General features: G+C 44.1%; 4 protein-coding genes across 4 annotated transcripts; 2 read left to right on the forward strand and 2 right to left on the reverse strand.

Annotated features, from left to right (window-relative positions):
- Positions 1–1,790: 1,790 nt before the first annotated feature.
- C3H1orf146 (chromosome 3 C1orf146 homolog) lies at positions 1,791–15,910 on the forward strand. Its single transcript, XM_066595002.1, has 5 exons — positions 1,791–1,859; positions 5,472–5,565; positions 11,280–11,448; positions 12,417–12,495; positions 15,673–15,910. The coding sequence occupies exons 1-5, from the start codon at positions 1,791–1,793 to the stop codon at positions 15,775–15,777; spliced, it is 516 nt and encodes a 171-aa protein (XP_066451099.1). The 3' UTR covers positions 15,778–15,910.
- A 3,412-nt stretch (positions 15,911–19,322) lies between these two features.
- On the reverse strand, positions 19,323–95,489 carry GLMN (glomulin, FKBP associated protein). Its single transcript, XM_066597348.1, has 20 exons — positions 95,276–95,489; positions 92,558–92,643; positions 91,694–91,774; positions 84,104–84,229; positions 43,940–44,059; positions 41,863–41,971; positions 39,838–40,084; positions 38,094–38,196; positions 34,405–34,592; positions 34,156–34,209; positions 29,699–29,729; positions 29,531–29,620; positions 27,881–27,922; positions 27,713–27,786; positions 23,756–23,840; positions 23,207–23,316; positions 22,394–22,451; positions 19,913–20,036; positions 19,663–19,745; positions 19,323–19,540 (listed from the first exon to the last, which is right to left on the reverse strand). Exons 3-20 carry the CDS (start codon positions 91,733–91,735, stop codon positions 19,424–19,426), a joined length of 1,803 nt encoding a protein of 600 aa, XP_066453445.1. The 5' UTR covers positions 91,736–91,774; positions 92,558–92,643; positions 95,276–95,489; the 3' UTR covers positions 19,323–19,423.
- Positions 95,490–95,646: 157 nt separating this feature from the next.
- Positions 95,647–191,857, forward strand: RPAP2 (RNA polymerase II associated protein 2). Its single transcript, XM_066597349.1, has 12 exons — positions 95,647–95,781; positions 99,113–99,158; positions 100,596–100,710; positions 101,035–101,133; positions 105,404–105,469; positions 105,851–105,939; positions 119,079–119,114; positions 125,082–125,991; positions 128,282–128,376; positions 134,374–134,454; positions 151,392–151,460; positions 191,140–191,857. Exons 1-12 carry the CDS (start codon positions 95,727–95,729, stop codon positions 191,297–191,299), a joined length of 1,821 nt encoding a protein of 606 aa, XP_066453446.1. The 5' UTR covers positions 95,647–95,726; the 3' UTR covers positions 191,300–191,857.
- A 55,868-nt stretch (positions 191,858–247,725) lies between these two features.
- Positions 247,726–266,702, reverse strand: GFI1 (growth factor independent 1 transcriptional repressor). The gene is made up of 6 exons (XM_066597350.1): positions 266,438–266,702; positions 265,287–265,463; positions 257,856–258,241; positions 257,527–257,664; positions 256,181–256,346; positions 247,726–251,139 (listed from the first exon to the last, which is right to left on the reverse strand). Exons 1-6 carry the CDS (start codon positions 266,553–266,555, stop codon positions 250,961–250,963), a joined length of 1,164 nt encoding a protein of 387 aa, XP_066453447.1. The 5' UTR covers positions 266,556–266,702; the 3' UTR covers positions 247,726–250,960.
- Between the last annotated feature and the right edge of the window lie 21,656 nt (positions 266,703–288,358).

Here is a 288,358-nt window from a genome sequence, read left to right on the forward strand (position 1 = left end):
ACCGGGCTACTGTTTTCTGCATTGGTCGGATTCCCATTCTGTTTTTACCTGTCCAGTGGATGGTTGAAAACTTGAAAACCCATGAAGGGTATGTGCAGACGGGCCAGAACTTGCTGTGGTGGGATCCACAGCGCAAATCCACTGCAGCGGTTTTAAATTCCGCACCGCATGTCAATTTCTGCCCAGATTTTGGGTGGCTTTTCCTTGCTCCATGTGAACAAGATTTTAAAAATCTCATTAAGGGCTCCTGTCCACGGACGATAGTGCATTGCGTTACTTGAGGTGATAATCTGGCCACGAGTAACGCAGTGCGCACCTTCCATAGCGTTGCTATGGAAAGTGCAGCCCCCCTGTCCACGAGCAGAGAATCATAGCGATTCTCCGCTCGCTGGACTCAAATCGCGTCATGCTGCGATTCTCTGCTGTGTGCCCACAGCGCTCTCCCCCGCGGTGGAATTTCGCTAGCGATATTTTACCTCGGCCGTGGACAGGGTGCCTTTCTCTGACCATGTAAAAGCAGGGGGCTGAAGGCCGCGTACGATTATGTAGGTCACAGACGGCCAGAGTCACATGGATTTACAATATCCAATAGGGGGGTAAATTATTTATCATCATGTCATCTCGGCTGCTGCAGATCCTCTTCTTTAGGAGGAAGGTTGAACCTACTGAATGTATTCATTGAGCTAAAACAAGCTGATCCTTTACATAAGGAAAGTTCTGTAGTAGGTACATTCCATGGTAATGGACAGGACACGCACACGCAAATTCTTTCACATTTTTTTATTTTTTTAAATATATTTTTGTCTGAAACTTTAAAAATGGCTATACGTAATTAAACTGTGCACTGTGGCAAATGTATCTATGCCATACCTACCTCCTAACTTTCTATCAACTCTTAGTAAATGATATGTGACTTTTAGTAACAGACAGGACGTGCAAATGAATAGCAATTGCAGAGTGCTTGTTTTTTCCAAAATTTCTGTTCTTCTAGTTAATATATAATCAAGACTCTTTTACATTAATTTCAGTATACTCTTAAAAGATTCTGTTTTGTACTTTTTCTGATCTGTTAGTTATAAATACCCCTAATTTATTTTTTCATATGGTAACAGACAGGACAGAGCAAACCGTTGGCCCTGTCTGTTACCCTCTAACTCACTTGCCATTTAACACAAAGAACACTTTTTTTTTTTTTTTAGCAGAGGTTTGTCTTCCTGCCATCTTAGAGAATAAGAACTTTTGTTGTAAATTATAATGACCATTAACTAAAAGAACGATTAATTACACTTTCTTGGTAACAGACCGGACATCTAGTTGGTGGGCTATTGATTCTACTATAAATTACATAATATAACAATTATGATGTTACATTACCTCACTGGCTTATTTTAGGTCACGTGTGTTAGTTAAAAACATCTATTCACTTCTATACTGAAATGCAGACTGAATAAATCTTTCTCTTCAATCTGTCAAAACTTGTGGAAATGTGTAAATTTACATGGTCAAGTTTGAGTGCATTATTTTGAATATATTTAGATTTTTTTTCAAAAATTCCCTCTTTAAATGGAATGAGCCAGTAGCTGGGGCACAATGGTGTCTAAAACATGGTGCAGCTACTGCAGAACCTCTTAATATTAGTGGTCTGCTGAATGAATGTCTTCACATTCTAATCATAATACAGAGATGCATCTAATGGTAAAATATTTTTTTCTCTGTAATCATTTCCCGTTAATAGCAGATTGTGTTTTTAGTCCACTTAATTAACCTCACAACAACCATAGGCGCTGATAATGGCCGCCCAGGATGCAAAACCGGATGATGATTGGAGCACCACTGTGATCGTGAGCAGTTCCTTGCAGGTATGTGCTTTATATTCAGGTGTTGAGGACTCAACCTTTGTATAAAATAAAAGTCCACTTTGAGTTTCATAACAAATGTAAAAGGCAGAACTACTACTGCGAGTTACATTTGTCCACCTCAGGAAGTTGCTGCACTGTGCATGTGAGCGTCAGAACTGGACAATGAAGCAATGGAAGAAGGGATTGGTCTGCAGAGAGCTGGCTGTGTGTGCATTGCTTACCTGGGGAACAGATGGCACCAGGATGAACTAGTGGAAGTTGTGTGGTTTACTTGGCCGCTTTCTGCTAGGTAGCTCTGCGTCTTGACATTCATGTGGATGTTACTTTGACTTGTACAGTACTAAACATTTTGCAGACCAGCTACAACACTATTACCTGCTCCAAGAATCCAGTCCCATACTCCATACAGCAGCCAACATTAAGCCGCAACCACCACGATTGGGGTTCAGGACTGCAGCACTTAAATAGGCCACTTATCAGTTCCAAATGGCATCAATGATGAGATTTCCCTCAGGGCTGCCATGTATTTTTGCCTATTAAGTTGTGCTTACGGTATGTCTTAATGCAATGCCTGCAGAAATGCCATATACCACAAGGTATAAGCGATCAAACAATCGAAAGCTGACTAAGAAAAAAAAGGAAAAACGAGTGAGTTTTTTGATTGTAAAAAATAAAGGATGATAATTAGAGATGAGCGAGCGTACTCGGAAAAGCACTACTCGCTCGAGTAATTTGCTTTATCCGAGTATCGCTGTGCTCGTCCCTGAAGATTCGGGTGCCGCTGCGGCTAACAGGTGAGTCGCAGCGGGGAGCAGGGGAGAGCGGGCGGGAGAGAGGGAGAGAAAGATCTCCCCTCCGTTCCTCCCCGCTCTCCCCTGCAGCTCCCCGCTCCGTGCCGGCACCCGAATCTTCAGACCCGAGCACAGCGATACTCGGATAAAGCAAATTACTCGAGCGAGTAGTGCTTTTCCGAGTACGCTCGCTCATCTCTAATGATAATTGATAAACATTAAAAGTTTTTTTTTCCTGTACTAATAAAAATCAAAACAAATCTCAAAATATATTTAGCATCATAGCATCTGTAAACATCTAAGGCTGGGTTCACACAGGGCGGATTTGCCACGGAATTTCGCTGCGACAAACCGTCGCGGCAAAGAGAAAGGCCGCAGCGGAAAAAAGGAATTGACATGCCGCGGAATTGAATTCCGCGCCACATGTCTGTTTCCGCCCGATTTTGCAAAATCTCATCCACAGGGCTGGCTAATCTCGGGATTAGGAGCTGTGGGCGGAAATGCCGTTCCGTGTGAACCCAGCCTAATTTATCCTAATAAGGCATTATTTATCCTGCAGAATGAATGTGATCAGAAAAAACCTAAAATAAATAAAAATACACCACACACTCGTTGCGTGTGATATAATTCCTGAAGCCTATACACGTACATGCTGTAGTAGCCACGGTTACTACGGTAGGCAGATGATGTGGAAGAAGGTCCCAACATCACTGCTGATCGAGGAAAATCATGAGATTGCAGTAAGCGTAAGGAATATGCAAATAGGTTAAATAATGCTATTGTTTTATTAGACTGCCCGTTCAGGTTTGATGGGACTGAAAAAAATTAAAGGGGTTGTCCCACGGCAGCAAGTGGGTCTATACACTTCTGTATGGCCATATTAATGCACTTTGTAATGTACATTGTGCATTAATTATGAGCCATACAGAAGTTATAAAAAGTTTTTCACTTACCTGCTCCGCTGCTAGCGTCCTCGTCTCCATGGTTGCCGTCTAATTTTCGCCGTCTAAAATGGTCGAATGGCCAAATTAGACGCGCTTGCGCAGTCCGGGTCTTCTGCTTTTCTGAATGGGGCTCCGTGTAGCTCCGCCCCGTCATGTGCCGATTCCAGCCAATCAGGAGGCTGGAATCGGCAATGGACCGCACAGAAGAGCTGCGGTCCACGGAGGAAGAAGATCCCGGCGGCCATCTTCAACCGGTAAGTATAGAAGTCACCGGAGCGCGGGGATTCAGGTAAGCGCTGAGCGTTTTTTTTTTTAAGTCCCTGCATCGGGGTTGTCTCGCGCCGAACGGGGGGGGGGGGGGGTTGAAAAAAAAAAAACCCGTTTCGGCGCGGGACAACCCCTTTAATAAAGTACTTTTTTTATTTTTATTTTTTTACATTAGTGGCTCTGTCCTGTCAACACTAATCTTGCTATGGCACTATATGTCGTTAGAAACACGCTTTTGGCTATAGAACTGGCTGTCAGTGTATCTTCTAAACTTCTCTTTAAATGCTCTACTGCTGAGAATCCTTGGTGGTTTGCATTTTTCCAGACCAAGACTCAAACCCTGGCCCCACCAATTTTTTAAAGCATATTTAAAACTTTAAGATGACTTTTCAGAATAAGCCATTGTACATGTACATGAGGAAAACCACTTACCAACCATTATATGACTTATATATGGTAATTTTCACCAGCTCTCCCCTCTGCAAGCTCTATCTCTCGATTTTCCTTGAGCTGATGAGTGGAGAGCTGCTGTTATGTCTCCCATACACTACACACAAAGTATCAGTATCTTTCATGTACATAGAAGCAGCAGCGTTAAGTTATAGAGAAGTACTGAGCAGTATGGATGTGATTCCAGTAGCTGTAAAACAGATAAGGATGCAGATAATGGTGTGTATCTCTCTACTTATCTAAAATGTGATAGAAGAGGACATGTCATGAGCTAGAATCAGTAGGGCTGATTCACTGACTATCTTTGGGGGTAGTTTGATACCTTCCTTTGCTCTGATAGGCTTTTTCTAGCTTTGGCTCAGTCTGTCAAGTGTCTGGTTCCTAACGCTCAATCTTAATGGGTGACATCCATTGACAGCGAGGCTTGCTCACTTGACACATTGAGCATGCAGGGAGCCAGAGCTATTAAGAGCCCATCTGGCCATAGGAAGGTGAATATCACAAAAAAACCACAGTGCTAGAGTCAGTGCGGCTGCATAGCCGTGAAGCTGGCCCTGCTGATACTAGCTCATGACCCGTCCTCCTAAAAGCCACTTCTAGCAAATTTTATCTGCATCCTGATGTTTGGTGTCGGCAAAAAATGAACCTCTTGACTTTATTTCCTGGGGCTCACTCACACGTGCGTATGTGTCTTGCATAGTACAGGGTCTTAAAAACTATTGATTTCTATTGGGCCACTCATGCCTGTGGTTTTTTTCATATGCATAAACAAATGTAGGGTTTCCTGTGGCGCAGGCTGTTAAGGCAGCAGAATGCAGTCCTAACCTCTCGCTCATGACCTGAAGGTTGTGGATTCAATCCCCGCTTAGTTCAGGTAGCCGGCTCAAGGTTGGACTCAGCCTTCCATCCTTCGGAGGTCAGTAAAATGAGTACCCAGTTTGGTAGGGGTACCTGAAAGTGCTGTGGAATAAGTTGGCGCTATACAAATAACAAGTGTCCCCCGCCCCCAATACAGGCTAAAAAGACATTAAATTATTTTGTGAAATTGTTACATTAACAACCACCAAAATAAAATCTTGCCCTGTAGATAGCAGACGACTTAACGACTTAAATGATTCACAAAAGTATCTTTTCATGCTGGTTTTGTGATGTTCCTCCAGGATCATGAGGTGATCGCATGTTTGCAGAATCAACAGCATAAAATCCGCTTTTCGGAGTCTGTGTTAACAGGATCCATCATTTTCCCTCTTTCTGGTAGGTTACTATTGATGCACATTATGATGCATATTATTGCATATCATGAGCTACAGTGATTTCCCCCCCCCCCCCCCCCTCAAGATTTAATTATTAGACCACAAACTGACCAAATACTGTTAGAAACAGGAAATACTGTATATCCTTACAGTAGTTTCTTAAAACATATTTATCACACTGACAACTCCCTTGTCTGCTCTGGCTAATGAGTAGAGGTCCCCTAATAGAGCATATGGAAAGGGGCAGTGCCAAGTTTAGCACACCCTTGTCCACAGGATAGGTGGCTGAGGGTCCTCCCACACTGATTTTTGCAGCACCTGTTTCATGTACGGACATCACAAGTATGGACCGACTCAACTGCGGGTCTCTGGACCTGACCTCCAAACAACATACACTCATATGAAATTCGGCGTTCAGGTCCAGAGACCCGCAGTCAGGCTGGGACAGACTTCTGGTGTCTGTACATGAAATGCATACTGCAGAAGTCACTGTTGACGGGCCCTGAGTAGTGGGGGTACAACTACTATGATGTCCACCAATGCCGACAATAGAGGTCCCGTATACCTCCCAATAGGCAATCTCAGTATTAGTGGATCTTGACGCCACCAGGAAGCTAGGGGTTTGACAGGAGGAACGGCCCTCCCACACCCCCAGCTCCTGATAGGGTCAAGCTTTGACGGTCCTAGCAGCACACTGTACCTTGCTTGTTGCCGTCCCTGGAGGCTTACGGTGACGGTAACTTTTCAATGTAGGCTTACATTATGAGCTGTAAGAATCAAAGTAACCCTCAGCGTAATCCGCGAGGGATGGCAAAAAGCAAGGTACAGGCTCCATGTGCGACTGTGAACTCTGCTGGGGTGGTCTATTGGGATTGCCGGCAGTCCCAATGAAATGAATGATTGGTGCAAGTTCCAGCAGTTGGACCTTCACCGATCAGACCCATATCTACTCTCCTATCGCTAGGGAATATGTGTTAAACTTGGCACAATCTTTTTAATCTACCAAGAAGAGACACTCAGGATTTCGTCAGCCTGAACATCCTGTCCAATCTGCAGTCATCATGTTATAGAGCAGGAGGAGCTGAGCAGATGGATATATAGTTTTATGGGGAAAGATTTAGTATGAGGGCTCCTTCACATTGGCAATCGCAATATCGCCGCGTGAAAATCGCGACCTTTCACCTGCGAGTTTTGAGCATCAGAGCTGCTTTTCTCGCATAAACATCGCTGACACTTGTGATTTTCATGTGTCTTTTTAGTGCAATTTTGCCATAACTTTTTTTAAGCGAGAAAGTTAATAGGACTTCCTAATGTTAAAAACTCATTGCATCGCACAAAACTTGCAGATGCGGATGCGATAAAAAGGCTCCATAGGGAAACATGAGATTTTAAAAAACGCAAAACATAGGAAGATCAGACATGCCATGATGTTTCTTATTTTGCAACCGTGCATGAGTGAAAACATTGCAAATGTGAAGAAAACCATTGAAAATCATAATTCTGTGTTGTCACTCACTCTTGCATCGTGCAATTTTATCACCAGTGGGAAGGTGCTCTATTTTATTCATTTGTATCTCCGCACATTATAAGCTAAATAGTCCAATGGGCTGTCCAGTGATTGACAGCTCCTCCTATATGTAGCCTAAGCTGTGGTCTGCTAATGGGCAGGTTTAGCAGCTCACCTCTTCTCAGAGGTGATCATTCTGTATTTGTAGTGCAGTAAGGTGATTTTAGATGGGATGACTGTAATGGGAGTTCCTGACAGCGATACCACTGACTATAGTCATTGTGCTTTCATATAGCATTGATAGTTATTTAGTGAGTGGAGGTGGAGTGGGCCAGGGAGCTCTTCTGGCCACCAGCCTCTATTCACTGCAAACAGGCAGTCGTTTAAGGATGAGCCACTGCCTGTTTATACTGAGCGAATAGCCGTTCACTAGTCGTTCAAGGATGAGCCACTGCCTGTTTATACTGAGCGAATAGCCGCTCACTAGTCGTTCAAGGATGAGCCACTGCCTGTTTATACTGAGCGAATAGCCGCTCACTAGTCGTTCAAGGATGAGCCACTGCCTGTTTATACTGAGCGAATAGCCGCTCACTAGTTCAAGGATGAGCCACTGCCTGTTTATACTGAGCGAATAGCCGCTCACTAGTCGTTCAAGGATGAGCCACTGCCTGTTTATACTGAGCGAATAGCCGCTCACTAGTCGTTCAAGGATGAGCCACTGCCTGTTTATACTGAGCGAATAGCGGCTCACTAGTCCTTTAAGGATGAACCACTGCCTGTTTATACTGAGCGAATAGCGGCTCACTAGTTCAAGGATGAGCCACTGCCTGTTCATACTGAGCGAATAGCGGCTCACTAGTTCAAGGATGAGCCACTGCCTGTTTATACTGAGCGAATAGCCGCTCACTAGTCCTTCAAGGATGAGCCACTGCCTGTTTATACTGAGCGAATAGCGGCTCATTAGTTCAAGGATGAGCCACTGCCTGTTTGAACTAGTGAGCCGCTATTCGCTCAGTATAAAGATGAGCCACTGCCTGTTTATACTGAGCGAATAGCCGCTCACTAGTCGTTCAAGGATGAGCCACTGCCTGTTTATACTGAGCGAATAGCCGCTCACTAGTCGTTCAAGGATGAGCCACTGCCTGTTTATACTGAGCGAATAGCCGCTCACTAGTTGTTCAAGGATGAGCCACTGCCTATTTATACTGAGCGAATAGCGGCTCACTAGTCCTTTAAGGATGAACCACTGCCTGTTTATACTGAGCGAATAGCGGCTCACTAGTTCAAGGATGAGGCACTGCCTGTTTATACTGAGCAAACAGCCGCTCGCTAGTCGTTCAAGGATGAGCCACTGCCTGTTTATACTGAGCGAATAGCCGCTTGCTAGTCTTCAAGGATGAGCCACTGCCTGTTTATACTGAGCGAATAGCGGCTCACTAGTTCAAGGATGAGCCACTGCCTGTTTATACTGAGCGAATAGCCGCTCACTAGTCCTTCAAGGATGAGCCACTGCCTGTTTATACTGAGCGAATAGCGGCTCATTAGTTCAAGGATGAGCCACTGCCTGTTTGAACTAGTGAGCCGCTATTCGCTCAGTATAAAGATGAGCCACTGCCTGTTTATACTGAGCGAATAGCCGCTCACTAGTCGTTCAAGGATGAGCCACTGCCTGTTTATACTGAGCGAATAGCCGCTCACTAGTCGTTCAAGGATGAGCCACTGCCTGTTTATACTGAGCGAATAGCCGCTCACTAGTTGTTCAAGGATGAGCCACTGCCTATTTATACTGAGCGAATAGCGGCTCACTAGTCCTTTAAGGATGAACCACTGCCTGTTTATACTGAGCGAATAGCGGCTCACTAGTTCAAGGATGAGGCACTGCCTGTTTATACTGAGCAAACAGCCGCTCGCTAGTCGTTCAAGGATGAGCCACTGCCTGTTTATACTGAGCGAATAGCCGCTTGCTAGTCTTCAAGGATGAGCCACTGCCTGTTTATACTGAGCGAATAGCCGCTCACTAGTTCAAGGATGAGCCACTGCCTGTTTATACTGAGCGAATAGCCGCTCACTAGTCGTTCAAGGATGAGCCACTGCCTATTTATACTGAGCGAATAGCCGCTCACTAGTCGTTCAAGGATGAGACACTGCCTGTTTATACTGAGCGAATAGCGGCTCACTAGTCCTTTAAGGATGAACCACTGCCTGTTTATACTGAGCGAATAGCGGCTCACTAGTTCAAGGATGAGCCACTGCCTGTTCATACTGAGCGAATAGAGGCTCACTAGTTCAAGGATGAGCCACTGCCTGTTTATACTGAGCGAATAGCCGCTCACTAGTCCTTCAAGGATGAGCCACTGCCTGTTTATACTGAGCGAATAGCGGCTCATTAGTTCAAGGATGAGCCACTGCCTGTTTATACTGAGCGAATAGCGGCTCACTAGTTCAAGGATGAGCCACTGCCTGTTTATACTGAGCGAATAGCCGCTCACTAGTCGTTCAAGGATGAGCCACTGCCTGTTTATACTGAGCGAATAGCCGCTCACTAGTCGTTCAAGGATGAGCCACTGCCTGTTTATACTGAGCGAATAGCCGCTCACTAGTCGTTCAAGGATGAGCCACTGCCTGTTTATACTGAGCGAATAGCCGCTCACTAGTCGTTCAAGGATGAGCCACTGCCTATTTATACTGAGCAAATAGCGGCTCACTAGTCCTTTAAGGATGAACCACTGCCTGTTTATACTGAGCGAATAGCAGCTCACTAGTTCAAGGATGAGGCACTGCCTGTTTATACTGAGCAAACAGCCGCTCGCTAGTCGTTCAAGGATGAGCCACTGCCTGTTTATACTGAGCGAATAGCCGCTCGCTAGTCTTCAAGGATGAGCCACTGCCTGTTTATACTGAGCGAATAGCCACTCACTAGTTCAAGGATGAGCCACTGCCTGTTTATACTGAGCGAATAGCCGCTCACTAGTCGTTCAAGGATGAGCCACTGCCTGTTTATACTGAGCGAATAGCCGCTCACTAGTCGTTCAAGGATGAGACACTGCCTGTTTATACTGAGCGAATAGCGGCTCACTAGTCCTTTAAGGATGAACCACTGCCTGTTTATACTGAGCGAATAGCGGCTCACTAGTTCAAGGATGAGCCACTGCCTGTTTATACTGAGCGAATAGCGGCTCACTAGTTCAAGGATGAGCCACTGCCTGTTTATACTGAGCGAATAGCCGCTCACTAGTCGTTCAAGGATGAGCCACTGCCTGTTTATACTGAGCGAATAGCCGCTCACTAGTCGTTCAAGGATGAGCCACTGCCTGTTTATACTGAGCGAATAGCCGCTCACTAGTCGTTCAAGGATGAGCCACTGCCTGTTTATACTGAGCGAATAGCCGCTCACTAGTCGTTCAAGGATGAGCCACTGCCTGTTTATACTGAGCGAATAGCCGCTCACTAGTTCAAGGATGAGCCACTGCCTATTTATACTGAGCGAATAGCGGCTCACTAGTCCTTTAAGGATGAACCACTGCCTGTTTATACTGAGCGAATAGCGGCTCACTAGTTCAAGGATGAGCCACTGCCTGTTTATACTGAGCGAATAGCCGCTCGCTAGTTGTTCAAGGATGAGCCACTGCCTGTTTATACTGAGCGAATAGCTGCTCGCTAGTCTTCAAGGATGAGCCACTGCCTGTTTATACTGAGCGAATAGCCGCTCGCTAATCGTTCAAGGATGAGCCACTGCCCGTTTATACTGAGCGAATAGCCGCTCACTAGTTCAAGGATGAGCCACTGCCTGTTTATACTGAGCGAATAGCTGCTCACTAGTTCAAGGATGAGCCACTGCCTGTTTATACTGAGCGAATAGCCGCTCACTAGTCGTTCAAGGATGAGCCACTGCCTGTTTATACTGAGCGAATAGCCGCTCACTAGTCGTTCAAGGATGAGCCACTGCCTGTTTATACTGAGCGAATAGCCACTCACTAGTCGTTCTGTTTTAATGAACTGAAATGGAACAACTCGTGATAACTGTGCGACTTCTCACCAGGACCCTGTCGGGCGCCGTATTTACATGGACCAGCAGTCGCCCATAATCACTCGTTTAAGCAACTATTAGCTAGTTTAAAACTCCCCTAAAGGAGCTTTGTCATTGTTTGTTTAGTATCTCCATACCAATAGCTGATGGTCACATTGCTGTTACTTTTCTCTTTATGAAGGGGTAGCATTTTTGCTGGCCAATGCTCAAGAAGTCCTTGGCACTCGAAGAGAAGCAATCTTTGATATAATACAGCAATTCACATCTATTCATCGAAACAGCTTCTTAGTGATAGTGGCAGCTCTCCACGGACCGGAGGAATGGGACTTCATATTCAGTATTCAGCTCAGGTAGATCATTTACATTTCAAATGACTCCAGCTATTGCATCACTCGCAGACATCTGTCAGGCCGCTGCACACATCCTGTATAACATGACTTCTACGCTATGGACCAGATTCTGAGAAGTGTATAAAATAGCATTGCATGTTCTGGTACACACCATGTTTTTATAGGTTACTGGACTTGTCCTCATGCTGTGCGGTTATGGTGAATTCCTGTCCATGCAGCTGAATAAATCTCTGTAACAGATCTGATGTTATGAACATGTTCTGGCCAACCCTTTAAGGCTATTTAAAAGACTGGCTGCAGGCAGGAAGTGTGATAAAATAGAAGTACTGCGCATCGGGTAAATCCAGCACTACTGCTCCGGAGCGTGTCTGCTGCTGTCCTGCAGTAATAATATGTCTGACTATCCACACCGTTGCAGTTAATCACTGTCCTTAGCAATGATGATAGCATGGCAGACATATGATTGCTGAGGACAGTGATGTGCTGATTTATCATGACTGCTGCACAGTAACAGAAAGCGGTGGGGATCACTGGAACATCAGGGACCATACCAGAACCAGGTGAGTAATATTCATTTTGTTACTTTATCCCACTTTCTACTTGTAGATAGTCTTTTAAATGTTCCTTTTAATGTACAGCAAAGTGTCTGATGATAGCCTCGGGGTACTTTGAGTTTATAAACACAGAGCAGCAGTGTTCAAGGTCACGCTCGTATGTTCAGTCTGTATTATATCACCAATAACCCGGAGCAGATCTCATCAGAGGAACGCAGTAAAGAATTTCCTTTGGGTCCATTAAAAGTGAATCAATGTTTTAAGGAACAATTCCTCTGCGATGGTATATAGAGATCTAACTTTTATCATTAGCCAAACATAGAAGTGCAGTAAGACGGTGCTCGCTTCCAACAATCCGGAGTTTTGTGTATCTAAAACTTATATATGGCTTAAACTTTTTCACTTATTACTTAGGTTCCTTGGAAGTAACCTAAAAGTGATCCCGACCCATAACAGTGTAGAGACGGTTAAAAGTATTTTAACTATAGCTAAGGTAAGCTAGTACATCTTTCCTCAGTGATCTGCTCCCAATGTAATGTTTAGAAGGCGCTGGAGAAGAGCACTCAGTGCAGGTGTAGACACTTATTTAAACAAATTGGGGTTATGGAAATTGGCAAATATTGTCAGCATCTTCAGTAACTCCCATTCACTTTAAGGCTAGGGTTACATGGTACATGTGTTCACACAACCAAAAATTGCAGTGTAACCCTACAATCGAAAGGGAATCTGTCATCAGGTTGATGGTACCGGAACTACGGGCAATATGAACCAAGGACAGGGAACCTGTTGACCCCATGGGTGGCTTATTCTAAAACACTGTGAAGTTGCAGAATAAATACACTTTGAAGTTTGACTACAAGAAGGAAACCAGAAGCAATGCGATGAAACTGAAAGGAAGGTGACACAGATTGGATATTAGAAAAAACTTTCTGACAGTGAGGGTGATCAATGAGTGGAACAGGTTACCACAAGAGGTGGTGAGTTCTCCTTCAATGGAAGTGTTCAAACAAAGGCAGGACAAATAGCTCTCTGGGATGATTTAGTGATCCTGCACTGAGCAAGGGGGTTGGACCCGATGACCCTGGAGGTCCCTTTCAACTCTACCATCCCATGTCTTGGCACTGAGCACAGGGGTTGGCCGTGCTGGCCTCTCGCCACCCACTGGGTGAAGACTGACACATCCTCTCCCTGCCTGGGACAATAAAAGGGACAGTAACAGTTCAGGTTAGTAAACCCCACAGTTTGTCTAGGACACACTTGTAAAATTGGGTCTATTAGGCAGAATTAGTAAAACTGCCCCATGATTGTATAGTGCTTTACCTTTTCATTCTAGACTTGCAGGTAACAACTGGCTGCAGCATTTTTGGGCAAGAAAGAAGCTGCATGAAAAACCACCAGAAAAAAAAAACTGTGTGTGAAAGCACCGTAAGGAAACACCAGATCTACAAATAAGGCCTCCGATACACTAGCGGTTTTTTTTATACATGCATCGGATGTGCAAAAAACAGCTGACACACTGATAGCATATTGACCCTTATTATGCAACGAGGCAGCACACAACACTGCGCTTTTTTCACGCAGACAAGGGCTGTACACAAGGGGGAAAAAAAACCATTGTGTGTCCTATTCTTGTATTACAGACGAGAATAGGCATATGCAAATAGATGTCAATGTGCTGGCATTCGTATAACAGACAGATGTCCATGTGGTGTCCGAGGAGAGTTGTGCCTGAACCACAAGGCAAGTGGCGGTAGCCTAAACTGAATTTGCTTTGCTCAGTCTGGAGTGTTTTTCACTATCCCTTCCTTCTTTTTTTTTATGTGAAGCAGATAGTGGAGGAGATGGATCAATGGTAAGAGGTGTGTTCACATGACGTTTTAGGCTCCGTCCAGGGATTATGGCTCCTATATCTCCTACATCTAATGTTCCTTTAATGGAGAACTTGCTCTGTTCTTGGCCAGAGCTAAGATTAGCCCTTTTTTTTTAAGGAAACATTGATAGTGCTAGGATTTGGACAATAATTGATTGACAATTACTTGACATACTCAAAAGCTTTTCTTGCTAAATACAGTCCTTGTCAAAAAAAAAAAGAACTCCAGCCCCTAGAAGGAGTTATTTTGCTGCAAAACCTGGCATGCAGTTACATCTAAGGCAAATATGCAAGTGATTAGATGAACGTCTTGCATCTGAGACCCTAAAGGTGGTTCCACCTTTGGCCTATAAAAAGGCTCTCTGAGGCTACTTGTGTGTAGTGACCTCTTTTTCCGCTTGTGCAGAGCTTGTTGACCACTACACGCCTCTACGATTCAATCAAAGAGATTTTGAAAGGGGGTGCGTTGCTGAAATGTGAGAAGCTGGATGGTCATATTGATGAATTGCGGCCACTTGGACCGTTCTGACCAGACTGTTGAGAGGTGTGGGGACCAGTGGATGCATGAGGGTACGCAGAAACAAACAAACACACACACGAATTTGGCTCAGGACACCCTTGACAGACCACCAGTAGAGAGGCTCATCTGACAAGCACGAGCAGTTCAAACTGTTTGTCTGCCATGCAGAGACAGGTGGCATCATCGTTACAAGCCCTGTGTCTGTCAAAACCCTTTCCAGGCGCTTGGCTGAAGAACATTTGGTTGCACGGCCCCCATTACATGTACTGCCTATCCATCGTCATCTCAGTTTGCAGTGGTGTTGTGAACAAAGAAACTGGACTATTACGGAGTGGAACCGGGTTGTCTTCAGTAACAAATCCAGGTTTAGTCTCGGCCCTGACGACAGCCGTGTTCATGTCAGGAGACCTAGGGGCAAGCGCCTCAATCCTACCTTTGGTACCATCTCTGTTTCTTCATGAATGGCAGCAAATGTTGGCACCAGTGAAATATATGGTGATGTACATGAATGGAATGGCATATAGAACGCAGCTGGTGGAAAAATTCTGGCAGTGTGACTCTTGCATTGCCTGATTGTTTCTTGCTGGTAAACTTTTATCACTGAGGGTGGTAACAAAATTAACAAACTTGTGCAAGAAGCACACATTGACCCATAGCTATGGGTTTTTCCAACATGACAGATCACTGAGCCATCATACAGTAACTATAATCCAGGCCCAAACCACAGTAGATAGTGCTTAGCCATTAATGGCGACATACTCCTGTCTGACACTTCTATATTGCTACATATTCCCCTGGTGGCGTTTGGTACACAGCAACTTTTAGTGGGGTTTGCCCTGTAGTTTTTTTTTCTTACTAGAGACCTCTGCCCACCTCATTTCATTAGGAGTACCTTCTACATAAATATGGCACATACACATCACCATATTGGCATAAGTTCAGGTCAGGTATGTTTTTATCTGAAAGTTTGCACTTCAAAGTCTAGTACATTGTGGAAGTAAATCTCCAAAATATTGGACCAAAATGTCAACATATTAGACATAAAGCACAGCAATATAAGTTCTCAGTCTGAGATTGAAAGGGAAAGGGTAGCGGGCTTTTTAGGGGAAATATATAATAAGAGCTTTGATAGACCTCAACTTAAAAGTAAGTAACATAAATTGTATAGATTCGTTATATAAACACTTAGTCTAGATAAAGCAAAAATGACAAGATAGACAAAATCTGTAGAGGAGACTGCATCCACAAAACAAGCATTAAATGATATTTTAATTTCACAGGCCACCAGCAAACCTCATCTTGAAAGTATCCGAGACAGACTTCTCCAGGCTAAAATGTATATTGTTGAGAACAGCCCAGTGTGGAAAACGCTTGATAGGATCTGACTGCGATGGCTGCAACGTGTCACTTTCACCTCTTATAGCAATCATCATGTTTGTGGTGATGAGCATTAGATTAGATGCATTACTTGTTCCTCTCACTTATATAATGCTTTCAGTACTAAATCAATAAAGCATTTTGGACCAATATACTGTAACGTTTCACTTTTTTTTAATTTCATAAATCAAAACATTAACAAATCGCTTGTCTATGAGTGAGTTACATCATGTGATCAGTCATCTGGGCTCTAGGCTCCGCCCCTGATCACATGATTGTGATGTCATCATAGGCCCTTCATCCCTGTGCAGATTACCGGCGGACTACATCCCCTACAAACCCCTGTGGCCTCAGTTGTTATGGAATACTAATGACCACCAGTCTGTGAGTGACTGTGTGAGTTACATGTAAAGAGGCCATCATCACCAGGGCTCTGAGCTCTGCCCCTGATGTCATCACAGGTCCTAAAACATGCAGAGCCTAACTCCAGTCGTGTGCTGACAGGACCTATGATGAGGTCACCTTCATGTGATCAGTCACCTGGGCTCTGCCCTCTGCCGCTGATCACATGACTGACATCACAGGTCCTTCACTTTATTTTATTTTTTTTTTTTTTAAAACCCACTACAGAGCCAGGCCCATATGTCTATATTACTTCCCAAATCCACACCATTCGCAACCTGATTGGTTATTTGGCTCGGCTGATTCACGGTGATTGGTTGTTTAGGTTGGCTTGTATAGAAGTGGGGAGTAAAAGGCTTATATGCGAGCCAGATAGCAGCCATGTGCTTACAGCACCTGTGATGCCACAGTCATGTGATCAGTCACCTATGTGGGAGGAGTCCAGGATCACATGACCAGGGTGTGTGTGTGTGTGTGTGTGTGTGTGTGTGTGTGTGTGTGTGTGTGTGTGTGTGTGTGTGTGTGTGTGCGTGTGCGTGTGCGTGTGTGCGTGGGTGCGCGTCCTCCTTCAAACAGACAAAAGTAAAGGGGAAGAAGCTAGTAAGTGTATATATGGAGAATAAGGGTTGATTTGATTTGGGATCTGCAAGCTTCCATTGTACTAGGGTGTCTATTTTATCCAGAATTCACACCTACACTGGTGAGGCGTTTTGAGAACTTATTTTTCTCGTTATAGAATGGGGAAAAAAGTGTTTGCGTTAATTTTGTGAACCTGGCAGAAACATTTGCCACCATCGTTGTTGCTTTATTAACAAAAACATTCCACTTACTTGTCACACTAGTGAGGTCAACATATCACAATGGCTTGGGTTGGAGAACTGCAGGCTGCTGTTAAAAGTAACTGGCCATCAAACGGATGACTTAAATATAGAGATCATACTCAGATCCTTTAAACAGTCTCTGTCATGGAAGACCATAGCTTGATGTGGCACGGTTTGCATGTGTGTATATATACACACCCATTAGGTTTGGGATTAGTAACAATAACAAAATGGTGTGTTTTCCCTGGTATTGAACTGCCTTCACATCATATTGGGTGGTCATTAGTAAAATACAGTGACTCCAATGCATCAGTACCAGCTCAGGACATAGAGAAGGCCCTAGAGTAGAAAGATCACATGTTAAAGGAGATGTCCCGCGCCGAAACGGGTTTTTTTTTTTTTAAACCCCCCCCCCGTTCGGCGCGAGACAACCCCGATGCAGGGGTTAAAAAAACCACCCGCACAGCGCTTACCTGAATCCCGGCGGTCCGGTGACTTCAATACTTACCGCTGAAGATGGCCGCCGGGATCCTCTATCTTCGTGGACCGCAGCTCTTCTGTGCGGTCCACTGCCGATTCCAGCCTCCTGATTGGCTGGAATCGGCACGTGACGGGGCGGAGCTACACGGAGCCGGCATCCTGCACGAAAGGCTCCATAGAAGAAAGCAGAAGACCCGGACTGCGCAAGCGCGGCTAATTTGGCCATCGGAGGCCAAAAATTAGTCGGCACCATGGAGACGAGGACGCTAGCAACGGAGCAGGTAAGTAAAAAACTTTTTATAACTTCTGTATGGCTCATAATTAATGCACAATGTATATTACAAAGTGCATTATTATGGCCATACAGAAGTGTATAACCCCACTTGCTGCCTCGGGACATCTCCTTTAAGTACTTTGGGGATAGTTACATTTAGGGCCCGCTCTACACGGGCCGATAAATCATTTAGATTCCTGCAGCCAGTGGCAATCTGATAGATATTGTTCAGTGGAAATGCATGCGCCGACTGGACCACAAAGCAGAATTCGTTAGTTTATCATTAGTTGTTTAGTTTACGTATGCATAAAACTGAACAACGATCGGCCCGTATAAACAGGGATTCGTCCAGTTATGAAAAACTGCCTGTTCACAGTGAATGGAGGAGCGTGGGCCGCAGTGGTCCCCGGCCCGCTCTGCCCCATTGACTAATGATCATTCCTGTGTAAAAGCAAAGGAATGATTCCCGCTAGGACAAGCTGTCTGATACAATAGCTTTACAACAGTAAAAGGGACCTGAAATGGATCTGCCAAATCACTAAACGGTTCCAACGGAAATGTCTTGTACAAGTATGTTTATATGTCTGTAAGATCTCCTTCACACTGGCGAGAAAATCACGTGATTTTCACATGATGCGCAAATGAGTGAAAGCGCAGAATTATGAAACCAATAATTTTCAATGGTTTCCTTCACATTTGCGATATTTTCACTTATGTGATGTTGCTAGGGAAAAAAATAATTGCGGCATGTCCTTTCTTTCTGCAATGTGCGATTTTTTTCTTCCTCCCATGTTTCCCTATGGAGTCTCCTTTTTATCGCAAAGCGATTTTCATGCAATGCGTTTTTAACATTAGAAATGCCTATTGATTTTTGCACAAAGAAAAAAAATATATATATCACAGGAAAAAAAGGCGTGATTTGCCACGATTTTCTCGCAATATTGCGATCGCCAGTGTGAAGAAGCCCTAAGGCTGCATTTATGTGGCCATATATACATAAAACTGAAAAGGTGAGGAGGAAAAGGGGAAGAGATAATGCCAGATCTATGCCAGATCCTAGTGGTAACTGCCATCTACCATCAGCGGATATTCAAGAGGCCCCATACACATAGGTCTGTCAGCAGATCCCACCAAAATCCGGGTCAGCTGACAAAGTGTGTGAACAACTTAATAACCAACCAGCTAAAGGAACAATAAGGAGTATGGTGTTCCCTTAATAAACCGATGGGGACAAAGAATGTGACTAGAGATGAGCGAGCATGCTCGGTTAGGGAAATTACTCGAGCATGGGCATTTTCGAGTAACTGCCTGCTCTTCCGAAAAGATTCGGGGGGTGGCCTTTCTTTCTCTCCTCCCCCACAACCCACCGCTCACCCCCACCGCCCCCCGAATCTTTTCGGACGAGCAGGCAGTTACTCGAAAATGCCGATGCTCACTCGAGTAATTTCCCTAACCGAACATGCTCGCTCATCTCTAAATGTGACATATGTAGTAACTGAAAGAAAGTCAGAAGTGAAGAGATTTGAGGAGATCAGATTTACTAAAAAAAAAACAAAACAAAAAAAAACACAACAAGAAATATGGATGTGCCTATTCATAGAATGCAAGTTTTATATCTTGTAAAATATTTATTACCTAAAACGTAGTCCTAAATACAGAACAGAGACACTAAATCTCTTAACTTGACCCAATTTTTCCCTCTGGTGCAGATTTTAGCTTCACTTCAATGAGCTCTTCGACTCTGGCGAGGACACTTTCCATTAAATCAAATGTGAAAAGAGCTGACTGTAGAACCTAAAATGTCAAAAACGGTTAATGTTGTTTAGATAAGCGCAATGACATTACAGAGTTCTGGGAGGAATCTAGAACACACTGAGAGGCGAGAGCAGACTGCCCAAATGCTGAACACAACTCACCTGAAGCTGCATTTCAGGAGTCATGTCAGGTAGCTTATTCCCCCCAGCAGTTACTGTACAGAGTGGCTTCCCAGAGTGGGACCCTGCGAGGAGAAGTACTCATGTTAGATATGGAAGTGTGAATGTGAGGGGAGAGGATCTATTCCGTTCACTAGGTGTAAACAGCACGTTCAGAAACCACACATTTCCTTCTGTTTTTAGAAAAATTGGGGAAAACGTAGAATAAGCAATCAGGCGACTCATTTCTCACCTCTCTTTTTCTCATGTGTACTTCGTATTTCTGCGTCGTAATGGGCTCTGGACATATTCAGTCCGGTATGGAGAGGCTTTAGAAAATCCTGTTCAATTTTAGCAAGCTCTGACCATACTCCAGTCTACATGAAACCAAAAGAAAAACTAAGTATAATAGCAACATTCCATTAGGCCTCATGTCCACAGGCGGATCAGATTCCGCATGCGGGAGCCCACAGCAGAATCAGACCCTGGCTGCGGCCGAGGACCGTGCGTACCCATCCAGGTCTTCTACTTTCTGTACTGCGGATGTGTGCGGAAGCGCCGCCAGCACACATGCGCAGTACAGTTTTGTTTTTGTTTTTTAAACTCCTGCTTTCCCGTAGAATCCGCGGCCAATCCGCAGTGTCACCTGCAGATCGCGAACCGCAATGAAATGGAGCATGCTGCAATTTGTTTACCAGACCAAAAGGCCTGCAAAACAAATCTGCGTGCTTTAAATCAGACGCGGACGCCCTTGTCTCCGTACGAGCATCTTGAATTGCGGATCCCACAAATTAAAGCCGCCAGTGAATATTGGGCCTTAATGCACTTGATGACAAACGCAAATTTTTTTGGGCCTTTTTACAGGCATTTGATGACCATTCATCAAGACTGGCACTCATTAACCTGGCCTTTGACATGCAGGTAGAGCCAGACTCTATGGGAGAACAATCAATTGTTTGTCATCTGGGAATGTTTAGATTGCAAAAAAGAAGGCTGAGAGGAGACTTAATAGCTGCCTACAAATATCCGAAGGGCTGTCACAGTGCAGAAGGATCAGCCCTATTCTCATTTGTACAAGGAAAGACTAGAAGCAAGGGGATGAAACCGGAAGGGAGGAGGCATAGATTAGATATTAGAAGAAAAAAAAACAACTTTCTGACAATGTGGGTGATCAATGAGTGGAACAGGTCACCACAGGAGGTGGCGAGTTCTCCTTCAATGTGAGTGTTCAAACAGAGGCTGGACAGACATCTGACTGGGATGATTTAGTGAATCCTGCACTGAGCAGGGGGTTGGACCCGATGACCCTGGAGGTCCCTTCCAACTCTACCAGTCTATGATTATAGGAGAAATCTCTATTGTCCCCTGATATATTTATGCATAGTTATTCGGTCGCCTCTCAGACGTCTTTTTTCTAAACGAAATAACCCCATTGTATTGTAGTCTGCCCATTCCATTTATTACTTTAGTTGCCCACCTTTGTACCCGCTCAAACTCCTCGTTGAGTAACGGTGCCAAAAACGATCCACAATATTCCATGTGCGGTCTGACCAGTGACTTGTAAAGTGGAAGAACAAGGTTTCCGTCATGTGCCCCTAGACCTCTTTAATGCACCTGATCATACACTGTCTGAACTTTTTAATTATAAGTTGGCCAACCCCTTTAACGTTCCCTCCGGCATCCTCACACTTTTTATTGTAGAGTATACAATATGGGAATTGTAGTGAATAATATTCTATTTATCTATAAAATACCGTGGTACTGAATCACATACAACGATAAGCCGAGCCTTACAAGGAGTACCAGACCGACTCTCCGTTACATACAATGAAATGGATTTCTTTAACTCTCATTTCAGAAAAATGAACATTCACAGAAAATTCTGCAACAAATGCCAACACGAATTTGAGAAGGTTTGGGGCTCACGGTACTCATCACATCTCACCTTGTGCCGGATACATTTGTTGGCTAGATCTGTTGATGGTCTAGTCTCTTCTGCAAAGCTATCCCAGCTGGGGTCAACACACCACAACAGATTGTTGACATTTGTATAGAGGAAAACAGGTTCTTTACTGTAAAAGCAGTGAGACTATGGAACTCTCTGCCTGAGGATATGGTGATGGCAAAATCCATAGAGGAGTTTAAAAGGGGACTTGATGTCTTTCTGGAGCAGAAGGATATTACAGGATATAAATCTTAGGTTAATTGTTAATCCGGGTATACAGGCAGGGAGGAACTATTAGGGGTTGATCCAGGGACCCCTGCAAGCACAGCACAGTCAAGGCTATAACAATTTTGTTCATAGTTCACTAAACCATATGTCTGTCACCAGTTTTACACAGTTAGTCGGAACACACCAAACTGCAATAAGTTGGGTTGTCCTTTCCTTAAAATGGTCTAGTTTAGGCCTATGGGCACAAGAGATTTTTTTTTTGACAGAAGAACGACCACTCCACGGAGACTGGACACTAATAAGGATGGATTCTTAAGGAGTGTGGAGGAAAAGCAGAGCGTGCGATTCTCTTCAGTGATCCATCTTCATTAGAGCCAGTGTCTGCACTGATGCTCTAGTCACCTCTATTTGAGTATCCATTTACGCTCTGTGCCCGTCATATAAACACGGTGGGAGCGCAGATTGGAAAATGAACATGTGTGAAGGTTGGAAGGTTTCCACAAGCCACAACAGGTTACGGTTAGCAGGGAAACTCAAATACTTGACATAGTAAACACTTACTTCATTGTCATCGTCTTTAATGACCAAGTACCGTAAAAGGTTTAGTGAAGCCATTATTCTGGAGAGAAAACAAAAAGGAGCTTAGTCTGTGAAGTGTCTGCAATCATTGACTGACAAGTAACTGAAAGGGCTTGGCGAACGAAGAACACTTACCATCTATCCACAAGATAGGTACTAGATGGCTGCGTTCTGGAGGTCCAACCATTAGGACCAACACTGATAAAGAGAACAGGGGTCCCTTGTTCCCCTTTGGAATGGAGCAGTTGTCATGCATAACTCCTTAAAATGAAGCCCTAGCCATTTTTTTGCTTCCCCCTCCTTAAGGGTGCATGATAAAGTTTTCATAAAATACTTTAGAAGGGGGGGGGGGACACAGAAATCCCTATCGCAGTTACTGCTGAATTAGAGGCTCCTAACACAGTTATAGCGAAGAGGACAATAGTTCAGCCTCCTGATTGCAGACTTATAGTCTTGTAGCTTATTTAAGTGAATTAGTGATAATCACACTGTCCTCCCAGCAGGCAGAGATAGTACAAGCTCCATCTGCTCATGTGATGTGCTGATGCATTATGGGATTGCAAGCACAGCAAAAGAGAAAGCAGGGACAAATCTCAGCATCAAGATGGTGTCTAATACGCATGAGACAGGAGGCTGCACTGCATGGAAGTGACTGCAATATACAGAGGAGTCGTCCAGAGTGTGACAGGCAATCAGGTGAGGGGTGCAGGGATGGAAACGCGTTTTCGCCAGCGTGGCTCTTTAATATGTAGTGATAATAGTGCAGAATATTAATTCATATTCCACGTTTCTCACCTATCAGACATCTGAAGAAGATCGGTTTCTGCTCCTTCTGAAAGTGAAAGTGCTGAGAGCAAAAGTGGAGTCAGTCGAGTTCCTAGGAACCACTTGTTTTGTGGGTTTGTCTGATAAAGTTTCATCAAAAAGCAGAAAAAAGTTAATTACTTTATTTCCAGACGGTGATTAAGTATAGCGCATGCAACTAACCATCCAAGCAGCTCTTTAAGATACGCCACTTCTAAGGTAATTCATAGTAAGCAAAGTTACTTTTTTTTGTAGAACATCAGCTAAAAAGGCATTCTTTTTTTTTTTTTGCTGCAGGTACGATACGTTTTTTCTTTTTCCTACTACAGTGTTTCCCCGAAAAGAAGACAGGGTCTTATATTAATTTTTGCTCCAAAATATTTCAATTTTTACATGCGCAGCTACCTGGACACTATTTAAAAATCACGCTAGGGCTTATTTCAGGGTAGGTCTTATTTTCAGGGAAACTGGGTAATATGAGCGAGCATGGATGGTAATGACAAGCATAGGCTAATGATAGTGCAGTCAGATTCCTCTCACCTTTAGAGCAGCGTCTATCTGATTCTTAATGTTGTGTATGATGTAACCCTCCACGCCTGCATGACTGCTTATCTTCAAGAGACATCTGAACAGAAAGCAGCACATTATGTGAGATATCCGCTAAACCCAAGAGAGATCCATTACTGCAAGCAGTTGCATCATTAGCCATAATTGACCATTAGATGGTACACGTACGTCACAATCATTTACATACCGCCTTCATGCAAAATAAGGCACGGATGGGTTTTCACATTGTGCTGTATCCATTAGGAGAATACTGCCCTACCTCCCCCCCTCTCAGCAGTGATCGATGGCTGCCGTCTGCACATACAGATACACTAATGAGACAACCTTTTTAAAGGGAATATATCACTGATATTTCTTTTCTGTTACCAATTAAAACCAGATAGTGAAACATTTTCCATTTTTCTAACTTGGTTTTATTTTCTGATTGTAGTTTTTTTTTATTCTGTTGTCTGTACATGACTACGGGGGTGGCCATCTTTCCTGAGCTACATTTAACAGTATTTAGAAGATATGCTTTACAGCAGCTTCATGGGCCATCACACAATGGACAAGAGGGGACCCACTGACTTGTATGGAGGCTGTTCTAGACCTGCTCTGTGACCTGTACAGAGAGGGAAGCAGATAGTCACATCTTATACCTCTTGTGAATGGTGGATCCTATGTTATATAGAGGGGTTTCCTTTTCAGTGTAATCCTGCCTGTGAGATGACTGCTGCAAAGCTTCTTCTACAGATCAGTGACTATTAGGCTGTGTGGTCAGTCAGTGTGAAAAATACAGAACTTTTGAACTTAAGTCTAGATTTAAACTGAAAACTAAACATTGTAAGAAAAACGTTAGTGATTTTTTTTAAATTTTAAATATAAAAATGGGATTCAAAAATAGGTCATTTTCTGTTGACACATCCCATTTAAGCATTTTTTTAAGCAGAATAAATTATCAGACTTTACAAAAAAAAAAAAGAATAAAAACAGCTGTAAAACAACAAAACAAAAAAAAAAAATAGACTCTGTACTCAGCTGTTCTCTGCCCTGGTGGTCCAGTGCTCATTCTACTGCGTTCCTCCGCTGATCTGTCTACAAGTGGGCAGCAGTGATGTTTTGTACTGCTGCAGGGACTACATGCTGTTCTCTTGGCATCATGACTGCCATCTCTGAGTGAGGTCAGAAGTACAAGAAATGTCGGTTTCAAGTCACATGCTGCTCACTTGTAGACAAAGAAGAGAAGGATCACAGGAGAGCAAGTGCTGGTTTGCTGCGGCAAACGGGCACAACAGACCTTAGCTACATGTGACCTATGAAGTCTCACAGGGTGCCAGTTACCAGCCTGTGATGGGTGGGAACCAGGCAAATGTCTGCCTGGCCAAATAATAATCTTTCTCTCTGCGGCAGCGTCTTGTGGAGCTACATGAATCCTCCTCCTCTTGGCTCGGTCTCCTCCCCTCAGATATCCTGAGGCGCCACTGTCAGCCCTTTGGTGCCCCTGCAACACAATTGCTTAGTTCTGCTACTGTATTTATGTGCTAAGCTTGGTTCTGGTGCAGTATTTTTGTTAGGAGCTTGCATATAGTACAGTATTTATTCACTTAGTGTTCTGGTGCGGATATGTTGCTATCTGCACAAGCACAATTTAGATAGATGGCCTAAAGGGTCTTTTACATGCAACGATTATCGCTCAAAATGCGTTCAAACGGCTGAAAATGAGCGATAATCGTTACATGTAAACGCAGGTAGTCGTGCACTATTCATTCATTTGTTGAAAGCCACAGGTTTTCAGTCAGCATAAAAACCCTCCTTTGGTCACTGGAAATTCGTTCCATTTGAATGCAGTTCATTCAGTCTTTCCAGCAGCTTAGTGATGGTTTTGTTTGCTTTGAATACTCAATTAGTACAGCATTTACTCTGCCTCCAGGAGAACAATGGAATCTGCTGGCCAGATGTTTGCTCAGCTGGGCGTGTGTTTCTGTGTTAACTATCGCATAAACACACAGCCAGCTGAGCAAACAACTAGTGGAGGAAATTGCAGCTGATTAAAGCTATAAATCTGCACATGTAATTTTATTCAAAAATGCCAACAGTTCGTTCAGTTGTACGCCAGCGGAACCAATTGACTATAATGGGGTCCGCCTGCTTTCCGCCCAGCTTTTTCATCTGGAATTTTCAGCTGGATCTGTAACAGGGCTTCCAGCTGGAGGTTCTGATGCAAATGTGAAACCGGCCTAACGGTGCTACATGTTATGACCAGGGGAGATGGCACCTTGTGTGCAATTTTTTTTGGAAGTCCCTTACCACCATCTAACCTAAGTCCGGCACTGGAGACAGGCAAGTACTTTTTTTTCCTGTTTACAAAAAAAGGGCTGCCATCTGTATAAGTCAGATAATCCCTTTAAGTCAATTTCAGGCAGCATTTACCAGTAAGTAAGAAGCAAAAGGAGTTTCTCCGTCTAACAATCAGACCCAGGAAAACCCTTTAGCACACCTCCAGTTTTGAGAGCTTCCGAAGATATTTGTATACATGTATGAATGACGTAAAACACAATTTTAAGCTTTGTATAATCCGTTTAATGTAACTAAAGTTGTACCATCTGCTACATCTGACAAAGAAACGCGACCAGCGGTGAAGTAGCGATCTTATACTGTTCGCTTGACATGCACTTACACTGAATGGTAATTGGGTAGTATTGATCGTCCATTGGATCATAGCCGCCCCTCTAGTCACCCTTCCGCCGCTGGCAGTTGGGTAGTATTGATCATCCATTGGATCATAACCGCCCGTCTAATAACCCCTCTGCCGCTGGCAGTTGGGTAGTATTGATCGTCCATTGGATCATAACCACCCCTCTAGTCACCCTTCTGCTGCTGGTAGTTGGGTAGTATTGATCGTCCATTGGATCATAACCACCCCTCTAGTCACCCCTCTGCTGCTGGTAGTTGGGCAGTACTGATCGTCCATTGGATTATAGCCGCCCCTCTAGTCACCCTTCCGCCGCTGGCAGATGGGTAGTATTGATCATCCATTGGATCATAACCGCCCGTCTAATAACCCCTCTGCCGCTGGCAGTTGGGTAGTATTGATCGTCCATTGGATCATAACCACCCCTCTAGTCACCCTTCTGCTGCTGGTAGTTGGGTAGTATTGATCGTCCATTGGATCATAACCGCCAGTCTAATAACCCCTCTGCCGCTGGTAGTTGGGTAGTATTGATCGTCCATTGGATCATAGCCGCCCCTCTAGTCACCTTTCTGCCGCTGGTAGTTGGGTAGTATTGATTGTCCATTGGATCATAGCCGCCCCTCTAGTCACCTTTCTGCCGCTGGTAGTTGGGTAGCATTGATCGTCCATTGGATCATAGCCGCCCCTCTAGTCACCTTTCTGCCGCTGGTAGTTGGGTAGTATTGATCGTCCATTGGATCATAGCCACCCCTCTAGTCACCTTTCTGCCGCTGGTAGTTGGGTAGTATTGATCGTCCATTGGATCATAGCTGTCCCTCTAATCACCCCTCTGCCGCTGGTAGTATTGATCGTCCATTGGATCATAGCCGCCCCTCTAGTCACCTTTCTGCCGCTGGTAGTATTGATCGTCCATTGGATCATAGCCGCCCCTCTAGTCACCCTTCTGCCGCTGGTGGTTGGGTAGTATTGATCGTCCATTGGATCATAGCCGCCCCTCTAGTCACCCTTCTGCCGTTGCTTGCTATTTAGCAAATCATTACGCCTATTTACACAAAAAGAACTTGCAGCAGATAAACAACGATTTTTAGGTCCGCATGAAAGACCTAATCAACGATAATCTAACGATGTATCGCCGATTGCTCCTTCGCTACACCTAACAATTATTGCGCAAACCGCTCGATCTAATGATTATTCGCACGGTATTTGTTCCGTGTAAAGGGGCCCTTCGTGTACAGATTTCACTGAACGCACGGTCTTACCTGAATAGTTTGTACTTTCCTTCTACACAAAACTTGTCAATCACTAACTGTAACGTCGCCAGACTCTTCTTTCTCTACAAAAAGAGCCGGAAATTCAGCAGAGAGATAATGAGACGGTCATCGTACAGCGGGGGTCAGCGTCTCCGTACGTCAGCGCCTCCAACTTACCAGATGTTCAATAGGACACAAGGTCATCACCTTCACTAAATCCTGCACACAGAGGGGGAGAAAGACGTGATGAGCAATGTCTATTACCAGATGGACGATTACTCATATACACCGAGCCCCTGACAATATATACTGCTATTAGGTGATGATGGGCTGCACAGACACATACTGCTTGGTAGCAGTAAGAGGTTTGCATACAAAGGGAAACTCATTAGAATGAGATTGGTATAACGTTTTTCTATAGATGCGGATGGAAGAGCTGGAAACGTTATGGACTTCCTGGTTTCTTAGATTTAATAACAAGTCTTCGGCCACCATTAATGGGAGTTTCTAGGGAGAATATTATTGATGACCTATCCTCAGGATACGCCATCAATAGTTGATCGGCTGGGGCCTGCCGCTCAGGATCCCGACCGATCAGCTAATTGTGCGCCCGCTGACCGCTTCACAATTATACAGAGGTCGGAGCGGAAGTCTCTGCAGGCACGGCTCGCGGTGCCTTCCATGAGAGCTGCACTTGCAGTTAGAAGTGCCGGACACTACACAGAAGTCGGGGGAGAGTCTTCCGCTCGGACCTCTGTGTAATTGCGACGCTGTCAGCAGGCGCAGAATCAGCTGATCGGTTGGGGTCACGAGTGACGGACCCCGCCGATCAACTATTGATGACCTGTCCTGAGGATAGGTCAATAGTATTCTCCCTGGGAAAACACCTTTAAGAAAATCAGCATATGGCCCCCTGCACACGGGCGGAACTTCCGCTGCGGGATTTCCCGCAGAATTTGCGCCCGTGCCTGCTGCCAAAGGATTGCCAGGCCCGCATAGAAACGTCACCTCTAACGCGCCGGCTCTGCTCTAAGCATTTGCCGGCTGGGCGGCAGCTGGCAAATAGAGCAGAGGAGACGGCTGAGCAGGTGAGCCGCAGGTCACTGCAGAAGCACAGCTCGCATCCCGCTGCAAGAATTCTCGCAGCGGGATCTGACCCGACCGTCTGCAGGAGGCCTCTGAAGGTTGCAAGAAAATGTTAAAGCAGATCTATCAGCTCACCTAACGAGTCTGTTTTAGAAAACATTTGAAATACCAGTGCAGGAGCATCTGGATTCTGCTGTTCCCCTGTTATTACTCATGAAAATGTATGAATTTGGCAACTGGGTGTTACCATTCCCCTTTCAAATAGGGCGTTGTCCCTATATATTGACACTTTCTGATCAGTAACTGTGTAGGGATGCATCACGCTGACACAGGGAAACTGTTCATATATTTCCAGGAGGAATAACAGAGGAACTGCACAATGTAAAGTTATAATGAAAGATGCTCTAGGATAGCTATGTCTTGGGTATACAAGGATCACTAAAACAGACAGGCCAGCAGAGCCAACAAGTCATCTTAAGGCTGGAAACGCACAAGTAAATTTTTGCTGGAGTTTTTTTTATTTTTAAGAGGAAACCAGAAGTGGATCCAGCAGTAAGGAGAAGTGATATCTTTAGCAAAAAAATACCCCCCCCAAAAAACCAAAAGCTGCCATGAAAACTGTATGTGCGATTCTGGCCTAAGAGTGGACTAGTCGGTGCAAACCTGCCAATGTGTGGTGTGGCATCAGATGTGGTGCAAAGCAAAAGTAGTTTAACTTTCTTGTCCGGAGAGCCTCCTCACCTGAAGCACTTGGTTGGCTGTGAGGACCTCTAATACGTCCTCCGGAAGACTGCCATTATCCACTCTTAATAAACTGTGTTCCAGTAAATCCTGAAAACAGAAGAATAGCTTCACATCGTACGTGACTCGTGGATCAAGCAACTATTCTGCGTCTTCAGATAAACTCACCAGCCCTTTGGACAACAAGGACTCTTCTGTTCTGTAGTGGTAGGAAAAGTTAAAAACAAAGTTATATCATGCAAAAACCATTACCTAAAATCATATTCCTAATGACAAAAAATCTGAAAAAGACATCAAAAATAAGTGAAACATCCCACTTGATTCAATTTCCAAAAAACACCATCTCATGTAGCCCCACTGATCTCTCCCCCCCCCCACAGCAACTGAGAATGAACATCAATTAAAAGGGGTTGTCCAGTTTAGAAAACCCAAATTTTATATACTAGCTGATTACCTGGCATTGCCCATTTATTTTATTTTTAGACACGAAGAATTTAAGTGTGTGTGTGTACTGATTTTATATATTTGAATATGAGGAGGAGGTCGCCTGCGTAATAGATTAGTGTATGAGGAGGAGGAGGAGGTCGCCTGCGTAATAGATTAGTGTATGATGAGGAGGAGGAGGTCGCCTGCGTAATAGATTAGTGTATGATGAGGAGGAGGAGGTCGCCTGCGTAATAGATTAGTGTATGAGGAGGAGGTCGCCTGCGTACTAGATTAGTGTATGATGAGGAGGAGGAGGTCGCCTGCGTAATAGATTAGTGTATGATGAGGAGGAGGAGGTCGCCTGCGTAATAGATTAGTGTATGATGAGGAGGAGGTCGCCTGCGTAATAGATTAGTGTATGATGAGGAGGAGGAGGTCGCCTGCGTAATAATTAGTGTATGATGAGGAGGAAGCTGTCTGCGTAATAGATTAGTGTATGATGAGGAGGCCGTCTGCGTAATAGATTAGTGTATGATGAGGAGGAGGCCGTCTGCGTAATAGATTAGTGTATGATGAGGAGGAGGCCGTCTGCGTAATAGATTAGTGTATGATGAGGAGGAGGCCGTCTGCGTAATAGATTAGTGTATGATGAGGAGGAGGAGGTCGCCTGCGTAATAGATTAGTGTATGATGAGGAGGAGGAGGTCGCCTGCGTAATAGATTAGTGTATGAGGAGGAGGTCGCCTGCGTACTAGATTAGTGTATGATGAGGAGGAGGAGGTCGCCTGCGTAATAGATTAGTGTATGATGAGGAGGAGGACGTCTGCGTAATAGATTAGTGTATGAGGAGGAGGAGGAGGTCGCCTGCGTAATAGATTAGTGTATGATGAGGAGGAAGCTGTCTGCGTAATAGATTAGTGTATGATGAGGAGGAAGCTGTCTGCGTAATAGATTAGTGTATGATGAGGAGGCCGTCTGCGTAATAGATTAGTGTATGATGAGGAGGAGGCCGTCTGCGTAATAGATTAGTGTATGATGAGGAGGAGGCCGTCTGCGTAATAGATTAGTGTATGATGAGGAGGAGGCCGTCTGCGTAATAGATTAGTGTATGATGAGGAGGAGGACGTCTGCGTAATAGATTAGTGTATGATGAGGAGGAGGACGTCTGCGTAATAGATTAGTGTATGAGGAGGAGGAGGAGGTCGCCTGCGTAATAGATTAGTGTATGATGAGGAGGAGGAGGTCGCCTGCGTAATAGATTAGTGTATGATGAGGAGGAGGACGTCTGCGTAATAGATTAGTGTATGAAGAGGAGGAGGACGTCTGCGTAATAGATTAGTGTATGATGAGGAGGAGGTCGTCTGTGTAATAGATTAGTGTATCATGAGGAGGAGGTCGTCTGTGTAATAGATTAGTGTATGATGAGGAGGAGGAGGTCGCCTGCGTAATAGATTAGTGTATGATGAGGAGGAGGACGTCTGCGTAATAGATTAGTGTATGAAGAGGAGGAGGACGCCTGCGTACTAGATTAGTGTATGATGAGGAGGAGGAGGTCGCCTGCGTAATAGATTAGTGTATGATGAGGAGGAGGAGGTCGCCTGCGTAATAGATTAGTGTATGATGAGGAGGAGGACGTCTGCGTAATAGATTAGTGTATGATGAGGAGGAGGACGTCTGCGTAATAGATTAGTGTATGAGGAGGAGGAGGAGGTCGCCTGCGTAATAGATTAGTGTATGATGAGGAGGAGGAGGTCGCCTGCGTAATAGATTAGTGTATGATGAGGAGGAGGACGTCTGCGTAATAGATTAGTGTATGAAGAGGAGGAGGACGTCTGCGTAATAGATTAGTGTATGATGAGGAGGAGGTCGTCTGTGTAATAGATTAGTGTATCATGAGGAGGAGGTCGTCTGTGTAATAGATTAGTGTATGATGAGGAGGAGGAGGTCGCCTGCGTAATAGATTAGTGTATGATGAGGAGGAGGACGTCTGCGTAATAGATTAGTGTATGAAGAGGAGGAGGACGTCTGCGTAATAGATTAGTGTATGATGAGGAGGAGGCCGTCTGCGTAATAGATTAGTGTATGATGAGGAGGAGGCCGTCTGCGTAATAGATTAGTGTATGATGAGGAGGAGGTCGTCTGCGTAATAGATTAGTGTATGATGAGGAGGAGGTCGTCTGCGTAATAGATTAGTGTATGATGAGGAGGAGGTCGTCTGCGTAATAGATTAGTGTATGATGAGGAGGAGGTCGTCTGCGTAATAGATTAGTGTATGATGAGGAGGAGGACGTCTGCGTAATAGATTAGTGTATGATGAGGAGGAGGTCGTCTGCGTAATAGATTAGTGTATGATGAGGAGGAGGTCGTCTGCGTAATAGATTAGTGTATGATGATGAGGAGGCCGTCTGCGTAATAGATTAGTGTATGATGAGGAGGAGGTCGTCTGCGTAATAGATTAGTGTATGATGAGGAGGAGGTCGCCTGCGTAATAGATTAGTGTATGATGAGGAGGAGGAGGTCGCCTGCGTAATAGATTAGTGTATGATGAGGAGGAGGAGGTCGCCTGCGTAATAGATTAGTGTATGAGGAGGAGGTCGCCTGCGTACTAGATTAGTGTATGATGAGGAGGAGGAGGTCGCCTGCGTAATAGATTAGTGTATGATGAGGAGGAGGAGGTCGCCTGCGTAATAGATTAGTGTATGATGAGGAGGAGGACGTCTGCGTAATAGATTAGTGTATGATGAGGAGGAGGACGTCTGCGTAATAGATTAGTGTATGAGGAGGAGGAGGAGGTCGCCTGCGTAATAGATTAGTGTATGATGAGGAGGAGGAGGTCGCCTGCGTAATAGATTAGTGTATGATGAGGAGGAGGACGTCTGCGTAATAGATTAGTGTATGAAGAGGAGGAGGACGTCTGCGTAATAGATTAGTGTATGATGAGGTGGAGGTCGTCTGTGTAATAGATTAGTGTATCATGAGGAGGAGGTCGTCTGTGTAATAGATTAGTGTATGATGAGGAGGAGGAGGTCGCCTGCGTAATAGATTAGTGTATGATGAGGAGGAGGACGTCTGCGTAATAGATTAGTGTATGAAGAGGAGGAGGACGTCTGCGTAATAGATTAGTGTATGATGAGGAGGAGGTCGTCTGTGTAATAGATTAGTGTATCATGAGGAGGAGGTCGTCTGTGGAATAGATTAGTGTATGATGAGGAGGAGGTCGTCTGTGGAATAGATTAGTGTATGATGAGGAGGAGGTCGTCTGTGGAATAGATTAGTGTATGATGAGGATGAGGTAGTCTGTTAGATAAGACTGTGAAATAAAAACCATTTGTTCAAGTACAATTCCGGCATTCCCACTACCCGCCTCAGGGGTAGTGGGGCTGCCTGATCTCCCCCAAATTTATCCACATGAGATGAGTTATATATGTAGCAAGTTTGGTTAAAATTGCTCCAGGCGTTCAAGAGTTATTTTGGCACATACATCCCATTTCATATATACTATTTTACTCTCCATGTAACAGACAGTGAACATACTGTCCAGTACCTACACTCTCAAAAGAGGAGAAATGCAAAGTTGCAGAACTATTCAATATACCACCCCTGTTAAAGGGGTATTCCATTGAGCTCAAGTTATACTTTATCTGCAGGATAGGAGATAACCAGCAAGTTCACGGGGGTTCAACTGCTGTGACCCTCACCGGTTGCCATAACAGGGGTCCTGTGTTCTTAGACACGGGCAAAAATAAATGGAGTGGCAGCACACATGCTCAGCCATTGCTCCATGCATTTCACTGGAAACACAGAAAATAGTCGAGTTCAAGCGTTTAGCAATTTCCAGCACTCGCTCTAAAATGAATGGAGTGGTGGCTGAGCATGTGCGCTGCTGCTCAATTCATTTGTCAGTCCCTCAAAGAATAAGGAACCCCAGAACTGGCAATTGGTGTGGATCCCAACGGTCAGACCTCCACCAATCATTTCGTTAATCCCTGCAGATAGGGGATCAGTTAATGTCACTAGAATAGCCCTTTCAAGATAGAAACTCACCTAGTGATCAGCATTCTCTAGCCCCCCCCGATGATGAGCCGAGTCCGGCCATATATTTTACCTGCAACAGTCCTAAATCGAGCCTTTGTACATAGAATGGTGGTTCCAATTCACATCATGTATGAAAGCTGCAGGTTAACTTTCATACAGTCTTACCTTTTTAACAGCACAGCCACGTGTCCCATGTTAGACTTCACCAGGAACGATGGCCTAAGAAAACACAAGTTGTATTTAGGTTAATTTTTTCTATTCCACTTTCCTAAATCTCAGTTAGTGGGGCACATCGAGCCCACCACCCCCACCCCCATCGAAACACCACCGCCCAGCAAGGGTGGTGGTGCAGATCATTTTTCTAATCCCATACGACCAATATTCATCGATATAAGAAGTTCTACATTTCCTTACCCAAATACGAAAGGGAAGCTGTCTATTCCAATGTGCTGCACAAACAGGAGGTAGGAGAGGCAGGCCAAGGACTCCACGCTGCAGACCTCATTCCCGGAAATAGACCCTTCAGTGTCATTTGTCGGGGCCGAGTGACCACGCTGCACAAATGTCCTGGGTAGTGACTCTCCCAACGATACAAGGAAACCCTGACAATGAAAGAGTTTTTACCAATTGTTCTAGATTGTTCTTTTTCCAGTACAAAAACGGACCTAGTTCTGCTCGCCCAGCTGCAATGTACCATCTGATGCCACGAGAAGAGCCACCGACTGTACTGTCTATGCCGTGAGACCGTTGTATTATTGTGCCGACAGGTGGGAGAAACGCAATGAGGCAAAGAATAAAATATACTACAAGAATGGAGGAATGTTAGATTATCACATAGATCATGAGATAATCGGTGACCAGGGAAAGTCTTTAGCCACCTCTCTCTACCAACTCGCTTCATTACGTCTCTCCTCTAAGCGATAGCTAGGATCTATCACTAGTTTGCTTTGTGCAGTGTTTTAGAGGTTCACTACAAAAATCGGGTTACGTACGGTAGTTACATAGGGTGGAAAAAGACAGGTCCATTAAATCAACGTTTTTTTGATTCAATGTACATAATTAATTCTTGGATTTTTAAAAAATAATTTCACTTATTGTGTAACTTTTCCCCGGTATATATCAATCAGCTAGTGTAACCTTGGTTAGTTATTACTTTCTATCTAAAACTTCTGGCCTCAAGTGGGTAATAGGAACTCGATTCTGACGAGTTCGGATTTACTTGGCTTTATGTGTTCTCAAACTAGTCCGTTTCTTAGTCAGCATATCTGTGTAATGATATTATATGGAGTGTACCACACATGCTCTTCAGAGGGCAACACAGATTCTCCTAACAGTTCCTGATGATCACACAGCTCCTGTCACACAGTTAGAATAGAGGAGATCACAGCTCATGCTCCAGATTGCATTCTGTATTCACCTCAATAAGCTACGTACCATAAGTATACAATGTCAGTTTTTTCCAAACAGGCAGAGATGGTAGAGTCTCTAGCTGCTCATGTGATGCTGTGCTGATGCATTATAGGATTGACAGTGCAGAATGTTGAAAGAGAAAGCAAGGAAAAAATCTCTGCATCAAGATGATGCCCGATAAGTATAAGACAGGTGGCTGTACTGCATGGAAGTGACATACATAGGAGTGCGACAGGCAATGAAGTGAGGGGTGCATGGATGGAACTAATGCATTGCTAATTATAATTACATAAGCATCTAACCCTTTTAAAATGCTAACATAGGTATCTGCCATTACTACCTCTTTGGGCAATGTATTCCATTGTTTGACTACTCTAACTGTAAAGAACCCTTTCCTAGATTGATGCCCAAATCGCCTTTCCTCCACCTGTAATGAATCTCCTCACCTTATATCAAAGGTGTAATTATAAGGCTTCACACACAGCGTAAATGCCGTGGATTTTCGGTATTGGATTTTGCTGCAGAAATTCTGCAGCATTTACAGAACCAGCCATATAGAGATTTCAAAAATCTTCACATGGAGTGAAAAATTTCGGCAACTAATGCAGTGTTTTTGAAAAACGACACAGATTCTAAATCTTCAGCATGCCCATTTATGCTGCAGATATCAACCCGTGAAACCCTAAAATTCAAAAGGTTAAAAGGTTCATGACTAGAGATGATCGAACATGTTCGGCCCCGCCCCTTTTCGCCCGAACACCGAACTTTGCGAGTACTTCCGTGTTCGGGCGAAAAATGTTCGGCGGTCGCCGTGGCAGCGCGGGGGGGTGCGGCGGGGAGTGGGGGGGAGAGGGAGAGAGAGAGGGCTCCCCCCTGTTCCCCGCTGCTGCCGCCAGCGCTGCCACGGCGACCCCCACCCCCCGGCGGCCCCCGAACAGTTACGCCCGAACACTGAAGTGTTCGGGAAAGCCGGTGTCCGGGTGCGTAAGTGTCCGTAACGGACACGTTCGATCATCTCTATTCATGACAGATCGGTTACAAAAACTGCGGCAAAATCAGAACCATTGAATAGATTTGCTGAAAGCTGGCAACAGATACACCCCTTGTAAAAGGCAGCCTAACAGGTGCTGAGGGTGCGGTTGCATCCAAGCCCTGGAGCCTTCGGATGCGCTACACTCTGATCTTGCCAGTGTGACACAAAGAGTTAGGGCAGCAGAAATGCAGTCATAAGCTCTCACTCCCGTATGGTTCCTTCCGAGGTCAGTAAAATGAGTACGCGATTGTCAATGGGACTTTCTAATGTTAAAAACATATTGCAAGTTGGTGCTTTACGATTTTTGTGCGATGCGTTTTTAACATTAGAAAGTCTCATCGCGTGAAAAAAAAAAAAGGCAGAGATATCGCAGCGTTAAAAAAAATCTTTTTTGTTTTTGCAGCATCTGCATGACATTAGGTACCGCTGCTTCACTTAGGGCCCTTTAACACGGGCTATCACTCAGATTCCAGTGATCAGCGACAACCTTAACAATTAACATTCGGTCTAAATGCGTGCACGACCGAACAACGACTGATAAAAAAAAAACTTGACAGATTGACTGCCTGTTGAAATGGACCATTCATCTATGAATGACTGCCCATTTACTGCGAACGGAGACGGGCGGGCCGTAATGTTCGCCTGCATTCACTACAGATAATCAAGAATTACTGTTTAAAAGCACAGGAACTATCATCGGTGGGACGACCAGTTAGGCATCTGCACCCGACAGGTCGTCCTGTGAAAGAGCACCCTTATTTGGGTGCTCACAATATTTTAAAAAGGGGTTGTCCGAGTTGTAACATCTATGGACAACCCCAGTCCCACCTGGTTTACGAGACATCACAGGGGCTGCAGCCAATAACAGAGCTCAGCATTCGATTGTTGGAACTCAGCGATTGGCTGCAGCCCCTGTGATGTCTCGTATACCGGGGGTGGAACTGCAGCTGTCAACAGAGATTGAAGTGATGAACGGAGCACAGCAGTAGCAGGGAGAGGTGAGTGATCACCCTTGTTATTTTACTGCATGGGGAAGAGGTTGTCCACAGATGTTCCAACTCAGACAACCCCTTTAATTACTTTATTAGGATTATCTGTCCACAAGAAAACCACTGATAAGTGATCTATTGCCGGGCAGACTTGGTAGATTGTTGGTGTGTATACATAAAGTTTTGTCACTGATCAATATCAGATCGGTTAATTGAATGTGAAGGATAATAATCACTTTACGGCTTTAGGTCTTTTCTCACTACAGCTTATTTGCCTTTTGTCCCAGCACAAATACATGAACTGATTCTTCTTCTGGATTCCAGTCTACGGATGTCATTTAGCATCACAAGCTTTAACACACTGCATTTGGAGTTCTGCATATCATTTACTACAAGAATCAGGATTACCTAGGAAACAGTACAGAAAGATCAAAGTGGAGCCTTCTACCGTTTGTTGGTCTCCATCGCATCGAATATGAAAATACACAGAATGGCGCCGTAAATCCTTAATCTGTTTTATCTAATAAACTGCAGCATAAAAACATTTACATCAAAGCAAAAATACAGAATTGATGAAACCACAAGTGTTCCTCTCACCGGTTTGATCTGGAAATATAAACCTTTAATAAAAATGTATTAAATGGAAACGGCGCCACCTACGCACGACTTACCATAATCTGCTTAGCAAATACGCGGAGAGGATGATCGCCCTCGTCTTCCGGTAATGTGTTTAGTGGCGCGTTGAGCAGAGGGTACTTTAAACAACTGAAGCAACTGACAAAAGACAGCAGATACAACGTATGAAGGAGGAACATTCTACTTCTTATCCGCGGTCTCATTATCACAGCAAAGGAGTGAAAAGACGAGGACTTACTCCTCTGTACTGTTTTATCCTGCAGATGCTGCGGCCATTGCTGAACATGACATTGAAATGTTTTTACAGAAAGTTTTTTTTTTAAACGTTTTTTTTTATCCCCTTACGCAAGGTGAAATAATAAAAACAAAAAACGACACCTAACTGGTATTGCCCTACCATAACAAGCAATACTATAAAAAAATGGTGCCCGCAAAAAACAAGCCCTCATACAGCTCTACTGGTAAAAAAAAAACATCCAAGACCAGAGCATTTTAATTTTTCTGTGTTGCTTCACACAGATAGGTTGGACCCCGTATGTGCGGGATTCCCGCAGTGGAGTTCGACCCAATGCCCAGCTGGTGACCCCAGATTACCTTCGGCACACGCTGCGGATGTGTCAGCTGGCACTTCATTGCACATGCGCAGTAGTCACCGGCGCTGGGGTTGGGGGCTTCCATTGACTTCAATAGAAGCTGGACGTGCATAATCTGCCCAAAATTGCATCATGCTGCAATTTATTCTCCGCGAGTGGAAAATCGTGATTGATTTCTGCCTGTGGAGATGAAATTCTGTTTTGCCATTGAATACTATGGGCTGTATTTGCTGCGGAGTCCAAGGCCTGCTGTCCAAGGGTGGATTTGCATTGTGAAATCCGTAGCAGGATTCCGCCTCTGCATTTCGCAGCAAATCCAGCCCATGTAGCATGCAATAACAATCCGTGATTTCCTGCCCACGAGCGGAAATAGATTGCGACTTTCTGCTAGCGGGAAAGAAATTGCAGCATGCTGCATCACTGCAGAATGGCTGCAGGAGCCGCGTCATCACTATGCTGACGATGCAATGTCCTCTCAAGTGCGTATGCGCCAGCCGGCACATTCGCAGCAGAGGCGGCCATGTCATCGCTGTAGCGATGGCGCGGCATCCCTTTTACTGTGCATTGGCCGCACAGGAGAAGACGCCGGATAGGTCAGCAGGCTTGGCACCGGGTCAAACTCCGCTGCGGGAGGCCCGCATGCGGGGTCCGACCCGCCCGTGTGCAGGCAGCCCCGTAGGGGTAACCAGCCGGGCACCGGGGCGGACTTCACTGCAGGGGTCCGACCCGCCCATGGACAGGAGGCCTAACATTATCCCACCTGGTGAACGCCATAAAAATAAATCCGAAAACATAAATGGTAAAGTAGCTCTTTTTTCTCATTGCCAACCAGTAAAAAATAAAAAAATACAAGTTACTCAATAAATAATATGTACCCCAAATTAGATCTTTAGTCGCGGTTTTGATGCATCAGTGTAGAACAGGCAGAAACATGGAAAAATTAGCATTGTGTTGACTAGGGCCGTACAGGGTCTATTATTTGGAGCACTGTAGCTATGTCAAAGCCAACTTTCGCCACCTCCACACAACCAGTGAAGCAACTGCAAGGGCTGTATCAGGTACTGCAGTGTATTTTACTGTGACAGCCATCTGTAGGGTGTCAGCCTGGTTCACACGGACACCCATTATTTTCCATTGCTGTTCTTTTCATTAATTTTTTTAATTGTCAAACCAAGTCTACACTTACAATGTCAGCAGTTCTTTCCGCATCTCCTCGGTGTCTGCTTCCTTAGACAGGTCTATGCTTTGTGAGACAATATCAATGAAAGGCTGAGCAAACTGGACCAAAGCCAGACAGCACTGACATAGCGAATATTTGTCCTCCTGCATCTGTTGGGCGGTGTACGGCACTGGTAGATTCGAGAGCCGGGAATGGATAGTGGATAGAGACAGACCCACAGAGTAGGATTTCTTGTTGCCAAGCTTCAGAAGGACTAAAAAACACAACATGGAAATAAAAAAAAAAAAACGACCAATTCAAAATATATTCTATATATTATATTAATATATATTAACCCTTTCCAAACCAATTTTGGATTCAGGGTTTCCTAAAAGGCTTTCTCTTTTTGCTGTTATACAACAGTGCCATTTGCTGGCTAAAGCCAGTGTGCGTGCGCCAGAGAGGCTCCGACAGCGGAGTGGCTGGCAATAGATGGTAAGAATACCCTGTCGGACGTCTTCTGACATTGGAGCTGTAGAAGCTTTAATCAGAATGTAGGAAGACGTCAGACAGTGGATTGGAAAGGGTTATACCTTTCCAGTAGAATATATTTATAAGAGCCATAAATACAGACTCTGAAAACAGGTTGCAGCTACCACTCGTGTCCATGAGTTGTGCCTGGTAATGCAGCTCAGTCCTTTCACTTCTTAATCAACACCTTTAACCTCTTCCCACCTGGATGATGGTAAAGTTACGTTGCTGGTGGCTGAGCTCTGTGCAGCAGTGACGTAAATTTATGTCCTCTATTCCACTGGTGATCATGTCCCTCCCGAGCCGGTGAAACACCCAAAACAGGCTGTTAAAAACACCTTGTGATTTCAGTGCCGTTGTCAGACAGGACTGGATTGGTTCAGGTCCCAATGATGTCATCAGAGTCACAGCCAATCACAGCAACAAACTTTACCGGCATTTCAGTGCCACTCACCCGTAGAGCATTTTGGTGCAGATCTGCACCAAAATCAGGTAGGACATTTTGTGTTGCAAATTTGTACCACCTTTCAAATGAAGGGGTGAAGTCTGTTGCAGAACCATGCCAAAATCTGCATCACAATCCACACCATTCAGTCACAGAGACAGATTGGTTCTTCAAAATGAAAGAATCATTGTAGAGAACCTACCAAAAATAAATCTAAAATATTACCTTTATTGTAGTTCTAAAATAGTAGAGCCTACTAGCTTAAACACAGACAAAACACACACATATAAATATCTGACCCCAGATTAACTTGAGGATGTTATACTAGTGTAGACCACATATTACTGATGACCACTGGTCCTGCGCTAGTGCAAATATCATGAGACCGTTGGATATAGAACTCCTGGTCAGAGGTGTATGTATCCCGCCACTGTCTACACTAAGTGCAGTAGTATGTGGATAGTGTCTGAACTGGGTCTATCCTTATTGGCACGGTGTAATGCAGCACAACGATACATCAGTTTCAAGGGGATTTCTGATGTCCGTTAGGGGTATAGAATTAGCTGTCCAAACAGACACGGTATACCCTACAGGCCGGCTGAGATGAATTCTCTGGCCTAGTGCATGAATAGGCATGCAGCTCTTCATACATTAGCCACAAATAGGGATGGTATCAAGACTGGTGTTAATAAACTCCCATCTACGAGAGGACAGTGAGCAGGGTAGATTTTGGTGCCAACAAGGTGGCAGAACATCTTCTGGGGAGAACAAAGGGCATCTTGAAATTCACGGGTTGTCCCCATACTTGAAATCGGCAAGACTGGGCGACACTTCTGCAATCTTTATAGCCCCTTTAATTAGGTTGTATCCTTTGATTTCCCATTGTACTACAGCGGTTACAGCTGCGTTTATGCGGCACGATGAAGATAGAATGCGAGATGATGGAATAGCGCTGTCCACGGAACTACCGAAGTCTATTCTCCATCACAAAGATTCCCATTTACATTTCTGCCAGATTTCCGTATGTACAATTTTAGCATACAACAAGCTTGTAACAGGTGAGCTGCACGCATTACCTATTTGTAGCGGCTGAAGAAAAGGCAAGATGATCCGAGATATGTGATCTCCTGCAGCCTCATCGATCTGCTCCAGGATTCCCAACAAGATCTCCTTAGGATTACACGACTGTAGAACAAAGAGGAGCCTTACAGATGGAACCCTCAGAGGCAACATTCCTTAGCAAATCATATAATACTAAATATATCGAATGAGCCCCCGCCCGAAAACAGCAGACCTAATGTATAGGAGCTTCGAGTGAAAGGGTTAAATGCATGTGGCATCTTCACCTGCCTCATTGGCTATCGATCTCCGAAGGGAGTGAGAAACCAGATGGCACCGATTTTCAACAGCAACTTAGTCTATATGCTCTTAAGCCCACTTCTTATTACTTTCTCCATAGAAATATGCACTTTATAATTACACAACGGCTTCCAATTAAGACAACATAATTAATTAACATTGGTATAGCCTGGAGGAAAGAAGGGAGAGGGGGAACAAGATCGTAAACTTTATATACAAGAAGGTATAAATAAGGTTCAGGAGGAGGGAAGATCATTTATAAGGAAAATAGACACAGGAAATCTTCTCCAATTTCTCATGTTAAAAAAAAGAATTTGCCGTATATACTCGAGTATAAGCCTAGTTTTTCAGCAAATTTTTTAATGCTGAAAAAGCCCCCCTCGGCTTATACTCGAGTGAGGTATAAAAACAACAAAAAAAACCCCGCAATACTCACCTCCCAGCCTGTGTCTGTGTCCCAGTGTGATGGTTTCCCCGGCGGTGCGGAAAGCTGCTTTAGAATTCTCCCCGCTGTCATCTCCATGTTTAGCTTTCAATTCCCCCACCATCAGCACTGTGTAGGTAAGTGCTGTGATTGCATTGAGTGCCAGCCAATCACAGCCGGCGCTCGATCATTCACAGCCATTCAGTGGATGACACCACTGAATGGCTGTGATTGGTTTATCGAGCACCAGCTGTGAATGGCTGGCACTCAATCCAATCACAGCACTTACTTACACAGCGCTGACAGCGTGGGGATTTAAAGCCGAGCAGGGAGATGACAGTAGGGAGAATTCTCAAGCATCTTGCCGCACCGCCGGGGAAACCATCGCACCGGACAGAGACGCCGGCTGGGAGGTTAGTATTGCATTTTTTCTTTACCTAGCATATACTTGAGTATAGCTCGGCTTATACTCGAGTCAATAAGTTTTACCAGTTTTTTGTGGTTAAACTTATTGACTCGGCTTATACTCGGGTCGGCTAATACTCGAGTATAAATGGTATATAACAAAAAAAAAAAACATAATTATTTGTCCCACACAGTGAACGTCCTAAGAAAATAAAATACATAATGGCAGAATTACGGTTTTTAGGCACACCATCTCCTAGAAGACATTGAATTAAAACAAGTGATCAAAAAGTCATAAAGTACCCCAAAATGGTACCAATAAAAACTACAAGTTGCCCTGCAAAATGCATGCCCTTACACAGCCCCATTGATGAAAAATAAAATCAGCTATGGGTCTCAGAATACGGGGCCAGAAGCAATGTGTAAAAAAATAAAACTAAAATAAGTTTTTATTTTTAGAACTAAATAGATTTAAAAAAAAAATTGAACAAATTTGATATCGCCACATCTGCACCGACCCGCAGAATTCATATGATGATTTTTCTGCACCATGAACACTGTAAAAACAAAATCCAAAAAAACCAAACCATGGCGCAATAGTGTTTTATATTTAACCCAACTTAAACATTGTTAAAGTTTTTTCTATTACATAGACAGGTTAAGGTACTTAGAGGTCATGGCCTCTAATCCAAATCCCCAAAACAGTTGATTTATCCTTCATTTGTGAAGAAACACATAAACACATTGTTAAATAATCCCGCAGGCTTACAATAACACAATGACAAAGATCACACTCATTTACTGCAGCCTGCATACAGCGGTTCCAGGAAATTTGATTGCATGACTCTGACACTAAACTTTTTGGCATTTTTGAAGAAAGTGAGAACAATCAAACAAGTCTCATTTTAAGAAGGTGATGATGAATATCACAATTCCCAAAAGACATCTGAAGACGTAACACTCACCTCTATCAAAGCATTGAGAAGTTGTAAGCAGCCCCTTTCTTTCTCACTTCCGACTGCACAGCTCTGCATACACTTAGCGATGGGCCCAATGAGATTCCACCCCACGTTCCTGATGAGAATCTAAAAAAGGTTGTTTGTTTTTTTTGCATTAAAAGGCTTTATTGGATTTCAAGAATTAAGAAACCGAACAAGAAACATTTTACATAGCGAAGTAAACAGAAAATAGGTCAGAGGTCTGCCTTAAATCGGAAGTGAACGCTGAGAGGAGCATGAATAAAAATTGGTGACCTATCCACAGGATTAGCTGTCCGCCAGGCCAGCAGTCACCCTGTACGGAGCAGAAAGGGCACAAGAGGTTGGTACAACTAGTTATGTTCATTCAACAGGCCTTCCTTCAGATACACACAAATGAAATTACCACTAAGAACGGAAAGTGGCATAGCAATAAGACTTGCAATTGTGACCAGACCCCAAAGCTAGGCCCCCTCACCACAATCATCATTGTTGGGCCACTCCCATGGCTTCAAATCTTCATCTGGCCAAGCAGTCAGAACAGACAGACTTCATTATTCTACACTTACGCCGTCTGTCTGGTTATGTGGCCCCGAATGTAGCCCGATGACTCCTCCTTGTCCTAATGTCCGGTGCTTAAAGCACATACTGAGCAGGAGAAGACGAGAGCAGCCGGGCTACACTTGGGACTTCATAACCTGATAGGTGAATGATAGAGTCAGTCTGTTCGGACTGCTCAGCTGGATGGAAGTGTGGAGGCAGGGGAGACTCTAACCTTTAGGGGGCTTTGTTACTTTAAAGGGGGACAATGTGGGGGTTTATTAATTCAAATGGAAGCACATTAGGGAGCCCTATGGCAATCAGGGGCCCCTTGGAAGGGGAAGGTTCACAGAGAGGACTATACTACTTCGAATGCCAGTAGACAGTGGGCCCGATTACCAAAGGGGTGCACAAAAAGGGCTCTATGACTTTGTGGTGGCACTATTACTTTTAAGGGGCAGAAAAGACCCGCTATTACTTCGTGAGCATTCAGTGGTTCTTATTATATTTCTCGGGGCAAAAAGTGGGCATTACTGCTCTTGAGGGGGTGTAAAGGAGTATTATAACAGTGTGGGGTTACAAAGGGAGTATTATATCTTGTGATGGTCACTATGGGGAATTACTACTAAGTGGGAGTACTATTACTTTGTAGGGCACAAAAGGGGGCATTTTCACCTGGGAGGCACTGAGAGGGGCATTGCAGATAGCAGCAGGATGGGGAGACTGAGTAGAGACGAGCTGTACCTTTAAGAGGTCTTTATGGCAATATGAGGCAGATGGAGAAGAAAAGAGAAAATGGTCGACGCCAATCAGAGAAGACATCACCTGTGATCACTGGGGGTAAGTGTACTGTAATCAGAAACATTGTGTAGAGGACTTCCTGTTCCGGCGCTAGCATGGAGAGCTGCAGATAGGTAAGCTCCTGCTGCACACCCGGCCTCAGAGAGCTACACAAGGAGCTACATCCAGCTGACAGACCAGGAACAGGCCAGTAACATAGTGGGCACCCGTCTGACCCGTCCCAGCCCTGCTGAAAGAGTCTGTGGAGCCATCGGGAGCCTCCCCACACCAGCTCCACTTAGACACAACAGCCGGGGGTTAACTGGCATGTGCCTGTGCAGGGAGGCCCAGCGCTGCTAACAGCAGCCAGTGAAGTGCCCAGCAACATACCTCGATGGGCACCTCTAGCAGCGGAGGGGCTCACCAACAGGAGGGAAAACAGACGACATCAGAGCCCTGCTCTCTGCCCTCAGCACCTGCATCTCCAGCTTCTGCCACAAGCCCGGCCATAGCAGGAGGTGAAGCCACGTCCCCTGCTAGAGTGCGGACGGCAGCACACAGGCCCTGCTACAAGGCAGATTACAGTGCAGAGCAGTAACAACGGGAGCACACTGCTAGAAGGCAGACTACAGTGCAGAGCAGTAACAACGGGAGCACACTGCTGGAAGGCAGACTACAGTGCAGAGCAGTAACAACGGGAGCACTGCTACATGGCAGACTACAGTGCAGAGCAGGAACAACGGGAGCACACTGCTACAAGGCAGACTACAGTGCAGAGCAGTAACAACGGGAGCACACTGCTACAAGGCAGACTACAGTGCAGAGCAGTAACAACGGGAGCACACTGCTACAAGGCAGATTACAGTGCAGAGCAGCAACAACGGGAGCACACTGCTACAAGGCAGACTACAGTGCAGAGCAGTAACAACGGGAGCACACTGCTACAAGGCAGACTACAGTGCAGAGCAGTAACAACGGGAGCACACTGCTACAAGGCAGACTATAGTGCAGAGCAGTAACAACGGGAGCACACTGCTACAAGGCAGACTACAGTGCAGAGCAGTAACAAGGGGAGCACACTGCTACAAGGCAGACTACAGTGCAGAGCAGTAACAACGGGAGCACACTGCTACAAGGCAGATTACAGTGCAGAGCAGTAACAACGGGAGCACACTGCTAGAAGGCAGACTACAGTGCAGAGCAGTAACAACGGGAGCACACTGCTACAAGGCAGACTACAGTGCAGAGCAGCAACAACGGGAGCACACTGCTGCAAGGCAGATTACAGTGCAGAGCAGTAACAACGGGGCACACTGCTACAAGGCAGATTACAGTGCAGAGCAGGAACAACGGGAGCACACTGCTACAAGGCAGACTACAGTGCAGAGCAGTAACAACGGGAGCACACTGCTACAAGGCAGACTACAGTGCAGAGCAGTAACAACGGGAGCACACTGCTACAAGGCAGACTATAGTGCAGAGCAGTAACAACGGGAGCACACTGCTACAAGGCAGACTACAGTGCAGAGCAGTAACAACGGGAGCACACTGCTACAAGGCAGACTGCAGTGCAGAGCAGCAACAACGGGAGCACACTGCTGCAAGGCAGATTACAGTGCAGAGCAGTAACAACGGGGCACACTGCTACAAGGCAGATTACAGTGCAGAGCAGGAACAACGGGAGCACACTGCTACAAGGCAGACTACAGTGCAGAGCAACAACAATGGGAGCACACTGCTACAAGGCAGGCTACAGTGCAGAGCAGTAACAACGGGAGCACACTGCTACAAGGCAGACTACAGTGCAGAGCAGTAACAACGGGAGCACTGCTACATGGCAGACTACAGTGCAGAGCAGTAACAACGGGAGCACTGCTACATGGCAGACTACAGTGCAGAGCAGTAACGGGAGCACACTGCTACAAGGCAGATTACAGTGCAGAGCAGTAACAACGGGAGCACACTGCTACAAGGCAGACTACAGTGCAGAGCAGTAACAACGGGAGCACACTGCTACAAGGCAGACTACAGTGCAGAGCAGTAACAACGGGAGCACACTGCTACAAGGCAGACTACAGTGCAGAGCAGTAACAACGGGAGCAGGCAGATTACAGTGCAGAGCAGTAACAACGGGAGCACACTGCTACAAGGCAGATTACAGTGCAGAGCAGTAACAGCGGGAGCACACTGCTACAAGGCAGACTACAGTGCAGAGCAGTAACAATGGGAGCACACTGCTACAAGGCAGACTACAGTGCAGAGCAGCAACAACGGGAGCACACTGCTACAAGGCAGACTGCAGTGCAGAGCAGCAACAACGGGAGCACACTGCTACAAGGCAGATTACAGTGCAGAGCAGGAACAATGGGAGCACACTGCTACAAGGCAGACAACAGTGCAGAGCAACAACAATGGGAGCACACTGCTACAAGGCAGGCTACAGTGCAGAGCAGTAAAAACGTGAGCACACTGCTAGAAGGCAGACTACAGTGCAGAGCAGTAACAACGGGAGCACACTGCTAGAAGGCAGACTACAGTGCAGAGCAGTAAAAACGGGAGCACACTGCTACAAGGCAGACTACAGTGCAGAGCAGTAACAACGGGAGCACACTGCTACAAGGCAGACTACAGTGCAGAGCAGTAACAACGGGAGCACACTGCTAGAAGGCAGACTACAGTGCAGAGCAGTAACAACGGGAGCACTGCTACATGGCAGACTACAGTGCAGAGCAGTAACGGGAGCACACTGCTACAAGGCAGATTACAGTGCAGAGCAGTAACAACGGGAGCACACTGCTACAAGGCAGACTACAGTGCAGAGCTGGAACAACGGGAGCACACTGCTACAAGGCAGACTACAGTGCAGAGCAGTAACAACGGGAGCACACTGCTGCAAGGCAGATTACAGTGCAGAGCAGTAACAACGGGAGCACACTGCTAGAAGGCAGACTACAGTGCAGAGCAGGAACAACGGGAGCACACTGCTACAAGGCAGACTACAGTGCAGAGCAGTAATAACGGGAGCACACTGCTACAAGGCAGACTACAGTGCAGAGCAGGAACAACGGGAGCACACTGCTACAAGGCAGACTACAGTGCAGAGCAGTAACAACGGGAGCACACTGCTACAAGGCAGACTACAGTGCAGAGCAGTAACAACGGGAGCAGGCAGATTACAGTGCAGAGCAGTAACAACGGGAGCACACTGCTACAAGGCAGATTACAGTGCAGAGCAGTAACAACGGGAGCACACTGCTACAAGGCAGATTACAGTGCAGAGCAGTAACAGCGGGAGCACACTGCTACAAGGCAGACTACAGTGCAGAGCAGTAACAATGGGAGCACACTGCTACAAGGCAGACTACAGTGCAGAGCAGCAACAACGGGAGCACACTGCTACAAGGCAGACTGCAGTGCAGAGCAGCAACAACGGGAGCACACTGCTGCAAGGCAGATTACAGTGCAGAGCAGTAACAACGGGAGCACACTGCTACAAGGCAGACTACAGTGCAGAGCAGTAACAACGGGAGCACACTGCTACAAGGCAGACTACAGTGCAGAGCAGTAACAACGGGAGCAGGCAGATTACAGTGCAGAGCAGTAACAACGGGAGCACACTGCTACAAGGCAGATTACAGTGCAGAGCAGTAACAGCGGGAGCACACTGCTACAAGGCAGACTACAGTGCAGAGCAGTAACAATGGGAGCACACTGCTACAAGGCAGACTACAGTGCAGAGCAGCAACAACGGGAGCACACTGCTACAAGGCAGACTGCAGTGCAGAGCAGCAACAACGGGAGCACACTGCTGCAAGGCAGATTACAGTGCAGAGCAGGAACAATGGGAGCACACTGCTACAAGGCAGACTACAGTGCAGAGCAACAACAATGGGAGCACACTGCTACAAGGCAGGCTACAGTGCAGAGCAGTAAAAACGTGAGCACACTGCTAGAAGGCAGACTACAGTGCAGAGCAGTAACAACGGGAGCACACTGCTAGAAGGCAGACTACAGTGCAGAGCAGTAAAAACGGGAGCACACTGCTACAAGGCAGACTACAGTGCAGAGCAGTAACAACGGGAGCACACTGCTACAAGGCAGACTACAGTGCAGAGCAGTAACAACGGGAGCACACTGCTAGAAGGCAGACTACAGTGCAGAGCAGTAACAACGGGAGCACTGCTACATGGCAGACTACAGTGCAGAGCAGTAACGGAAGCACACTGCTACAAGGCAGATTACAGTGCAGAGCAGTAACAACGGGAGCACACTGCTACAAGGCAGACTACAGTGCAGAGCTGGAACAACGGGAGCACACTGCTACAAGGCAGACTACAGTGCAGAGCAGTAACAACGGGAGCACACTGCTGCAAGGCAGATTACAGTGCAGAGCAGTAACAACGGGAGCACACTGCTACAAGGCAGACTACAGTGCAGAGCAGGAACAACGGGAGCACACTGCTACAAGGCAGACTACAGTGCAGAGCAGGAACAACGGGAGCACACTGCTACAAGGCAGACTACAGTGCAGAGCAGTAACAACGGGAGCACACTGCTACAAGGCAGACTGCAGTGCAGAGCAGCAACAACGGGAGCACACTGCTGCAAGGCAGATTACAGTGCAGAGCAGTAACAACGGGGCACACTGCTACAAGGCAGATTACAGTGCAGAGCAGGAACAACGGGAGCACACTGCTACAAGGCAGACTACAGTGCAGAGCAACAACAATGGGAGCACACTGCTACAAGGCAGGCTACAGTGCAGAGCAGTAACAACGGGAGCACACTGCTACAAGGCAGACTACAGTGCAGAGCAGTAACAACGGGAGCACTGCTACATGGCAGACTACAGTGCAGAGCAGTAACAACGGGAGCACTGCTACATGGCAGACTACAGTGCAGAGCAGTAACGGGAGCACACTGCTACAAGGCAGATTACAGTGCAGAGCAGTAACAACGGGAGCACACTGCTACAAGGCAGACTACAGTGCAGAGCAGTAACAACGGGAGCACACTGCTACAAGGCAGACTACAGTGCAGAGCAGTAACAACGGGAGCACACTGCTACAAGGCAGACTACAGTGCAGAGCAGTAACAACGGGAGCAGGCAGATTACAGTGCAGAGCAGTAACAACGGGAGCACACTGCTACAAGGCAGATTACAGTGCAGAGCAGTAACAGCGGGAGCACACTGCTACAAGGCAGACTACAGTGCAGAGCAGTAACAATGGGAGCACACTGCTACAAGGCAGACTACAGTGCAGAGCAGCAACAACGGGAGCACACTGCTACAAGGCAGACTGCAGTGCAGAGCAGCAACAACGGGAGCACACTGCTACAAGGCAGATTACAGTGCAGAGCAGGAACAATGGGAGCACACTGCTACAAGGCAGACAACAGTGCAGAGCAACAACAATGGGAGCACACTGCTACAAGGCAGGCTACAGTGCAGAGCAGTAAAAACGTGAGCACACTGCTAGAAGGCAGACTACAGTGCAGAGCAGTAACAACGGGAGCACACTGCTAGAAGGCAGACTACAGTGCAGAGCAGTAAAAACGGGAGCACACTGCTACAAGGCAGACTACAGTGCAGAGCAGTAACAACGGGAGCACACTGCTACAAGGCAGACTACAGTGCAGAGCAGTAACAACGGGAGCACACTGCTAGAAGGCAGACTACAGTGCAGAGCAGTAACAACGGGAGCACTGCTACATGGCAGACTACAGTGCAGAGCAGTAACGGGAGCACACTGCTACAAGGCAGATTACAGTGCAGAGCAGTAACAACGGGAGCACACTGCTACAAGGCAGACTACAGTGCAGAGCTGGAACAACGGGAGCACACTGCTACAAGGCAGACTACAGTGCAGAGCAGTAACAACGGGAGCACACTGCTGCAAGGCAGATTACAGTGCAGAGCAGTAACAACGGGAGCACACTGCTAGAAGGCAGACTACAGTGCAGAGCAGGAACAACGGGAGCACACTGCTACAAGGCAGACTACAGTGCAGAGCAGTAATAACGGGAGCACACTGCTACAAGGCAGACTACAGTGCAGAGCAGGAACAACGGGAGCACACTGCTACAAGGCAGACTACAGTGCAGAGCAGTAACAACGGGAGCACACTGCTACAAGGCAGACTACAGTGCAGAGCAGTAACAACGGGAGCAGGCAGATTACAGTGCAGAGCAGTAACAACGGGAGCACACTGCTACAAGGCAGATTACAGTGCAGAGCAGTAACAACGGGAGCACACTGCTACAAGGCAGATTACAGTGCAGAGCAGTAACAGCGGGAGCACACTGCTACAAGGCAGACTACAGTGCAGAGCAGTAACAATGGGAGCACACTGCTACAAGGCAGACTACAGTGCAGAGCAGCAACAACGGGAGCACACTGCTACAAGGCAGACTGCAGTGCAGAGCAGCAACAACGGGAGCACACTGCTGCAAGGCAGATTACAGTGCAGAGCAGTAACAACGGGAGCACACTGCTACAAGGCAGACTACAGTGCAGAGCAGTAACAACGGGAGCACACTGCTACAAGGCAGACTACAGTGCAGAGCAGTAACAACGGGAGCAGGCAGATTACAGTGCAGAGCAGTAACAACGGGAGCACACTGCTACAAGGCAGATTACAGTGCAGAGCAGTAACAGCGGGAGCACACTGCTACAAGGCAGACTACAGTGCAGAGCAGTAACAATGGGAGCACACTGCTACAAGGCAGACTACAGTGCAGAGCAGCAACAACGGGAGCACACTGCTACAAGGCAGACTGCAGTGCAGAGCAGCAACAACGGGAGCACACTGCTGCAAGGCAGATTACAGTGCAGAGCAGGAACAATGGGAGCACACTGCTACAAGGCAGACTACAGTGCAGAGCAACAACAATGGGAGCACACTGCTACAAGGCAGGCTACAGTGCAGAGCAGTAAAAACGTGAGCACACTGCTAGAAGGCAGACTACAGTGCAGAGCAGTAACAACGGGAGCACACTGCTAGAAGGCAGACTACAGTGCAGAGCAGTAAAAACGGGAGCACACTGCTACAAGGCAGACTACAGTGCAGAGCAGTAACAACGGGAGCACACTGCTACAAGGCAGACTACAGTGCAGAGCAGTAACAACGGGAGCACACTGCTAGAAGGCAGACTACAGTGCAGAGCAGTAACAACGGGAGCACTGCTACATGGCAGACTACAGTGCAGAGCAGTAACGGAAGCACACTGCTACAAGGCAGATTACAGTGCAGAGCAGTAACAACGGGAGCACACTGCTACAAGGCAGACTACAGTGCAGAGCTGGAACAACGGGAGCACACTGCTACAAGGCAGACTACAGTGCAGAGCAGTAACAACGGGAGCACACTGCTGCAAGGCAGATTACAGTGCAGAGCAGTAACAACGGGAGCACACTGCTACAAGGCAGACTACAGTGCAGAGCAGGAACAACGGGAGCACACTGCTACAAGGCAGACTACAGTGCAGAGCAGGAACAACGGGAGCACACTGCTACAAGGCAGACTACAGTGCAGAGCAGTAACAACGGGAGCAGGCAGATTACAGTGCAGAGCAGTAACAACGGGAGCACACTGCTACAAGGCAGATTACAGTGCAGAGCAGTAACAGCGGGAGCACACTGCTACAAGGCAGACTACAGTGCAGAGCAGTAACAAGGGGAGCACACTGCTACAAGGCAGACTACAGTGCAGAGCAGCAACAACGGGAGCACACTGCTACAAGGCAGACTGCAGTGCAGAGCAGCAACAACGGGAGCACACTGCTGCAAGGCAGATTACAGTGCAGAGCAGTAACAACGGGGCACACTGCTACAAGGCAGATTACAGTGCAGAGCAGGAACAATGGGAGCACACTGCTACAAGGCAGACTACAGTGCAGAGCAACAACAATGGGAGCACACTGCTACAAGGCAGGCTACAGTGCAGAGCAGTAAAAACGGGAGCACACTGCTAGAAGGCAGACTACAGTGCAGAGCAGTAACAACGGGAGCACACTGCTAGAAGGCAGACTACAGTGCAGAGCAGTAAAAACGGGAGCACACTGCTACAAGGCAGACTACAGTGCAGAGCAGTAACAACGGGAGCACACTGCTACAAGGCAGACTACAGTGCAGAGCAGTAACAACGGGAGCACACTGCTAGAAGGCAGACTACAGTGCAGAGCAGTAACAACGGGAGCACTGCTACATGGCAGACTACAGTGCAGAGCAGTAACGGGAGCACACTGCTACAAGGCAGATTACAGTGCAGAGCAGTAACAACGGGAGCACACTGCTACAAGGCAGACTACAGTGCAGAGCAGGAACAACGGGAGCACACTGCTACAAGGCAGACTACAGTGCAGAGCAGGAACAACGGGAGCACACTGCTACAAGGCAGACTACAGTGCAGAGCAGTAACAACGGGAGCACACTGCTAGAAGGCAGACTACAGTGCAGAGCAGTAACAACGGGAGCACACTGCTACAAGGCAGACTACAGTGCAGAGCAGGAACAACGGGAGCACACTGCTACAAGGCAGATTACAGTGCAGAGCAGTAACAACGGGAGCACACTGCTACAAGGCAGATTACAGTGCAGAGCAGTAACAACGGGAGCACACTGCTACAAGGCAGACTACAGTGCAGAGCTGGAACAACGGGAGCACACTGCTAGAAGGCAGACTACAGTGCAGAGCTGGAACAACGGGAGCACACTGCTACAAGGCAGACTACAGTGCAGAGCAGTAACAACGGGAGCACACTGCTGCAAGGCAGATTACAGTGCAGAGCAGTAACAACGGGAGCACACTGCTAGAAGGCAGACTACAGTGCAGAGCAGGAACAACGGGAGCACACTGCTACAAGGCAGACTACAGTGCAGAGCAGTAACAACGGGAGCACACTGCTACAAGGCAGACTACAGTGCAGAGCAGGAACAACGGGAGCACACTGCTACAAGGCAGACTACAGTGCAGAGCAGTAACAACGGGAGCACACTGCTAGAAGGCAGACTACAGTGCAGAGCAGTAACAACGGGAGCACACTGCTACAAGGCAGACTACAGTGCAGAGCAGGAACAACGGGAGCACACTGCTACAAGGCAGACTACAGTGCAGAGCAGTAACAACGGGAGCACACTGCTACAAGGCAGATTACAGTGCAGAGCAGTAACAACGGGAGCACACTGCTACAAGGCAGACTACAGTGCAGAGCAGGAACAACGGGAGCACACTGCTACAAGGCAGATTACAGTGCAGAGCAGTAACAATGGGAGCACACTGCTACAAGGCAGATTACAGTGCAGAGCAGTAACAACGGGAGCACACTGCTACAAGGCAGACTACAGTGCAGAGCAGTAACAACGGGAGCACACTGCTGCAAGGCAGATTACAGTGCAGAGCAGTAACAAGGGGAGCACACTGCTACAAGGCAGGCTACAGTGCAGAGCAGTAACAACGGGAGCACACTGCTAGAAGGCAGACTACAGTGCAGAGCAGTAACAACGGGAGCACACTGCTGGAAGGCAGACTACAGTGCAGAGCAGTAACAACGGGAGCACTGCTACATGGCAGACTACAGTGCAGAGCAGGAACAACGGGAGCACACTGCTACAAGGCAGACTACAGTGCAGAGCAGTAACAACGGGAGCACACTGCTACAAGGCAGACTACAGTGCAGAGCAGTAACAACGGGAGCACACTGCTACAAGGCAGATTACAGTGCAGAGCAGCAACAACGGGAGCACACTGCTACAAGGCAGACTACAGTGCAGAGCAGTAACAACGGGAGCACACTGCTACAAGGCAGACTACAGTGCAGAGCAGTAACAACGGGAGCACACTGCTACAAGGCAGACTATAGTGCAGAGCAGTAACAACGGGAGCACACTGCTACAAGGCAGACTACAGTGCAGAGCAGTAACAAGGGGAGCACACTGCTACAAGGCAGACTACAGTGCAGAGCAGTAACAACGGGAGCACACTGCTACAAGGCAGATTACAGTGCAGAGCAGTAACAACGGGAGCACACTGCTAGAAGGCAGACTACAGTGCAGAGCAGTAACAACGGGAGCACACTGCTACAAGGCAGACTACAGTGCAGAGCAGCAACAACGGGAGCACACTGCTGCAAGGCAGATTACAGTGCAGAGCAGTAACAACGGGGCACACTGCTACAAGGCAGATTACAGTGCAGAGCAGGAACAACGGGAGCACACTGCTACAAGGCAGACTACAGTGCAGAGCAGTAACAACGGGAGCACACTGCTACAAGGCAGACTACAGTGCAGAGCAGTAACAACGGGAGCACACTGCTACAAGGCAGACTATAGTGCAGAGCAGTAACAACGGGAGCACACTGCTACAAGGCAGACTACAGTGCAGAGCAGTAACAACGGGAGCACACTGCTACAAGGCAGACTGCAGTGCAGAGCAGCAACAACGGGAGCACACTGCTGCAAGGCAGATTACAGTGCAGAGCAGTAACAACGGGGCACACTGCTACAAGGCAGATTACAGTGCAGAGCAGGAACAACGGGAGCACACTGCTACAAGGCAGACTACAGTGCAGAGCAACAACAATGGGAGCACACTGCTACAAGGCAGGCTACAGTGCAGAGCAGTAACAACGGGAGCACACTGCTACAAGGCAGACTACAGTGCAGAGCAGTAACAACGGGAGCACTGCTACATGGCAGACTACAGTGCAGAGCAGTAACAACGGGAGCACTGCTACATGGCAGACTACAGTGCAGAGCAGTAACGGGAGCACACTGCTACAAGGCAGATTACAGTGCAGAGCAGTAACAACGGGAGCACACTGCTACAAGGCAGACTACAGTGCAGAGCAGTAACAACGGGAGCACACTGCTACAAGGCAGACTACAGTGCAGAGCAGTAACAACGGGAGCACACTGCTACAAGGCAGACTACAGTGCAGAGCAGTAACAACGGGAGCAGGCAGATTACAGTGCAGAGCAGTAACAACGGGAGCACACTGCTACAAGGCAGATTACAGTGCAGAGCAGTAACAGCGGGAGCACACTGCTACAAGGCAGACTACAGTGCAGAGCAGTAACAATGGGAGCACACTGCTACAAGGCAGACTACAGTGCAGAGCAGCAACAACGGGAGCACACTGCTACAAGGCAGACTGCAGTGCAGAGCAGCAACAACGGGAGCACACTGCTGCAAGGCAGATTACAGTGCAGAGCAGGAACAATGGGAGCACACTGCTACAAGGCAGACAACAGTGCAGAGCAACAACAATGGGAGCACACTGCTACAAGGCAGGCTACAGTGCAGAGCAGTAAAAACGTGAGCACACTGCTAGAAGGCAGACTACAGTGCAGAGCAGTAACAACGGGAGCACACTGCTAGAAGGCAGACTACAGTGCAGAGCAGTAAAAACGGGAGCACACTGCTACAAGGCAGACTACAGTGCAGAGCAGTAACAACGGGAGCACACTGCTACAAGGCAGACTACAGTGCAGAGCAGTAACAACGGGAGCACACTGCTAGAAGGCAGACTACAGTGCAGAGCAGTAACAACGGGAGCACTGCTACATGGCAGACTACAGTGCAGAGCAGTAACGGGAGCACACTGCTACAAGGCAGATTACAGTGCAGAGCAGTAACAACGGGAGCACACTGCTACAAGGCAGACTACAGTGCAGAGCTGGAACAACGGGAGCACACTGCTACAAGGCAGACTACAGTGCAGAGCAGTAACAACGGGAGCACACTGCTGCAAGGCAGATTACAGTGCAGAGCAGTAACAACGGGAGCACACTGCTAGAAGGCAGACTACAGTGCAGAGCAGGAACAACGGGAGCACACTGCTACAAGGCAGACTACAGTGCAGAGCAGTAACAACGGGAGCACACTGCTACAAGGCAGACTACAGTGCAGAGCAGGAACAACGGGAGCACACTGCTACAAGGCAGACTACAGTGCAGAGCAGTAACAACGGGAGCACACTGCTACAAGGCAGACTACAGTGCAGAGCAGTAACAACGGGAGCAGGCAGATTACAGTGCAGAGCAGTAACAACGGGAGCACACTGCTACAAGGCAGATTACAGTGCAGAGCAGTAACAACGGGAGCACACTGCTACAAGGCAGATTACAGTGCAGAGCAGTAACAGCGGGAGCACACTGCTACAAGGCAGACTACAGTGCAGAGCAGTAACAATGGGAGCACACTGCTACAAGGCAGACTACAGTGCAGAGCAGCAACAACGGGAGCACACTGCTACAAGGCAGACTGCAGTGCAGAGCAGCAACAACGGGAGCACACTGCTGCAAGGCAGATTACAGTGCAGAGCAGTAACAACGGGAGCACACTGCTACAAGGCAGACTACAGTGCAGAGCAGTAACAACGGGAGCACACTGCTACAAGGCAGACTACAGTGCAGAGCAGTAACAACGGGAGCAGGCAGATTACAGTGCAGAGCAGTAACAACGGGAGCACACTGCTACAAGGCAGATTACAGTGCAGAGCAGTAACAGCGGGAGCACACTGCTACAAGGCAGACTACAGTGCAGAGCAGTAACAATGGGAGCACACTGCTACAAGGCAGACTACAGTGCAGAGCAGCAACAACGGGAGCACACTGCTACAAGGCAGACTGCAGTGCAGAGCAGCAACAACGGGAGCACACTGCTGCAAGGCAGATTACAGTGCAGAGCAGGAACAATGGGAGCACACTGCTACAAGGCAGACTACAGTGCAGAGCAACAACAATGGGAGCACACTGCTACAAGGCAGGCTACAGTGCAGAGCAGTAAAAACGTGAGCACACTGCTAGAAGGCAGACTACAGTGCAGAGCAGTAACAACGGGAGCACACTGCTAGAAGGCAGACTACAGTGCAGAGCAGTAAAAACGGGAGCACACTGCTACAAGGCAGACTACAGTGCAGAGCAGTAACAACGGGAGCACACTGCTACAAGGCAGACTACAGTGCAGAGCAGTAACAACGGGAGCACACTGCTAGAAGGCAGACTACAGTGCAGAGCAGTAACAACGGGAGCACTGCTACATGGCAGACTACAGTGCAGAGCAGTAACGGGAGCACACTGCTACAAGGCAGATTACAGTGCAGAGCAGTAACAACGGGAGCACACTGCTACAAGGCAGACTACAGTGCAGAGCTGGAACAACGGGAGCACACTGCTACAAGGCAGACTACAGTGCAGAGCAGTAACAACGGGAGCACACTGCTGCAAGGCAGATTACAGTGCAGAGCAGTAACAACGGGAGCACACTGCTACAAGGCAGACTACAGTGCAGAGCAGGAACAACGGGAGCACACTGCTACAAGGCAGACTACAGTGCAGAGCAGTAACAACGGGAGCACACTGCTACAAGGCAGACTACAGTGCAGAGCAGGAACAACGGGAGCACACTGCTACAAGGCAGACTACAGTGCAGAGCAGTAACAACGGGAGCAGGCAGATTACAGTGCAGAGCAGTAACAACGGGAGCACACTGCTACAAGGCAGATTACAGTGCAGAGCAGTAACAGCGGGAGCACACTGCTACAAGGCAGACTACAGTGCAGAGCAGTAACAATGGGAGCACACTGCTACAAGGCAGACTACAGTGCAGAGCAGCAACAACGGGAGCACACTGCTACAAGGCAGACTGCAGTGCAGAGCAGCAACAACGGGAGCACACTGCTGCAAGGCAGATTACAGTGCAGAGCAGTAACAACGGGGCACACTGCTACAAGGCAGATTACAGTGCAGAGCAGGAACAATGGGAGCACACTGCTACAAGGCAGACTACAGTGCAGAGCAACAACAATGGGAGCACACTGCTACAAGGCAGGCTACAGTGCAGAGCAGTAAAAACGGGAGCACACTGCTAGAAGGCAGACTACAGTGCAGAGCAGTAACAACGGGAGCACACTGCTAGAAGGCAGACTACAGTGCAGAGCAGTAAAAACGGGAGCACACTGCTACAAGGCAGACTACAGTGCAGAGCAGTAACAACGGGAGCACACTGCTACAAGGCAGACTACAGTGCAGAGCAGTAACAACGGGAGCACACTGCTAGAAGGCAGACTACAGTGCAGAGCAGTAACAACGGGAGCACTGCTACATGGCAGACTACAGTGCAGAGCAGTAACGGGAGCACACTGCTACAAGGCAGATTACAGTGCAGAGCAATAACAACGGGAGCACACTGCTACAAGGCAGACTACAGTGCAGAGCAGGAACAACGGGAGCACACTGCTACAAGGCAGACTACAGTGCAGAGCAGGAACAACGGGAGCACACTGCTACAAGGCAGACTACAGTGCAGAGCAGTAACAACGGGAGCACACTGCTAGAAGGCAGACTACAGTGCAGAGCAGTAACAACGGGAGCACACTGCTACAAGGCAGACTACAGTGCAGAGCAGGAACAACGGGAGCACACTGCTACAAGGCAGATTACAGTGCAGAGCAGTAACAACGGGAGCACACTGCTACAAGGCAGATTACAGTGCAGAGCAGTAACAACGGGAGCACACTGCTACAAGGCAGACTACAGTGCAGAGCTGGAACAACGGGAGCACACTGCTAGAAGGCAGACTACAGTGCAGAGCTGGAACAACGGGAGCACACTGCTACAAGGCAGACTACAGTGCAGAGCAGTAACAACGGGAGCACACTGCTGCAAGGCAGATTACAGTGCAGAGCAGTAACAACGGGAGCACACTGCTAGAAGGCAGACTACAGTGCAGAGCAGGAACAACGGGAGCACACTGCTACAAGGCAGACTACAGTGCAGAGCAGTAACAACGGGAGCACACTGCTACAAGGCAGACTACAGTGCAGAGCAGGAACAACGGGAGCACACTGCTACAAGGCAGACTACAGTGCAGAGCAGTAACAACGGGAGCACACTGCTAGAAGGCAGACTACAGTGCAGAGCAGTAACAACGGGAGCACACTGCTACAAGGCAGACTACAGTGCAGAGCAGGAACAACGGGAGCACACTGCTACAAGGCAGACTACAGTGCAGAGCAGTAACAACGGGAGCACACTGCTACAAGGCAGATTACAGTGCAGAGCAGTAACAACGGGAGCACACTGCTACAAGGCAGACTACAGTGCAGAGCAGGAACAACGGGAGCACACTGCTACAAGGCAGATTACAGTGCAGAGCAGTAACAATGGGAGCACACTGCTACAAGGCAGATTACAGTGCAGAGCAGTAACAACGGGAGCACACTGCTACAAGGCAGACTACAGTGCAGAGCAGTAACAACGGGAGCACACTGCTACAAGGCAGACTATAGTGCAGAGCAGTAACAAGGGGAGCACACTGCTACAAGGCAGATTACAGAGCAATAAAGCACTAAAGCAATAAAGCTGTTGTAACCAGCAAAAGTGACTGAGCAGTCAGTGGGAAACTGAAGCCACTGCTGAAAGTAGCCCTGAATATCAGAGTGCAATCAGCAGGGAACTGTGAAAAGTTAACCCTGTAACACCCAGCATTACCAGACAGGGAGACTGATCATACTACCACCCAAGCCAGAATAAGCTCACAGACATTGGACATCTGCATACAGCCCTATTCCCTGCAAGTAGAGGAGGAAAACTGCAGTAAAGACGTAACCTACAGCACAAACCCAAACCAGAACGGAGCACTATATGGAACGCTATTTACTGCGGAGTGCCCAGAAACCTGCTTCATCTGTGCCACAACTGCTATCTCTTGAAAATATACCCAAAATGACATCGCTCCAAAGTCATACAGAGGAAGCAGTGACACAGGAAACACAAGCACATGACCCTAACATGCCAGCAGCACAACCAATAACGGACAAACTGCCCACATGCTCCTCTATGGACTTCCATCAAATTGCATCAGAAGTAGCTCGGCGCATAATGCCAGATATACAGAAAACTCTGGAACAGGCGCTGCAAGCATCTCTCATGCATATCCACGCCGAGCTGACATCACACTCCAAACGCATGGGCGAGACGGAGCAATCCTTAAAAGAGTGGAAACACTACAACAAACGATCCAGGAGCAGGCTACTACTATGCAGGCCATGGCCAATAAAATTGATGACCTGGAAAATAGATCACGAGAAATAATTTAAGATTAGTCGGACTGCCTGAAACCATCCAACAATCAGATTTATTCAAAATTAGTGAGAAGGAGCTCCCAGAAGCATTGGGCATTGAGCATTACTGCAGGGTGGAACGGGTGCACAGAGTGGGACCAGAATGGCAAACGACTAGAGGCCCTCCGAAAGAAAAAGCAGCGCAACAAAGGCCACGGCAAAAAATAATGCGACTGCTGGACTTTAATGATAAAAAGGCTCTTCTAAAAGCTTTTCGAAACAGAGACCACCCAATCTACATCAGAAATCACAAAATCCTGCTATTTGAGGACTTCTCGGCAGAAGTAGCAAAAAAAAGACGGGCCTTCAGCAATATCTGCACCATACTATACAAAAAAAAAATACGTTTCCAATTACAATACCCAGCGCTCCTCAAAGTATTCCAGAATGACGGCCCCTTCAAGATGTACAGATCACCTGTATCAGCAGAAGAAGACTGGGAACATACCAACAAGCAACAAGATGGTGTACCTCCACAACGCCCTACAAACAGCGCAGGAGAGAAGACCGCGAACAGTCAACCAAGACCGATGAACGCAGCGCGCTCCACTACACAGCAGTCACAAGAGACACGCACTCCCCCTGATGACCGCTCTTCACCCACGTGCCAGACCTGAAGGAAGGAGTGAGTGTACAACAATGCATACACAACACCGGGACTTAGTACATGACAAGAACTGACACCACAGACTTAACCTGGAAGCCCGAACTCCAGGGGAAAAGTTATTTCATGCTTTAAACAGAATTTAGAATGTTAGCATAATTAGGATGCGATAATTTAAACAGCAGGCCGAGGTAACTGCGGCACTACATGCTAGAAAAAAGGAAGTCCAATAACTAACACTAGGAGCGTTGCTCTGAATATATAGTCTAGTTTATCTCACTACCAGAACTGTATATGTGGCAGAGTATAAAGGGAGTCAGATTAACAGCTAGAGATTAACCTAGACCACATTTCTGTTTGAGTAGTTCTGTTCTAGTTTTATTTTTGTTACTAAGATATTAACCGAGAATTTCTCCATAGCAGCATATAAAAAGTATTGTGTGTAAGTTTAGCATATCACCCCTATTTTTTCCCCCCCATCTGTGCCCTTCCCCTTTACTAGTAGACAGGGAAGCCACAAGTACTAAACTTAGAGGTGTCATCAAAGCAATAATACGCATAGAAACGCGTAAGGGATTAACAAATCACAAAAATGCACGTCGTGTCGTGGAACGTCAAGGGACTCGGCTCCCCTCACAAAAGAAACATGATATTACGGTACCTTAAAAAACTACGCCCCGATATAGCCTTATTGCAGGAGACACATCTACTGGAAAAAGACTTTGACCGGCTGAGGAAAGACTGGGTGGGTATGGTGATGGGATCCCCAGCGATAAACGGGAAAGGGGGAGTTATTACATGGATCAGCAAATCCTTTAACCCCTTGAGTGGCACGCCCGGAAATTTTCCGGGAGGAGCTCCACTGCTCATAGTGACATAGCCCGGAAGATTTCCGGGCTATGTATCACTATGGGAGCTGCAGAGCACAATGCCACAAGCTGTGACAGTGTGCTCTGCCTGCACAGACCCACACAGAGCAGTGCAAGGGCTTTGAAAAACCAGCAGAAGATATTGCCGATATGTCGGCAACCTCCAGCTTTGTTTACAGGTTGCCATAGAGACCATCGGCTTGTCAGAAGCAAGCCGATGGTCTCTGTGGCAGGGAGAGCTGGTTGTTAGCTGTCAGAGGACAGATAGGTACCTGCTCTTACAGCAGAGATCAGAGAAAACCTCCGATCTCTGCTGTGTTAACCCTTTACATGCTGCAGTCTATGTGACTGCAGCATGTAAAGGGCTGTCACCATCGGACCCCCGGAATGTGATCAGGGGTCCTGATGGGTCCCTGTGGAAGTCCCCAAAAGGGACAAAAAAAAAATGTAAAAAAAAAAAGGTAAAAAATAATAAAAAAAAATAATAAAAACACTTGTCTCCCTTTACTTTGTAAAAAATCAAAAATACAATCACACGTGTGGTATCCATGCATCGTAATGACCCAGAGAAGGAAGTTAATACATTATTTAACCCCTTAATCACATGGCCCCTTTTTTTCTTTTTTCCCCATTTCTTTTTTTCCTCCCCCCTGTTTAAAAAAATCACAACTTGTCCCACAAAAAACAAGCCCTCATATGGCCATGTCAATGGAAAAATGAAAAAGTTATGGCTCTTGTGACGCAACTGCAAAATTAGTTGAAATTCAATGATTAGACCATTTTAAAAAACCTGCCCTGGTGGGCACGACAGGGTGGTAGGAAACCCGCCACTCAAGGGGTTAAGGGTATGATCATTTCAGACAGCAATGACCAGGAAGGTAGATGGTCTCATGTAATATTGGAGCAAGAAGGCAGCAAATATAGCATCTACGCACCAAATGGAGAAAACAAATCTTTTTTGGGGGGTCTGGAACGATTAGTGTATAATGATTCATACGAGCAAAAACTGATCTGTGGAGACATGAACACGGTGATGAATGTGCAGGAAGATCGCAAGGGCCCGTCCACAGTCACACGTGGTAGAGACAAAGTATTCAAATCATTTACACTAAACACGGGCTTATGCGATGCATGGAGACACAATCATCCTGACAGTAGAGAATATTCTTTCTACTCGCATGCTCATCAGTCATGGTCCCGAATCGATTACACATTAGTACTAGAGATGAGCGAACGCGTTCGTCCGAGCTTGATATTCGTGCGAATATTAGGGTGTTCGGGATGTTCGTTATTCGTAACGAACACCATGCGGTGTTCTGGTTACTTTCACTTCCTTCCCTGAGACGTTAGCGCGCTTTTCTGGCCAATTGAAAGACAGGGAAGGCATTACAACTTCCCCCTGCAACGTTTAAGCCCTATACCACCCCCCTGCTGTGAGTGGCTGGCGAGATCAGGTGTTCGCCTAATATAAAAGTCGGCCCCTCCCGTGGCTCGCCTCAGATGCCTGGTGAGTTAGATGAGGGACAGTGCTGTTTGTACCGGAGCTGCTGTAGGGAAAGAATTGGTAGTTAGTGTAGGCTTCAAGACCCCCCAAAGGTCCTTATTAGGGCCACTGATAGCTGTGTGTTGGCTGCTGTTAGCAGTGGAATTTTTTTTTTTCTCAAAATCGGCTCTGCAGAGCGTTGCACCTGGCATTAGGGACAGAAGTGCTGCATAGGCAGGGAGAGTGTTAGGAGTGAGTGTAGCCTTCAAGGACCTCAACGGTCCTTTCTAGGGCCATATTTATCCGTGTGCAGTACTGTCCAGGCTGCTGTTAGCTGTGCTGCATTTTTTTGGGGCTTCTCAAAATCGCCTCTGCAGAGCATTCCACCCTCCATTGATACTGCAGGGAAAGAATTGTATAGGCAGGGCCACAACACAGTTATTATTCATAGAATATACGCAGTGCTGCCTTTTGGTGGAAAAACAAGTGGAAACAAATCTATTTGTCCAGCCTCTGTCCGTCCTTACGGGCGGTGGACACGTGTGAGCTGCGTGAAAAACATTGCTAAATCATACGCACCCAGCTACGCTTTACTGCTGGCTTCGCCATTTGCTTTCCTTAATTGGGAAAAAAAATACCTGCTCTGCCAGAGTTATAATAACTCTGCTACCCTCACGTTCTGTGACACATAAGCAGGGACACAGCACAGTTATTACACTTCTCATGTTCATTGAATATACGCAGTGCTGCCTTTTGGTGGGAAAAAACTGAAAACAAATCTATTTGTCCAGCCTCTGTCCGTCCTAACGCCTGTGGACACGTGTGAGCTGCGTGAAAAACATTGCTAAATCATACGCACCCAGCTACGCTTTACTGCTGGCTTCGCCATTTGCTTTCCTTAATTGGGAAAAAAAATACCTGCTCTGCCAGAGTTATAATAACTCTGCTACCCTCACGTTCTGTGACACATAAGCAGGGACACAGCACAGTTATTACACTTCTCATGTTCATTGAATATACGCAGTGCTGCCTTTTGGTGGGAAAAAACTGAAAACAAATCTATTTGTCCAGCCTCTGTCCGTCCTAACGCCTGTGGACACGTGTGAGCTGCGTGAAAAACATTGCTAAATCATACGCACCCAGCTACGCTTTACTGCTGGCTTCGCCATTTGCTTTCCTTAATTGGGAAAAAAAATACCTGCTCTGCCAGAGTTATAATAACTCTGCTACCCTCACGTTCTGTGACACATAAGCAGGGACACAGCACAGTTATTAAACTTAGATTATTCATTCACTAGAGGCAGTGGGGCCTTTCGTTTTCCCAAAAGGGCAAAAATTATATTTGGCCTGCAGTCTTGCGCCAATTTATTTCCTGCCTGTTAAATCAAATCACTGGTAATACAGCATGCTGAGGGGTAGGGGTAGGCCTAGAGGACGTGGACGCGGCCGAGGACGCGGAGGGCCAAGTCAGGGTGTGGGCACAGCCCGAGCTCCTGATCCCGGTGTGTCGCAGCCGACTGCTGCGCGATTAGGAGAGAGGCACGTTTCTGGCGTCCCCACATTCATCGCCCAATTAATGGGTCCACGCGGGAGACGGTTATTAGAAAATGAGCAGTGTGAGCAGGTCCTGTCCTGGATGGCAGAAAGTGCTTCGAGCAACCTATCGTCAACACGCAGTTCTGCGCCGTCCACTGCTGCAAATCCGAATCCTCTGTCTGCTGCTCCTCCTTCCTCCCAGCCTCCTCACTCCACTACAATGACACCTGCTCAGGAGCGGGAACACTCCCAGGAACTGTTCTCGGGCCCCTGCTTAGATTGGGCAGCAGCGGTTCCTCTCCCACCAGAGGAGTTTATCGTCACTGATGCCCAACCATTCGAAAGTTCCCGGGGTCCGAGGGAAGAGGCTGGGGACTTCCGCCAACTGTCTCAACAACTTTCTGTGGGTGAGGAGGATGATGACGATCAGACACAGTTGTCTTGCAGTGAGGTAGTAGTAAGGGCAGTAAGTCCAAGGGAGCAGCGCACAGAGGATTCGGAGGAAGAGCAGCAGGACGATGAGGTGACTGACCCCACCTGGTGTGCAACGCTTACTCAGGAGCACAGGTCTTCAGAGGGGGAGTCAAGGGCATCAGCAGGGCAGGTTGCAAGAGGCAGTGCGGTGTCCAGGGGTAGAGGCAGGGCCAGACCGAATAATCCACCAAGTGTTTCCCAAAGCGCCCCCTCGCGCCATGCCACCCTGCAGAGGCCGAGGTGCTCTAAGGTCTGGCAGTTTTTCACAGAGACGCCTGACGACCGACGAACAGTGGTGTGCAACCTTTGTTGCGCAAAGCTCAGCCGGGGAGCCAACACCAACAGCCTCACCACCACCACCATGCGCAGACATATGATGGCCAAGCACCCCACAAGGTGGGACGAAGGCCGTTCACCGCCTCCGGTTTGCACCCCTGCCTCTCCCCCTGTGCCCCAACCTGCCACTGAGATGCAACCCCCCTCTCAGGACACAGGCACTACCGTCTCCTGGCCTGCACCCACACCCTCACCTCCGCTGTCCTCGGCCCCATCCAGCAGTGTAGTTCAGCGCACCGTTCAGCCGTCGCTTGCGCAAGTGTTCGAGCGCAAGCGCAAGTACGCCGCCACGCACCCGCACGCTCAAACGTTAACCGTCCGCATAGCAAAATTCATCAGCCTTGAGATGCTGCCGTATAGGGTTGTGGAAACTGAGTCCTTCAAAAGTATCATGGAGGCGGCGGCCCCGCGCTACTCAGTTCCCAGTCGCCACTACTTTTCCCGATGTGCCGTCCCAGCCCTGCACGACCACGTCTCCCGCAACATTGTGCGCGCCCTCACCAACGCGGTTACTGCCACGGTCCACTTAACTACGGACACGTAGACAAGCACAGGCGGGCAGGGCCACTACATCTCCCTGACGGCACATTGGGTGAATTTAGTGGAGGCTGGGACAGAGTCAGAGCCTGGGACCGCTCACGTCCTACCCATCCCCAGAATTGCGGGCCCCAGCTCGGTGCTGGTATCTGCGGAGGTGTATGCTTCCTCCACTAAAGCACCCTCCTCCTCCTCCTCCTCCTCCTCTGTCTCGCAATCAAGATGTGTTAGCAGCAGCATGTCGCCAGCAGTCGGTGTCGCGCGGTGTGGCAGCACAGCGGTGGGCAAGCGTCAGCAGGCCGTGCTGAAACTACTCAGCTTAGGCGATAAGAGGCACACGGCCCACGAACTGCTGCAGGGTCTGACACAGCAGACCGACCGCTGGCTTGCGCCGCTGAGCCTCCAACCGGGCATGGTCGTGTGTGACAACGGCCGTAACCTGGTGGCGGCTCTGCAGCTTGGCAGCCTCACGCACGTGCCATGCCTGGCCCACGTCTTTAATTTGGTGGTTCAGCGGTTTCTGAAAAGCTACCCACGCTTGTCAGACCTGCTCGTAAAGGCGCGCCGGCTCTGCGCACATTTCCGCAAGTCCCACATGGACGCTGCCACCCTGCGCACCCTGCAACATCACTTTAAGCTGCCAGTGCACCGACTGCTGTGCGACGTGCCCACACGGTGGAACTCTACGCTCCACATGTTGGCCAGGCTCTATGAACAACGGAGAGCTATAGTCGAATACCAACTCCAACATGGGCGGCGCAGTGGGAGTCAGCCTCCTCAATTCCTTTCAGAAGAGTGGGCCTGGTTGGCAGACATCTGCCATGTCCTTGGTAATTTTGAGGAGTCTACCCAGGTGGTGAGCGGCGATGCTACAATCATTAGCGTCACCATTCCTCTGCTATGCATCTTGAGAAATTCCCTGCAAACCATAAAGGCAGACGCTTTGCGCTCGGAAACGGGGGCGGGGGAAGACAGTATGCCGCTGGATAGTCAGGGCACCCTCCTGTCTATTTCTCAGCGCGTACAGGAGGAGGAGGAGGAGCATGAGGAGGATGAGGAGGAGGGGGAAGAGACAGCTTGGGCCGCTGCTGACGGTACACCGGCTGATTGCCTGTCATCCTTTCAGCGTGTATGGCCTGAGGAGGAGGAGGAGGATCCTGAAAGTGATCTTCCTAGTGAAGACAGCCATGTGTTGCGTACAGGTACCCTGGCACACATGGCTGACTTCATGTTAGGATGCCTTTCTCGTGACCCTCGCGTTGCACGCATTCTGGCCACTACGGATTACTGGGTGTACACACTGCTCGATCCACGGTATAAGGAGAACCTGCCCACTCTGATTCCCGAAGAGGAAAGGGGTTCGAGAGTGTTGCTATACCACAGGACCCTTGCGGACAAGCTGATGGTAAAATTCCCAGCCGACAGCGCTAGTGGCAGAAGGCGCAGTACCGAGGGCAAGGTAGCAGGGGATGTGCGTAGATCGAGCAGCATGTACATCCCAGGCAGTGCAACAGTCTTTAAGGGCCTGGCCAGCTTTATGGCTCCCCACCAAGACTGTGTCACCGCTCCCCAGTCACGGCTGAGTCGGCGGGAGCACTGTAAAAGGATGGTGAGGGAGTACGTAGCGGATCGCACGACCATCCTTGGTGACGCCTCTGCCCCCTACAACTACTGGGTGTCGAAGCTGGACATGTGGCCTGAACTAGCGCTGTATGCCCTGGAGGTGCTTGCTTGTCCTGCGGCTAGCGTGTTGTCGGAGAGGGTGTTTAGTGCGGCTGGGGGAATCATCACAGATAAGCGTACCCGCCTGTCAACCGACAGTGCCGACAGGCTAACACTCATCAAGATGAACAAAGCCTGGATTTCCCCAGACTTCTGTTCTCCACCAGCGGACAGCAGCGATACGTAAGCAATACGTAGGCTGCACCCGCGGATGGAAGCTACGTTCTCTCTCACCATCCAAAACGGGGACATTTCTGCTTCATCAATCTGTGTCTAATATTCCTCCTCCTCCTCCTCCTGCTCCTCCTCCTGAAACCTCACGTAATCACGCTGAACGGGCAATTTTTCTTAGGGCCACAAGGCTCACTCAAATAATTTTTCAGAACAATTTTTATAAGTTTCAATGCGCTTAAAAGCGTTGGAACTTTAACTTGAACCAATTTTTCGTTACACTGGGCTGCCTCCAGGCCTAGTTACCACTTAAGCCACATTAACCAAAGCGATTAATGGGTTTCACCTGCCCTCTTGGCTGGCCATGGCCAATTTTTGGGATGTACATTAGTACTGTTGATACAGCAATTTTTGTGGGCCCTCGCCTACAGTGTAATCAAATTAATTTTTAGCCCACCTGCATTACAGCTGACGTTACCTCAGCTGTGTTGGGCAATGCAATGGGATATTTTTGTGTACCGCCGGTGGGTTCCAGGGAGCCACCCATGCTGTAGGTGCACACTGAGTTTTTAATACATCTGTACACTTCTAAAGAACCCGTCTGACTGGGGCATGCAGTGTGGGCCGAAGCCCACCTGTATTACGCACGACATTACTACCTCAGCTGTGTTGGGCAATGCAATGGGATATTTCTATGTACCGCCGGTGGCTTCCTGGCACCCACCCAGGCAGTGGGTCCACAGGGAGTTTAACCTACATGTGTCCACTTGTAAAGAACCCCAGTCTGACTGGGGCATGCAGTGTGGGCCGAAGCCCACCTGCATTAACCCTTTCCAGTCCACTGTGTGACCTGTGAAGACATTAGGGTTTAAGGCTGTACAGCTCCGTTGTTGGTAGACGTCCGTCGGGGTTCTCTTACTGTATATTGCCAGCCTCTCTGCTGTCGGAGCCTATCCTACGTGTCAGCTCATGCAGTACTGGCTTTAGCCAGCATATAGCGCCGTTGTATAACGGCAGAAAAAGAGTAAGCCCCCTAGGAAAACCATATACAAATTGGATTGGAAAGGGTTAAGCACAACATTACTACCTCAGCTGTGTTGGGCAATGCAATGGGATATTTCTGTGTACCGCCGGTGGGTTCCAGGGAGCCACCCATGCTGTGGGTCGACAGGGACTTCACAATAGGGAGTTGTACCTGCCTGTGTCTATGAATTAAAAAGCCCGGTCTGACTGGGCATGCAGACACCTTGACAGAATGAATAGTGTGTGGCACATAGGTTCCCCATTGCTATGCCCACGTGTGCAGCTCCTGATGGCGGTGGCACAGGATTCTATTTCTCATTGCTTCTGTACAGCATTGTGGGCTATCGCTCCGCCACTTTTAAAGAGGGTCGCTGCCTAGCCGTGCCAACCTCTGCAGTGTGTGCCTGCGGTCCCTCGTCATGGCAGACGCAATTCTAAATAGACATGAGCGTGGTGTGGCATGAGGGCAGCTGAAGGCTGCCCAGGGACACTTTGGTGTGCGCTGTGGGGGGGGGAGGGGGGGCGGTTGGGCAGCATGTAACCCAGGAGAAGTGGCAGTGGAGTGTCATGCAGGCAGTGATTGTGCTTTGTTGTAGCTAGTGTGGTGCTTAGCAAAGGTATGCCATGCTAATGAGGGCTTTTCAGAAGTAAAAGTTGTTGGGAGGGGGGGGGGCCCACTCTTGCCGGTATTGTGGCTTAATAGTGGGACCTGTGAACTTGAGATGCAGCCCAACACGTAGCCCCTCGCCTGCCCTATCCGTTGCTGTGTCATTCCCATCACTTTCCTGAATTGCCCAGATTTTCACACATGAAAACCTTAGCGAGCATCGGCGAAATACAAAAATGTTCTGGTCGCCCATTGACTTCAATGGGGTTCGTTGTTCGAAACGAACCCTCGAGCATCACGGGAAGTTCGTTCCGAATAACGAACACCCGAACATTTTGGTGTTCGCTCATCTCTAATTAGTACCACAACACATGATCAGCAAAATACAAGAAACGGAAATATTAGAAATGGTAATCTCAGACCATGCGCCAATATCGATAACCCTGCAGGACGCATCCCCAAAAGGCACAGACTTTATATGGAGATTCCCATCTCACTTAACCCGGGATGAGAACTTCTCTGCAGTGCTCCAAACATGGTGGCTAGATCATGTGACTAATAACGAAGAACATATAACAAATCCCACACTGTGGGATAAAGCCGTACTACGAGGCAACTTAATGGGATATATGTCAAACCTGCGCAAAAGAATTAATACTCAGTATGACACCGCCAGTCTAGAGCTACGCAATGCCTACACAGCCTACTTACAGTCACAAACACCACAAAACAAAGAAAAGTGGTATTTAGCCAAAGCGGACTTTGACTTGTGGCTAGTTAGAAAAGAGAGGACACACAACAAGTATCTGCAGGCTGACTTATACAGACATGGCAATAAAGCGGGACGTTTGCTGGCGCGCCTGGCAAAAGGCCAGTATGCCCCGACAAACGTCTCCTCTTTGAAGGACAGGAAAGTTAGAGAACCACCCGGGACAGATAAACACAATACTGCAAGAATATTACACGGAAATATAGAAGGCCCCGTCAGAAAACATAGAGAAGGGGATGGAATTCCTTAAAAATCTGCCCCTGCCCTCTCTCAGCCCAGAACAGCAGCAAATCTTAAATGAAAGCATAACAGCAGACGAAATTAAGACAGCCATAACCTCTCTGGCAAATGGCAAAGCACCGGGTCCAGACGGTTACACTGGAGAATTTTATAAACACCTTAAAACTGAAATATCTCCCATTCTGGCAAGTTTTTACAATCACATAATACAAACCGGGCAGCAACCTGATCAATCAAAAATAGCACACATAAAATGAATCCTAAAACCGAATAAAGACCCCCAACTACCTGAATCATATCGGCCAATATCACTAATAAACCAGGACATCCAAATACTATCCAAAATCATGGCTGACAGACTCAGTAACTATATGACATCACTGGGGCCGACAGACTCAGTAACTATATGACATCACTGGGGCCGACAGACTCAGTAACTATATGACATCACTGGGGCCGACAGACTCAGTAACTATATGACATCACTGGGGCCGACAGACTCAGTAACTATATGACATCACTGGGGCCGACAGACTCAGTAACTATATGACATCACTGGGGCCGACAGACTCAGTAACTATATGACATCACTGGGGCCGACAGACTCAGTAACTATATGACATCACTGGGGCCGACAGACTCAGTAACTATATGACATCACTGGGGCCGACAGACTCAGTAACTATATGACATCACTGGGGCCGACAGACTCAGTAACTATATGACATCACTGGTGGGACCGGCACAGGTAGGGTTCATAAAGGGTCGGTCAGCAGTCACAAATATCCGAAAGGTTATGGCAACACTAGACATAGCACAGCGTCGTAATACGCAGCCCCGGACACTAAGCACAAAACACAACTCAATACTGCTATCACTAGATGCTGAAAAAGCCTTTGATAACGTGAATTGGGCATGGCTAAACTTAGTGCTAGACAAGGCAAACATTAAAGGCCCTTTCAGAAAATACATTGACAGTCTATACCAGAACCCCGAAGCTAGAATCCATACGCCAGGCTTCATCTCAACACCCTTTGAGCTTCACAAGGGCACCAGGCAGGGCTGTCCATCATCACCCTTGTTATTCGATTTAGCACTAGAACCACTTGTACAAAAGCTAGATGACCCTAGTACATACGAAGGCATAACAATTGGAGACCAAGAGCTTAAAATGACCCTATTTGCACACGACATACTGTTATTTCTAGAAAAACCAGAACAACATTTAAAGACGCTGCTAAAAACCGTAAAAGATTTTGGAGACCTTTCAGGGTATCACATTAACCCCTTAAAGAGCGAAATACTGGAGCTAGGCTCCCCCTGCCCACCAGAGTTATGGACATCATTAGGCTGGCCAAACACTATAGTAAAACCATACATCACATATCTGGGTGTCAAAATAGAAAAAGCCCCAAGCTCTTTGTACACGTTAAACTATATCCCATTATTTGATAAAATACAAAAAGAACTGGAGCGTTGGATGCCCCTCCCATGGTCCCTGCTGGGGCGATGTCATCTCATCAAAATGATGAGCTTTGCAAAACTTCTGTACCCAATGCAGACGATCCCCTTACTGCTAAAACATAAAGATGTGAAACTTCTAAACTCCGCGTTCACCCGTTTCTTATGGGTGGGCAAGAAAGCACGGATATCATTACAAAAAATTATGCTAGATAAAGAGGAAGGGGGAATGAGTTTCCCAAACATACGTAGCTATAACATAGCGTGTCTCACAAGACATATAGGGGACTGGATAAAACAAACAGACGCATACTCCTGTAGGAAAATAGAATCAAACCTAGCAGCTCCTTGGAGTCTAGTTGGGTGCCTACATACGCCAATATCCAAATTACCGGGAGACATTAAAAGATCGCAGCTGCTAAGAGACACCATAGTAACCTGGAAAGAGTTAAGGAAGGCGTTTAACCTACCTCTTCTAATATCCAAGCACATGCCACTGATAGGACATCCTGAATATCATAGGGGACTAGATGATAAAATCTTCAGAGATTGGAGTGCATGCGGCCCGACAACAGCAGGGCAGTTCATGCATGAGGAAGACCGGAGATGGCATACACAGAAGGAAATCCATGACAAATACAAGATACCCAGCGCACAATTCCTACAAATCAAACAAACCCTTTCTTTCTGTACAGACAAACTGATAAACTTAACCAGAGAAGCCCCAACCAATGATTTTGACTCGTTAATTGTGCAGATACAGCGAACTCCTTCCTTGTCCAACATACAAAAAGCAATTAGACACAAATTCAATAAAAAAGGTAAAAATAAGCTTTTTTCACAATGGAAAGGGATTACCAACGACACGGATCTAGAAAGCAAAATACTGAAGGGTTGGAATACGATCCGTAGAGATGTTCAAAGTGAGGTGTGGAGGGAAACTTTATTCAAGGTGATGCACTACGCCATATATGGCTTCAACATACCTGCAGCACCGCATAGACCTAACCAATTGGTAGAATGCCCAAAGTGTGGCGCACACGCTACTGACTTTGAACATGGTATATGGTCGTAAACATATGTAAACGCCTTCTGGACTACCATAGCACAACATATCTTGAATAAATGGAAGATAAAAATATCGGTAGACGTACAATCCATGCTATTCCACGCTGCACCACAACAGACAAGGGACACGCCAGCCCAACAGACAATGGACACGCCAGCCCAACAGACAATGGACACGCCAGCCCAACAGACAATGGACACGCCAGCCCAACAGACATTGGACACGCCAGCCCAACAGACATTGGACACGCCAGCCCAACAGACATTGGACACGCCAGCCCAACAGACATTGGACACGCCAGCCCAACAGACATTGGACACGCCAGCCCAACAGACATTGGACACGCCAGCCCAACAGACATTGGACACGCCAGCCCAACAGACATTGGACACGCCAGCCCAACAGACATTGGACACGCCAGCCCAACAGACAATGGACACGCCAGCCCAACAGACAATGGACACGCCAGCCCAACAGACAATGGACACGCCAGCCCAACAGACAATGGACACGCCAGCCCAACAGACATTGGACACGCCAGCCCAACAGACATTGGACACGCCAGACCAACAGACATTGGACACGCCAGACCAGCAGACAAGGGACACGCCAGACCAGCAGACAAGGGACACGCCAGACCAGCAGACAAGGGACACGCCAGACCAGCAGACAAGGGACACGCCAGACCAACAGACAAGGGACACGCCAGACCAACAGACAAGGGACACGCCAGACCAACAGACAAGCCAGACCAACAGACAACGGACACGCCAGACCAACCGACAACGGACACGCCAGACCAACAGACATTACCACCTTTCCTACATATTTTTCTCTTGGCAGCCAAACGGGCATTACTTAAACACTGGTTAGAACAAACAGTGCCAGATGTAATGGCGGTAGAAGCACAACTCATACATGTAATGACGCTAGAAAGAATAGAAGTGGAGCGCAACAAGGAGAAAGGGGCAAAACACCATTTTAAAAAATGGAAACATTTTTTGGTATCGCATTTCTCAGATTCTGAGATTTCGGCTATAGTTGCTCCTTTCAAATATACCAAATGGTATCTAATAGAGGAATTGAAAGGAACATTAGGGAGACTAGCGGGACGAGAGAGAAGCTGATCTTCCCAAAGAGAACTGACACATCTGCAAGAAAATCGCAAGGATCTGACAAACCACGACACGACGGAGGCAAATTGATATGATAGATTATCAGCATTATCTCTCCTCCCCGCCCCAGCCCATATTTTCCATAATCAACTATGCTCCCACACAATAGTCTCAGGGAAAGAAATCTCTCTTTATTTTTTTAATTATTTTATTTGGAAATTATTAGCTACATGAATATGTACAATATGGGTATGCTCCGTCTATGCTGTGTATTTTTTTGTTAGTTTGTTTTAATTTAATACAAACAGCTGATTTAGCATCTATATGTTACCCATGGTATATACGATGTAAAACAACAAGCGTAATGCCAATGTCTTTGTACTATTTTTATTGAAAAATATGCAAAATCAACAATAAAAAGAAGTTTGAAAAAAAAAAAAAATGAATCATTGTGTAGAGCTGGCATCTGACCATTGTGTGGCGACTGCATTGTCGTCAAGAGGTATACTAGAGCCGAGCCGCTGTATCTGAGCCCATCATGTTAGAACCATTGTCTTATAGATATACTGTCGGAAACAGACAGACACACATTACATAAATTGGAGGGGGAGAGAAAGGAGGCAAAACAACTTGGGGCCTATGGCCCTAATCTTTCCAGACTCTGACAACACCCCTGGCTGTTAGTGCTACATTAGTGGGTCACTTAGTCCCAAAGTTTCAGGTTGGCCATGGCCAGTAGCCAACTGCAAGTAACTGCATGGAGGAGGGGCCAACTGATCTTTGGCACCAGGGTCAACGAGCCTTTAGCTACCCTCCCTCGAAGACTCTCATATACTCTTAATGCTCCAAGGTGATTTTATAGTGTTAGGGCGCCGTCACATTGGCGTGAGAAATCACACGAGATTTGTGCATTGTGGGACGCACAAATATGAAACCCATTCTTTTGAAGGGGTTCATTCACATGAGCAATGTCTTCCAGCGTGGCATTGTATGTCCTATCTTTCTGCGATATCACCCATTTTCTTTAATGGGGCTGAGGCCAGCGATAGCAGCACCACCCCATTAAAACCAATGGGAGAACTCCGCAATCCTCTGCCGCAGCTGTGACAGCGGCAGCGGGGGATTCCCTTCATCCCCGCAGTGATGCAATACTGTTTCACATGAAAACATCTCACATCCACAGGGCTTTTACATAGTGGGGCGCGAGATAACGGGCCGTGAATCACCCATGTGACAGAGTCCTTACCCCGCTAGGTTTCTGAAGAGCGATCACACTATCTCTAGGAGGCCTTCTTGGAAGTGAGACGATTTTTGTTAAAGGGGTTGTCCCGCGAAACAAAGTGGGGTTATACACTTCTGTATGGCCATATTAATGCACTTTGTAATATACATCGTGCATTAATTATGAGCCATACAGAAGTTATTCACTTACCTGTTCCGTTGCTAGCGTCCCCGTCTCCATGGTGCCGTCTAATCTTCAGCGTCTAATTGCCCGATTAGATGCGCTTGCGCAGTCCGGTCTTCTCCCTTCTGAATGGGGCCGCTCGTGCCAGAGAGCGGCTCCTCGTAGCTCCGCCCCGTCACGTGTGCCGATTCCAGCCAATCAGGAGGCTGGAATCGGCAATGGACCGCACCGAAGACCTGCGGTCCACCGAGGGTGAAGATCCCGGCGGCCATCTTCACAAGGTAAGTAAGAAGTCACCGGAGCGCGGGGATTCGGGTAAGTACTACACGGTTTTTTTTTTTATCCCTGCATCGGGTTTGTCTCGCGCCGAACGGGGGGGCTATTGAAAAAAAACAAAAACCCGTTTCGGCGCGGGACAACCCCTTTAAATACTCTGAATGTACAGCTATAATGGCCCCTATTGCCCCAGCTAAACCCACCACTTCTCTCTAATTCCATATACAATGTGATAAGTAGGCATTGCTGCTGGCTTTTCTATATACAATGCTCAGGTCTAACAAGTCACCAAAAAGATCTTAGAGTGACAACTGTCAGTAGAACGGCCGATTTCCCCTGTAACTGGGACTGCTGCTCCCTGTGCAATGATCCAAGTGCTATATCTAATGGCGGTCAATGAGATTAGAAGACTCCGATGCAATCTGTGACCGCGCACTTAGGGTTTATCAATGTCATAGAAGGTTTCTGGCACGGAGCATGCTCCCGCCAGTATGTGTCACATCCAGATCTCCCCAGCAGTCCGTGGCTTATTGGCCTGGTATATATCCGCTGCAAAATCACGATTATCTGGGCGCCTTAGAGGAAACAGCTGTGCTTTAGTCATGCAATCTGTCCTACGGGTAGATGTATGTGATGATCAGTAAAAAATGTATGCCACCTAGTGGCCGTAAACATACAAGCAGCATACTTGCAAAGTAACTTAAGAGCTAAAAGTAATCACAAAGTAACAGCCACCCCATCGCTGCATGGGCTATTCTAGGGCCACACAGTGTATTTTACGGTGAATCTAAATCAGATCCAACATACTATTATACTTTATATAACCAATAGAAATTGGACACCTGAGCAAGAATCAAAAAGGAGCATTTATTTCCAGGTTAACCCTAATGACATTGAATACTTTTGTGGCATCCTTTCAACTAATGTCTGATAAACTTCAGCTGGTATTTCCCTCTAATCATCCTGCAAACACCTTACAAGTTCTCTCAAAGAAGATGCATTGGCTCGTCTACAAAGGTGCAAAAAGCATCATCATTGGACAGTTGAGCGATGGAAGAATGTTCTATGGAGTGACGAGTCGAACTTCTTCATCTTTAAATCAGATGGACGTACCTGGGTGTGGAGGATGCTGGGGAACGTATTTTACCTGAGTGTGTTGTGCCAACAGTTAAGTATGGTGAAGGTTCCGTTATGGTCTGGGGATGGTTTACATGGCATTATCTCAGTCCGGTGGTTACCATAAACATGGAGGTGTACCCTGACATTCTAGACAATAATGTGCTGCCAACAATGTGACAATACTCCGGGAATGGTCAGCAATACTGTCAACAGGACACCTTTGATTTGTGACAACACCTTGACACAAATCAAATGCTGTTTTATGTCAGTTTGTGGATGCGGATGTTCTACTATTGGACTGGCTGCACAGAGTCCCGACCTGAACCCTACTGAACATCTTTGAGATGGACTGGAACATCGAGTCAAGAAATATGAACATTGTTCCAAACGGAAATGGAAACAGCACCAAAGTTCCTTTCAGCAGTAAGAAATGGAACGCAGCAGAACATCGATGCCAGGTCGGTCCATCCCAGCATCACAAGTCCAAAAAGTACTCCAAAACGGTATTGATTTCTTGTTTCAAATCACACGTTCAAAAAAATTCAACAAAAAAATAAATAAATAAATTATATATCTTGCAGTGTTTTTGAGCAATAAATAAATCCCTTTGGAGATGCTGACATCATTTGAAGTACTTTTGGAAATAAAAACAGCATCCGTCTTCTTTGAGAGAAATTGGCAGTTGTTTGCAGGAGGAATTAAGGGAAATACCAGCTGAAGTGTATAAGATGTTAGTAGAAAGTATGTCACAAATAATATCTGTTATTCACGCCTAGGAGCCCCAGTAAGTATTAACATATGGAAATAAATATTACTTTTGATTCTTGCTCAGGGGTCCAATTACTTTTGGTAGGATAGTGTATCACTATAATATACAGGAATCAAAGTTTCCATTTACATGTCTGTAAAGAACATTTGTATAAACATTACAATCTCATGTGAGAATCGGGCGATCATATAGAGAGACGAGTGGCGCTACACAGCCGCTGGCTGCTCATCTCTCAGCATAACTCGCCTGAACCGTGAGATTTCTTTTGCCTTTTCTCTGCCAATTACTGACCGCCATGTACTGCTCCGTCCTCTGTGGGTTAAAAATTTTCAGTGGTCTCTGACCTGGTGAGTGTAGACTAGGTGCTGTGATGTCCTTCATACACTGCACAACTGGAGAGAGCAGGATACGGTCTTCTCTCTCCGTAGCACATCCTCAGATGTAACGGCATCATGGAGGACATTATACAGCAGTACTGAGCAGTTAGGGGCACTATAGGGTAATTACAAAAAGTTATACCTCTATGCCCCTTCCGAATATACATTTGGAGAAGATGATCATTTTTGACTAAGGAGTCTATCTGGAGAAGCTCATCATATGGTCACCCTCTGAATCCATGGCGCTTTGCTGAGTGCCACATTTGTGGTCTATGATTAGGTAAGCATGTTGCCCTCAAAACATGCAAGATGGCACATGCTTCTTGTTTCTCTAGGTCTGTCTGGATTGTTCAATAAAGAGAACGTTTTTTACTCTACGCTGGACTTACTCAGTTCTCCTGTACATTTGTGGACTGGTATATTATACATTACTCTACATTGTTTTTGATGAATCACTTGTCCTTTGGTTGTGATATCTCTGAAAATAATATATTACCCATAGTGGTTCTATTTTGTGTTTATCATACATTTGTGCCCATTTTTGTGTGGGTTGAGATATTTTAATTGTATCAAAATAAAAGTATCATTTCATTGGTCTCTATGGTGGCCCTTTCGATCATCTTTGTATTGCTGTGGCTGTTCAGTACTGAGCAGTGTAGATACAATTTCAATAGCCGGGAGACATTAAACACCTATTACTAGCTGCAGCAGCAGGTTTGTGAGTGAGTCACTCTGCTTCTCCTTCCTCCACTCTCCAGAGACTTCTATGGGCAGCATGGGGCAACACCCACCCTACGCTTCATGTAATCCACGCTAATGTCTGTCACAAGAGACAGGCTTCACTTGACAACAGGCAGTGGACAGAAAATTAGAATGAAGGTAGACCCTAGTGGTCAGCATTTTATATGACTTTTTTTTTTTTAGGACAAATATCTCATTTTGCATAAATAAAGCGATTTGTGCTTTTGTTTGATATAACATAAAACAAGTTGATTAAAAAGTTCGTGATCAAAATTTCAACATGCCTAGTTTGCAATGATTTTATAAGCTTCTGCAGATAGCAGCCACTACATACAATAAAGGTCTATTTGATACAAATAGTCCTTGAATACGGGAGACATGACTACGTGGTATCTTCATAGATTTGGAAGGACCTCCAGGGTCATTGGGTCCGACCCCCTGCTCAGTGCAGGATCACTAAATCACCCCAGACAGACATCTGTCCAGCCTCTCATCTTCTCCTTGGGAAGCAGAAAGACGACTCTAAACAGATAATCGGATTCTCAAGCCATGAAGATAAAGAGTAGATCTGCACATATGTCTGTGCCACAGGATTACGGCTAAGCTCTTCTTCTCATCTCTCAAGCTGAACCACGCTGAAACATGGAAGTGATGGTTAAACCCTCCCTGTGTCATCTCCGTCTACTTTATCACAACTCATCATCCGGATCCCAGTAACCACACCGCGGCCGGGTGGGTCGGAGAAAGACCAGTCGTATCAACGTAACACTGTACGGAAAATTACACCGAGCTTCATGGCAGATGCTTCTGATTAAAGGTCTGATGTATATATGCAGCTGGCCTGCTGAATTACACCTCCTTAAGAAGGGTCTTCCCCGCCTCGTTTGACAGTTTAGTTATATTCTGCATGGATATGGGTATTCTGGTTATAATATCAGGTCAGGTTTAGCAATAGATTTACACCAGACTGCATTGTAAAACTGGACGGGGCTTCAAAATAGTGAAGACGCTACTCAGAAGGTACAAGCATTCTGCACTTGGGGAGAGTAACAATAATATATACACGCTATACAATATGTTCATCTTCTCCTATGTACTGTAGAAGGACTCAGGCACATGGCGAGTTACTTCATATGACTACTTCTGAGCATTTATCTACTGTAAGCATTGAGAAATAGTATTACTTGGTTAGGAGCAGAGCCCTACATTTCCTGTCTGATCCCCACTGGGCATCTCAGAGGGAACAGACGGCCTTTATGGATCGCTTCCCACTGGGTTTTTGCAGAGCTGTCCAGCTTTCTCACTTCCTAGCCTCTCTGCCTTCCCCTCCTGGCTTTAATAGACCTTGATCTACCTATGATCAAGCTTGTAGTAGTGAAGGCCGCATACGCCACTCTCCACTTTTTACTCTCTTATGATTGCTCCAGAAGCGGAGGGGAATTAGACCCGGGTACCACATTATTAGGCTCACAGGTAGATAGGATCCTTGAATTCGCTCAGTAAAATTTCTAAACGAGAGCTGCAAACTACTCAGCAGATGGCATCACGTTCCTTCCAAACCGCACAGGATATTTCTCTCTATTTCTCACAATTGTTGGCGGTGTGGGTTATCGGAGGGCACTAGATTATGTTTCATACAGTCCCAGAAAATATGTAACGCTTTCTGGAGACAAGTTCATAAAATCACTTATGAGGTCTTACGTATGGACTTCGTTAGAGATGAGCGAACGTGCTCGTTTAGGACAATTACTCGATCGAGCATCGCTTTTTTTTTTGAGTAACTGCCTACTCGGACGAAAAGATTCGGAGGGTGCTGGGGTGGAGCAGGGGGAGAGCTCCCCCCCCCCCCCCACAGCGCCCCCTGAATCTTTTCGCCCGATTAGGCAGTTACTCGAAAAAAAAGTGATGCTCGATCGAGTAATTGCTCTAAACGAGCACGTTCGCTCATCTCTAGACTTGGTGCTTTCCTCGGCCTTCTATCTTTTACACCTCTTGGATCTACCTCCAAGAACTTATCAGAAGCTTTTTTTAAAGTATTTAATTAACGCCACCAGATCATGCATCTCAGCCCTTTGGAAATCTCGCTCCACACACTCGCTCTCTCAGTGGTTGTATAAGGTTGAGGGGAATATGAGGAGCTCACCACCTCGTGACGAGACACCCACGACTATTTTATTTGCTCCTGGACTCCCTGGGTTGTATTCCAGGACTTAGACAAGTACAGATCTATACTAAATGGAACGGATTAAACTTATTGCTTGAAGAACGGTGAACGTCGTCATGAAGAGATATAAAAAGAATAGGCCAGAAATGCGTTTTTTCAGTCACCCAGTCTCCAAGAAAAAACGAAAATGAAAAGTGAAAAAACAAAACAAAAACTCTTGGTCACTAAGGGGTTAATAAATCTGAGTACTGGTGCAGTGCAGTCATCCCTATGTGCACGGTGCCCCCTTTTTGACCCATTGTTTTGTTGCAGTGTCTCTCTGCTGCAAGTAATCCTGGGCCTTTATGTCTTGACGGCTGTTTAGCTTATTATTAATGTCTATGTGGTGGTCTCCATTCCTATCTAGGCTCCACCCAACTGCGGTCTCCACTTTGTTTGATTCTTGTATACACTGAAAATGATAAAATTTTAAATAAAAAAAAATAATAATAATAATGTTCTGCGCTGCAACGGCCACGGTCTTCCCGATCCTCGTTTACAAATGGCTACCAACTTCACAGAGTAGAAGAGTAAGAGTAAAACTATTTCAGTTCTTAATGGCATGGAAATGCTGGTGGTCCGACATCTCTGAAAAATGACCCCTCTTCATGTAGAGGAATTGTGAAGGACCAGATGCAGAAGCTATGGTAGGCCTTTAATAAAGGAAAAGTTAGGACTACACAAGTCAGGGGACAGTTGTGACAAAGCCTCGATTTGATGTGTGTGACTTTGTTGCAACTTTTTCTATGTGAAAACTTGAGTGATCAAACATTATGGCCACCTGCAGACAGGCGGGTCGGATCCAGCTGCGAGAATTCTCGCCGCGGGACCCGACCCAAGCGCCTGTAGAGAGCACCATGGACTCACCCGCTCCGGCTCTTTCATAAGCTGGCTGCCGGCGCATGCGCAGAGCGGGGCCGGCAAGTGACGTGTCTGTGCGGGGGTCTGCGAGCCTCGCACAGAATTAGAACATGCTGCGGTTTGTTTGCTGCGCGTGATTGCGCGCAGACAAACCGCAGCCGTCTGCACAGGATTGCGTGCTGTAATGCAATCCTATGTAGGTGTCCAGGAGCAGAAATTCTGCGGGGAATCCCGCCGCGGAATTTCCATCCGCCTGCAGGCGGCCTATGGAAGCGACTGTCACAAGTGCATTACGGTGCGCAAAATGTGTGACGGATCGTATTTCTATGGTCGCATCTGATGCCACGTGACGCTACACTGGGGGGGGGGGGGGGGGGCTGAAGCTACAGATCAGCTGTATGATTCAGTAATAACGTAGATATGAAATACCTAGTGGTGATTAGTGATCGAAAGACTTATCCCATCCGAACAAGCCTTTCCCACGGTGTACCAACACTCTGCAAGCACTGCATATAGGAATTCTTAATTGTATTACTGCTAGATTTATAGATTTGAGGTTCTGATCACACATTGTATGTCCGATCTGTCCCAACAAGGCAATGGCACGGAATTATGAATTAGAGTACAGTATAGCGATATCCTACCTGCCCTGAGGTTATGTTGCAGGTTTAGGCCCCAAAGAAGCCTGTCTATACAGAGTCAACACCCATCTGTATGATGGCAGATTGCTCAAAATATACCTAATGAACCTCAAATTTATATACAGAAGTAAATTTCTATATTCAGTGTTTGCACCTTCCCCAGCGCTCTGCAGGGAGCTGCTGCATCCTCTGTGAAGGCTTGCTTCGGCCCTGCAGCCACCGCAGGTGCACCGCCATACATTTGTGTCACTTTGTTTGGATGGGCTACATAACTCAGTTTGGTTTTTCTTGCATCTTACCTGGTTTTTCTCATCTTTTATTACATCTAGTAAGACTTCTAGTTGCTCCTCCTCCAGACACTTCTGACAAGTCACCAGGAACACATTGGTGTCTTCTTCTTTAAATTCTTCTTCTGAAAGTTTTTGCTGAAAAACAAGTTAAGAATATTAAGTATCTGTGAACCCCAAACAGTTATATTATACAATAACCATAAAGTCTGGTAACAGGCAAAGTAACATGGTATGAAGGCCAAAGAAAACCCCATAAGGGAGAAGCCAATATTTCTCATTTTAGGGAAAAAATTCCTTCCCGACTTCAATCTGGCATTCAGAATAACCCCGGATCACCGACCCTTCTGAAGGAATTAGTGATCATAACATATAATATTGTATCGTTCAAGAAAGGCATCCAGGCCCCTCTAAGGCTGGGTCCTACACGGCGGATTTGGCGCGGAAATTCCGTCCAAAATTTAGCCGCGGCAAATCTGCCTGTGGCCGCTAACCCCGCGATTAGCCAACCATGTGGACAAGATTTCTCAGAAATCTCATCCACACGGGACAGCAAATCCGCTGCTGCAAAGCCGGCATTGCGGCGTGGATTCGCCGGCTGCAGCATGTCCAATTTTTTTTTCTGCTACGGCCACGCTCTTCTCTATAGGAGCGCTGGCTGCAACGGAAAATCGTGCAGCCAGGTCACTTGAAAACCCGCAGCTAAGTGCCATGGGTTTTGAAGCAGCGCTTTCCCGGCGGAAATCTTGCGTTGTTTTTGCTGCGGCCAAACCGCAAGATTATCGCCGGGATTCCAGGGTGTGAGAACCCAGCCTAAAGGCTCTTTTAGAGAGTTCTCCATCACCACATCCTCAGGCAGAGAGTTCCATAGTTTCACTGCTCTTACAGTAGAGAACCCCCTTTTATGTTGGTGATGGAATTTTCTTTCCTCTTGATGTAGCGGATGCCCTCTTGTTACAGTCACAGACCTGAGTATAAAGAGATGATGGGAGAGATCTGTGTATTGTCCCCTCATATATTTATACATAGTTATTAGGTCGCCCCTTAACTGTCATTTTTTCAAAACGAAATAATCCTAATTTAGACAACCTCTCCGGTTACGGATATTTATTGTAGCTCGTCTATAATAAGCTCCGTGCAAATTACACTAAGCGTAAGGCTTTGATGAAAATACTAGGAAAAGCCTTCTGGCATACACAGTAAAGGTATCCCTTCCCACGGGCAATAACTGCCGCTCAAAACCTGGAAGAAGTGGTAGGCGGTCATGTGTAGATCATTGAGCACGTGGCCCCTCACTGCTGAGGCCTGTGATTGGCGAGTAGCCACATGTGTGACGAACGACACGCGACCACCCGCTGCTTTTTCCGGGATTCGAGCAGCAGATACCAGAGCTCCGGTGTTGGATGGGGATCCATTGGAGTAGGAGAGTATACTTTTTTTTTTCTTTATATTCCACCATTTTACGCTCGTAACTTTTTTTTTTAATATTCAATAATTTTTTATTAAAAATATCAGCTTTATAACTATACAATCACATTAAATGTTATTCCTTTAAATGTTGAATTGAATGCAAAACACGAAGCAGTTCTAGGAATTACGGCTCGTGTGTCCTATGCCGATTCTTCGTAAACAAAGAAAATTCTCAATTCTCAATTAAACATAAGGGAGGGAGTGGGTGGGTGAAAAGGAAAAGGGGGGGGAAGGAAGGGAAGGGGGGGGGGTAGGGAGGGGAAGGGGAAGAAGTGGAATAGGGATGCATACTGTTCATTATATACGTCCACCAGAAATAGTTCCGTTCATTTCGAAATCCTGCTCATCCAGAGTTATTGAACAACTGCCACTTCGTCGACTGCTTCTGGGTCCCATGGGGTGACCCTAAGGCCAGGTACTTGGTTGATTAAAGTTCTATATTTTCAGATTTAGCGTGGTTTGTTGAGGGTGAAAATGTTTTATCCATGGGTCCCAGGTCTCCGCAAACCCGGGGATGTTGTTTCCTCTTATAGCATAGATTTTTTCCATGCCCATGTGGTCTGTCATCATTTGAATGATATCCGATAGGGAGGGTACATGGGGGGTCTTCCAGTTCCTTGCTAACAAGAGTTTGTAAGACATTAGGCTGTGGAGAATGAGTTTCCTTACTGTGTGGGGTATGTGTTCTGTGTCCAACAAGAATATGACTCTGTCCGGGATCGGGGGGATCACCACCTTCGTTATTGTGTTGATGAGAGATAATAATTCTTTCCAAACTCCATTGATCTTTGGGCAGCTCCAGAAAATATGTAGTAATGTGCCCCTCTGCCCACACTGCCTCCAACATTGTTCCGATGAGCCCGGGAAGAAATCCGCTAGGCGGACTGGGGACCGATACCACCGAGTGGTCACTTTGTAGTGAACTTCTATTAGTGCGGCGCAGCGAGAAGCTTTGTTTGCCCATTTGTATGCGCTGTTCCACTGTTCCACAGTATATGATTTCCCCATTTCTCTTTCCCAGTTTAGAATGTTCGCCCTTTTTTTTTGTAATTGGGGCCTGGATTCGCCGCAGAAGATTTCATAGAAAGTTCTTAAAGGGACTTTGTGGTCACCGGGTCCAAACAGGAAACTGGTTAGAATTTTTGGCATAGAGGTCACTCCGTCGGCTAGGGCCGGCCAAAGGCTTTTGATCTGAGAGTAAAGGAGGAAATCTCCCCCCTGTAAGTCATACTCCTCCTGGAGCTGTTGGAAGGGTTTTATTTCTTTCCCATCTGCAAGATCCAGGATCAGTTTGATGCCCCTCCGCCTCCAATGTTTAGTGTTTATGTTATCTTGCGTTAAGTCTATGCAGCTGATCGGAAGGGGTACTTGTACTTTAGGTTGAAGGTCTTTTGTGATTTGGATAAGGTGTTTCCACACCGTCAACGTGTTTGTTATTGTGGGATTTTTAATTAATTTGGTTTTCCAGTTTAGGTTTGTAGTCAGTACTGCATCCTTAAGTGTTCCCCCTCCTAGACTGTTTTGTTCTATAGATATCCAGCTAGTTCCTGGTTGGGGTGATCCCCACAGTCTAGATTGCAGGATTACGTTTGCTTCATAGTAGGCGGTAATATTGGGTACCCCCAAGCCACCGCTCCTTCTGGGAGCATACAATATGGCGGAAGCGACCCTCGGTCTTTTATTATCCCATATGAAAGACATCAGTTGTTTTTGAAGTTCTCTCAGAAGTTTAGGGTTGCATTTCACTGGGATATTTCTGAATAGATACAGAATTTTGGGAAGTATCATCATCTTGTAGATTGCTATTTTCCCCATCCATGAAAATTCTACTTTACCAAAGTTATTCAGTTCCTGCCGCGTTGTTTGGATAAGTTGGGATAGGTTAGTATCCATGGATTTTTTTATAGGAGTATTAATTGTTGTTCCGAGATATTGAATACCCCTAGGGTCCCATTCAAAGGGGAATTCCTCTTTTATAATTTTTTGAAAGTTGGAATGTAGGTTAAGTGGGAGAATTTTTGATTTTGTTGGGTTTACCTTATAATATGAGAACGAGCCAAATGTTTTTAGAAGGTCACATGCCTCCCTAAGGGAACCCAGGGGGGAGGAGAGGAACAAGACAATGTCGTCGGCAAACAACCCTATTTTTTGTTCTCTGCCTGCCAGGGGTATTCCCCTTATCTTCTCATTCATTCTGAATGCCTCGGCCAGTGGCTCTATAGTTAGTATAAATAATGTGGGTGAGAGGGGGCACCCCTGTCTGGTTCCATTAGTTATCCTAAATGGCTCTGATAATACTCCGTTTGCTAGGACTCTTGCTGATGGGTTTTTATAGAGGGCTTGGATAGCTGCTAGAATGTTACCCCTGAACCCAAATTTTTCTAGGGTCGAAAAAGTATATCCCCAATGCAAGCGATCGAATGCCTTCTCCGCGTCCAAAGTTAGGAGCAGAGAAGGCATCCGAGAATCCTCCAGCTCCCCCACTATATCCACCAGCCGACGGGCAGCATCCGACGTCTGTCTACCTTTGACAAACCCCGCCTGATCGCTGTGAATCAGATACGGTGTAAGTTCCAGCAGCCTCAGGGATAAGATTTTTGCATAGTACTTGGTGTCATTGTTTAAAAGTGAGATAGGTCTGTAATTTGCCGGGTTGGATGGGTCTTTATCTGGTTTGGGGATGGTTACGATAGTGGCCTGTAGCATTTCATCTGGGAGGGAACCTGTCTGCATTGCTTTATTGAAGATGCTAACCATGTGGGGAACTAGAATCTTTTTATAAATTTTATAATATTCACACGAATATCCGTCGGGACCGGGCGCTTTGTCTTTTTTAGATTTGTCTATGACCTGGAGAAGCTCCTGGGGAGTGATAGTGGAATTTAGTCCCTGGAGTTGATCATCATTTACTTTCGGGAGTTGTAGATTAGCTAAGAATGAGTCTATAGCGTCCTTGGAGGGCGGATGGATATGTGGGTTTTGGTTGAGGTTGTATAACTCTCCATAAAATTTCCTGAACTCCTCTGCAATGGCCCTAGGGTGGAATATTTTGTTATTTGATTTAGGGTCAGAAACAAAGGCTATTTTGGTTTTTATTCTTTTTTGTTTGACCTTGTTGGCCATCAGTTTCGTGTTTTTGTTCATTTCAGTGTAATAGGTCGTCTTCAAGTTCTTTATATTTTTCTCATGTTCGTCGATTAATAAGTTCCGCACTCTCAGTCTAGCCTCCCTTATTTGATCACTTTTTGGGGGGGAAGGATCCGTCTGAGTTTGGCTCTCCAGGTTTTTTAAGTTCTCCATAGCATTTTTGAGAAGGGCGTTTTTTTCTTTTTTATATATTGAGCCTTGCTGTATCATGGCTCCCCTTATGACCGCCTTGTGCGCGTTCCATAGCGCGTATCTGCATGTTTCCGGGTTATCGTTAAGTAGGAAGTATTCTTCCATCACTTCTCTGATTTTTTGCTGAAATTTTGGAATTTTCATCAGAAATAAGTTGTTTCGCCAGGAGCTTGATGTGTTTACCGATGGTCCTATTTTTAGGTTTAGTGATATTGGCGCATGGTCTGACCATGTTGTTACTCCTATCTTAGCTCCTTTGGTTTTGTTTAGGATGTGGAAATCTCCCAGAAACATGTCTATTCTCGAGGATGAGTTGTGTCTGAAGGAGTAGAATGTGAATTCCCTCGAGTTGACATTCAATGTTCTGAATATATCGTATAGATCATTGTTCTGTATCCAAGACAGAAGGTTTGTTCCTCTGTTTCTTCCTAGGTGGCTTGAGTCGAGGGAGTGATCGGAGATAGCGTTGAAATCCCCACCTATCAGCAAGGCGCCTTTTTGTAACTTCTTAATCTTCCTCGTCACCCTGTTTAAGAATCTTATTTGATGTGTATTTGGGGCGTAGATGTTGGCTAGGGTGACAAGGAAGTCGTCTATTTCACAAATCAGAACTAGGTATCTTCCTTCTGAATCTCCGACTTCCTCCAATAGTTTGAAATTCACAGAGTCTCTAATAGCTATCATGACTCCAGCCTTCTTTTTGGGAGCGTTAGCCAAAAAGCACCTGGAGAACATTGGGTGTTCCATCTTTGGGTGTTTGGATTCCTTCAAATGCGTTTCCTGAACACAAAGAATGTCTGCATGGGAGGCAATGGCTTCTCTCCATAGACACATTCTCTTGAAGGGAGAGTTAAGGCCCCTAGCGTTTATAGAGATTAATTTCAACTCCATTTTAATTCCTGGGTGTTTGAAGTGGAAACCCGACGGACATTATGGTAGGATCTGAGGATACCGGAAGAGTCAACTTTATCTGGGTGTGGCTGAGCCGGTTTAGGAGTCAGTCTGAAGGTCTTCTCCTGGTGGGAGAGTATGCAAGGGTTTTGCTGAAGGGGTAGGTTGGGGGATGAACAGATTTTATAGCTGTAGAGCAACATAACGGTTGTTGCTTATATCGTCTACAGATAACGTAGGAAAAATAAAAGGACCTTTCCTTCGGTGAGGGCTTAGGCCCTAGGTAGGTCTTGCTTTGGGGGTTTTAAGTGTCCAGCCTGTGACCAAGCATAAACCTAATTAACTGGTGCCCAGGGTTTTCTTGCAGTGTTGGCCTTAAATTTTGAAGTTTCAGCGGTGTTTGTTATTTGATCTCTTGGTTTGTTGATGGGACCATTCTTTGGTTAGCTGATGTGGAGGATGTTCTTTGGGTTCTGGAAGATCCCATTTCCTTAGAAGCTGTATGCCCTCCTCAGCAGTTAGAATTGTGATGGTTCTGCCGTCTTTATTGATGTGCAGTTTAGTGGGGAAGCCCCATCTATATGTTATGTAGTTGTCTCTCAGGATTTTAGTGATTGTCAGGAATTTCTTCCGTGCAAGCATTGTGATCTGAGAGAAATCCGCAAATATTTTTATGCTGCTATACGGGGGTGGGAGATCTCTCATGGTTCTTGATGCTCTCATTAAATTGTCTTTAGTCTGATAAAAGTGCACTCTCGCTATTACGTCCCTTGGGGCATTCTCGGGGATGTTTTTGGGCTTTGGGAGCCTATGGACTCTGTCCAAAATACGTTCTTCTTTTTTTGAGTTAGGAAGAAGCGTTTTAATTAGTTCCTGTACGAACATATTGAGCTCCTCCGGCTTGACTGTTTCGGGGATGCCTCTTATTTTAATATTGTTGCGGCGATTCCGATCTTCAAGATCGGCCATTTTGTTCTTTAATGATGCTACTTCTTCTACGAGGTTATAGTGGGCATCTATGAGCTCGTTATGTGAGGTGGTTAGTTCGCCGGTTTTATTTTCTAAGTGATCAATTCTCTCTTCCACTTCATCAAAGTTCCTGTTTATTTTGGTGTTTAAACTGGCGAAGTCGTTTTTAATGGAATTTTTCAGGGCGATCACCATGTCCCTGATAAAACACTGTGAGGCCATTTGGTCAGTGCATTGTATGTTAAATAGGGGGTCCGGAGCCTCCTCTTCCTCCTGTGTCCCTGCTGATGTTATGTCAGTTGGGTTGTGTAGGGGGTCCTTCCTGAGACGCCTTTTATCGGGGCTCTGGCTGGGGGAGCTGATAACTCTCTTTTCTTTACTTTGTGTGAGAGTTACAGGGGGGGAAGATGGTGCCTGTGCCCCCCCCTCCTCTTCCTCCCCTCGGGCTCTGTCTGGCTCCGATTCTCCCTCTCCTCCCGGGGGCTCCCTGCTGATGCTAGCCGATTTCCCTTTGTGAGGTGGGCAGCGTAGCGATGTTAACTGCGGTGGAGTGGGTGTTATAGTTTCTCCACTTACCGCTGGATCGTGCCGTCCCCTCGTTCGTGCTGCCTCCTCTTCTCCTGCGCTGCCGGGAGTCGGCTCCGCCATCTTCTCCTCTTCTGAGCCGCGCGCCGGGTAGAAGTCCGTGAGGCGCTTCGGGCCACCTTTCCCGGTCTTCCTGCGGGTAGTCATTTGCAGGTGAGAGGTTCTCCCTTCCTTGTTCCGCAGTTAAAAGCCCTGGGCAAGCTTTTAGTCGCTATTTGCTTGGTCTTTTTTAGCGGAGCCGCCTAACACACGTCCGCCATCGGCTCCGTCAGGCCACACCGTAACTTTTTTTTTTCAAGTTCTAAAAAAACCCTTTAATGAAGGAAATACATAGATACATAAGCTTACCAGTTTCTGCGTTAGTTCTTGGAGGTCTTCTGTTGCTGCCATACTACTTGATAGAGGAGAGGTGAACGGTAGTCAGGCAATCTGTTCAGCAAACGGAAAAAAAAATAATAATATAAAGGGTTAATGTTGGCTAGCGGTTGGCTGCGTCATGTCACAGCACCACTATTAGCTAACACAGATGTTCTCCACCCACATTTAGGTCTACATAAGTATTACTAGTATTGCAGTAAGGGCCCGTCCACGCCGTCATGTGGTCATCCGTGAAACACAGTTTTACTCCAAAAAAACGGATAAAAACGAAGAGTTTCATCAACCCGCAGGCTAGAGTGAATTAAACGTAGACAAACAATGGATACGATGGACTACTTTTAGCCAAGCAAATATATCCAGGAGGGTTTTTTTTCCTTTGTGGAATCGAAAAAAAACAAAAACAAAAAAAAAAAAAAAAAAAAATCGCCTGCTACAATACTCTGTCCCACAGGAAAAAGCGAAAAGAAATGTAAACCTTTTCATCGCAGCGATTTGGAAACATACGAGTTTGCATGTGCAAATGTTTCACGCATACGTTTTTCTGAGCCCTTAGCAAACGCCCCGTCACCAAAGACCCGAACTCCCAGATTTTCCTGTATTGAATTCCAACATTACAGTAAAATAGTTTGTTTTTTATGTAAAAAACGGAGCAAAACAGATAAAAGTGTCTGAAAACCCATCAGACATACGATTTAACACTGTAAACATATGCAGTTTTATGTCATTACTGACCGCAATAGTCTATTGGAGTCAACTGGAGTATAGATCTGCCCCAAATTCTGCGATGCAAGATACGCTGTGGATTTTGGTGCGATAAGCTACCTGTGAACGTACCCTTAATGATATCATGTGCCGATCCCAAACTTCTGCAGCCCCTTATGGTAAAGGCCTCATTGATCCCACCGGGTGCACGGTAAGAACTAGGGAGAAAAGGTAAAACATATCGTTAGGTCACATTTATGGAGACTTTACTAAAAACTTGTCTTTCTCTCACTACAGGAAAGTTCCTCCCCTCCTGAAAAGCTACTGGCGTGCATATTTAACCGGCTGTGACGGTGATTACCAGCGGCCTCCATCACCCACTGACTAGATCGGTATCCATCAGTGTCGTCTGCTGCACTACAACAACCAGCAAACATATCGCCTGAACGATACCGACTGAAGGGCAGACACATGGGTCTCCATCTAGTGAGTAGGGCCCAAGGATCCATTTGGTGTTTGTGCCGGGGATCACAAAAAAAAAAAAATTGTGTTAAAACAGAGCCACTCCATTCACTTTCAATGGGACTGCCGGAGACAGCGGAGCGCTTGTACTCTGCTATTACCATCAGCCCCACTGAAAGTGAATGGAGCCGCACTGCACATGTAACCACCGCGCCATTCAGTCTTCACTGCGGAGCCCACAGTCAGCAGGAGAGGGGGACACCGGACACCCGTTCCCAGGATCAGGGATGATTCCCCCACCGATCAGACTTGTATCACCTATACTATGGATAGGTGATGAGTCGGTTTAGGTACAACCTCTTTAAAACCGGTCTCCAGGCACGCCCCTCGCTCACATTGCAACAAGGGTCTGTTCACACGGCGGCGTTCACTGTGAAATTTTCTACGTGAATGTTGCCTTAAAAAATAAAAAAAAGTGATAAAATACGCGCCCCTCTCCAGAGGTTTTTATTGCGGATCCACAACCGGAATTTGCTCTGTCAAGGGGCAAAATCTGCATGTGGAATTCCAACGCCGAAACGAGCATTTCCACATCAAGAAGGGACATGCCACTCGAGTGTGCAAATTCTACGGCGATTCTGCCATGTGACCATGCTGTACGGCTATGTTGGCACAACTGTGAACGGAACATTAAGGGGGAGATTTATGAAATTTGAGCGTGAGCAAAAATGTTGTGACTTTTCGTCAGGTTCACCGCGCTGCGCCACTTTCCAAGAAAAAAAAGGAGGGGATGAGGCTGCCTTGGAATGACTTATTTATGTATAGGTTTATGTCAAATTTATGCCAGAAACTGACATAAACTATACCAGAAATTTGCCCAGTTCCTTGCCAGTGTAGACCTCTATATAGGCGCACGGAGCAGCCGAGATACACTTAGTATATAAAGAGGTGTGCCGTCAGGGAGGTGTGCCGTCAGGGAGGTGTGCCGTCAGGGAGGTGTGCCGTCAGGGATAATATTAAGACCAGCGTATGAAAAATACATAAATCCGCCCCTACGTGGCCTAAAGTCACATGCATTGTTGATTATACTACAATATTTACCTGTATAACTGGGGTAACCAGTGTCAGGCAGCTGCTGCCAAGGCAAATAGGATCATGAGGTGCATCAGAAGAGGTCTAGGGGTACATGATGAGAACATTGTTCTTCCTCTTTACAAGTCACTGGTCAGACCAGAATATTGTGGACAGTTTGGGCATCAGTACTCAAGAATAGACATATCAGAGCTTGAGCGGGCACTTTAGGAGGGCACCTAAAGTAATACATGGAATGGGCGGACTACAATACCCAGAGAGGTTATCAAAATTGAATTATTTAGTTTAGAAAAAAGGCAGTGGAGGGCCGACCTAATAACTATGTACAGATATATCAGGGAACAATACAGAGATCTCTCCCATCATCTGTTTATCCCTAGGACTGTGACTGTAACAAGGGGGCATCCTCTATGTCTAGAGGAAAGAAGGTTTCTACGCCAACATAGAAGGGGGTTCTTTACTGTAAGAGCAGTGAGACTGTGGAACTCTATGCCTGAGGACGTGGTGATGGTGAGCTCGCTAAAAGATTTCTAGAGGGACCTGGATGCCTTTCTGGAGTGTAATAATATTACGTGTTATAATCATTAATAACTTCAGAAGGGTTGTTGATGCAGGGATTATTCGGAATGCTGGATTGGACTCAGGAAGTATTTTTTATCCCTAAGGCCCCCTGTCCACGGCAGTGTAATCACGCCGGCCGACGCTTCCCATAACATTGCTATGGAAAGCGCTGGCCCCGTGTCCACGAGCGGAGAAACATTACGATTCTCTGCTCACGGCGGGCAATTCGTAGCATGCTGCGAATTGCCTCGATTCTCCGTGGTCAGCCTATCTATTAGATAGGGCTGACCGGTGGAGATCTGGCGGCGACTCCTGCTCCCGGGTGGTGGCTCCCGCGGCAGAGCTTCTCCGCAGGATACCGCATCGCCCGTGGACAGCCGGCCTAAAAATGCGGAAAATTTGCTTCTACCTCATTGGTGTTTTTTGCCTTCCTCTGGATAATAGCCTGAACTGGTTGGACACGGCTTCATCAGCCTCACATAGTATGCTATATAAATGAACGTGTGTTTTTATAAGGTTACGGGTTTCCTAGGTGACATGTAATAATCTTATAATGTACGCTGGAGGGTCACCGTCCCATATATAAACTCTGATCGTTATATCGCGGTGGACGCGACGTGCTGAAAACGTTCTACTATGAGGTCTTCAATGCAGAACTTCCAAAGTAATAAAACACTGTAAACTATAGAGAGGCTGCTATAAAGAGAGGATTCTGGCAGATTAGACAGGACTTACCTGCTTGCTGGCGTGGAGAATGAATGACAAGAGGTTCAGCGGCAGCTGTCAGTCACGCTATATACAGTGCAGGAGTTCCTCTAGCCGGCATGTCTGCACAATGTGACAAACCCTCACCGAGGCGGCCTGCCGCTTACCAAACATGCAATGATGGAAATCTCATGTTATCACCCGGTCTGTCCATAAAGAGGCTTGGAATACAGAAGTGTGCGAGACCGAGGTGTGGAACGCAGATGTCTCTGAGGCTTGAAACGCATAAAAAAAACCGTACGATACAGAGTTTTGAAATTCAATCAGATAGATAATCGAGGCTTGGAACGCACATTTATTCATGACCGACGCAGAATTTACGTATCGTAGGTTTGGAACGCAGAAGAGAGGGCTTGGAACGCAGATTTGTAAAAAAAGAGAGGCGTGGAACGCACAACCCGGAACTCATTCTGTGTTCGGCATGGCGGAGAGAAGTAGTACGGGAAAATCGCGCAAGAGCCCTAGAAAGAGTGCAGGTGAGGCAGAACACAGCAGTAAGTGATGTAGGTAGTAATGCGGCAGTGTTGGTGGCTGCAGTTCTGGTGCATAGCAGTGCTGAGACTTGTAGTGCTGTCATGCCTTGTATGCAGGTCTGAGCTCCTGGGTGCTTGTTCTATTATAAAGGCGGCTGTAGACCTGAGAAACTGCGCAGAATGGTTTTCGGACCCCAGAATAAGCCCTTTCTAGTGGTTGTCTTTCCATCTGCACAGTTGGCTTGTACATAAGGCATGCGGCACCGTCCAACTTTGGACCAATGAAGTTACGAACAACTCTTAGAGCCACAATTCGCACAGCAATTTTTTTTAATGTTAGGCCACGCCCCTTTATGGTAAGCCGCGGCTCATGTCCGCTCACTCTGGCTACGACAGCGCATACCTGTTATGTATATTATAGATGGACCCTGCGGCTCGCGGTACGGATTTTTTAAATCTTTTTTTGCCCCGCGCCGTCGATGCCGCAGGTACCCGTGACCTGTCCACATTGTTAGTTGCTGATGGGCTGTGGCTTCCGTTGACTTCCGTTGTCAATAGAATCCGCACAAGAATAGAGCATGCTGCGACTTTATTTCCACAAGCGTAAATCGCAATCGCTGTCCGCTTACGCGAGCAGATATGTAAATGCTGTATTGTTTATGGATGCTGAATACCGCAGATCAGTATAGCAGATTCCGCAATCCACATGTGGTCGTGTGAGACCGGCCTTAGTGACTTCCACACAGTATACCTCTAAATAATAGCTACAAGCTCCAGAGAGTGATAGTGATTACAGTGCGGTTACCTCTAGTGATCACACATGATGTCGTCCCTGATTAGTGATGTCCGTTTTAGGTTTTTCTTCTATCTGGGTTCCAATTTCCATAGAGACTCTTCTCTGCACTTCCCATCCTGCTGCTACCCCGATGTCCCTCTCAGTAACCCCCCTCCCCATAGTATTAGTGCTTCCTCTCCGACCCCAATTATTTACAAGTAGCCCGCTCTGTGGCCCCTCTTTGTTATGGTGACCCCCTTCTGTGGCCCCACTTCACTAACTCTTCATCTGCAGCCAGCTGATGTAATCACTCAGGTCCTGGCCGCATGCTACCGATAGCATAACTTTATTGGGGTCATAAATGAGCTGGTAAGGTGCAGGAGAGCTAATCAGCCCGTCAGGCCAGCCTCACTTACGGATCTCCTGTTGAGACCTTTCTGAAGTGCCCTCCATATTCTCTGTTAAGTGCTTATTAATGGCTGTAGAGTATTTTTGGTTGGGCGCTACAGCTATTAATCAGAGCTGTTAAGCAGTTGAATGGTGAGAGCGGAGAGCAGGTTATGAAGAAGCCGGCCCTCACGGCAGGTGATGAGATAAAGCTTGGTTTTTTCGATGTACTTGATAATTAAATGTCATTAAAGAGGTTGCTCCACTTTATATATTTTTTAAAGAACTGACATGGCTTAAAGGGGTTGTTCCGCGGCAGCAAGTGGGTCTATACACTTCTGTATGGCCATATTAATGCACTTTGTAATGTACACTGTGCATTAATTATGAGCCATACAGAAGTTATAAGAAGTTATTCACTTACCTGCTCCGTTGCTGGCGTCCCCGTCTCCATGGTTGCCGTCTAATTTTCGCCGTCTAATGGCCAAATTAGACGCGCTTGCGCAGTCCGGGTCTTCTGCTTTTCTCAATGGGGCTCCGTGTAGCTCCGCCCCATCACGTGCCGATTCCAGCCAATCAGGAGGCTGGAATCGGCAATGGACCGCACAGAAGCCCTGCGGTCCACCGAGGGAGAAGATGCCGGCGGCCATCTTCAGCAGGTAAGTAAGAAGTCACCGGAGCGCGGGGATTCAGGTAAGCGCTGTCCGGTGTTCTTTTTTAACCCCTGCATCGGGGTTGTCTCGCGCCGAACGGGGGGGGCTATTGAAAAAAAAACAAACCCGTTTCGGCGCGGGACAACCCCTTTAAATTGACAATACTCGCCTCTCTTCAGCCCCCTGCGGGAAACAGCTGAGTGGCTCCAGCTCCTGGCATACACGTCCGGCGGAAGTTAGGTCCTGGCATCATGGCACCCAGGATTTGAGCGCTGCTCAACCTAATGTTTATATCCTGTAATATCGTAGCTCCCTAGAAAGACATCTAGTCCCCTCTTAAACTCCTCTATGGATTTTGCCATCACCACGTCCTCAGGCAGAGAGTTCCACAGTCTCACTGCTCTTACAGTAAAGAACTCCCTTCTGTGTTGGCGATGAAACCTGCTTTCTTCTAGACGTAGCGGATGCCCTCTCGTTACCGTCGCAGTCCTGGGTATAAACAGATCATTGGAGAGATCCTTGTATTGTCCCCTCATGTATTTATACATAGTTATTTGATCGCCCCTTAGCCGTCTTCTTTCCAGGGTTAATAATCCCAGTTTTGATAACCTCTCTGGGTATTCCAGTCCCTTTATTCTGTTTATTAATTTAGTTGCCCTTCTTTGCACCACCACAGGCACTGTAACATGTTTTTTGAGCACCGGTGTCCTTTCACTTTTATTACATTTATTTACATTTTGGCCATGTGCAGATTGAAAAAAATCAAGTATTTCCTTATAATTCTCCATATAACTCTGCTCCATGTACTGACAATGTAAAAACATTCAAAATAATTGACATTTTTTAAAAAAGGGAAAAAGTGTTCAGACCCCGGGCACTTGGAATTTAGTCCTGGGAGCTCCTATTCCTCTTGATCACCTTTTGAGGTGGGGTACACCTTCATTGGGGTAAAATCGGTTGATTGACCGTAATTTAAAAATACACACCCCCCCCCCATCTATATAAGGCCTCACAGCTCACAATACATATCAGAACCAAAACAAAGCCATGAGGAGGAGAGAACTGCTTTTAGAGCTCTGAGACAGGATTGTGGGGAGGCACTGATCTGGGGAGGGCTACAAAGAAATGTCTTCTGCACCAACCGCTCCTAAGAGCCCAGCGGCCTCCATAATTCTTCCATGGAAGAAGTGTGGAACAAGCAGGACTCTTCACTTCTTTATTATAACATATTTAATGCCGAATGATGGGTTAAAAACTTGAGCTTTTTTCTGACTCGCAGGAGGCCAAAACCTGGCAAAATGTATAAAAGGGACAGGATCTGAAGACTTTCTGAAGACGTTGCATATTAGAAGGTCCTCAGAAGAGGGCAGCTTCCAAGCTGTGCTGTGGGGGTTCTCCCTGCAGGGTGCATCCACACCACTTATATGTTTGGGGTCTCTTCTGCGGTTTTGTGCATTTCTGTATTATTTTCTCACATTTCCTTTTTATTATTGCTAATTTGTTTATCTTGTATTATTAGGTAAAGTACAGTTTAGCGACCTAAATAGTGAAGATGCTACAAAGAGGTAAAGTGCTTAAAGTTTTTGATTTTATTTTTTTCATTCTTTTCTCTCAAGCTCATGATTGTGACAACATTAACCCCTTAGTGACCGCCTGTATCGGCGGTCTATGTATGAAAAGAGATCGCAGGGTGACCTCTCTTTATAGATCCTGTTTCTTACAGCCATCACCCAGAGGCAACAACTGCAATGAGCCGCTAACCCTTTAAATGCCCTTAACGGTTCCCTGCAATGAGATGGCGAGTTGCCGTGCAGGTGTCATGGCAGCCGAGGTCCTTCTGAAGGGCCCCAGGGCTGTCATGGCAGAATGCTTATCAAGCCACCCCACAGGCATTACATCATACTGCAGGAGCGATCAAAGCATTGCTAGTTGTGGTCCCCTATAGGGATGTGGTAAAAAAAAATAAAAACAAAGTTTATTACAAAAGTAATAAAAGTTCCAAAAAAATCCCCTTCTGCCATATTTGTAATGAAAGCATCTAAATAATAAAACAAAAATATATATTTGGTATCGCTGCGTCCGTAATGGTTTGATCTATCTTAGTAATGCATTATTTACCCCGCAGGATGAATGTCATCAGAACCCCCCCCCCCCCCCCACGCCAGAAATGCACTTTTTTTTTCGTCTCCCTTCAAAACTGGTTGACCAAAAAAGTACTGTTTTGGCTTTGTGTATTTTTCTTTTCTGCTGGTGTTCACCCAATGGGATAAATAATGCGTTGTTTTAATGTACAGATCATCCCCGACTTGCGAACGTTCGATTTACAAACTTCGCAAGATACGAACAATCTGTCCTGCGCAGTATGATGTAATGCTATGGCAATACATCATACTGTGCAGGCACCGGACAGGCTTCTATGAAGCCTGATAGAAGCCTGTCCGGTCAGATCGTGGGACGCTGTGCGGTTGCTGGGCGGCCCGGGGCCTTCCGAAAGGCCCCAGGGCTGCCTATGCAGGGCTCCTATCAAGCCATTCGCTTGATAGGCACTCTGCATAGGCAGCCCTGGGGCCTTTTAAAAGGCCCCAGGCTGCCTAGCAACCGCACAACATCCCGCGATCTTATCGCGGGACACTGTACGGGCCCCCTGAACGTCAGGTGCCAGCTTTTCTGTGGCTGCAGTTCCAATGAGCCGCGACACTTGTCGGAACTGTAAACACTTTTTAAATACCACTCTGACAGCGGTATTTAAAGTGTTAACAGTTCTGACGAGCGGCGAGGCTCGTTGGAACTGCAGCCCCCGGGTGTCCGCTGTAAGAACAGCCTGCACCCGATGTTGTATGGAGCGGGATTCACCCGCGATCTCGCTCCATACTACCATTTGTTCGGACTTGCGAACAGGCTCCTGGATACATAGAATGATTGCAGTTGAAGGCTGACACACATGCTCACACTATACCTTATGTAGCCTTAATCTGCATATAAATCCCTATATGATCCCACAGGAGAGCCGCTCTGGAAAATGCTATTCGGAAGAAGATTGAAACTGAGAAAAGGGCGCATCAAATTGTTGAACGACTCCTTGAGAACAACATCACAGAGGATTTCCTGATGGACTGTGTAAGTCACAATGGGGGGCTCCAAGAACAAAACTTTTACCACTAGTATGCTGTAGTTCTATGCGTCTGTATCCCCCACTAGTGTGTGAAGACTGACGGGCGTGCATGACCCCTCCATTAACAATCAGGAACAGCCCTCCCCTATCTGACCTTTATGATTGACATGCCATGATACCTCTGAAGAAATTGCCACCCTTCTGTTACTGTAGGAATATGCAAGGGGGGGGGCAAATGGATAAAGTTTTACTTCTATTCTTCTTGATATGGATGTCTTAGTGTATTGCGTTTCAATACATTATTTTTATTTTTATTTTTTGCTTTCCAGGCCAAGTTTATTTCTCCGTCATACTATAAGGATATAGTAGAGGAGCGGTCCATTACAATGATATGTGGCTATCCCATCTGTAACAATAAACTTGAAAATGTAGGTATCATATAACCAAGGGTATATAGTCATTAGATGGGAAATCTCTTATATGTGTTGTAACCTTCTTTTTATTTAAGTGAGCTGTAAGAATATCTCTTACTACCTGGGAATGACTTCTTCGGACTTGCATAAATAGCCAGTAAAGACTTGATCCCTAACAAATGAGTTCACGTGAATGGGACTAAAGTCCCTTTTACACGGGCCAAGAGTCTTTTCGGCGACCGCATAGGCACTGACGTTGGCGCTAAGGTCGTCGGCGCTCGTGCAGAGCATTCAAACTGAAAGTCCTGCCAGCGGCTCGTTGGCTTCTCATCCGCTTCTTGCTCAGTACTGAGCGGGGAGCTTTTACACGGGACGAGAAGCAAGCGAGTGCTAACGAGGTTTTATTTTAAGCTGACCGAAAAGTCAGCCTGAACAACCACGAACGACAAGTGAGCAATTTTTTTTTCTTTTTGCTTTACACTGAACAATTATTGCTCACTTTCGCTCATTCGAATGAATTTGGAGCGATTTAGTCATTGTGTGTAAATGGGCCTTTAAGCTGCAAAAACAGACACAATCTATGGATAAAAGTTTAATGCTTCTGTAAAAGAAAACAGCACAAAAAAAACTTTGTTTCTCATTGAAGTAATTCTTTTAAAGGATCACAGCCCTTGTTTATATGCCTAGTGGGCATAAGGATGTCATAGGGTGGCGTCCGCTGCCTAGGGACCCTACCATGACCTGAAGTGGGCCAAAGGAAACTATCCCAAAGCTCTGAATTAGCGCACACACCACAGCAGGTAAGTGCACAGCAAACCTTTATTCCAGGCAGTAGAGACAATACAAGGTGTTTCCAGGCTTAAGAGCCATTTATACTGGATGATTAGCACTAGAGATGAGCGAGCATACTCGTTAAGGGACAATACTCGAGCGAGTATCGTCCTTTTCGAGTTCCTGCCTGCTTGTCCGCAAAGATTCGGGTGCCGGCGGAGGGCGACGGGAGGGAACGGGGGAGATCTCGCTGGTCGAGAAGCCCGCAATCCAGCCGTGAAATCTACCTGTCTAAACAAAGAGACAACATTTGTCTCTTTGAGCGCACTCTCCTTAGCGGTGACTTCAGCGCTCGTGCAGTCGTTTTAGATGACTGTCGGCCGGTGTAAATGGGACATTAGACTGAGCGTTAATCGTGCGCCGGCTCGTGCACGGATCGTGCAGTTTAAATACAGGTCGTTCAGTGTTTCACTTAGCAATGTTACACGGTGAACGATTAGCGCGCAAGAACTGCACGAATCTCAGCGAGAATTGTGCAGTGTAAACGCTGCCTGAGCACGGACGAGCTGGTGATGACATTATGAGGTTCTCGTGTCATGTAAAAGGGACATTAGCCTGGAAACTCCTTGTATATGCCTGGAATAAACGTTTGCTGTATACCTACTATGGTGTTTGCTCTGATTCAGAGCTCCAGGATCGTTTTCTTTGGCGCATGTATGAAGCGGACGGTTTGTTCAAGAGGCAGCCACTTTGTTGGGGAGTCAGCAGCACTACCTAATGTGCTGTGCCCACACCACTTATACAGGTGAGCGGGAATTACTGCATTGATGGCGGTGCTGCTACACACAAGCCCTTCTTTTCTATGCTGCATGACCTGAAATAGAGAGCCGCTCTGTAAGAACGACTACCGTTTAGGCAGACTTGGAGCCGACCTTGTATTGCAGGACAGTCATTCATCAGAATGGCCGTCTTGTAATACTACATTTCCCCTGCAATGGAAATCTGATATGGCTCATAGGGTGAAAGTCTACTGAGTGTAAAACCTCCAACTGCCCCAGATGAACAGTGGCTTATTTTCCAATGTTGAACTGATGGGTACAACACTAGTGCAACGCATGAAGTTGGTGAATGATTTCCAGGATAATACGGCCAATGCGGTTTCCCTTTGAGACCAGAGAGAAGTGCTGGTCTTCTCCAAAGAAGCAAAAAGACATGAAGCACAGCAGACCGCTTCACACCAGGGCGCAAAACTCCATATGATTCCGTTAATAAGCCTCCGTTCTCAAGTCACTTGGAGTAATGCTTACTCTGGGGGACTTGACGGGGCTTATGCCTCCGAAAGGCGCTGATTAATGGAGATTAGTTGCGTCATGTTGACTTCTGCGGCCTGATGTGAAGCAGTGCGCTATACTTCCTGCGGTAGAAATGTCTCGCCGGCTGTAGCTTCCATCAGCAAGACGCAGGATGATCGGCTCTTTAGCCCTCTCTGTCTCTGCCAGTAGATTCACGCTCCAGCAGAAGCAGCTTGTTGATGATCTCCAATTAGAAATAGGATTTCTTTTTTTTTCATTGACCGGATAATCCGATTTTACATAATTTCATAGCATCAACTAATGCGACACATACTTTAACCCCTTGAGTGGCACGCCCGGAAATTTTCCGGGATGAGCTCCACTGCTCATAGCAACATAGCCCGGAAGATTTCCGGGCTATGTATCACTATGGGAGCTGCAGAGCACAATGCCACAAGCTGTGACACTGTGCTCTGCCTGCACAGACCCACAGAGAACAAAGCAAGGGCTTTGAAAAACCAGCAGAAGATATTGCCAATATGTCGGCAATCTCCTGCTTTGTTTACAGGTTGCCATAGAGACCATCGGCTTGTCAGAAGCAAGCCGATGGTCTCTGTGGCAGGGAGAGCTTGGTGCTTGGCTGTCAGAGGACAGCTAGGTACTAGCTCTTACAGCAGAGATCAGAGAAAACCTCCGATCTCTGCTGTGTTAACCCTTTACATGCTGCAGTCTATGTGACTGCAGCATGTAAACGGCTGTCACCATCGGACCCCCGGCATGTGATCAGGGGTCCTGATGGGTCCCTGTGGAAGTCCCCTAAAGGGACAAAAATAAAAAATATAAAAAAAAAAAAAAGTAAAAAAATTATTTAAAAAATCATAAAAACACTTGTCTCCCTTTACTTTGTAAAAAATCAAAAATACAATCACACGTGGTATCCATGCGTCGTAATGACCCAGAGAAGGAAGTTAATACATTATTTAACCCCTTAATGACATGGCCCCTTTTTTTCTTTTTTCCCCATTTCTTTTTTTCCTCCCCCCTGTTTAAAAAATCACAACTTGTCCCGCAAAAAACAAGCCCTTATATGGCCATGTCAATGGAAAAATGAAAAAGTTATGGCTCTTGAGACGCAACTGCAAAATTAGTTGAAATTCAATGATTAGACCATTTTAAAAAACCTGCCCTGGTGGGCACGACAGGGTGGTAGGAAACCCGCCACTCAAGGGGTTAAACAATGAATCAAAATGTTACATTTAGCCTGTATTTATCACAAATTACTTTTATATGTGAGTTCTGTCCAATTGCAAGAAGGGCCGAACTTGCATATAAAAAGGACTTATTATTTTCAATAGGGTTATTTACATGGATGATTTCTTTCTTCTTTTTTTTTTTCTCCTTTGCCTGTGACTTGAAAATTTGCAGCATGTGCTATTTTCGCGTGATGCTTGTTGAAGAATCGCTCATTATTTTCTATGAGGTCATTAAAAAAATCGCACTCGCATGCCGCAAGTGCATTGGGTTTTCTACCATTTTAACTATTGGAAGTACATACAGTGATGTGATTTGCGCGTTCTTTGCAGATACATGGAAATCACAGATGGAATGAGTGGGATATAGATTGGATTTTCTCTGACCTGTATCGCACTCTCCCGTGTAAATACAGCTTAAGGGCTAATGCCCATGGATGGATTATCACTGCGGAATTCGCGGTCAGACACCCGCCATGAATTCCGCAGCAATGTCTGTCTAAGAACAGGCTGTAGTAAACGATTCTCCCATGAGCGAAAGTTAACTGCGATTTTCTGCTCGCAGGGGAGAATCGTAGCATGTTCTATTCTATGCAGAAAATCACGCGGACAGCTTCCATTGTAGTCAATGGAAGCTGTCCGTCCCACGATACTTCTGCTGTGAGCTCAGCGGAAGTACCGCAAGAATTCGAGTCACTGCCCAGCACCAGCGCGTCATGCGCTGCACTGTGCATGTGTGCCGGTTCGCCGGGTGAGACACTCGCAGCAGACCCGGACAGGTGAGTATAGGGTCTCTGGGGGGTGCCGGTGTCTGATTCTGCTGCAATATTTCGCAGGTTGAATCCAACTCGGCTGTGGGCATCAGCCCTTAGTGTGTGTGTGTATGTATGTGTATATATATATATATATATATATATATAATTTCTTTTTTTTTTTTTTTTTTAAATAACCTTTATTTTTCTTTCCCCAAAGGTACCAAAACAAAAGTATAAAATATCTACCAAAACAAACAAAGTCTATGACATCACAGAAAGGAAGGTGAGCGGCCTCTTGTTCCCGGCGGTTTTTATTCTTCTGTTTGTATATTTGATTTGCACGGTGGAGGATCATATTAGAGACGACTGACAGAAGGTTAGGATGAGACTGTTCAAGCCTCTGGACTGGCCTGCAGAGTACGTTCTTGGTCCTCACCCCTCTTGGGGTTCTTCACTTTGGACCATGTATGTAACATGGCAGTTATTAGGGAACTCAGAGTTTGGGTACAACATCATGGGTGGGACAGATAGAACGTTCTGTTGTTGCTGCCTGTTATCCCATACTGGCAAACGGAGCTCTTTGGGGTATCTGGCCATGAAATACATAACCCTTTTTTACCTTTTTATTAGTAAATCTAATTTAACTATGCTTTTGTGTTTTCAGTGTTTCTGCAGCAATTTTTGTTATCGGGCATCCAAGTATTACGAAACGCAAATCCCTAAAACCCCAGTGTGGAGCAGAGAGGAGGAACGGTAACTTTAATTCTGTTCTCTTGTTTTCTCCTGAACTGAGCTACAATGTGTGATGTAGATTACCCAACGGAAGCGTTCCCACCGCTTATAAAGAGACCTTCTCTAGCATTATAATCCTATGTATAAACCCATGGCCAGTTCTAAGGCATCTGTAGCTTGCATTAAGTGCCATCTGAGGAGAAGCAAAGGAGGCTGGATGTGACATTCTTACCCAGATAAAGCCATAGGCCGGCTTCACACGGGTGAGAAATTCGTGCGAGATTTGTGTGTTGCGAGGCGCACAAATCTCGCATGAATATGAACCTGTCTCCCATCACAGTGCCCATTATTGTTAACGCTAGGTGCACGCGATGCGAGGCCTCCCACTGAAAGAAAAACGCCTTCCATCCGCAGAGGAAATGTTTGTTGGCGAGCGCTAAATGGGGTCATGAGTCACAGACCGATATCGCACTTACACGTGTGACATTAGCCTTAGGCCTCCTTCCCACGAACGGATTTACGCCGCGTAAATTCGCGGCGAAAATCCGCTGCGTGGCCCCCTGCTATTAGGTTCTATTGAACCTAATAGCACAATGCTCACGATGCGTAATTCCAGCGCGGAATTACGCACCGCGATTTCTCCCGTCCTCACCCGCAGCATGCTCTATTTTCTGCGGGTGAGGACGTGCTATCCGCACTGACGGCTTCCATTGCAGTCAATGGAAGCCGTCCGTTCACGCTATCTCCCGCTGTAACCAGCGGGAGATAGCGTGAAAAAACGCTTTCCCGCCCACCGCCGCGCGTCATATGACGCGGCCGGCCGCGTCACGTGACACGGCCGGCCGTGCACGTGACACGGCCGGTGACGCGGCGGTGGTGGGCGGTGACGGGCGGTGACGCGGCGGTGGTGGGCGGGGAAGCGATTTCACGCTATCTCCCGCAGGTAAGTATAGGGGCTCTGGGGGGCGCCGTGACGGGCTTCACTGCGTAATATTACGCGGCGGACCCCGTCACGCTCGTGGGAAGGAGGCCTTAGAGCCTATTCACATGAGCGTATTTTTGTCCATACGCTGTCCATATTTTTTACTGACTGGCACTCAGACACATTGTATTAAATTGGTGTATTCAAATGTCCTTATTTTTATGTGAATCGGTGTTGCGCATAAAAATTAGAACCAGCAGCACGTCTTAAACTTCGCCTATGAAAGCTTATACGAGTTTAAAAAAAGCAGCAAACGTGTGGGATTTTTTTTTTTGCGTGCGTAAAATTAACGTATGGATGGCACAGAGAGGGGTTAAAAAAAACCAAACATGCACAACGAAAGCACTTGCACATGCAGTGAAATTTGTCTGTTTTTCATGGACCAAAATTGCATACATTCATGTGAATGAGCCCTTAGAGAAGGAGATTGCAAATAAAGTTAACTGGGGTTAAAAGAGCATTAAGGAATCGATGAACCACGGTGAGGAAGATGGTAACAAATCGACAATCTGTTAGCTGACACTTTCTCAAATGAACAAGGTGCAAGAACGCCAGTAAAGTAGGTTAGTCATATAAAGCAATTGACTTTTCAGAATAAGCTGCTGTGTGCACATGGGGAGAACTCTATTTCTGACCATTTTATGACTTGCACCGTAAAAAATGCATGATACAGCATGTATATCTAATTCTCAGTTCTCTGAGCACATGCAGAAAACAGATTCTGCTCCCTAACTATCTGTAGCTCATGCCGAGAAAGAACATCAGCATGGAAAAGAGTGTACAGCAGGTTGGAGCAGTGTAGATGTGATTTCAGTTGTTGTGAATTGCTCACCATTCGCTGTAGCAGTATCTGAGTGAGTGTATCCTTCCTCCTCTCCCTAGACTTCCATGGGTAGCACGAGTCCTCACCCTCCTCCATTTTTTATGTTCTCTGTCTTATCTTTACTACTAGAGGCGAAATTCACATGACAATAGGCTGTAGACAATAACTTAAAAGGAATGGAAACCACTAGAAGACAGCACTTTAGCAGGATTTGTCTGTACAAAAATTTAACTTTAGGTAAATCAAGTGATTTGCTTTTTTTGTATTGACTATCCTATTACAACAATTTGTAGCAAAGTGCAATGACCATTTACATTTTAATACAGTTTTTTTGAATATTGGGGATCTTACAATTTTAATTATGGAGATACTCTTTTCAAACTGTAATTACTCAGTGTGACCATTAGATGGTGCTAGATTTGTAGGGATTTACTCACTTTGCAGCAGTGAATGAGATGACCTATAGTAGCATAGTATGTTAGGCCAAAAAGAAAAGACATGTGTCTATATAGTTTACCATTCTCCCTCACCCCCTTTCCATATTGATCCAGAGGAAGGCCTAAAAATCCCATGAGGTAGAAGCCAGTTTTCCACATTTAAGGGGGAAAAAAGGTCTGGCAATCGAAATAATCCCTGCATTAACAACCCTTCAGAAGTAATCACTGACTCGAATATGTATTATTGTATCGCTCAAGAATGGCGTCAAGGCCTCCCTTAAACTTTTGATTTCACCATCACCATGTCCTCAGGCAGAGCATTCCACAGTCTCACTGCTCTTAAAGTAAAGAACCCTCTCCTTCTATGTCAGTGTAGAAACCTTCTTTCCTCTAGATGTAGAGGATGATCCCTTTGTTACAGTCGCAGTCCTGGGTATAAATAGATGATGGGAGAGATCTCTGTATTGTCCCCTGATATATTTATACATAGACTAGCTGACCCGTCGCGCGTTGCTGCGAAGACAGACAGACATACATTCATTCGTTTTTATATATCTAGATAACAACCAATCACAGCGCAGCTTTCATGTTACCTCAGCAGTAAGAGAAATAACAACCAATCACAGCGCAACTTTTATTCTGCCTCAGCAATATAAAAAATAGCAACCAATCACAGCGCAGCTTTCATGTTATCTCTGCGGTATTATATATAGCAACCAATCACAGCACAGCTTTCATGTTACCTCAGTGGTATAATATATAACAACGAATCGCAGCACAGCTTTCATGCAACCTCAGTAGTATAAGAAGTAGCCACCAATCACAGCGCAGCTTTCATGTTACCTCAGCAGTATAAGAAATAGCAACCAATCACAGCACAGCTTTCATTTTACCTCAGCATTCTCAATATCCAGCAATTGTCTTGCGAAACGTTCGGCAGATGCATCATTTTCTGGTTGAACACTCATCCCGTTGGTCGTAATGCCTTTTGCTTTCGTGCTTGAGATGGAAATCAAACGATCTTTGTCTGGGGGGCATAACTGTCGACGACGCTCGCACGCACGCCACCTATCGTAGGATAGTTGTACTATGCCTATAATCTTCCCAGGAGTGTACTCAGCAAGTTCCCAAAGTCTCATGGCAATTGGATGAATGGTGTAGTAATGCATAAAGGACAGACAGACATTCATATATATATATATATATATATATATATATATATATATATATATATATATATATATATATATATATATATATACATATGGATGACATCAGGAAGTGAGAGAATTAGATTCCGTACGTAAAATTTGGACGCTAATTGTTTTGCGCGTAGAATTGAATAATCGAGTTGGGACCCATTAGCTTTTCCTATTTATGACATAATCAATGCTCGTGCCAAATTTCATATTTCTATGACATCGGGAAGTGAGAGAATTAGTGGCAATGATGGAAATCGAACGATCTACGTGGGGGGGGGGGCGTAACTGTCGACGATGCTCGCACGTGCGCCATTTATCGTAGGATAGTTGTACTATGCCTATAATCCTCCCAGGAGTGTACTCAACAACTTCCCAAAGTTTCATGGCGATCGGATGAATGGTGTAGTAGCGCTTAAAGGACACACGCGCACACACACACACACTTTTATATATAGATATTAGGTCGCACTCAGCCGTCTTTTTTTTTTTTTTATTGTTCTTAAACTAAATAACTCGTATTTCGATAACTTATTGTAGTCCGCCTATTCCATTTATTACTTTAGTTGCCCCCTTTGTACCCGCTCAAACTCTATGACCTCCTTGAGTACCGCTGCCCAAACTGTCCACAATAATCCATGTATAGTCTGACCATTGACTTGTAAAGAGGAGGAACAATGTTCTCGTCATGTACACCTAGATCTGTTTTGATTCACATCCCATTTGCCTTGACAGCAGCTGCCTGACACTGGTTGCTCCAGTTGAGCTTACAGTTAACTGAAACCCCCAAGTCCTTTTCCATGTCAGTGTTCCCAGTGGTTTCCCATTTAGTGTGTGATGGTGATATGTATTTCCTCTGCCCATGTGCAGAACCTTACATTTATCAGTGTAAAACCTCATTTTCTGCCCAAGCCCCCCAATTTATCCAGATCCTCTTGCAATCTCCTTGCATCGTCTCTTGTGTTAATCATTTTACATAGTTTTGTGTCATCTCGTAGCTGATTGAACTTTTGCCTTCCTAGAGTTTTTAGCATTTTTGTCTCCCCCCCCCCCCCCCCATAAACTCTTTTGAAAGACAACTGGAAATTTATGATGATACGGTCACTGTTTCGCAGGTGCTCTTCAACTTGTACTCCTGTTATTCTGTTAGGTCTGTTGGTTAAAATTAAGTGCAAAATGGCAGCCCCCTCCCCCACCCCACCCTCCTATTTGGGTACTGTTCAAGTTTGGTAAGGTAATTATCTTTGGTTATTGACAGAAACTTGTTACCCTTATGAGATCCACAGGTTTCGGCTTTCCGGTTTATATCCGGATAAAGTCCCCCATAAGAGTTACCTCATTTCAATTTGCTGCTTCATCTATTTGCCTCAGTAATAGATTTTCAAGAGCTACTATTAGATTTGGTGGCCTTATTATAAGTGTATCCCTACCAACTGTTCTGCCAGTTCTAACTATAGTTGCCCTCCTCCCAGTCCCTAGTTTAACCCCTTAACGACCAGCCCATAGTGTTTTTACGTCCTCCCGAAGTGGGCTTTATTCTCTGAGGACGTAAAAACGTGTGTCCTGCAGAGAATAAAGCCCCTCGAGCTCTGGACGTGACAGCTCCATGCTGTCGGTGTCCGCGGGTCGCCGACAGCATGGAGCTGTCATCCCGGGCTGTACAGACACACACCCCCCCCCCCCCCCCCCGGCAATGCGATCGGCGCTATTCAATGGATAGCGCCGATCGCAAAAAAGTAAACAAAAGTGCAAAAAAAGTTACATATTCAGCTGCCCTGATGGATCGGATCCATCGGGGCAGCTGAAATTACTCGCCGAGGTCCGCCGCACGGCTCCCCGCTCTCCCGATGCTCCGGGCCCCGTAGCCATCCTTCTGCGCATGCGCGCCAGGCGGCATTACGTCAGCCGCGTGCGCAGAAGGCCCGGCGGCGCGGGAAATTTAAAATCTCCTGGCTCCCGACTCCTGTAGGTAGCCCGGAGGCAGGAGATGTCAGCGGGGACCGCGGTGAGCGGTCCTGGTACCGCAATCGCCATTATACAATGGATAACAGCGATCGCGGAAAAGTGAAAAAAAGTAAAAAAAAAAGAAAAGCTTCACCTCCTTTTATGGATAGGAACCATGAGGGAAGGTGAAAAGACTCACCCCGCTTCCTCCATGTCCTCCAGCCGGTCTCCGGACCCCCGCTGGCTTCTGCGATGTGCCGATGCGGCGCGCATGCGCAGAAGGCCGGCGAGCCCGGCAAATTTAAAATCTCCCTGCACCCAGCTGTCACAGTTAGCCGAGTGCAGGGAGATATGACTGGGGACCGCTGTATGCGGTTTCCAGTCATATGATCACCGTTATCCATCAGATAACGGTGATCATATAAAATTAAAAAGTAAAAAAAAAAAAGTAAAAAAAAAAGTTAAAAGTTTAAAAAGTTAAAGTTTCATCTCCCCTCACCGATGCGATCGGTGAGAGGAGATGAAACATCTTCTCGGAGGCTTCCGCATTTGAATCCAGATGCGATTATCCTCCATTGATCCTTCCGGCTTCTGCGCATGCGCCCGCCGGCAAAATGCAGGACACATTCGCAGGAGCCGGGGAGCCCAGGAAATTTTAAATCTCCTTGCTCCCAGCGACCAACGGTCGCTGAGTGCTTGGAGCAGTGACCAGTGGCCTCGTTGAGCGGTCCACGGTCACGTGATAAAGTAGCGATCTAACATTAGGCCGGTCACACATGACCGGAGAGGAATTACGGGTTCTGCATGCGCTTGATCAGCGGTAATCCACGGATCAATCGCATGCATTGGATTACACAATTCCCCCCAATTAGCGGGTCGGAATTACGTAATCCACTCGCAGAAACAGAACACGGCATGCTATATTTTACCGCGGATATCCGCGACCTAGAGCCCATTGTGCTCTATGACCGCGGATATACCCACAGCCCATATACAAACACATTGTGTACGGGCTGCGGGTACCCGGGTCATCTCTAAGCGACGGCGCGGGAAATATAAACAAACAACGGTGTACTGCGCATGACCGCCTGCGTGAATAGACATTTATGCGCAGTACATTACGCGGCCGTATGCAGGGTCACAGCCGGGCTCACAGCTGGAATCCGCTGCGGGCCTCCGCAAGCGGATTCCACATCCGGCCCTGTGAGCCCGGCGTTATTCAGACCGCTACCTGTAAGCCCCGGGAACGCTCGCCTTCCTGCAGTTCCAGGAGCATCTTGTTGAGCGCCTTCTGTGTGAGACCGCAGCAAGATTACAAAGCCTCACAGAGCGCCACTTTTTACACCCCATCCCCGCCGCTGAGGTTACGAAATACCCCCAAAATACATGAGAGGAGGGGGGGGATACACGGTTTTCTTGCCCCATGTGCCCAACCCAACCAGCCTCCGTAATTACCCCTGTCTTCGGACATAAAACGCAGTTTATATTATTACCTTTATCTAATATTTAGGGAATGCCAAAAAATGGGGATGGGGGGGGGGGGATTATTTTTAGGAAGTCAATTTTTTTTCCGTATAAGTGGGCAGTGGGGCCTGGAATTTATTCAGTTCTGACCTGAAATCCAGTGGGCATTCCCTCCATTATGGGCCTAGCCATGTGTCCTGTAAGTAGATTAGGGCCACAATGGGTATGTTTTTGAACACTGGACAAACGGGGGTATCCATTTTGGGGTGAAAGTCTTCATGCCTATGTACACTGTACAAAAAAAACCAGTTTTTAAATTGACAAAATTGCCAAAAAAATGAAAATCGTTATTTTTTCCTTCTGCTTTGCTTAGATTCATTCAAATACTGTGGGGTCAAAATACACAGTACACCCCTAGATGAATTTGTTAAGGGGTCTAGTTCTCAAAATGGGGTCATTTCTGGGGGTTCTCTATTGTTTTGGCCGCTCAATGGCTCTATAAGTGGGCAATGGGGCCTGGAATTTATTCCGTTGTACCCTGAAAACCAACAGGTGCTCCTTCCATTTATGGGCCTAGCCATGTTTTCTTTAAGTAGATTAGGGCCACAACGGGTATGTCTCTGAACACGGGACAAACAGGGGTATCCATTTTGGGGTGCAAGTCTTCATTCATATATGTGCTGTACAAAAAAAAAACAGCTTTTAAAATGACAGAATTACCAAAAAAATGAAAATCGTAATTTTTTTCCTTCGGCTTGTCTTAGATTCATTTAAAAACTGTGAAGTCAAAGTCATCGTACCCCTAGATAAATTCGTTAAGGGGTCTACTTTTCAAAATAGGGTCACTTGTGGGCGTTCTCCATCGTTTTGGTCACTCAATGGCTCTACAAGTGTGCAATAGAGCCTAAATCTCCTTCAAGCAAAATTTCTGTTCCGAAAGCCACCGGTTGCTCCTTTTATTTTGGGCCCCATTGTGCATACAGACCAGGGGTGTACCTAAAGGCTCAGGGGCCCGGGTGCAAAAGTTCAGCTCGGGGCCCCCCCACCCCGGGCCTCCACCCCACACGCCCCCGTACCCATACCTAGATCGTGCTGCATACATGATCTGCCCCTTGGCGTAATCTTTCCAAACATGACACATTTCCTGCACTACATAAAGCTTTGTTTGGAGCCCCGCAGGCCACTCTCACACACACCGCTTTTTACCGCTATTAGCACAGCGCCCCGAGCGCCGTACCAACCGCGGTACAACACTCCCTTAGATTTCGATGAGGTTACTCAAATTTGTGCTCGAACACGGTGTTTCTAACGCTGTGATTTTCGAGAGCTGTCTGTTCTGTTCCTGCATTTTTGTGGTTTTTAACACATCTCATCACCCATCACAATGACGGGGTGCATTGAAGAGTGCTGTCAGACGCTGTAACCTGTGTTCAAAAACGCTGCTCGAAATTACGGTAAAAATGCCACGATTTTGAGCTGTGTTTTCTGAACACGTGTGAGAGCGGCCTCAGGGGGGTCATGTTTATGTTGCACTTTAGAACCACAATTAAGACACATAAAAACCTGCATGCAGTATTTAAAGACCGCGTACTTAGGGTGACTGCCCACTAGAGGTTTTTTTCACGGCGAAATTTGCAGCGTTTTTTTTTCTGCAGGGGTCTATGGGACTTGTAATGCTAAAATCACGATCGCGCAAAACCGCAATTTCGCGGTAAATTGCGATTTTGCGCGATCGTTATTTTAGCATTACAAGTCCCATAGACCCCTGCAGAAAAAAAATGCTGCAAATTTCGCCGTGAAAAAAAAATGTAGTGGGCAGTCACCCTAAAGGAGCAGCAGACACTATTAATAACAGCATGTGGTTTTGATGAGGTTTTTAATTGCGTGTAAAGGGTGCAAATAAATACAGTAAATCCAGGGAGAGGGAGACACACACACACACACACACACACACACACACACACACACACACACACACACACACACACACACACACACACACACACACACACACACACACACAGATATATACACACACACACACACACAGATATATACACACACACACAGATATATACACACACACACACAGATATATACACACACACACACACACAGATATATACACACACACACACAGATATATACATACACACACACAGATATATACACACACACACACACACACACAGATATATACACACACAGATATATACACACACACACGCACACACACACGCACAGATACACACACACACGCACAGATACACACACGCACAGATACACACACACACGCACAGACACACACACACGCACAGACACACACACACGCACAGACACACACACACGCACAGACACACACACACGCACAGACACACACACACGCACAGACACACACACACGCACAGATACACACACACGCACAGATACACACACACGCACAGATACACACACACGCACAGATACACACACACGCACAGATACACACACACGCACAGATACACACGCACAGATACACACGCGCGCACACACGCGCGCACGCACACACACGCACACACACACACAGATATATACACACACACACACACACAGATATATACACACACACACACACACAGATATATACACACACACACACACAGATATATACACACACACACACACACACAGATATATACACACACACACACACACACAGATATATACACACACACACACACACAGATATACACACACACACACACACAGATATATACACACACACACACACAGATATATACACACACACACACACACACAGATATATACACATACACACACACACACAGATATATACACACACAGATATATACACACACACACGCACACACACACGCACAGATACACACACACGCACAGATACACACACACGCACAGATACACACACACACACACACACGCGCACACACACGCACACACGCGCACGCACACACGCGCGCACACACACGCACAGATACACGCACACGCACAGATACACGCACACGCACAGATACACGCACAGATACACGCACACGCACAGATACACGCACACGCACAGATACACGCACACGCACAGATACACGCACACGCACAGATACACGCACACGCACAGATACACGCACACGCACATACACGCACACGCACAGATACACGCACACGCACAGATACACGCACACGCACAGATACACGCACACGCACAGATACACGCACACGCACACGCACAGATACACGCACACGCACAGATACACGCACACGCACAGATACACGCACACGCACAGATACACGCACAGGCACAGGCACACGCACAGGCACAGGCACACGCACAGGCACACGCACAGGCACACGCACAGGCACACGCACAGGCACACGCACAGACACACGCACAGACACACGCACAGACACACGCACAGACACACGCACAGACACACGCACAGACACACGCACAGACACACGCACAGACACACGCACAGACACACGCACAGACACACGCACAGACACACGCACAGACACACGCACAGACACACGCACAGACACACGCACAGACACACGCACAGACACACGCACAGGCACACGCACAGGCACACGCACAGGCACACGCACAGGCACACGCACAGGCACACGCACAGGCACACGCACAGGCACACGCACAGGCACAGGCACACGCACAGGCACACGCACACGCACAGGCACACGCACACGCACAGGCACACGCACACGCACAGATACACGCACACGCACAGGCACACGCACAGGCACACGCACAGGCACACGCACACGCACACGCACACACACAGATACACGCACACACACAGATACACGCACACGCACACGCACAGGCACACGCACAGGCACACGCACACGCACACGCACACACACAGATACACGCACACGCACACACACAGATACACGCACACGCACACACACAGATACACGCACACACACGCACACGCACACACACAGATACACACACACGCACACGCACACACACAGATACACACACACGCACACGCACACAGATATACACACACGCACAGATATACACGCACACGCACAGATATTCACACGCACACGCACAGATATTCACACGCACACGCACAGATATTCACACGCACACGCACAGATATACACACGCACACGCACAGATATACACACACACACGCACAGATATACACACACACACGCACAGATATACACACACACACGCACAGATATACACACACACACGCACAGATATACACACAGATATACACACACACACACACACACTTACCCCAGGGCTCGGTCCACTTCTCCTCCATGTGACAGCAGGAGAGGTAAACTCAGAAGCTTCCCCGTTCAGCAGGAAGCAGGGGGGGCAGCACATGATCCCTGTCCCCTGCCGTCCCATGTGACCTCCTCCCTCCTCCCCTGCCGGCCCATGTAAGTACCTCCCTGCTTTTCCTCTCAGGCTGGCTGTTCTGACTCCCGCATCATGCGGGGGAAAGAACCGTCAGCCATTAATGCACTGAATGTGCATGGGGGTATGTCGGAGGGCGGCTCCGGGGCCCCCTGAGCTCATGGGCCGGGTCGCCATGGCGACCCCAGCACCCCCTGACGCTACGCCTATGATACAGACGTAATACTAGGGCCACAATGGGTATGTTTCTGAGCACGGGACAAACAGGGGTATCCATTCTGGGGTGTAAATCCTCATTTTCATGTGTACTATAGAAAAAATTCCTGTCTTTAAAATGACATATTTGCAAAAATATGAAATTTTAGTTTTTCTCTTCTAAATTGCATTGACTCCTAAAAAAAACTGTGGGGTTAAAACACTCATGACCCCCCTCAGTGAATACGTTAAAGGGTGTAGTTTTTAAAATGGGGTCATTTGTGGGTGTATCTATCATTTTGACTCCTATGAGTCTTTCCAATCTTGGCTTGGTGTAGGAAAACAAAGTGTTCCTCAAAATGCTGAAAAGTAATGTTAAATTTGTACGTCTCCTAAATGGTTAAAAAAAAACGAAAGTTTTTCCAATGTGCGCCCAAAATAAAGTAAACGGATGGAAATATATATCTTAACATAAATTACTATATTATGTTTGCACATATTTGAGATATTGCAGTTGGAAATGTGAAAAAAATGACGATTTTTTTTTTTCAAAATTTTCCCAATTTTGGCACTTTTAATAAATAAACACAAATTCTATCGGTCTTTTTTTTCCGCCTAAATGAAGTACAACATGTGGCGAAAAAACAATGTCAGAATCGCTTGGATATGCAAAACCTTTCTGGTGTTTTTCCATCCTAAAGTGACACGTGTCAGATTCGCAAAATTTGGCCTGGTCATTAAGGCGCAAACAGGTTTGGTCACTAAGGGGTTAAACACTCCTCCAACCTTCTAGCCATCTTCTCCCACAGCACAGCTGCACCCTCCCTATTGAGATGCAGCCCGTCCGTACGGTAGAGCCTGTAGCCGACAGCAAAGTCAGACCAGTTCTCCAGGAACACAAACCCCTCCTCCTTACACCAACTCTGGAGCGACTTGCTTACCTCCCTAATCGCCCTCTGCCTTTCTAGTGTGGCACGTGGTACATGTATCAAACTCTAGCGCCAGGAAGACAACTGTTAAATGATCCTGGTCTTTGTGGCAGATCGCCCTGTCTGTCTCCCTAATAATTGAGTCTCCCACTACCAGGACCTGTCTAGCCTGCCCTGCGCTCTCCTTCTCCTTCTAAGGCTGCCTGTCCATGGGTGTATTTTCATTGCGTTCCCCGCAGCGATACTTTCTATGGAAAGCACAGCCTCCCCCTGTCCATGAGTGGAGGATCATAGCGATTTCCTGCTCGCGGGTGGCAAATCGAGATAGGCTCAGTGTGGAGAGCTGTCAGCTGGCTCCTGCTCCTCGGCTACGCCCGTGGACAGGCAGCCTTACTGGAACAGACATCCCCCTGGCAGCCAGACGGCATGTCCTGCTATAGCTGTGCTAACCTTGTAATGGCATTTCTCTTATCTGCAATCTTACAAACTTTGCTGGGGTGTGCCAGTTCAGGACTATTCCACCCCACCGCCCCATCTCCAAGTTCTCTTCCCTCTACCCTTCCTTCTAACCATCACCCAGCTAGCTGCCTGATCATTCTGCACTCCCAAACTACCATCCACCCCCAATCCTTTCGTACTGATTATTAGGGAAACAATGGAAATAAGTCAGTCTGCTTATGTAATGAGACTTGGACATGTTTGACATTTGTGATCTTCTCCTCAGCAACTGTTAATATTGTTTTTTTGGTTTTTTTTTTATGTCTCCCGCACAGCCCTCCTGTCATTAAACTTCTTAAGGAAGGAAAAAGGTAACTTTATGTGTGTTTTTGTCCACGCACTTCATTATATGTGTAAGTTCTAGAGGCAAATTAATCATGAAATCAAGCTCTCACAATGTGAGGCACATTAGAAGGTCTTCTGGTACGTAAAGGGATATTTTGGTTGGGAAGTGAATTTGTATCCGTTCCAGATCTGAAGTGCGTTTATCACAGCAGCTTTTGGGGGTGGGGGGGGGAAGTTGTTTTTTTTTAAAAGTTCCACCATGCGGGATAAATGACATTTAATAGCTCGGGTCAATTTAAACACATCTGACAGTTTTGTCGGGGAGCGGGGGGGTTAATTTGCATTCTTCGAATAATGGAATTTTATTGGAAAAAATGGCAAGTTTTGTATTTACATTTTTTTTTGGGGGGGGGGGGGTAGTTATTTACTTGTGTACTTTTTTTCTTTCTTCATGGAAACACCATTTTATTCATCCCAAAGTGGGCCTTGAAGCTGTAATCCTCCAATTACTTACATAATACGCTGTGGTTTTTGCGTGGTACAGTATATTTGTCTGTTATTTCTTCTTCACTGACAGGCCTTTAAGACCCGGCTGTAATAGAAAGAATTGACCATGCCTCTAAGGCCTAGAATCTCAGGAGATTGACAATGGTCTGCATTATAGAAAGGCGTGAATTACGCTGCTAAAAAAAAAAAAAGAAGGCTCCCAATATAACCCCAAGACACTTAACAATCAGGAATATCAATCTGTCCAGTCAGGAACCATAAACCATTGGGAATACATGTCATCTGCTTTAATGTAAATGAAAGTCACAGCATTTGCACTGGAGGCAACAGTAAGGCCGCCTGTAGACGGGCGGTAATTCTGCGGCGGAATTTCTGCCCCTGGAAGCTGCCATAGGATTGCGTTAACAAACGCAGTCATATGCAGATGGCCGCGCCGCAAACAAATCGCGACCTGATCTATTTCTGTGCACAGAAACATCACTCACTGGTTGCCGGCTCCGCTCTGCGCATGCGCCGGCAAATGAAAGAGCCTGGGCCGCGGGAGCGGGTGAGTGTCACGCTGCTCTCTGCAGACGCTCGGGTCGAGTCCTGCTGCGAGAATTCTAGTTCTGCATTTTGCTGCTGTCCGTATCACTACGGGTAGATGAGGCGGTACCAGCAGCCCAGTCAGGTTGTACACTTAGTCCTGCTTCTACAAGATGGTATGTCCGTATGTCTGAGATGGACATAACTTGCACAGAAAAAAAACCTGTGCGTTTGAATGGATGAATTCACACATGTCATTTATTCCCCCCCCCCCCCCCCCCCCTTACCCTCCACACCCATCCTCCTACTTCGAGGTTGGAAAATTGCAGCATGTCCTATTTTTGGGCAATTCTTATTTAAGAATCGCCCTTTTTCTATGGGTGAGTTAAACAGATTGCATCCTCATGCCATTCGAGTGCAATCCGTTTTTAACACGTTACTATGGGGGCCACATTAAAAAAAAGCAGGGAGCGCAGATCAGTGAAAAGCAGATGTAAAATGCATGCTGACTTGTGCGTGAAAATCGCAAACACACAATCACAGGAAAACTGAGTTCACTGGCCAAAGTTGCTCTTGCCCGTATGAATACAGCCCTAGGTTGCTCTTGCACGGCGCGTTTGAAATGCCGCGCTAAATGCGGTATAGTGCTTCCATTGATTTCTTTTTTTAACACCCCTCATCATCCATTACAATGGGCTGCGTTAAAAAAAACACTGTCAAACGCAGTAGACCTTATTCAAAAATGCCGCACATGTCAGAGCGGCCTTAGGCCTCATGTCCACAGGCGGGTCAGATTCCACCCACGGCAGCTTGCAGTGGATCAGACCCTGCCCGTGGCCGAGGACTTCTATTGTTACCTGTGCGGGTCTTCTCCATCCCTGTCAGGATCGTCTTTCCTCTGCACTGTTTATGCGCTGGCTCACGCGCCGCACGCACGCACAGAACCCTTTTTTTTTAACTCCTGCTTTCCGATGGTATCTGCAGCTGCGGATCGGATGCCATCTGTGCGGGCACCGCAGCAAAATGGAGCATAGTGCGCTTTGCTTTCCGGACCAGAGGGTCTGCAAAACAAATTTGCATCCTTTTAATTAAGCTGCGGATGCTGTGGGCAGCTTGAATTGCGGAACATCCGTGCGGATTCTGCAATTCAAATCCGCCCATGGACATGAGGCCTTAATCAGTCAGGAAGTGGTAGGCTGTGCGCCAAACTTTGTGACTTGCTACAGTCTCCGCTCTCTAGTTGTATAGTATATAGCGTCACATTGCGTTATTAAGAAAGGGAATAAAGTCCCGCTTTAGTGATTTTGCTCTCCAGCTTTTGGTAATTAGGTCTGCATGGCTTTTCAGTCCTCCGTCTGTTTGATCTGCATGATTTACTGTACAGCTGCAGGTAACAAAGCCTGCTGACATAATCCACAAATGGCGGTATGTACACAGGCGGCGCACAATATCCCCGCACAAGCTGAAGGCCTATTCATTAAAGCTGTTGAAAGTTCAATGCCAGATTTATTTGTGTAGCCTCCAAGGGCCCCATCATGTCACTCAGTGCCTTTTATATCCAGTACAAGACGCGCTCACCAAATCTGTATCCTCTATTGCTACATGATCCTCACTGTGATTTCGGCCCCATCCTGGCTTGTATACCGATAACCGAGTTCTGGAGAGGTCAGTTCGTGGTTCCGGCTGCAGTCACTGGCCGTTCAGGTGGTTCATGTGAAACGTTTCAGGGGATTTTTATTTTCCTTTATTTGCAAATTGATAGCTAATGTCATAGCTGCATGTCCTTATCAGAGGTCGATCTGCTGTGAACCCACTTCACACTTTAACGTGTTCTTTTTTCCAAGCTACTTCCTCTCTCGCATAAATGACTTTCGCAGAATTAATCAGCGGCGCTATAATGTTAATCTCCTTTGGCTGTTTGGTTTCCGTTAATAAATTTGCCTTTTGTATTATCTGTCTTCTGCATATTAATAAATCATAATAAGAGGCTGATTGTTCGATAAGAGATTTGCAAATCTCGTACCTAAGTAAGTACTTTGTGATCCGCTGGTCCATGCAAAGCAATGGAAGAAATGATTCACTAATGTCTACCAGATCAGCTGAAAGATAAAGTGTAGATCCAGTTCTGACTGCAAGCAGGAACCGTAAATGGGTTGTCCAGTTGTAAACTATTGATGGCTTGTCCTGTGTATAGGTCATTAATACAGTTTCCCCCCAAAATAAGACACTGTCTTTCTTATATTACATTTTGCCCCAAAAGAGGCACAGTGTCCTATTTTGGGGGGGAAAGGGACGTATACTCACCTCAAAGCCGACGCCTGTGTCCACTGCGATGGTCTTCCTCTTCCCGGCGGTGCGGCAGGCTGCTCTGCAATCCCCCCCGTTAGAATCTCTCTCTGGTAAGCCGGGCTTTTACTTATCTGGCCTCCAGCAAGTGCTGTGATTAGATCAAGCACCAACCTATCGGAGCCAGTGCTCAAAAAACCAATCACAGCCAATCAGTGATGTAATTCACTGAATGGCTGTGAATGATCGAGTGCTGGCTGTGATTGGCTGGCGCTCGATCCAATCACAGCACTTACTTGCTGGAGGCCAGGTAAGTCAAAGCCTTGCTTACCAGAGAGAGATGACAGCGGGGAGGATTACAGAGCAGCCTGCCACACCGCCGGGGAGACCACAGCAGGGGACACAGACTCCAGCTGCGAGGGGAATAGTGAATTTTTTTTTTTTTTTTTTTTTTTTTTACATCTAGCTAGGCCTTATTTTTCAAGGATAGAGCTGATTATCAGGATAGATTTTATTTTTGGTAAAACACGGTAGTAGATTAGCAGTGGGCGATGGCGGTTTAAGGATCATTTACATGCGAAGACAGTCTTTCAACGATTTAAAAGATTGACAGTTTCAGCAATCATTTTGCATAAAGTGCTAATGGGCACTAATGCCCATTAGCACTTTATCAGCTTCATTTGCATGTAAATGATCTCCAGGAGCTGCTTGCAGAATACAGCAGGTTGTCTGAGCTTGGTAATCAGCTCCATTGTTCTCGCATAGGGCTGTCAGCTGAATACAATGTAATCAACTGCTCCCATGCAGAACACAGCATGCTGTCTGTGTTATCTTCTCTCCTGCTGAAGGATGGATTTTATGCTCACCTAAAAATCATCGTTCAGCCGAAGAGTGAAAGATTGAAGCGTTTACACGCAACAATTATAGCTCAAAAGCCATTGTTTAAGTGAATTTGGAACGATAATCGTTGCATGTCATTGGGGCTTTAGAAGGGTTAGGGTGCCTTCACACAAATATAAACTCCGTTCTTTTGCATGGGGTCATATACATGAGTGAAGTGGTGCGTGGCGGTTTTGACATGAAAATGCCTCACATCCACATCCAGTGAAGTTAACCTAAGTGCTGCGTATTTCCTGAGCAGATCTCGCTGTGGAAATTTGTGGCCTTCATGAAGGTACCCTAAGGCCTCTTGCACCCGGGCGACAGTGATATCACTGTGAGAAAATTCCAGCGATATCGCACCTGTGTTCTGTGTGATGTTGCTGCTTTTTCTCATAGTGATATCACAATTTTGTAGTGATCTTTTCCTGGGATTTTCGGGGGGTGTGCTTGAAATATAAGCCCTGGCTGCATAAAAAAAAAACATTACCTAACGAGCGCTGGATGTAATTGGCTGAGCCGTGGCAAGCGAGGACCAATCAGCCATCGCTCAGTGAACCAATCACAGCCATTCAATGCGATGGCTGTGATTGTGCAGTGATTGGCTGAGCTGCTCAAGAACCAATCACAGCCAACGCTTAATGGAGGCATGGATTTTGAACCTCCAAACCAGGAGGCACTTGCTGAAAACTACAAGCAAATCTGCCGGAGCTGCACAGGAGACGTGAGGCGGAGCGAACAGCGCCTGTTAGGTGATTGTGTTTTGGGTTTTTTCCCTTTTTTATGCAGATAGGGGTTATTTTAGGGACAAACAGTAGGATTTCCTACTGTAAATGTTGCATCACACTGCACGAAAACCATGCTTGCATGCGATGCAACACAAAGGAAGGCTCCATAGGGAAACATGGGCTACAAAATATTGCAAATCGTGGCTGCATAGAGCATGCCGCAATTGTGTTTTCTCACAAAACATTGTTAATGTGAAGGAACCCATTGGAAAGCATGGGCTTCACATACATGTGATTTGTCGCACCACGAGAAATTCGCGCGATTTTAGTCGCTCGTGTCAATTCGGCCTAAACATACACCTGCAACTTGCAGAATTTACACAGCAGAAAATGTGGTGCACATTTTGATGTGGATGCAGTCAGATTAAACACGTATCACCTGCAGATTATGGGGTGGCTTCACTGTACGTTAACTCTTTCCAATCCAATTTTGGATTCAGGGTTTTCTAAAGGCTCTCTCTTTTTGCTGTTATACAATGGTGCCATCTGCTGGCTAAAGCCAGTGTGTGTGCGCCAGAGAGGCTCCAACAGCAGAGTGGCTGGCAATAGACGGTAAGAATACCCTGTCGGACATCTTCTGACATTAGAGCTGTACAAGCATCAATCAGAATGAAGGAAGACGTCAGACAGTGGATTGGAAAGGGTTAAACCTCTTCATTCACAGTGGTGAAAATCCGCAGCATAAATTGACATACTGCGAATTTAAAACCTGAACCACATATCAATTTGCACAGATTATCTTATCTTTTGTAGAGTCTGGAGGATCTCTTGAAATCTGATCCACTTTACTGCTACTTTAATACGCTGCAGAACTTTTGCATGTAAATCCATGGTGGAATATATGCAGCAAATATACTATATTGCTGACTGATAAGGCACATGCAGACTAACATTATATGGAGAAGATATACTATTATTGTAATAGTATTGTGTATTAGATTTTCTTGGCATGTTAACATCTCACGAAGTCTTAATCCTTGGCTCTGTTTTTGTATTATTTTTTTTTAGTGGCAGATCCGGAGAGGAAATCAAATTAACTGAGCGACCCGTTACGGTTTCTGAAATCGAGAAACCCAAACGTACGACAGAAAGTGGTGGCTCAGACTCTAACAGCGATGATGACGGTGAACCTGACCAACAGGCCTTTGTCTCCTCTGTCATTCCCGCTTCAGCACCGAGCCTTAAGGACCCAGAACTACTACAGGACAGCGGTAGTGTTACTCGGGAAGACAAGCCTCCGGACACGGTGAACATAGACCAGAACTTGGTGGACGCAAGAGAGCGATTAAGTCATTGTAATCTAAAGGACCATGAAAAGACATCTGACCCACCAAGGGAAACTGCCCGTCCGCTTTCTGAAGATGTCAGGCAAAAGTCACAACCGGCCCCATCTTCAGAAGCCTCTGTGGTAGTTACAGAAGTGACTCGGAGAGCAGTAAGCAAAAGTGGTGCAGAGCATCTACGGAAAATCCTCTGCAAATCCAAGAGTTATCAGGTGACCCAACAAACTAATGTTCCTTCGGTAGTCGTTAAACATAGTATGCTAGAAGTTCTCATACAGACCTTGAATGAATGGAAGTCAGAAGATACCTTGAAATATCTCTTTGGTATGGATTATGTAGTGAAGCCTACAGAACACAACCCAGTCGCCACCACCGAGGAGCAGGATCTGGATGAAGATGACTTAATTTTGGACAATGATGAAAATTCTTCTAATAGAGCTACATCCTTGAGTGAGGCTTTGCCTTTCGAAAGCGAGAACAGTGGTACAAAGCCGCTTCCTAAGTATACGGAGCTTACCGAAGAAACCAAAATGTTAGAGATTCGAGTCAGGGAGTTCTTCAGAGGACAGTATGTTTTACCTGAAGAAGTGGAACAACATGAACACAAGGAAGCACCTCAGATGGGGGAAAGCAAGGTTAGTACCGAAACGCAAATCAAAACTTTTTTACTTGCCGATGCTTTACATTTAGTGCGTTTTTTAATATTGAATTATTGATCCCCAATGAAGACAACCACTTCCTCATCCTAGACTGATCGCTAGCCATACATTGTGGGTGTTGACTCTCTCAGACAGCTGACACCCGTATGGACCCGTTTCGGTGCAAATTGGCAAACGCCTGTATGAATTCTGTTGGGGTGCTATTACAATAGCATTGTAAAAGGCAGGACAAGCTGCACTGCTTACAATGGACACCTGGACCCTCCACACAGAAATTCTGCGGATTTTCAGTAGCAGCAAAGTAGATGAGATTTTGAAAATCTTGTCCACACGCTGCAGAAATGCGGGAAATTTACAAATGATGCAGGTTTGGAGGCAGGGAATCGGCCCCCGTGTAGACCCAGCCCTTATGGCTCTGTGTTGGAACTGTAATACTTAAGTATTACAGGCTATTGTATAAGCAGTCAAATGATTGCAATTTCAAGTCACCTTGGGGGACAAAAATAAGTAAAATAAATGTCTTTTTTAAAATCTACAAAAAAGAAACAAGTTTTTAGAATAGTTGATAATTAAAGAAACAAAACCTATTGTCACATCTATAAAAGTCTGATCTATTAAAATAACACCTTATTTATACCACACAATGAACGTCATTAAAAAAATTGCCCATCTCCAAAAAAAAATGTAATACAGAGCGATCAAAAAGTCTCAAATACCTAAAAATGAAGAGATAGAGAAGGAGTGGAGCCCGGTAGGATGTCCAGGGTCCAGAAGCCTCAAGACGCTGAAGAGAAAAAAGTGTGAATGTGTAAAACTAGTTTCACAAGGAGGCGCTGCCGACCAGATAGAACCACCAAATGGGGGTCAAAATGGAGTGAGTGGAGATAGAATACTGGTAGTTCCCTCCCCACTCTCCAATAGATTCCGACAGACTGATAAGATTATCCAACTTCTGATTGTATTGTATCGGTTAAAAGCAGATACGCTTTTTGGGGTAGCACACTTCATCAGTCAGGCTGGATGAGACCCAACTCTTGGGCCTGCAAGATGTACCCAAAAGCGCTGGTGGTACCATAAGAAGAGAAGTTGGATAATCTAATCCCTCCGTCTGTTGGAATCTATTGGAGATCAGCGCTGAACTACCATATAACTAAAGATGGTGCCAGTAAAAACCACAAGTCATTTCTGCCACAATCAAGCCTTTACACAGCTTCATCGATGGAAAAATAAAAAAATGTTGTGGTCAACAGAAAGTGGCAATAGGAAATAACAATATTGGTATTACAAAAACCTGCTATTGTTGGAATTGTATAGACCCACAAATTAAAGTTATGATGCTTTTGCATCTATGCCACTAAAACAAGATCTGTCCTGCCCCCCACCCTTCCCAAAAAATGAAAAATAAAACTGGTCCCACAAAAAATAAGCCCTCAGAGGGTTATATTTACTGATTTATTATTATTATATTTTTTATTATATATATATTTTTTTTATTATATTTTTTATTTTTTTTATTATTATATTTTTTTTATTATATTTTTTTATTATTATTATTATTTTATTATTATTATATGATATTATTATTATTATTATATTTTTTTATTATTATATTTTTTTATTATTATTTATTTTTTATCATTTTTTTTTTTCTTATTTTTTTTTAAGTTGGGTTGAGAAAACAGGTATGAAAAAACAAATGTCTTGTCTTGTCCTCAAGATTTTAAAATTGGTATTCCCACTGCAGGCCTTTTATGCCCTCTCGGATCCCAATCATTCTAGCAGTTCATCTGCTTTGGGCATGCCAAGGTGGGCCACCATTGCATATGCGTAAGTGAAGAAAGGTAACCCCTGAAACGGCAGAGCGGGAGCTACACCTACCAAACCTCTGTGTCCCACTCTGCGGATATGGGTTATGTCGAAAGTGGCAATACCCGTGTTAACCCTTATGAACCTGTATGGCCCATGTATGCCTTATACTGAAACGCTGCAGAAGCTTAGAAGTATGTTTTGGTTTTTTGTTGTTTTTTTTTTTGAAACGCTGCTGTACCTCAGAATAGAACCTACGTAAGCCGAATGGGCGTACCTATCCCGCTGTTCAGACAGCATGAACCTAGTGACCGGTTCCCTTTAAGTCATAGGTATGCATTGGTTTGTCTGACTATTGATCAGTGTAATACAAGGGAGGGATTTTTGTAATCCATGCATTATATATCATAAGACCATTTGGATTAACCCTTTACAGAGCTCTGTCTTATATCTTTTTCAGGAAGCAGCATCGTGGGCTCTACCTCTTCCTCTCGTAGATTCATGTTCCCAGCAACAAATCCGGAAACGTATTGTGCTAGAAAAGCTGAAAAAAGTGTAAGTATTGTTGGCTGTCTGTGTGGCGGTAAATTAATTTAATACTCGCCATCCATTTCTATCTTTTCTTTAAAGTAAACCACATTCTGTCTGTATTAAAGGGGTTTTCAGTACTAAACTATTAATAACCTATACCCAGGATAGGGTTAACTGGGCCACACTTGGCTACGAAAAGATGAGGTGATTTTGGAGGGGCTACTGGTATTCATTCGAGTGTAGAATGTGAGAACGGCGCACTTTTTTTGCTTTGTGCGACATAAACTGATGTTTCGGACACAGTGGACCTTATGCTGTTCGTTGCAGGGTGAAGGTTCCTGCTGATATGGAAAGGTAAGAAGTGCATATAGCGCTCAGGTAAGGGGATAGGCTGGCATCTGCGTCTCTTTCCATACCAGCAACGACTAGCACTGTTGTCCACTGTGACCGAAACATCAAATAACACCGCACTACTTATTGCTATCAACCTATGAGAATGTTGTTTAAGGGGTTTTCTGGGCAATACTATTGATCACCTGTCCTCTGGAGTGGTCCCCAATAGTTGGTTGTGGGGGATTTACTGCTAGGGATCCCCAACGATCAGCTGATCGTCCACCCTGTAGGGTCAAATGTCACCCAAATGTGAAGCCACATGTGTAATGAGTGGCTTTGCTCTTTCTGTTTCCAATGAGAGTGAAGCCAACTTCCTCCTCCAACCAAGTAGCTATGTCCGGCCCTGTAGGCCAGACAATCAGCTGATCGCTGGGGATCCTGAGAGAGAGCTCTCATGTTCAATAATACATGCCTGGACTGGAAAAGACTTCTAAGGGGTTTTACCACAATTACAAGTTATTCCCTATCCACAGATAGGGAAGTGTTTCCCAACCTTTTTTGGCTCACAGCACACCTCGTCCAAAAAAAATGTAATCTTGTGGCGCCCCTTTCGTTGCCCCTTTGTCCCCTCTAGATAACTTACAATAGTGATACAACGTCTTTAATTCCACATGATGATAAAACATCACAACAAGCAAAAAGAGTGCGCTGTGATTACATCCTATACTATCCCCAGGATAGGTCATCGGGATCAGACTCCTGGAACCCCTGCCAATCGGCTGTTCTCTGAAACCACACACATCGGAAGTGGCACAACCCCGTCCACTGTGCAGTGGCCTGGAATGGTACTGCAGCTGTCTCCCATTCACTTCAGCGGAACAGAGCTACAGTATCATTCCAGGCAATAGGACAGTGGACGGGCTTGTACTTCCACGGCTCTTCACATTGGCTGACAATAAGCTTACAATTTTTTGTGGTCCGGCATAGCTTATTTTCTCGATGTGAACGACGTATACATCACCGAACCTGATCTCTGGATTTTGGGTCGCGTTCTGTAACATCCAACTGTCGGACTTATGTCACTTTTTCATCTCCTGATTAGGTTGACATGTATGCAATAGATTCTGATAATCCTGTCAGATTCTGCAAAGAGACCGAATACACTAAATGGCTGAGTCATAACGATACTCAGACTGACCGGTCTATTACTGTTTATGGACAGTGGTATCAATACATTTTTATCGGTTCCATGGGTTTTCCTGGATCTAGATTTATGTGTGTATGTTCTTCCTTTTAGTTATTTCTTTAATAAAAGTTATATTTTATTATAATTTTTTTTGGTCAAGGGTCCACATAGTCAGTTCAACTTTTTGAACTACATGTATGATGTTCTCTCCCAACCTTACTTTTGTTCCCCTCCTAACATTAGTCATGTTTTCTTCATTACTGAAGGTGTGTTGGTACATCCGGCCATGTAAAACATCATATGTACGGTATTATTTTAAGCTCTTCACTCTACCCCATTCTCGTCACCTTCCCCTGCCTACTTTCAGCAGGAAACTGGCTTCTTATTTGTGAAGTGTGAAAAGTTGCACTGTTAATATTCTACAAACTCCTTTTTGTTCTTCTTTGTGGTAAGGTAACAGATGTCCGATCATTATTCCGTATAACTGTGTATTTACATCCCAAATACATGATTATCGGTAGGTAGTGATGATGGTGGAATTTGCTGGAAGAAACCCAATACTGGTTTACCAGCTGTGTAGTGCAGAAGGGCGACCACATGTTGCATCAGTCAGTGGAGAACTCATTTGTATAGAAAGACTTGTCCAGACAGAGGAACCAGCCAACAGAAGTCAGAATGCTGTAAAGTGTTACTCTGGAGATGCTGTAAAGCAGGGATCCCCAAAATGCCCTGCAAGTGAGATTGATGAAAGCGAAATGTAGCACAAGTTCTGCCCCTTCCAAATCACAGCAGGGCACTACCATAAATGATCCAAGGAGACACACTCAACCAACTGATGACTGTAGGTTCGATTACTGGATCCGCCACTAATTTACTGTAATTGGAGGCAGCAGTGTATGACTGAATGAACACTGCGCGGTCCATGTAGTATTATAATGTGTTTAGGTGAATCGACAACCACGTAATACACGGCCGCACTGAGCCTTATTGTAGCAGCACTCCTGTATTGTTGCTGGGAACCTGCCTATAGGACACCCATATACCTTAATGGGGCATATCGATGGGTGTTATCCGCTTAGGATACATCTTTTAACCCTTTCTAATCCACTGTCTGACCTCTGAAGACATTATGATTTAAGACTGTACAGCTCCGATGTTGGAAGACGTCCGTCCGGGTTCTCTTACTGTATGTTGCCAGCCTTTCTGCTGTCGGAGCCTATCCAACGTGTCACCTCATGCACTACTGGCTTTAGCCAGCAGATAGCGCCGTTGTATAACGACAGAAAAAGAGTAAGCCCCCTAGGAAAACCAGGATACAAATTGGATTGGAAAGGGTTAAAGAGGAGCTGCTAGCTCTCCCAACATGTTTTGTTTTTTTTTACTTTTAGTAAACCCTTGTCTTCCCCATGAAATAATAATGTTGGCGCACTTTTACAAAGTACTTTGTGTTGTGCTGCTCCTCTACTATTCTTCTTGTATGAATAGATTGACAAGCCGAGAGTCACCGTTCCGCTTGTCAATAAGGTCAGTCCCTAGAAGGCTGACAGAAGCAGCACAGGTTGGATGACACTGTAGGTACTCAACCCTTTGATAAGGGGAATGGTAACGCCCACTTGTCAACTAATTCATATATATTCATATATTTGCAACAGAGTTCTAAGAAAAAGCTTGTCTGATAGAAAGAAAAAAAAAAAGTTTGTTTTCTATGGCATCACAGAGGAGTGCTGTCATTTAGTAAAGCTGGCTGTCTATAAGGAGAGAACCTGTAGGTGTCACTCTTGTAGTTGCTTGAATAACAAATGGCAGTAATACCCCAACATTTACCATTACACCGATCTATCTACATAGGAAAATGTTGGTTTTTTTTGTGCTGGCCTAACTATTTGTACTGATCCATAATTGAAGGCATTGATTTCAAATGTGAAATAATGCATCGGGTCAAAACGTTTTGCAAATGAGAAATGTTTGTTTCCATATTGTTCAGTTAAAATTGAGGAATTACCCAACTTGTAAAGAACATAATAACACATAATATTAGTCTATACATAGTACAATATTTGTACTATAGTAGGGACTTGTTTTGTATAGCGCCAACTTATTCCGCAGCGCTTTCAGGTAATTTTTATTACTCATTTTACCAACCTCGGAAGGATGGAAGGCTGAGTCCACCTTAAGCCGGTTATCTGAACCATGCGGGGATTGGACTCGCAACCTTCAGGCCGTGAGCAAGAGGTTAGGAGTGCAGCCTGCTGCCGTAACACTCTGCACCAGGGTTGTTGCAATGCAAACACCAGCAGTAGTCGCCATCATGGTTCTGCTCCAGAGCAGATCTGTGTTCCTTGGTGTTAATGTCCTGGTGGAGGCGTTCTCCTTGCTCTTCCCTCAGAGCTCCAAGATGGGTGGGTGGGGTGGCAATAGTTTGACCCCAGTCTATGAAAAGAAGTCATCGAAGTTTGAATGGTGTACTCATTCTACATTCTTTTTTGCCCTGGAACTGCTAAGAAAGTTTGTCATGATGTCAGAAAAAGACCGAGCATCTCTTTCTATGCTTCTCACTGTGTTCACAAATTCTCTGTTCTTGACTAATTCCTAATTTGAATCCTAATCCATCTAATTTGTCTATTGAAGTTATTATACTGCAGTAGGATTCATGTATAATACCGTGCTTCCCCGATAATAGGACCTAAAATGAGACCTACCCCGGTTTTGGGGGGAGGCTTGAAATATAAGGCCTCATTCAAAAATAAGACCTAGCTAACCTGCATTTAAAAAAATCAATACTCCCCTGGTTTGCGGCATCCTGATGCCTCGGGATGATCTCCGGCAGTGCTGCGGCAAACTACAGTGTCCTCCGCTCTAACATCTTAGCTTCTTTCTGCTGACGGGGCTTTGAATACCCCACCCCCAGCAAAGAGAGCGCTGTGATTGGATCGAGCGCCAGCCAATCGCAGCCATTCAGTGATGTCATTTGTGTACAATGGACGCATAATTAAGTCTGTTTAGCAAAACCAATATCGTCTATTTCTGGGAAAACTGGACCTGGCCGGAATAAACGAATGGGATATTTCAATGAAGACCAATTGTTATGCGGTCAGCAAATTTGATGTAGGCCAGTTTATTAGTGATTATTAAACGGATAATCTGGCATAAAATGCCATAAACGCCATCAATGTTGTATGGCTTGTTAAACCGTGCTGATCGCGCAAACTGGTCGCCCAGAGTTTGCAAAGAGGGTCACTTTCTTGGGAAAAATTCTGTGTGAGGTTTTCAGTAAGCGCTGATTTAGCACTTTATCGGTTTAAAAAACTTAGAGCGGAATCTTTTTGTTTTTAGAACTTTTTTTTTCCCCTAAAAATATATTCTGTATGGTGCGTCCGGAAAAGATAGCACATATGGTCCTATCTCTTGGCAGAATACGCCAGCCACTCCTATGAGAGCCGTCAGAAAAGGGAAGGGGGAAGGGAGTTTAGTAGCAGCTAGTGTTGCTAAAGTTCCTCCCACCTCCCCTTGCTGGCAGTTCCCATAGGCTTCTATGGGAGCCTATATTGCCACTATCAGCCGGCAAGGGGTGGGCGAGAGACCTTAGCAGCACTATGGTCTATCCCCCAGTCCACAGAATAACGGGCTGTGGCGTATACATGTCACAGCCCGGCCGTGTGAACAGGCAAGAAACCAGGAGATGTAGCTGCGACTTGGTCACAGCTTTCTTTCGTCCTTGCGTTTTTCAGTCGCGATGCAGGCGGCTGAAGATCGCAACACCCGTGTGCAAGAGGCCTCGAAGTGTTATAATAGGGTGTAATCATAGAATTGTGAGTTGGAAGGGACCTCCAGGGTCATCTGGTCCAACCCCCTGCTCAGTGCAGGATTCACTAAATCATCCCAGACAGATATTTGTCCAGCCTTTGCTTGAAGACTTCCATTGAAGGAGAACTCACCACCTCCCGTGGTAACCTGTTCCATTCATTGTTAACCAGCACTGTCAGAAAAGGTCTTCTAATATCTAATCTATATCTCCTCCCTTTCAGTTTCATCCCAGTGCTTCTAGTCTCTCCTTGTACAAATGGGGGCTTTTTCTTAACCTGTACTTTGAAAAAAAACTATAGTTAGCAGCTGCCTGTTCCGAGGGGAAAGAGGGGTGGGCAGGGGCAGAAAGACTCATGTAGGAGAAAAATAAGGCTGTTTGGTCGTGACTCATATAAACCTGATTTCTACTGCGCACCACTTTCCAATTAGACAAACGTAATCTAACCTGTGTGTCTCTATATAATGTCAGAAGAGGAGCCAACCAGGGGACCCCCTCTAGCATATACGGAGATGGTCTCCCATGAAATATAGTTGTTCATACACTGATTAGTCTATGGGCACTGTGCAAGATGGATCCATAATGCCTCTATGAAAGCGATCCGTTTGAGGAGACCTTGCAGGGTTGCTATGTAAGACATGTCCGTTTATGTCAACTTTCAGAAGTTACTTGCGTTAGTAATTCTTTTCTTCTTCCTCAGGCTTTCAGCTATATTGATACCACTTCAGATAACATACAGTGATGTATCTAAAGAGTTACACGATCTGGTCAAAACCTTTAGGTGAGTTTTTATTAAATTTTTTCTTCATAACCTGACATTTTCCACTTGAGACTATATTTTATGTTCACATGGCATAAATCTGCATTGGATTTTTCTGACAGATTTAATTGAAAATCCACAATGGAATCCCTGTGGTTGCTGCAGATCTCTGGCACAGATTTTCAGATTGTCTGAGCTGTGGATCCGCAGGTGGATTTAGCTAAGCCAATGGAAAAAAATCTGCATGTGGATTTTCCAATGTGGAATCCGTGGCAAGAAGTGATCTATCCGTTATCTGCTTATGAAAAAAGTCTGCGCCATATACACTGTGGCTCGAGTTCACATTTCATCAAGCGGGACACTGCAGCATGTGGATTACACAATGGATTTGATGGCAAAAAAACGTACAGTGAACATACCCTTAGGATACACTATTATTGAAGGTCCTGCCATATTCGCTTATCTAGGCCTCATTCACACAAGCGTGTTTTGCTCGTATGATGCACGCTTCTAAAAGAACCAATGGGTTCTTATAGAAGCGTTTATATGCATGGAATTAGAAGTGCAAAACAGCGCGCAATACAAAAAAAAAGATAGGTGTGTGTTTTGCAGGACTTTCCATTAACTCCTATGGGAGCATGGGCTAATGGAAACTCCTGCGCACAGAATAGCTTCCCAGCAGCAGGGTATTTAAAAGGTGCTTCTGATCAGAAGAACCTTTTAAATTTCCCGCTGTTAACTCCTTTGTCCCCGCGGGGATGAGGGGACTCCCCTAAGGTTCTGTTAATCCCTGCGGGGAGTCATGTCCTCACTGAACACTGACAGCACTTTCACGGTGTTCAGTGATGAGGACTGCAGTGGGGACAAAAGAATCCCCTGCCACAGCTGTGGCAGATGCCCCCGGTGCCATCCCATTGATGTCAATGGGGCCGGTGCTGCTGCTTGCCCATTGCCAGCAATGGGATGGCGGTAAACCCCCCGCTTTGATGATTTTCAGGGGGGAAAGGGGAAAGCTTGAAATATAAGCCGTACCTCAAAAATAATCCCTAGCTGTAGAAAAAAAAAATTTAACTCTTCTAGAAGCGCTGTTCAGCTCTTATACCTGTCCCTGGCAGTCGTCTTCTTTTCGTCCCCGCTGCAGTCCCCTCGTCACTGAACACTGTAACAGTGTTCAGCATAAGGGGACCTCCGTAAAGCAGCTGCTCCAGTGAACGCGCAAAGTCTCATGCGCTGCACAAATGAAACTTTTCCCATTCATGTGTTTTCCGTTCATGCTAGCAGTGTTTCGTTTGTTTTTTTGGGGGGGGGGGTTGCGCACAAAGGCGTGCAAAAAAAACACGCTTGTCTGAATGAGGTCCTATAGTGCAGAGACCTCATTTTATCTGGCTTCCTGAGCAATATGTTGGAGGAAGTGGCAGCCTAAAACTAGCCTAATACTGCACAGCTTTTTTAGAACCCTGTAATCGTAAAGGGATTGTCCAGGAACTTTACTATTGATGACCCATCCTCAGTATTGACAGACTTCATCCCTGGCTGGATGAAGTAGCACAGCATGCTGCTCTATTTTTCATTCGGGATTGTAAGCTAGATCTGTGCCATAAGCTCTGAATCGAACCTCCCAACATAAATGTGAACCTGGCTTTACCCCAGCCGATCAACTATTGATTACCTATTTTTATCTGGAAAACCCCTTTAACTCCCTGCACTGTGGATGCTTATTCAGTGGGGCAGATTTACTAATACTGTGTAATGTTAGACAGTGCAAGCTCAGACTAAACGACTGTCTTAAAATATGCCAGATTTATCACAGGTTCATTCTGGATGATAAATCTGGTGTCTCTTTAGACTGTCCAGACTAAATTTTATAGCCCATATCAATTAGCTGGGTTTTTTGCACCTGATGTTGCAGTAGGCCACGCTCCGTTTCCTACTTAGCCGTGCCGTATTGTGGGCGTACCTAAAACGCATCATAAATATGGTGCAAAGCAGATAAGATTGCTGCTGTGTCTGGGCTGGACACACAAGTCCTCGTCTGGATCAGATGTAATTTGTTGTCCTAAAAGGATGTTTATACACACAATACACTAACACGGAGGACACAATATTATTCTAGAAGTGGTGGAATGGGAAATCTGAGCCTTGCCTAATAATAGTATGAGAGCCTACCTAAAAGCAGAGCACTCACCCTGATGAGGCCAACCTCATGTCAGGAACCTGGGGCAACCATGACTCTCCCAAGTTGGAGACTGATTATCGATTGTAGTAAACAATATTCCTAACTACGAACGGCCACTTGTCAGTATGTGAGTGCTTCTGAAGCTCTGCCTCTGGTGATGTCATTGCTCCCCCCATGATGACGTCATCCTCCTCCACCCACCCATTAGTCTAGTTAGATTGTCTTTGTCTATAATTGTCTTACTTTTTACAACATGATGGTAGACCCTGTTACAGATTTTGCATGGAGCTCACTTGCCTCAAGTTACACACATGAGCAGGAAATTGAATCGAGTCCCACGGGGGCAAGAACTGATGTGAGCGATTAGCCTTCTGTGTACCACCCTGCTGAACGTTATATACATAATGGACAAGAAATATGGGCCCTTTTAGATGAGCCGATTTATTGTTTCAACGAGCGAATGATGTCACTCTGTTTATACAGGCAGATCCATCGTTGTCTCGTTGATGAGAAACCGTTCAGTCTTTCACATTTGCTGTATAAGTGAATGAAAAGGACTGAATGAGCTTTAAACTGAGCGATAGGTGAGCGATCCAACAATGACTATGTCTGCACAACGCTTATTATTCGGCATTTGGTCGTTGACTCGTGTTTAAACTTAACGATTAGAGATGAGAGAGCATACTCGCTAAGGGTAATTACTCGATCGAGCATTGCCCTTAGCGAGTACCTGCCCGCTTGGAAGAAAAGATTCGGCTGCCGGCGGCAGGCAGGGAGCGGCAGGGTAGAGCCGAGAGGAACGGAGGGGAGATCTCGCTCTCCCTTTCTCCCCCTGCTTCCCCCTGCTCACTGCCGCAACTCACCGCTCACCCGCGCCGGCAGCCGAACCTTTTTTTCCAAGCGGGCAGGTACTCGCTAAGGGCAATGCTCGATCGAGTAATTACCCTTAGCGAGTATGCTCTCTCATCTCTATTAACGATTATCGTTCACTTTCCATCGTTTGAACACTTTTTTAAATGTAACCATTCAGTCTAAAAGCCCGCTATATAGTACAAGAAGTTCAGTCTGATTAGTTATGATAATTTATCTTTATAACCTGTTCAGTTGGGCTTTCATGTATTAGTCGATTTTTAACCCTTGAGAGGTTTTACATTAGGGAATGGGACAACTTTTCCTCACTCCAAGAAAAAAACAAGTGATTTTGGCATTAAAAGGCTGCTGCGATGATACCGGTGACCTCTGCCCTCTTTGTCTTGGAGGCTGAGAGAAATGACAGTCTGTTGTCACAAAGTCCAATGGCAGGGACGAACAGACGGGGTGCTCATCACTGAGCTGCAATTTTCCCCTTCACTGAGTCCTTCAGAAACACTTCTAGTTCATCCTATTTGCTGCAACATTTTAGTCCACTCTGTACAGATGAGAAAAAGCTCTAAGGAGATCTCCGAAGACATTTTAGTAGTGTTCTAGTTCATTCTCAGCAATGTCCCAGCGTGCCTGTACGCTTTAGTTACCAAAACTGAGATGTCACATTATTCTCTAGAGGGCGTCTGTCTGTCGGGCCGCCAAGTAAGCTAAAAGGTAAATCATTTGCTTCACTTGGGCTATCAGATCTAGTACCTGGCTAACTTGGTACATGGCAAGGCTTTGGAGTGGAGTTCCACCCTTGGTTATAGGGGCTCTGTGCTTTATGTAAATGTATATGACAAAGCTTCAACACGGCAAATGCTAAGACTAGGTTCACATCCATGTTGGCGGCTTCGCTTGGAGCCTCTGTCGTAAAATACTGCACTATTCCATCGGGGAACCTTTCTCTTTACATGCCAGTCAAATGTACCCCATTCTAATCATTATACGCACTTTTGGTTTGTCTGTTCAGCTCTATCCACAGAGCTGTACAATGGCAACCAATGGTGGAAATGTGACCCTAGCCTTAAGGCCTATTTACATGCAAAGATAATCTTTCAAAGGACTAAAAGATTGAAAGATGTTGCGATCTATTTGCATAAAGTGTTAATGGCCATTAATGACCATTAACACTTTATCATCTTCATTTGCATGTAAAAGGGCCTTTAGGAGCTGTTTGCAGAGCACAGCGTGTGATTAATTACACGCCCAGCTGTGCACACAGCTGCATTGTTCTGCTTGCAGCTAACGGCAGATTACAATGTTATCTGCTGTCTCCCTGTGGTCTACTGTGAGATAAATGTGTTTGCTTTACCTCTCAGTAGCAGAACGATGGATTTTAAGTTCACCTTTAAAATCATCGTTCAAACGAAAAGTGCACGATGGCAGTGTTTACGTGTAACGATTATTGCTCATTTGTGGTTGTTTGAATAGATTTTGAGCGATAATCGTTACATGTAAATGGGCCTTAACTCTTTCTAGTATGCAGGGTAATTACAAATGATCTTCCTGATTTGAAACACTCATAACTCACATTTTTATGACAATCAGATACATAAATTTGATATAACTGGAAACCTACACTCAAAGTTTTTTTGCACTACATCAAAAATGTTTTCCACATCAGAGATGTTTAATGTGAGTCCACTTTGTCATTCAACACACATGGAGCCTGTAGTCAAGTACTTGTTATACATGTTGTATCGCATCACGACCGACTGATGTAATGGCTTTTATGATGCATCCTCACAGATCATACATGGTGGGTGGTAAGGGGTCATGTAGACTCTAACACTCCCCCAGAGAAACATCACAAGTTGTAAGGTCCGGGAGACGTGGAGGCCAAGGAAGAAGGTCAATCGGCTTAGTAGTCGCCTACCCAGCTTACTTCTGACTTTATTGGGGGAGAAGAGGAGGGGTGGCCTGTCCTGTTTGAAGATGAGACCTGGGATTTCTTGTTCTAACTGCGGCAGTAGTCGTATTTGTAGCGTTGAAGTACAAAATTTTCAGGATTGTTTCTTCATGGAAAAAGGGTCCTACGCTTTCCTGCAGGTCGTAGTGCAAAACACATTCCCCTTGGGGGAGCCTCGCATATGCTCTACGTAGACAGGTGGGTTTACCCTCTCCCAGGTCTGACATTACGTTTGGTAAGGCCCCCTGCACACGGGCGGAAATTCCGCGGCGGGCTTTCCCGTAGAATTTCCGCCCGGGGCCGCTGCCATAGGATTGCATTAGAAAACGCAGTCCTATGCAGACGGAAGCGATTTGTCCACGTGAAATCACGCGCGGAAAACAAATCGCGGAACATTCTATTTCTGTGCAGTCTCGCAGAGGCCTGCTCAGAAATGTCAGTAGTGCCGGGCCGGCTCCACTCTGCGTATGCATCGGCTGGCCGGTAGCCAGCACATCACAAAGCCGGAGGCGCGGGAGCAGGTGAGACCCCCATTGGTCCCTGCAGGGGCACGGATCAGGCAGCGGCATCCGACCCCGGCCGTCTGCAGGCGGCCCAACTGTGTCCGAAAGGTGGAAGGCAGCTTCACCACTAAACACTGAAGGCTCCATGCATCCATCGCTTTCCATTACAGTCGAAATACCCATGCAGAAAGAACACATCCTTGCTTTGTCTGGTTTCAGGGCTGGTAACGATTGCAATCAATAGGGAAAACATCGCAAACGTTTGCGCAGAATCTCCTTTTTTCACTACCATTAACAAATTGTGCGCCCGCTGCGTGGATCCTCTCCAAACTTTGTTTGACGATGACCTTGCACAGTAATAACAGACTGAAAGCCGTGAAAATCAAGGACACAACATACTCTCCTGTCTGCCTTGATACTTTAAAACCTTTTGGGCCTCATTTACCAAAACTGCCCAACAGTAAGATGCCCTTGTTGCCTGTAGCAACCAATCACAGTGCAGCTTTCATTTCTTAACCTCTTGAGGTTAAATGAGAGCTGTGCTGTGATTGGTTGCTTTGGACAACCAGGCCCGTCTTACTGTTTGCTAAATTACAATTTTTGAGTTTTTTTGTTTCTATGTATATCAAATTTCTGTATCTGAGTGTCATTAAATGTGAGTTATGAGGGTTTCAAAGAGGGAAGATCATTTGGAATAACTCTGTACATTTGGGGAGACTTGTACCTGCATTTATCACCAGTTTCCCTCGGCAATCTCTAACTTTTAGTTGTGTTATGATGCCTTCTGTACACTGCAGAAGAGGAAAACTGCAGATTCTGCTCCTTAGCCATAATGGAGGCATGAAAGGCGCTAGAGAAGTCCTGAGCAGTATAGCTGCAATTCACTAGCTGGCTGCTGTAGCGATGTCTCTGGGTTTCTCTCCTCCTTCCTTCTTCCTCCTCCCTCACTTCTCCATAGACTCCTATTAAAAGGTAAAGGCCCCTGGTTGAAGCACAAAGTTGTGACTGACTCTTAGGCTGTTGGATTTGCCGCAGAATTTCGCCCCATTCCGTTAGCAGCGCTGCACAACAAATAAACAGAATACACCTGCAGAAGACCCCTATATGATGCAGACCCCTCTGTGGTTAGAAGGCAGCTGGCCCCACTACATGTCTTTCTCTGCCGTAGGAGATCAAGTTTACTAAGACTTCCCTCCCCCTTATCAAACCCCTCCCCTGAGGGGACTGAAGATATCCACAATCCTGCAGACTGATAAACTGCGGACAAGTTATTCTCCTTACTTCTGGCATTATTCTAAAGTTTGCTGTTGTAAATGCCCACAGAACTCTTTCACTTTGGCAATCAGTGGTTTGAGATCAGAGGCTTCACCAATAGGATCTTCTCATACTCTTCTTCTGATATAGATAGAACTGGGTTTCCCCTTTAAATGCACTGAAGGGAATCTTTCGCTCTGCCTTGTCTTCTATAGCGTTTAACATGCGGTGTTATGAGTTATTTTTAGGTTTCCTGTAAATCTCGAGTTTCTTTAGCTTTCATGCATGTTTTTGTCATGTTTGGTGCACTTAATTGGTAAATCAGATATGTGATAGAGATTACTAAATAAGATACGATGAGTTGTATAGAGGTCTTAAAATCCAAGCTTATGCACAAATGGTGTGACCTATAATAGCCATTGCAGTTATGTTGTCCAGCTAAATGTATGGGCTCGTGGAAGCAGCCGCGCTCAGTCCAGGCCTGGGAGGATTACACTTCCCTGCAGCTGCTGCTCTATGCATCTGGTGGACCCCTTATAGCCCCACCTATACAATGAGAGGCTAGTCCTCTCCTATGCATGCTCCAACAATGGTGGGGAAGGTAAATACAATCCTTTTATATACGGGTTCAATTGCTTTTGCTCCTATAAGTTTAGCTGGAGCTGACAGATTCACTTTAACCCTTTCCAATCCAATTTGTATCCTGGTTTTCCTAGGAGGTTTACTCTTTTTCTGCAGTTATACAACAGTGCTATCTGCTGGCTAAAGCCAGTACTGCATGAGGTGACACTTTGGATAGGCTCCGACAGCAGAGAGGCTGGCAATATACAGTAAGAGAACCCCGACGGATGTCTTCAAACATCGGAGCTGTACGGCCTTAAATCATAATGTCTTCAGAGGTCAGACAGTGGATTGGAAGGGGTTAAAGACTGTTTCCAAGTTCCATCAACACTTCTGTCCTCACCACTTCAGTCTTTGTTTGCTTTGGCTGCAGAGCTTGCACTCCATGTACACATGTGACCAATGCCCCCCCGCCCCTGGCCTCTGCTCTCTAGCCATATATTGCCGATACCCTGCCATGTTATAATTGCTGTCTTATAGATACTATCTCCATTTGGCTACTTTTTTGTATTTTTTTTATTTATTTTGAATGGGGAAAAGGCAGTGCGACAAAACCTATGTTATGTTATATGTGGCTAGGTGTGGAGAGGATGCAAGAAGACATTGATTCTCTGATCCATAACTTTACAAAGGAAGATTTCCCCTGCTGCTGAACTTCGCTTTTTCCACGGATGGCTTCCCTTATCCTTCAATACCCCCCTGGACACCTGGCGGTAGCTTGCATCCAGAATTACTTGAGTTGGAGCAAAGGAAATGTGGCCTGGAATGACTTGCGGTATCAGTTCTGAGTGAATGAAGACAAGGAACTTTCTGCTGCTTTTTTGCCGGCCGTTTAGACCAGGGGTCCCCAACTCCAGTCCTCAGGGACCACCAACTGGTCATGTTTTTAGGATATCCTATGGTAAGAACACCTGTGGCAATGTCTCAGGACCGTCAATAATTACATCGCCTGTGCAACACTGAGGAAATCCTAAAAACATGGCCTGTTGGCGGTCCCTGAGGACTGGTGTTGGGGAACACTGGTTTAGACAACAGGATTTGCAATCTATGGACTGCCACCCAGTGTACTGCCTTTGTGCCAGGCTTTCCTTGCAGCAAGCGCTGGGGGCCTCCTGCTGTGGTTGCATTTCAGACATTAGATCTCTCATAGCCAATAGCTTTCCTGTGGGAGACTATGGGAGGATAGTGTGCTGCCCCTAGTGTATTGTGTCATAGTATTTTAAAGGGCCAGTATGCCAGTTTTTCAGTAGTGGACTAACATCTGTGTCCCTCTGCCTGGAAGTCTGAACTTTTCTAATACAGCTTCAGATTCCACACTTGTACTGTCATCAGGCCTTAGTCCTTACCTAGTGGACATATACATCCAATATGGCCAGTTACTTATACCAGTACTATGACCTTGCTTTAAGTCACAAAGTCATGGTTGATTAATGCCTGCATTCCTGATCTTATATGGCTCCAGAGTGGCTTATAATGCCCATTCAGTTCAGTTTTTTTGGTCTATGATTTGCGGCTACCCTTGATCCGTTACTCTGCAAACCAGGAGAGTGGCCTGCTAAATATTATCTTACCTCCTGACAGCAGAAATATTTCCACTTTTTGCAGTACCTATTTACACTAGATGGTGATAATGGGCTGAGAACACATCAAATCTATAGTCACAAGGAAGCATACGCACTTTGCATCTTCATTGGAACGTTGGAAACTAGAAGCTAAAAAGACCTTCCATCACAGCTCTGAACCAGACTGGGTTGCAACAGGTCCTCAGGAACATGGATCTCCTTCTCAACAGTCTTCCTCTGGTTCCTCTTCGATGACAGATCACAGCCATTCCTCCAGGGAAGTTGCTAAAAGAGCTGCCAGTAACTTTTTACAGAACTCTCCTTACTCTAATGGGCCTTCCTCTAAGATAGGATCTCATAGCACCATTACTGAAGACCTCTCTTGCAACCTTCAATCTTACCCAGGTTCAGACAGCCCTTTAACTACTAACACATTGAAGAAGCTGTTAATGTAACTTCAGAAGATATTTCCTGAGATAATCAGATTTCCAGTCAGGTACAGTCTCTAATATTGATCATCTCGCTACTTGCACAGCTCACATTGAACAAAGAATGGAAAAATCTTCCACTACGCATAAGGAGGAGGAGGTTTCTCATCTGCGGAAAAAAAGTTATAGACCTTAAAGACATTTCGAAGTATTCCACAATACCTTCAGCCGACCTTTCTTAATTTCTACTAAGCTCTTTCAAATTCCGTCCTCATCAGTGTTGGTGTGCGCCATTGATAGAACACATAGAATCCCTGAAGATCATTCTATTCCAGAGGCCACTTCAAGGGATGTCTTGGCTCGGATCCACTTTTATCAAACCAAAGAGAAACTCTTATTTGAGGGAAGACAAAGAGGATCTCTACGAGCCACATACAATAACATATTGATGTTCTCCAATGACCTTGCAACTTCGCAGACAATTCTCCACTGTCACGTCTGCGTGGTGCCAATATCAAATACAAATAGTGCTTCCCTACCAAGCTTCTTGTTTCAAGAAATGGAGCATCATATGTTGCAGCAATTGTAGCAGATGGCGTGTCTCTTCTGAAGATATGGGGATATCCCTGTCGACCAAGCTGCACCTTCCTCAACAAGGAAGTCCCCACTGTGGATCACTCAAGATTGGTCATCTACTGGCAAGAATGGTAGTCCTTCCTAATTAATCGATACTTTTAATGATGACCTTTCTCTTTCATTATTAACCCTTTGCAATCCAATTTGTGTATCCTCGTTTTCCTAGGGGGCTTACTCTTTTTCTACTGTTATACAATGGCGCTATATGCTGGCTAAAGCCAGTACTGCATGAGGTGACACGTTGGATAGGCTCCAACAGCAGAGAGACTGGCAATATACAGTAAGAGAACCCCAACGGATGTCTTCCAACATCGGAGTTGTACAGCCTTAAATCATAATGTCTTCAGAGGTCAGACAGTGGATTGGAAAGGGTTAAACTTTCATCTACATTATGGAGCTGTTTAGAATAATGGATATTAATAATACACCCCAATTTTTATTCCCCTTCAGTGCTGTGTGACTGAGCTCGGTCGTATACCATCTTTATTTTTATGTTTTGGATGTAGAGAAAGCATTTGACTGGATCCACTGGGGCTATTTAGAAGCTACTTTAAAAAGGGCCCATCGGGTCTGCGATCTTGTCATTGTACTCAACCCCCTCTGCATGGGTCTTTTCATCTGGGTGTATTCCCTTTCATTCGCAGTTTCGGATTGTACTAGACAGGGCTGCCCTTTCTCACCTCTACATTGTGTAAATCATTTCATTTGCATAGTGGGTTTTATTTCCTTGGCTTTTTAAGTCTACATCATGCAATTCATTCCCGTTTTATCTGTAAGCCCATTTCCCATGTCTGCTTTTACCTTTTTCTCCCTTTTTCTCCCTATCTACTCGTGCATCCAAAGAGATTTCTATATTTTACTGACTTTTTTTCCCCCCTGGCTTCCTAAAGTAAGTTGTCTTTTTGTTTTTTTCACATATGCTACGGTGGGAGCAAGATTTTAAACAGCATTTTCGTTTGGAGGATTGGAGATCAGCTCTGTCCTGGATTAAAGGGTTTTCCCATAGAATTAAACATTAGGAGTCCTTGCAGAAAATATTTGTGTTTGGTACCTAACTCCGGCCAGACTTGCTAAAATGAGCAATTCCCTCTCTGAAATGTGTTGGTCGGGTTGTGGACTCAAAGACACTTGTATTCACATGTGGTGGTCTTGCCCTTTTGTTCGTTCTTTCTGGAATGTGATCTTTGATTTTGCTTATACTGTAACACGTCGTTATGTGGCCCCCGATTCGGGACAGGCTCTTTGTTTTCTAAATACGGATAGGTTACCATCCTTTTCTTCAGTTCTTATTTCTCATATTTTCCTTGCATCTCGTTTGACGATTGCCAAGAAATGGAAGTCCATAATTGTGGTGGCCCATATGAAACAATGTGACATTAATTCCACCTGTTCAGATTTAGCTTCTGTCAGCCCCATTCCTCCCATACCCTACTGAATGGGTGGTGGATGCTTTATCCTTAACCTTTACTTATCTTGTAAGTATGCAAATAAGTTTGGATTATTGCCTTTAGTGTTTGTTAAATGTTTGAAAATATTTTTAATAAAGAAAGCATTACTCGAAAAACATATGTCATGTCTTGGGCCCCAGACCGTTGTATACGCATGCGTTGCATTAGTGGGTTAGTTAAGAGAACCTGCAGTGCAATTAAAAGTGATGGACAGGCTTGTTTGTGAGGAGAGATTAAAGAGACAAGGGGGTGAGACTGCTATTGTGCCACACGTGGACTTCTGTGGGTGACCGTGTGGGATCAGGAGAGCGGATGAGTACACAAAATACATTGCCCAGCTCCCCGTAACTTTAGTTTATGGTGCTTGTTGGGAGGTGATGGGTTAAACCCAAAGCATATGAGATACTGGAGGTCTAGTAAGGTGATTGTGTAATATGTTGTGTACATTACATTGGTAAAGTGTGTTCTCTCGGACCACCTCTTATTTCTGGGGCAAAAGGGATTTATAACCCAATCGGACCCCGTTGGCGCTGCTGAAGACGTTTGAGCACTCGATCAGTCCTTTCTGTACTGAAAAATGGAGTTGCTCTAAGTTCAGACTTGCACAGTATGATTTTCACACACTTATCTATGACCTATCAGAAGATCTTTTTAGGCGGATTTCCACATTAGGTTTGGTTTACTGAATGAAAAACAACTGTTAAAGATAAGGTAACCTAAAGACACCCATACACTTATACATCCGAATTTATAAACTAGCCCCCTCAGTTTATTAATGCTGGACTTGGAGAAATGTCCCTGTCTCTTTATTACTTTGAGATGGTGAACTACTAGTTTAGTTTTTAATTAGCTTGTCCCCGCTTCTCTTCTGGATACAGATGTTCTCCGCTCCAAGCGCCCAGCTTTCATACAGCCGAGCGCTCCCAGCCGAGGATGCAGAAGACAAGCGGGATGTCCCCGCTTGTCTTCTGCATCTAGATGTTTTCTGCACGGAGCGCTCCGTGCCAGGTATGGAGAACAGGGCTGGACTGCTCTGTTCTTCATACTCAGCCTGTTATCAGGGAGCAGGATACAGCTGAAACAATGGTATCAGCTGTATCCCGCTGTGAATCCCTGATAAGGCTCATCGTCTTCAGCACGCTGAAAGACAACGATGAGCAACGGGATAACGAAAACTGTATGATGTCCGTGCAGTTAGACACAACAATCATCGCTCAAACGGCTTTTGAACGATAATCGTTGTCTAAATGGGCCTTTAGGGTCTTTTCACACAGTTTTTGTTTCCCCTGTGGGTTTCTGTCTCGAGCGTCTGTTGGAATAGCTGTAAACTGCTATCCAATGGAACCATAGGCTTTATTGTGTCAAACAACGACCACTTTGGTCCTCTTGGATTCTGTTCCTTTACGCTTTTCAGTCTAAAGTGCAGTAGTCAACTACACTCTTCTGTTTTCTCAAAATGCTGCTAAGGAATCAAACTGGTCAAACGGAGGCCAAAATAGTCACCGATTCATTAAAGCCTAGGATTCCGTTGGAATTCTGTTTACACTAATGTTAATGAACGCCAAGATGGAAACAGAATGTAGCAAAAGTCATTATGGAAAGATCCTTAATAATATTTGCTAAGACCCACAGTGTGATCGTTTTTGGGGTTTTTTTGGAAGAGGGGGGGGGGGTCTGTTTCTACATATAAACTGCGCCGCTTTTGTCCTTGTTCTTTGGTATCGCAGTTGAGACCCATTGAGAACGCGGAGATACTACATTTATATTTTTTTATGTATATTCTCTTAATATGTAAAGAGGGGGAAAGGTGAGGTATTGACTTTCTTATTTTGTACTTTTTTAAAATTAAAAGAATATATATTTTACTTGTGTCCTAATAGTGGACTTTGAAGTTCACTTTTGGTCATTTTTAGAATACAATTCAATACTTTAGTATTGCAGTGTGTTCTGTTGGCCTATGAAACTCGTCGTTAAGGGGCTGATCTACGATGCCGGGTACAACTGATGGAAAGAGGGGATGTTTTGTATGTTTGTTTTAGAATATTAAAGATGATATCCCACCAAAAACAATTCTCACCCGGCAAGAGGATATTTGTATGATCAGCGAGGGTCTGGCTGCCGGCATGCAGAGCACACAGTTTCCATTGTGAATAGAGCAGTGGCGCATAGGTGATAAATGGGTTTTGATTGGGATTGGGATAATCAAGAACAACCACTCTGTTCACTCTTATATGTGGGCTCCATCGGATAGCTTAGTATTCCCGACTTGACGTTGCCATTCTCTTGATGGGTAAGGGTTCCAGAGGTGGGACCCCCATTTATCAGAAGCATTTAGAGCATATTGTCATAACTTTAACTTTTACAGTGATAATCGGCACAGGGGCTCCAGAAATGTGGTGCAAATGCATTACTAACTCTCCTAAGCAATGTATCTGTGCTTACAAGTAGTTGGCATGGAATAACCTTGCCTCTTACAGGTGGGATTTTTGTATGAGCAATCCCTCTTGATATAACAGCTCGAATAGCCTATTAATGGCAGTGACCAGTGTTAGGAGCTTGCCAATCAATAAGAACATTGACTAGAAGTTAATAGACACAACTATCTGCAGCGACTAGTGCTTGTGTACATGGACATCACCTCCCCATGCTTCAATCAATAGCTCGACATTGCACAGCACTCGCTGCTCCTTGGCCTGTTTGTTGGCATGTCCCCAGATGAATCCGGCCTGTCTCTGTCACTTATCTCCAGCCTAGCAGATTTACAGCATTGTCACATGAGCGAAGACTGTCAGCATGATTCCTGCCGGCACGTCGCAGCATGTAGTATTCTCACCGCGTTGACGGCTTCTCTTTATAGTCATGCTATGAAGTTCATCCTATACTTCCTCCTTATTACCTGCTTAGTTTAAGGAGAGGATAAAACTAGCAAAAATTGTCATAATGGGCAATTAAAAGAATTAATTATTATATTACTGTTAAGTCTAACAAATGATTGCATTTATTTATTGAGGATCTGTGAGCCCTCCTGATGTGTTTGCGGAAATACCCTGTTTCCCCGAAAATAAGACGCGTCTTATATTAATTTTTGCTCCCAAATATGCGCTACGTCTAATTTTCAGGGGGTGTCTTATTTCCCCGCAGCAAATCCGTCTGTGGCCGCTAATCCCTTAATTGGCCAGCTTTGTGGATAAAATTTCTCAGAAATCTCGTCCACATGGGACAGCAAATCTGTCACGGCAAAGCTGGGAGAAGCCAGCGTTGTGGTGCGGATTCACCGGCCACAGAAACGGAAAAGCGTGCAGCCAGGTCGCTTTAAAACAAGCGGCTCAGTGCCGTGGGTTTTGAAGCAGCGCTTTCCCGACGGAAATCTCGCTGTTTATCGCTGTGGCCAAACTGTGAGATTTCCGCTGGAAATACGCTCTGTGAGAACCCAGCCTTAAGAATCACACAGGTTGCCTGACTCACACACAGAGCCATAAAAAATAAGGGCTGTAAAGTAACGTACCTGTCTGCAGACAGAAGTTCCTGTACCACTTGTAAAAAGGGATGGTATTGCAGCTTCCGGCCACCAGGGCGAGCTCATCACAGCAGACATGTACAGCAGGAACAGAACGTACAGTATGGACTTTTCCAGCCAGCAAGGGGAGCTCACAACAGCACACAGGGACAGGATAACAGCAGACTGTCTGCAGATCTACCTATACATCTGGAGGTAGGAGGCAACGGGGATGGCAGCAGGGGACATGCCTCTTGACTTGCCTGCACACGCTACTATGCCTTACTATCGGGGGTGCCTTATATTTGAGACTTCTGCAAATTTCAGGGGGTGCCTTATTTTCGGGGAAACACGGTACTTGTAATTCACATGAATAGCAATGAAGTGTCTTTATTCGAAATCTGCCTTAAACACTTCCTTAGCTATTCCTCCTGGAAATATTAAAGCGACCCTCCAGTCTTGGACAAACAAAAATGGCCGCACCGTTTCTTTGACTACCTGCATTAGTATGCATCGTTAGTCTGAAACGCTACACGCTGCTTTATTTGGCCAGTGCTGCCCATGCCCTGACACAGCAGAATATAGTGTCTTAGGGCCATTCTAGATTGGACGATTGCCGGGTGCTTAAAGGGTTTTTGTCATTAAAATCCCTGTCTCCCCCAACTGGACCCTGCCTAAAGTAACAAACCGGGGTATACTCACCTCTTCTGGGACCCCGGGACGCAGCTGCAACCGGGGCTGGCATCAATGGTGGCTTCCGGGTAGACTGGCTGGACGGAAGCACATGACCGCTGAGGCCAATCGGAGGCTGCAGCATCCCGTACCCAAACTAAATGAAATTATATGTATTGCGATACTCAAAAACCTTTCTCTAGAGAGAACCTGTGTTCATTTTCTGAAGGACGTTCATGGTATTGTGCTTGAGGGGATGCTAGCGTACTTTGATCCTGTTTTGGGGTGTTCAAAGGATCACCCAAAAGGAGCTGCAGCCATGAGCTCTCGGGCAAATAACTAGCATATAGCACATTTATATCTGCATCCTGAGTAGACGCTTGGAAGGACATTTATAGCTGATGCAATGGCACGGACTAAAATCACATTTACACGGGGCCCAAACATCCATAGCAACATTTTGTTTGGCTGGTCATTGGTGTGTGTGAATAAACCCCCTGCTCTTTAGTGACAGCACCTCTCACCGTGTGAATCCAACAGTGAGGAAATAGATTTCGCAGTTGTTTGTTGCTCCCTGCGATCATTGGTCCCCTGTGCTATATAAATTGGCCTATGTGGAGGATCCTTAAACAAGCGCCAATCATGTTGATCAGTGCTCATTAAACGGCTGTTATCAAGCCATGTAAGGGGCCCTATTGCACAATCCTGTGAGTATCTTATTGGTGGGCTTTATTAATGTGTGATTCCTTTTTTTTATTTTATTTACTTTTTTCCCCCTTTTTTTCTGCTGTGAACTAGAAAAATTGCAGCATATCCTATTTTTGTGCACATTTACACTGGCAAGCGCAATATTGGTCAGAGAAACTCGGACTGATATCACTCTTGGAAACCTACCATATTTTTTCAGCAATTGCGATGTGATTTAAAACTCATCACTGCAATTGACGATTTTCAGGTGCGTGAAAATCACGTTTCGATATAAGAAAACAGAAAACCGACAGAGCACTCGCATGCACATCATATGTTATTTTATCTTTTTTTATCCCAACCCTTTTCTTTACCTTTGGTAATCTACTCCTGCTGTATTTGCTGTCCTCTTCTGCATTTCCTCACCAGGTGGGATGTGTCATATATATATATATATATAAGGGCTTTTCGATCCTTACTGCTGGTACTACATCTATCATCGTTTTCCTAGACTGGTTTAATGACATTTCCAGCACTTTATGAAGTATGTGACTGATGGTTTATCCTGTTGGTGATCCGCCTCTCAATCTATGCTGTCATTTTATTTTCCATTTCTGTTCTCTGATTGAATTCTCTATCGCCATTTTTTGTGTTTTTCAGATTTACAAACACGAATATTATTCACACAGTTCCTGAATGGTCCGTCATCGCCATCGTCCTGCTCTCTGTGTAAGTACTTCTGTCACAATGCACAAAATGCTTCAAATTCCATATTTAATATAACTTTAGATATAAATCAGATCTCCAATTACACAACTGCATAAAGCAGAGGATGCAGCGAGCCACAAATCGCAACGATAACCTCTCCTCTGTCTTTTAACATTTTCTGTTTTAGGTCTGTTTTCTGTATTTTCCATTTATAGTATTTCATTTTAATGGTATGGACACCTTGCAACCATTTTTAGTCCTCCCTTTATAAAAAATGAAGCAACTTGACGCATTATTTTAAGCCGCAGCAGTTTTATGTCTACAGCTTTCCTGCAAATCTGAGGGTTTCCTGTAGTTTTTAGCCAATCGTGCTCACCTACTGAATATCATTAGCCTGAAAAAAGTGACTGAAAGGAGTAGAACTGCAGCATCCGACTACACATGGTTTATTTGTAGTCTGTAACTATGGTTACTCATAGGCCTTCATAGGAGCTGGAGACACACAAAGTTTGTATACTATTATTGTTTGAAAAGTTTTTTCATTAAAAACAAAATATATGAATGTGAGAAATCATTTTTTTTTTCTTTTTTTAATTTCTTACATCAGCTGAGATAGTGTTTGTTCCATGTTAACAACTAGAGATGAGCGAATATACTTGCTAAGGCACATTACTCGAGCGAGTAGTGCCTTAGCCGAGTATCTCCCCGCTCGTCTCTAAAGATTTGGGGGCCGGCGCGGGTGACAGAGTGAGAGATTTCCCCTCCGTTCCTCCCCGCCCCCCACCAGCCCCCGAATCTTTAGAGACGAGCGGGGAGATACTCGGCTAAGGCACTACTTGCTCGAGTAATGTGCCTTAGCGAGTATACTCGCTCATCTCTATTAACAACCCTGAAAGGGAGCTATGGGGCTCAAGGGTCAGGGCGCAATGACTCAGAGGAACGCGGTTTCATACTTGCATGAACGCCCCATTCCAGCACTGTATGCCTCCAAAATGCACATAGTGTGACTCTCTTCAGCACGCTCTGTGTGCGGTCTCCCAGTCATCACTATGGGAGAGCGTGCACAGAACAGGCTCAAGAGTCACACTGTGTGTGCAGCAACTCCACAGGGGCACAGCGCTGGAATAGTGCACTCCGGTATTAAACAGCATTGGCCATTCCCAATAATGTAGTTTATGGGGGTTCAAAGGTTAAGATTGGTTCCCCTTTAAAATGACTATTTTACCACAGACCACCCCTATATTATTGAGAGCCGCTGTGGCTCCCAAGACTCCCGGCAAACAGATAGTTTTTCGGGGGGAGGTGACCGCCATCTGCTTATTTTCCTGTAATCGCTGCCAGAGTAGAGAGCTGCTTATTAGCGGCTCGCCACTCCAGGTTACAGTGGGGGGTGCCATGCGCTAGACCCACTTTCATGCCTATATGCCCTAACATGTCCAGTATAACTTATTTAACCATTCTATATAATGGAGTGTGAAATCTTGATATTTCTTTCCTATGCTCATTGACTGGGGAACTGTTAATCTTATGTAATGGGTACCTGTAAGGCAATCATCTACATGAATATCATAAACTTACTAGAGGATTATTTCAAATCTCAAAGTACCCAATTTCTTGATATTTATGCTGAGTATGTATAAAAACACACAAACCTATAGTACTAAAACACTTAAAGGGCGACTTTCACATAACAAATAAACAAGATCCATATCTTCAATTACAGTCCTTTCCAGTAAATGTAGCGGTGTTACTTTTGCCTCTTGTTGTGGGTTATCTGAGTCATTTGAGCCTCTAGGGCAAGGAAGTACTTTGGAGACTTTCACAGGTCAAGGAACGTTGTGGTCCAACATTGTAGCATCCTTGGCACAGCACTTAATATCTTTTGATATTGCTTCAGTCTGACACATTGTTCTATATTCACTGTCCCAAGGAAGTCCATACTAGTAGGTATTAGCGTAGGCTTCAGCGAGCCCTACATCTGTGTCACTCCGTCAGATCCTGCTCAAACGATTCATTAAATCAGAACACAGAAAGTAACTTTACTTGAATGCTTTGGCATCAATATTTGATTAGCTATAAGAACAAATCTTTTGTCATTTTTATTAGATGCTTTTTTGCTTGAATTGGTGATTTGTGAAACAGATCTTATGAATTTTTTAGTCTTTCTATGCAATAAAAAAAAACTGCCAGCAAGGACAAAACAGTTTACAATACAAGTGCATGCAGGATAGAGAATACACATACAATGGCCCACCGATAAGACTGCAAGTGTGTCTGCAATGTATCTACAATTTGCCACTAAGCCCAAATGACTGTCAGGTGATAGAATATGAAGAATATTTAAACAGATTGGGTTACTGGAGAGTCTGAAATATGCACATATTTTAACACCTTTTTGGTTGCAATAGATCTAAAATTTTAAAAAAATGAAGCAATTTTGCAAATACTCTTGGTTGAAAATGTTTCCTTTTTTTTAAAACTTTTTTATTGAAATTTTCATGAATTACAAACATAAGCATATTCTAAATGATGTATACAGAGAGATTTATATCCCATACATTATTTTATAGGAGCATTACAGTATTCGATCTTAATTCCCTGTTTTAACCAGTTCTGTAAATTATACCACACTCCTATCATTTAGCATTTCTATATTTTCTGCCTACGTTTTTAAAACGGCGTGTTTTTGTATGTTTTATGCTTTTTGACTATTGTGGATATTATACATGTTTGCTGGCTTTATTTCGATAAACTTGATTGAAGTAATTGTCTCCATTGTTGCAGACTGCAGACCAACCCTGTGGTCTGATCCTGTAGTCCTGTTATGGTACGTTTGAACAGGGTGGTTAACCCTTTCCAATCCACTGTCTGACCTCTGATGACATTATGATTTAAGCTCTGATGTTGGAAGACGTCCGTCGGGGGTTCTCTTACAGTATATTGCCAGCCTCTCTGCTGTCAGAGCCTATCCAATGTGTCACCTCATGCAGTACTGGCTTTAGCCAGCAGATAGCGCCGTTGTATAACGGCAGAAAAAGAGTAAGCCCCCTAGGAAAACCAGGATACAAATTGGACTGGAAAGGGTTAATGCCCAAATTTAATAGCTTGAAACTGTGATTTTCAGAGCTAGTCGAACTGTGTACACAGCCTCCGACAGAGCTCTGACCGAGAACTTGCTCAGTAGATGTTAGTTTCAGCTCACTGAGACTAACTGCACACGGGGAGCGTGATATCGGGTTTGGCAACATACCTTTTTTTACCCACGGGTCCGAGCCGATTTTCAGGCAAAAACGCCTTGCATTGCTTCTGTGAAATAGATGATCGTGTTTCCCATTGATTTCAAAGGGAAACCTCGCCTCGCACTCACGTGCACCTCACACGGCATGCAATGTATTTAAGATCCCATTGAAATCGATGGATGATGCAAAAAAACAATAGAGCATGCTGAGGAATGCGAAACAAAATAGAGCATGCCATGATTTTTTTACCTTTACAGCATCACTGTGAGGTACAACGTCGCTCATGTGTATGACTATTCAAAAGAAGGGAGTATATATTCGCATGAGTTTTGTGCGTCTCGCAACGCGCAAAACTAGCACGAGGTTCTTCCAAGTGTGAAATCAGCCTGAAAAGAAGCAACTAGCGAGCGTCTTCTCACTTAGTGTAAACAGGAGTTGTTCAGTCTTTGAATGACTGCCTGTTTGCAGTGAATAGAAGCCTGTGGGCAGGAGAGATCTCCAGCGTATTCCACCTCCGTTCACTGAATGACTGACCGACTGAAAGCACATTAGCCATAGTTGTTCGAGAGCAAAATACCTTTTAAATGGGACAACTATCAGCTCTGGTTACCCCTCCTTAACGATCTACAGTGAGTATAAACAAAGGCTTTTGGCTGATGATTGGAAATGAACTTTAGTGCAAACCTTTGTTCGCCCGATCACTGCTCCATGTGAAGCCTTTTTTTTGAGCAAATGTTAAATTGTCAGATAAATACATCTTTTAATGTGGCACCAAAAATCGTCATCTTGGCATGTAAATAGTGGATGTGCTGCCAACCATGATGAAAGTATATAAGCGGTGAATGATTGTATTAACCCTTTCCAATCCACTGTCTGACATCTTCAGACATTCTGATTGAAGGCTGTACAGCTCCGATGTCGGAAGACATCTGTCAGGGTATTCTTACTGTATATTACTGGTCGCTCTGTTGTCGGCGGCCTCTCCAGCATGTCCCATACCGCAGTACTGGCTCTAGCCAGCAGATGGTGTCATTGTATGATGGCAGAAAGAGAAAACCCCCTAGGAAACCCTGAATCCAAAATTGGATTGCAAAGGGTTAAGGATTGTTCATCCCTCACACCGTTTGCATCAGCCTAAGTGAAAGCCCTTTAAATGAGTGCCGATAACGCTGATCAACACCCGTCACTGGTCATATATAAGGACCCTTACGGGACTACAGGATCTGACTACAGACCCAGGTTCTTTGTAGTCTGTAACCATTAAAGGGGTTGTCCCACAAAACAAAGTGGGGGTATACACTTCTGTATGGCCATATTAATGCACTTTGTGATGTACATTGTGCATTAATTATGAGCCATACAGAAGTTATTCACTTACCTGTTCTGTTGCTAGCGTCCTCGTCTCCATGGTGCCGTCTAATTTTCAGCGTCTAATTGCCCGATTAGATGCGCTTGCGCAGTCTGGTCTTCTCCTTTCTTAATGGGGCCGCTCGTGCCAGAGAGCTGCTCCTCATAGCTCCGCCCCATCACGTGTGCCGATTCCAGCCAATCAGGAGGCTGGAATCGGCAATGGACCGCACAGAAGACCTGCGGTCCACCGAGGGTGAAGTTCCCGGCGGCCATCTTCGCAAGGTAAGTAAGAAGTCACCAGAGCGCGGGGATTCGGGTAAGTACTATCCGTTTTTGTTTTTTTTAAAACCCCTGCATCGGGTTTGTCTCACGCCGAACGGGGGGGCTATTGAAAAAAAAAAAAAACCGTTTCGGCGCGGGACAACCCCTTTAGGCCGCCTGCAGACGAGCGGAAATCCCGCCGCGGGATTTCCCGCGGGATTTCCGCCGCTGAAAGTCTGCATAGGAGTGCATTACAATACGCACTCCTATGCAGACGGCCGCGGTTTGGCCGCGCGAAATCTCGCACGGCAAACAAACCGCGGCATGTTCTAATTTTGTGCGGAGCACGCACTCACCTGGCCGCCGGCTCCGGTCTGCGCATGCGCCGGCTGCGCGGCAGCCGGCACATCAAAGAGCCAGGGCCGCCAGGCGCGGGTGAGTACGCGCTCGCCCCTGCAGGCTCTGGGGTCGGATCGCGCGGCGAGATTTCTCGCTGCCGGATCCGACCCGCTCGTCTGCAGGCGGCCATAGGGTGCCTGCACACGAGCAGAATTTCAAGCGCGTGATTTTAGGCACATAATCCGCCCCAGACTGCAGCCAATATACTCCTATGAGGATCCGCAGTTGTCCCCAGACGGACGGATGTGTATCGCGTTTTTTCACGCGAGTGAAAAAATCTGCGACCTGTTCTAATTTGGGTCGGATTCTGCGCGTGAAGCCTCCAATACAAGTGAATCGGTGCGTTTTTTCACGCAGCACATCCGGAGTGCAGCTGCGGATGGAGTCACTGGTTGCTATGACTACAGGAAGTAGGCATGGTAGGAGGCGTCCCAACACACAGCACAGAGCTTCACAAGCACATTTCAACTGCAGATCTGTCCTTTCAGTCCCCTCATCTACCAGAGAGCAGCCAGCAGACACCAGCCAGGGTGCACCCAGTACCTCCTTTTTTTCCTGGGGGGCTCTTCCTCCTCCGTTACCGCAGTACGTCCGAAAAAAGTTACATGGATCAACCATGCCCACAAAGACATCTGCTCACCGGGTGAAAGCATGTTGCCAGAATAATTTAACAGTGCTCACACAAGCAAGAGGGACAGAACGGAGTCTGGGTGTTGGTTTTTAAGCTGTTTTCCAGGGAATGGGCAGTTCTCTAGGGGTTGGGTTTACAATAAGGGTGTCTTCCGGATTTTTCTGCGCGTTTTTTTCCGCAACACATCCGCGTATATCCGCGCGTGATTTTTCACGCATCCGCACCTATCTGCAAGCACATTTAGGTACCATACGCGCGTGAAAATCCGCGAGTGGAATCCGGAATGCTCGTGTGCAGGCGGCCTAACCCAGGGAATTTTCACTGAAAGTTGAAGCACCAGTTGACTTGCTCTACAGTCCATCAGCGCTCTTTACTGGCATTTTATCCGTCCATGTCAAAGGACCTACTGACAGCTGAAGAAAGTTGAGGAGTGTGCATGATTGAAGCATTTGTGTATGTATCATGTTAGGCACACAGTAACAATGTTGCACTGTGATTCATAAGTGAACCACAGCCACTGAGAGGCTCACATATTCCAGCAGGTTGCAACATATAGGCAGCTTGTCAGGCTGAACATACTGCTAAGAACATCTTTATCTTGTTGTAGATTTAAATGTCATTTATCAGAAGCGTCTGTGAATGTGAGGATATTTGCTGAGCGGCACTATTGGGATGTTAGTGAGAGATTCCGTGTGAACTGACTTTGTTGTTAGAGGGTAACACTATATATCATCCTGGGAAAGGAACAACGATTCCTATTGGGTAACCTTTACCCACGACTGTAAGAATTTAATATACACATTAAAAAGCCCTTGCGGGTATGTATATATTTGGCAGGCTTCAGATCCAATAAAAGGAGACTTGGTGAACGTATATCAGGTAGAAGACTCTATAAAGAAAGAATGGAAATTGATTGGAGAGGAGAGTCTGTGCTAGGCTGGCTATAGCGCGCGTGTTAGCACAACATTTTTGCGCTATGAAGAAGACTTTTTTGCACACAAATCTGCAAATCTTTTTGTACTTTTTCTGCCCACAGGGCATGTTCGTTTATGTGCAAGACACAGATGCATCAATTTGAAATGGTTAATTTCTCTAAAAAGTTCAAGATGTGTTCTTTTTTCAGTGGAATTCCACAATCTTTCACGCATCTCCTTGCACATTTGCGCATCCTTCATTGACTTCTACAGAGGCCTTTGGTGCGAATGCAGAAAAATAGAACGTGTTTGTTTTTTGTTTTTTTTGCTTGGCCAATATGTACACCCAAAATATGGAAATATGTAGAAACACATTTAAATTAATGGGTTCTATTCTTTGCATATTGCACGCACAAATGCGTCTGTGTACAGCCGGCCTTAAATGGCATAGAAGGGGAGAAATAACCGAGGTTTGGTAAGGCTGGAGTGAGTTAACCTTTCATGGACCTCAGGTTAATGAATTATATTGACAGATAGTTGAGGAGGAAGTCGTAGTAGAAAAGGAAGAGTTAAATCTGAAGCCGTTACTAAAGATGGAGGTATGGACGATCATGGGGTTAAATACTAAAGAACTCAATGGTTTAAATGGAGCCGTCAATTTTAATGTGTTTTGTGATCTTATGATTGTGACTTTGCATGTATACCTGCTGCTTATACGAACGCATTTCGGGGGGTGGGGGAGGGGGGGGGTGGTGGTGTGTGTGTGTGTGTGTGTGTGTGTGTGTGTGTGTGTGTGTGTGTGTGTGTAATATAATATTGGATACTATTATTGTGAAATTATGGGCAAGATTAAAATTAATATATGTGATCTAATGTGATCCTTGGTACTGAGTAATACAGCATGATAGCTTTGGGCTATATTAAAGGGGTTGTCTTACTTCGAGCCATTTTGCTGCAGGAAGCTGACAGCTCTGTACATTGTGCAGTGGTCCACATTGGTACTGCAGGCTGAGTCCCGTTTACTAAAAGAAAACTCTGCCTGCAGTACCAACGCGGGCCACTGCGCAATGTATGAAGTAGTCTGCTTCTTGCAACAAAACAGCTCGAAGTGGGACAACCCCCTTTTAAGCTGACCTCTGATTTGTCAGTATGTGAGAGGAGGGGGTGCAGACTCTTTAAAAGTCACATGACAGGATTTTATGCTCTAGGCACAACAGCAATCTCATGTACTGAATGGTTTTTCCTATCGCAACCGTGTGGATAAAGTGGGAAAACAAATCCTATCTGATTGCAAAAGAGTGAGTAGGTGGGTTTATTATTCATTGAGCCCTGCGGATATCCCTATGCCACAATATGAGAGATCACCGGTGCAATCTTCATTTGATATGGCCTATAGTGTCTGAGACTCTCCAGTGCTGAGCTGCATTGTTTTTGGTAAGTGTATATTTTTGAACCATTCTCATTTATTTATGTAATTCTTTTTTTTTTTTTTTTCCTTTTTAAACATCCGAGTGCTTGCAATAGATAGTAGGAGTCCATTGAGGAGTCCAATCACTACAGTGTTGGCACAGTAGCTACTTGTCTTCATTAGCCTGCCTCCCTACAAACCATGGAAGGCTTACAATGACCTTGCTCTCTTGTTCATGGATGAAGAAAGGGTACTTAGGTTCTAGTAACCTTTTTGATTTTGCTGTTGGGTCCCTCTCATGTGTTCTACACTGTTGTATTCATTATGGGTATGTATAGATGGTGATGAAGAGGTTTCTTTCTAGGCATTAATCCTACATGGGGTTTATCGGTTCCTGTATCTACTTATTTTCGCTGTTATTTACAGGCAACCATTGGATTTTTTATTTTTTTCTAAATAATTTTTGAAAAGAGACCAGCAATAAGTACTATATAGTTAGTCACCGTGTAGGCCACTTCAGTTTGGACATATGCCTTCTTTAGTTTATACCCCAGATGTAGGCTAATGGAAGCTTTCAACATCTTCCCAATGAAATGTCTTGTTAGATTGTACTTATGTGAACTGGCTGCTGCCAGTGAACTGTGGTCAGTCATTCCTGCACTAACAGCAGGGCAGGTAACGCCGGCTCCTCTAAAAGCTTGAGAGCATTTCCAAATGTTCAGGGAGCAAAAGCATCAGCTCTGGGAGCCGGTAGTTAAACAGTCAGAAAATGACCATAATCGCTTGTCAATCGTGCAACCACTCGAAAGTAAAGATGTCATGCCACGATACTCTAGGGTGCAGATATGGCAAGCGGCGACTAAACGAAATCTCATTTTAAACACTTCTTGGTTATGTTGTTCTGCAGGTTTGTATTGAAATAATATCACAGATAATGGTAGTAATTGTCACGCCAATCCTCTGCTTTCCTCAATACGGACCGTGGGACACCTTGCATATAGAGGTGTACATTTATTGCATCCACATTTTGTGAACATTAACGGAGTTCCCGTTTACTTACCGCTGACCTACTAGAAGAGAATTAAGACTTATTAGTGTTCCTTAATAAAGTTCTGTTCAGTATCCGATTGGAGGGGATCACTGGAACCAGCCGCTGTGACCCCGCTGATTGCTAGGTGTGAAAATGTTGCGCCGTTCTATGTATCCTTTTTAGCTCTGCTTTATTTTTTCTGGTTGGCCCCATTAACAGTCACTAGAGCCAATGGCCATCATTGTTGCCCTGCTAGAAACATGAAAATATAAAACATTGACAGCAGAAAAAGCCCACACAGTCCATCCAGCCTGGCCTTATGTGATGTCATTTTTATTTCTCTCTTAGGATAGACAGCTTGAATTCATTCATTGTTGTTTCCAACCACATCTGCTGGACGTTTATTCTAAGCATCTACTACTCTTTCAGTAAAATAACCTTTCCTGATGTTGCTTCCAATCTTCCCCAAACTAATCTCTGATTGTACCCCCTTCTTCTAATGTTTAGTTTCCTAATGAAAACACTTCCATCTTGGACCTTCAAAGAGTAGCTGCACTTACGGCTAACTTTTGACATGTCCTAGATTGATCAGTGGGGGTCGTGCAGCTGAGATCCCTCTGATTGCTAAAATGAGGGAGCTGCAATGCTCATCTGAGCACTGTTTCCGCTGCTCTCTCTGCTGCTTTTCGGCTTCTTCTGACAGCTGAAGACAGTCTACATAGACGTCTATAGAAGCGCTATACACTTCTTTAAAGGTTACCACCCCCTTCCCCCAACTCCTTCCCACATATCCCCTTTTTCCTACTGGCTAAATTTAGTTCTTTTATTATAAGTTTTGTTCTTGAGACCTTCCACCATTCTTGTAGTCCATCTTTGGACTAATTTAGTTTTTTTTATCATTGTGCTTCTGTAAATGATGTCTCTAGAACTGAATGCCTTATTCCAGATGTGGTCTTACCAGAGCGCTGCAGTGGGATCACAATCTCCCTCTTTCTACTGGTTACACCTCTAGCTATGCAGCTGAGCATCCTTTTACATATTGATTACACAGGATCTTCACAAGAAAAATAAGATGTAACTTAAGCAAATGTCTCTGTAAGAGTTACTATTATCATTATCTTCCTGCCATCAACTTTTTGTTTCTTTACTTAGTTTCCTCATTCTTTTTTGGAAACCAGGATCGTAGCCTTTTGTTGGGTTTTTTTATTTTTTTTATTTATTTTTTTTATGAGGTCCTTTCAAAGCAGTCTTAGCTCATAATACCCTTGATGCCTTCCTGGGGGTCAGGTGAGAAAGGGCGGTATGGATAAGGGCGGGTTGGGGAGAGGGTAAGTGAAGTGAATACTTCTATTACAAGAGATGGGCTTGGGTTGCTTTGCCTTATGGTTGGGATTCCCTGTCCCTTGCTTGCTCTCTGCTCACCCCTTATGTGCCCAGTGTTCCCCTCAGTTCCTACATTAGGTACCATTCTGTATAACTGAAGGGGGTTACTATTGCGGATATTTCTGCCTCTGAGAAGTGGGGGGTGAGAAATCCCTTATGGACTCATTTTGAAGCTTTTAGAAATCAGAACCTCTAAATCCTTCTCTTCTGAAGTCCGTAATAACAAAGAGCAGCCAATACTATACTCTCCTTATTAGAGATGAGCGAGGCACATTACTTGAGCGAGTAGTGCCTTAGCCGAGTATCTCCCCGCTCGTCTCTAAAGATTCGGGGGCCGGCGGGGGAGAGCGGGAAGGAACGGAGGGGAGATCTCTCTCTACCTCTCTCCCCCTCCCCCACTCCCCGCCGCAACTCACCTGTCACCCGCGCCGGCCCCCGAATCTTTAGAGACGAGCGGGCAGATACTCGGCTAAGGCACTACTCGCTCGAGTAATATGCCTTAGCGAGTATACTCGCTCATCTCTATTCCTTATCCCCAACTACTGCCTGGAAAAAAGACAAGTGTAACCGACAAAAGGCAGATAGCACTTTTTAAGCCTTGCAGCCACTTGTTCTAGCGATCAGTGTTACAGTAATCAAGCCTGTACCAATGGTATATTGGTGGCCTAAATAATAGTTCACCATGAAGAGTATAAAAGGAAATGTATAAAGTCAACGTAAATAGTACAACTTGTCCTACGAAAGGCAAGACCTCCTATATGTATCACTACCTAAAGGTAAAAATGGTAAAAACCATGGGCATTCGAGAAGGCAACCCCCAAGATTTCTTCCAGTACAAACCAAAAATAGTTTGGTCCTTTTAGGGTTTTAGAAAGTCTCAAGGAGTGCTGTGCTCACAAAATAATTGAGACAAGACCTTGCGGTTTGGCAATCTGTAAATGGTTTATTTTCGGTAATGTGTGTATCATGCAATCAAATCTCGGGCTCTTCGTGCCCATGTTTCAATCTTACTCTCTTCTTAATTCTGGGACTACACCTTCATGTCACCACAGAAACTGATCCCATCAAATGTACGTATTTTATCTGTGACTTAATGTTACTGGTTCAGCACTTAAGAGGAGTTATCAATTCTCATCTTGGTGAATCTGAATTTAATTTCCTCCATAGTTACGTTGATAACATCTACTGGTGTGCTTAGGTTATTGCCACAGTACCTCCTTCCTGGTATTGTTTCTTTTACAAGAAGATATATGTATAAGATATTTAATGTCAGCTTTACATTTCCTTACGGTCATACTTTATTTTTTTTCCACATCGTGGATTTGAAGAACGGTCTGTATAAGCCATGGCACAGATTTACTGTAATTCTGAGAGTGTTGGGGGAAGAGGTACAACGTGACATGTTGTACTTTGTTAGTGGTCAGTTTTAGTCAATATGTTTTTGCTTTTTTTATATATTTTTTTTATGTATGTATATATATATTTTTTTTTTATTTGCTTTTTAAATCCTGAGCTTTCATAGACCCTTTCTTTAATTTGTAATTTTCAGACTTGCCTATTTTGCTTAGTGCATCTGTCATACAAGCAGAAAAAAATCAAATATTTTGTTACCACATTTGCAATGTATTTTGGTACCAATTTGAAAGTGTCCTTTTTTATTTATTTGGGACATCGGAAAGCGTGTCGTTATAGTGGCAGGTTTCCTGATTTTTATGAAATTATCAAAATCCGTTCTGAAGTAATTTTAAAAGGCTTATACTTTTATATATTAGAAACCCCCCGTAATTCACCCTATTTTAAAAAGCGCACCCCTCCGTTTTCAAAACTGCATTCACAAATTGTTAACTCTTTAAGTGCTTCATAGGAACTGCAGTAAAGTGGAGGATATATTTGCAAATGTGATTTTTCTTGCTGATATTTGATTTTAAGAACTTCTGTTTATTGAAAAGATTATCGGATAAACAAAGCTCAATATTTATTACCTTAAATGTGCACTTTTTAGAAACGTTTGAAATACCTGTTTTTATGTTCTTCATCTGCGAAGCTCCTTTTTGTGAATGGAGTTGAAATGTTCGTTGGTACTATTTTGGGGTGCATGTGACTTTCTGATCTCTCAATATGTGTTTTGGGAGCTATGGTGTTCAAAATTCACAAATTGATCAAATTCTGTGATTTTTAGTAGTCTTTTCTTTTTTTTTTAACAGTGTCCACTATATGAGAGAAATAACAATTTTATACTGCTGATTGTTACAAACGCATCAATACCAAATTTGTGGGTTTGTTTGTTTTTGTTATTTCTTTAGAATTTGCATTTTTACAATAATGGTTTTACTAGAAAATGGTGCTTTTGATATTTTTTGGGGAGAGGGGTTTGGACATAAAAAAATATATATATTATTATTTCCACATTTGGTTGCTCTACAAGGGGACTTGAAGATGTGATTGATCACTTAGATAATGCACTACACTTCTTATGTAGCACAGTAAATTATCTCTGTGACGTTCATAATTGACAGTAATTACTATAATTACTGAGAGTGATGACCGTGACCCTCACAGGCCACTGAACACGGCAGACCTGGAGGTCATGAATTGACCTCTGATTTGCATGGTAACCATTGGCACCCTGTGATCAGATCGTGGAAGTGCTGATGGAGTAAAGGAGAGAGCCCTCCGTAATTTTTTTTCTTATTCTACACAAAAAGTTGACCGAGTGCACCAAGTTTCAGTGAGTTAGCTGGCGTAGATCAAGAACAGTGGCAACACTAACTTAGACTTTTTTTTTTTAAACAACCTCTGCGAGGGAAGAGTGACATTTATGCAAATGGCTCTAGCGCTTCGACCAAGCTATACACCAAGCTGAAACTTTGCAGAACTGCATACAGGTGGTGTATGAACATTCAGTAAAAGTTTCAGTGAAGTTAACTGTGGTAGAGCAAGGAGCCTCTCTCAAATTATGCCAGTTGGCATGGAATTACCCAGAAGGTCTTCTGGAGTGAAAAGTCCCATTTCCTTTTTAACAATCCAGGATGTCTGGGTCCACATCTGGCATAAACAGCATGAAGCTGTATCTCATTGGTGCACCTTTGGGGTTCAGCGGACTAGAAGTTGTGGTGTCATTTTTTTGGGAAGCATTTTCATGGCATGGCCTAGGACCGGTGGTCATCATGCCACAATCCTTGAATGGTAAACACTACAGGGACCTGTTAGCTGACCATCTTATAGAATGGTAGAGTTAAAAGGGACCTCCAAGGTCATCTGGTCCAACCCCCTGCTCAGTGCAGGATTAACTAAATTATTCCAGACAGATATTTGTCCATCCTTTTGTTGAACACTTCCATTGAAGGAGAACTCACCACCTCCTGTGGTAACCTGTTCCACTCATTGATCACCCTCACTGTCAGAAAGTTTTTTTCTTATATTTAATTTGTCTCCTCCCTTTTCAGTTTCATGCCATTGCTTCTAGTCTTTCCTTGTGCAAATGAGAATAGGGCTGATCCCTCTGCACTGTGACAGACCTTCAGATAGTCTCCTCTCAGCCTTGTTTTTTTGCAAGCTAAATATTCCCAGATCCTTTAACCATTCCTCATAGGACATGATTTGCAGACCGCTCACCATCTTGGTAACTCGTCTCTGAACTTGCTGCAGTTTGTCGATGTCATGGTTTTTTTTTTTGTTTTTTTCTTGTTTTTTTAAGTGGGGTGCCCAGAACTGGACACAGTATTCCAGATGAGGGCTGACTAAGGAAGAGTAGAGGGGGATAATTACCTCACATGATCTAGACTATTTGTTTCCCTTAATACATCCCAGCCTTTTTGGCTACTGCTTCACATTGTTGACTCATGTTCAGTCTCAGATCTATTAGTATACCCAAGTCTTTTTCACATGTGCTGCTGCTGAGCCCAATTCCTCCCATTCTGTATGTGCTTTTTTTCATTTTTCTTTCCCAGATGTAGGACTTTGCATTTCTCCTTGTTAAATACTATTTTGTTAGTCGCCGCCCCCTGTTCAAGCTTTTCTAGAGTTTTTTGAATACTCTCACTCTCTCTCCTCCCTAGTGTTGGCTATCCCTCCTACCTTTGTGTCGGCAGAAAATTTGATCAGTTTCCCATCCATTCCCTCCTCCAGATCATTTATAAAAATGTTGAAAACTGGGCCTAGGACAGAGCCTTGTGGTACCCCACTTGAGACATTCTTCCACTTGGATGTGCAGCCATTTATGACCACTCTTTGAGTACGATCACTCAGCCAAGTGTGAATCCACCTAACAGTTGCCTTGTCAATCCCATATTTTTTCAATAAGTATGGTATGAGATACTTTGTCAAATGCTTTACCAAAGTCAAGATATACTATATCCGCCACATTTCCCTGATCAACCCAGTCGGTGATTCTGTCATAGAAGGAAATTGGATTAGTGAGCCATGCTGGCTCTGGTTAACTACTCCATTTTTATCAAAGTACTTGCATCCATGCTGTTTAATAATTTGTTCAAAGATCTTCCCTTTTTTTGAAGATAGGGACACTTGCCCTTTTCCAATGTTCTGGGACTTCTGTTCTCCAGGAATTTTGAAAGATTATGGCAAGTGGTTCAGCAATTACATCCGCTGCTTCTTTTATTATCCTAGGATGTAATTCATCTGGACCTTGAGACTTGGATACATTTAAGTTAGCTAGATGTTCCCTCACTGCTTATAGATAGTCTGCATTCTGTTATTCCCCCAATAGCGCAGGGAAAATCAGTTGATGTTCCACCTACTTTCTGAGAGAAAACCGATACAAAACACGGATTTAAAAGTTCAGCCTTCTCAACATCATTTTTAGCCAATTCACCATTTTCATCTTGTAAGCATGCAATAGCATCTTTGACTTTTCTTTTGCTTTTGTCATACCCCCAAAATCCCTTTTTAATGCTTTTGGCCTCTGTTGCAAGCCCCAATTCATTATTAGCTTTAGCGTTTCTGACACTTGCACCACAGTTTCTGCAGACTGCATTATATTCTTCTTTAGCTATTCCCCCCCCTCTTTCCATTTGATAAACATATTGTTCTTTTTTAATGTGTGCAAGTTCTGTGCTCATCCATCCTGGTCTCTTTTTAAATGCTTCCCATTTTTTCTTCTCTTAGGGATTGGTAACTATTGTGCTTTGAGAATCTCATTTCGCAATATTTCCCAACCTTCTTGGACATTTCTGTCCTTAAGAACATCCAGCCACTGGATTCTTCCTCCCCTCTTTCTGAGTTCATTAAAATCTGCCTTTCTAAAATCCAACCTTGAGGTCTGCATTTTTTCAGCCTTTTTATCTAAAATTCAAGCATAGCATGATCCCTGCCTCCTAAGGTCCCAGCCATCCGTACTTCCTCAACCATCCCCTCCCTGATGGTAAGAATTAGGTCCAAGATGGCAGATCCCCTTGTTTTCTCTTCTACCTTTTTGGAAGATAAAGCTGTCAGCAAGAGCGGATAAGAATTTGTTGAATCCATTACTTTTACCTGAGAGAGATTCCGAACAAATGCCCGGATAGTTAAAATCTCCCATCATCACTGTCATGCTTTGTTTGAGAGCTTGGCCATCTGCACCCATTTTTTTAGGGAGTCTTTCTCGAATGCAGTGCCATCTTTCAACAGAACAACACCCCATGTCCTCAAACTCTGATCGCAAGGGAGTGATTGGCAAAAAATGACAATGAATTGTCCACACTGACGTGGCCCCCAAATCACTGGACAATAACATCATTGAACACGTTTGGAATATGTTGGAAAGGGAAGAGCTCTGTTCCCACTTTTCCCACAAAATGTGCACTCACTGATGGAGCTGCTACAGTGGGCATAGGTTGAATTGAGTTTAAAGGATGTTTTCCAGCTTTTGGAATCTGCTTTCTGATGGTCCGAAAGCCATGACCGCCCAAAAAGGTGAACCACCTCACTGTTGATTAGGTATTCCTAATGCAGTGATTGGTCAGTATATAACTCAGCAAAATGCTCATATATACGCTTATCATGTGCTAACAATGTTAACAGATGGCAGTCGTTCTTCCCACACAACTAACCAGTGTAAAAGGTTGTTAAACAAGTGTCTTTTGATGAAGATCATTGCCAGCAAATTGTCTGCCCACATAATAGAACCTTAAGTGTGGCCCTACACAGTGCATACCATCTGCGGGGTGATGACTTTGGGTAGTGCACATGTTTCGCTGCTAATTGGCCGGGCTTCAATGTACTTGCAATTGGAAATGGCAAGTACAATAAGGTAATTGGAGGTAAAAAAAAAAGCATGTGCTACACGATGCACTCTATGGTAGGCACCCTAATTATTGCTGTAATGCAATTTTCAGTGCTCCAGTGCACTCACACAGGGCGGTTACGTATATACTCTAGTATTAGCCAACCTGAGTATAAGCCGAGTCAATAGGTTTTACCACAAAAATTGGTAAAACTTATTAACTCGAGTATAAGCCTGGCTATTCAGAATGACATCACTGAATGGCTGTGATTGGTTTATTGAGTGCCGGCTGTAATTGGCCGGCGCTCGATCCAATCACAGCGCTAATGGCGGGGATTTTAAAAGCAAGCCAGGGAGAAGACAGCGTGGAGAAGACTACAGCAGCTGGCCGCTCCACCAGGGAGAGCATTGCTCCGGGGATATAGATGCCGGCTGATAGGTGAGTATTGAGGTTTTTTGTTGTTTTTTTTTAACCTCACTTGAGTATAAGCTGAGGGAGCTTTTTCAGCACATTTTTTTGTGCTGAAACACTCTGCTTATACTTGAGTATATACGGTAACTGTTGTGATTTAGCTTTAAGCTCATTTTTTACAGCCATTTGATATTCTTCTATCATCACCTCTATATCATGGTGTGCCTTCTGTAGTTTATTTTACATATTATCTCTGTGCTAGGCAGCTGTTGTCTATTACAGGAAAGTACAAATGGAAGGCATTGCCAGGCAGGTGTAAATAATCTAAAGGGCAATTCACAATAGGTAATGTGCAAAGAGCGAGAATTCTCCATTTACTATTATTTTGAGACTGTTGTAATGATAGGTAGCCACTTTAAACATTCTTTAGTGGCATTTTTATATAAGTTTGCCCTTTTTTAGAGCTATATAGATTTTGTGTATTATTTTGGATTGAAGAGCTGAAGACTTTTTTTTATTATTTGGAATAAATAAGATACTAATAATTTGAACTTAATCATTATTCTTCTTTTTTCACAACTATCCATAAAAATAACTGTTTTATAACCCTATAGTCTAGATTCTCTTCCAGTACGATTTTAGTAATAAACTACATGTTTGTTTTTAGTCAGATTGCACGATCCCCCTGGAAATATTACTTCATCTTTGTTTATAATTCCAACTAATACATTAACCCGAGTAACAAATATTCTGCTAGTAACATCTTAGCCGACACATGTTGATGCCTCTGAGATAGATAGGGTTTGAATCTGTGCATTCAATATTAATGTGATTTAATGGAAAAGGTCGCTCTCCAGAGGTTGTGTTTTTCCAACATGATAGCATTTGCTGGATTGCGGACAGTTGCTAGTGTTGGAAGGAGAAGCGAGTCGCAGAGCAGGGATATTTTGCTACATGGTTGTTGGACTTGGATATGGCTGTCTGAAGGTAGAGTGAACTCCTGGAGGAGGTGCAGAAATCAGAATGGGTTTTATATAAACCCATAAAATAAGAGATGCTTCTAAAGGGTTTGAATGATACGTTAATTTGAAGTTTGCCATTAATTATTGCAGTTTTCTGTAAAATAGTTTACAAAAGATTGTAATGTTGCCTATACATGTGTAAAAGGGGTTGTCCAGACATATGTAAATAAGCCCGTAAAACAACCTGTTGCTATGATGAACCTATTAAAGCAAGAATATTAAAGCGGTTGTCGGAGATAAGTTTGTTTAAACCCTCCCCCTCCCTTGTGGCTACAACATAACAAAGAGATCATGCTCCCCACTAATCCCCCCCCCCCCATCCTACCACTGCAGGCTCCAGTTTTCCCTGCTGACATATTGTTTACAGGCTGCAGCAGCAACTGACAGAGCTCAGCGATTTGTCTACAGACATTCCACCTCCATTCTCTAAACAACTATCACTTCTGCATGAAAAGTCTATGGGATGGCTGTTGGGTGCTTATGCCCCTGAAAGTCATGCCACATGAAGGTACCTTTAGACAAAACTGTTCTCGGATAGCCCCTTAATTGTAATACCCTAATGTAGTTACAGTTGAAATAACAAGCAAAATTGCCTAGATTTTTTGAATTGATTGCTAATAAAGAGTCTTGTGTGGTGCAGAGTATTAAGGCAGCAGTATGCAGTCCTAAGCTCTCGCCCACGACCTGAAGGTTGCCAGTTCAATTCCCACCTGGTTCAGGTAGCTGGCTCAAGGTCGACTCAGCCTTCCGTCCTTCCGAGGCTGGTAATAAGTGCCCAGCTTGGTAGCGGGTAATAAATGACCTGAAAGTGGCACTATACAAATAAGATTTATTTAGATTTTATTTAAGAAAATGGGATCTGATTAAGTCAGTTATAGACTAACACATTCTAACTAAACTAATAACTTACAAGCAGTTGTAAACTTCATGCCTTTTTTATTGAGCACATTAAGTAAACATTCACAATGCAAGGAGAAAAAGGTAGGTGAATCTCTGTGTTAATCCAAAGGAGGAGCAAAGTTCAGAGAGCGCCTTCGGGGTCGCTGGTTGGTTATCTGCTGCACAATTCACATCCTCTGAGAGCAGGGAGAGCTGCAAAGACAGTTGGGGGTTTCTCTAAATAGAGAATCTCTCCGAAGAAAAGCATGCAAAAGACTGTAAGCAAAAAAAAAAGCCTACACTCTTGAATTGTAGGGCATAAACCATAAATGTCATCAAAATCCAGAATGAGAGAACGGCGCTTACTCGGGGGGTAGGGGGGTATGACGAGCAGAAAGCCCCCTCGTAGAAGTTTTTTGTTATGATGTTGGCCCACATTATAAGAAAAGTTCTCCAGTTCCCCAGTTGCATGTCAGATTGAATTTTGCATCTGAGGTTGTAGTTTTTACTCATTACATATATGGTGCTAAGTGATGGCCATGTACCACAACAAGTTCCTCGACACTCCTGAACTCTTGAGATTCATATAAGCTATAAAGAACACAAAAGATGCCAAACTATTTAAAAGTATCTCTGCGTTGTTTCAGACGTTCTAAAAAGCACAAAATTCTGTGTTACAACCACCCAAGTTACTTTCAGCTTATTTTATCACCTTATCTTTGATGCCTCAATTCTCTTTATCTATCTAAACAAATTTTACGTTATGCAAATGATGCTGTTCACAGAACAGATAAGATGATTATATAAATAAACCAAAGCTTTCGGTAAACACTCATCTTAATTTTTCTTTAAATTGTTTTTACTTTTTTGTTTTTTTTCCAGAGCATTTTTACTGGTCGGGGAACTTCTTTTAATTTGTAAAAAAGTAATCGACAAACAAGCTGAGGCCAGTTTTACATGATGAGATTTCAGTTGCGGAATCCACGATTGTCACCCGCGTGATGCATGGTATTCCACACCTATTGAAAACCTAGAACGTTCGCCTGTCCACCCAGATGAGCAGATGGCAATTGCGATTTCTGTGATTGGATTTAAAATCGCAGCATGTTGTATTTTTGTGTGGAAACCACACAGACTGCCTCTATTGAAGTCAATGGACGTTGTCCAACCCACAGCCCATCCTCAATTGATATTGCGGACAGGCTGCGGGTACCCGCGTCATCGCCTAGCAATGGCGTAGAAAAAACAAATATTTAAATAAAAATTCTGTACTGCGCATGATGTCCGATGGTGAGTTTCCACTGTCATCCACATTACAGAAAAAACAGATACGCACGGTCGCCGGCCTGAGTCGGAGACTGATTCCGCTGTGGGCTCCCGCATGCGCAATCCGACTTGTTCGTGTGCAGCCAACCTAAAGGGAGTTATGGAGTTTGGCATCAGATAACCAGGTTTAAAATAGTTGGGTTGTCGGAGCTGTAGCTTGTGGTAGCTCTGCAAGACAGGAAGGGATCCCAAGAGAGTCTAAGAGCTCTTTTACATTGAATGATCTCTCAGATTCTCGCTAGATCGCAGCAATCTAAACGACGATCAGCATCGACTGAACAACGAATGAGAGTTCATTCATCGTTCAGGTTTTGCAGGCATAAAATCTCTGAACGACTGTTTACTGTGAATGGAGGCGGATGGATGGAGCAGGATGGATGGAGCAATCTCCAGCCCGCTCTACCTCCATTCACCAAGCGATGAACCTCCCTGTGAAAGCAATCTAAGGGTGGTCATGATCATTAGGTAGGTGTCGGTCAAATGCTATTTCAACTAATGGCCCCATACACATACTTTCTTGTGTTTAGAATAAAGATAAGGGTGAAAACTCCTGTCATAGACCTCCAGCATTGGCTTGTATCCCCATGAACAGGAGGCTGCAGCAGTTGAAACTACCCAAACCTTATCTTCCCTGACATCTGCCATCAAGGTAGAGTTGGGAGGTCTCAATACATATTAGATGATTGGCAGATTTGGCTGATATGCATATAATGCATTTGTCCACCCTAACATTGCTCAATTATGAGTAGGTTGTGAACAGAGTGTCCAAGATGGGAAGGCGAATGTTGTGTGGATAACCGGTAGACCGATTGGAAGCTTGGAGTGGGACATGGATATAAATCATGATGATAGTTTTGGATTTTTTCAAATTGAAATAGTAGTGGACCCATATTGTTAAAAATAAGGAAAGAGAATAAAATTAGAAAAGGGAGAAAGAGGAAAATGTACAAACACTAATGCTGCAACCATTGATGACAGATCACAGCTCTGAAGGGAAGGAAACGACTAATTCAGGGATATTGTTTAATGGTCCTTAGGGGTTGTTCTAAATAACATTATTTTGGAGGTAAGCTTTAATGCAAATCTTGATTAGCCTCCGTAATGTGTATGATTAGTTGCCAGATTCAAAAGACTGTTTGACCTCCTGGATTCTTTTTCTAATCTAACTTCAACACAGTCAGTGCATAATAAAGGATAACTTCTCTAAAAACAAATGTAGGGAAGGAAAGGTAGAGACTAGGGATGAGCGAGTATACTCGCTAAGGCACTACTCGCTCGAGTAATGTGCCTTAGCCGAGTATCTCCCTGCTCGCCCCTAAAGATTTGGGGGCCGGCACGGCTGACAGGTGAGTTGCGGCGGGGAGCAGGGGAGAGCGGGCGGGAGAGAGGGAGAGAGAGAGATCTCCCCTCCGTTCCTCCCCGCTCCCCCCTGCTCCCTGCCGCAACTCCCCTGTCAGCTGCGGCGGCCCCCAAATCTTTAGGGACAAGCAGGGAGATACTCGGCTAAGGCACATTACTCGAGCGAGTAGTGCCTTAGCGAGTATACTCGCTCATCCCTAGTAGAGACATTCTTCAGTTAGATCATTTTTAATTTGTGTTTAGTTGAAAAACAAATTGGCAAAAACAGCAAAGGCTATATTCTCTTACCCACTGAACAGGACTTAAAGCACAGGAATGATCATTGCTGGGACCACCTATGAGGCATCTGCACCCAACAGATCGTGCCATGTAAAAGGGACAGCCAGAGGAAGATGCCAGTATGGCTTTGAAACGTGTTGCCCACTAAACTCCTGTCTTTCCTTCTGGGGTCTCCTGTCATTAGTGGGCTACGTATACCCTTGTTCTACTGCTCTGTCTACGGAGATTTCTTCCATCCGTTGGGATGACTGCTGCTTTAATTAACAGATTTCTTAATGTGTTGTGCTGCTGCACAACATTTCCAGGTAACCTAATTCCACTGCCTTTTATGCCTTTTATTGGTCTACATGCCTCCTGCAATATGGAGTACTCCTTTTTGCGATTGACAGTCCCCCATACATAGAGCTTTGTTCTCTTTTTGAAAAGGATTTAAAATTTGTTCAAGGTTGGCAAAAAGGGTGCAGTTTTTATTTTTTTTCCCTAGAAACAGATCGGTCCTTGTCCGTCAGCTATGTCTACTATTGAGTACTAGTTATAGCCCATGGGCAAGAGTGGCACGGTTTGTGGATAGAAATGCTGCACATCTCTGGGAGCTATTAGTCAGGTGGAAGACTTTATGAAGAGATGATCTATCTTAAAGTTCTTCTGTAAAGAAAAAAATGGCGTCTAGTTATGGCATGAGCTTCTACATGGCAGAGTGACCTGCAGCTGTTGACCTAGAATCTATTATCAATGTCTGGATAGTCCTCACTGAAAGTACACATGGCTTCTAAAAGCATGCCGGATGTAAAGGAACACATATCCCTTAAACTGCTATTGTCAGGAGCAAATTCAGGTAACCAATATTGGTTTAAAGGAAGTTATTCCACAAAAAATATTTGTCGCCTGGCCATAGCATAGGTGATCGGTATATAATCTCTGAGGGTCTCTCCACTTTTGACTAAGCAGGTATAATTTGTTATACACTGAATGTCATGAGAAAAAAAATACACAATCCCAGGATTATTTTTTTTAAGCTTAAAAAATGAATAAGAGATCAAAGTCATATGTGCCCCAAAATTGTACTAATAAAATCTACAAGTTCTACTAAAAATAAGCCCTCACAAAAGCTACATTGACAGGAAAATAAAGTTGAGTCTCAGAATTTGGTGACAGAAGAAATGTAGATGAAAAGTTTGTTTTCCTTTCTTTAGAAGTAATCATACTTAAACCATATACATTTATTCTGCAGCATCGTCTCCCGTGCTCGGTGGAGCTGCTGCGCGGCCGTCGGATGACAGCCAGGCACTTGTTCTAACACCGAGGACCAAAGAAACCTCGGATCCCTGGTGTTTAACCCTTTTACGCACAGCATAAATGCAAACGCAGCATGTCAAAGGCTGATGGCGGGAAGGAGCTCCTTTGTCACCCATCAGGCCCCCGCAATCACCTCTATGCTGTATTCCTCAGGGTTTGCCAGCTACAGTTGAGCTTCATAGGCTTTTAATTCACTACTATACTGAAGTATATAGAAGAATCATAAAAGATGCAGATAATCAAGTTCCCTTGTGGGACAAAAATAAAAACTGAAAAAAATCTAAAAAAGTAGTAAAATAAAAATGCCAAAACTCCACCTTTGCCCCTTTTTACTATGTGATTTTTTTTAAATCACATGTTGTATTGCTGAATACGTAATGACCCAGAGAAGAAACTTAGTACATTGTTATATCAACACAGTGCACATCATGACCAAAAATTCAAAAAACATGGTGAAAACGGCTCGTTTTTGTCTTTCATCTTACAAAAAATAGAAAAGAAAGAGATCAAAACTGTGTGTGTGTAATAAATTATAGTCATATATATATATATATATATATATATATATATATTATATAGACTATAATTTATTACAGACACACACAGAGTGGGGGGGCGGGAAGACCTAATCATGCCGCCTTGCAGAATTAATTTATATCCTTTATACTGCACAGTGAACGCCGTTAAAAATTTTAACAATGCCATAGTTGCAGATTTTGTTTTGCTTTTAGAAAAAAATGTAATCTAAAAAAATAATCAAAATGTTAAATGTTCCTAAAAATTGGATAAATGATGACTAGAGTTCATCCTGCAAAAAAACGAGCCCTTTTAGAGCTCCGTCGATGGAAAAATAAAAATGTTATTGGCTCTTGGAATCCGACGACGCGAAAGCAAATCTTAAAAAGGAAAAAAGTGTTTTGTGCACAAAAATGGGAAAACATAAAAAAAACTTTATAAAACTGTCGCTGGAATCCTGCTGACCCAGAGAAGATTATCACAATTGTTACTTTGCACACTGAACGCCATAAAAATGAAATCTAAAAAAACAAGTTCCCCGATCCCCCTAATAAACAATTGTCATATAATTCATTATATGTACCCAAAGATTATCTCATTAAAAAATACAACCTGTCCCACAAAAAACAAGCCCTCATATGGCTCTGTCAACAGAAAAATTAAAAAGTTAAGGAACCTGGAATGTGACAGGAAAAAAAAAAAGAGACAAGTTAGTTGGTCATTAAGGCGCATGCAGGGTTAACGGGTCAATTTTGCTTCACCATAAATACTGTAAAAAGAAACCCTAAAAATAATGGATGCAGAAAAATTTTTTTCACCCCACTTGATGCAAAAAACAAGCCCTCACGTAGCTTTGTCGACAGAGAAATAAAATTGGAGCTCCTGAAAAGTGAGGATGAGAAAAGCAAAAAAAATTTTTAGAAGATATTCCTGACACACTAAAGGTAAATTAAAAAAAAAAAAAAATTAACCTATGCCATGTCTATACTCACCTGACAAACATAGGTCGAGTCCTGTAAGAATTATTGCCTCTCCTGTGTAGTGCATGTTGGTATGTTTTTAGTAATATGAGTTATGTCTCTTTTTTTCCGAAGCCACTTTATCTGTTTGATCACCTGTAGATGACACAGAGCGTTTTTCAGTAACTGTTGATTCAGTCATGGACAGGAATCGTTGCAAATCACAGATGGTGCATTTTAAACTTTGACGGTCTTGTTTCTGAGGCTTGTTTTGGTATAAAACTCTGAAAACTTTTCTGTAACCTGGAGGTGTTAACTGTGAAAGTATGAGTGGAGCCATGAAGAGCAGATGTGTAAGTAACTGCCACCTCCTTCACTACTTCCTACATTGCAGCAATCCTGTATCTACCATATGCCGCACTACTCGCTGCGGTGCAGGATGAGCTGCTACTGTGATTTCCATATAAAATACACGTTTCACCTGCTGTTGACTTTTGGTTTTACTAAATCATTTACCCAAGATCAGCCAACCAGTGAGGTCACAGTTAATACAAATATGCCTAAATGATGTCTTCATTAATACTTTATGATGAGTGGGTTGCAACAAGTACAGATTAAGTCTCTTATTTTTAACGACCTCAGATTGGCCTTCTTGGGGTCCTTCTACACGACGCAGTTAAGCCTCATTCACTGCTATCAAACAACGTGCAGATGAATAATGGTTTACTTCTTTTGCCTTGGCTTGTTCAGTCCATCGTTGGTCTATCAGGCGAGTCTAGGAATGATCTGGGAATGACTGAACGATCACCTTTTACACTAAAAGGCCGGTAAACGATACCCCATTTAAGGTCTTTGCCAAATGACTGCTTTTGGTCATAGGATGTTTTTGGCACTCAGTGTCAAGTTGTATCTTGTCTCCTCTCTTGGAATGTGACATTGATGTTTCCTGATATCAATTCTGACATCTATTGCAATGTCACTCAAAATAATATTGTGAATCAGATGGCACAACTCAAACTGTGTGCAATGCCGTGGATTGGCTGATCTGGTACTGGATGCAATATGGCAGGAGAATAAAAATCCCATAACCTCTAACCTAGCAGTGCAGTAATAAATATGCACGGCACGTTCTTTTGTTTTGTTTTTTTTCCATTTCCGTTTTTTCCTCACCCCTTTAAAAAAATCGTAACTCCTTTATTTATCCACCGACGTCGCTGTATCAGGGCTTGTTTTTAGCGGGATGAGTTGTATTTTTCAATGGTGCTATTTAATGTACCATAATGTATTTGAAAAACTTTAAAAAAAAAAAAAAGCTATGTGGCAAAAAATGAAATTCCGCTATCTATCGGTGCATCTTGTTTCTACATCGCACAAACTGCAACAAAAATGCCCTGATAACTTTATTCTATGGGCCAGTACGATTATTATGATGCCAAACATATAATTTTGGGGGGGGGGTTTCCGAACATATTTCATTTTTTTTTTGCAATTATTTTCTGCCGCAACTTCTGAGCGCAACAACTTTTTTTATTTTTCCGTCTACTTCGTTGTGCGAGGGCTCATTTTGTGCGGTACTTCCTATCGTTTCCGTTGATACCATTTTCGAATACATATGACATTTTGATTTGCTTTTATTGCGTTTTTTTTCTTGAAGACAGAGTGACTAAAAAATTTCGGGCATTTATGTGGGGTAAATGATAGATTGGACTTTTATGGACGCAGGAATACCAAATACGTATTGATTTTATTATAAATATGGCAAAAGGTGGTTTTTTTTTTTGGTTTTTTTTATTAAAACTTTATTGGGGACCACACTTTGTGATGCTTTGATCACTCCTGTAGAACTATAGCATTACATCATACTGTGATCTGACAGGCAGTCTATCAAGCTACCCCACGAAGATGGCTTGATAGGCATTCTGCCAAGACAGCCCTGTGGCCTTTCAGAAGGCCCCCGGCTGCTATGACACCTGCACGTCCCCTGTGCGATCCCATTGCAGGGTGGGGGGGCCGAATGAGGCACCCCAACTATTGGTCAGGGGATTTATATGCTGCTGTCAGAATTGATGTCTGCTGTAATAAACAGCGATGCCTGGAGGGAGATAGCCACGCAATCTCCCTCCATACACGTCCTGCAGCGGCAGGACGTAAAAACACTATAGGGCAGTTACTAAGGGGTTAATAATCTTCAAACCTCTATCACTGATTCCTGCTCCTGTATAAGCACGTTATGGTCCAAATCTTTCTTACTGCATCCTCAGCTTCTAATGAGTGACTTATCACTTTGTGTAAACAGGGAGTCTTTCATGTATGAATGACTGCCTGTTCACAGTGAATGGAGGCGGGTGGCCAGAAGAGACCTCCGAGGTACACCGCCTCCCTTCACTGAACGACTAGCACTCGTGTGAAAGCGCAGGAACAGTAGTCATTGATACAATTGTCGGGTGCCTAAGAGCCCAACATTCATCCTGTGTAAGAGCAGCCTTGTCTTTACACAACCCTATAAGGCACTTATTGGAGCCCTTTTTTCTGATTGATGACCTATCCGCTAATTACACACAGCAGTGCTATCTGTAATATTTGAAGGCTGGTACCTTCAGTCCCTACTAAACTTCTTGATTAGGTCATGACTTTTCCCTACATTTGAGATCATCACTTATCAAAATGTATCATACCTATGTAATAAGACAAAGCCCGTGCTTATATAGTAGACGTCAGGGGCCGTTTCCTTGTTATCGTTCATACAGAAATGTAATAAATATTTTATTGCAGTCTTTTGTTTATACTGCATCTTGGTGCCCCGTGTACCAACTGCTCAATTACTTTACTATATTAAATCATGCAAATAACTATTTATTGCACTACCGATTTGCATCTTATTCTTAGGAAAGTAGAGAAATCCTTATCATGCTTGTACCTGGCAGTCTTCTGTAAACTCGCTAATCTTTGTGTTGTTACATTGTTACATTTTTTTCTTCTTGTTTAAAAAACAAAAAAAGTTACTAATGAAATTCAGAAGTAAGCTAAAACCGTTTCTACCGCGTTAGAGATTCTGCAATTACTAGAACAATGATTGCAGGATGCACCTTACCCCATATTACCTGTAACAATACATGTTGGTATTACCTAGATTGTTCATCAATAATGGAGGACTGATTTCCATATTTTATCGGTTTCGGCTCCAGGCATACTATTACATTTGCCACTATAATCATAGCATGAAACAGATATGATAGTTCAGAAGTACACAAGGGATTACATCTTAATTACTTAGTCGCTACTGTTGCCTAGACACAGAATTTGATAGAATTCTGGCAGCCTGCAGTCACCACTAGAGGCAGTATGCTGCATATGTTTACATACATCGAATGCAACACTAAAACGGCTGGCAGGCAGACCAGGGTGGCGGGATCAACAGATGTAGATCCGCTGTGCTACACATTGGTTTAGCTCCTGAGGTATTCCAATCAGGATGTGGTCTTTGCTGCATGGTCCTCAGGCCAATACCCAGGAAGTGGTCCCACTAGTGTAACAGCTGATGCTACTTTAGACCAAGTCGAGGAACGCAAAAGTGTGAACGGGAACTTAGATCAAGTCGGGGACAGAAACGTAGTGGGTAAAGATGAGCGAGCGTACTCGGAAAAGCACTACTCGCTCGAGTAATTTGCTTTATCCGAGTATCGCTGTGCTCGTCCCTGTAGATTCGGGTGCTGGCACGGAGCGGGGAGCTGCGGGGGAGAGCGGGGAGGAACGGAGGTAAGATCTTTCTCTCCCTCTCTCCCGCCCGCTCTCCCCTGCTCCCCGCTGCGACTCACCTGTCAGCCGCATCGGCACCCGAATCTTCAGGGACGAGCAGAGAGATACTCGGATAAAGCAAATTACTCGAGCGAGTAGTGCTTTTCCCAGTACGCTCGCTCATCTCTAGTAGTGGGGAATGGCCAGTCTCAGGGACCAGGGAATCGGAACACACTCAGTCATTTTTGTCTTACTCCAAGTACTGCTAATAGTCGTGCATCCTTCATAGGAGGAGCATGCCTGATGTATCCAGAGAACACTGTTGATTGGCAGGATGTACTTTTAAAATTGCACACTGACCCTCTGGGCTGCAGCTGCCGATTGTGAGCAGACTCTGGAGCCAGGCGTCTAGAGAGAGGGAGATGAGTATATGCGCCATGGCCACCAGGAGGGGTTGGTTGATGGCCGCAAACCATAGCAATGGAGTTGTGAAGTTTTCATATAACCTGTTAGGAAGTAAGAGGGGGTCCTCTGTTCAGGATCCACATCTCTGGGCTAGAACTGTGAGTGGTTATGAAGAACGTCTGCCTTTTAAAGGACCGGTCCTGTCTGGCATTACACAGACAACCCATTAAGGTGAATGAGCCTTGAAGTGGCACTGCAAGGAAGCTAATACATGAAGGCTGGTTTCACAATGCAGTATGTAAGTCCAAAGCCAATTCTGTCCTCATTTTCGCCATTCATGCAGAAAACTGGACACCCCATTGGGGAGAAATGTAAGGTGACCGCTGACCATTATGATGATATATTTAAAAGAAAATGATAAAATCAGCAGGATATTTTGGCCCTACAAATGACAGTGTTGGAAGTTAGAAAGTAACTTGTGAACGGGGCATTTAAATCCTGGCAGCTATGTAACCAGTTCACCTAGACCTTTGGTACTGGTACCTTTTTTTTTACCAGGCCACTCATCACATTATCTGCTTAGCGGTTGTCGGTCTATCCCTGGCTACAGCTAATTATCATTTTCTCCAAAAATATCTAAATGGGAAAATTTTATCTAATATCAAATAAAAAAAAAGAAAAGTTTTTAAAATTTGGAGATCTTGGTTTTTGATGTGTACATTTATCTCACCTAGCATCCCTATACACATGCTGTGTACCTGTATACTGAATTTGAATAGAAAGCCGCTACCATGGCAGCTTATTTCTCTGAAAGCATACGGAACAACTTGCCTGATCCTTATCTCCCGCAACCTCTATCATTGGGAGAGAGTCGGGAGATCCCCATTAGATGAACAGCTGGACCCGCTGATCTCATCCGGTTCAGCTGATAAACATCTAATGTGTTTGGCCACTTTAATTGGGTTTTCCAGCACCTCACTATTTATTTAGCTATCCTCAGGATAGGTCATCAATAGTTGATCTGCAGGGATCCATTGCTTGAGATCCCCACACATCAGCTAAATAAAGTGACAGCAGCGCTTGGGTGCAAGGCCTACTAGGCATAGCGCCATACATTATGTAGTGGCTGTGCCACGTATTGCAGAGGAGTCCAATTCGCTTCAATTGGACAAAGTTGTTCTCAACCTCGTAACCAGTGGATGTAATGTCTCACGCCTGAGAAGAAGTCGCCGCACTGGTTGGCATGTATCCTGAGTGGTAAATCCCCACCAATCAACTATCCTAAGGATAGGTCATCACTGGTGTAGTCTCGGAAGACCCTTTATGTAGTATGCTGACAGATTTCAATGTTACAGGTGAGAGCTTCAGTGGTCATTTGTGGTTCACTCCACCTTGTAAACTGAGCAATTGTGATGAAGATATATCAGGGAACAGAAGCGTAACCTGAAACTTCTGGGCACCAATGCAGAATCTATAATGGGGCCCCCAACTGTGATGCTTTATTCATAGCACTGGGCTCCTTGTATGGAGAACTGAGGCCTTATGGCCCCCCTAAGACTCCTGGGCCTCGGGTGCAATCACATCCCCTGTCAGGGAAAATATAAATAAATATATATATAAATTATTTTTTTTTATTTCATCTGTTTTTTTCTAACTTATTAATAATGGCCAGTAACCATTAAAGACTAGGCTATAATTAGAGAATTGCAACACTGGTGGGTAACAGAATGCATGCCGATTTCCAGTAAGGCTATTTTGTACGGCTATTGCCATAATTCATGTGTCCGTTAATTGAGAAATCAATGTAACGGAATTCTCATAGTTGTGTTTTTCCTTCCGTTTCCAAAGATTAACAATTTCAGTCTTGTGGTTGCACAGATCTGTGTCTGGGGGTTGGTGCCGGTGGGGTTCACAATCTCTTGAATGATCTGTAAGGCTGTGCAGTGATGGGAGGCTGTCTACATGTGCTCCACTCTGAAATTCTGATATCCTTGTCTCCAAAAGTACAGACCTAACCACACTGCCATCTCGCTCTCCCAGGACTTCCTCTCTACCCTTCCTGATCCCTCGATTATTCTAGAAATGCTCTGCAAACACCATTTTATTCCAGCCCAGAGGCTGATGCAATTTTTTTTTACCCCAGTTGTCAGGCTATGACTTTTTTTTTACATCACATCGAAAAATGTATATTTTTTTTTTTTAGAACAATGAATACAAGGTAATTCTGTGATTTTATATCCTCTAAAAGAAGACCTCGCTTTTCAGATCGTAACGCCATACATCCAGCATTGGGGCTTATGTAATGGAAAACGCATCCATTCAAGCCTAATATGTAGGCACAAGGCTTATCTTTTGAATATTTTAAGCAATCTGCTGCAATGTTACATCTTTAATCAGATACACTCTGCGCTGCCTACAAACACCAGCGTTTGCCTTTTTATTCAGACTATTGTTCAGAATTATGGATTTTTATTCTTGGTTGTCTTTTTTAATTAGTTTTAACACTTTCCGCAGTAACCTATATAATTACCCTATATAGTCAAGCTAAATCCCATATCCTTCCTTTATAACCTAACTTATATAATTACCCCATAAAGCAAAATAGAGACCCACAAAGCTGTTAAAAATGATTAATTTTATCACTCACTATAAGGCTTTTTCATATAGCGCATGGAACCCCATTTTAGCACGTTTCTAGCATTTTGACGAGACAGACTATGCTGATCTGTCCAATTAATATGCCAGAATTGAATGGAAGTTGCTAAAATGGATGTAAAGCTTGCTTTGACCTCGGTTTTACGAATCTATGATGCCATGCACGAGTCTATAATGCCATCCCGGTTCGGTCATGATGCTGTTTTCAGCTAGCCAGAGCCTTGAGATGAATTCCATGAACGGGGCTTGGAACACCATGTGAATGTAGCCTAAGGATCACAACCATGTATTATGGAGTAAATCCCCTAATAGAGGCTTGTTGCCTATCCCATACCTACACGAGAGGCTGTTTTCTGAATTATAGGCGGCACATGTTTCCCAGGTTTTGTCCACATTACATCAGTTCTACGTCAGCCCCATGGGTGATGCAACAAACATCAATGCGACAATCAAACTTCTGCTAGACTCTACATCACAGTATCTTTGGTTTCCTGAATTCTTACTCGCAGTTCATGAAGGTTACGTGGCAGAGGCAGCAAATGGGTATTTTCCTTGATGTATCACACAAATTAAAAATTGCACAGAGTTAAGTTGGGGGCCACTGTTAGAGGGTCTGTACGTTTCTTCCCACTTTTCCCATCCAGCATTGACGTTGGGCATTGTTGAGGTAGGCACGATCTTTAAGGTCAAGTGGGATGGTGCACCGTCCTGCTGGTAGATTGAATCATCAGAGTCTCCTCACATTTGCTGCAGTAACAAATTTTCTAGCATGTCCAAATTGGAGGAGTTGGTTACTGTGGACTCTACAAAGAGGAATGGCCCGTACAGTTTGCAGTGAGACATTGCACTGAAGTTCCATTTCAGGGACCCATGCTCATGCCTAATCAGGTCATGGAGATTCTCTGTTCCCCACGATCACCGGCCTGTACAATTTTTTTTTTCTAGTGGGGCTACATGAAGAACCAAACCTACATGCGGCCTCTGCCACATAACCTTGTGGAATTGTGAATAAGGGTCCATTTAGATCTGCCGATTTGTCGTTTGAACTCGGTCATCGGTCACTCGGGCAACCTGTTTATACAGGCAGATACATAGTCGGCCTGTTCAAACAAGAAATCACGGAGTTATTTACATTCACTGTGTAAGTGAAAGAGCGACTGAGCAATTTGGTATTTAAACCGAACGATTAGTGAATAGAGATGAGCGAGCGTACTCGGAAAAGCACTACTCGCTCGAGTAATTTGCTTTATCCGAGTATCGCTGTGCTCGTCCCTGAAGATTCGGGTGCCGGCACGGAGCGGGGAGCTGCGGGGAGGAACGGAGGGGAGATCTTTCTCTCCCTCTCTCCCGCCCGCTCTCCCCTGCTCCCCGCTGCGACTCACCTGTCAGCCGCAGTGGCACCCGAATCTTCAGGGACGAGCACAGCGATACTCGGATAAAGCACATTACTCGAGCGAATAGTGCTTTTCCGAGTACGCTCGCTCATCTCTATTAGTGAACCATCCAACAATGATTTTTAGGCCTGCAAAAAATTAGCAACAAAAAGCGAACAATTTATCATTCCAGCGTTGGCTGCGTTTACACTGGACAATTATCGTTAATCTTCACTTGGTTCAACAATTTTTTGAACGCTAAATTTAGTTCCGTGTAAAATGGCCTTTAGTATTCGGGAAGCTTTGTGCTTTGTCACATCAACCATGGGGGTCATTTTGAATAGATCTTATGTGGATAAAAACTGGGATTCTTATGCATCATATAAATCCTAACAGCCTTTCATACGTTTGTTGCTGAGTTATTGAAGTGTGTCTTATTCGAGAGACACCCTGTGCTTTATACGCCTACAAAACCCCAACGTAGCTTCACAAAATAGGGATCAGAGACAAGGAGATGGGAGATGTAGAAGAGGTCAATCTGCTACTTATCTTACAGAAGTGTAAAATTACAGGAAAATCCTAGACTTGAAATAAAGCAAGACTATAATGTAGAACTTACTGGAGATCCAAGATTGTCTGTTTAAAACCTGGAAATGAAGAATTTTATCCCAATGATCCTTTTATACTGTAAATGGAGGCATGTGGAGTAATCAGTTACTCGACAATATCAATGCTCGATCGAGCATCAGGATTAAACGAGCATGCTCGCTCATCTCTAGCGGTGACAAGACACAGAGAAATACCAGGACACTACCCTCCCACCTCGCTATCAACCAGATCCAGTACCTACCCCCCCCCCCCTTCTTACCCCACCTTCCTTTACCCCCTTCTGTCTCATTCTTCCGTCTACTTCTGCTTGTTTATTTCCCTTTCTTAATATGTTTCTTTATTATTTTAAAAGACTGAATTGGCAGTCCTTCTGTTCATTTCCCCTCAAAATTGAGTGTTTATCATAACAGTTACGTTCATAGTCCGTGAGTTTATATAGGGACTGGTTAAGTAAATGAGTACATGGAGATCATACTTGGTGGGGCGAAATGCAACTAGAAGAGCTCATCCATAAAGGCCATGACGACAGAGGAGTCAAAAGAAACCTCGTTGGCATCTACTCCTATAGGACTCCGAGGCACTCAAAAGGAAGGACACTCCATAAAGAACTTTTTTGGCTTATGCAAGGGCTCTGCCCCAAGCATACCTGAAAAACCTCCAAGCCCACAATGCAGCGGACTATACCACTATGTCTCCATTATGAATCATAATAATTGTTAGAGAAATGTTGGTTTAAGGCTTGTGTGAAAATGAATAAACAGATTAAACTTAAAAATCCACGCTGAAGGTCAATGTCACATGGATATTTTGCATTGTGTGGGGATGGATGCGATCTGTTAAAAACTCACTCACTTGCATTGTACAGTAATCTATTGCAAATCCAGTTGGAAAACCTGTAGCATTTTCTTCTAATGCTGTACATAGGGAGAAGGCTGTCAATTGGCGGCGTCCCACGCTGCAGCTCATGAGACTACACAGTGTGCGCTCATCATTGAATGGACTGGCGGAGCTACAGCCGATAAACGGTTTATTTATTTTTAATTTTTTATGAAGGCCACAGCAAGTGACCAACCATTGTCATCGGTGTTACTGTCCATACTTCCTTCAGATGGGGCAGCATAAATTTGGAGACATTCCCTTTAATTCATGTATGGCAGTGTTTTGCCCCTTTCAGTTCTTAATATATTCTTCACTATAACGAGGTGTTCATTAATTACCAGTGTATTTGTAGGGTTAGCAGCGTCTGAGCGAAACTCTAAAAGCGCACTCACCGCTCACTGCAAAGTTCTGATTCTTTCTCCGTGGTTATTGATCCATCACTTCCCAGGAGTTCCGACCATTCATATTTCATGTGCCCAGCGGCTGCGGCTGAAGTTAATAAAATAATCATTTCAAAAATCTTGCTGTAAGAATCACGTTAGTGAAATCTTGTTCTAGAAGGAAATGTAAGACCAGTTTCTCTTTGCCACAGTGATAGTTAAAGGTGGGCTTCACCAGATTCTATCCTTTTTTGTAAAGTGTGATGACCTACTGGGTAACCCTAAATAAACGATGGGTGTTCTGAAGACTCTAGTAACTTCTCCCATCTGGACTGAGCCACATCATACAGGCATAGCGGGACCCTCCAATTGTTTGTATGCTCTTACCAGCTGAACTGACGAAGGGGTTACACCCGAAACACGTTTTACATGCTGGCCACTCACCTTATTGAATTTTGGGGGGATGTTTTCTTACCACATTGTTATTAATTTCAAGCTCGAAGTGTTGCGCCATCACCACCAGTCTTTCCGTTCTACTGGTTAGAAGGGTCCCTTGTTAATAAGCAGATCACAAAGTGTCCCCCTGCTGGGACTCCCAGCAACCAGCTGTTAAAGTTGGGGAAACCTGGCAGTAAGCAATTTCAATAGATGTTCTAGAGAGTGAGAGAGCTTCTTTGTAATTGCTTTCTCTTTGACCAAGAAATGATTTCCAAATGGGGGCTTCCCCTCTATTAATGTAAAATTCCCTAATAGGGTGTATGAAAATGGGGTTTCTAGCCTGGGCAACCCAATTAAAGAACATTTTCTCCCAAAATGTGTGAATTGCCACTTATTAGTAAGGGCCATTTCACACAGAATGATTATTCAGATTATTGCTAGATTGCTGGAATCTGAACAATAATCATTCAGTGTAAATGCCGGGAGCCACTGAGCAAAAAAGATAATTCGTTCATCCAGGTCTGCAGGCATAAAAATAAACTGCTCCTTGTGAACAGTCAGTCCATCTATGAACAACTGTGAATGGAGGCTGGTGGCCGGAGTGATCCCCGTCTGTCTCCATCATCGTTCTGCGTGAAAGCACAGGAGTGATGACCGCTGGGATGACTGCCGGTTGCTGAAGCAGTTAAAAATAATCCTGTGTAAAAGAACCCTTAATCAGATGTTGGAAACCTAATTACTAAACTTTATCTATTGCTCCTTCACTTACAAAGAGATTGCCATTATTCTGTTCAGTTGCAATGGCCTATTTTGCATAAATGACAACACGAAGTTCAACCTTATTAGTGTTCCCTTTCGAATTCACTTTTTAGCAACTGATAAACCCTATTTGTAGAGGATGTGACTGAACAATCCCCACACACACGCTCTCCTCATCCACATGCTCCAACACGGCGTAAGGATAGGCGTTGCCTAAGGCCGCCTGCAGACGAGCGGGTCGGATCCAGCAGCGAGAATTCTCGCCGCGGGACCCGACCCGAGAGCCTGCAGGGACGAGCGCGTACTCACCCGCGCCTGGCGGCCCCGGCTCTTTCATGTGCCGGCTGCCGCGCAGCCAGCGCATGCGCAGACCGGAGCCGGCGGCCGGGTGAGTGCGTGCCCCGCACAAAAATAGGACATGCCGCAGTTTGTTTGCCGCGCGAGATTTCGCGCGGCCAAACCGCGGCCGTCTGCATAGGAGTGCGTATTGTAATGCACTCCTATGCAAACTTTCAGTGGCGGAAATCCCGCGGCGGGATTTCCGCCCGTGTGCAGGCGGCCTATAGCACATAACTCTGTCCAAGGGGATCTTTAGATTTATAGAAGTATGATATATACATTGTATAGTACTACATGTGTGTTGACGTGTGTGTGTGTGTATGTATATGTATATATATGTATATATATATATATATATATACACACACATACAGGGTGGAGCGCGGTAATTTGCTAATTTGGGAGTGAAATAAAAAAAATAATGAACTTGTAAAAACTTTATTTTATATTTTATTTACATTGAACAGTAGTGGAATTTACCAATTATTTGGTTTTAAATATTGTATCTGGCAAATGTTGACCTTCGCTATCCACACACTGCTGCATACGTTTTCTGAAGTTCTCATGCACTCTTTCAAGCATGTCGACTGGTATTCTGGCAATCTCAGCGTCAATATTGTTCCTTAGGTCTTCCAGGGTGTTGGGACGGTTGCAATACACCTTAGACTTCAGGTAACCCCAAAGGAAAAAAATCGCATGGGGCTAAGTCTGGTGAGCGTGCCGGCCAGTTAAGATCACCCCTCAGAGAGATAAGCCGTTCAGGAAACGTTTGCCTCAAAACATTCCTGGTAACTCTCGCTGTGTGTGCAGTGGCACCATCTTGTTGAAACCATGTATCCTCTAATTGCATTGCCTCGAGTGCTGGCTGGAAAAAATCCTGCAGCATAGTTACGTAACGTTCGGAATTCACAGTTGCCGGAAAAAAGTAAGGGCCAATGATGCCTACTCGTGATAAGGCTCACCACACAGTGACGCGGTCCGAATGCAGAGCTCTCTGGTGAACTGCTCTGGGGTTTGTATCGCTCCAGTACCGCATGTTTGGTTTGTTTACACACCCACTGAGGTGAAAATGTGCCTCATCAGAAAAGAACACAATTGCGTCACGAGGTATGGCTGCAAGCATGTCTTCACAAGATGTTCGTCGTGTAACATAACCCCGTGCTGACAATTGTTGGACCACGCACATTGTATACGGGTGAAAATTCAGTTCACTATGAAGAATCCGGTGGAGAGAACGTCTTGAAATGCCAAGAGCAAGTGCTTGCTTCCGAGCAGAGCGTTTCGGAGATTGCAATACTGCTGCTCTAACTCGTTCGATGTTTTGTGGTGTTGTAACACTTCTCGCAGGTCCTCTTCGTACAGATGACACATTCCCTGCTGTTCTGAATGCATTTACCCAATTTACAACTGATTGCCGTCCAGGAACACGTCCGCGTGGGGGAACAGCGAATCGCAAACGAAAAGCACGTTGCATTGCAATGATCGAGTGGTTATTTGAAAAATACGCTTCAACACAAAATGAACGCTCCTCACGTGTCCGCTGCATGATGACAACTGAAAAGCAGCTGCAGACAAACTTCCCGTCAGCCACTATAAGCAACGCCCACTCTCCCCTCTCTTCGACCAACAGCGCTGCCACAACCTGCAACTCAAAAAAGCAACACCCTGGAAGACCTAAGGAACAATATTGACGCTGAGATTGCCAGAATACCAGTCGACATGCTTGAAAGAGTGCATGAGAACTTCCGAAAACGTATGCAGCAGTGTGTGGATAGCGAAGGTCAACATTTGCCAGATACAATATTTAAAACCAAATAATTTGTAAATTCCACTACTGTTCAATGTAAATAAAATATAAAATAAAGTTTTTACAAGTTCATTATTTTTTTTTTTCACTCCCAAATTAGCAAATTACCGCGCTCCACCCTGTGTATATGTGTGTGTGTGTGTGTGTGTGTGTGTGTATATATATATATATATATATATATATATATATATATATATATATATATATATATATATATATATATAATAGCAAAAAAGGTCAGCTGCAACATGGATTGCTATCATTTTGCTGTTAAAGGGGTATTCCAAGTATTTACTATTGATGAGCTATCCTCAGAATAGTTGATTGTCAGGGGTCCATCTCTTTGGATCCCAGCCCATTGTCAAGGCAGCGGGGCCAGACATCGTTATTAGTGATGAGCGAGCATACTCGCTAAGGGCAATTGCTCGAGCGAGCATTGCCCTTAGCGAGTACCTGCCCTCTCCGACACCCCCCCCCCCCCCCCCGGGCCCCCTGCTGACTGCCTCAACTCGCCGCTCCCCCGCGCCGCCACCCAAACCTTGTCTCTCGAGCGGACAGGTACTCGCTAAGGACAATGCTCACTCGAGCAATTGCCCTTAGCGAGTATGCTCGCTCCTCTCTAATCGTTATCGATGGTCAGAGCCAGAAGTTTTATTACATGGCTTCACTCCCACTGATAACAATGGGAGTGATGCCTCTTCTTACACTTCCAGTTTCTCGTTGCGGTCAGAGCTGGAAGTGCTATAGGAGGTAAAGCTCCCATTCAATTGGAGTGAAGCCATGTATTAAGGTGCATTTAGACACAAAGATGATTGTTTAAAAGATGGCTTTTGAGCGATCATTTTGCAAAAACTACTAATTGGTACTAATGCCTATTAGTACCAATTAGCATGTGAGCCATTGGGAGCTGAATTTATTCAGAGGCCCACCCGCTGTTCTCTGAATAAATTCTTTGTTGTGTAGTGTTGATTACAGCTGAGACAATGTAATCGGCTGTTATCAGCAGTCCTGGGGCTGAACACAGCTTGCAGTCCATCTTATCAGCTGTTCTGCCGAATGACAGATTTCAAGCCGAACTGACATCCACCGTTCGTCAGAAAACTGAAAGATGGCCATGTTTACAAGCAACGACGATCGCTCAAAAGATGGCTTTTGAGCAATTACACTTCTGGCTCTGACCACCGATTTATGCCATCCGGCCCCGCTGTCAGCGGGCTGGATATTCAACTCATCAGTGAGGATCCAGAGCAGCAAATCCTCGCCGATCAGCTATTGATAATCTTTCCTGAGGATAAGTCCTCAATAGTAAAAGTCCTAGATTAGTCCTTTAATTGGAGCCACAGTGAAATACTGCTACTGGGCAATACAAATTGTGGACACTTATCGCATATGATTCTATCTAGTGACCTAATATATACATTTTTTTATTCTCTTTCAGTTTATTACCCACAATCCCTCTTCACAAGGACTCTGAGCAGAATCCACTCTACACCCAGTTTGTATCCAAGCTCTTAGAGGAATTACACTTTCAAAAGGAAGACCTGGAATGTTTGAAAAGGAACTTTGCCAACGATACATTATCATCGTCTTCTATTTAGTCATTTCTTATGAAGGAATTATGTCTTCATGGTTATAAAATGCAAATAAATGATAAAACCATTTCCCTTCTCAGGTGTAAATGTACAGACCCTGACACAACATACCATGCACTAGATGGGAGTGCCTCCTTTAAACGATGCTACGAGAGACCTTTACTAATCGTGCTGCTATGGTCACTTTTGTCATGTAGCATCTGATTTAGATATCCAAGTTTTTATTTGTTTTTGGTTTTTTTTTATGGTAAATGCTCTTCAAATGCATTAAGGAGCACGTACAATTTTGTTGAGGTTCGGAGCTTTAGCTGCTGTAAAACTGCAAGAAACCAGAGCGTAAGAGAAAGTGCTTCTGGTTTCTGGCACCGTAACCATCCGTAAGCACGGCAGCCCCTCCACGTTCATTCCAGACTGTGGTCCCCCGAACACATGTTCATGAGAAGTGTTGGCCTGCTCTGAACATTTTCTCACACACTTTTTTTTTCTACTTCTAAGAAAACCTTCTACAATCAGAAGCACATACTATTTGCAACAATAAATTGAGGCGTGCCAAGATTTATTCAGCTTTCTCTTGTATTTCTATGTGGTTTAGCCCTAAAGGGAAGGATGACATGTGTAAAAGGCTTGTATGTGGTTAGAAAGGCACTGAGTGGTTGACTGCATGTATCAAGTCGACGGGAGGGTCTCGAGGTGTCATCTACATTGACATACGTTTGATCAGTGCAGCTGCTGTAAAATGCTGTTTTTTCACCCAAAATACAAATGCTAAGTAAAAGCACACTGACTACAATGTAATATAAAAATAGTGTATGGGCTGTCTAATAATTCACAGATTTACTTTAGTACTTTTTCTTAGTTGGCACCTGAGATGTAAAAGAGTGCAGGACTCACACTTCGTATTCTGTATACTTGGGGTATGAGAGTTTAAAGGGAATCTGTCATTATTTTTATGTCCATGAAACCGGCTATGCTGGTAAAACAAGTATTGTAAGTTACAAAACTTACTTTGGTAAACTTTTTGATCAACTCTTTTAAAGAAAATGGTAAACTTTTCCTGCGCTGCATATAAATTCATACTGAGCTGTCCGGTAGGCAGGCCCAACAGCCTCTAGTGGGCAGGCCAAACAGTTTCTCTTAGGAGTCCTAGTCTGGCAAACACCTGAGACTGTGCCATGGATGATGTAGTGGTCTGCACATGTGTATATCCTGGCCCAGCGCATGCGCAGTTCATCTGGCTCTTTTGGGCACAGACTCACTTGATTTTACTGTGCACACCGTGCTAATCCCCCAATTCCTGATCTATGATCAGGGATGCTGAATCCTCATACATGATCATGCAACTGCGCCAAAGAGGGGTGGAGTTAGGCGGTGCAGTCCAGCCAGGAGAAACAGTCCAGCACACGCATCGTACCACTCGCCATGAATATACATGTGGCGTAGCAAACTTTTTTTATACCATATTTTTCTATGTATGAGTTGATCAAAACCTTTACCAAATTGTGCTCTGTAAAGTATAATACTTGACTGTTTTGCCAGTATAGCTGGTTTATAACAGGTTTCCGTTTAATAAAGACATTATTTCTATCCACCAGGAGGAAATACAGCTGTAAGTGAACCCTTTGTAATGACTTGGCTTTCCGCATTGATTACTAGCAAAATGTGCTGCGTTATCACAGTCACAATTACAGAGACACACACACACAATCTGAGTAAAGTAATAACACACACCGTTGTACCTTTTCATGTATTTTACGGAGCACATTGAGTAAACTTCCACTGTGCAGGGAGAAAATGTAAGTGAACCCTTGACTCTAATCACCTAAAGATTCCTCTTTAGCAGTAGTCACCTCAACCAGACATTTCATGTAACTGCAAGTTGCCCAATGTTGAGGACTTTTGGACTATTCTGCCATGCAGATGTGTTTCAGTTAATCATTATTTTTGGGATGCCTTGCCTGCACAGCCCTCTGATTATGCCACGGCATCCTCAATAGGGTTAAAGGGAATGTGTCATCAGAAAATGACCTATTATATGTCTCACATTTTTGTGTTAAACACTTTTTAAGGTGAGGACTCTGACTTGGCCATTCCAAAACACAAAGCTTTGTTTAGTAAATCAACTAAAGAATGGTACAAATGTGCTTTGGGTTGCAGAAATTGAACAGCACTGAACAACCCCCAATGACTAACTGGGTCCAATCAATTTCTGGTCAGTAGTCTGTCATTTTGCTGGAATTTACAGGATAAAATAGCGCTGCTTGCTGCGCTATTTTGTCCGGTTTTCTAGCAAAAATCAGTAACTGAGGTTACGAACTGAACCTCCGATGCTGATGAGAACAAACCCTAAGCCTGTTCGTAATAGTTGTGTAGGTGCCGAAATGTTGATTGTTTCTAATTCTACATTATAGAAAATATAACGAATAAAATTATCAGGAGGTGGCAAAGAAGTGGGAACATGGTTGTGCTAGGAAGGACGAGCTTCAGGCTCTAGGTTATTATTCTATACCAAGGCATCAGAGGGATCAACAACAAAGTCCCATATATGTATGAGGGCTCCCTCACACGAACGTATTCTGGCTGTGTATTACGGGCATTAAAGGGGTTGTCCCGCGGCAGCAAGTGGGTCTATACACTTCTGTATGGCCATATTAATGCACTTTGTAATATACATTGTGCATTAATTATGAGCCATACAGAAGTTATAAAAAGTTTTTTATTTACCTGCTCCGTTGCTAGCGTCCTCATTCCCATGGAGCCGACTAATTTTCGCCCTCCGATGGCCAAATTAGCCGCGCTTGCTCAGTCCAGGTCTTCTCCTGTTCTCTATGGGGCTCCGTGTAGCTCCGCCCCATCACGTGCCGATTCCAGCCAATCAGGAGGCTGGAATCGGCAATGGACCGCACAGAAGAGCTGCGGTCCACGGAGGTAGAGGATCCCGGCGGCCATCTTCACCGGTACGTATAGAAGTCACCGGAGCGCCGGGATTCAGGTAAGCGCTGTGCTGTTCTTTTTTTCAGTCCCTGCATCGGGGTTGTCTCGCGCCGAACGGGGGGGGGGGTTTGAAAAAAAAAAAACCCGTTTCGGCGCGGGACAACCCCTTTAAGCCTCGTTCACACGGGCGACAAAGTCGCGCAATTTTGTATCCTTGCTACAATGCTACAAATCGCATGTATGAGAAGCCCATGCTTTCCTATGGGTTACTTCACAAATGCGATATTTTGTAGCCTGCAACAACCCGACACAAAAACCTTGCAGGTCCGGTGATATGCACACGACTCGTGAGCCTTTGTAGACCATGTTTCCCTTTGGAGCCTTCCTCTCTGTTGCATCACATCGCACGAAAACTTGTTTTTCGTGCGGTGCGATGCAACTTTGACAGTAGGAAATCCTACTGTCAATGCTTAAATTAAGCCCTAGCTGCAGGGGGGGGGAAAGACACACATATCACCTTAGAAGCACTCGCCGCCGCAGCTTCTCCCTCGGTCCCGGCACTGATCATCTTCTTTTGTTCTGGCCAGAGATTAAAAAATCCCTGCCTTTTGGAAGCACCGGCTGTGATTGGCTGACGCTTAGCCAATCACAGATGGCACTTGTTCACATAGTGTTCATTCACAGCCATTTATCAAGGCCTAATACACAGTAAATATGCATGTAATATGTGTATTTACTGCATAAAGTAAGCACCCATAGTGCTTACTTTAATGAAGAGTATTAGGTGCCAAAATAGGACATGCTGCATTTTTTTCATGTAATACGCACCTGTGAAAGAACAGGTCGGATTGGCCCAATGTAAATCAACTGGCTTTTAGCGCTGTGTTACACATAATACATAGCCAGAATACGCTCGGTGAGCCCCAACATAGTTGACATTTCCTAAAGTAGCCCTAGACTTGAATAAATAGTGCAGCTATGAAATACAGTTTACTTGGAGTAGTTTTGGTGGTTTTATGGTATTTCGACTTAGACTCAGGCTCTGTAACTTAGTTGTCCAGGTTCTAGTCAAAGTATAGGAGAACCAAGAGGAGAGTAGTGGTCAGTATGAAACTATTTTATTAAGGAGAAGGAGAACACCAGAGTATCAATTTGAATAGCATGTAATAAAGTCTAAGTTGAAAATGTACAATTCTTGGTTTTATAATACATTGTCTTATGAAGGAGTTAAAGTTCTTGCAAACCCTCAACCTTTGAAGCAGACCTGACATAAAAGGTTGTCACGAAGGGTATATCCACCTTTACAATAATTTATACAGTATATTGCTCCAGTATATCAGAAATAAGGAATTAAAGCAGCCCTGCTGTCTTGGACTAACAAAAATGGCCACACCACTACTCTGACTACCTGATGCACAACGTATATTAGTATGTAGCAGAAGTCTAAGACACTGCTCGCTGGTCTGGTGTTGTTCATGTGGGCAGCACCAGTCAATTAAAGCTGCATGTGGTGTCTTAGACTGATGATATATACTAATTCTTATATAAATGACCTGTGCTGCATATGTATAGCGCAGCTGGCAGGTAGTTTACGCAACCCTAGTTTCTCCAAACCGCTGAATATTTATGCTGCAGTCGTTGCTGGTGTCACATAGTATACAATGACACCCAACAGCCAGGATTGGAACTTGCCTGTTTAACCCCTTAGTTAGTGAATTTGGCATCTAAGTAATTAGACAAAGGGAGGTCGACCTCCCATGATGCAGTCACTGTGTGCCAATGACTTGTGATAGCAGCTGGGTTCCTAACTATGGCCAACAAGTTTGCCATCTTAGTACACTTATTAGCGCTTATCTAATAGGTAGTTTGTCAGCATTTGCCAATATTACATAATACACTGCAGTACAGACGTATTGCAGTGTATTTAGCGATTTGTATGCTCTAGTCCACAAGTGGGACTAAGTGAAATATCTAAAATTAAGAACAAATGTACACCTAAATGGTATTACCATATCCATAACCACCCTAGTTATCAAAGTTTCACAAAGAAGCCACACAGTGAATGCCATGGAAAAAAAATCTTAATTGGTGTTTTTATTCTTTCTACTTTCCAAAAAGCAGAACCTAAAGCAATCAAAAGTTATATCTACTCCCAAATAGTGTGAGTGAAGACGTCAATGCATCTGAAAAAATAAGCCCTCATGTAGCTCCATTAATGAAAAAATAAAGTTATAGTTCTGAGAATACACTGACCATTTTTTTAAAATTCTCTTTATTGTGGAAAAGTAGTAAACCATAAAAAAACTCGATCAATTTGGAATCGCAGAAAATGTACTGACCTTCAAAGTAAAGTTTAACTTGTCATTTTTGCTGCATAGTGAATGACATAAACCTCATAAGACAAAGCCAAAAAGTTGCTTTTTCCATTTCTCCCCTCAAAAAAATTAATACAAATTTTTCAGTACATTATATGTACCTTAAAGGGGTTGTCTTGCGAAAGCAAGTGGGGTTAAGCACTTCTGTATGGCCATATTAATGCACTTTGTAATATACATCGTGCATTAAATATGAGCCATACAGAAGTTATTCACTTACCTTCCCTGCGCTGGCGTCCCCGTCTCCATGGCTCCGTCTAACTTCAGCGTCTAATCGCCCGATTAGACGCGCTTGCGCAGAAGGGTCTTCTGCCTTCGGGTCTGTCCGGCAGCAGAGGCGTTCTGGCTCCGCCCCTTTCTACGCGGCATCGCGTAGCTCCGCCCCGTCACGTGTGCCGATTCCAGCCTCCTGATTGGCTGGAATCGGCACATGTGACGGGGCGGAACTACGCGATGCCGCGTAGAAGGGGGCGGAGCCATAACGCCGCTCGTGCCAGACCGAGCCGAGGGCAGAAGACCCTTCTGCGCAAGCGCGTCTAATCGGGCGATTAGACGCTGAAGTTAGACGGAGCCATGGAGACGGGGACGCCAGCGCAGGGAAGGTAAGTGAATAACTTCTGTATGGCTCATATTTAATGCACGATGTATATTACAAAGTGCATTAATATGGCCATACAGAAGTGCTGAACCCCACTTGCTTTCGCGAGACAACCCCTTTAACTCTGGTCAGCCACTTAGAGGTCTCTTACATGAGGACTGTTCCGATTTCCCCCACGAGACTCAACGCATATGAATGGTAATGCAAAGTAGACTGCGTCCTTTAAGGATTTGTGCCATGTTTTCAATTTTACCCTATCCACAGAGTAGGAGACAAGTGTTTAATTGGTGGGGGTCCCAGTGGTCAGACCTCCAATTATGAGAAGAGGGGTCCTATGTCCTCCTGTTTCAATAGAACTGTGGTTATGTATGCCCGCTGCTGCTCTACCCTACCCTATAGGATTGTTGAACTTAAACCTGAATTCTGTAATTCCTAACCATAACAGCGGTTGGACCCCACCAACTGTACAGTTGAAAACTTGGCACAACCAATTTGAGGGGTTAAGAAAAGGAATCATCCTTGAGACATTGCCTATCGAACAAAATGCTTGGATGCATTCTCAACAATTTTAGTTTGCCTACAAAATGTTTGCTGCTAGAGTTTTAACACAACAGAACTCTTGGTCTCCACAGTAAAAGGAGGAGACACAAATTAGATATGAGAAAAAACTTTCTGACAGTGAGGGTGATCAATGAGTGGAACAGGTTACCACAGGAGGTGGTGAGTTCTCCTTCAATGGAAGTCTTCAAACAGAGGCTGGACAGACACCTTTCTGGGATGATTTAGTGATCTTGCATTGAGCAGGGGGTTGGACCCGATGACCCTGGAGGTCCATTCCAACTCTACCATTCTATGAGAGTAGCATAAATGAATGACTGCGTATACACAGGCCAATCCGTCATTCAGTTTTAAGCATGCATAAACTGAATGATAAACGAAAAAAATTCTCAGTCGTCATTCAGTCGATGCATGCGTTTAGGCTGATTGACAATCCGCCACATTCTCATTGGATGTTGGAATCTGAACGATTTATTGGCCCGTGTTAAAGGGCTCTATCTAACAGAGTATTGTTTATGGTGTGTTATGTGTTTTTAATGGGCAGGGGTGGTAATTGTTAAATTTATGGTGAATCCTGTTTAATGATGGATCCTGATTAGAAAACTCTGCATTGAAGAGATAGCGGTAGGTTTGGCATATGGCTGTCATAAAACTGGATCTATGAGTCATGATTTGCTTGCCAACTGGGAAAGTACATACTTGGGTAGCTTGAGCAAGTCAAGCTTACAATTTACTGCTCTGCTGCACAACTTAATTGTATTGACCTGATTTGAGGGCACACCCGGAACAGATAAAAACAAAGAAAGTCAGTGAACTATACTCGGGGCACACCCTATAATGGATCTATATTAAGACTTCATGGAAACTGATGGTCATTTATCGGCAATCTAATGGGGGAAAACATTTGCACATTCAAAAGACATCTATCCATCCATCAAATACAACATATATGCAACAATATTAGAGTATTTTTTTTATATATATATATATATATATTACACTTTGGTAAAGAAAACTAGAAAAAAAGGATTTCAATAGTAATATGATAAATTAGCAAAAATTAGTGGAAACCTTCATTATTACTATTTGGTGAAACCCAGGTGAGAATAACGGCACAGGCTGCTTCTGTAATACTTAAAGGGAATGTGTCCTCAGGAAATGACCAATTGTGTGAATTACGTTTTCATGAAAAACGTATATTTTCATTTTTGGCGTTTTTTTTTTTTTCAATGTCCTAGTCTACACTTAGGCCTCATGTCCACGGGCAAATTAAGAATTAAAATCCGGAGCATTTTTCCTACACGCGGATCCGCGCCCCATAGGGATGCATTAGACACCCGCAGGTAGTTTAATACCTGCGGATGTCATTTTTCCCTGCAGGCGCGAGTCCCGCGTGCAGGAAAAAATCCGGACATGCTCCATTTTAGTGCGGGTCTCCTGCAGGCTTCTATTGAAGCCTATGGAAGCCGCCCGGATCCACAGGAGACCTGCGCCTGAATTAAACTCACCTGCTCCAGACAGTACGGGTCTTCCCTTCTTCGCGGCCGGATCTTCTTTCTTCGGCCCGGTGGATGTGCCCGGCGCATGCGCGTGGCACGCAGCCGGCGTGCCGAGCACATCCGCCGGGCCGAAGACATAAGATCCGGCCACGACGGAGAGAAGATCAGGCCGCGAAGAAGGGAAGATCCGGAGCGTCCGGAGAGGTGAGTTAATCTTATTTTCAGCCCTCATGTCCAAGGTTCTAATAGAACCGAAACGCATACTCCATTATCTGTGAATTTGCACATGTTTAATAAATAAAGCAGGAAGAATTCCCACATCAGCCGTACTCCTGTCCATGATAATCATTTGTTTGAGTAAGCTTAATAATAGTCTGATGCTTTCTCTTTTGTAGTGAGAATTTTACAGTATCAAAATATCATTAAAGACAGGATATAGCAACAAGGGGAAGAATTTTAGAAAAATTTGAAAAACCAGCTGCAAGGAGAAAGCTTATACTTACCTTATGCCTGCAGAGTGCATTGCATTTTTTAAAGGGTGAGAAAAAGATTATATTTTATTTTTGGATACTTTTGGTGCCTTGGGCTTTTTTTGCTTCATGGGCTTTATTCACACGAGCGCATATACGGCGCATTTTTACAGCCGACCAATATTGGTTTCCAATGCATGCATTCACAAGGACAAATATATGGCGCGTAAAAACATTGAACCATAAAAAATGGAACATACGCAACCGAAAGACGCATCCCCGAGAATCCGGCGGGTAATAAGATGGTTCTGGATCTATTTTTTGACTGATATATGGCGGCGGCTCCCATAGACTCCTATGGGAGCTGGGGGAAAAAATGGAGGGTGGAGGGATTTTAGCAGCGTCCAACGCTGCGAAAAGCTTACAGGTGCCTCTCTTTAGGCATTTGAAGGCATTCCGAGGATTTATGCCGAACGAGGGTTTTGCAGGATGCTAAAAACGTTGTTTATGATCTTGTGTATGGATGAGAAAACGTTAATTATCTCTGGCTGTGATCGCGGAAAATCGTCTGTTCATGGGAATTTACAGCGCCGATGAGAAAACATAAAAACGCACACGCTCATGTGAAAGAGCCCTTAGTTCCACTATTCAGGTTTGCTTTTCTTGTCTTTGGGTCTTATTGCTCTCATTAGGGTTTCCATTAGGGATACTCACGGACAGTGATGCCTGTGATCACTGGGAGGCCCAAGCAGCAGACCACCACCAATCAACTACGGATGACCTATCTAGATGATAGGTTATTAGTACTTCGAGGGATTCAATGCCCGGAATGGAGGTTGAAATACCCCTTTAATATTTGGAGTGAAGATTTAGTTATTCATTGAACACAATAGCTAAAAATGAATATATAAAAGTTACAATTTCTATATTTATTCACATTTGCCACATTTTTTATCTTTCTGCTGGCTGCCGGGTTTACTTCCTGCATTACAGTGAAAACTGCTCTGTAGATGTGCTTGAAGCTGAACAAACCTTCCGTATGAAAATACACATCCCAGGGAATGTGCCATGTACATGCGCCTCAAGATGTCTGCAGTGCTGTGATATCTGCCGGTATAGCCACAGGCAAAAAGCACTTTACTCTGCTTGTTGCATTAGTTTGAGAAAGCCATTTGTAGACAAAGCTGCGTGATTTACAGAAGCATATCTTCACAGGAAACTTGAGATTCAGACATCTCTACAACAGAGCAATAAAGGAGCAGCGATTCAAAAAGTCTACTCTAATATAGAGTAGTAGACAATCCTGGTACATCGTCATGAACTGTCCACTGTAGGCCTCTTCAACTGAGACTTAAAGGGGTTTACCAGAGAAATACTATTGATGACCTATCATCAGGATAGGTCATCAATAGCTGATTGGCTGGAGTCCGTCACTTGGAACCCCAACTGAGGTTGAAGGTGAAATCAATGGGAGCTGTGGCTGCAGTTACAAGCGCCGGCACGGAGGCTTCCGCTCCAGTCTTTATGTTATTGCGGCGCTGACACCATGCACCCATTCAGCTGATCGGTCGAGGTCCCAAGCTATGGACCCCAGTCGATCAACTATTGAAGACCTATCCTGGAAAAACCCTTAGGGTGGCTTCACACGAGCGTGTTTGTCTGTGTGCGTACGCGCGCACAAAAACACGCGTCTTTTAGAAATAATGCATTCCCTATGGTGTGTTCATAGGCATGCACCTGCAAAGATAGGACATGCGTGCACCATAGGGAATTGTTTTTCAGGGAAGAGCTTTAAATATAAGCTCTACCCTGGAAAAACCACCATTTTAGTGTAAAAAAATAGATATACTTACCTGTCCGCCGCTGCCGTGTCCCCGCGGGGATGAAGAACACATCTGCCATATGCGGCAGATGTTTTCTTCATTCCTGCGGGGAATAAAGAATTCCCTAGCAAAGCTGTCACAGATGACAGCTGCGGTAGAGGATCCAGCTGCCGGCACCCCGTAATTGTTTTTCAGGGAAGGGCTTTAAATATAAGCCCTTCCCTGAAAAACAAGGCAAACTAGTGTAAAAAATAAAAACAAAACACATACTCACCTTCCTTTCGCTGCCAGGGCTCAGCCGCGTCCTCTCTGCGCTGTCCCCAGTTCTGCAATGAAGTTATTTGAGCAGCAGGGATTTAAAATCCCCGCCTGCTGAAAGAGCTGTTTCTGATTGGCTGAGCATCTCATCCAATCACAGGCAGCTTTCGCCTGTCATTTATTCAGCGAGAGCTGCCTGTGATTGGCTGAGGTGCTCAGCCAATCAGAAGCAGCTCTTTCAGCAGACGGGGATTTTAATTTCTCGCCTGCTCAAAGAACTTAATTGCAGATCCGGGGACAGCACAGAGAGGACGCAGCTGAGCCCCGGCAGCTGAAGATAGGTGGCTGTGTTTTTTTATTTTTTTTTACAATAGTTTGCCTTGTGTTTCAGGGAAGGGCTTATATTTAAAGTCCTTCCCTGAAAAACAATTATGGGGTGCCGGCAGACCATTGTCTTCAATGGAGCCGCCAGCAGCAGTAGCAGCTGCATTGAAGGCAATGTGCACCTGCATACACGCGTGTTTTTGCGCGTACAGGGTGCGCACATATGTACGCACCTATGTATGCATACGCGTGTGTGAAGCCACTCTTAAAGAGCACCACTATTTTCACTTTGAAGTGCTCCTCTTCCGTCGGACGTTTTTGGCTCCTTCTGGCAGCTGAAGACAGCCCCATAAAGTTCATTAGGACTCATTCACATGGGCATAATACACAGTGTATATAACATATTGATTTCAATGGGTTCATTCACATCTGCGTATTTTTCATGCAATTTTCGTTTGCATGTAGGGATGAGCGAGTATACTCGCTAAAGCACTACTCGCTCGAGTAATGTGCCTTAGCCGAGTATCTCCCTGCTCGTCCCTGAAGATACGGGGGCCAGCGCGGGGCAGGGAGCTGCGGGGGAGAGCGGGGAGGAACGGAGGGGAGATCTCTCTCTCCCACCCGCTCTCCCCTGCTCCCGGCTGTGACTCACCTGTCAGCTGCAGCGGCTCCTGAATCTTCAGGGACGAGCAGGGAGATACTCGGCTAAGGCACATTACTCGAGCGAGGAGTGCTTTAGCGAGTATACTCGCTCATCCCTATTTGCATGTAAAAATATGCAACATATCCAATTCCGCATCGAAATAGGCCATAAAAGTAAATAGGGCAGCGCAAACATGCAGTGAAAACGCAGGAACACAGAATGGCTAAAATACGCAGGAAATAGGTGGCTTTCAGGCCGTAAATAGGTTGCATATTCACAGACCAAAAATGCTTCCGTCTGTGTGAATGAGGCCATACTGGCAAAACTGTGCTGCAAATTAACAAGATAGTTCCTGCTTCATCATTTATGAATCGACATGAACAGAGGAATCCGCTCACAAGATTTCACATTATATTACAAACCCATAAATATGTGGGTATCAGATATACTGCAAGCGTGTCAGCGACTCGGACAATCCGAGATAAGAATAAAAGATGGAATCTGACGATAACAACGGCCATGAGAAAATTGTTCATAATATCAACTGTGAGAATATGTTATGTGGATTAGATTTTCTAACCTTCTGTTTCACTAATTACAGGATATTTCTGTAAGGATGGGGGGGGGGGGGGATTTGAATTGCGGACTCCGTGATTGCAGTCTGGACGCATGATATGGACATGGACTTTTCCTGGTTCGCTCACACTTGCAAGTAGGAAATGCGAATTCCGCAAAGAACATTCGCAGCAAGCTCTGTTTTACCTCGGATACCACATGTATGAGCTCCATTAATCGCTATGGATGCGTTCGATCTGCAGTGCATACACAATTAACATTACATATAAGCGCTGACTCACTCGCAAGTTGCTTGGAGATCAGATACAAATGGAATAAAGAAAGTAGGAAAGTAGGAATTTGTGGGCAGACAATGCAGGACAGAGTCTGAGGAGCAACACACCATCCAGCCTGCTGTCTGCAACCTCTGTGTATTTTTCTGACCTCGTTGGGATAGAAAGAGGAGAGTTCTAAAGGCCACCTCCCACCACCATTCTCCAGTGTTCTTTCAGAGTTCCCATCTGTGCCAGAGGATAGAAGAGCCCTGCAGGGGAAAACTCAAAAGGATCCAATGGTGAACCGTTTTGCGGCATCCCTGCAGAACAGGGCCGGACTGAGCACTCCAGCGGGACATCCTGCTCAGTCTGGATTCCCGCTCGGGAGGACTGGGGACTGTCTTAGGATTGTTGCCCATCTGCAAATGCTTTGCATCCCTGCAGAGGGGCCGGCATCTAGGCCCAACGCGGCGGATTGCACAGTGTAATGAGGCGAGGTGCCGCATCCCCCTAACGTGATGACGTCAGACGCTCGGCTGGCATGAGGTGGCACCAAATTCAAACTTAAACTGGCATTTGGATCCCCTAGAGCTCACCCTGCAGGCTACAAGCTCTGGATCACCTCCCTAAAGCCCAGACCTGCGGAAGGCATGGACAGCATGAAAGGTGAGGTGGGAAACCCACCAATTGTGAGTAGTCCACTTGGACAAACACATGACAATGATAGATGTATTGTAGATTTAATGGCTTCTCCTGCATTTTTTCAGGAGGCAGCATCTAAACAAAAATTTGAGAGCAAAAAGAGAATTAAGAGATATGCTTTATGTACTAGGAAGTTAGACGACAGTGCAAGACAAATGTGCAAAGGAAAAATCATAAAAAAGGAACAGTAGTCCCTAGTGGATGGCCTCCGCCAGATGGTAAGGGAGGAGATACAGGCTATGAAAACCAAACCAATCTCTAAGCCCCAACCTGGACCTTCTAGGCCAGCAAAAAGGGCCCGAACACAGATCCATTTATCATCCACATCCGAGCCATCAGAGATAGATTATTTTGAAGGAGAAATGTCTGAATCGACAGCGCCCATAATTGTGGGCGAAGATAATAAGAAGTATTACTTCTCAAATCAGTGGTTCGCAACATGATAGAAGTAGCGGATACACAACAACCTAGATCTGTCCAAGAGGAAATGTTTGGGGGTCTGAGGTTTCTGCGCAGAAAATGCTTCCCTGTAAATCAGACTTTGAGTCAGCTCCTATCAGAAGAATGGGAAAAATCAGAGAAACGATTATGTCTAGAGAATTTAAGGACAGACTTTTGTTCGCACCTGAGTACACCACATTATTTATCAAAGTACCAAAGGTGGGTATCCAGGTGGCAAAATTAATCAGGAAAACCTCTCTACCTTTTGAAGACACATCGCAACTAAAGGAGCCTATGGATAGAAAAGTAGACAGTCTCCTGAAAAGAGTGTGGGAAACTACAGCAAACCTAATAGATGCTAATATTGCGGCCATATCTGTCGCACGATCAATGCACTTATGGCTCTCGCAATTGGAGTCGCATTTAATACTAAAAACCTCTAGGGAGGAATTGGTGCAGTGTATCCCATCACTCAAGAAGGCTACAGGATTCCTAGCTGATGCTTCGGCAGAGTCAGTGCCGTTTACTGCTAGAAATGCGGTTTTGGGGAATTACGCTAGATGCACTCTGTGGCTCAGAGCCTGGCCAGGAGATACTGCTTCTAAAAATAAGCATTGTTCAATTCTATTCCAGGGAGAATATGTATTTGGTCCGGTATTGGACAAAATCCTGGAAAAGGCGGGAGATATAAAAAGTATATTCCCGACAGATTACCCTCCTAAAAGCAGTTCGGCCTTTCGCAGACAGTCGTTTCAGTTTAAACACCAAAGAGGCAAGGGCAAGACAGGCGGGGTGGTCTTATCCCAAAGGAGGCAAGGGTAAGAATCCCCTCTTTCCTCCTAGATCCAAACATAAGTAAAAATACAGGTCTGGTAGGGAGAGGTTATCTCACTTTGCAGGGAGATGGTCCCAGATTTCTGGCAATCCCTGTATTCTGAAGATTATTATATCAGGGTACAGCCTTGAGTTTTCATCCCTCCCCCCTTAGAAATCGTTGGTTGCCCCAAATCAGACACCTCTTCTTCAAGCAAGATTGGAGGAGGGGATTAAAAACTTACTACAGATGGGAACTATGATCTTGATTCCCGGTTACGAGTTTTATCCTGTAGGGAACCATACTTAAAAATTGTGGATGTTAGAATAGTCTTTAGACTGGATCCTTCTTTTCTTCCCAAAGTAGTGTCCAAATTCCATATGGAACAAGAAATAATTCTACTTTCTTTTTGTCAGAATTTCAGGAATGATTAAGAACATAAATGATAAAGCGGCTGCATAATGTAGGTGTCAGACAGGCAGTCTTAACTGAAGGTCCATTTACACACACAGGTATCTTTTTAAAAGATTGAAAGATCACTGATCATTTTTCATAAAAGTACTAATAGGCACTAATTGCTATTAGTACTTATCAGGTTCATTTGCATGCAAATGAGCTTCTGGGAGCTGTTACGCCTAGTTTAGACATAACGATTATCGCTCAAAAAATATTTTGAGCGATTTTTAAGCAATAATCGTTGTGTGCTTACAGCGCAAGGGGATCACTGAAACATTGAGTGATCACCCTGTGCCCCGAAGGATAAAGTTGGCAATTCAGGAGCATATAAATCCAAAAATCTATTAGTTCCAGAAGGAATAAGAGCCCACTCTACGAGGGCTCTTGCCTCTTCATGGGCCGAATGTAGTGAAGCCTCAACAGAGCAAATTTGTAAGGCTGCAACATGGTCTAGTATCCACACCTTTTCCAAGCACTGTTGCTTGGATTTCCACTCTGAGAGGGAGTTGGCCTTTGGGCAGAAGGTTCTCCAGGCTGTGGTGCCTCCCTGATATGTCTGTAATAATTTGGTATTGCCTCCATGTGTGCTGTCAGGATGGAAGTAGTGGTAAAACTGGAATTATTCTTACCGTTAATTTCTTTTCCATGAGTCCATCATGACAGCACATACTTACCCAACCTTGTAAATTACTGTATATTGTGCATGTAACATAACAGTACGTTTAGCAATATTAAAAGATTGGGCCACGTATCCCTTGTGATAATTTTGAAGTCACTAGAGAATGGTGGTGGGAGGTGGCTTTTTGAAGTCTCCTCTTCCTGTCCCAACGAGGTCAAGAGGGCAACCTCCATGTGTGCTGTCATGATGGACTCATGGAAAAGGAATTAACGGTAAGAATAATTTCCATTTTCGCAGCCCATGTAAAAGGCGTAATAAATAGATATGAGATAGATAGAATGGAAGAGTTGGAAGGGACCTCCAGGGTCATCGGGTCCAGCCCCCTACTCAATACAGGATTTACTAAATCATCCCAAGCCTCTGTTCGAAGACTTCCATCAAAGGAGAACTCGCCACTTCCCATGGTAACCTGTTCCATTTATTGATCACCCTCACTGTCAAATATCTAATCTGTGTCTCCTCCCTTTCAGTTTCATCCCATTGCTTCTAGTCTTTCCTTGTACAAATGAGAATAGGGCTGATCCCTCTGCAGTGTGATAGCCCTTCAGATATTTGTAGACAGCTATTAAAGGAGTTGTCCGGCCACACAGGGTAAAAATTTTTATAATGCTGCTGCTTTCCTTTCAGTAAGGATAGTAACACACAGCATACAGGGGCTCAAACCGGCAGGCAGATCAGCTGCAATGTCAGTTTCTTACCTTAGATTCTGATCTTCACTGCAGCTTTCAAAGATGGCGCCTCTCTGCGCTCTCCCTCTTCTGTGTGCGCGCTCCCGATGGTAGTAAGAGACATGAAAAGGCAGGATTTCATGGCCTCCCAAAGCTCACGTCCTAGCCCCGCCCACGACACGCCCACCTCTATTGAACTGCTCTACAGTCTCTCCCTGCCCAGGCCCCGCCCCCTGCTGCATACTATAATCAGAGGGGGTGTGGCCAGGGGAGACTGCGTTATACACTCATGTCAGGATAAAATCCTGGCATGACTGTAAACACTAGCACTGCGTATAGTGAATGCAGAGGGGCGGGGGAGAGCCCAGAGAGAACTCTCCTGCAGCCCCCCACTGCAAGGCTACCTACTGCCCCCCCACCCTGCTAAAGTGAAACAAAACATTTCCCCACACACACATGCCCTCATAGTCCCCCTCCCACAGCGACCCCCCCCCTCACAATGACCCCACCACAGTGCACTCTCCCACAGTGCCCCCCTAATGATCCCCCACAGTGCCCCAAACAGTACCCCCTACACATGCCCCCCAGTGTCACCCCTACAGTGCCCTCCAAAGTAGCCCCCCTCATTCCCCCCAACCACAGCATTCTCCACAGTCCCCCCTCAACAGTGCCCCCCCCAGTATTCCCCCCCCCACAGTGCCCTCCGCAGTACCCCCCCTACACATGCCCCCCCCCCCCAGAGTCGTCCCCCCCCGGGACTTCTGACAGCCACTTGCACACACACATCCATCCATCCATCCATCCTCCCCCCTCCCTCCCTCCTCCCCCCCCCCCCCCCCCGCGAGAGCCCGCCCCTCCTCTCATTCTTACCTTGGAGTTGAAGAGCCAGCAGACACGCCTCCCCTGCAGGCAGCTTCCCAGGCTGAAGTTCTTCTGGACCTGCGCAGAACTGTGCTGGAGAGGCGCGTCCCCGGTCGTCCCGACAAGAAGAGGAGAAGAGACTTGTCGGAACCAGGAACCATGGCAACCGAGGAGCAACACAGGGGGGGGGGCAGCCAAGAGGTAAGTGAATAACTTCTGTTTGCCTAATTTACAATGCACAATGTATATTACAAAGTGCATTGTAATGGGCAAACAGAAGTAATGAGACCTAATGTTTATGGCCGGACAACCCCTTTAAGTCTCCTCTCAGCCTTCTTTTTTACAAGCTAAACATTCCCAGATCCTTTGAACGTTCCTCATAGGACATGATTTGCAGACCACTCACCATCTTGGTAACTCTTCTCTGAACTTGCTCCAGTTTGTCTCTGTCTTTTTTTAAAGTGGGGTGTCCAGAACTAGACACAGTATTCCAGATGAGGTCTGACTAAGGAAGAGACTCGATGCTTCTCTTAATACATCCCAGAATTGTGTTTGCTTTTTGTGCTGCTGCATCACACTGTTGACTCATGTTCAGTCTATGATCTATTAGTATACCCAAGTCTTTTACACATGTGCTGCTTAGACCAATTCCTCCCATTCTATTCTGCTTTTTGTCAATTTTCTTGCCCAGATGTAGAACCTTGCATTTCTCCTTGTTAGTCGCCGCCCACTGTTCAAGCTTGTCTAGATCTTGTCAATCCTCTTTCTCTCTTCTATAATGTTAGCTATCCCTCTTATCTTTGTGTTGTCAACAAATTTGATCAATTTCCCCTCAATTCCCTCATCTAGATCAGTTATAAGGCCACCTGCACACGAACAGGTCAGATTCCATATGTGTGAGCCCCCAGCATAATCCGGTTGTGACCCCGGCTGGCGTCCCCGCGTACCTGTCTTCTTTCTTCATAATCCGTACTGCGGATGGTCATGGCGAGCCGCTGTCGGACTTGAGCAGTACAGATTTTTTTTAATGTTTGTTTCCGCACTGTCACTAGGTGATCATGCGAAGCCGTGATGATCTTCTCTACTGTTTGTTGCCAAGGTCATATGGCCCTGGGTATCTCTGCTGCCGCTCTCTCTGCTCCCTGACATCTGGCAGGATCATCTACCTGTGAGGATTTCTAGAGGCTAACCTGGACCCTAGGTGTGGATACCTGTCATCTGACGGGTTCACCACACCAGGTAAGTCCACTTCTATATTGAATTACACTATTGCCTATATATTGACCCCTGCTTGGAGCGCAGACACTACTACATATTCTTTTGTAGGCAAAGTTATTTCTTGATATACCTCTAAATTTTTCTCCTGTGTGAGAGCCTGGAACTGGTAAAGGAGCAGTATGGCTGCTGCCTGACTCCTGATCCGCCTGCTTCTTTGGGTCACATGATTCCATTCCTCTGCTTCTACAAGAACACAGAATTTTCTATTCCTTCAACATTCTGAAGAGATACTTCTGAACCCAGCAATTGCCCTACTTATAGTAACTCTTCGCTCTTCACAGAATGCACTAGGAATATGCAAATTATCTTCCTGGAGCTCCAATCCTTAGTCTGGCAATGTCCTCCAAGCAACTAGACCCTGCTAAATCCAGTGATTGTACCACTCACAGCGACTCTTTGCTCTTCCCAAAATGCACAGTGCATATGCAAATTATCTTCCTGGAGCTGTTCTCTCTAGTTGATAGATAGATACGTTTACAATTTAAAAAAAAAAGTTTGTTATCTTGCCACTTGTTTTCTGCTACTCTTTCTGGTTTAGAATTTACCAAAATGTGAAAGAGAGTCCATGTTCCTTTATTCAAGATTCCTTCCATACTGTTGTAACTCTTGAATATGAAATAATACGAAAACTGAATCTTCAGAATTTTGCTGCACTGTCATTTTGTTTTTGTAATTTCTTGTACTGTATAGTTTACCTGTTTAGCAAATATGAAAAATATGATGATATTTGCATTTTACTCTATATTAGCAACCAGGGACATTGCTAGAATCTCAAACCACCTGAGACACCATGGGGCACCAAATGGAAACATTTTGTCATTAAGCTGTTAAGGACCAAGCACTGCAAATATATGGCATTTGGTCCTGGACTTTAATCCCAGCCGATAGTAAAAATATGACACGGGTGTAAAGCTCTTGGTCTTGCAATCTAGCAGAAGCAGGCCAGGAGCTTGGCTGTCAGAGACAGCCAAGTAGAAGACAGGAGCGGTTTATCACTACTCCTGCCTTCTTCCTTGTAGGCTAAATAGCACGCGGTGAGCACTATGTAGAGAATACAGGAAATATCACTGTCATTTCCTCTATTGAACCCGGCGATCATGTGACCAGTGGAGATGCATGTCATGTCATAGCTAATGGATCTTAGCAGATGTCAGTCCACCTCTCTCGAGCTTCTATGGATGCTGCTCATATGGAAAACTGAAATAAGAAAAAAATGATAGTGTCAATGTCCTCCAGAGGTCTTATATAACGCCATGAAGGACATAGATGTTAAAAAAAATTACAGAATAAAATACAAATACATTTAAAATCATAGAATGGTAGAGTTGGAAGGGACCCCCAGGGTCATTCGGTCCAACCCCCTGCTCAATGCAGGATCACTGTCTGTCCAGCCTTTATTTGAAGACTTCCATTGAAGGAGAACTAACCACCTCCTGGGGCAACCTGTTCCCCTCATTGATCACCCTAAGGCCTCATCCAGACAGGTAAGAAAATGTCCATGGCCGTGGGCAGGGTCGGATTCCCCCCTCGGGAGCCGCCAGCGGGATCCTACCCTGCCCACGGCCATGGACATTTTCTTACCTGTCTGGATCCTCTGCGGGTCTTCTCCGTCCCAGCCGCTCACATGCGCAGTACTTTAAAAAAAAAACTCCTGCTTTCCCGCGGACCCATGGCATGTCCGCAGTGTCAGCTGCATGTGTTTCACGGATCGGACAGCTTCCATTGACTTCAATGGAAAACATCCTTGTGGGATCCACAGAAAAATGGAGCATGCTGCGATTTATTTTCCAGACCAAAAGGTCCACAAATCAAATCCGCATGCTTTAATGTATCTGTGGACGCCCATGTATCCCTATGGGCGGCCTGATTTGCGGGTGACTCGCACGGATTCTGCAATACAGATCCACCCGTGGGCCTTTCTGTCAAAAAGTTTTTTCTAATTTGTGTCTCCTCCCTTTCAGTTTCAGCCCATTGCTTCTAGTCTTTCCTTGTACAAATGAGAATAGGGCTGATCCCTCCACACTCTGACAGCCCTTCAGATATTTGTAGACAGCTATTAAGTCTCCTCTCAGCCTTCTTTTCTGTAAGCTAAACATTCCCAGATCCTTTAACAGTTCCTCATAGGACATGATTTGCAGACCGCTCACCATCTTGGTAACTCTTCTCTGAACTTGCTCCAGTTTGGTAATGTCTTTTTAAATTGGGGTGTCCAGAACTGGACACAAAAAAGCCACCGCCTATACCAACCTAAACTGTCACTATATCCACCCAGTAATCTGAGACTATACAAATTATATATCAAAACCTCCAAAACCAAATTGTGAACCCATTCCTGTACTTGCATAAATGCACTCATTTTTAAAAATTAAAAAATATATAAATGATTTTTTTTTTTTTTTTTGTACATATCGCCCCTAATAAAACAAGAAATTGAAAAAACAATCTGGGGAAAAAATACTAAAGAACAGCCCTATATGTCACAAAAAATAATTTTGTCAGCCCAAGAAAAAAATTGTGCCATAAAACTCACCGCATGCATGAACGCTACAAAGTGTCTGGTCATTTAGGATTGAAACACTCTTTAATGGTTTAAGGGTTGTTCCAGCTAAGAGTTTTCATGTGGATCTTCGCTCCTCTGTTTTGCAGCATGTTGCCTCGCTGGAGGTACATCTTTACACCTTATTTTTCGATGCATCAGGGACTCATAATACTAGTTTTAGTTCCCGATTACAGTGTTTCCATTACTATAAAGGTATGTTCACAAATGGCATACATGCTGCGTATTCTCTGCTGTGGATTTGTATGTGGGAAATGAGCGATATATTTCAATAGCAGAAAACGTGGTTGAGATGTACAGAAATCTCAGCCATGAACTGTGTATAAAGTCTGCAGTATAAATTGGCCTGTGGTGCAGAAAATAGCATGTCAACTTCTGCCGCATATTAGTTACTGATTTTCCCCATTACATTCAATAGGGAGGCTAAGATTACCCACATAAAGTCCGCAGGTAGGGACATGTGTAAAATAAACAAAAACTGAAATTAAAAAAACCCTACCTTCTCCATCTTCTCCCTACTCCATTCAGAGTCTTACCTTCTCCCCACCGGTCTCAGAATCCTGGCCTCCAGTGATGGGCACATCATCGTTGTATCTGATCCCAGGCAAGACTCTGAACAAAACAGAGAGAAGATGGAGAACATCAGTAATTCCCTGCTGATTCTGGAAGGATTTTTTGCAGTAAATTCACCCCATGTGAACATCTTCTAATAGTTCCCATACGCGATGCTTTCCAGAGATTTCCCCCATACACAATGCATGTGGTAATTGCCTTAGTACATAGGGTGCTCCCATATATAGCGTTAGTCTCCTGTCACCCTTACCATATTCATACTCACCCCCTGCTGTTGTTTCTGTGTCATCTATAAGCAGGTGATGTACTATATAAGGGCAGGTATGAACACCGGTTCCCAACAGCATGCAAAATGTGATTGTTCTTAGTAAGAGAAACCAAGTAATTTTGTAGATATGATTCCTTTTAATGGCTATCAAAAATACATGATGTTGTAGTGAGCTTTCTAACCTACTTAGGGTTCTTCCTCAGGCTTAATGGAATAGATCCGAAGGCACCCCATTCAAAACTATTCCCTTAAGCATGAGGAAGAACCCTAATTAATCACACCATGTCTTTTGCCTTTTCATATTTTGAAGGCACCTCTTCGGATCCATTCCATTAAGCCTGAGGAAGAACCCTAATTAATCACACCATGTCTTTGCCTTTTCATATGTGTGTGTGTGTGTGTACATATATATATATATATATATATATATATATATATATATATATATGAAAAGGCAAAGATATGGTGTGATTAATTTGCACTTAAAACCATACCAGAACAGGATGAAAAGAGGAGTAAACCACACTACAGCATGCAGACATAAAACAAAGAAGAATGGCTCGAGTGAGTATATTTAACCTTTTTTTATTTTCTCTTTTTGTGAAATACTTTCTTTTAAGTGCTTTTGGAAACAACTTCTTATGATAATTGTACACCTCTTCATAGAAGATAAATATATATAATTGGTTATACTTTTATAGTATGACTTGTTTTAAGCTTTTAACTTTTTCCAACACATTTGATAATAGACTAAGTGATTTTTGTTTCCATGCTTTTAGTTATTAAATCCTACAGAAGTCAATTCCTCTTATTACATGCACCTGTTTTTACAGTAAAAAGCATTAAACCTTTCTATTCACAAAGGGTTGAATGTTTTACTGCCTGGCAGGAAACAAATACTGCCCTGTGGTGCATACCTTCTGTTAGGTGATTAAATTGATATGCGTCAAGCACACATAATCAGGCTGTTAACAGGCTATTTTATACCATAGAAAGTCAACAAAGTGATTGAGGGAAAGGTTCCTTGGTGCATTACAATTTTGATTCATTGGCCTGTGGTAGAAGCTTGAATGTTGGTCACTTAACTTTTGGGCTTTAAAAAAGGATTTCGGGCTTAATTCGTAGTTATTGTTAGAAGACTTGACATGTCATCTATTCATCTATTTAAAGGTACAGGAGCAGGCCTGCAATCTGTTCTTCACCAAATGAATAGTTTATGATACAGGAAACAAAACCAGCTCAATCACATATATTAGAGATGAATTGACTAACCCTGCTGTTTCATACGCCAGTCTTCAACCTAAGTGTATTGAGCACATTGCCTTATATGAAATGTGACCTATCTTTGCCTGTCCATGTGGCAGAAACTCAAATCTATGATTGCTTTGATCAAGTGTAAATTTGCACCATAATTTACACCAGTTTCTGGCATAAATTGTAGTAAATCTGTCAGTCCATGGGAGGTCACTTTTTCTCCCATTAACCCTTTTCAATACACTGTCTGACGTCCAAAGACATTCTGATTGAAGGCTGTACAGCTCCGATGTTGGATGACGTCCAGCAGGGTATTCTTATTGTATATTACTGGGGGCCTCTCCAGCATGTCACATACTGCAGTACTGGCTCTAGCCAGCAGATGGCGCCATTGTATAATGACAGATGGAGAAAGCCCCCTAGGAAACCCTGAATCCAAAATTGGATTGCAAAGGGTTAAGGCAGCTTTCACAAGGCCAAGAAAATTGCACAGGATTTATGCTTTGCGAGGCACATGAATATGAACCCCATTCTTTTGAATGGAGTCTTATACATGCTCTATCTTTGTGAATTCCTTGGAATGCATCGCCTATTGTTTTCAATGAGACAGAAAACCACATCGCACAGCATGCAATGTGCACGCGAGTGCCATATGAGGTTTCCCATTGAAAACAATGGGAAACACTTGCAGATCCTCCAACGGATCACAACCTCACAGAAGAGATGGGAGTTGTATTTGATAATTGTTCACATCCGCACATGCATAGCATGTTCATGATCAATGCCACGTAAAAAGGCATTGAGATAGGATTGTTAGGGACTCAGTGAGGACCTACTGTGCTCACCAACCTGCCTGGCTTTTGGACCAAACCTAGTGTGGCTGTCAGCCTACCCCAGTGGTCAGATGTACCACTGCAAGGAAATCTCAGATGGGAAACTTGCCCTTAGCTACTCAGGAAGATGGGAAGACCCCTGCTGCAAGCAGGTTAGGTGTCCCGATAAGGACAGCCCCGCTGGAACCTCAGGGCCAATGATCCCTTACAGGACACAAGGACAATGTACTGAGCATAGGGCACTCAGAACAGGACTGACTTACCGCAGAGATGGGAACGATTAAAGGAATTGGACAAACACGCACAGGCAAAAGCACAAGGCAAAGAACATACTGAAAAACAGATACAGGAAACAAGATCGAACAGACAAAGCAGTCCAGTAACACATGACCTAGATGTGCTGGGTGTCTGAAGCAAACACACGTCAATACTGAGGCTAAGATGGAAGATTCCCAGTTCCCTTAAATAGGAAGGTGATTGCCAGTTAAGCGGAAGCTGTGTTGTGTGCACTGAGCAGGGTTAACTAGTGCAGTGCTCATAGAAATAAGAAGACACGAGTACAATTATACAGAAAAAGCAGAGTGACGCCTGAGTCCGCCCGACACAGCAAGAGGGCAGCAGATACAGGTAGCAGACCTAACACAATATGTGATAAAAGTCTTATCAGTTGCGGGTCTCATCACTGTAACACCCACTGATGCCAAGAACAGGGGTCCATTGTTTCCCTTCTCCACACTGAAAGCTTGCTGTACTCCCTGTAGTGAGAAGGAAATTGAAAAACGCAGTGGTCACACTTGCACAGCACCACTCTATTCATTTACAATAGGACCACCGGAGATGGCTTGTACTCGGCAATTTCCATCAGCCCCCACCAATCAAATTTTCATCACCTATCCTTTGTATAGGTGATAAACGTTGTTTTTGGCAAACCCCTTTAAGGGAAGCTCAAATTTGACCCAGTTTAACTTGCTAGAGAATTCCTTGAAGTGAAGCTCTATGGTTAGTTCAGTGATATACAATATTTAGCAAATGTAAACTCCACCATGTTCTTAATACATTGTGACACTTTTTTTAGGTCTTTCTAACTATCCAATCAATTTTGCTCTGTATATTGCAGAACTTATTATTCTGTTGCTAAGTGGGGACAATGAAAATGCTGCTTTTTGATAAACTAGACAAAGGTCATACTAAGGGCTCAGTCACACGGGCACTTCGACACCGTACACAGACGCCGATGTGCCCGTGTGACTGAGCCCTCACTGCAGAAGGAAGACAGCCGTACCTCAAGACGGACGTCTCTCTGCAGCGCTAAAGATAGAACACATGACCGGCAATGAAGCCGGTCACATGTTCTTTCTCCCAGCGCTGCAGAGAGATGTCCGTCTGGAGGTATGGCTGTCTCCGTCCTGCAGTAACAGGGGCGCCGATGCGCCCGTGTGACTGAGCCCTAACATGCTTTTGCAGTATATTTTTGTGCTCACGAGGTAGGTGAAAAAATAATGATAAGCTGACCAAAGTATGCATAAGTTTTCACCCATTTGAACTACAAAAATAAAAAAACATGACATTATAAATGTATTGCTAGAAGTAAAAGCTCTTCATAATTTTACCATATACAACATGGTTGTGTAAATGGAAGCAGGGTACTTGGATCTCTGTTAGGGTGCTTTGACAAGGACAGTGCTACAGATTTACAGAAAAGGACAGTCCTGGAGAGATTGGTAGCTGACTCCTTAGATAGACAGACTGTAGACAGGCATTCAGAACGAACTCAGATTCAGGAATACAAGCAGAACTGAGAAGACATAGACGGAATTCAGAACAAAGAGACCGACTACATATTCGCAGGCAAACAGAGGCATGACTGACTCCAAACACCCAAAACACTCACCAGCATACACACACAATTAACCTGATGAAATCGCTATAAAAGTACGAGGAATTGGCCAAGTCACTAAAGCTATGAGCCCAACTTCAAGGGTCCTCATTGTCTCGCGGCCCCTACTCTAACAAGACAACTAACCCCAGGATACCTGTCTGCAAGCAGGGCGATCGCCCCAATAAGGGCGGCCCTGCACTGGAACCTCGGGTCTGACTATCCCTCATGGTGTAGCAAATGTGGGAACTGGCACCAAACAGAGGAGCACACAGATGCAGGACAGAGCAAGGGCGAACCATACACAGGAATGGGAACTGGCAGAAAACTGACAGAAAATAAACGATAAGACAGATCAGATATGAAAGAAGCCTCAGACAGAACAGAAGGCCTGAAACAGACCCAACACTGAGAGGCAGACAAGACACAGATCAGACAGAACTCAGACTGCAAACACAGAACTAAGACAGAACAGAGTGACGAAAGAAAGCTGAGTGTCAGGAACTAACAAACACCAATTCAGAGGCAACAAAGAAGTACACCAGCTCAGCTTAAATAGGGGAGTAATGCCTAATTAACTCAGGTGAGCTGAGAGTCAGAAAGCTGGTTAACCCTCTCCGTGCTCGACAGGAAGACCATAGGGATGCTAGCAGCTGCCCGAAACCGCATAAGGGTGGCAAAACATGAGCAGTGACCTTACAGACAGAATAACCTGCACCGCAACTCGCAGTAAATTCTGCACCAAAATCTGCTGCGCTACCTCTCGATTTTGATGCAGAGTTGAAAATGACTTAAATCTGCTTGCAATTACACATCAAAATCCACAGCTCGCCCTGCGAATTTTGGTGTAGAATTCCGCACTGGGACCTTAGTTTGCATCGTGAGGCGAATTGTGGCAGAATAATTTCACACATGTGAAGGTAACCTAACAGAAAAACAGTAAATTGTAATTTCGAGAGGAACTAGAGTGGTATTTTTTGTACATCACAGCAAGTTATTCCCATCCATAGGATAGGGAATCATTTGCTGATTTTGGGGTCCAACCACTGGGAACTCCTCTGATCAATGGGATCGTTGGAGATAACTAAGCACTTGAACTCGCTAACTTTGATGGTCCTATTGAAATAAATGGCATGAAGGTGCATAAATATGTGTCCTCTGCTACCCACACTTCAGCAGGAGCTGGGACTGCATTCTTCAGATTGGTGGGGGTCCCAGTGGTTGGATCCCCACCGATCACCACATTTTCCCTCATCCTGTGGATAGGGAATACTTTGTTGTAGTGCGAATACACCTCTTTTTTTTTTTTTTACATCGGATGCCAAGCATCAATCAAAGCTAAGTGTGACTCACAAGCTAGGTAAGATGGAGGGGGCTCTACTTTAGAGGATAGTATCATATATGTTGTACTACCTACATAAGTAGTTGGTACAATATAGTTGGCCTTTTATGTTTCTTATTGGAACCCATTAAAGAGGATGAGAGTTCGCCATCTGGATTTTGAAGATTTAGGAATGGCGAAAATCTCTCACTGGCCAAAAGTATTAGTGAGGCAACTCGCCATGTATGTCCACTTGGCAGTTAGTTCAAAGTTCTGTTGCTCACATTGCGGATATGTGCTTGGCTAAAATATTAAGAATCTTGTATTATACTGTTATTTATTAACTGGCCTGAGCGTATGGATGACATAGGGCAGAGGCATTTTATATTGGAGGTATTTTATATGGTGTTCTGCAATCTCCTCACACAGGGAGTTCCCTGCTAAATCTGTCACTTCCTAATCAGACATAACCAGTGCAATGAAGGGTTAATATCTGGTCTCCCGAGTGCAGGCTTCCTAATTGTCTCTGTAATTTCTTTAGCAAATATTTACTTTGGGCGCCAACTGACTGAAAATATTTGGTTTATACCAGATGTGTCGCGTGTCTACCTGCTAAAACATTAGCTAAAGGAGTGATTTGGAAAGGCATTATACTGCAGGTGAACATGAAAAAGTTATATTGCTTTTGGAAGGAAAGACGATTATTTCCTCACCAGATTACTTTATAAATATTCCGGCAAATGTAACAGCAGAGGGCTTTGTCTGAATGTTTGTATTCAGGGTTACACATATAATTGCCATAATCCGCTCTGATGGCTGTAATATTTGTAACAGCGCCCCTAGTGAACAAAATAAAACTTAGACTTCCAAGATTCTCTAATTTGGCTTCTTTAAGCAACAGGGGAGGTGATGAAGGTGGTGGTGGCCCAGTGGTTAGTACTGCTGCCTTAAAGGTGGGGTCTAAGGTTCAAATCCCTATCAAAGTCAAATTCAAACCTAGAACTCCAGCATTGCAGGGCAGCAGTGCCAAATCAACAGACCTGTCCTTTCTGCTCATAGGAGAGAGCTAATATTTTGGTGATTTTTGCTAAAAATTAGAACGGGATGATGCAAATTAAATTTAGCAAAAATCAGACCGATTTTATCGTAAGGCCAATCACGCCAAGCAAAACTAACTATGACTTGTGCCAAAATCAACACATGCACCACATTTCAGCATATTAAAACTTTCTGGAGCCTTGATTATAAAAGGAACCTTTTTGTGCTGAATTCCAGTGCAGAGGCAGTGCTGGGCCTGTAAGAGATGAAGAGATGCTGCCTGTAAGAGAAAGCTGGTGGAGCTGCTGAGAAAGGGCGGTGACTAGAGACTGCCTGGTGTCTGGAGCAAAGAGAAAGAGCCAGCGCTGTGTTTGCAGATGAGTAGGACACCTGGACAGTGACGAGGATCTATTGAAATCATGGTAAATGAGTACTCCTGACCGTGGGCTAGCCTGGGTTGAGTCAAAGTGATTATTGCCCTTGTGACATATCGTAAGTGAGGCCCGTCTCAATCTACCAATAGGAAAGAGTAAAAAACAGTGTGTTAGCAGGCCTAATATAGGAGATAGGGCTCATATTGAGGAAACTTAGATTGTACAAGTTTCTGATGCTTGAATTGGGGTTATGAAATTGAATCAGACATTGTGTGAAATCGTCCTGATAATAGTTGAATGTTATTGATATTGTTCTCCTGGAATTATTTCCTATTGTGCACAAAGTCTTATACTTAGTACTAGTCTTATACTAGTTAGCAACAGTTAAAGACAGGTGATTTCTAAGGCTTCCTACATATGGGACAGCACTTTACACGGGGCTGCGAGGTGTTTTCCTGTTCCGAATTATTACTTTAACAGACAATTCCCTGAAGTCTTTTAATCTGCTAATTTGGAATTCCAGTAATTCGGGATCCCTGCTGCAATGTCATTCTTAGAATGACTACATAACATAAACTTCCTTGAAGTCTTTTAACTTATAAGTCTACAGTCTGCAGCAATCTGGAAGTGGGGTAGCAATGTGGCGCCTAGGCTAAATAAGCACAAAACTACTAGTGTGAGACTGAAATCGTCGACACAATTTACACCTGTCCAACATAGATCAATCTCACAATGTGTTGGATTCATTTGTACAGGTTAAATGGTTACAAACAAGTCTAGTTACCCAACCTGAAGTCCATGCTGTATTTCTTATGACCCATACTCACCAGACAAAAGAGATTTCTCCATATTTTAGCGCACCATCAGGGCACATAGGGTTACTGAAAATAGCCACTACATTCCAGTCCTAGTCGCTATCTCTGTATGTCTGTGAATCTTCTAACAATAGATGGGGTGCACATACAAGTTTACAAGACTCTCTTACCTTCTCCACCTTAATAGAACATATACACTTAGAACAACATGAATGAGACATTTGATTCAAACACAAGAGAAATCAATTTAGCAGATGACTGTGAGTCCAGGACTTGCACCACGACAAAAAATAATGCAGGAATAAATAGATATAAGAAAGGTTGTTGCTTACCATGACTTTTCATTTACTGGTGCTTAGCCTCCATCTGTATTTGGCAATTTACTGGACTTCATAGTCTGCACACATTTTCCACCAAGAAACTGTTGGAGTACTCTTTTTTTTTTAGATTCCTTAATAAGGCTACCAAGATCTAAGTCCTTGAATTTGTCGAAATTAATTAACGATGATCATTGGAGAAAGAACAAGATACATCAACTGTGTGAAGTCACCACTGTGTTCTTTCTGAGTGGGCAGCCCAGTTTTAGCTTTATTTATAACACAAACAGAACACAGAAAGGTATAGTGTCCAATCATGGAAAATGCACATGCTGGTAGTTCCCCTGCCCTATGCTTCACCATATAATCATGATATAAAATAAGCAAAGGTATGATGTAGAATCATTAGCAATATGTTCGCTCTCCAGCACAACATATTTAGTTTGTACTTAGAAAACAGTGAAGGAGAAACAGTTATTCCTTCAGGAGTCTGATGACCCAAACATTATTCATTTTTTTTACTTTTTTTCTTTAATTCATTATTTTACATAATATCATGTTCATTTCCTTTTACATTAATTCCTTTATCTGATTTGCACATATCAACATGGTGGGTTCTTACTCTCAGATGTGGTGAGACTTCCTTATTTACTCATAATTTAAAGAGGTTGTTATGTTCATACAGGGGACAAGTACAGCTCCCCCCAAGAATGTGACCAACATGTCCGACGTAGACGTAACCAATGTCCGCAATGGGCAACTACAGTCATGTATAATAACACCAAAATGAAGGGAACACAAAATAGGGCAAGTAACGGCAACAGAAATATGGAGATGGGAACGATATCTCCACTAACTGTTGAAATCAGTTCTACAGATGAGGATATAATTCACATTTATGAATAAAGGTTTTCATAGGATGGAAATTCTTATAGAAGGATCATGGCTGGAACAGTAATCTTCATATGTGTAAGGGCAAAGCAGGAAATGTGGTTTCAGAGTCCGCAAAATGTTACCGTGCGCAGGGTGCCTTGGTGCCTTGACCAGCTCTGATTACTTGATAGTTAAACTTCCTCTTATGATTACAGTTAAACTAGATTGCTGCAGCAGATAGCATGGGTTTATTATGTCTTGATTATGGGTGTTAACTGCATCGAAATAGTTTTCTGCTTTGATCTATAAAAAATATTGATATCCATCACTTCTATAATAAATATGTATTAATCCTGTGTGTGCCTGGCAGTCAGAGGGTATAGCAGGCATCACGCTAAGCTTATAGTTGTAAGTGCTTCAACATAGCTGTGATTGGGTCAGGGTAAAATGCAGCAAGTAATAATTAAGAATTTAGCTGAGATTAGAATAATGGGATTTTCACAGCTCACCGGCCATGTCGAAAGGATTGGCGTGACATCACAGCAGTAGCTCCAACCCACGTGAACCTCACGCGGGTGTATGCGCAGTTTTATTTTGGTGCTGCATGCCAACAGAGTCATTTCTCTGTAAGAGTGTGGATTGATTGGTCGGCTGGGTGGTGTGTATCCCAGCTAGCCAATCAGCTTTAGCTTGTACATATTTATTCTGGCTCCTCCTCACAGAGGACACCGGTTATACTCTCAGTCTGAAGGTGTTTCTGGCTAAGTTGGCAGCTTATGGTCTAGTCTTGCATCTCAGTTCAGATAAGTCTTTTTGATCTATTTTATGTGGGGTATTACTACATCTTATCTCCTGTACATTTGTGGTTCATGTACTTGTATGACATCCATGTTTTTCACATTCTCTGTTACCAGATATAGTCAGGGTCGCCCTAGATTCCTGACATGAGGCCGCCCTCATCAGGGTGAGCACTCTGCTTTTAGGTAGGGTGTCATCTCATAAGTAGGTTAGGCTCATATTCCCCATTACCCACTTTTATGCTAAACAACAAAGAAGTGCACTTTTTCAAAGTTATTTCGTTAAAAATCCTGATCAAATCATTCCCGTGTAAACAAGATTAAACAATTTCCCATGTTACATGCCAATTCCCTGTTGGGACGGCTGGACCATATCTACAGTCCAAAGTACGTCTCCTTGTGCTGCCCTTCTCTGCCAAGTGTGCTGTGGATGACATAGAAAATCTTGCACATGCGCCAGGAGATCCAGGACCAGCACATGTGTAGTTAATCTTCTTACAAAAGGGTTCTGTGAACTGTGCATGCGTCAGTCCAGGATCTCTAGGTGCATGCACAAGATTTCCTATGTCATCCACAGTACACTAACAGAGACAGAGGGCATTGGGGGGCATTATTTGGGCTGCAGAGATGGTCCGGCCTGCCCACCAGACCGCTTGCTGTGAATTAGCATGCAGCATGGGAAACAATTACACCTTATTTTACAGGTATGATTTGATCAGGATTTTTACAAAATAACTTTCCAAAAAAGGTGCACTTCTTCATGGTTTTATTAGTGTAGGTAGCTTTGTAGCTGCCAACTGATGACCGATTCCCTACTAATGTTCTGTTTTGCCTCGTTGGGTTGTATTGCATTAAAATAATGCGCAATTTGATATAATTTGACCCAGAGAATGTTTAGTGCTGAGTAGTCAGTAAGAGGAGGACAAAAGCGGGAAGACTGTTTAGAGGGATGAATGTCTGCTGTTACGCAGCTGTACTGTATTAATATATCATGTAGCACAAGGAAATGGCACTGTGGTTATGCAGAACTCTCTCCAGACTCCTGTCTCTGACTTCACAACTAGAAGCAGCCTCCTTTGGATCATTGGTTTCTATTTTTTATTGCAAACATTTAATTAAAGGTTAGTGATACTGGATGTAACCTTGGGACAACAAGTGATGAGTAAGGAACGAGCTTTTCAGAAGTCTTACTAGACTTCGTAGAGGTTGAAATAGCTGCACTTTCTGGTCATAGATTGCTCATTTCCTCTATTTACCGTAAAACAATTTTCTATTATTTTGTTTCTCCTACAGCTATATTGACGACGTTTTTATTTTTTCTAATTTCATAGTGTTAAATGGGAGGATTTCTATAAATGATATGAATAGTCATTACCAGTCAAAAGTTTTAGAACACCTTAATTTTTCCAGTTATTTTTCACATTAATACAGTTCAAGTCCAGCAAATAACGTAAAATGGTTCAAAAGTAAGTTAAAAACAGAAAAGTATTATGAAATTTTATCCTGAAATGCAACAATAGTCTGAATTTATTATTTTGACCAAAGGGCTTGTTTCAGGGAACAGATCAAGGACAACTGCTATGCAGCGCAAATTATGGTTTGAAAGTGGATGCAAACTATTCCTACAGGTGGCTCACCTTTTGTAGATTATTTTCAGACCCTCTGATTCTATATAACCAGTGTTATAGCAGACTGCATTACAACACCCTCTAGGGCAAGATTTAGACAGTTTTGCTCTTTGGGACGTAGTATATTGCACTCATGATGGCAAGAAAAGGCAATTAACCAAAAAAGACAGACAGTTATAACCCTTAGAAGTGTAGAAACTGGAGGAAACTATGACAGGAAGAGGTATTGCAGACCAAAATCCACTACAAAATCAGATGACAAGTTTTTGAGAGTCAACAGTTTGTATGATCGGTGCCTCACAGCACAAAGTCTTCAAGCACAGCTTAATGCAGCAAAAAACAAACATTTCCATTTCAACTGTGAAGAGAAGACTTCTAACTGCAGGTTTCACAAATAGAATATCGATAAGAAGCCACTGCTAAGATTGCAAAATAAAGAAAGAATTGCCTGGGCCAGGCAGCACCTGAAGTGGACTGCTGAAGAGAGGAAGAAGGGCTTGTAGACTCATAAATCAAAATTTGACATCTTTAGTACATAATGCGGGGCTTTTGTATGCTGTTGAGTAAGTGAAAGGATGGTTCCTGAGTGTGTGACACCAACTATCAAACATGGAGGAAAAAAACGTGATGGTCTGGGGCTCATTTCCTGGATCCAGAGTTGGCAACTTGCACGGGGAGATTGACACACTGGAGAAAAAGGGTTACTTAAGAAGATAAGAAGAAGCCGATAGGCTTCAAAGTATGGAATAGCCTGCTCATTCTTCAGACTTAAACCCCATTAAGCTTGTGTAGTGGCTCGGAAGGTCCTCCAGGGTAGTCACACAATCATCAGTCCTGTAACACCTAACTATGTGCTCCTAGGAGAACTAGACAATGCCGTATATCGGAAAGACCCTATCTTTCCCCTTTCTTTACAAGCTTTAGCGAACTGCTTGGCAACAGCTGGCTGCTGATTGGCTGGTTGTCAGACTATCCCTGATTGATAGAGGGGAAAGGGTGAGAGCCAAGGGTGGGAAAGTGAGCAGAGTGAGGCATGATGTTAGGAGAAGTTTGGAGAGAAAGTGCGGGAGAGAGGACAGGAAGGGAATGAGGAGTTAGAGGGAATAGTGAGGAGGTTGTTGTCAGAGTAGGATGTGAGATGGGGTGCAGCAGTATGGAGAGGATTAATGTTGTTCGGAGGTGGAAGCAAGCATCTACAAACTTTCCAAATCAAGCGCAGTGTGGAGGAAAAAGCTTAGGACCTATCTTCCTAACAGTGAGTTACACAAACCCCCTGTTAAAAGGGAAGCCAGGGAAAGTGAAAGAGACCATCTTTGATCTAACCTTATCAACTGCCTAATCGTCTGCTAGAAGTCAACCCACAGATAACTAGGACTGTGGGAATTCTACTGAGTAACCTTTCAATGCAAAAAGAGCGAGAGCGTTGAAGTTTAACTTGTTGTTCTAAACTGGAACTTGGAGCAACGTTGTTTAATGCAAAGCAATACCTCTGCACATTGATGAACTGTATATATTGTCTTCTGAACATTTTACTAAAAGCTGAAGTAAACTGAGTACCTCCAGTTTGCAAATCAAAGCTACCTTTAAGGAAGGAGTACAGGCGTCACGTGACAAACCACCATTGAGAATTACTAACCCTAGTAACCCTTTTTGTCACTGTGCACAACCCAGCCAGGCCCTTTGCAGTCATTGTGGGGAGAGATCGCAGAGACACCCGTGACATCCATCTTTTTTTCCTATGGTGTCTCCCCACTTTGGCGTCCCCTGTTCAGACGCTGCACTGGCATCACGTTACAAACCACCATTGAGAATTACTAATCCTAGTAACCCTTTCACGACTGCGTGACCAAGCCAGGCCCTTTGCCTCCATTGCCGGGAGAGATCGCTGAGCCACCCGTGACATCCATCTTGTTTTCCCATGGTCCCCCCCACTTTGGTGCGCATTGCTCGGACGCTGCACTTGTTTGAGATGAATTGGACATAAGGGTGAAAACCAAGCAACCTACAAGTGCAGCACATTTGTGGAAGCTTCTGCAACATTGTTGGAAAGAAATTTCTGAACAATATCTGAATGAAATTATAGAAAGAATACCTCGATTGTGGCATTCTTATATATTATTCTAATGACATATTCGAGCCACCTCTAGCTGATATAACCGCTTATATTCTTATATTCTGCACTGTTATATCAGCTAGAGGTGACTACTTTGAAGGGTCAAAAATCTAGATTTGATTAATCAAAGTCAATCCATTATTTTTATTTATCTATTTATTTGTCTGGTGCTTTCATTTCAAAGTATACTTAAAACATTAAACTCTGTAAATATAGATGTTTTTTCTTGCCTTTTTCCTTTTTTTTAATGTTTAATAATTTTTTACATTTTGCTTTTTCAAGTAAGTCAAATCTGTCCCAAAAGCCTTCTCTTTCTTAAACTTTTCTAGTTGTTTTCAAAGTCTTTAAATGCAATATATCACTTGTGTGGTTTTTTTCTAGCTAATTTAAACCAAACAATGAAACATTTTTTATTTTTCTAATCTGTTTTTGTTTTCTGACTGTAGAGTTTTTTAGTCTATTATGGCCGCCTGCAGACGAGCGGGTCGGATCCGGCGGCGAGGATTCTCGCCGCAGGACCCGACCCCAGCGCCTGCAGGGAGGAGCGCGTACTTACCGGCGCCTGGTGGCCCCGGCTCTTTCATGTGCCGGCTGCCGGCAGCCAGCGGATGCGCAATTCAGAGCCGGCGGCCGGGTGAGTGACATTAGCCCCGCACAGAAATAGGACATGCCACGGTTTGTTTGCCGCGTGAGATTTCGCACGGCCGTCTGCATAGGAGTGCGTATTGTAATGCACTCCTATGCAGGTTTTCAGTGGCGGAAATCGCGCGGGAAATCCCGCCGCGGGATTTCCGCCCGTGTGCAGGCGGCCCATCTGTAAATGACTGTGAGAGGTAGTTTGCCTGAACTTTAGGTAGCAGCATTTAGAGCTACTTGACCTAAGAAATCATGGACCTTTCACACAATGGACAGGAACTGACCCATTGACTTCTAAGTTTTCATGCTAAACAGAAGTGCAGATCAATGGCAGAAATGCATGGCTCAGCAGCAGCGGAATCCATGTATAAATCCAATATAGACTCCGCCTGTGTGGACATAGTCTTATTAAAATTACATAGCAATTAACAGGCCTTTCAGCTGGGAAGCTCCAGTTTTTGGAGCTAGGCAACTTCACTTTACTAAATATATTGACCAACATAATTAAAATGCTACCGTCAGCCAGGTATGTGGAATTGACCTTGCGAATAGTCCATAGATCATATATTTCCCCAATTAGAGACCATAGGATGGGGCTATATCCCACAGATGCATATTTTCGGTGTAGCACACAGAGTGCAGATATTTCTAACAGTTTATGGACCTTCCGGGTCATCCTGTCATTTTGGCTTATGGTTAGAAATTTTACCCAGTCCCCCCTAACCACATATGTGCCATATGATGCCCACTGGGGATTGTTTGGTTGGATTGATACTGCTCAATACAAATGTGATTGGGACACTAGAAAACTTTTGCATAAGGTCTCTGTTGCAGCATGGAAGACCATTCTGCTGCATCGGCTAGATCCCCAAGCTTCCCCAATAAAACTGTTTCTGGAAAAAGCCAGGCTTTTTTTTTTTAACTGGTACATCTATTTTTTAAAGGTGTCTTTTGTGGGGAGATCTTTTGGAACACCTGAAAAAAGCCAACCCTACAGCGATTTAGAAGAGAAACATCACTAACCCAAAAAGTGCATAAGTTTAAAAAAAGCCACAAAAACTACATTGTTTGTAGTGTGTTTCAAATTTAGCCAACTGACCTATAGTTAATATGTAGCTTTTATACTGAAAAAGAATCCTAGAAAAATGCCACGAAAAGTCTGGTGTTTCTGGTGTTTACCCTTATAGATAGTAAAGCTACATGGTATGACCATTGGACCATGGTGGGCTGAAACTGATTTTACATCAACGTTCAATGTACTCAACAAATTCAAATAAGCTGTTGTATGGGCTTGTTCTTGTATCGTGATCCTGCATGAACCGAATTGTGCACAGTGTATGACAGTGTATGACAAAGTTGCAAACTTACATGGTTCAGTTAAAGCAACCCTCCAATCCTGGACCAGCATAGATTGTGGAACCGCTCCTCTGACTACCTGATGTGCAATGTACATTATTATGCATCGGTAGTCTAATACACTATATTCAACTGTGACTTGTTATTGCTACTCATTGGCCAATCAAAGCAACAGTACCTTCCTGACCCACTTCTATAGACCTGTCACCCAGCCAAGCCAGCAACATATACTGCACACTGATGAGAGTCAGAAATCCTGAAACAGCTGTCTGTACATAGTTATATTTTCCTTCTGGAGAAGACTCTGGCTTTGGCTCATATTCCCAGTCATTGTTACAAGGCTTGTTAAAAGGTCTGACTGTTGTGCAGGAATGCTGTTTTCTTATAGGTGGGATTATATAGGCATTGTTCCATTTTACCATTTGCATACATTTCCCATAGGAGCGTGCATGGCCTTGTATGTCTCCTCACACTTTCTAGGTACTCACCCTAAGAAAAAATGCTACCCATCTGGATGCACATCTATAGGTCTCTCACCTAGCCTAGCCAAGCCAGCCACTGTACACTGATGAGTGGAAAAAACCTCAAAGCAGTCTATCCGTGCATGGTTTATCGTTTCATTCTAGAGAAGACTCTGGCTTTGGTTTATATTCCTAGTCATTGTTACAAGGCTTGTTAAAAGGTCTGACACTGACTTGCAGAGATGCTGCCTTCCAATAGGTGGTGCTGTAGAGGTATTGTTCCAACTTCCCATAACTTAGACTAATGACGCATACTAATGCACAGCGTGCATCAGCTAGTCAGAGAAGCGATGCGGTCATCTTTGTTTGTTTAGGACCAGATGTTTGCATTGAAGGGGTCGTTCAGGGTTAGAAACACACGGGTGCTTTTGTCCAAACACAGTACCATTCTTGGCCATAGGTTTGTGTGTAGTATGGTAGCTCGGCTCCATGGATGTGAATGGAAGTTGAGCTGCAATACTAGACACAACCCATTGAAAAGTGAGGCGCTGTGTTTGGAAGAAAGCAGCCATGGTTTTGTAATACTGGACAACCCCTTTAACTGAACACTAATTGTAAATTCAGTAGAGCCCATTTAGGCCGCCTGTTCACGGGCGTAGCGTTTTCCCACAGCGGATTTCTGCCATGGGAGAACGCTAAAGTCATTGTGATTTTCTGCAATGAACTTATCATTAATGATAGGTTCACCGCGGAAAATTGCGGCATGTCACAATTCTTATATGCGAGTGGAAAATCGCGGTAATTTTCCGCTCATGTACTTCTGCCTGCGCTTTCCATAGTTATCCTATGGAAAGGGTTCATTGCGCTACCCACGTGCGGATTATCGCTGTGCATAACGCAATGATATATCGCCCGTGGACAGGAGGCCTTAAGTTAAAGAAATTGTCTGGTTTAGAACACTTTTTATTAAGGAATTCTAAATTAATAAAGGGGGACCATATGTGGGGGCCCGATTTAATTAGCTTCAGTAAAGGGTGCCAAAGCACTGCTCCTAGTCTGGAGGACTCAGACCATCAACGTTTTACTTTGACTGTCCATTGATTACAATATGCACAGTGTAATACTTCATATCCCCTGTGGGCGCACTGTAAGTTAATTAAACACTTGCTGTCTGATTCCTTGTTAGATGATAGCTGTTCACTGAGGGCTTCTTCGTCACAACACACTTGATCAGTTTAGTGTTAGAGGAACTTTATGCCAAAAAATCCTATGCGTTCACATGTGGGAGATTCATTGTGCAATCTATTCCCTATATCCGAATGGGGTTTTTTTTGCAACATTTGCATGAGGTTTTTATAAACTCCATTCAGCTATATGGGGCAGATTTATGCAATGGAAATATGACACATGTAAACAAGTCCTAAGGGACCTTTCACATGTAAGCCAAATCTACAGCCGCCGAACTCCACACCAAAATCAGCAGGCTACCTGCAGATTTTGATATAGAATTGAAAATGGCTCAAAACTTGCCTGCAATTTGGCAGATTTTGATATGAATTGCAGGCAAGTTTTAAGTCATTTTCAATTCCGCACCAAAATCTGCAGGTAACCTACGGATTTTGGTGCGCAATCTACCAAGGTGCGGCGTATTCCATCCCATCTGGTCCCTTTAGACTCCTCTAAACATTCTTAGAAGTAAAAAGTGAAAAGAATTGTATTTACATAAACAGATATTTCAAAAGTTGAACTTATCCCACATGTGACCTTCAGCTAACGGTGAAAGTAGGCGGATCGACTTACTCACCACCAGGTGTTAGAACTATTCTGGTCATGGAGCGGAGATAAGAGTTCATAGCTAGGTCGACAAAAGTGAAATAAAAAAATCAGCGATTATAACTTTTCTCCATTTTTTTAAAATTTAGCTTTGTCCTTTTCTCTTTCTACCCAGAAATGATTCACCTTGTTATTGTAACTATTTTGTCACTTTGCTAGAAATGCAAATTATGCACTCAAGTGGTTAGTCACCCAACTTTCCAGAAGATCTACTTTTCACTCTGCTGGTTCAGAATCAATCAGATGAAGCTCAGCTTGCTGACACTGGTTAGGATAGTATGAGTAGAGAACACTTGATATGTAATGTAATCAGATGCGGCACGGATGAAAACCTACTGAGCAGGGCCCTTGAAAGGTTTAGCCTTCCTGCAGATAGCACTGCCTTTCCACTTTCATGCAGGGTCGGAGCTTCACCAAATGGCATGCTGGAGGTGCTATTAAAAATTTACAGGCAGAAACAAAGGTGTGCTCCAGTATCTCGTGTTGCCCTTCTCTACTATTACTTTAGCAGACAAAGGGTATTAAATCTGCCTCATGAATAATGCGCCATGAAATATACAGGCTGAATATTTAATGCTGCGAGCTAATAACATTTAGAAAGATATTTTGCAATCTTCTAATATCGCACAACACCCGGCTTAGAAATGTGTAGAGATTGGAGTCTCGTTAGATCTAAATGTTATGGCGTAATTCAGATTTAGGGAGAACGGCGCATGGGGCAGAGCTGGAACTGTAGGCACAGGTGTGCCACTAATAATTTATGACCCGCCACTTTATGCCAATAGTTCTATTTTATTAAGCTTTGTTCCTATACGTGGGGTGTTTGGAATTACAGAATACTCTTTTTGTATTAGTTTAGTTCTGTTTTGCAGTTGTTCGGTCTGTAATCTATAGCAACTGGTTAGTATTGATCACAGAACGCTGGCTCCATGGGCATTGCTGGCATGAAAGTAAATGTAACTGTTTTCTATAGGACTAACCATCATAGAGGCAAAGTAAAAGTTGGATTGAAGAAGTAACATGCTGCCAACTTGAACCGTCACTAAAGGGCAAACTAAGTGATAAACTCTACCTCTAGAGCTGCAAGTCAGGTATTACAAAATTATTTCGATGCCCATTCCCTAATATGTGAGTATTCTCAGGCTATGGCTACATGTGTCACATGTGACGTTACGTCTAATGATTGTTAATGGTGTTGTGTTGCAGCCTAATGTGACTGTAACACAATAGTGGCAGAAAATCCAACTTGGTTGGATTATGGTCACAACTTTTGCCTCCATGGACATCAATTTAATTGCACGCAACTTCAACGTTCCTGTGATTTGGCTGTTTTTAACAGCTAGATTGCAGCTCTGAAACAGTCACATGATTGTTTTGCTTCCTCTGGATAAACAAGGAGGTGGAAACAGGCTGAACTAGATGGACATTGTCTACTTTCAGCCTAGCAAACTATGTTACTATGTAATAAGTTACAGACAAGTCATGAGACGTTTTTGCAACTTGTAGCCCTGGTCTAAGGCTGGCTTCACACGGATGTATTTGTGCACTCATAGTTTGCATATGTAGTACACAGAGAATACAGCCGATTGATTTCAATGGGTTCGTTGACACTTCCGTATTTTGCACATGCATTTTGGTAGCGCAAAAGAAAAAATAGAACATGTTCTATTTTTCTGTGGATTGGCGCACCAAAGTTCCCCATATAAATCATTGGGGATCAAATGCGTGCGCAATATGCAAGGACATGCGCTGAAGGACTGCGTAATTGCGCAGGAAAAAGAACACATCTGGAACTCATTAGATTTATTATCTGTTTCAATCGGTGCGTCTTTATTTGTCACACGCAAATGAGCATGCCTAGTGGGCAGAAGAAGTACAGTAAGATATGCCAATGAGCACGCACAATAAGCATCACTCATTACGCAAAAACACTACGCTGAGACGCAAATACACACACAGCCGTGTGAAGCCGGCATAAAGGTTTAATAACTATAAACTTGTTGAAACAATTGCTGTTTCATACAACTTTTAAACGCCGTTCTTAATATTATTTTCACTGGTGAATGATGTGCCTAATATATGAAGAGGCACGTGTTAGGTTGTGCGTTTGGGACCTGTGGTTCTACAGGTTTCCATGAGCACAGCTTCACAGGTGAGGGTTAATTAAGTTGGCTAGGTGTGGTATTTCTCCAGCTATTCCCCTCTAGTCTACTGCACTTAAGTACCAGCATCTCTTGGTAGAAGATGCTGGTCATTTTACTCTGTTGATGTACTGTGTGTTAATCCCACTCAGAGCTGGTGTTATGCATGCTTGTCTGAAGTGTCTCTCTCACCTTCCCTGAGAACGGTCTGGACACCTGTTGTCCCTCACCTTGCATTCTGGGGTGTGTGCATTGAGTAGTGAGTGGTACGGTGACCCCACAGGTGCATACACCCGCAGGTTTTTCCCTATCCCTTTGCAGATGCGGCCTCCAGATGTTTGATGTCTTATGTGTGTGTCAGGTGGGTGATACCTGACACGGTTCCCTGTTATGTCAGCACATTGGCTGACTCTCTATCCCCTTGGTGTGGGAACACTTGGACTAGTTATAGTTTGCTATAGTTATGCATTACTGTGTGTGTACGTGTAAACTGCGACTTGTTTTTTTATGTCTGTGCAGGTGGCAAGACATGTGGTGTGAACATTCGTGTTCTGTGTTCAGTCTGTGTGAACAGTGTTGTGTCCTGTTTTTGTACATATCTCCAAGTTCCTAATCAGGGATAGCCAGGTCCCAGATGTAGATAGTGGGGCTGTCCTTATCAGGACAATCACCCTGCTTTTGGGCAGGTGTTCCCAACTTTCCCTGATTAGTAAGGGACAGGGGTTCTTCCATCTTTACCTGGAGAGGTGTGACTGATCTATACAACATGATGAGAGTTGTTGCATTTTTTAGGACATCATCTCACATCTGTGCTGAGGCATGGCGCTTTAGTGCGCCGCATGGACGTAACAGCACATCTTGGCACCTCTGTACGCCTACCCAGAATGTATGCCAGGTCGGACATTGTGTACATTTCTGAGATAAATATGTTGGCGCGGGGTGGCCACCCCCCCCCCCCCCCCCCAGACAAGCCCATTTATGGGAAAATAGTGGATGGCAACAGAAAGTGTCAAAATTCACAACATTTTTGCACAAGTATGCCTTGAACAAAATGTAGCAACTTTTTAACCCCAGAAATTGGCGTAAAATATTTTATAAATGTATGTGCTTGCTGCAGAAACAGCCGCACTCAGTTGTGTGGAACAGATTTTCTGCTGCAGACATCTCTGCAACAAATCTGCAGCATTTGAATATTCCCTAAATGCTTCTGGAACTGCATTGCTGTAGGAAATATAAATGTCCTGCAGTTGTCCTGAAGCTCCACCAGCATACGGTGTTGTAAGTTCATGCTGACGGCAGCTTGCAGGAAAGAACATGACATTTTTAAGACCTTTGTGCCCTGAGAATTATCTGTTAATGTAACATTAGAGAATTGTTATTTATGTAGTTATGTTATACACTTGCCTAACGGAAAACCATTTAGTATCAAACTGTTACTGAAATGTATTTACTTCAAGCATGATGCTGCAACCAGCAGCACAAAAAAGGCTTCATGCACTACGGCTGGCAGATGGACAGTACTTACTATACCTGTGATCACTTATTTGCAAGAAGTTTTGTTTTTATTCACTTTCTACTATATGTAGTCATTTAAAGGCAACCAGGTATTAAATAAATCTCTTTAATTCCTAAACTAGACAATTAATGTTTGTAATTCAATATAAAGGGGTTTTCTGGGACTTTTTAGTATTGATGAGCTATCTTTAGAGATAGGTCATCAATAGTTGATCAGCGGACGTCCACCACTCATGACAGCTGTCAGTGTGGATAGTGTTGGAAGCAAACAGCACTGTCTGTATTGCAGTGGCCGGGTTTGGTACTACAGGCACCGTTCCTATTGAATTCTATGGTAGCTGTGCGTGTAATACCAAAATGGGCCACTGTAATGTTGACACCACTCTCTGCTTCCAACACTGTTTCACTGACATCAGCCCGGCAATCAAATAGTAAAAGTCTCGGACAACCCCCTTAAGTCTTTTGTCCACTCTGGTCACTCTGTCCATGTTACTGAAGGTTCATCTGTATTTTTGTGTACTCTATCACACTGAGGAAATCTCCTGTCACTAAATATAATCAAAAAGAGGAAATTAATTGCAGAACTAATATGGCATGCATGTAAATATATATAACCTTTACTGGTGTTCCTCAGAACTGGAGATAGTTGAAATAAAGTAATTACCATTGATTCCTGGGCTTAATGTCATTGATTCCTGTCAGTAATCCCATTCGAGTCCTCATTCTCCCAGCCTAAAAAGGCTGCTTACAGGGAGCAGATTATTTTAATAAGAAGAAGGTAACATGGGAATGATTTTAAGTGTCCATATAAAGGAGAAATGCACCTGCAATCTGTATTTTCCATTTCCTCCCTGGCCTTGTATCTTCAGAACCACTATTTAGTAGAGACTGGAGACTTTCTATTTTAATTGACCACTGTACAATGATATCACATTATGCTCCCAATATAGCAATCCTCCTACGGAGGGTAATTTAAATGTCCTGGAGCTTTTGCAGGAAAGAGTAAGGGAAATCAAAGCATTTGACGAGGGATAACAAGAGTGATCTCTAAGAGGAAATATATATTTAACCCTTTCCAATCCACTGTCTGACGTCTTCCAACATTCTGATTGAAGGCTGTACAGCTCCGATGTCAGAAGACGTCCGGCAGGGTATTCTTACTGTATATTACTGTCTGCTGGGGGCCTCTCCAGCATGTCACATACTTCAGTACTGGCTCTAGCCAGCAGATGGCGCCATTGTAAAATGGCAAAAAGAGAAAGCCCCCCTGGGAAACCCTGAATCCAAAATTGGATTGCAAAGGGTTAAAGGGACATTAAACGTTTTTCTAACCTCACTTTGCTGTGCAGTTGAACGCAATGCATTGTTTATCTATCTAATCTACCTCAGATAGGGGAACGATAACTATAGGGTTCTTTAATTAAGTAACTTATAGCAAGTTCAGTAATATGTTTACTCCCATGATCACTACTCTCGTATCTCCAGGGTATAGTAGGATTATCAAAGGATCAGTAGATACTTAGCCGGGTCCTGGCACTAAAGGGCCTTTGACATGGAATGATTTTTCAAACCCTTGACCAATGAATAGCGATCACTGGCGTAACTATAGGGATGCGGTTGCACCCGGGCCCAGGATCCTTAGGGGGCCCATAAGGCCTCTCTTCGCCATATAGGGAGCCCAGTACTATGAATAAAGCATTATAGTTGGGGACCTTGTTATAGGTTTTGCATTGGGGCCCAGGAGCTTCAAGTTATGCCTCTGCATTAAGGGGTTAAGAGACGTTGGGGGGCCCCAAGATAAACTTTTGCACCCCGGCCCATGAGCCTTTAGCTACCTCCCTGATATTGATCACATGCTGTTCATGGCAAAATCACCACTGAAGCCTGTGATTGGCTGAGAAGCTACATGCACAGTAAATGCAATCTTCTTGCAGGATCGGAGTGGCAGGAGCCAGGGTTCCTATACTGGACAAGGAGTCACATAAGGAGGCGAGTATGACTTATATCATTATTTTACTATATTTCCTGCACCTAATTTTTTTTACGTCCTGGAAAATCTGTTTAATGTTGTTGTTGCTGTAGTATTCCTTATTTTATATACAGTTTTATGCAAACAATTTAGGCAGTTGTGGAAAAAATGCTGCAAAGTAAGAATATTTTCAGAAATAGACGTGTTAGTTTATTTTGTCAATGAAATCCAAAAGAAATGAATGAACAAAAGAAAAAGCTAAATTAAATCAGTATTTGTTGTGACCGCCCTTTGCCTTCAAAAGAGCATCAATTCTTTTAGGCACACTTGCACAAAGTTAGAGATGTTGTAGGATTATAATCAGGTGTATGATTAACCAATTATATCAAATAGCTGTTTCTGTTTCAATTAATGACTATGTTTAAACTTACATATGAAAATAATTATCATCACCTGTGTAGGAGGCTTAACACTGGGTGATGAATTGCCAAACTCTGCTACAAAGGTGAGGTTGTGGAAGACAGTTTTATGTCACAGGTAATATACCATGGCAAGACTGAGTACACTAACAAGACATCAAGTAGTTATACTGCATCAGCCGGGTCTCTCCCAGGCTAAGATATTAAAGTAGACATATGCGCTGTTAAAGCTCTTTTGAAGAAGCACAGAAAAATGGGCAACACTGAGGACTGTGGACACAGTGGTCAGCCAAGAAAACTTAGTGCAGCAGATAAAAGACACATCATGCTTACTTCTCTTTAAAATCAGAAGATGTCCAGCACTGCCATCAGCTCAGAACTGGCAGAAACCAGTGGGACCCAGATACACCCATCTGGGAGACGACTGACCAAAAGTGGTCTACATGGAAGAATTGCAGTTAAAAAACCATGCCTAACACATAGAAACAAGGCCAAGTAACTCAACCATGCACGAAAACATAGGAACTGGGGTGCAGAAAATATGGCAGCAGGTGCTCTAGACTGATTAGTCAAAATTTGAAATATTTGTGTACCGAAGGGCTGGGGAGTGGTACAATAATGAGTGTCTGCACGCAGCAGTGAGGCATGGTGGAGAAGAATTGAACAATTGAGGCTGTTTTGAAGGCAAAGGGTGTTCACACCAAATATTGATTTGCTTTGATTTCTCTTTTATTCATTCACTTTGCATTTTGTTAATTGACAAAAATAAACTATTAGCACTGCTATTTTTGAAGAGTTGGATAGAGCGCCATCAGAGTAACTTCCTCTCTCGAGCCCGGAGTAGTCTGGTCCAGCAGTGTGTGTGTGGTATAACGGCTCATTGTAGAAGCTTCGCTTCTGTGTTTTAGTTTAGTTCTGTGCTTTAAGTTTTTTAAATCAAAAGTGACACTAATGAAAAATCTTTACTGCTGCACCCTCCAGTTTACAGGTCAGAGGCAAAAAAGAGCCAACTTCTGCTCTCTGAGCTAAAAATGTGCTGTTTATATCCTCTCTCCACATGGCTGTAATGGGAAGTAGAGATTTGTGACACCGCTGCATTAAACCCACAAGGTAAGGTGCAAGTTTGGGTGACACTATGAGCAGAATGCTTGTCACTCTTTAAACCCTTTAGGTTGGCCATACACATCACATAACTGTCATCCAAACGCTTGTTCGGTTGACAGTTATCTCGCCCAACACCCTCATACACACACACGTGGCTCGGATGAGCATACATGTGCTCTAAATGCAGAGGGAGCCAAAAGCAGCTGCCAGACACCTGTGCTAGTGGCTTATCTCCCTGAGAACAAGTGGATGGGGCAATTATGCCATCCAGCATTTGTTGTCCGGGACAATTAGAAGGCCCCCATACCTGTTAGATGATCGTCCTGACAAAATCAACAGGTTTGGCCAATATATACCTAAAGGTGCATTTACACTAAAATCGCTCAGACAACAGTTTGAGTGACAGTTTTGAGTGATCATCTTTGCATAACCCTTAAGTAGCTAATTAGCTACTTAAAGAGTTAAATGCAGGCGGAGCGGGACACTGCTGATAACTCCGAGAACAGCAGCTGTTTTGTATATGCAAACAGATGCTTTGTTCTCAAAGTTATCAGTAGTGTCCCGCTGAGCTGATAGCTCAAAGAAATGGCAGGAGCACTGACAGCTGCTTTATTCTCGGAGCTTTCAACTGGTATCCTGCTGAGAATTCCCACCGGGATGCAAGCTGAAAGAATGCTATCAGCGCCGCCCACTGAGAAAATCAGCGTGCGGCACTGATAAGAGTCATCTAGCTTGCTAGAAATCACTGATGAATGAATAATGCATGATGGCAGCGCGCTTTGCCACAACCATTATTGCTCAAAAGATGGCTTTTGAGTGAATTTTGAGCGATAATTGTTGCATCTAAACGAGTCTTAATGTGTACAATCACATAAAAGCTGACTATTCCCATAAGATAACCATCAGACAAACACTTATTCAGTGGAAAGCTATCTTTTCCAGCCTCCTATCTCTTAATCATAATATTTTGCCATCAGGGGGAAGAGAGGAGATGTGGTTGAGAAGGCCTGATATGCATTGGAACATCCAATGTAAGTTGAATATATATGGGCAGCTTTGGTTCACTTTCACATGACTGTATTTTTGCACAATACAGAGCCAATGTTGGCGATTGGGCCCGGACAATGGGGGCCCAAGCTCGTTAAATGAGAAGGCCAAAAAAGACACAGACCTTGTGAAAAGAGATGGAGGCTCCCTTCCCGCAGGGACTAGGTCCTGAAATAGATGATGGCGAAATGGACTTGTAACATTGAGAGCTGGAAGGTGAGCGTACAGTGACTAGGTATGTGCACACTTCACAGACCTTATAGACTGTGATGGATGTACAGTATGTAGTGATTAGGTGTTGATATATACACTGGTAATGTGGGGATTAACATGGTGTACTGGGTATGGCAAGCTTAATGCTGTGTAAGTACCGGCACTTTGTGCAGCTTCTACACACAATAGGGGAGCCATAGTATGGAAGTGATGTTCCTCTGTTTTGATGTATCTTTCGCACCTACGATTTGTTGAGTCCGTGTCCATGCATAGGTAGAGCTCCAAATTTACATGTGAATGATAGATGCTTTGCCTTATGTGCAGACTGCACTAACGGTGTCTGGAGGGCGCAATGTTTGAGAGTGCCGCCGACTTAGAGTATACAGCACTAAGGGTGAGACGGGCAGCTATGTAGAGCGCAAACTGCCTTGCCGGACCGAGTTGGGACAGCTTATGAGTGTGAAGACACCTTATAATCTAACATTCAAGTACCGTGCGCTCCTATGCAGCAGAAATATTCATCACTTCCTAGGTCAGTCATGTCTTTTCGCGCTCCTTGGAACGCATCACCCAATGTTTTCAATGGAGCAGTAAAATGTGAGTGCAATGTGAGGCTTTCCATTGAAAACAATAGAAAACACTTGCCAATCCTCTAACGCAGCTGAACATTGTGCTGGAGGATCGCTACTTTACAGAAGTGATGGGACGCATTTTTGCAAAAGAAAATACATCTTGCATGAAAACGCACGCTGGCTTCCCGTTTGTAGGTAGCCTCAGTCTGGGTTTCCTTAGTTAAAGGGGTTGTCTCACGCCGAAATGGTTTTTTTTTTTATTCAATAGGCCCCCCCGTTCGGCGCGAGACAAACCCAAGGGATGGGTTAAAAAAAAAAAAAATTTATTACTTACCCGAATCCCCGCGCTGCGGCGACTTCTTTCTTCCTTTACCAAGATGGCCACCGGGATCTTCACCCACGATGCACAGCGGGTCTTCTCCCATGGTGCACCGTGGGCTCTGTGCGGTCCATTGCCGATTCCAGCCTCCTGATTGGCTGGAATCGGCACACGTGGCGGGGCGGAGCTACGAGGACCGGACTGCGCAAGTGCGTCTAAGAACGCCAGAAGACAGCGAATTTAGACGGATCCATGGCGACGGGGACGCTAGCAACGGAGCAGGTAAGTGAATAACGTCTGTATGGTTCATATTTAAAGGGGTTGTCCCGCGCCGAAACGGTATATTTTTTTTTCAACCCCCCCCCCCCCGTTCGGCGCGAGACAACCCCGATGCAGGGGTTAAAAAAGAACACCGGAGAGTGCTTACCTGAATCCCCGCGCTCCGGTGACTTCTTACTTACCTGCTGAAGATGGCCGCCGGGATCCTCTCCCTCGGTGGACCGCAGGGCTTCTGTGCGGTCCATTGCCGATTCCAGCCTCCTGATTGGCTGGAATCGGCACGGGGCGGAGCTACACGGAGCCCCATTCAGAAAAGAAGAAGACCCGGACTGCGCAAGCGCGGCTAATTTGGCCATTAGACGGCGAAAATTAGTCGGCTCCATGGAAACGAGGACGCTAGCAACGGAGCAGGTAAGTGAAAAACTTCTTATAACTTCTGTATGGCTCATAATTAATGCACAATGTACATTACAAAGTGCATTAATATGGCCATACAGAAGTGTATAGACCCACTTGCTGCCGCGGGACAACCCCTTTAATGCACGATGTATATTACAAAGTGCATTAATATGGCCATACAGAAGTGCTGAACCCCACTTGATTTCACGAGACAACCCCTTTAATGGCCTAAGGCTAGTTGCACCCTCACAAGTTAATTTGTAGATGTGGATAGTGCAGATCATGTTGCAACTTTTATACCTAGTGTGACATATCTGATATTTTGCATCCTTGCATTAATGCTACTCTTGAAAATTCATTGATTGTGAGATTACTCCATTGTGTTGGAATTACCTTCCAATAAATTAATGAATCCCCAGTAATGATGCTCTGATAAAAATCCCTCAGGACGAAGACTTCCACCTGTTGATATAATTCATAGGTACAGCAGCTTGCATACCTGTTTGTGTAGTCAGCAAGGAAACCCAGATTACAGCTGTCAGGAGAATGAAAAGAGTCTGTTGTGACCTCAGTGATAACATGTGGCAGGCATGGTCATTCCACATCAGTTCTGTAACATTATATAGCCAATGGATAAAGTGCTACTGCTATGTCAGCCTCCTATTGTCTGTTCGTCCTTTTCACAATTTAGAAGTGCTCACTATCTACCATCAATCCTATCTCTGCTCTCTTTGTATGGCAATTAAAGGAAGAAAAAAATAGTCGAAAAGTTTGCACCACAGTGATTTGATTTTACTTCAGATTTTACCTTCTACAGAGGTAAAAAATATCCCCAATCCGAACATTAATTACTGTGTTTCCCCCCAAATAAGACCCTGCCTTATATTAATTTTTGCCCCAAAAGAGGCACTAGGTCTTATTTTGGGGGGATGTCTAATTATACTTACCTAGAAGGATGGGCCTGCATCCCTCCTGCTGTTCTCCGGAGCTCTGGCAGGCTTCCTGCAGCCCTCGGCCACTCACAGAAGACTGCTTCCTGATTACAGGATTTATAAATCCCGCCTACAGAAAGTAATGGCTCTGATTGGTTCTCGAGCGCTGCTCAGCCAAATAGTGCAGCACTTAATGAACCAATGCGATGGCTGTGATTGGTTCATTCAGTGTTGCATTGATTGGCTGAACAACGCTCGAGAACCAATCATAGCCATTTTGTTGTGGAGGCAGGATTTATGATTTGGCCAATCAATGTCGTGGCTCAGCCAATTCATCAATTTCGCCTGCACAACACAGCCATTGTGGAGGTGGGATTTGTAAATTGGCTCATTGTATTGGTTCATTGAGTGCTGCATTGATTGGCTGAGCAGCACTAGAGAACCAATCAGAGCCATTGCTTCCTGAAGGCGGGATTTATGAATCCCGTAACTAGAAAGTGATCTTCTGTGGGTGTCCGAGGACTGCAAGAAGCCTGCTGGAGCTCCAGAGGGCAGCAGGAGAACCCAGATCAAGCCTGCTAGGTAATGAATTGCTTTTTTTTTCATGTAATGCAGCTGGGGCTTATTTTCAGGGTAGAGGTTATATTTCAAGCCTCCCCGAAAATTTGGAAAAATCAAGGTAGGTCTTCTTTTCAGGGAAATGTGGTAGTAGCGTAAAAAAAAGACATAAAATCCAGCACCAGATATTAACCGAATAAATGACCATTATATAAATCATAGAACTATTCTATACAGTATATAACAGCTCCCTGGATTAAAAGCTACAACTGTCTAATATATAATGACTCAAAAATAGCTGGGGCAAAATGATCATTTATAAAAACTTAGGCACTCATCCTGAGCTTGTGTAATGTCAGGACCAACTAGTTTGCACAACTGTAGGTGACAAATAAAACCAGTGACTGGTAATACAGGTCTTTTCAGACTTAATAAAGATACCAGAAATGCATATGGCGAGGTACAGACTATAGCATGGGTAAGATTACCAGAACCAGTAGAACTGGACAGGACCCTCAAGAGGAGCTCCCGCCCAAGAAAGGGCAATCTCACTATATCTCTAATCTTCTGATACTAAGTAAAGCCAAAGTACTGAGCTAATAAATCATTACACTAAACAGTTACATAACAGAGGACTTCACTAAAGATTCATCTGACACAGCATGGCCAGTACACACACAGTATAACCAGCAACCTCTGTTCAGAGGCGCTGGACTAAGTAGCACAAGACCCTGATTAACTGTCTGAGCTGATAATCATCCCAGCAAGTCCAATAGCAAAATTAAACTAAAAAGTTACTGACTGGCTGTCAGAATGCAGGATTAACCTTCAACTGCCAAGGGCAAGTAAAATATGCATGTGCAAATAGGCACATCGCATCCTAGAACAAGACGGAAGTCGCGGTACAGTCAACACCATGACAATATGGATCCGCAATCCAATGCGCAGTACACAACTGCATTGTGCATCCCATTGTGGTCAGTGCTTTTCCCTACTTAGTGCGGAAAGGGAGAAAGGGATCTGTGGATTGACTCGAAGAGGGCGCTACACACAAGATGCCCTCACAATCTGACAGATTTGGAGCGCTTTTGCAAGGAAGAGTGGGTAAAGATTGCCAAGTCAACTTGCACTGCAGTAGACTCCACTGTTTTCAATTGCACTGTTTTTCGCAGAAAATTTGCCTATTGTTTCCAATAGGCAAGAAATAAAATTGCATTGGACTCATTTTTCACACACATGTTCAGCAATGTGCTTGCAAATGACAGTGAACATTGCAATTCTACAAGTACGAAATCCAAGATCCAAGTTTGTCAGACTAATTTTACGCTCGCCCGTGTGAATGCACCCTCACTTAACCTTGCTGGGAAGCAGACTAATTGAGCGTAATATGGAAGTGTCGCCTGACCTAACCACTAATTACGAACTGGTGGCCTGAACCTATTCTCATAGTGAACATAGCACTTCCCTTAAACACGTGTCTGTCTCTAAACCAGATTTATCTGTATGCATTATGACATTCAGGTACTGAGAATGTGGCCATGGATCTTTCACTTCCTTCCTAGAAAACAAGTATATCTTAAAGCCAAAGAGCTTCCTTCTGTTTTTTTTTTTTCAACTTTGGAGACTTGGGAGGAAGTTAAGCATAAGTTTTACTTTTAATAATGTAGAATATATATTATGAGTTGTTTGTGTGTGGGAAAATTACACTTTTGCATGTGAAGATGATGGTTTGTGGGTAGTAATATTATTTGAATTGGAAATCATGGTTTGCGGGTATGTCACTGCAGCCTATAGGTGTCACCGCATTGTTGGATTATTATGAGGTATCATTAAAAGGTCAGGTTGTGAGATGGAGCAGAGAATGGTGTGAATGTAATCAATTGTAGAGTTGCCCTGCCAACCTTGAATTGTTGCAGCTGTGCAGGTATCAGCCTCTTGCGTTAAGACTGGACCAGGTTTTAGCAGTATCTCTGACTTTCCTGCGGCTAATGACAGGTCTTACCTGGTTTTGCTTGTCCAGCCCTTTATAGTCCAGCTCTGACCTAACTGCAGTGCGGGTCAATTTTAGTATCCTCCCTGGAGTGCACAGCCTGTTTCTTGAGCTCCTGGTCTTTCCTATAGACTGCTGCTTATGCTAAGTACCACTGTGGTCATTACTTATTTCTGTTCGTATTTCGGTCAGGGTTCCCTGGTAGGGATTTATTAGTGGCCAAGGTTCGCGTACAGGGCCGCACTTTATCAGGCGATAATCAGCCTGACGATTAGGTAGTGTCCCCTCCTGGGTAAGGGGCTCTTAGGCCGCCTGCAGACGAGCGGGTCGGATCCGGCAGCGAGAATTCTCGCCGCGCGATCCGACCCGAGCGCCTGCAGGGACGAGCGCGTACTCACCCGCGCCTGGCGGCCCCGGCTCTTTCATGTGCCGGCTGCCGCGCAGCCGGCTGCCGCGCAGACCGGAGCCAGCGGCCGGGTGAGTGCGTGCCCCGCAGAAAATTAGGACATGCCGCGGTTTGTTTGCCGCGCGAGATTTCGCGCGGCCAAACCGCGGCCGCTGCATAGGAGTGCGTATTTTAATGCACTCCTATGCAAACTTTCAGCGGCGGAAATCCCGCGGGAAATCCCGCGGCGGGATTTCCGCTCGTCTGCAGGCGGCCTAAGGGCTTGATTTTCCCTTTAGTTTTGTTTTCCTGTTTGCGACTGTGTTTTGCACCCCGCGGTGCTGATATTTAGTTCTGTGTTTGTGTTGCACGGTGGTGCATTGGGTTATATTTTATTAGTTGCACACAGTTGTACTTCTTCTGTGTTTGTATGCCCTTCTCGTCCAGGTTGGACGTAACAGATTGACCCGCCTATACATACCCATTGAAATTTTTTGCTTATCATGAATCCCATGGAGGTTCTCTCGCACCAGATAGGGGCACTGGCTGCTGAGCTCGCGGAGGTGAAACAGCAACAACTTACTCAACAGGTTCCTAGTAAGGAACCAAAACTAGATTTACCCAATTGTTTATCTGGGGACAGATGCAAATTCGGATACTTTCGGGAGGCCTGCAAGCTTTATTTTAGACTGTGTCCAGGGTCCTCAGATAATGACTCTCAGAGGGTGGACATCGTAATTTCCCAACTACAAGAGCCACCGCAGGCATGGGGTTTCTCTCTGCTCCCTTCCTGGTGGTGTTGGCCACAACTGATAGCTTTTTTGCAACCCTGGGTCTTATCTATGATGATCCTGATAAAATATCTTTGGTTGAGGGAATTCTCAGATGTTTGCGACAGGTAGACTCCCCTGTCGAGGATTATTGTGCTGAGTTTCGCTGATGGGCAACAGAGACTCAGTGGAATGACCCTGCCTTAAACATCCAGTTCCAGTGCGGTCTGTCCAATAAGATCAAGGACTTACTATTTGGATATCCGGTACCTCACAGTCTAGATGAGGCTATGTCTCTGGCTATTAAAGTTGGGAGACGGATCCGGGAGAGGCATCAGGATCTATCCTTAGCTTCTGGCTTTTTGCCTGCTGATGAGGAGGAGCCCATGCAAGTAGGGGTCTTTGACTGGCAGGCTTAGGAGTGGGAGTAAGGGACTATTTAGTGGTCAGCGTTTTTTCTGTAAGCACATGGATCATATTGCTCAGTTTTGTCCCCGGCAGAATTCTCAGAAGGAAAACTTGATGGCCTGGAGATGAGAGGGAAAGTTCCTCTAGGTCCTAATATTACTTGGATATCATTCTCCACGTTGGTGTTTCCTGCTGAGATTCTTTGTAACGGTGGGGGCAGTCCCATAAGAGTTTTTCTAGATTGTGGAGTCGGCGTCAATTTTAATTTATCAGGATTCTCAGAAGGAAAACTTGATGGCCCTAGTGAAGTAAGTGAATAGTTGATTTTATTCATATTATTAGGACTGGTTCGAGGTTCTCTTCCTGAGCGTGCTCCATTTTTTTTTTCTTTTCTAATTTATGCTTATCTCCTGGTCCTTGGTTTTGGGCCTGTGATTGTTGCTCTCCAGAATTGGATGTCCTGAATGGTAAAGATCAGCACCACTGTCCAAAAATACAACAGAAAATATGGAACTTCAATAATCTTTATTAAACCTTGGGCTACGTATTATGGAGCTGAACTAGCTACTTCATCAGGACACTTATGAAGGCCAGGTTATATGCATCAGTGAACATATACCTCCCTAATTCCAACTGGCTAATGACTTTGCAAAATATCCTGACAAAATTAGACTCCTTTCCAGAGGGTACTTTGATTCTGGTGGGCGACTTGAGCATAGCCATTGATCCCCTACTAGATGTATCCCGTGGGACTTCCCATTTGTCTTACTCCTGTCCAAAAAAAATAAAACACTTACTCCACACATATCAAATGACTGATGTCTGGTGAATGCCTATCAGCTAGGGATTACATGGTTTATTCCCCCTCTCACACTCTATACTCACAAACTACTACTTTTTGCTCATCGATAGATGCCATCACATTTTCAGATCACGCCATGCTCCATGTCTCCATGTCCTCCCCTCACGGACTCCACAGAATATGGAACTGGCCCCTAAACGAATCCCTCCTCCAGGATCCTTTAAAAGCCTCTGTTATCAGGTGAGAACTGACTAACTACTTTCAGGAGAACCTCCCAGAGGGCACATCCCCACTTACAGTGTGGGTCGCTCACAAATGTGTGATCAGGGGGTTGTTGGTGAGACATGGAGCAAGGAAGAAAAAAGAACACGCCGGGAAGTTAAAGCCCTCATACCAGAGATTACATGATTAGAAATAGCCCACAAACAATCTCATGCCATTGCCCTTCAGTCCCAGCTTACTTTAGCCTGCAAATGTCTTTGGGACAAGCTTAACCTAAAAGTTAAAGCTTCCCTGAGATATGGAAGACAACATTTCTATGATTATGGAAATAAATGCAGTCAAATCTACAAATCCTCCACAGAAGTAAACGGAATACTATCTACCTCCTTCCAAATAGGTAATGGTACCCAACAAGGATGCCTCCTTTCACCATTGATCTTTGTCCTTACACTAAAGCCATTTCTGAAGAGAATCAGGGGCAAGCCAGATACAAGAAGCCTAAACACCAGGAAAAAGGAAACTAAAACTGCCGCCTATGCAGATGATCTTTTTTTCTTCATAACCTCCCTGCAGACATCTCTCCCAGTCCTAATAGCGGAACTCTCCTTCCAGAGAATTTGACTGACTGACTTGCCACTAATTCTCTAACTTCTCAGTGTCGCACAAACATGAAATTTGTCAGGAGCATTCTTTAGGTCCTAAATACTTAAAAGTAAAGGGGTAACAACTCGAAAAGTCAGCACTAATTGCAAAAGTATTAGCACCCTATGTAATGTACCAAATCTAATTCTCTAACTTCCTGATGTCGTACAAACATGAAATTTGGCACGACCATTCTTTAGGTCCTAAATAGAAAAAGTAAAGGGGTCACAACTTGATTATTTAATGCTAAGTGCAAAAGTATTGGCACCCCTGTGTAATGTATCAAATCTAATTCTCTAACTTCCTGATGTTGTACAAACATGAAATTTAGCAGGAGTATTCTTTAGGTCCTAAATGGGAAAAGTAAATGGGTCACAACTTGATTATTTAATGCTAAGTGCAAAAGTATTGGCACCCCTGTGTAATGTATCAAATCTAATTCTCTAACTTCCTGATGTTGTTCAAACATGAAATTTGGCAGAAGTATTCTTTAGGTCCTAAATGGGAAAAGTAAAGAGGCCACAACTTGAAAATTCCATGCTGTTTCATTTACTCTTGTTAATTTCTGTTTTGTAGATGCAAGCAACACTCAGACAAGTGAAGAAATTACTTTTTTATTAACTTAAAACGTATTTTCCAATAAATAGGCATCCTTAAACAAATAACACTCCAGAGTGATCTGCAGCTATCATATATTTACAGGTATACTGGGAACAGCTCTAACAGTGAGATACACAGAATTATTGTATGTTTAAGGCAAGTGTCTTCAATGACCAAATCAAAGACCATAGAAAGAGATCTGATCAACAAGTTCACTCTCAAGCTTATGTTCCACAAAAATGTATACAAATCTCCCACTTCAATGTAAATGTCAAACATTTCATTCTATCGTATGTCGGCACTATCTGCATTCATTAACACCTTGACCACATAGTAGAACCGAGCACCAGCTTGGAAACTGGATAAGCTTATATTATCCTGGGGAAGAGGAGATGTACGAGGGAAGACAATGTGACTGAAATGTTCCTAGGAAAGGAATATCCATAAATCACATAGGAACTGGACCCTGTCGGGTTATTTTGTCTCAGGCTGCTATTACATGAGCGCCATTAATGCTCCTGTAATAGCACTTATTGCCAGGCTGCATGTACAAGCGCATCCTGCCAATTGTTAAGAAAATGCAAGTGCTAGTGGCAGCGGCTCGCACTTGTGTAATTGCAGCCTTAAAGTGGCCGCACATCGCCAATATCTTTGCCAAAATTGAGTTAATGGATTAGTAATTAAGTTGTGTGGAGGAGAGTACCTCAACTCCAGTGCCTAAGTCCCCCAAATGGTCATGAGTTGACAATATCCTATGGGGAGAACATCTGTGATAATGTCTGAGGCACTAACAATAATTACGTCACCTGTGTAATTTCCAAGGAAATCCTGAAGACATGACCTGTTGGAGGAACTTGAGGACTGGAGTTGAGAAACAGTGATGTACAGGCTTACAATGAGTGTTTTTGAATCACTCATCATGACTCTGAGAAGATTCACAATCTCATAGCTCATGGTACCATTTGCAAAGTTGTTATGGTATCTCAGCAGGGGTTTAAAAGATGAGCCAGAGGACATGTATAACCAGATTTAGGATGCCTCTAGTTTACTTTGATGCTTTTATGTATAGCTAAATTTTAAAAAATGTCTATTTCCAGTTCTCTGACCTCTGAATATACACTATCTTACCAAAAGTATTTGGACCCTCCTATCGGTAGACTGGATTGTGTCTGATTAGTATGCCATGTGTCCTAAACCATGCTACATAAGATGCAGACCCTTGGAGGTGTCAAGCATAGTTTGTGTTTGGAACTACACGCTATTGAATATACGGGTTATGCCGCTGCACACAAGCCGTCCATCACAAAGTGCAATACATCAGCCTGTCTACAATGGATCATAGTCATCGGACAGTTGAGCAATGGAAGAACGTTCTATGGAGTGACGAATCATGCTACTCCATCTTCAAGTCAGATGGAGGTACCTCAGTGTGGAGGAGCCTGGGGAACACCTTCTGCCCGAGTGTGTTGTGCCAACAGTTAAGTACAGTGGAGGTTCTATTACAGTCTGTGGATGTTTTACGTGGCATGGTCATGGTCCGCTGACGGTAGTGGCAAGAACCACAAAAATGGAGGTGTATCTTGACATTCAAGACAATAATGTATTGCCAACAATACGGTAATACTCTGAGAAAGGTCAGCAATACTTTCAACAAGGCAAAGTGCCTCGTCATAAATACAGTGCTGTTTTATGTTGGTTTGTGGATTTGGATGTTCCACAATTGGACTGGCCTACAGAGTCCTGACCTGAAGCCTATTGAACATTTTTGGGATCAACTGGAACATCAGGTCAGGAGAAAAGAACAGCATCCATCTTCTTTGAGAGAACTAACAGTTCAGTTGGTATTTCCCTCCATTCATTCTGCATGTGTCTGGTATCAGACATTAGTAAAAAAGTATGTCATGGAGCGTATCTGATGTCATTAGGGCCAAAGGAGCCCCACTAAATATTAACATATGGAAATAAATACTACTTTTGATTCTTGCTCAGGTGTCCAATTCCTTTTGGTAGCATAGTGTACATTCACTTGTAGTACAGATGAGATTCAGTGACAAAAAAGTTGCAACTCTTCCTGAAATATCATACATGGAAGATAGATATTGAAGAGGACCTGTCATCTCTTCCAACATGTCTGTAATTATTTGTGCTCCCACAAAGTAAGAATTTGCAGCACACTTTCTTAAAATGCTGCGTTTCGCTGTTTCTCTGTAAATCCCCTAAGTTGGTGTTACCATTCCTCTTGTCAACAGGGTGTTTTTCTACATCTCTGACTGGACAGTATGAGGGGATCCACCCTATTGACAAGGGAAATGGTAGCCCTCAGTTGTCAATTTATTGAGAGTATAACAGTCACAAGACGAGCTCACCAACACTACAATCCAATATGTGTGATTTCAGGAGTGCACGGGCAGCTGTCTGTGATCATCTGATGTGGATGTGCTGGAGTCATTAAGGCATTTCCAGGAGGAACAACAGAGGAACGGCACAATACAAAGTGATGCTTATGTCATGAGAAATAGAGTATTTGCTAAAACCATTATGTCAGGAGAGTTCGCGGGTCCTCTTTAAAGAGAAGCAACACATGAATAAATAGATCTGGTGATGGATAAACCCCTCACGTTCACATTGCTGCAGGGGCTTTTCCTATAACAGGTACAACTAGAAAGTGATATTGACAGTATCCATAGGGAAGAAATCAATGTAAAAAAAACTAAAATAAATGCAGATTCAACCAAATTAGTTTTTCTTCCATATTAAGCCCAGGCCAAAAGTCAACCAGTGGGTGAGGAACACTTAACAAACTGTTAGAAGACAAAGTAACATTTCGGACATCGTCAGTGTTTGTTGGAAGGGAATGCATCAGTTTTCTGTGTCTGACAGAATATGTTTGCTACTTCTTAGGTTACAAAAATAAACACATTAACTACTCAGTCATGTACTTCGGGGTTTTGATGTTGTAACCTTTGTTTGCTTTGTCTTTTTGGAATTGCGAAGTCCTTCTCTTCTCCTTCTCTGGATCCATCCACAAGATCTGCAGTCCAAGTCAATATCTGTACACCACAGCAGACCCTGGTACTTGCTAGTGACCTTGATCATGGAAGACTGACTCTTAAGGTGGGATTTTTTGCACATTCCACCCCCATTGGTGGTCAATGAATCAACACTACAGATCTGAATGTTGGCGTTCACCTAGTGTTCTCAGAAGACAAAGATTTCCTGCATGAAACAAGACACCTTTTTAATTTCTTGATCATTTAAGTCCATGCTGTGTTTCACGATGTCTCCTCAGATCCACCTTCCTTTGAAAGCCCTTGCCACAAAGGTCACAACCAAATGGCTTGAAACCAGTATGTTTCCGACTGTGGGTGATGAGATTAGAGCTCTGACTGAATGCTTTGCCACAAACTTGACACTTGTGAGGCTTTTCTCCTACAAGACCAAAAGGGGAAAGAAATGAAACTCCGTGATCAGTGCATAGATATCCAAGGCATATCTGGCAAGGTATATACATCACTACGTGTCACTAATGTTTCTTGAATTGTGAAAAATGCTGTTAATTTTTAACCTGAGTGTTACTTTGCTCATTGGATTTGCCAATTTACATTTTTTGCCTATTATTAGTGGTACATATTATTCTTGCATAGGACATATTAAGGATGTTCTCCTGTAAGGACGTTAAAGAGTTAATTTGCTTTATATTGGTTTCTTTACATATGTGAGGTGCAGGGCTGATGGCTCTGGGAGGAAAAATTGACTGTATGTAGGGTACTTTTAGACAGGATGACTGATAGACCTTCATGGAATGGAGGTGAAGTTCACTGTGCACGGAGATCTCTTCCGGTCACCCACCTCCATGCACTGTGAACAGGCAGTCATGCATAGATGAATCACTGCCTGTTTACAATAAGCGAGAAGTCGCTCATTAGATGCTTCATTTCAGTGAGCTGAAACAAAGTGACTAGCGACCAATGAGAGATTTCTCTCTCAGTACCCTGTTGAGTCCCGCTTTTACATGGGGAAACTATTGTCAAAATTGCTTGTTTTGAGTGGTTTTTCAGTAAATAATTCAGTGTAAAAGCACCTTTAGACAGAGGGAACAGTTAGATAGGGGTAGACCACAAGTGATGATCCAATGAAGGTCCCGAGGAAAACTCTGCACAAGTTTTTGGTGAGAAGTGCTACATTTCTGGTCAAATCCAGGGCATCCTACTACCGACTGAGAGAACAGTACATAACCTGCCAGGGCGGTCAGCCTCAGCACATCTCCCTAGCCACATAGTGAAGATTCTGGTATGGTTCAATAAAGTTAATATGGTACGTGCAACTGGAGAGATCTCTCCCACTGTGTGCCCTTTCGGGGGCTTGTGACCAAGCTTTCTTTTATCAATACGGGCAAGAGCACATGGTACGCCCGTCTTATGGAGTACCTGCCACAAAGACATCTTCAAGCGAGATGAAGTTGCAGTGAGCGGCGCAACTGTTCCCACTTGGCCTATCTCAAAGTCCAAGGACCTCTCGTCCCCTCAAAAAAAGGGTTGTTCACTCCAACCAATGGCTCAGAAGCCTCATGTGGCCTTCTGGCTTTTTGGGCAGCGGTTGATGCAATTATGTATCAATGTCAAGGGGAATGTAATGGCATTAGTGAAATGTGGAACTAGGATCGGTACTACTGGACACCAAAGTAAGAATGATGTTACTATCACTGGTGCCTGGATCAGGATCATATGCCATGCACTTGACACTACAGCCAGCAATGTAAACACTATAGCCATACACATGCACACTGGGCTTGGCCAAGCAGGCATCTTGATTTGCCAAGCAGAATTTTTTTTTCTAGAAGTTTATCCAAATCACAGAAAAGCTGCATTTTTAGAGACAATTTGTTGAATGATAAAGAATATAAATAATACATATTTCTGGGTCAAATAGTTATATATATCTCATTACCAGTATTTACAGTGAGGTGTAAAATGATGATAATTACAATGACAATAACCTGCTTAAGCACCATCAGCCTCAAAAAGAAATCTGACAAATCCATCTTTTTTCACAGCCACTGGAAAAAATCCATTATTTTTACCGAATATCTAGGAATTGCTGGAAGGTTGGTAACCCAAGTGTACCTGTATTTAGAATGGGGAGCAGGGAAAGCTAGCCTTCAGCCAAATGAGCAGTCAGCCCAAGTTGCTGACAGACTCCTTTGGGGGTGCTTGTCTTTCCAAGAACAAAAGGATAGGCCAAATCCCAGTGACCAATCTTTGTGTATAGGGGCCTCCCGACAGCACATGTCCGGGCGATAGACTGGAGGCCCCCATACAGATTAGATAGAGCCGTTCCTGCTGAAATTGTCAGCCAACATATATCTACAGCTCTTCCCACACAGCATTTTTCTACACAGTGGGTTTATATTTCGAGGTTCTGTTTGAACTGCCAAAAATTATTTGGACAGAAGCATAAACTTTAATGTGTCAAACAGGGAAAGCTTTGGTTGTCGTCTGATATGGCCTCTGTTCCTTCCTGTCAAATTGGGAGAACAGAAATTGAGGGAAAGGAAGGGAAATCGTGTTAAACAGAGATAAAAATGGTCACTATTTGACACATGAAAGAGAACCTGCTACAGTGAAAATGCAGTTCGTTCTGAAAACAACAGAATATAGAACAGGATTTGCTGAGCAGATTGATATCCTCGTATAGCTTGGGGGAAATGATTCAGCATAACTAGTAATGTATTCATCTATATCACTTCACATCCTGACCTTAGAGGTCCAGTGGGCGGTCTTATCAGTGATTGACAGCTATTTCTGTACGCACAGTCACACACAGATAGCTGTCAATCACTGATAGCCCCGCCCACCGGACCTCTAAGGTCAGGATGTGCAGTGATATAGATGAATACATTACTAGTTATGCTGAATCTTTCCCCGTAAAACTATATATCACTCTGCTCGGCTCCTCCTGCTCTATAACACAATGCCTGCAGTTAGGCCAGGATGTTCAAGCAGACGGATTCCCTTTAAAGTCTATGGTTCCATAGTAGGAAACCTACAGTATAGAGAAAAACACTGTGTGATAAGAGCCTAATCTCTATGACGGGCTTTAGACACATATCTAGACTAGGAGAGCAGCACTGATCTGCTATATTAATAACTATCCTATGGATGCATTGCTTAACCCCTTCAGTGCCACATAAGATTGCAGAATAATGAAGCAGAATAATAATCATGAAGGTATTGAACTTTACATGGAAACAGATTGATAGTGGGGACAGCCGCTTTTCATTGTTATCCAAGATCACCTGTCATTTCCAGTTGCCTTTAAATTCAAGGCCACTTGTACAATGGGTTGAAGAGGATCCTACAGAGAAGCCTTTTTGTGCAAACACAGGGCAGATCCTATTAAAGTGACACTGATTGCATGACCAGGATTCATTTATTAAACAGATGCTGGTATTGAACGTAAATCTCTCCGCAGCCTTTGTTCGTGGACTAGTGTTAGTTCTGTGATGACGGACGGGTTGGCTTAAAATATCCAGATTAATGACAAAGCTAGTTTTTAATGGGAAGATAACATACAATCTGCAGTTTTTCAGCAACAGGAAACGTATATCAGTATAGATATTTATAATCGGCACAGAAGGTGAAACTTCCATATCCTTCCATATAATACCATCAATGCAATAGAAGTCTGTCAGGTCTTTTTGGTAATCTAAACTGCATGTACTATAATATGTGGGAATACATAATGAATGAAACGGTATCTTTATGTTCTCCCTCTGGGGTTCCGATCAGGAGAAATAGCCTTATAAGCGCTTTCTGTGTGGTGCGCTAATGGTGGACCAATGGGCGGTTCACCTCGCACTGCAATCTCTCTCACTTGAACTCAAAACGTGCCCCTCTCTGTTAATTGGCGTCCTGCAATGGCCACTGGAAGACAACCTATGTTTATCTACGGTGTGCCTGCGCCTAACTGGAGATGGCGCATGTTCGTGATGTCTTTCTAGAGCAAGAGAAAGTCACAGTGCATGCTCCCTCTCCCTTAGTGCGGCGCAGGAGTGCCAGAGATGGATTGCAAGATGTCTTCTAGCGCCTATTGTAGCACGTTGGTCAGCAGAAAAGGCGGCATTTTTAGTTCAAGAGGGAGGAAGAGAGCCCGCATGGTAGCGCAAGGTGAACTGCCCATAGGATGATCCACCATTAATTAGCATACAGTGCAGGTAATGCTTCTAAGGCCTTATCTCCTGATGGGGACCTCAGAAGAAGAAAATTCCATTTAATTCATAATAGGCCCATTTAGACACAACGATAATCGCTCAAAAGATGTCGCTCAAGTGACTTTTGAACAATCATCATTGTGTCATTTATAGCGCACAATGATCGCTCAAGATGAGCGATCACCTTGCGCTGCCAGCGGAGGATGCAGAAGACAAGCGGGGTGTCCCCGCTTGTCTTCTGCATACAGCTGTTCCCCCGCTCCGAGCGCCCGGCTGTTATACAGCTGCGCGCTCGGAGTGGAGGATGCAGAAGACAAGCAGGGTGTCCCCACTTGTCTTCTGCATCCAGATGTTTTCTACACGGAGCGCCTGGCTGTTATACAGCTGAGCGCTCCGTCCCGGGTATGGAGAACAAAGCTGGACCGCTCTGTTCTTCATACCCAGCCTGTCATCAGGGAGCAGGATACAGCTGAAACAATAGTATCAGCTGCATCCCGCTGTGAATCCCTGATAAGGCTCATTGTTGTCTTTCAGCACGCTAAAAAACAACGATGAGCGGTGGAATAACGAAAACTGCAGGATGTCAGTGCAGTTGCACACAACGATTATCGCTCAAAAGACGGCTTTTGCGCGAATTTTGAGCGATAATCAACATATTATAATATATAGAGTTCAGGTTGCCAAAAAGACCTAACAAACTGCCTTCAATAATGATGTCAGATGCCTCAAATAAACTATATGGCCACACTTAAAGTTTCTGTACTTTTTCCAATGAAGGATATACAGTAGATATAGCCATAATTGGCTAGTAGTCATGCTGAAATTGTCTTTAGTTGTTGTCGTAGCCTAAAAATGTTCACATCTGCAATGGAGGCTCCGTTCAGAGCCTTTAGTGCAGAAATGGCACGCAATGCAAGGACTACTTTGCTCGCAAAAGTGTTGGAGAGCACGAAAGAAGTTAGATGAATTCCCATTATAGACACTACAGCCTGTCTGGAGCCTTGCATTTCCATTATGGAATAGATTTGTCATTCGGATTTCCTGCTCTCATGATGGAATAGGAAAAAGGAAAGCCTAATGGTAGTATGTGGAAAACCTAACCTTATTTTGGCAAATAGGTCCTAGGGTGGTATAGGGGAGGTGAGTTTATTACATCTTCTTTAGGAATAAATGATATATGCAAAGATCTTATGGACACAAGAGCCACACACCATCTAATACGAAGAACGCCAGTATGTATCATGTGTGATAGACACTCACCTGTGTGTATGAAGGTATGCTTCTTCATATCTGACTTCTGATGGAATCTCTTGCCGCAGTACTGGCAGGGGTACGGCCTGGTGTCCGAATGGATAAGTAAGTGTGTGGAGAGAGTGGATGATCTCTTAAAGCTTTTACCACAAATTTTGCAATCAAAACTTCTTTCCTGCATAAGAAAGCGATACAAAATGCATCAACACAAGGCTGGTATATCGTCTGACAAGTAGACTATTTACACTGAAGTTAAAGAGAATTTCCACCCAAATTTATCTTCTGACCTGCCATACATTACTTGTGAGTTTTGACCTCCAAGGATGGAGTGCTTGTGACATTTTGGTTACTGGAAGCAGTAAGGCTCATGAGAGAGCACCATTAATAAGAATGGCAATTATTAGCAAGAACCGTGTTGGGGCTCTTCATCCTGAGAATTGGTTAAAGCTCACGTACCTTCATTTTCAGGCCTGTCTATATGAGCTGTCAGCAGATACATTTTCAACATCCTAATAAACAGTTTGAGCTGTGATATATAATATATCTGATATTGTCACGGTGCATCGCTCCCTGCATCACCTGTCACTGAGTGCAACAATCCTGCATGCCGTGCTCTGTCCTCATCTGGTCCTCCTCCGCATCCCTCGTGTCTACCCGTAGTGCTTAAGTGCACTGCTGCCCCCTTCCTTAAAGGGCCAGCACATGCTCCCTAAACTCGTCCCCCTCTAATCCCATTCCTTAACTTGCTATATTATGCATTCACCCCCTAGAGTTGATGCCGAAGCAATTTGGTCCCCTACTGTCATTGTGACAAAGCCCTCGTTTGTGTATCTTCTGGTTTTGACCCTTGCTTGATTACTGACTGTCTTAACGTCTGTGCTCCCTGATCTCAGCTCTGTATTCTGGACTTCATTATTGCCTGCTGCCTGCCCTACAACCTGGAACTTGTTAATGCCCCTGTGCCACCAGCCTTAAGTCAGGCCTATCTTTCAGCTATGTTCCTGTTCAGACCATCAGGTACCGTGCCTCAGCCTAGTACAGCATCAGTAGTCACACTACTAGGACTATCTGGACAAGTAACAACTTGGGGACCCTATAACAAGACCATATCCCTTTTGGAGGGGTAAAAGGTAAAAATGGGATACCCTTGGTTTTCTGCCTCCTTAGATAGGCCAAAGTCAAACCAGTGTGTTGCAAGGTGGGTTCATATTCGCCCGCCTGACAGATATACATATATTATATAATACATGTGTAGATATTAAATGGCTGTGGTAGGTCCAATACACTTTTCTGTTGCTCTAGAGTGAAGCAGAAGTTCTTCTAGTTCAAGCCACAAGACATTTTGTCCTTAGTACCTGGGAGTGAACAGCCTTGTGTTGCTCCAAACTGACAGCATGGCCAAATGTTTTCCCACAAATCTCACACGCAAAGGGTCTTGTGCCACTGTGAGACCTCCGCACATGTACTTCCAGCCCATGAGGTGTAGAAAAGACCTGGGAGAACAAAAAAACAAAAAACTGAGGGGATTGCAAATCGAAACCTCAGAACAGTAATAATGATATCAGATGGGAAATTTTCTCAAGGGTGAGGCGTGAAAGCGCAAAAACTGGGTCAACTGCACCTCTTAAACAAAGTTTAGGTATTGTGTGGCACTTTGTTGGGCATGATGTGATGCATAACACACCTTGCTGCACTTAAGGCATTTGTATGAGCCAGTGTTGAGCAATAATCGGGTACACAGCAGGTCCGACTCCACCTTGATTCCTTGAGTCTTCTCTCCATAGAGTGTAGGGGAAGAACGAGAATCACCATAACGGGACACCGCCTGTGTGTAATCTCCATAGAGTCCATGCACACGCCTGTCAGAGCTGTACAAAGGTGGCGGCAGACCTGGTGTCACTCTATCTCCATAGACGCCCAGAGAAGAACTTCTCTCAAGTCCTGAGGGCCTATAGTCATGCACCAGCTGTCGTAGTTCTGATCCTGCTAGGGTGCTCCACATATATGGCTTGAAGGAGGAGGAAAATGGTGGAGAGTCTTCCAGGGATGGGCAGGCGGATCTTTCTGAAGCTACAAAAGAATTACAATGTTAGAGAAAGTAGAAAGCGAAGTAGTGTGAATGTATCATCTGTGGACAAAGAATTGGTACTTGCTATTGTATTTTGGCTAAATGCAAGAAACGAATAACACAGAAGTATAATAAAAGTGATATAAAAATGTATGTTTTCATATGCTGGGTAATCATTGCTTGTCATTGGCCAATTGGGACACTTGGTAATGTGACCTGTCATAAACCATAATAGCGAATGAGGCACATTACCCACAATGCTCATCTAACCGTGTTTACATTTTTAAACAATGTGACATAAGCGTGTTTTTCATCCATGTCACATCCATATTTCTATGATTTATACTCTGCAACCAATGCTAATCTAAAGGCTTTTCACATAGTTGTAGAAAATATGAATGTATTTGAAAAAAGCCGCGCATGCTGCTGCCACCCATGTGTCATCCATGTAACGGATATGAAGGAGGGGAATAGAAGACATTCTGATACAATATAGATGCTGCCTGATCTGTAAATTCCACATTCTGCACATTCATATGTGTAGTATAGGTTATTAGTGTTAGGAACTAGCGATGAGCGAGTATTTCTGGTAAATTTAGGCCATTTTCAATTCAGCATCAAAATCCGCAGATAGCCTGCAGATTTTGGTGCAAAATTCACCATGGCTTGCAGTGCATTTCATTGGCTAATTCCACCCATATGAAAGGTTCCTAAGAGAGATGAGCAAGTATACTTGCTAAGGCACATTACTCGAGCGAGTAGTGCCTTAGCCGAATATCTCCCCGCTCGTCTCTAAAGATTCAGGGGCCGGCGCGGGTGACAGGTGAGTCGCGGGGGGGAGAGAGGGAGAGAGAGATTTCCACTTCATTCCTCCCCGCTCTCCCCCGCCGCTCCCCGCCCCCCACCGGTCCCCGAATATTTAGAGACGAGCGGGGAGATACTCGGCTAAGGCACTACTCGCTCGAGTAATGTGCCTTAGAGAGTATACTCGCTCATCTCTCTTAGGAACCTTTCATATGGGTGGAATTAGGCAATGAAATGCACTGCAAGCCATGGTGAATTTTGCACCAAAATCTGCAGGCTATCTGCAGATTTTGATGCTGAATTGAAAATGGCCTAAATTTACCAGAAATTCCGCATCACAATCCGCAGTTAGACCTGCAGATTTTGGTGTGGAATTCCATAGCTCTGCATCTTGCGTCGTCCAGGTGGAATCATTCTCTCAAGGTCCCTTATAAAGTCCTTGAGAACGATTTTTAGATTTACCTGAAGTTCAATCTGAATATCTCATTTCATTACATGCATAACGAAAAGGGACCAGTATTTTTATGCTGTAAGCATATCGTTATCTAATATGTGTGTAATTGATCTCAGTTCAACACAGGAAAATGCATATGACTTTATATACAAAAGGAAAACATGGATTGGACATCAGATGCAGAATGCACATAATGACCCCAGCGAAGCTGCTATGAATGTATCTAAGGCCTCCAATACACTTTTTGTTTTTTATCCCTGTGTCGGACATGAAAAAACGGACGACGCATGGACAGCATACAGATCCATAATATTCAATGAGGCAGCACACACTATGTCTGCGGGAAAAAACTCATTGCATGTCTTATTCTTGTCTGTAACACTGATGAGAATTAGGAAATGCAAATGCATGTCAATACGTGGGTCATCTGTGTATTGGACAGCATATGGAAAGGTGTCCGTGTGGTGTCCCAAACGAGTTGTGCCCAAACCTCTTGGACGTTAGTCACACACACGGCAAGTGTGCACCCAGCCTAAACTTCAAATTTACATGTTCTCCTAAAAGAATCACTTTACGTGTAACAGAAAGGATGCAAGAGGTTCTTGAATAAATCCGATTCATTTCTATAAGATGAAAACTGATGCAGAAATGCACGTCAACCGACGGGACCTGTTTTTTGTACATTCCTAAAATGCACTTAGAAAAAAATGTTTGGGGTCTATTAAATTTCATCTGATGACAAAGTAAACCAATTAAAAAATTAGAAGCAAGAACCTCAGTGTGAACAGAGTCAAGCGATGTACTTGGATATTGTAGATCCAAAAAAACAGAGTGGAATCATTTTATTGCATCGTTTGTCCAATCAGCAATTGGACAAACGATGGATAGACAGATAGATATGAGATAGATAGATTAGATCTTTTTACATGACTGCTACGTTAATTGAATTTATCTATATTACTATTAATGATTGATAAAAAAGCAGAAAAAAAGGCATCTACATTGAATAAATTGGTAAGTCACACTGATTGGTAACGGGTCAAGAGAAAGAATTCTACCAAATGTAATAGATGTAAACATATCACGTTGCATTGATGTTATGTTGAACAGCTTTCATAGGGTGACAGATTGTAATAATTAATATGTCCATATTTGCTTTGGAAATTATAGAATTTAGATTGGGTGCAATCAGATAAGCATCAGTCAAATCTGGAATCTGTTGACGTCAGTGTATGGAAAAAAGTGGAAGACGACATCTGTTTTTCCCTACATTTGTTATACTTTGAGCGAAATAAAGACTCAAAACACAATAATGTGAACTTTGTTTTTATTTTTTCCTTAGCTCCAGGGCTTATTCACAAGGACACATATACGCCCCTTTTGTATGCCCAACTGTATATACCAACCATCTGAGGCATTGGTTTCCAATGCATTTGTTCACATGGGGGAGTATACAGTGCGTGAAAACATTGAGCCGCTGAAAATAGAAAATACATCTGGCGTGTATATGGTGACCAAAAAGAAAGTTCTGGAACTATCTGTTGGCCAATATACACCAGCAGGTCCGTAGACTCCTATGGGAACATGGGAAAAGAAGGGAGGGGGAGGCATTTTTGCAGCATCCAATGCTGCAAAAAGCTTGCAGGTGCCTCTATATAGGCATTGGAAGGCATCCGAGGATTTTTGCAGAGCGAGGGTTTTCCGGGGCGCAGCATATTTTTCCGCTAATAATGACGCTCGTGGTCATGTGAATGGGTGAGAAAATGCTGGCCGTGATCACGGAAAAATGCCCATTCACGCAATTTTGACGGTGCCGGCGGGCAGACGTAAAAACGCCTACGCTCATGTGAATGAACCCTCAGGATACAATTAGTTTTTCTGCCATAAAAGCATACAGATATAGCAGAAATCATATAAAAAGTTTTTCAATTTATGTTCTTCACCACAAACGACAGAAATTCAAATTTTCATATTATTGTTGCTTTTGTTATTAATACTAATAAATGAATCTACTTTTAAAACCTCAGAGTTCTATATGTTAGTTCAACTTCTCTAGAAAACCAGAAAAGCCAAGTATGTCTTAAAACTCAATATTGCCCAACTTTTTTTTAAAGAAAGTGGAACTAATATTATGTAAATGAAAAACGGAAGTAATATCCTGTGTTAGATAACCCTTGCTGAAAAATCACAAAAAAAATCATTGCTTTCCAACCGACACATACTGTATGTACTTCAGTGCATCTATAAGGGTTATTTCACATGGGCGGAATTATTCCACAGCTCCCATGTAATCCTATGGGTCTTGAAATCCATATAATTTGAAATCCATGCATCTTTAATTCAAATCCGTGCGTTTTTTCCCCCCAGCGGGACTAATGATGTCTTCAGAATTGTTACGGCTTTCTAACATACAGGAGATGTAATTCCACAAAAAATGCTGCAAAACACGTTCCGCAGTTAAAAACAAAACCAAATCCACATTATTTCTCAAGACCCGCAACTGCACAGGGACCTGCAGAATAATGCGCCTCTGTGAAAGCATCCTAATAAGGATACATTCGTAGATTTTTTTTGTCTTTGTCTTCTTTCTTTGCTTCCAGTTAAATAACACATATCACACGGCTGACCATTGTACCACCATTTTTAATTCTATAATTTCAAATGCTAAAGAGAACAACTACAAAAAAAATCCAATTTTTGTTTGAAAAGTCAATAATAGTAATAATAATATTTGCAAAATAGATTAGATTCAGAACAAGTTTTTTGCCCCTAAAAAGAGGAGAATTGGCTTCCACCTTATGTTTTTTTTAGCCTTCCTCTGGATCAACATTGGTGGGATAATAGACTGAACTGGATGAACATGAGTCTATTTTTCAGCCTTACACACTATGTTACTATGTTACATGATGCTTCTTATTATCATATCATAATTTCACTTAAAACTGATGAGCAGGAAGAGGTTAATTAAAGAAGCCTGTCAATAGGTCATGTATAGATAAAGGCACAGGCAGTGTACATATTAGAGGGGTGCTGGGTACATTAGGAGGAAGTTTGGTCACTCCTAAGTGTGATGATTTATGATCCTTGCATTGATATAAACAATTGTTTTCCATAAACATTGGACTGAAATTTTACGGAAATAAAGCTTATTATTTTCAATGGTTCTGTTCACACATGTGATTATTATTTTTTTTAAATAAGACAAACAGTCTGACCAAAAAAATTGCAGCATGTCCTATTTTGTTGTGATTTTGAGAATTGCCCATTCAATTGTATAGGTGTGTTTTTATTGCATGTAACCGTGGTAACCTTAAAAACAAGTATGCAGAACCAGGAAGTGTGCAGAACCTAGCATGCATTTTTTTTCATGGATGTAAAAATGGGATACAAAATGAATGAAAATCGCACAGAAAAAAGTGCAGAAGCGCAAAAAAATCATGTGAAAATTGCATGAAAAATTGGTCTGATTTTTCAAAACTGAAAAAAATGTCCATGTGCCTATATCCTAAGATTGTTTTCAGGTGAGCCTATTTTATCTCCGTGTTCAGGCCATGTTTTGCGGAACGTAATACAAAACTACTGTAAATCTATGAATCCATTCACATGGCCAAATTTTTTCATGACCTAGTTTTTCTGCTTTTGCCTCTCTATTACTATTATTTTGTAGTGGGCAAAAACAGATCAGTATTTGTGCAGTGGCATATAAAATATATGGAGGTAAATACTGAGGACATAGTGACGAAATGTTAACATTTGGTAGTAATACGGATCTGTAACACAGACTGAAATTTATCAAACAGCTGGATATTTTTAATTGGATAATGATCACAGTGAATCTATGGAGAATTTAATAGATTTTCAGTACACAAAGTCATAGCTAGAGTGTGTTTATTATATAGGTAGACTTATTATATGTTTATATATGTATATTGGAAAAGTGAAAAATCATTGTAACATTGTATTTCAAATTCTAAATAAAGAATAAACTGCAGATAAGGATTGGCAACTCCATCATATACTAGATAGATAGATAGATAGATAGATAGATAGATAGATAGATAGATAGATAGATATTAGATAGATAGATAGATAGATGAATACTGTATATGATGTAGTTGCCAATTCTTATCTGCAGCTAATTCTCTATTTAGGATTTGGAACATATTATATATCATACAGGTTGATATTTTGCTTCCATTACTTTGTATATAGTCTTTATATGGTAGTTATAAAAAAAACTCAGGATGTCTATATACGGCAGGGTGGAGGCTATATGCTATAATTATAAACTATATCTATGACGTCATTTTTCAGAATGTTCGGGGCCATCCTAATAATTAGCATTCCCAGCAGTGTGCACTGTGATTAGGTCTCTCCATAGGAAGTGCCGCAGCAGGGACGCCGGGAGTGCACAGACCTCCCAGGACTTGCGACTAGTGCTGACATAGTGTCGCACCTTACTATTTACTATCATTACTGACACTGCGCAACACACACTCACGTTATTAACCTCTTGTATCCTGGCAGGGGATATACATTGGGGAATACCTCTATTTATCATAACAAAGAATAGTACCTAACGAATTCTAAAGGAATGAGAACGATCATGACAGCAGAATGGAGTGTAGAGTACAAGAAGCATGCAAGGATATAGTCATTACACGTGAAGTGCAGGACAAGAATCTTTATGTTCTTGGGAATGTCTCCAAATATTACAGTGCCTGTCTATGTGTACTCAATGCACCGAAATAATCCTCAGTCACCATACAGTAACATCACACTGTGAGCTCATCATCAGCTGCCCAGTCCTATAAAACGTCTTATTCTCGTATAATTTGCTAAATGTATCCACTATGTTATATTTCATAATGCTGAGAATTCGCAGAATAAACACTAACAAATGAGTCACAGTGGCTGTACGTGTCTTCCTCTTATACATGGACTAAAAGACCCATATGTACCAAACCTAGGAATCAGAGACTGGAAAAACTGAGCTATGATTGAAAGGTAATTGTGCTGTTATCTAGCAATGCATGACAACCATGATATTATACCTGCATGTAAGAGAAAATATCTATTTATCTAATCTATCTATCTATCTATATCTTCATTTATCTACATGTTATCTATCTTTCATTTATGTATCTATCTTTTATGCATCTATCTATCAATCATTTATCTCCCCATCTTTCATTTGCCTACATATTATACATCTTTTATTTATCTATCATTTCTTTCTATTTATCTATCTCCATATCTTTCATTTGTCTACATGTTATTTAATTTCATTTATGACTCTATATTTTATGCATCTATCTATCATTTATCTCTGTATCTTTCATTTGCCTACATATTAGTATATCTTTTATCCATCTATCCATCCATCCATCTATCCTTCATTTGTCTACATGTAATCTAATTTCATTTATGTATCTATATTTTATGCATCTATCTCTATTTATCTTTCATTTATGTATATATTTATCAATCATGTATCTCTAGTTTTCATTTGCCTACATACCGGTATTATATATCGTTTATCTAGTATTTATCTATATATTTTTTCTCTTTATCTCTCTATCCTTCATTTTTCTACATGCTATTTATCTTTCATTTATGTGTTTATCTTTTTGGCATCTATCTATCTATCTATCATTAATTTGCCTACACATATCCATCTATCATCCTTTTATTTGTGTGGATTTTTTTTAATGACAGAAACACTACTAACAGTAGCATTAGATATATATACAATAACATAATGCACAATAAGTCATCATTATGATTACCTGGAGAAGCAGAGGGGGAAGGAGGTCTCCAGAAGTCCTCACACTCGGAGGTTGCGGTGTCACAGAGGCTCCCTGCACTGCTCGGTGGAGAAGCTGAGGAGGACACATCTCCTGTCTCCCCTAGGTGACAGGACACAGGAGACACACTGCCCTCAGCCGGAGGGACCTCTTTACTCTCTATATCATGGAGAATAAATACAATATAATACTACAGCAAAAAGCAATGCACTATTCAATGTAGTAAAGCACAACGCATACAATAAATATAAAAACCTACTGTATTAATGCAATAAAATATTATTCCATAGTGTACTATACGAAACAAATACTACTTTATCCACTAGCATGTTCCACTAAAATACAACCTACAATACAATGATATAGTATGGACTGCAGTTGTGTGACACACAACACAGTATCATACCATTCATTATACACTATATACTCAATACAATGCGATACTAAACTACATCATACTATAAAACACAATGCTATACAAATACAATGCTGCCCTCTATTACACTATGCCATACAGACAAACATTATATCTATATTAATATTTCTAAATGCAATTATTTTATCAAACACTCTATATGACTTGATATATTCTAATTTCCTAGCATCAGGATGAGGAGGTATAACACAGAGGGAGAGGTATAATATCAGCCAGATGTAATAATCAGATAATGACAGATACTCTAGGAACGGTGATCCATCGGGAAACATTAATCAATTAACGGAACATTTGTAAAAATCGGAAATGATTGGATAAATACAACAAAACATCCATCATATATCCATACACTGGGATACAACGAATGTAATGATTGACTCGGTCCTCTGTGTCCAGTTCTATGACACATTGTTACAAGGGATCAAAACAAAATATTCATTTCAGTTAATGTGAGACTGAAATATTATATTTCCAAATGCTATTTAGGTCCTGGAAATGTTCTGTAAACACCCTACAGACCTGCTTTACAACATGTATGCATTCACAGTGGGCTTCTTTATAGCTCCACTACATATACAATTGTACTAGACTGTCTATTAGGATAGATTATATCCTGCATTAGAATATATATATATATATATATATATATATATATATATATATATATATCGTGTGTTATACAGTATATATGTCTTACCTGCACAGATGTGAGCCAGTAGAACCCCTTGCTGCAGGCTGTAGTCCTCCTCATCACTTGCCCTGGGCTGATGATAGCTGTGAGCCTTCTTGCTCTTGACCAGAAATGACCTGGGCATGGCTGCAGGTCTCTGTCCTCTGTCCAGTACTAGTCACAATAAGTAGCCCCAGTAGTCGCTGACTCTATATCCCCAGACCTGTTATCTGGCCACAAATGTGACATTGGCCATTGGTTAGGAGGAGACAGTAGTTGGGGAGGGAGAGGTAGGGGGTGTGGGCGGGGAAATAAACAGATAAGGGGCGGGGTCAGACTGCAGGCTTTAGTGCTGATTGTGCTCCATTCACCAGGTGGCATTCAGACAGGTGGCAGAGCAGGGACATCCTCCTCATACTCCCTCAGCAGTCTCATCTTATAGACTCCTCGCTGTCCACCTGGGAAATCAAACCAGCCAAGATGAGAGTGATTGACAGGGTGTTACTTCATCCCAGCCTCTATCGTTCATCAGGAGGGGGCAGCTTGGTGACAGCCTCTTGTGCAAGAGGTGAGACAGCAGCAGAGGCACAACATCCAGATAAGAGCACTTGTGTAACCAGCTGTGCTATTATATGTGGAGCAACACACAACGACTTCCTAAGAAAACTGCAGTGTGCTAACTAGATTACAGCTAACTGCACCACAGACATGTCAGACAGATACAACAGTAGATGCAGAGATATTAGGGGATTTCTATTGCTCTTTAATTTATTATGACACTTTTGTTATTCTTCTTGCTGGTTTTTATTTTATATAGATCTGAAAATAGATCGATGGATTATAGATGAAATATATAATGGCAGTACCTAGTGATACTGTAGCTTATGTATGAAAGTATAAAGGTATTTTAGATAAAGATACATGATAGGAATGGAATATGTCAGGGGAAAGTAAATCTATCTATCCCATATCTATCTATCTATCTATCTATCTATCTATCTATCTATCTATCTATCTATCTATCTATCTATCCCATATCTATCTATCTATCTATCTATCTATCTATCTATCTATCTATCTATCTATCTCATATCTATCTATCTCATATCCATCTATCTATCCATCTATCTATCCATCCATCCATCCATCCATCTATCTATCTATCTCATATCTATCTATCTATCTCATATCTATCTATCTCATATCTATCTATCTGATATCTATCTATCTATCTCATATCCATCTATCTATCTATCTATCTATCTATCTATCTATCTATCTATCTATCTATCTATCTATCTATCTATCTATCTATCTATCCATCCATCCATCCATCCATCTATCTATCTCATATCTATCTATCTCATATCTATCTATCTATCTATCTATCTATCTATCTATCTATCTATCTATCTATCTATCTATCTATCTATCTATCTATCTATCTATCTATCTATCCCATATCTATCTATCTATCTATCTATCTATCTATCTATCTATCTATCTATCTATCTATCTATCTATCTCTCTACCCTATGTTCCATTGCTCCATCAGTTGCTGTTTATCTAGAAAATATCTTGAGTATTAGAATATATTAACACAAGCGATTTTTCCGTCTGATTTTCAGACAAAAGAAAAACTGACCAAAATCTGGCAGAAATAAAGCATATTATTTCAAATGGTTTTATTGGCATTTGCAATTTTTTTTTAATTAGTAGAACAGACCAAGTAAAAAAAATGCAGTTTGTCATTTTTTTTGTCCATGGGTGCCATTAAAGAAAACGGATTTCATTAATTTGATGTGATTGCTATCCATTTTTATGCCATGTAACCATGGTAACCATAAAAGATGCAGTTCCACAGCAGCACTTTTTTCAAGGTGTATATTTTCCAGTCAAGCGAAATGGTTGCATGTCCAGACAGGGGTAGGATCCACTCCCCCAGACAAATCTACCCTAAGAAGAGTAACGGGCAGCAAATTTCAGGTGCAAAAATAAAACTTACACCCCATGGATGTCTCAGTATTCCTTCAAAGTCATAAAAACAGCGACGCTTCGACTGACCAACAGCAGTCTTCGTCAAGCTCGTTACTCTTCTTATGGTAACCATAAAAAAGTGTGCAGAACTTTAATTACATTACATAAAAATTGGATGCAAAACAGATGAAAAGTGTGCAGAAAATTCACAGACGCGCCAAAAAAAAAATCACTTGAAAATTGATCTGATTTTTCAGGACTGGAAAAAAAAACCCGCCCATGTGAATAGACCCTTAGCAGCAGCTTACTTTTCATGTTGCTACTTGTGCATAAATTTGACCCGAGTCTTTACTAAAAGTTGCGAAGAAGAAGAAAAGATCCTCCTCCTCCCCATCACCCCTGTCCTGTTTCTGCAGCCCCAGCCATGCACACATATTATAGGGCACACTGCCAGGTGAGTGCAGGGCATGGAAAGTTGCTAGAGCAGATGCCAGGGGATCCAGTGGCTGCTGTGTGGACAGGGCAGAGACAGCAGATACAGCTCCTCACCTTTATCACAGACATCACTGAGACTCTCATTTCCACAATCAGCTCCTCCAATCGCTGGCAGAAACCCGATTCATAATGTGCTAGTCCGGCAAAGAGTGCACTCGCCATGAGGCACCTATCACACTGTGCCATCTGCGGAACTGGGGCACCAGCACTTATCACACACACACATACTACTCTGTGGCTTGGGGACATCCTGCAATAATATGCAGATGTATACACATCTATATACATTGGATGGAGCCGGCACTGCCAGGACATAGACATCAGGCTGGAAACTACTCTGTATCAGTGCAATGTTCTGTGCAAACCGACTACAAAGTGGTAATGATTATTGTCATAGTAGTATAAGGAATCATTGTCCTACTAGTATAAGAGCCTATTGATCCTTTAGTCTAAATGCAGCCAACAACCGAACGACGAATGATAATCGTTCGCTTTGGTCCTTTTATGCAGGCATAAAAATCATCGTTGGCTCGTTCACTAATCATTCGGCTTAAACACTTCTAGTTCAGTCCTTGCCATTCACTTATACAGTCAATGTGAAAGACTGACTGATTTGTTGTTTAACCCTTTCCAATCCACTGTCTGACGTCTAAAGACATTCTGATTGAAGGCTGTACAGCTCCAATGTCAGAAGACGTCCAGCAGGGTATTCTTATTGTATATTACTAGTCACTCTGTTGTTGGGGGCCTCTCCAGCATATCCTATAGCACAATACTGGCTCTAGCCAGCAGATGGCGCCATTGTATAATAGCAGAAAGAGAAAGCCCCCTAGGAAAACCCTGAATCCAAAATTGGATTGCAAAGGGTTAAACAAGCCAATGATGTATCTGCCCGTATTAACAGAGGTCACGAGCGAACCAGCTAACAATAACGTCATTCACTGGAACAACAAATCAGCTTGTCTAAAAGAGCCCTAAATTTTATGGTCTGTGTATTATTATGCAAATTATGTTGCCTTTTGTTATACAAAATGCTACATTGCTTTCATTTATATGTTGTAAAGTGTGTTAAGTAAGAAGGTCCTCTTGTCTACAGATTGTCGGTGACCAGGAATACCAAATCTTGGAGTTCTAACTCCATACACACAAATATCTGATTTTGAAAGAGGTTGGGTAATTGACATGTTCCAAAATGGGGGCATCATATTATGAAATCTCCCGGAGGACTGGCTGTAGTACAGAGAGTGGTGACTCAGTGAAGACAGGAAGGCTCCAATACCAACCGACCTGGCACAGGTCCATGGAGAAGGACAACTCCACATGAAGACCACCAAGTTGTGGGGATGGTAGTTGCTGATAGACGGGCAACTACAGCACAGATTGGTTGGAGTCATCCCACGAACAACTGTAAACTGATTGCTTGAAGCTGGGTTGCATAATCTTCAACGTATCTGTTGGCATTTTGGAAGAAGGGCCCACCCTGTAGTGATATCAGAGGACCCCACAGGTTCAAGCCCTAGAGTCATGGTTTGGGGGGCAATCAGTTATGAGAGCAGGACAGAGCTGGCGGTTGTTTAAGGCGCAATGACTACCTTCCAGCATGTGGACAGAGTGGTACATCCTATTGTCATACCCTTCATCACCACCATCTAAAATGGTATTTTCCAACAGGATAATGCCTGTTCACATACTGAAGCCATCACAAAACACTCCGTGCAAGGTGTTATGACCATGGATTGGTCCATGTGGTCTCCATATTTATCCCTAAAAGAGCATGCTGATGATGTCATAGGTAGACTCATTACGTCACATGACCACCCACCACAAACTGCACAACACATAACTACATAAAGGGGCTTTGGGATGGAACAGTATCGTTCAAAAGAATGAAAGTGAACAACTATTAAAATGCGAGCCAACAACGCTTTCACTTTCACTCGTCGTTCATGAAAATCATAGTTGGCTCATCCACTTATTGTTCCATTTAAACAGCAAGTTCAGTCTTTCACATCCGCTTCTACAGTAAATGTGAAAGACTACGATACTGAATGATTATTGCGTCAACGAGCTAATGATGTATCTGCCTGTCTAAAAAAAATCCCAAATCATGCAAGCAGGAAGAGACATTCCCCAACAAGATATCAGAACACATTGATTCAGTACCTGCAAGGATCCGGGATTGCATAGGTGCTCATGGTGGGCATACTTCTTACTGAAACCTGTACTGAACAGTAATAAATTGAGATGAGCGAACGTACTCGTTTAGGGGGATTTCGCAATTGAGCACCGCTTTTTTCGAGTAACTGACTACTCGGGCGAAAAGATTCGGGGGGCACCGGGGGGGGGGGGGGGGGGGCGGTGTGGTGGAGCGGGGGGAAGCAGTGGGGAACAGAGGGGAGCTCTCTCTCTCCCCTGCCCACTCCCTTCTGCAACCCCCCGCTCACCCCCGGCGCCCCCCGAATCTTTTCGTCTGAGTAGTCAGTTACTCGAAAAAAAGCGGTGCTCGATTGCGAAATCGCCCTAAACGAGTACGTTCGCTCATCTCTAGTAATAAACATTGTCCAATTAATTCCTATTTGCAGTCATTAATTCTGGGTATGACTGTACATATCTACCATGTTTAATGGAATTCCATCCATACCTTCTGGGTGCAACACTATCAATTTCCACCAGTGTAATTACTATACAACTAATGCTAATAATATTCATTTTTAACATCACGTTAGTAAAAATACCATTAATAATTTGGTCATTATTAATCATAATATATATATATATCTCAATAATGTATAACAGCGACTTCTAGTAGTAATAACTGTTCTCCCCATGGTAGTATCAGTAACAATAATATTAATAATCCCTATCAATCATCACAATTATGACACCACTTAAACATGTTTGACCGGCTCCTGGAGAAGCAGAGGATCCTGTGGTGGGCGCAGGCGCTGCACTCATTTACAGGAGCTTCTAGAAATTTCTTGATTCAGTAATAGCTTATCTGACTCTATATATTGATGATATATGGACTGATTGTTTGAGGATGGATCCTTAGAATCATTTCCTATGGTGGATCCAAGGATCCTCAGTGCAACACAGTTAAGGCTATGATCACATGTGTGTTGCAGGCTTTGTAGCGCTAGTTTTTTAGGTAAAACATCATATGCCATGACTGAATATGATGGACCCCATTATAAGTCAGTGGGGTCCTTTGGGCACCATTAGTGTCCATCATGTGGCTTATCCTGCTCTCCATGACTATTGGTTCACTACTTGCATGATGGACAGAAAACTGTAAATATGAACGCAGATGGGGTTGTCCGGGACTTTTACTATTGATGACCTATCATTAGAATAGTTGATTCTTGTGGGTCCGCTGTTCGGGATCCCTGTTGATCATTCACCCTGTAGTCAGTGCCGCAGGCTGGGCATTCGCATTGGTGATTAGGGTTGGAAGTGTAATAGACTGCTTCACTACATGACCTTCTATTACACTTCCAGCTCATTGCGGTCAAAGCCAGAAGTTTAATAGGAAGCATCATTCCTATTGATTTCAATGAAAGTGAAGCCATCTATTATACTTCCAGCTCTGACCGCAGATGACGATATCTGGCAGCTCTGCACTGATTGTTTGCCAGACGATCAGTTGATCCTCACCGATCAACTACTGATAAGCTATCTTGATGATAGGTCATCAATAGTTGAAGTCCCAGAATACCCCTTTAACAATGATACATTGATACTTCTTGCATCCTACATCTGCCAATAGTGATTGATCCTACATTAACCCTTGCCAGAATCTATGTATTTCATCAGATGGAAAAAAGCATCAGTTTTAATCAGTTGAGTCAAAATTCTTTAAGGAGAACCTAACTTTGATAGACATATATTGGAACTTTGATCTCTTCAGGTCAATATGAAGTTTGGACATGAATGATCAATTATCCTTTAATGATAATTTGATTTATCAATGGAATCGGATTTTCAGATTAGGATTTACCTTTATGTCGCTGACCTTTGAATGGTGAAAGAATAGAATTGTGTAGAGTTATTACAATAACACACAACTGATCTTTTATATAGAACAGTGCCAACAGATGTGCAGATGGGAAGATCTGACTCATACCCAAGAGGTTTCAATCAGGGCAGATACAACCCAGCACAGTCAGATCTGTAACAGTGTGACCTGTTGAACCCGTCTTGATTTCTTAGCAAATCAACCATAACACCTGCAAACCCAGACAAAGTATATCATGGATCTATGTAATATATGATAGCATTTAGATCATGCAAAAAGTGGCAAAATGAGCTATTCTGTGTAGTAATTGTACAATATTACTCTTCTAAGCTCACATTTGTGTGCCAGACTTCTCCTGCTCTTAGTTTGTGGGATAGGAAATAGCTGCCCAATGTCCAGCAGTAGCATAGTCAGCCATGTTATTGGTTAAGGTCCTGCTCTTTCTGACACTTGGTCACCCAGATGGTCCTTTCTCTGCTCTCTTCTTGTCTCTCATTATGTGATAACCTTCCATTTCTCTTCCCTGTCACTGTAATTGATTGAATTACTACATGTAGAGCATGAAACACATTCTAGTGGTCTTTATGTGTGCATAGAGGATATTCTAAACCAATGTATCTCAACTCCAGTTCTCAAGTATTTTCAACTGGTCTTGATTTGAGGATATCCTGTAGAGAAAATACCCGTGACAATTTTGCAAGAACTGACAATAATTACAGTATAACACCTGTGCAGTACTAAGGAAATCCTGAAACCATGACCTGTTGGAGGTACTTTAGGACTAGAATTGAGAAAGACTGCTCTAGACAGATCAACGCCTCCAACCTAAATTAACAAATTAACAGTCTATGTACAATAGAGGCAATTCATGCAACGGCTGTAAGACCGCTAAAGGCCCATTTAAACCTAATGATTATCGCTCAAAAGGTGTCTTTTGAGCGACTTTTGAGCGATAACCATTGTGTCATTTATAGCGCAAGATGAGTGATCACCTTGCGCTGCGAGCAGAAGATGCAGAAAACAAGATGGGTGTTCCTCCTTATCTTCTGCATCCAGCCGTTTCCCGCTCCGAGCGCCCGGCTGTCATACAGCCAGGCGCTCCAAGCAGAGGAAGCAGAAGACAAGCGGGGTGTCCTCTCTTGTCTTCTGCATCCAGCTGTTTTCTGCACAGAGCGCCTGACTGTTACAGCCGAGCGCTCCATGCGGGGTATGGAGAACAGGGCTGGACCGCTATGTTCTTTATATCCAGCCTGTCATCAGGGAACGGATACAACTGAAACAATAGTATCAGCTGTATCCCGCTGTGAATCCCTGATAAGGCTCATCGTTGTCTTTCAGCACGCGAAAGACAACGATGAGCGACGTGATAACGAAAACTGCACGATTTTAGTGCAGTTACACACAACGAGTATCGCTTAAAAGATGGCTTTTGAGCGAATTTTGAGTGATAATTGTTGTGTCTAAATGGGCCTTAAGAAAGGTAATGTAGCCAGGCCAACAAATTTATGTATAATTTATGCCAGAGACTAGCATAAATTATACCAGAAATGTATGCCAAATCAGACCTGGCATAAATCTCTAGCCACATAGAGGAGTCAAGGTGCATGTCTTCATGTATTTGGCATACCGTGCGCTGGAAGATCAGCGTTTAAAATGCCAGTCTTAGGGCTAATGCTTACGGCCGAATTTCTGCCGCATTTCGCTCGGCGGAAATGCGCGGAGCTGTACCTCAGCTATTAGGTTCTATTGAATGTAATAGCTCAATGTTCACGCAGCGGAATTCCACTGCGGAATGCAGTGCAAAAGAAAATGCGTCATGTTCTATTTGCTGCGGGAATACACGCGGCCGGCTTCCATTGTAGTCAATGGAAGCCGGCCATCACGCTATACTTCCACTGTAGCACAGCGGAAGTATCACATGAATACACATCCCCACTCACCGCCGGCTGCCTCATCCGCCACTGCCAGCGCGTCACGCGCAGGCCCCCCATGCGGGACGCGTACAGTGGATCCGGAGTGGTAAGTATGATGGTGGACTCCGCTGCAGTATCCCACTAGCGGAGTCTGTCACGGCCGTTAGCATGAGGCCTTAAGAAATTGTTCTCTACAAGTTTATAGCTACATTATTAATAGGAATATGATGATAGTTACAATTACAATAACCTGTTAAAGGGGTATTTCGGGAATGTAACCGCTTTTAGTACTGATAACTTATTCTCAGGATAGATCATCAGCAGATGAATGGCAGGGGTCCGCCGCTCGGGACCCTTGGCGACCTTGTATACCACTTCCGGCTACAACCCCATTGTGGATGGAGGTGTTAACAGCTGGCCTGCTGCAATGAGTGTGGGGGCTGAGATCAGGTAAATCGCTAGGGGTCCCAAATGACGGACCCACACCAATCAACTACTGATGATCTATTCTGAGGATGGGTCATTAGTAGAGATGAGCAAGCACGCTCAATTAAGGCAGTTACTCGAGCGAACTGCTTACTGGTTCGAGCAGATTCGGGGGGCGGCGGGGGGGGGGAGAGAGAGAGATCTCTCTCACTCTCCCCCCCCCCTGCTACACCCCGCCGCCCTCTTGAATCTGCTCGGACCAGTAAGCAGTTACTTGAGAAGAGCGATGCTAGCTCGAGTAACTGCCTTAACTGAGTCATTAGTACTAAAAAGGGTTAAACGTCTGGAATACCCCTTATACCCCTTTAATACTCCATAAAAGAAAAATCAGACACATGTATTTATCTTATCATGAAGACTGTCTGGCAAGCTTGGCCATAAGACGTAGGCAGGATTGGCTAAACTTGGCATGCACTTTGACCTTCAGTACATAGGATGCTTAGTTCGTGCTTTCTCTACTGTATTATATTAGCATGGTCAGATTTCAGATGAAGGCATTGATATGCGGTGTAACACATACGTGATGTGTTTCGTCAGTTGATGGGGTTTTAATACTGCAGAATTTAATGAGAATTCCTGTAACATAAAGAAACTTGAGAAACCACATTCTTTATCATTGTTCAAAAACTATCGGCTCAAAAAAGAAAAGAACAAAATTTGTCAGAATATGGCGCAGATGCTCTGAACAGAGTCTCCAATGAAAATATGACCTAAGCCTTAAAGAGGTTGTCACACTTCTAGCTGTTTTGCTGCAGGAAGTAGACAGCGCTGTACATTGTTTAGTGGCCCAAGTTGGTACTGCAGGCTAAGTCCCACTCACTTCAATAGGACTCAGCCAGCAGCACTGCACAATGTACAGAGCTGTCTGCTTCCTACAGCAAAATAGCTACATGTGGGGTAACCTCTCTAAAGGAAACCTGCCATCAACTATAAGCACTATAAACTTAGATTAGGTGATGTGGAGTCCGGGGAGCTTCTATTCATACTCAGCCGATTCCCCATCACTGCAATGTCACCCAGCGAGCACAGGAGCTTGACTCTTTTCAGAAGGCTCTTTGTGCGCAGTCCCTTTTAACTCTATGAGTGTGCATGCGCATAGCCTACTAAAAAGAGTCAGGCTGTTGCGCACATGCTGACTTTGTTGAGGGACAACGCAGTTACTGGGAATTGGGTAAGTTTGAAAAAAAGCTCCATGTCACCCGAAATATAAGCATCATAACTTAGATTATGGTGCTTATAATTGATGACAGGTTCCTTTCAACCCCTTTATGACCAAGCACAAAAAATTTACAGCGCTTGGTCCTGGGCTTTAATCCCGGCATGGAGGACCAGCTGAGGACCCAGAGGAGAAGAGAGATTTGTTTTTTAACCGATTCTGCCTTCTCTTTTACAGTCAAAGGCCTCTTTCACACAAGCATGTTTTAGCGCATTATAGGTGCATGAAAAGATTGTGTCTAATAGAACCAATGGTTTCCTATAGAAACGTTCACATGACGAAATTTTATCTAACATCTAAGGTCTGCACTGCGAGAAAAGATAGGAGCTGACCTATCTTTGGTGCGAGCTGTGCAGGAGTTTCCATAGGCTCCTACGGGAGCTGGATAACACGCACCACGCAGCTTCCCATCGTGTGAACAGGCAATTTTACAGCTAATTAAGCCTGAGACTTAATAGCTGGAAATCGCCCATTCACGCTATTTTCTCCCGAGCATTATGTGATTTTTTGGTGAAGCCATTTGAACATGAAAAACATGCATGTGCGAAAGAGCCCTAAGAAAAAGCGGAATTATGGCTTTCGCTATTCAAAAAAAAAATCCCCACATGCAATAATGCAATACAGGGAGAATATAGCCCATTCATTTCAATGGGTTCATTCTCATTCTTTTTTTTTGGGCATGTTGTTCTTGTGGGAGCAAAAACATAGAGCCTGCTGTATTTTGTGCGCATTTTATGCACCAAAGAACCTTATAGAAATGTATGGAAGCTGTGCAAATGCGCACCTATACACGCGCGGGTATGCATAGTATGCTGAGCAAACCTGGGCAAATCGGCACCTCTTTTGTCTTAACCCTTTAAGAACCAGGCTGTTTAGTACCTTAAGGACCAGGCACTTTTTAAGGATTTTATTTTACCCATGTGGTAGTTTTACTATTTTGTTTCCTTCAGCTACGAAAATTATTTTTACTGCTCTTTTTTTAATAGCTTTAAGCGCTATGGAATAAGTTAGCACTATACAAGTAAAGATTATTATTATTATAATTTTTCACTGACTTTTTTCGCCGATTTTTAGTATTTGGGGAGGTTAAAAAAGCAAAAAAAATAATGCTTTTTTAACATTTATAGTTTTTAATTAGTATATTTACGTTGAAATAAAGTATGGCCACGCGACCTGCTTCTGATTGACTGCAGAAGCACGGGCTTTACTCCCCTGCTGTATTTTTACAATCGGCTGGGATTAAAGCCCAGGACCAAGCGCCTGTAAATTTACAGCACTTGGTCCTTAATGGGTTAATAGCCATTTAAATCAGGGTAGGGGAACCCCCACCCACCTGAACTTGTGGTGCCTGCACAAATACGACAGTATTGTGCATAGGCAGGCGCATAAAGTACCCTCATTCACTGCGCAAAAAAGTTGTGCAGGAGTGATTGTATTTTACAATTTTGCCCATGTGCAGCCGCCCTAATTGTAAGACTACAGATTGTTTTCTACGGGCTAAGAGCTCATGTGCACAGCCATATTAATGATCCATATGCTACAGACGCATAATATGGCCCTCACAGTCTGTCATGGCTCTATATCGTACCTCGATTTGCCCCATAATGGCTCTATATGAGCATCTACGATGGTGAACGAATGTTCCTATGAAAGTTTGTTCAGCTGATTAGCATGTAAATGAGTCTTAATAATCATACATCACACTTTGTGCCCCATATAACACATGCAATTATTGTGCGCAGAATACACAGTGAATGAAAACCCATTAATTTCAATGGGTTCGTTCACATGACCATATTTTTTCACGCAATGTTCGATTGCGTGAAAAATATGTGACTTGTCCTATTTTGGAGCGTTTTACGCGGCACGATAGGCTATGGAAGTGAATGGTCCGGCACAAAAATGCAGTTAACAAACAGGAGACGTATTCACAGCGTATTTGTGCAGCAAATCAATGGGCCCTTCTGCATACTTTTTTGCATACGCGAATACGCAGTTTATTTGTGCGCATAAAACTCAGCAAAGGCGGACAACATACACGGACGTACGTAATTTTCAGCCCCATCATGATGAATCCTGATTTCAGAATACAGAAGCTGACTTGGTGGCAGGGAGGGAGGCGGATTCTGGCAACATTTGCATCATTTATAGTCCCAAAGGAATGAATAGGATCTTTTGACAGATCCATTTTGTAAGGTCGGGTTACACTTAGAATACATTCACATGTTTGCAAAAAATTTTCCATAAGGGCTCCTTCACGCGGGCGTATTAGGCACATGTTTTTGCACATAGAAATACGCTTGCGCAAACTGCAGACAATAGAACCCATTGATTTCACTGGGTTAGCTCACATTACTCCTTTTTGCACGCAAATTTCCAAAATAATATGCAACATGCTCTATTTTTGAGCGCATTTGTGCAGAGAGGCCCTCATAGGAGTGCGCAAATGCTCATGAACTCCTCATAAACATACGTAGAAAACGGTGAAATTTCGCAGCCACCTGTCAGAATGCTATAAAGTTGGCAGCTAATTGCAGGGAAGGGTTGGCAGATATTTTGGAGCTTGTTCAGGTTAATCTAATTTTGGAAGCGCAGCTATTGTGAATGGAAAAAAACTGATAAATATACGTCGTTACACGCGCAAAAAAGACTCGCACACTGCGCAATTACGTTATTCATTCTGTAAACTGAATGGGGTTGTTTCTGCAACATGTGCATATTTTTCCTGCAAGCCCCATTCCGATGAATGAGACAGCCCCGAAAATGTGTGCAATGAATCTGCCGTATGTGAACATCACTTTTATTGCAGTTTTTCTGTTGTACTTTTTTATCATGATTCATTTCCATTTCCTCATGAATTCATTTTTCTTATATTACCGTATCTCAGTGTATACCGCCGCAGAAAATAATAGCTTTACATAATCAATTTTTTTTGCAGGATCTGTCATGCTTTTTTACTTCCGCTACCAAATACGGATCATATAGCTTAAAAAAGCCCATAAATAGGTGTCAGTCTGCAGCACATCAGCGGATGGGAGAGTGACTGTTCCACCCATCTGTTTATATTTGTACCCTTGAGATTTCACGTTTAACTAAAACCACAGGGAGGAAAAAAAGAAAAAAGAATCAGAGCGCCCTGATAAGTGTGTGTACACAGTCCCCATTCATGAAGCAGTCGAGCCGGAGCAGATTTTCTGTCCCAGAGCAATTGGCTATACGTTCACCATAACAGCGAATATGTAGAGGTTGCTATTAGAGATGAGCGAGCATGCTCGATTAAGGCAGATACTCAAGCAAGCATCGTTCCTCTCGAGTATCTGCATAGTCGTCCGAGCAAATTGGGGGGGGGGAGGGGAGAGGAACTGAGCGGCGGGGGTAAGGGGGAGAGAGAGAGATCTCTCACTCCCCCCCGCCGCCCCCCACATTTGCTCGGACGAGTATGCAGATACTCGAGAGGAGCGATGCTCGCTCGAGTATCTGCCTTTAACCGAGCGTGCTTGCTCATCTCTAGTTGCTATGCATGGTGTGGGAATGGTAATAGAGTCTGTCTATCTTCTAAAAGTTATGGTGCTTTTTCAATCTTTGCAAACTACTAAAGAAAAAACTCATTTGCCATTTCTTTATGTATGTAGTAGACAATACATTTCGTATTCATGCTTATACACATATTTTAATCCACTTTTCCACTTAAAGAGGTTGTCCAAAATGTAAAAATATAGATTTGATTTTCCCCAGAAACAGTAATACCCCTAGCCATGGGCTATATCTAGTATTGCCTGATTCACTTCACTGGGGATGAGCTGCAATATCAATCACTGAGTGGGGAAAAAAACAGACCCATTGTCATGGCGTTGTGACTTATGGGTTTCTGCTGGGTCTGTGGTGGCGTTAGCATGGCACCTTGGAGCATGTGATACGGGGGGAGCATGAGTGCTGTCATTCAGTGCTGAACAACCAGGGAGTAACATCTCTCTCTGTTGCCAGCGCTGATAGGCTGGCTGGGTTGTCTTTTACCCTATCAGTCAGCCTATCTGTTGTAATTGTAATGTATATAAAACAGCCTCTTAGTTTGAAGGGTGCCTGTTATACTGGTATACAGGACCCTGTGTGTGTGTTGTTAGACTCAGAGGTTTAGTGTTTAGTGACAGTTATCACCAGTGTTTTTTGGACTTGTTCCTGGTCTCTCTTCAGCAGTAGGGTTGCCCTTGTCAGGACAGTTGCTCTGCTTGTGGGACTGATTCAGTTTGAATAGTTCTGGTATACTTGCTCATGTAGTTCCCGTACCTCACTGTACTCCGTTCTAATATTTTTAGTTATCCAGAAAATACTTCTATCACCTGCCATGGGTTTCACTGCATCTTTGTATACAAAATTTGTCACCTCCGGTTGTGTAAATTAGTCGTACTAGATGTGACACCCATTTTCAAAACTTTGACAACTCTTGAGGAGCCCAACATGTTAAAATAAGCAATAAAAATAACAAACTTTTCAATATGTATAACTACATTGTTTGCATTTTCTTTATTAAATGTTGAAAAGTTTGTTATTTTAACATGTTGGGCTCCTTAAAGAGTTGTCAAAGTTTCGAAAATGGGTGTCACATCTAGTATGACTAATTTACACAACTGGAGGTGACACTTTTTGTGCTGTGATGTGCTGTCCAAATGTGATTTCATAAAATGAAAGGGAGTAGTTCACACTACAGTAAATCGGTACGTTATGGTGTAGGCAGGAAGGACATTGAGATGCCTGCAATGAAACATCTCTCCATCAAAAGGTGGCTTCCAAACTCCCAAAAGGATCCCCGTCCAGAATAGACACTCAGTGGCAGCATCAAAGGTTGCAAAAGTGATAAAAAATTTATATTCTCCCATGACAAATAAAACAGCGATGTTTCAACCTGTTGGTCTTTATCAAGCTCCAGTTGAAAGTCGGAGATAGCCAAGTATTGGGTGGGGGCTTGACCAAGAGCTTTCCAGCAGATGTATTAATTCTAAATGTAGAACATGGCGCACATGTGAATGCAAATTTAACATGTTGTTTCATGTTTTGACTTTAGAACAGACCAAAATGCACAACATTTATTAAGAGGCATAGACCTTTTAATATATTTGGTGGAATTTCAGTTTTAGACTGGTGCATGAAACAACATTCTTTATAATTCTCCCAGTATGTGTCAGCTGATAATCTGATATGCGGATCTCACTGTCATCATCCCCCACAAGTTGAACTTTTGTACTTGATTAACTACAAACCCTTCATGTGTGTTCAGTGTTTGACTTAATCTCAACTTTGTTTACACCCAGGTGGAAATCTTTCTCTCGTAAAGCCAAGGCCAAATATTGTGATAATTCTGGTTGTTAATGTGAGAAATACATGTCCAAGCCCACCTGGCTCACCATGAAACCCAACCAGAAGCAACAACATATGGGAAACCTAGGAGTGTGACTGACATTCAACCGGGAGGCATTTTCTGGAGTAAGAACATCTCACATACCAAGCCTATTGTTGTGTACAGCCGCGGGTTTTCAGAGCTGGATTATTTATGTATTAACCCCTGCCATGTGGTTGATGTAGCATTAAAGCTGTCTGGCTTTTAAGGAAACAATAATGGAGATAGCTGGTAATGATAAAATCAAAACTGTCAGACAATAATCACAGTCCAACCATCTAAAAAATATATTCAACAAGCAAAACTTGTAGAGGGAATTATATTTGTGTCTTCACACAAAAACAGTTACCAGGTAGAATAAAACCTTGTAACATTAAAGGGGTATTCCGAGACTTTTACTATTGATGACTTATTCTCGGGATAAGTCATCAATAGTTGACCAGTGGGGGTCTGCCACTTGGGATCCATGCCGATCAGCTAAGCAACCGACCTACTGTCAGTGCAGAAGGGTCAGAAATTGTCATGGGTGGTCAGAGTTAGAAGTGTAATAGCCAGCTTCACTCCCATTGAAGTATTACACTTCCAGCTCTGACCACAATAAGGAGATGGAAGTGTAACAGAAGGCATGTTTCCATTGTTTTCAAAGTGGATGTCTGGCCTGCAGCACTGATAGGCTGGACGATCAGCTGATTGACGAGAATCCCAAATAGTAGACCCCTGAGATCAACTATTGATGACTTTTTCCAAGGATTGGTCATTAGAGATGAGCAAGCATACTCGCTAAGGACAAATACTCGATCGAGCATTGTCCTTAGCGAGTATCTCCCCGCTCGGAAGAAAAGGTTCGGCTGCTGGCACGGGTGACAGGTGAGTTGTGGCCATGAGCAGGGGGGAGCGGGGGGGAGAGAGAGATCTCCCCTCCGTTCCTCCCCGCTCTACCCTGCCACTCCCTGCCCACCGCCAGCAGCCGAATCTTTTCTTCTGAGTGGGCAGGTACTCGCTAAGGGCAATGCTCGATTGAGTCCTTAGCGAGTATGCTTTTTATCACCGAGGCAGAAAAGTTACCCTTGGAACGAGAGTCTAAATCACTGATGGGAACCACTAACTGATAAAACATAACTTTTAATGATAAAAAATATTTAAAAAAGCGTATCCGGATATTAATATTGATTTTCTATGCGCTAAGAGAAAAGGAGTTGTGTCACCTATGTTCACGATCAGCCATAGGATTGTGTATAATAGGGCTTGTATAGTATATTACTCTAGTAGCCCAAGTATACCATGAATGTTTGTCACCAATTCACACTAAAGTCAATAACACACTTTTGATATTAGATATATATTGATGATAGTCAGTTAACACTGAGCGTCAATGGTGACAAATCATAATTAAATTACCCACAACACTATTAATTTTTATGCATTATGGGTTTGAAACATTCAGTTGCAGTCAGCAGTTGGTAAGGCGTATGCTCGCTCATCTCTATTGGTCATCCATCAATAGTAAAAGGCCGGAAATACCCCTTTAATCAATGGAAATGTTATTATTCCATTCCAAAATTAACAAGTACTGTACATGACGCAGATATACAGATGCAGTAAAGTTTAACTTGACTGCGATAACTTTCTGTGACAAGTTATCTTAAGTCATTCAAAACCTATGGCTATCTTAAGACAACAAAAGCCACTGTAAACGGTAAGCATACGGTGGCATAAAAAGTTATCATAACGGGTTAAAAGTCAAGTTACATTTTGGCTACATTTGCTGCATTTTTAATAAAACTGCTGGAAATAGTTAAGTACCAAGCGCTCTGCTATTTCCGTCAACCCCATTGAAAAAAAATGGAGCAACTATGGAATGGGAATAGGCATTGTCGGCTGCATGTGGCCCATGGGCTTCAGTTTGGGCATCCTTGTAGTACAAGCACCAGAACATTTGCACACAAGGAAAGAAGACTGAGCCATTGACCATCTCTCCTACAGTAGATATGAAGAAGTGATATTTCATCATGGGGAGTATTATGTATTAACTGACGCCATGAATGGGTTCTGCTAACGGGTCCCTTCTGCCTTAGATATATATGACTCATTCTTATATTATTTCTCTAAGGAAAGGAAAAAAGAATGCTAAAATGGTATTAAAAAACTGAAATTTTTAAAAATCTGAATAAATATTATAAACATAACACAATCTTTCTATCGTCATGTACCAAAATATCTGTATGCTTGAGCCCCAGGAGATAGATATATCCTTATGTTTGAGCGTCTGATGAGAAAGTAACAGATGTTAGACAAGACAAACGAAAAATGTGGTTAGGCAATGACCACATCCAAACATGAAGGCAGCCATAATGGTGTCCGCAAGCTGTAACAAGTTTACTGTCTTGACTGACAAGACAAACAAATCTCATCACTTGTGATTGGACAAGGGTACGAATCTGTCCATTTAACTAAACCGTGTCTGATATTGATCCATTACATGTTGGCCAAGGGCACCAATGCATCTGTTTGACCATAATGGGGTCCTTTGAGTTACCGTCATGGAGTCCATCAGCACAAAGTAGCATAGAATGCTGTTTCTTTCGGAAATTCTTAATGGAATTAGCAATAGAGCCCCCAACACACGTGTGACCGCAGCCTTACTTGTTTCAGTACCAATGCAACAAAATGTGAATAGACAAAAGAGCATTGACTGCAGCTAAAAAATGAGTTTATCAGCAATACTTATTAAGGGTACGGTCACACACAGCAGAAACTCCGCATCATAATCTGCATCATTTCAGCGTCAAACACCAAGTCTAAATCTGCACCATTGGTGCAGAAATTGACAAGGATTTTTCTGCAGAGGATTTCACCCTTTCAATAGAATTAAAGTCAGATTAATTGTATCAAGTACTTAAATTACAGGGTTTGGAGGGTAAGTGGACTGCAATTCCAAATTGTTGACAACCCCCTTCCCTCCTCTTACGATGTTAGAGAGTAATGTGACTATTGCAGAATTTACGATAGACATTCACATTTTCACATATTATCATAGGCATTCATCATACACAGCCCTACGATGGTGGACTTGGGCATGTCCTTTATCTGTGGACTTAGTTACTTCTGGCTCTGTTGTTACTTTCCTCATACGGCCAGTGTATTAATCCCTAATAATTCATTCTATAAAATAGTTTAATAACTACAAAAGTTTTCGTAAACTTGGGAACACATTTATAAAAGAAAATGAAACTTACCCAATATGTATCAAGGAAATGTAAGAAGTCACTAGTTTTGTGCATTTGGCTGTCATCAGTTAGAGGCACAATTTATAAGTATCTTATTTTTAATGTGATGGAAGCCGCAAAATCCACTTCCTGCATGTCAGTAGTTCAGAAATCTTGTCTACAGTCTATAGGGCAGCTTTCCTCTTGTTTAGTATCTGGAGTACAGGCACGTTATGATGAGTTTCTCTATGTAACTGAACAAAAATCACATACCGAGAGCAGAAGTCTAAATACAGCCCCCCTTCAACTTCCGTAACAGCAGATTTAAGACACAGATTGACTCACTGGACTGAGATGTACAGTCTGAAATGATGCTGATAAGTTTCAGTGAATTTATGACAATCGGCTTATGTTTTTTTCCATTTGGACTTGTGCTACTGAGGTTCTAAAACTCCCTACTAAGTTTACCATGTTTGTTCATGATATTTAAGAACTATAGTGCTAAAAGCTAAACAACCAGCAACAAAGATTCTAACCAATAACCCCTGGCAAGTATCTCCTATGGATGAAGATGCTGATGAAAAGAAACATCTACTGCTTCTACCCATGGTCTTGGATGAAATTTTTGGACAAAATACAGAACAAGGAGAACTTTGGAAGAGCCGAAGTGTTAGTCTACTAAGATCATGGTGACTATTAAACCTTGGGAAAGACCTTCAGATGACAGGTTCATCTGGCCAATTTTATTTCAATCTACTGAAGACTGCTGGACTAATTGTAAAAAAAAAGCCTCGTTGAATCAAATGCTTGAATGACAGCCACAGGAAGTCCACTTTCAAAAGACTTACCAAGTTGCTAACCTAGACGCTTCTGGGGGAAAAATGGCTACCATAATAATAATTCTAAGATACGCTCAATTTTTTTCTGGCTAAGGCTCAATACTTAGCAGTATTGATAAGTATTGACAACCCCTCATATCTCTGGATTTCTCTGAACATATTGGGTTACAGAAGCTGAAGGAAAGGTCTAGGCAACCATCTTTGACCAGGAGAATGCAGATTTTAAATTTAGAAGCTTTGCATTTTGTCTAGAAGCCAGATCTATTTCCAGCTACTTCCTTACTACGAACTGTTTTTGGATTCCTACAAAGAGAAGCAGTACCTTTCATTTCATCATCAACTGGAAATCAGAGTCGTTGAGTTCCTATTCACCTGGTTTTATGTTCATCCAACTGACATAATCCACCACAGTATTCTTTACCCCTCAAATGTGCACCACTAAGATGTCCATGAGGTGTTTCTGTGATGAACTTACATCCCTGTATTACTTTTTTTTGGATGTTCCCATTATTAAGAAATTGTATATTTTAATACAAGGTATCCTGGAAAACAATTAAAGGTGTTGTCGAAGGATCAGAAAAAGGCTTTAATTTTTGTTTCTAGAAAAAATGCCATGCTAGCCCTTAGGCTATGATCAGTATTGCAGCCCAGCCTAAGTCAAGTATATTTGGGAAAGCAGCAATACCAGATACAGCCAGTAGACAATTGTGGTGCTGTTCTGTGGGGAAAAAAAGTAGACTTTTTTTTCTTACCCTCGACAACTTTCTTCTTCTTCTTCTTCTTGACAATTGTGTTCTTCCCCTATATCCATGACATATTTAAGCTCTTAGAAGAGTTCTCTTATATTGAACAAGGGCAGAACTTCTGAATTTGATTTGTTTAATAATCTTTAGTCTTGGAGTTTTTAATGACAAATGCTGGAATAAGTCAAAACTTCAACCACAAAAATTATTCTTTAGTGGATTGAACCGTGTGAGATGAGCCAGAATAAGAGCTCAGGATGGATCAGAAGTACAGCATCAGGGCAGTTTACCCCTTCACACCACAGGACGTAAGGTAGTATCATGGGCTCATGGTACACACCGCAACAGTACATAATCATTCACCCTGTGTTTAAAGTGTCCCGTGGCAACACTGTAATGATGGCTGCTAACATAGTTAGCAGCCTAGCAGTATTTGCCGCTAGGGGATCAAACACAGTGGTCCTTCCCTAGCGATCGCTGTAATTGGTCAGTCAGCATTGACTGACCAATCAGAGCGCTGCAGTCCAAGTTTGTGCTAATTACAATGCGTGCCTTTTCTCCAATCACTGCAGTGTGTTATTGGTGGTTGCGGAGAGATGGTAGAGAGAACATTGTGTGAAAAAAAAATTACAGCGATTGTCATTAGTTTTGTCAGTGTAATTAGTGTAGTGTCTAATCCTGTCAGAGTACAATCCTGTCTCGTCACATGGTCATTTTATTCCAGCGATTACCCAGTATCCAGTGTCCAGTCACCAACCCAATAAAAAAAATTAAAAAAAATTTTTTTTGGGTGCATAATACCTTTATATAGCTATAGTGTGGTCCGCAGGAGGCTTACACAATAATTGCATCTAAGTCAGACTCAGTGAGGATGACCCCACTTTTCTGGCATTATCCTGTTCATCAAGTGAGTCTGAAACCCCTGTACCCCTAGAAGGCATCCAGGGAGTGCCACTTTAGAGGACCCCAATTCATCTGATGCTCAGTGGGTTACCCCTGAAAAATTCAGACCCCAAGATCCCTGACTTTACTGGGAACTCAGGGATACAATATATTACAGCAGGGCTCAGAGGGGTGGACTTTAAAAATAAAAAAATTCGGACGCTTTTATTGCCCACGTTGTTATCCAAACTAATGTATATGCTAAGCATTTCATCCAGTTTTGGAAAGCCCTACAGGTAGACCCCTGTGGATGCACTAGAAATCACAACATTTTGGAACATTGTATTATATATGGGACTCAGGCCCAGATTTAGGCAAGGGCAACTTGGGAGGGCCACCCAGGGGCCCCCGCCAAATAGGGGTCCTCACCAGGTAAAATGAAAAAAGAGAAATTCCCTTCAAAATATCCGATTCCATAAATTTAAGTTATTTGTGTAGAAAATAATAATTCTACATATTTTTCTAGCTTTAAATAATATGTGTAGTAAAGTTGCATAGTTATTTACAGCATGACGGCGTTCGCCTGATTTCCGAAGCCGGTGGTGCACAGACCTAAAATTTGTAATCAACGCGGCTGCGTGGGCCATGATGGCACACATGTCTAAGAATCAAAGAGCTGTAATGGTTGATTATAACATTAAAAAGTCTATTAGTGTGAACTTGAATATTAATTAATTTGAATATTATTATTGTTCAATCGGTTTTAATTAGATCAGGCTTAATA

Source organism: Eleutherodactylus coqui, chromosome 3, assembly GCF_035609145.1.
Source record: "Eleutherodactylus coqui strain aEleCoq1 chromosome 3, aEleCoq1.hap1, whole genome shotgun sequence".
Taxonomy (NCBI): Eukaryota; Metazoa; Chordata; class Amphibia; order Anura; family Eleutherodactylidae; genus Eleutherodactylus; species Eleutherodactylus coqui.

Excerpts from the sequence above, each read along its gene's own strand:
- GLMN (XM_066597348.1), bottom strand. The coding sequence starts at position 91,735 with ATGGCAGCAACAGAAGACCTCCAAGAACTAACGCAGAAACTG. Across the intron at positions 29,621-29,698 it reads CCTTGTTGTCCAAAGGGCTG|GATTTACTGGAACACAGTTT; the intron begins GTGAGTTTATCT and ends TTCTGTTTTCAG. Across the intron at positions 19,541-19,662 it reads CTCCTGAAATGCAGCTTCAG|GTTCTACAGTCAGCTCTTTT; the intron begins GTGAGTTGTGTT and ends TTGACATTTTAG.
- C3H1orf146 (XM_066595002.1), top strand. The coding sequence starts at position 1,791 with ATGGCCGCCCAGGATGCAAAACCGGATGATGATTGGAGCACCACTGTG. Across the intron at positions 11,449-12,416 it reads ATATTCAGTATTCAGCTCAG|GTTCCTTGGAAGTAACCTAA; the intron begins GTAGATCATTTA and ends CTTATTACTTAG. Across the intron at positions 12,496-15,672 it reads GTATTTTAACTATAGCTAAG|GCCACCAGCAAACCTCATCT; the intron begins GTAAGCTAGTAC and ends TTAATTTCACAG.
- RPAP2 (XM_066597349.1), top strand. The coding sequence starts at position 95,727 with ATGGCGGAGAGAAGTAGTACGGGAAAATCGCGCAAGAGCCCTAGAAAG. Across the intron at positions 99,159-100,595 it reads AGTGAAGATGCTACAAAGAG|GAGAGCCGCTCTGGAAAATG; the intron begins GTAAAGTGCTTA and ends ATGATCCCACAG. Across the intron at positions 105,470-105,850 it reads ATGACATCACAGAAAGGAAG|TGTTTCTGCAGCAATTTTTG; the intron begins GTGAGCGGCCTC and ends TTGTGTTTTCAG.
- GFI1 (XM_066597350.1), bottom strand. The coding sequence starts at position 266,555 with ATGCCCAGGTCATTTCTGGTCAAGAGCAAGAAGGCTCACAGCTATCAT. Across the intron at positions 257,665-257,855 it reads AATGCCTTAAGTGCAGCAAG|GTCTTTTCTACACCTCATGG; the intron begins GTGTGTTATGCA and ends TTGTTCTCCCAG. Across the intron at positions 251,140-256,180 it reads GCATACCTTCATACACACAG|GAGAAAAGCCTCACAAGTGT; the intron begins GTGAGTGTCTAT and ends TTGGTCTTGTAG.